Source organism: Castor canadensis, chromosome 11 (assembly GCF_047511655.1).
Source record: "Castor canadensis chromosome 11, mCasCan1.hap1v2, whole genome shotgun sequence".
Taxonomy (NCBI): domain Eukaryota; kingdom Metazoa; phylum Chordata; class Mammalia; order Rodentia; family Castoridae; genus Castor; species Castor canadensis.
The window spans coordinates 18,673,468-18,942,911 of NC_133396.1; the positions used below are offsets into that span (position 1 = coordinate 18,673,468).

The 269,444-nt window shown below is 47.5% G+C and overlaps 10 protein-coding genes, 1 long non-coding RNA gene, 2 other non-coding genes and 1 pseudogene across 34 annotated transcripts; 8 read left to right on the forward strand and 6 right to left on the reverse strand.

Moving 5' to 3' along the window:
- Window positions 1–768: 768 nt before the first annotated feature.
- Window positions 769–38,306, reverse strand: Med24 (mediator complex subunit 24). Of its 5 annotated transcripts, XM_074045663.1 has the most exons (27): window positions 29,129–29,184; window positions 28,586–28,774; window positions 28,416–28,498; window positions 15,233–15,271; window positions 14,812–14,885; window positions 14,233–14,465; window positions 14,038–14,094; window positions 12,582–12,693; window positions 12,303–12,453; window positions 11,937–12,050; window positions 11,381–11,428; window positions 10,864–10,946; window positions 10,502–10,588; window positions 9,939–10,044; window positions 9,343–9,485; window positions 7,957–8,015; window positions 7,355–7,437; window positions 6,798–6,976; window positions 6,582–6,681; window positions 6,167–6,342; window positions 4,012–4,276; window positions 3,569–3,750; window positions 3,279–3,369; window positions 2,663–2,762; window positions 1,876–1,956; window positions 1,395–1,543; window positions 769–1,248 (listed from the first exon to the last, which is right to left on the reverse strand). In XM_074045663.1, the coding sequence occupies exons 2-27, from the start codon at window positions 28,713–28,715 to the stop codon at window positions 1,132–1,134; spliced, it is 3,042 nt and encodes a 1,013-aa protein (XP_073901764.1). In that variant the 5' UTR covers window positions 28,716–28,774; window positions 29,129–29,184; the 3' UTR covers window positions 769–1,131. The 5 variants fall into 5 exon arrangements, 4 of the variants coding, with proteins under 4 accessions (XP_073901764.1, XP_073901762.1, XP_020031932.1 ...); XM_074045661.1 differs by lacking the exons at window positions 14,038–14,094; window positions 29,129–29,184 and adding an exon at window positions 38,168–38,306; XM_020176343.2 differs by lacking the exon at window positions 14,038–14,094.
- LOC141414138 (small nucleolar RNA SNORD124) lies at window positions 7,617–7,720 on the reverse strand. Its single transcript, XR_012439224.1, has one exon. It is a non-coding gene; the product is annotated as a small nucleolar RNA SNORD124 (small nucleolar RNA).
- On the forward strand, window positions 37,803–61,554 carry Thra (thyroid hormone receptor alpha). Its single transcript, XM_020176348.2, has 9 exons — window positions 37,803–37,984; window positions 48,992–49,345; window positions 51,798–51,865; window positions 52,720–52,820; window positions 54,738–54,885; window positions 55,507–55,712; window positions 56,619–56,765; window positions 57,258–57,516; window positions 58,173–61,554. Exons 2-9 carry the CDS (start codon window positions 49,293–49,295, stop codon window positions 58,421–58,423), a joined length of 1,233 nt encoding a protein of 410 aa, XP_020031937.1. The 5' UTR covers window positions 37,803–37,984; window positions 48,992–49,292; the 3' UTR covers window positions 58,424–61,554.
- Window positions 61,555–61,878: 324 nt separating this feature from the next.
- Window positions 61,879–69,389, reverse strand: Nr1d1 (nuclear receptor subfamily 1 group D member 1). 2 transcript variants are annotated; one of them, XM_074045664.1, is made up of 8 exons: window positions 68,746–69,389; window positions 65,639–65,707; window positions 65,276–65,364; window positions 65,028–65,172; window positions 64,108–64,751; window positions 63,615–63,800; window positions 62,836–63,046; window positions 61,879–62,209 (listed from the first exon to the last, which is right to left on the reverse strand). In XM_074045664.1, the coding sequence occupies exons 1-8, from the start codon at window positions 68,774–68,776 to the stop codon at window positions 62,010–62,012; spliced, it is 1,575 nt and encodes a 524-aa protein (XP_073901765.1). In that variant the 5' UTR covers window positions 68,777–69,389; the 3' UTR covers window positions 61,879–62,009. The 2 variants fall into 2 exon arrangements, with proteins under 2 accessions (XP_073901765.1, XP_020031935.1); XM_020176346.2 differs by having other exon boundaries at window positions 65,639–65,968; window positions 68,746–69,388.
- A 14,586-nt stretch (window positions 69,390–83,975) lies between these two features.
- Window positions 83,976–84,071, forward strand: LOC141414509 (small nucleolar RNA SNORA51; annotated as a pseudogene).
- Window positions 84,072–88,906: 4,835 nt separating this feature from the next.
- Window positions 88,907–101,495, forward strand: Msl1 (MSL complex subunit 1). 4 transcript variants are annotated; one of them, XM_020176361.2, is made up of 9 exons: window positions 88,907–90,045; window positions 92,574–92,797; window positions 93,827–94,209; window positions 96,092–96,139; window positions 96,604–96,668; window positions 97,762–97,829; window positions 98,235–98,359; window positions 98,535–98,607; window positions 98,987–101,495. In XM_020176361.2, exons 1-9 carry the CDS (start codon window positions 89,278–89,280, stop codon window positions 99,075–99,077), a joined length of 1,845 nt encoding a protein of 614 aa, XP_020031950.1. In that variant the 5' UTR covers window positions 88,907–89,277; the 3' UTR covers window positions 99,078–101,495. The 4 variants fall into 4 exon arrangements, with proteins under 4 accessions (XP_020031950.1, XP_020031951.1, XP_073901768.1 ...); XM_074045667.1 differs by lacking the exon at window positions 88,907–90,045 and adding an exon at window positions 90,598–90,700; XM_074045666.1 differs by lacking the exon at window positions 88,907–90,045 and adding an exon at window positions 91,619–91,713.
- LOC141413715 (uncharacterized) lies at window positions 95,738–103,806 on the reverse strand. Its single transcript, XR_012438550.1, has 3 exons — window positions 103,517–103,806; window positions 101,630–101,702; window positions 95,738–95,854 (listed from the first exon to the last, which is right to left on the reverse strand). It is a non-coding gene; the product is annotated as an uncharacterized lncRNA (long non-coding RNA).
- Window positions 103,807–103,865: 59 nt separating this feature from the next.
- Casc3 (CASC3 exon junction complex subunit) lies at window positions 103,866–121,860 on the forward strand. Of its 2 annotated transcripts, none has more exons than XM_020176359.2 (14): window positions 103,866–104,173; window positions 104,543–104,570; window positions 104,988–105,025; window positions 112,748–112,906; window positions 112,992–113,143; window positions 113,995–114,171; window positions 114,567–115,252; window positions 116,502–116,566; window positions 116,881–116,995; window positions 117,470–117,568; window positions 117,826–118,040; window positions 119,091–119,213; window positions 119,375–119,434; window positions 120,183–121,860. In XM_020176359.2, the coding sequence occupies exons 1-13, from the start codon at window positions 103,943–103,945 to the stop codon at window positions 119,396–119,398; spliced, it is 2,112 nt and encodes a 703-aa protein (XP_020031948.2). In that variant the 5' UTR covers window positions 103,866–103,942; the 3' UTR covers window positions 119,399–119,434; window positions 120,183–121,860. The 2 variants fall into 2 exon arrangements, with proteins under 2 accessions (XP_020031948.2, XP_073901766.1); XM_074045665.1 differs by lacking the exon at window positions 103,866–104,173 and adding an exon at window positions 104,247–104,392.
- A 3,261-nt stretch (window positions 121,861–125,121) lies between these two features.
- On the forward strand, window positions 125,122–141,505 carry Rapgefl1 (Rap guanine nucleotide exchange factor like 1). The gene is made up of 15 exons (XM_020176350.2): window positions 125,122–126,014; window positions 128,848–128,941; window positions 129,910–130,045; window positions 130,249–130,346; window positions 132,832–132,944; window positions 133,171–133,338; window positions 134,430–134,527; window positions 134,641–134,763; window positions 135,321–135,499; window positions 135,584–135,674; window positions 136,183–136,233; window positions 136,519–136,606; window positions 136,838–136,902; window positions 137,260–137,314; window positions 137,547–141,505. Exons 1-15 carry the CDS (start codon window positions 125,495–125,497, stop codon window positions 137,669–137,671), a joined length of 2,004 nt encoding a protein of 667 aa, XP_020031939.2. The 5' UTR covers window positions 125,122–125,494; the 3' UTR covers window positions 137,672–141,505.
- A 9,434-nt stretch (window positions 141,506–150,939) lies between these two features.
- Window positions 150,940–192,753, forward strand: Wipf2 (WAS/WASL interacting protein family member 2). 6 transcript variants are annotated; one of them, XM_074045668.1, is made up of 9 exons: window positions 150,940–151,109; window positions 152,265–152,348; window positions 173,370–173,501; window positions 176,727–176,859; window positions 177,525–177,641; window positions 178,620–179,276; window positions 187,046–187,255; window positions 188,481–188,582; window positions 189,209–192,753. In XM_074045668.1, the coding sequence occupies exons 3-9, from the start codon at window positions 173,439–173,441 to the stop codon at window positions 189,247–189,249; spliced, it is 1,323 nt and encodes a 440-aa protein (XP_073901769.1). In that variant the 5' UTR covers window positions 150,940–151,109; window positions 152,265–152,348; window positions 173,370–173,438; the 3' UTR covers window positions 189,250–192,753. The 6 variants fall into 6 exon arrangements, with proteins under 6 accessions (XP_073901769.1, XP_073901771.1, XP_020031909.1 ...); XM_074045670.1 differs by lacking the exon at window positions 152,265–152,348 and having other exon boundaries at window positions 150,940–151,135; XM_020176320.2 differs by lacking the exon at window positions 152,265–152,348.
- Window positions 192,754–192,971: 218 nt separating this feature from the next.
- On the forward strand, window positions 192,972–209,351 carry Cdc6 (cell division cycle 6). Its single transcript, XM_020176336.2, has 12 exons — window positions 192,972–197,229; window positions 197,811–198,027; window positions 199,031–199,312; window positions 199,439–199,638; window positions 199,879–200,054; window positions 200,828–200,934; window positions 202,065–202,204; window positions 202,952–203,052; window positions 204,211–204,275; window positions 207,349–207,551; window positions 208,086–208,226; window positions 208,711–209,351. Exons 2-12 carry the CDS (start codon window positions 197,844–197,846, stop codon window positions 208,798–208,800), a joined length of 1,689 nt encoding a protein of 562 aa, XP_020031925.1. The 5' UTR covers window positions 192,972–197,229; window positions 197,811–197,843; the 3' UTR covers window positions 208,801–209,351.
- On the reverse strand, window positions 206,815–206,887 carry Trnav-aac (transfer RNA valine (anticodon AAC)). The gene has a single exon. It is a non-coding gene; the product is annotated as a tRNA-Val (tRNA).
- Window positions 209,352–214,326: 4,975 nt separating the features above from the next.
- On the forward strand, window positions 214,327–258,957 carry Rara (retinoic acid receptor alpha). 6 transcript variants are annotated; one of them, XM_074045673.1, is made up of 10 exons: window positions 214,355–214,477; window positions 235,902–235,987; window positions 236,224–236,736; window positions 250,209–250,357; window positions 251,530–251,671; window positions 253,665–253,825; window positions 254,031–254,207; window positions 255,477–255,681; window positions 256,659–256,817; window positions 257,410–258,957. In XM_074045673.1, the coding sequence occupies exons 3-10, from the start codon at window positions 236,559–236,561 to the stop codon at window positions 257,625–257,627; spliced, it is 1,389 nt and encodes a 462-aa protein (XP_073901774.1). In that variant the 5' UTR covers window positions 214,355–214,477; window positions 235,902–235,987; window positions 236,224–236,558; the 3' UTR covers window positions 257,628–258,957. The 6 variants fall into 6 exon arrangements, with proteins under 6 accessions (XP_073901775.1, XP_073901774.1, XP_020031940.1 ...); XM_020176351.2 differs by lacking the exon at window positions 214,355–214,477 and adding an exon at window positions 223,449–223,673; XM_074045674.1 differs by lacking the exon at window positions 235,902–235,987 and having other exon boundaries at window positions 214,327–214,477.
- Window positions 258,958–261,520: 2,563 nt separating this feature from the next.
- On the reverse strand, window positions 261,521–265,196 carry Gjd3 (gap junction protein delta 3). Of its 3 annotated transcripts, none has more exons than XR_012438552.1 (3): window positions 265,089–265,196; window positions 263,140–264,355; window positions 261,521–261,888 (listed from the first exon to the last, which is right to left on the reverse strand). XR_012438552.1 is itself a non-coding variant. In XM_074045676.1 (2 exons), the coding sequence occupies exon 2, from the start codon at window positions 264,349–264,351 to the stop codon at window positions 263,461–263,463; it is 891 nt and encodes a 296-aa protein (XP_073901777.1). In that variant the 5' UTR covers window positions 264,352–264,355; window positions 265,089–265,196; the 3' UTR covers window positions 261,521–263,460. The 3 variants fall into 3 exon arrangements, 1 of the variants encoding a protein (XP_073901777.1); XR_012438551.1 differs by having other exon boundaries at window positions 263,076–264,355; XM_074045676.1 differs by having other exon boundaries at window positions 261,521–264,355.
- Between the last annotated feature and the right edge of the window lie 4,248 nt (window positions 265,197–269,444).

The following is a 269,444-nucleotide window of genomic DNA, read 5'->3' on the forward strand; positions in this document are numbered from 1 at the left end:
CCTTTACCATCTGCTGTAATACCAAGCCCATCCACAAAGGTGCCCACAAGACAGAATGGTGAAGTGCCTTTCATTGACAGGAAGCTAAGTTGGATGTGACCAGTTGGGTCAAAACTCAAATTCCAGGCTTAGCTTCTCTCTCCCTCATGGAGCTGAGCTCAGCGCAGGCCAGGAGTGAGCATCCCAGCAGGATGCTCTCCTGCTGAGCTCAGCTTCCTAGGCTAAAGATGATGCAGATATGGCCATAGAGAACAGGAGGAGGCACACCTCCAGTTGAAGGCCCCTGTGGGATTTGGGGTACCCTGGCTTCTATCCTCCTATTCCCTTCCCTGCAAGGCTCCTCAGAGGCCAGAGGGCCTCAATCTCAGGCTTGGAGAGCTCCCACCACACCCCTGTCCTTTTCTGGAGGGACGGATACAACTGCAGGCTAGTCAGACTGGGTGGGGTGTGACTGAATGAACAGCAGGAGGGAACAGGACGCCCTGCCCCAGCACCATGGGGCCTTTTGCCAGAACCTCTCCCTTTGGGGCAAAGGGGGTGTTGACTCTTATCATCCCCAGTGGGGTCCGCAGAAGGAAACTTTCTCTCTCACACCCTGCCCCTCCCTCCCGTCCTGAGTGAACAAATGGAAAGGGCACCTGGGCCCTGCCCTCTCTGCACCTCTTCCTCCTCCTCGCCACAGGATTGTGCCCCTCCCAGCTGCAGCACAAGGGAATGCAAGGGGAAGACACTGTCCCCACCCAGGCAGCACAGGCACAGCACTTACAGTCACAGGATTCACAAAGCCATTTATTGACCAGTGAGTCCTGATGGACTCCCCTAGAAGGTTACAAAAATATACTTTTATACATACTATGCTTCTGTAAAGTTTCTTTCTCCTGGAATGGAGTGACTACCTGGGTTGAGGACCCAGACTGCTCATACTCTTCAGGAACCGGCAGAAAGGAGAGAAAATTACAAATAGTGATGTGTTAGAAGTCAGAAGTCAGAAGCAGGGAAAGATCTCCAAAGTGACGAAGGGCTCTTACATCACGTGTTTCTGAACAACAATGGCTCTTCTTACTTCACCGTTCCTTTTTGAGGTGCTGGGACTGTGACCCTCCCCAGCTACCCGTTGCCACTCCAAGGCCCTCAGAGTGCAGCAATGGCTTTGGCAGCCACCTGGCGGCCCAGAGGAAGGCTGAGGTCTGTGATGGCCAGAACCACCTTGGGGCTGGACATGGCAGACATCTTTACCAATTCTGATACCTGCCACAGACAGACAGATGAACACAGGGGAGCTCATGGGAGTGTGATGTTCCAGGAGGAAGGCCCCTCTCACTTTGGGAGGGGTGGCCCTGAACCCCACCTCTGCTAAGGCCTGCTGCTGCCCTCTGTGTATTCAGGGTACTCACGGTGGTGAAGGGCATGAACTGTAGGATGCTGCCCCGACTACCCTGCTCCAGGCAGTCCACACACTCCTCCATAAACCACTGCACAAACTGGGTGTGGGGGCCAGCAGTGCGTGAGCCAAGGATGGAGGAAATGAGCAGGAACAGGTTGGCTGTGCAGAAGGAAGTGAGAGGGGAAACTTCCATGAGAACAAGTCAGCCTTGGGGAGATGGGAGGACTGGAAAGGGAAAAGGAAGAAGTATTAAGAGCACCTCAGGTGGGGACACCAAAGAGAGGAAATGTAGGAAGGAGATGGGAGAGAAGGGGCTAAATGGGAGCCTGGGGAGAAGGAGAGCTCGAATTAGGGAGGAGGAGGAAAGAGTGGGGAGCTGTATGGAGGAAGGTGAGAGGCCATGGAGGACCCTTCCAGCAGAGGCCCTGCCTCCCTTTAGGAAGGGGTTCCTTCCCGCTCAGTTGTGCTCAAAAGCAGTGGAAAGGACTCACCCAGCACTCGGTTCAGAGGGTCCCTCATGTTGACTGTGTGGAGCTGGGAGGCCGAGAGGGAGCTGTTCATGGACCGGTCAGCTATGTGATAGGGCAGAGGGGCACTGTGCTCAGAACCAGCTCTCACAGAGAAGCTCACACCTGCCCTCTACCCAAAAGGGGTGTCTGGTTACATGCAGGGCCCAGAGAAGATTCTTGGACCAAGATCTACATTGGGACCTGAATGCAGAGAGATGCGGAGAAGAGCAAATGCCACATGTGCAACACCAGGGCCAATCTTGGCACTTGACATGGATAAAGGTGCTGAATCCTCTCAACGTCCCATTGCACAGATAAGGAAACTGAGACTTGAATTTGCAAAGGGTCTAGCTAAAGGTCATGGGTTTGTAAATGGCAGACCCAGCATCATTTCTCTGCTCAGGTACATGGTTGGTTCCCAGTCCCTAAAAGGCCCCAGAGAAAATTCTAGGCTAAGAAAAGTTCTGGAAAAAGGAAAAATGAGCTCTAAAGAGCTCCTGGAAGAAGTCTTAAGAGGAAGGGAGGACATGGGAAATAATGGCATCCAGGGAAGCAGGGTGGGGAAGGGAGCTCTCTAGACAGGAAGAGGGGGAAGTTGCCCCAGGTCCCAGCCTAGGCCTGCTCTAGGCCGCAGGGCATGTTTTAGGGGAAAGAAGGAAGGTGGAGCAGTGAGTCAGTGGCACTGCTGGGTACCTGTCACTAGGGGCAGGCAGTATGGGAGACTTGCAGGACCCCAGGCAAAAAAGTTTCAGCCCTCCCATGTGCTCACTTGGACTGGACAGGATGTTGGCGTCGTCCTCATTAGAGCTCAGCAGTCTCATCAGTTTCGAAGGCTGCATGTCTTCCACAGGGAACAGGCTGATGTAATCCTGGAGGGCAGGGGAGCCACTGTGATGCTCCATTCCCCACATTTCCAGCTATCAGTGAAGAGGACTGGAGCTGATTTGAATGGGGAAGAGTCAGCTCCCCACAGCCCTGGTCAGCATCACCAGCAGGCTGATCCCTTTCTCCTCTTCCCTTCCCAAGCCCTAGTTAGCAGACAGGATCCTTGCCAAGGGCAGCCTGGGGCCCAAACAAACTGCCCCTCCAAGACCTTGACCAACCAGGCCCAAACACAGCTGACCCAAATATAGGGCCCATGTCCCATTGTGTTTTCCTGGGAAGGTGCCTCTTCTCAGTAAATGCTCAGAAAATGTCAACTGATGGGGGGAGGGGGAGTAAAGGAGAATGATGGAGGAGGTGAATTCAACTATGATATATTGTAAGAAATTTTGTAAATGTCACAATGTACCCCAAGTACAACAATAATAAAAATAAAGTATAAAAAAAGAAAAAAAAATGTCAGCTGAATAAACACATGAATAAGTCAACGGAGGAGCCCCTACCTCAATGTCTTCCCGGTGTCTCTTCTTTTGGCGGGAAGATGCCTGTCCCTTGTGCGAAGAATAAGAACTCAGGGCACACCACACAGCTAATCTAGCAAAGGTTCCAGGAAAAGGGGATCTAGTTGGAGGGGTCCAAAACAAGGTTTCTGTATCTACACTAATTGAGCCCCATCTCTAGCTCCCCACAGCCCAGCTTTCCAGGGCAGTACCAGGCCAGGGTGCCTGACAGGGTGGCAGGTGCTCAGGGTCCAGGGTGGGGGGGGCTGGGAAGGCTCCAAGGAGACTCCTACTTGGCCAGTGCAGTGCCAGGAGGGTCCATGAGGTTCTGCCACTTGGAGGAGTCAGTGAGCAGGCCAGGCAGGATGTGGCCCAGCAGGACCAGAGTCACTTGCTGCATGTCCAGACAGAAGATGGAGTAGAGCAGCTCCACTGCCTGAAGTGTGTGCTCCTTCCGCGTCTCCTTCAACAGCTCCTGAGGGGCAGGTGAAGAGGCTGCTGAGGCATTGAGGGCCCTGACCTTGGGGTTCTTGATACCCAGTCACTCCTGCCAGCTTCCTGGGCAGGTGTGTGCCCACTTCCCAGCCTCTGTGAGGTAAGGCCCCTGCCTCTGTATCCTGAGGAGACTGTTCAATTCACAACAGCCTCAGAGAAGCCTGGCCAACCAGACTAGGTGTCAGGTCCAAGCCTGAGGACATCTGCTCCCCAGCCCATGTAGCCACCCCAGCCCAAGTACCTTAATCAGGTTGTTGCAGAACCAATAGACACCCCCCATGTGCAGAAGGGTGTCGAGGATATGGATGGAGCGGCTGTCCACCCAACCCTTCTCCAGCACCTTGGCAAAGATATCCGTCAACACCTCCTTGATAGGGCGCTTGGGGGGCAGCAGGTTCCAGTAGGGCATCGTGTCTACCCCCGCAGATGGGAACTTGATCTGTGTGGCTGTCTGCTGTAGCACATCTGCACACATGTGCTCCAAGATCGAGCTCATAATCACTACCCTGGGGAGCAAGGAGGGCACATGCCAGACTCTCTCCTGGACTTGGATTACAGAAATGCTCCTGGGAATTCACCCTACTCTGAGGTGGGGAGGAGATAACCACAGAGCCCTCCTCTGTGGCCAGGCAGGGTTTCACCTGCTGGGCACAAAGCCTTTGAAAGGCACAGGACAGAGGCTTTCCTTCCCTAGATGGTACCAGCAATATATTCAGATTTTCTCTCCTTCCCTGTCCCTCTCCAACTTCTCCCATCCCCCAGGCCTGGGTCCTGCCAACTGTGTCATAAATAAATGTAATCACTTCCCCCTGTGGTGAGTGCTTCGGGGGTCCCCGCCCAGCCTTGGCCTACTCCCAAAGTAAACTGTAACTTCCAGGAGAGGCCCAAGGGCTGCCCCACAGGACTCTTCCCGGTCTTGGGTAGTGGGGCAAATACATGAGTATATCCAGGAATCTTTTCTAGAGTGTCTTAGGCTACGAGGGCAGATGGGGTCTGAGCCCTAGCTGCTCCTGGAGTTCTGGCGGCTGGGGAAGGGTGCTCTGACTTTCAGAGCCACTTTCCACCTGTACGATAGAGCCACGGATTTCCCACAATTCTTCATCCAATAGGACTTCGTGTGCTTCGGATGGATGGTGTCACAGCAAACAGTCCATGACTTGTGGGAGGAGAATGAGGGAAGAGAAGGGGAAAGCGGGAGCAGGTGGTTTCAGCTACATATGTCCACATCTCCCTCATAAAACATTCTCAACAACTATTTTGTGAGTTGTCCCTCAACACTTACAGGCTGGTGAACACCCAAGGCCATAGCAGGACTCTTCACAACAGCGAGGAGGTGGAAGCAATCTACATTCTGGGTGCTGATGGCACACACCTGTAATCCTACTGTTTGGGAGGCTGAGATCTGGAAGATCAAGGTTTGAGGCCAGCCTGGACAAATAGTTTATGAAACTTCATCTCCAAAATAACCAGAGTAAAATGGACTATAGATGTGGCTCAAGTGGGAGATCACCTGTTTTGCAAATGCAAAGCCCTGAGTTCAAACCCCTGTGCCACCAAAAAAAAAAAAAAGGAAATCCTATCACGATACAAAATGAATGAATTTTAAGGAAATTATGCTTAGTGAAATAAGTCAGTTACGAAAAGACAAATATTGCCTAACTCCACTTATATGAGGTGTCTAAAGTAGCCAAATTCATAAGGACAGAAAGTAGCATGGTGGTTGCCAGGGACTGGAGGGAGGGAGAAGAGGGAAGTTGTTGTTTATTGAGCACAGTTTTGGATTAGCAAGATGAAAAAGTTCTGGACAACTGTTTCACAACAATGTGAACATACTACACACTACTGAACTATACACTTAAACATGGTTAAGATGCTATAAATTTCCTGTTACATGATTCTTGCCACAGTGAAAAAAATCCTGCAAGTCCCTGAAGAACCAGCACATGAAATAACCACAAAGACAGCTGGGGATGGGCGCTCACAGCTCAACAGGGGCTTCTGCTTAGGTAGTTCTCTAGAACCTGAGTCAAATGGGTACTATCTGGGGTCTGTATTTTCAGCACACAGAAGGTGCCAAATTAAAACATTCCTGGTACAGAGACACACTAAACATTCACAGAGCCTGCTGAATGAATGTGTAAATAAGAATGTGAGTGAGAGAGGGGTAGGGAAGGAAAAAAAAAAGAATGTGAAAGTCTAAACCCTGAACACGCCCGATCTCGGAAGCTATGCAGGGTCAGCTGGTCAATACTTGGATGGAAGGACATGAGCAAGGAGGAAGTGAGTGAGTGAACAGCATGTCTGGGAAGGTGAGAACAGTGGGATGTTGATTCCTGGAGGTGCTGACTCCTCGCGGCACACCTACAGGTTTGAGAAGAGGGGACTGGATTACTGACCTCTCCTTGTAGAACTGCAGGGTATTCTCACTGTACAGTGGCCCTGCCAGCTGACGGATCATCTGTAGCGACTTCTCACGCTCATCTAACCCCAGCATCCGGACGTGGGCCACAAGCCAAGCCACGGCACACACCGCCAGGCTGCATACCTTTCCCTTGATATTATCTGTGATTTTCTGTGGGAGGGAAAAGAGTGGTTAAGACTACTCTCCCCACTTCCCCACACAACAAGTTTGATTTTCCCAGAGCTATCTGGGTGGGAGGGAATGGCTAAGACTATGATTCTAGGAAAGATTAAAACCAAAACATGAGCTCTGGATTAAGGGTTTTACTGTTCTTATTAAATACAACAAACTATCAAGGACTGGCTCCATATCTCAGGGAAAAGAGAAGGCTGATGGAAAGGTGGGGCTACCTGGATAGACTCGAAGGCCAGAACCCCATTTTCCCAGGCATTGAGGATTTCTAAGATGGCTGCTGAAATGCTGAGACAAGCTTCATGCCACTTCATCTGCCTACAGAGTTAGGGGTGGGAGAAAAATCACCACAGGGGAGTACGGGCTGGGCATAGGGGGGTGAGGCTGGCTCTGCCCCCACCACTACCCTTACAGTAGGCACCCCAGTCACTAACACCAGCTTCATCTCCGAGGAATTGTTGAGAAGGGCTACCAAAGACTCTACTTTCGTGGAGTCAGGCCGGAAACAGGGGTGGTCAGGGTTCAGGATCTTGCCCGGCTCAGGCATGCAAGTCTGCATCCAGGTCTCAAAAAAGGGCACCTCTGCTCCTGTGCTCACCTCGGACAGAATCACCTGGGAAAGAGAGGAAGTGCTAACCGAGTGGGGAGGGTGTAGTACCGGCTAGAGCTGGACCTGGGGAGGTGCCTCAGTTTCCTCCCCCACTGCCATTCCCTTCTCCACCTGAAGAACTGGGGACAAATTGGTCTAAGGGAGGCAGATGGGGAGCTATGCTGCCACCTAGTGGTCAGCATGAAAGTAGCATGAAAGGATTTGGGATGTGGCCAGTCATCTACTGACATCAGGGCAGGTACCTCATGTCTAAGGCCAACAGATTCTACTGGCTTGGGAGACCAATGGGTGCCAGGGTGACATGGGCGAGTTATTGTTTACTTCATTCCTCTGCCCCATATGGTTGGTGTCCCGTAATCCCTCTGTTCACTTCTCACTCACCTCTGAGCCATAGGTCTGGGCCACATGGCACAGCATGAGGAAAGAGATGTCAAAGAGCAAGGCACGAACTGAGGCTGTTTTGGCTGTGGGAAGGGTAAAAAGGTCAACACCTCAGTCCAGAGCAAGGGCCCAAGGCCCTTGTCTGAATTGGGAAGAAGGACATCAGGATTTTGTTTTTCTTTTGTGGTGCTGGGGGTCAAACCAGAGCCTTCTGCCTATTAAGGCAAGTGCTCTACCACAGAACTATACCCCCAGCCCAGGGTTTGCCTTAAGGAAGGTCAGGGATCAGCTGGCTCCTTCAAAGCTCTGAGGCTCAGAATCCTTTTCTTGAGTTTCAATTAGAACATCATCCCTTCCTTAGAATCCAAGACATCTAGAACCCTCCTCCCTCAATGGGCAAACAAAGGTGAAGGCAGGAGGACGACAAAAAGGATAGTTTTAAAAGAATGCCTTTCCTAGCACTCTCTCAAGGCTACCCAAAAGACTCAGTCAGTCATGACTCAGGGGAGGACCCCCAACCTCCCCAGCATCAGCAAAGGTAGCTCCTCTTCTCCATACTCATTTTAGTAGCAATGGGGTGTGTGGGTACACGGTTGACTTACTGCTCTCTCCGCTCCCATGGGTGGTGAACTCATTGCCATGGGTTGTGAACTCATTCAGACTGTTGAAGGAATGGAGACAGGTAGCATTAACCAGGGCAAGAGCTGAGCACAGGCAGGTACTACGGGACTATATACTCACACAGGTAGTCACTGGAGTCTGAATTACAGGTTAAACTTTTTTTTTTTGGCAGTACTGGAGTTTAAACTCAGGGCTTCACATTTCCTAGGCAGGTGCTCTACCACTTGAGCACAACTCCAGCCCTGAATTATAGGTTAAACTTATAATAAACACCTCTTTAGAGAAAAAAATAATTATTTCTATTATTAAAAGATTTCTGGGCTGGCAGAGTGGCTCAAGTGGTAGAGAGCCTACCTAGCAATCATAAACCCTGAATTCAAACCCTAGTACCACACACACACACACAAAGATTTCTGCTGGACATGATGTATACATCTATAATCCCAGCACTTGTAAAGCTGAGGTAGGAGAGTCTCAAGTTTGAGGCCAGCCTAGGCTTCATAGCTGTCTAAAAAAAAGATTACTAAGGCTTACAGAATGGCTCATTGAATGAAACAATGTTCTACATGTCAAATAACAAGTCAACCCAAAATGGCAACAGAATTTAAAAGCCCTCTGCTTAGTTTTTTTTTTAAGACAGGATCTCCTATGTAGCCCAGGCTGGCCTTGAATTCAAGATCCTCCTACTTCCATCTCCTGAGTGCTAGGATTACTAGAATTACAGGCATGTACTACTATGCCCTGTAGCAAGACCCTTGTTAAAAACTGGGCAGACATAAACCCTAGTCCCATTAAAAAAAAAAAAAACTTGGCAAACAAAATTTCTCCATGTTGACTGTTCAATGCCTCCTCATTTTATTACCCTTCTCGACTCCATTCTCAGCTGAAGAGGAAAGAGGAAAGAGACTGACGCCTATAATCCTAGCTACTTGGGAGGCAGAGACTTAGGCTGACTTCCCCAAAGCAACAGTGACTTCTGGCATGTTGGGGTTACCTTTGCCTTTTCTTGTAAGTTGTACCAAAACATCCACTTAGGTTATTTAATTTATACCATTCCTTCAAATAAAGAAATGTGGTATTAAAAAAAAAAAAAGTCAAACACAAAAAAGGGATGGCAGAGTGGCTCAAGTGGTAGAATGTTTGTCTAGCAAGCATGAGTTCTGAATTCAAACTTCAAGACTGTCAAAAAAAAAAAAAAAAAGGAGAGAGAGAACCAGCCCTTCCACAAAGGTCTCTAGTTAGGATGCCGAGCTTGGCTTGTACATCTCAAGGGAAACCCAGACCTAGTCACCTCAACTCTCACTCTGCTGCCCCCTCCTCCCTTCAGACATGGACTTCCCCCCAAGGTCAGGCTCAGCTTTTCTCACTTGATGAATTTCCGGGCAAAGGATTTAAGTTTCCCGGTGGCGGCAGCAGCAGCCAGCAGTAAGTCCAGGCTCTTCCCGGACAGCATGTGTCCCAGGACTCCCAGCAATCCCTCTGGGGACTTGGAGTGGTCTGCATCCATCGTCTGGGGAAAAGGGAGGAAATTAAGTCCTAAAGAACACTGAAGAACCTCCCAGATAAGCCTAGCCACACTTTCTCTCTATATGTCTCCATTAACTGGCATACCATACTATGCAATTTAATTGACATCTTTCTGTCTCTGATCTGGAAAACCATAACTAAAATCTATCCTTTCTCTAAAATCCATCCCTCTCAACTACACTGGCACAATGGTGGTGGAGATGACCACGGCCCTGGCTAGGAGCTTCGCTACTATGTCCTCATGAGTCAGTGTCTGTGAAGACATCTACCACAGTGCCTAGGACATGAAGTCTGTGTCAGCTTTTGATGGAAGCTGTCCTTGTCTTCCCCCTTTACTCCCCAAACATTATGTACAGAAAAAAGAGAGGTCTACAGGTCCTGTTTATTTATCTGAAAGTAGAGGAAAACTGGAAAGAAGAAAGCTCTGGTGGCTCACCTTGAGGATGTTTGTGACAGTGGGCTCTGCCCGGAGGATCAACCCGGGATTGGGCTGGATGTTGGCATTTTCTGATGATTTTAGCTCTGGGTCCCGGTCTGCTGCACTATGGCCATAAGCAGTTGGCCAAGAGAAGGAAGCAGAATAAAGAGAAATTCATGAGATACCCTCTAGTTCAATCTCAGAAGCAGAGATTTAGAGAAGAGTGGAAAGTGTGCAGGAAATTTTGGGGGCTTAGTGTGTAGCTCAGTGGTACAGCACTTGCCTAGTATGCATAAGGCCCTGAGTTTGAACCCCAGCAACCCCTCCCAAAAAAGAGAGATTAAAAGACAGGATTTTTACTTTGATCACAAAGAAGTGTAAGTTAAAGAGCAGCAACTAGGAGTATAACACTCTGGTCTGATGAAGTCAGTGTCTGCTTTTCCCTTTTGTTCCCTGTATCATGAGGCATTGTCCCAGTCACTTGTAACCCAGACTTCAAACAGGAAGGGGAAAAGGCACCACCAGCAGCCAGTTGGGCACAAGACAGGGCAATAAAGGGGCCCAAGTGGCCTTACACTTACCGCTTGGCCACAAGATTGGCAAAATTGGCTTCAGACAGAAGACCTTGCTTGTTACATTCTTGGAGGAGGAAGTTTGTACAGTCACAGCTATGAGAAAAAACAAGGAAAAGGGAAGTGAACACAAAGAGCATTGAGGAATGGGCAAAATGATTCCTGTCCAGTCTCCAACCCTGTTCAGGATAAAGACAATTGGAGTGCCCAAGGGAAAGCAGGGGTCTCTGGGCAACACGGTCTTGCTGTCTCTGGCCCCTGCCAAGGGAAGCCAACAAGGAGACAGTCTCCTCAGCTCATCTAGCACAGGGAGCAGGAGAAGGGTCCAGAACACCTTCCAGTGGAGCAGAGGTAAGCAGGGGAATTCATACTTGCAGCGCTGGTCGGCTTTGTCCAACAAGGGTGTAAGCTTCAGCAAGAATTCAAAAGCACAGTTGACATCCTCCGTGAAGTCCTACAGAGAGTCAGAAGCTTCCACCTGGGTTCCAGGCTGTCCAGACCTCCCACAGCCTACAATGCAGGCTTACAAGGATACCCTTGTGGGGATGAGAGCCTAAAGTCAACTGTGTCCACCACTAGCCCCTAGTAACTGAGTAGGGTCATATTTGAGGCATCCCTGTTTCCCATGTGGCCATTCTGCCCAATCATTGTCAGTAACTTTGTCTATTAGAGGGACCAGCCTTGTCTGGAGCCTATGTGTGTGTGTGTGTGTGTACAAAGATGTCCCTAGGTGTTCAGGCACATACACATGGTTCTAGCCTTCTCCCAGGCACAAGAATACACTACTGCCCAGCTAGCATCTAATGGAATCTTCCCTTGCCATTGTTTCTCCAGGGCAGAAATATCCTTACCTACTCTCAAGGCCCTCATCTCATTTTTCCAACTTACCTTGTCCCCATGAGAATATTCCTTCAACTTCACCAAAACCTGTGGAATCTATGGAGTGAAGTAAGAGGAAAAATAGAAAGATCAAGTTCTTTTCTCTTTCACCCATCACTGTGACCTCCTATTCTTGCTCTGGGAATAGAGACAGGAACATGCCAGCCTTCTCCCTTAGAGTCCAATCAGAAAGCCCATGGCCACCAAAGCACCTGATATCCCTTGGCCTACAGAACACAAGAACCTCTCACTTCTACTGACTCAAGAAGGAAAAGCCATAAGCGAAGTGGAAGCCAGTTCAAGGAGACCAGAGCCACTTTTCCTGGTTCCTGCTGCTGTCCTGCACCAATCTGGCTGACAACAAGCTGAACAGCACCTTCTAGGAAGAAACAATAGAGCCCTGGAACTTTCACAGAAAACGAATGATTGGAACTTTTTCTAGAGACTCGGCAAGCTGGGCCCAATGCCAGCAGGAGAACACACAGGGCAAAGGTTCAGTTTGTCAATGCTTCTCCTGAGAACTGCCCCTAGACTGGCTCTCTGTTGCTCCCATGTCTCCATGTACCTTGAGGTAAGTGAAAGCTGTCCACTTGAGCTCCTGTGTCCCCTCAGGAGACTCAATGAGCCCCACGAAGCAAGCTTTCCAGATCTCCAGGACAAACAGTGGAGTAGGAATATGCTGTGGAAAGTCCAAGAGAGAAGCATGAGATGGTGCTCCACATCCCTTCACTCTTCCACAGGCTCCAGGGACTAAGCTTGGGTCAACGACTGCACAGCAGAGTCACTTCCCAACTCTAGTGCTGAGAACCAGGGATGTAAGGCCAAATGACACAACTATGCACAAGTGACATCCACATTCCACCAGGGAAGAAGTACAAGAATCCTTCTGCCTGCCCCACCTTGGGGAAAGGAGCCACTCAGCCTGTCCTACCTGCATGCGCTTCACCATCATCAGCTGCTCCACTAGGGGCTGTGTCTCGCCTGTCAGGTTCATGGTGCCCTCGAGCAAGACCAGCGCATGGACAGTAGGGAAGCCGGTTTTATGCAGCTGCTCTGAGTGCACAGACAGCATCGTGGGGATACTGAGGGGACAGATATATGGGGGCAGTGTTGAGAAGTGACAGCAAAAGCAGAGGGGACAGACCAGGTACCACATGTTCCCACAACACCCTTTCTCTCCTTTTGCCACCTCCCTCTGGAAGCTGGGTACCTCCTAATGAGTGTGCCACACTGCTCAGCCTGGCTCCGGAGTTGGGTGTTGCTGAGATTGGCCAGGATCTCCCCAAGCTTCAAGAGTGAATGCTCAATAGCTGTCCAGGAGGCTGATGAAGAGAAGGAAAGTAAAAACATGATGGGAAACAGAGGAGAGGTAGAGCATGGCCCCAAACTCCTTGATTGTGGTATCCCTTGGGCCCAGGAACCCACGCAGAGAGGCTTCCCTGGAGGAAGACGTAGAGGCCAGTGCCCTGAGGGCAGCATGCACTGTTTCTCAAAGGGGAATAAGCACCAAGAGCCAGAACCCCTAGAAACTATTTCCAAAGGCCTTTTATGGGCCACACACAACTGACTTTAAAGACCAGGTGGGCACACACAAGCAGCAGATGAGAGAAGCATGGGGAGGCTGGAGCCCAGCAGCTGGAAAGGGACAGTGGTTACAAATCACTTCAGGATCAGGCCAATCTGAAAGGCCAGTCTCACAACAGTCACTTCTACTCTAGGCAAGCTGAGTTCCTAACCACCACCCAACCCTCATCCTGGCTTGCCCTCACTGCTTTCCACTTCTGAAATGCCTCACCAACACATCCTTCAAGTCTCAGCTCCTTTAACAGCTTGACCAACTGGTACCTCTCTTAAATGCCCACACACATGATCTATACCACATATTTAAAAACTTAATTATAATTCACTTATTCTAGTTACAATTGTAGAGGGTCAAATGATGAATAATGGCACCAAAAACCCCATTAATCTCCATATAGCATGCAGGCCAGGGGGGGAAGACAAGAGCTGAGAGCCATTAAAATTAACTATTTATCTATAATAAATAGATAAGAATAGATAAGAAACTGTCAGCAAACACATTTTGACATGGTGATTCTTTCTGGACTTTTCTCAAACAATAAAACATATACAAAGAAATAATAGACTAATTCTCTAATAAGCTCTCCAACCCGGCCCTGAAGACTTGAGTGTCACCCCTCTAATGTTTTTATCACTGGAAAACAAGAGTTGCTTAGGTGGTCCTAGCCACCACAGCCCAAACAACACAGTGGCCTTAGGACCCCACTGTTGGAAGACTTCCCTCCCATAGATCTATCTGTTCTTAAGTTCTGGAAAGTTCCAATACTTAAAAAACTTGAGTCAAGAGGTAGATGGCACACAGGCCTGACAGCAAACAAGTACCAAGTTTAAAGGGACATTTCAGGTCACACTCAAATTCAAAAGTCACTGCTTATGGATGAGTAATGTGGAGACAAACAAGGATAAATGGTGTGCTTGTTTTTGTCCTCTAATTTGCTCCATATATATGGCATACTATTCTTGCTCCCAACTAATGTGTGTGCTTATTGAGGGAAGAGACCCTGCTACATGCTCCTTTGGTAGTCCCCCTCCACACCCCCAAAACCTGGCACAGAGCTGGGCATACAACAATGCTCAGTAAATACCTGTTAGTTGATTGGTTCGGGTGCCACCCTGCCCAAGTCCCTGGGATGTATGCAATGCTTATGGGAGAGAGAAAAGGAAGTGGGATGGTTTCAGATTCTCCTGGAAAAAAGTGGGATGGCATCCTGCCTTTCCCTCTCAAAGGACCGGCAATGGAAGCAGCAGCAGGCGGGGCACAGGGAAGTCAGGGAACATACAGGCCTCCTCTAGTTTGGCGATGTGCAGTAGGGCTCGGTTCTTGGTACTGCTGAGGGTCTTCTCCAGGCACTGCAGGCACATGGCAAGCTGTTTCTCCCCAGTGGCTGGAGTGCCTGCCTCCAGTCCTTCCTGGAGCCGTTCTGCAAAGGCCGCCGTGCATCGCAGCAACCAGTGGAGGGCGCTGAGAAGAGCCCGGCACAGCCCGATGCACTCCTCTGCTTTGCCATGACAGCTACAGGAAAGGATGCAAAATCTTGTCTCTGGTCCAAAGGCTGAAATTTGGGCTAAGCCAATGTTCCCAAGTGTCTGGCACTCCTCTACTAGGGAATAGGTTTAGAAAGCTAGCAAAGTCCTGGGGAAGACACTTAGCCCAGCAGGCTTCCACTGGACAGGATCAAATGAGTTATTTGAAGTAGAGAAAAGGCATTTTGTTCTGAGAGAATAAATAGAAAAGATGGGAATGGGCAGGTGGTAGAAATGTGGGAACCCACAGAGTTGGTTGCAGTCTATGAGCTAGGAGCTTCTCCTCTGCACTGACAGAATGCTGGAATGTTCTGAGCCCATGCACCAGCTCTTACCTTAGTCGGTCACAAAACATGTCCATGATATCCAGCAAAGCCTGTACACACAGGTCCCGGGAAAAGTCATCAAACTAGAAAGAAGAGTACAGAGGCTCCAGAATGTCCATCAACCCCCGGGTCTCACACATGCAGCAGATGGTATGTTCAGGGCTTCTGCTTCTCTGCCCTCCAACCTCAGGCTTCAGACTCAGCATCCTTTCCATACAGAAACTGGCTCCTAATTGCCAATCTCCATTTCCCAGGACCTCCTCACATAGGAGGGAGGCCACCAATGCCAACAACATTGTGTGCTGCCTGTTCAGGCTCAGACATCACATAACCAGAGTGGTCAAAGAAGTGGGCCTTGTCCATCACTACCATAGCTCTGTCCCTTGCTCCCCTCCACCCCAATCTCGCTTATGAGTGGTTATGATCATACCTTACTGATAGCTGTGAGGACAGAAGAGTAGGACACCATCTAGAGAGAAAGAAGAAAGACAGCATTCAGAGAGTAGTCTCCTACTTGAGAGGAACAAAGACTGATGCTTAAAGTTGCTGCAGTTCTGAAACCTCAATCCCCCTAGAGGCCTACTCAACTCATTGAAAGACATGTGAGTGGGCTGGGGCGTGGCTCAAGTGGTAGAGCACTGCCTAGCAAGCTAAGGGCTCTGAGTACCACCAAAAAAAAAAAAAAAAAAAAAAAAGTGGCAATGCTATGCGTTGTCCTTATTCCTGCTTCTATCAGACTCACTGCAAATTGTATCATGAGCATAAGCCTACTGAGATGATCATGGGGATAGTCAAACTGCCATGTCTCATGTTCATATACTACTTGGTATTCGCAATAAGCAAGGTTTAATTGACCACTGGTGGGCAGAAAAACCATCAAGAGTGGAAGCGATGCTGAGCACCAGTGGCACCTCTTGGGAGGGTGAGAGCGGGAACAAAGAGGTTTGAGGCTGGCCCAGGCAAACAATTCTTGAGATCCCATCTCCAAAATAACCAGAGCAAAATGGACCGGAGATGTGACTCAAGCAGTAGAGTGTCTGCTTTGCAAACTCGAACCCCTGAATTCAAACCCCAGTCCCACCAAACAAATAAACAAAAAAGAGTGGAGGCAATATTACTTTACTTCTATAACCTTTTTTTTTTTATGGTGCTAGGGATGGAACTCAGGCCTTTGCACATACTAGGCGAGAGCATGATCACTGAGCTATAACCCCAGTCCTCTTCCTATAACCTCTGTCAAGAAGAGTGATCTTGGCGGGGGGTAAGCTCAGTGACAAGAGAACTTGCCTAACATACACAAGACCTTAAGTTTGATCCCCTCACCCTTCCCCTTCACCGCCCCTTCCTCAAAAAAAAAGGAAAACAAAAAACAATGATCTTGCTGGACCTGGTGGCACCCCATTTAGTCCCAGGTACTGGGGAGGCTAAGCTAGAGGATAACTTGAGCCCACAACTCAAAGGCCAGCCTATGGAACACAGCAAAATCCTGAATCAAAAAAAAATTTTTTTTAATTAAATAAAAGTAAAAAAATGCTAAGGATGTGACTTAGTGGTACAGCACTTGCCTAACATGCACATAGCCCTGGATTTAGTCTCTACTACAGAAAATAAAAAAGGACAGTGGTCTTATTTGGGCAGTAACTAGAGGCAAACGTCTCCTTCTGCACTGAATAGAAGGTATCTGCTGCCCCCACCCAATCAGGAGGTCCTCAAAGATAAGGATGCTTTTTTTCAGTAACTACCACATTCTTGATGCTTATAGAACAAATAAATAAAAACATACCCTTAGATCGACATTTCCCAAAGTAGCTATGGAGAAATCACTAGTCACGTGTGTCTATGTAAATTTATAGTTAAATAAGAAGAAAAATTTGGTTCCTGGAGTTGGAGATGTAGCTCAATGGTATAGTGCTTGCCTGGAAATGTACCAAAAATAAATAAATAATGCTTTAAAAAATAAAAACTCAGTTCCTCAGTCTTACAAGATTCATTTCAAGTGCTGGTGGCCACTTTGTTGGACAGCACAGACAGACATAGAGACCATTTCTCTTACTGTAGAAAATCCTAATAGACCATGCTGCATCGAGGGTTTCTCAGGATGTAAAGAAATGTTTAGGGACTGGGGTGTAGCTCAATGGTAGGGTATGTGCTTAGCATGCATGACACCCTAAATTCAACCCCCAGGATTGCAAAAAAGAACACACACACACACAACTTCTGTGAAACCTGGGTTAAACATACATACCTAGAAGTCTGGGGATGTAGCAAGTGGTAGAGCGCTTGCCTAGCATGCAGAAAGCCCTGGGTTTGATTTCTAGCCCCATAACCTATTTGTAAACAATGATAATCTCTAAATGGCTAGAGATGGTCAAACTTATTTGCCCAGGGAATTTCATTTAACTTGCATTTCCAAAATTCCACCTGAACAGTAAATACCCTGAGGATGGAGCTAGTATTAAATTTTTATCTGTTTCTCTAGCACCTAGCCATGGGCCTTGTCCTCAGGAAGTTTCTATTGCTTTGAATAACTGAATTCTATTAATGAGATACATTCCAAAAAAATTTTATCTTAAAACAAATTTCTGTTGGTAAAATTATTCATCACCATAAGATTATAGATCAAATTCAAAAGAAGTAATCTGTCCTGAATGAACTTAAACTCTACACAATGGGTGTCCTCTGTCGGGGATGGTCGTCCTCTTTGACTGAGTATGCAGCTCAGGAGGGATGCACGTGTAGTGGTGAGGGAGGAAGGGAACGCCCGCCTAGTCAGCCAGATCAGTTGAATCAACACTGGTGATCAATGGGGTGACAGATATCATAGGAAGATCGCCCTCACATCCTATAGCCCAAGTTGAATTCGTACTTGCCATCCTCCTGCCTCAGCCTCCCAAGTGCTGAGCTTACAAGCACATGCTATGACACCTGACTAAGTTGTCATATTTTAAAGAAGTAATTACAGTAGGGCTAAGGGTACACATCAGTGGTAGAGTGCTTGCCTAGCATGAGCAGAGCCTTGCATTCTATCCTATTACTGCAAATAATAATAATAATAATCACAGTGTGTCAATAAAACATAAATAATACTATAGAAAACAGTTACAACGGTACACTCAAAATCAGTGGCAAAACACACCAAAATAAAAAAGCAGAATACATATACAGGTATAGTTGCTCATGGCCATAATCCCAACCTACTTGGGAAGCAGAGATCAGGAGGACCACAGCTCAAGACCAGCCTAAGGAAAAAGTTAGCTAGACTCCAGAGACCCCAATCTCAACCAATAAGCTGGGTGTGGAGGCATACGCCTGTCATCCCAGCTACATGGGAACTGTGGCTGAAAACCTACCCTACCCGAAAAATAACTACAGGAAAAAAAGAGGGTTGGGGGTATGGCTCAAATTCAAGTGGTAAGAGCACTTGCCTAGCAAGCACAAGGCCCTGAGTTCAAACTCCAGTACTACTACCACCACCAGCAAAAAAAAAAAAGCAGAATACAATGACAGAAAGTACCAAAATAATCACCTAATCACCCGCCTCCTGGGCTGTCTCTGCTTAAAGAGTAGATACCTCCAAAGATTTGAGAAGAAAGTTAGGTCACCTCCAGTGACCTAGGTGTGGCAAATTTTTTTCTATGTATAATTTCTCCAACACCTAAACAGACTGCTCTGTGTTCAGACATCTTTAACTGGAACTCTTGGATGAACAGGAGCAAAACACGAAGAGGGCTTAAATACAATTAGCATTCAGAACCTTCATCAGCAGGATGTACTGTGAAGCCAAAGCTGGTGTCTGACAGTGATCACAAAGCTGGGAGCCTGCCTGGGCAGAATGACCATAACGTTCCAGGCTAGTGTTTGTTTATTTATAACTCATGTCCCCATAGCAAGAGCTTGGCAAAGAACTGAATCCTATTGGATAACAAACTGTAGGGGGAGCTGGATGTTCCTACAAAAGTGACCCCACACTGAGGAAAGAAACCCCCAGTTCTTTATGTTCTGAGGGATGCTGTTAGTCAAAATGAATTTATGGTCTTTGAATTCTGAATTAGGTAAATTCAGGAAATTTTTGCTACATGTATCAAGAAAGCATTGCTTCAGAGACCTGAAAAAACTTTCCACATGGTGAACTGTTTCTCACAGCAGGATCTGACCTGTGCCAGTTTTGATAATCTACCAGCATAGAAACTCTGAACCACCACAAGCCCCTGGAGCTGTAGGCAATGGTGCAGTGGTCTGCACACGTGGCTAGCCCAGCCTGAGCCTGCAGCTGCTCTCTAATCCTCTCTGCTCTTCTCCATATTCAACACCCCAACTACTCCTAAGTGCCCTCTCCAGGCACAGCACTGGACCAAAGAGCCTCTTGACTCAGAAGGAAGAATAAATTACTGATTTTGCATAGCACTTGACAGGTCATAAAGGTCTTTCCTGTATATTTATTTCTCTCTCACTCTCTTCAGCGTCTCTCTCCTTCTTGCCTTTCTCATCAGTGTTTACACGTCTCAAGATTCTTCCGTTTTGAAGAGAGCTTCCTGCAGACTCCACATTTCCATGTAACCGCCCTCTCTCTGCTGCTCTATACGGACTTTTCACAGACTCTTCAGTTTTCTATACTCATTGTCTCTACCTCCACATCTTCCATTCCTCTTCAACCACTCCAATCACCTCTGTCCAGACCACTCCAGGAATCTTCTCATTAAGGTCATCAACAAACTTTTTTTTTTTTTTTTTGATGGGACTGGGGTTTGAACTGTGCTCTACCTCTTGAGCCACACGTAGAGTCCATTTTGCTCTGGTTATTTTGGAGATGGGGGGGGGGGGTCTTGAGAACTATTTGCCCAAGCTGGTCTTGAACCAAGATCCTCCCAATTTTAGCCTCCCAAATGGTTAGGATTATAGAATTGAGCCACTGTCCCCAGTATTAACAAACTTTTGATGTTAAACCCAATGGATCTCAATTATAATCTTAACCTGGCTTCTTGGCAGCATCTGACACCATGAAACACTCCTCAACTTTTAACACTCTCCATCTTTGGCTTTTCTTTTTTTTTTTCTTTCTTTCCTTTTTCTGAACTCAGGGCCTCATGCTTGCTAGGCAAGCACTTTTACTGCTTGAGCCACTCTACCATCCCTCTTCAGCTTTTCTTAAAAGGACACTCTCTCGCTTTTATTTCTCCCTATCTAGTCTCTTTTCAGATTTCTTTGAGGAGTTATTTTCCCATGCATGTTCCCTAAATGTGATCGGTTCCTCAGGAATTTGGCTGGGGCCACTTCTCTTGCCCACAATTCCTGGACAATCTCATCCATGCCCACAACTTCCACTACCATCCAAAGCTGATGGCTTCTGTAATGGTTTGGATGTGAAATGTCCCACACAGGCTCCTAGCTGTCTGTAGCTGGTGGATCCAATTATTGAGAGGAGACTGGACCATGAGGACTCTGCCTTCATCAATGAATTAATCCATAGACAGATTCATAATTTGATGGCATTATTGCGAGGTGGTAGAAACTTCTAGAGGTGGGGCCTAGCTGGAGGAAGTAGAGCATTAGAGACATATTCTTGGGGACATCTTGTCCCAAGCTCCTTCCTCTGCCTCTCTCTGCTTCCTGACCACAAAGTAAGAAAATTTGCTCCTCCACGCCCTTTTGCCATGTAATTCTGCTTCGCCCAGAAAAAACGGAACTGGCTAACCATGGACTGAAACCTCTGAAACCATGAAACCAAACAAATCCTGCCTCCCCTAAGTTGTTATCACAGGTACTTTGTCAGAGCAATGAAAAACCTAACACAACTTCTAAACTAACAGCTCCAATATAGACCTCTGAACATAAATTCATCCTGCCTACTGAATGTCCTCTCTTTGAAACCCCACAAAGGACACTGAATTTAACAAGGCCAAAATCCTCAGCTACATTCCAACCATAACAACAGTCTTAACTCTGCTTCTGTTGTGTCCTCATAATTGCAACAGTTATCTAGTGTTCAAGCCAAAAACCTAGCAATTACCTTTGACTTCTTTCCCTCTGTCACTCCCCTCATCCTCTCAATCAGCAAATCCTCTCAATGCCACTTCCAGCCCAGGCAAAAAGTTAGCAAGACCCCCATCTTAACCAACAAGCTGGGCATAGTGGTATACACCTATAAATCCTAGCTATTGAGGGAGGTATAGGTAGGACTGTAATCTGAGGCTGGCCCCAGGCAAAAAAAACCAGGAAACTCTACCTGAAAAATAAACTACCCCCCCAAAAAAATGGTTGAGGGCATGGTTCAAATGGTTCAAGTGGTAGAGAGCCTGCCTAGCAAGTGCAAGTTTGAACTCTAGTACCCCCCAAAAAAAAGACAGAATAGTGGCTTTAGACCATACAGCCTACAAAGCTGAAAATACCATTTACAGAAAAAAAAACACAGCATTATCTATAGAAAAAAATATGCCAGACTAAATGGTCTCATGGCCTTCTGTCTTACCTTCCTTCAAATCGTTTTTCAAACTACCACCAGAACAGTTCTTCTAAAATTAATTAACCCACAATCTATAAAGTCCAGGAAATCTCAATTAAAATGCAGGAGGGTTTTTAAAGGAATTTAACAAATTTGATTCTAAAATTTGTCTGGAAAGTGACATGCCTGAAAACAGTCAAGAATTTGTTTGGCTAAAACCATTCCCTCTAAAATCAGGAACCAGACAAGGATGCCCACTATCTCCACTCCTATTCAACATAGTACTGGAATTCCTAGCCAGAGCAATTAGGCAAGAAGAAGGAATAAAAGGAATACAAATAGGTAAAGAAACTGTCAAAATATCCCTATTTGCAGACGACATGATCCTATACCTTAAAGACCCAAAAAACTCTACTCAGAAGCTTCTAGACATCATCAATAGCTATAAGCAAGGTAGCAGGATATAAAATCAACATAGAAAAATCATTAGCATTTCTATACACTAACAATGAGCAAATGGAAAAAGAATGTATGAAAACAATTCCATTTACAATAGCCTCAAAAAAAATCAAATACCTAGGTGTAAACCTAACAAAAGATGTGAAAGACCTCTACAAGGAAAACTATACACTTCTGAAGAAAGAGATTGAGGAAGACTATAGAAAGTGAAGAGATCGCCCATGCTCATGGATTGGTAGAATCAACATAGTAAAAATGTCGATACTCCCAAAAGTAATCTACATGTTTAATGCAATTCCCATCAAAATTCCAATGACATTCATTAAAGAGATTGAAAAATCTACTGTTAAATTTATATGGAAACACAAGAGGCCACGAATAGCCAAGGCAATACTCAGTCAAAAGAACAACGCAGGAGGTATCACAATACCTGACTTCAAACTATATTACAAAGCAATAACAATAAAAACAGCATGGTACTGGCACAAAAACAGACATGAAGACCAGTGGAACAGAATAGAGGATCCAAATATGAAGCCACACAACTATAAGCAACTTATCTTTGACAAAGGAGCTAAAAATATACGATGGAGAAATAGCAGCCTCTTCAACAAAAACTGCTGGGAAAACTGGTTAGCAGTCTGCAAAAAACTGAAACTAGATCCATATATATCACCCTATACCAAGATTAACTCAAAATGGATCAAGGATCTTAATATCAGACCCCAAACTCTTAAGTTGATACAAGAAAGAGTAGGAAATACTCTGGAGTTAGTAGGTATAGGTAAGAACTTTCTCAATGAAACCCCAGCAGCACAGCAACTAAGAGATAGCATAGATAAATGGGACCTCATAAAACTAAAAAGCTTCTGTTCATCAAAAGAAATGGTCTCTAAACTGAAGAGAACACCCACAGAGTGGGAGAAAATATTTGCCAACTATACATCAGACAAAGGACTGATAACCAGAATATACAGGGAACTTAAAAAACTAAATTCTCCCAAAACTAATGAACCAATAAAGAAATGGGCACGTGAACTAAACAGAACTTTCTCAAAAGAAGAAATTCAAATGGCCAGAAAACACATGAAAAAATGCTCACCATCTCTAGCAATAAAGGAAATGCAAATTAAAACCACTCTAAGATTCCACCTCACCCCTGTTAGAACAGCCATCATCAGCAACACCACCAACAACAGGTGTTGGCGAGGATGCGGGGAAAAAGGAACCCTCTTACACTGTTGGTGGGAATGTAGACTAGTACAACCACTCTGGAAAAAAATTTGGAGGCTACTTAAAAAGCTGGACATCGATCTACCATTTGATCCAGCAATACCACTCTTGGGGATATACCCAAAAGACTGTTACTCCAGAGGCACCTGCTCATCCATGTTTATTGCGGCACTATTCACAATAGCCAAGTTATGGAAACAGCCAAGATGCCCCAGCACTGACGAATGGATTAAGAAAATGTGGTATCTATACACAATGGAATTTTATGCAGCCATGAAGAAGAACGAAATGTTATCATTAGCTGGTAAATGGATGGAATTGGAGAACATCATTCTGAGTGAGGTTAGCCTGGCCCAAAAGACCAAAAATCGTATGTTCTCCCTCATATGTGGACATTAGATCAAGGGCAACACAACAAGGGGATTGGACTATGAGCACATGATAAAAGCAAGAGCACACAAGGGAGGGGTGAGGATAGGTAAGACACCTAAAAAACTAGCTAGCATTTGTTGCCCTTAACGCAGAGAAACTAAAGCAGATACCTTAAAGCAACTGAGGCCAATAGGAAAAGGGGAACAGGTACTAGAGAAAAGGTTAGATCAAAAAGAATTAACCTAGAAGGTAACACCCACGCACAGGAAATCAATGTGAGTCAATGCCCTGGATAGCTATCCTTATCTCAACCAGCAAAAACCTTTGTTCCTTCCTATTATTGCTTATACTCTCTCTACAACAAAATTAGAAATAAGGGCAAAATAGTTTCTGCTGGGTATTGAGGGGGGGCAGAGGGAGAGGGCGGAGTGGGTGGTAAGGGAGGGGGTGGGGGCAGGGGGGAGAAATGAACCAAGCCTTGTATGCACATATGAATAATAAAAAAATAAGTAAATAAAAAAATAAAGAGCTCAGAAATAAAAAAAAAAAAAGAATTTGTTTGATTTGGTTTTTTTATGGAGGCCCCAGGAAGATATGAAAGCAAGGAATTTTTGAAAAATATAATAACTAAGGGAAGACTTGGCCAACCAGGTATCAAAATAGAATACAGTAAGCTGAAGATGTAGCTTAGTACTAGAACACTTGCCTGGCATGTGCAAGACCTGGGTGAATCCCTACCACAGCAAACAAACAAAACAAACAAGTATTAAAAAAAAGACAAACATATCAGTGAAATAGACTAAAGTGTCAAGAAACAGGCCCTTATATATAAGAAAATTTGAGACATACAAAGAATGGCCTTAATAAAGACAGTTGAGGACTGAGGGTGTGGCTCAAGTGGTAGGTGCCTGCCTAGCAACCATAAGGCTCTGAGTTCAAAACCCCAGTACTGCCAAAAACAAACAAATAAAAGCAGGTAAGCTGACTGTTCCTCTACTTACTTATTTATTTGATAGGACTGAGGTTTAAACTCTGCACACTCTATTGCTCTAGCCACACCTCCAGTCTATTTTGCTCTGGTTATTTTGGAGATGGGGGCTCTCACAAACTATATGCCTAGGCTAATCTTGAACCTCAACCTTCCTGATCTCAGCCTCCCAAGTAGCTAGTATTACTAGAGCAAGTCACTGGCACCTGGCTTGTTCATCTATTTAAAAAAACAAACAAATTCGAATCCCTTCCCCATACCACAATAAACTCTAAATGGATTAAACAAAATAAATATAAGAAATAAAGTCTAAATCCAGGTATGGTAGAACATGCTTGTAATCCCAGCAGTCAGGAGGTTAAAGCAGAAGGATTGTGAGTTCTAGGCCTGAACACAGAGAGACCCTATCTCAAAAAAAAAAGTCTAATTTTTGTTGGCAGAAATTAGAGAATATATTTAGATTCTTGGATTCAGGGTAGTGTTTAAGCAAGACGAAAGCCATGTAGGGGAGAAAAAGTGGAGGGCTGAGGGCATAGCTCAGTGGTAGAGTGCTTGCCTCGCACATGCAAAGTTTGATCCCCAGCACTGCCGAAAGACAAAAACAAAAACACTACAGAGGTATAAATTGATGCAGTCCTTTTTAGTGGGCACTGTACTACAGTTTAATGAGTAAAGATGCTTCAAGCCAGAAACTCCATTTCTAAATACCTGTCCTAGAGAAATATTCCCAGAGATGTAGATAAGTGTATATAAGAGTGTTAAGTGAAGCACTGATTATGACAAAAGGCTAGAAATAAATTATAGTACACATGGAATATTATACAGCAGTTTAAAAAAATAAGGTAAATCAGTATGTGCTAACTTGGAAAGCAGACATAATGCCAACAGGAAAAAGGAAGTACAAGAATTATGCATCAACTGAGGAACAGTATTCACATTTTTTAAAAAATTTTTTGGTTTTTAAAACAACCTTTTTCTTTTTCTTTTTTTAAAGTCAACATGTGTATTACAGGAAACAAACATACAGGAAGCAAAGAACAAAGTCATACACAGCCATGAGCAGCTCAGCTGAAATGTTCTAAATCCTGTGCTGAACGTACACAGCTGGGGCAAATAGTTCATAAGACCCCATCTCCAAAGTAAGCAGAGCAAAAATGGACTGGAGGCGTGACTCAAGCAGTAGAGTATCTGCAAGTGTGAAGCCCTGAGTTCAAATTCCAGTCCCACCCAAAAAAAAATCAAAATATTTTCAAAAAAAATTTTTTTGTCAGTATTGGGATTTGAACTCAGAGCCTCACACTTGTTAGGCAGGTGCTCCACAACTTGAGTCATGCCCCCAGCGGGTTTTTTTTTTTTTTTCTTGTGGGACTGGGGTTTCAACTCAGTTTCATGCTTGCAAAAAAAGGCGCTGTACAACTTAAGCCAAACCTCTTGCTTTGTTTGGTTTTGGTTTTTTGGTTTTTTTTAGCAGTACTGGGGTTTTGCCAGGCAGGTGCTCTTACCACTAGTCACTCTGCCAGCCTGCTTGGGTTACTCGCATTTATGCCCAGGCTGGCCTGGACCAAGCTCCTATTCATGCTATGTTCCCTGCAAAGCTGGGAAGACAGCATTTGCCTCCATGCCCAACTTTTAGTGATTGAGATGTGGATCTTGAGAACTTTTTGTCTGGACTGGCCTCAAACTTTAATCCTCCTGATTTCCGCCTTTCAAGTAGCTACAATTACAGACTTGAGCTACTGTGCCCAGCCTCAAAAACAAAACTTTTAAATTCTCACGCACACATTATGCAGCTCAGTTATGCTGCAAAGCTCTTAGTCATTCCCGCATTAGCATCAGTGTGTTTAAATCATGTGATCTGCTGAGTGTTTCCCTGTCCTTAATTTTGTGAAAATATGCCTACCGAAAAGCAAGGTAAATTATGGTAATCCTCCAAAGCCAAAAAGGGCATGTAATGTGCTTAATTTAAGTGATAAAGAAAAGTTTTAGCTTTGTTGAAAGGTGGCAGTGACTTCAGCGGAAGTTGGGCAGTATTACGAGGAAAACAAATGAGGCATCTGCAGAGCAATACTGAATTCCATGCATCCTGAGCATTGGCGGTTTCCCTTAGCTGTGGCCTCCCTGGAGCCATATACCCATGGATACCAAGGGTCTACTATACTACTCACCCTAAGATGAAATCCAAGTTCCTTACAGAACCCAAGGTCCCTTATTACCCAACCTCTGTTTCTCTCTCTAAACCACTCTTCTCCTTGAAATAATAGCTTAGCAGATCTCTAGGTGTGGTTCAAGGACCATTGGGGAGTCCCCAAGACCTTTTTAGGGGGACTGGGAGGTCCAAGTTACTTTTAAAATATACTTAAAGTGTTAGTTACCTTTTCACTCTCATTTTTTCACAGTTGTGTAGGAATATGCCAAAAGTTCCATGATGTGTAATATAGTTAAATATGTCAACTGGAATATTTGCATAACTCATTGATAGCCATTTTCCAAATGACTATTTCATGATGTTACAAAAATCATGCATGGGGAAAAGTGCAAGGAAGGACTAGTGTATATCTCAGTGGCGACACATGCAAGGCTCTAGGTTTGATCCCCAGAATGACAAGGTAAAAAAAAATTAAAACCAATGAGTCTTTTTTTTTTTTTTTTTTTTTTTTTGCGGTGCTGGGGCTTGATCTCAGGACCTACACCTTGAGCCACTCCACCGGCCCTTTTTTGTGATGGGTGTTTTCAAGATAAGGTCTCACGAACTATTTGTCCAGGCTGGCTTACAACCACAATCCTCTTGATCTCTGCCTCCTGAGTTGCTAGGATTACAGGCATGAACACTGGTGCATGGCAAAATCAATGGGTTTTCAGGTAACCGAGTATAAAGCATCCATTGATAGGATGTCACATTATCTGTCAAGCTTTAGTACAGTATCAAAGAATATCCAGTTATCTGAAGAGCTTATTAAAATATTTCTCCCTTTTCAAATTAAACAGCTAATGTGTGAGGCCAGATTTTCATATACTTCAAGCAAAACAGTCTATTACAGCAAGCAGAACTGCAGAAACAGCTGTGTGAACTCAGCTGTCTTTTGTTAAGCAAGACATGAAGATTTGCAAAAAAGTACAATGCCATTTCCCTCACTAACATTTTTTGTCAAATGTTGTTATTTTCCCTACATTATTACCTGTGTTAACATACAATGGGTTATTTGTTACTTTTAAATTAATTCATAAATATTCCTTAAATTACTCAGTTTTAATTTCTGTGACAACAAATATGGATGGGTATGATGTGCATAAACAAAAGCTCAGTATGAACCTCAGTAATTTTTAACAGTGCAGTGGGAGGGCTGGGGGCATGGCTCAAGTGGTTAAAAAAAAAAAAAGCCCAATATCCATCAAAAAAGAAAGAAAAAAAAAAAAAAAAGAGTACAAGGGGGTCTTGAAAACTGCTCTCTAGCCAAACCAAATTATCTTCAGGTTTTTTTGTGGTGCTGGATTTTGAATCCACAGCTTCTTGCATGCGAGGCAAACACCCTACCACCACTGAGCTACACCCTCACTCCTTATTTTCAGTACTTAAACACTTCATGATTTCAGCCTCCTACCCCTTGCATATACTTTTCTCTCTGCTTTGTACCCTCTCATCAATCTGCCTGGCTAACTCCTATTTAACATTCAGGTCTTGGTTTAAACATCACTTCCTCTAGAAAGCCTTCCCTGATTGCTCAGAATGGATTAGGTGTCTATCCTATGTATCCTCCCATAGTAACCACACTCTGTCCTAATTATTATTACAAATCTACCCCATCACTAATTACTTCCCTTCCGCATTACCCACTACACTCCTTGTGTAATGAAATCAGGTCTAATTCACAGCTATGTCCAGAAAGCACTGTCTGACACATGCAAATATTTGTAAATACTTACGGATAGAGCATAGTCATATTTTTAATAGAGCAAGTAATAGTCATCACAATAAATGAAGCATTATTTTTACAAAAAAAACCCTGAAGCTCAGAGAACTGATCTGTTCAAGCAAATTCACCTAGAAAGTGTTAACAACTGCACTCCAAGTGTTTTACCTCTAAAACCCTCACTCCTTGGGCGGGGAGGAGACTTGCAGTTTACCTGGGAACTAATGGCATACTTCAGGTAAGACAGGATGAGAGGATTGGGGGAAGGTCCAATCATGGCCTGCTCCAGCAATGCTTCTGCAAGGGGAACAACAGAACAAGGCTGAGTGTTTACAACTCTCTGGTTTTATCCCTCCCATCCTTCCTTCCCATTTCACTTGAGACCTGCCAGGTTGAGAATGTCCCAGGTGGCTCCTTTGGGGAAGAATTTCTTCATATTGATTGCCCATTGGTAGTCACTCCATCGCTCCTTCCAAGCTTGCAAAATGGCTTGCTTCAGGTTCACCACCTTCATGATTTCACTCTGAGGCGGCGAGGCCACTGGCCGCCAGCTTTAAGGTGGGAGCTATGGAGCTAGAGAAGAGGAGATGAGGCTCTTAGGAAAAGAACTGGGAAGGCAGATTGGAGATTTGGGAAGATTTAAGCAATTCAGAAAAACTAAACAAAAAAAAAAGGACGGAGGGAGCAGGTAGAGATTCTGTTAGGCTCTTTCCTCCTGTACCATTCCCTCCTTGAACCGCGACACTAGGAGGGTGTCCAACAGGCTAATACAAAGAGGGCAGGAGTTAAGCCAGTTCCATTTGCCCAATTACGCCGTTTGTTCTGGCTGCGTTCCTTATCCAGTACTGCCCCACCTTCTCCACTTTCCCCATACCTGAAGTTACAATTCTTTCCTTTCATTCACCACCTCCCCAAATTTAAACCTACCGGATAATCGAGCTCTAGTTCTTAGGCAGCGCCATTTTAGCGTGTATCAAGGAGCTCACTTTCTATTGGCTGGGTCTAGCAGACATGTACCAATAGGAATGCGGAAAGAGACAGGTCCCGCCACAGTGTGTTCTGGGAATTGTAGTTCTTTAGGAGGAAGTTAAGGAATAGATCTAGTGGGCCCTCATTGTTTCTATTCTTTAAGAGACAACATCCAAGGAACTGAGGCATCACAGAAACTCAGGGTCTAGAGAAGCAACCAGGCATCGCCCAATGACGTCACTGTCAACCCAGCCTTCAATCATACTCCCACACCCTTTGGTTATCCTCTAGTTAGTAGGGTGTGGCATTCAGCAATATGTTCTTTCCCTGTCTTTTTTGTCTCCAAATCCCCTGGTGCCCCCAGAGTTCTTCTCATTTCCATACTTGTATTCCAGGAGTGATACTGTGGCCTATTGGATGCACACATATCACCACTTCATCCCCAACTCTGACTGTTGGCCCAGAGTCTCCTAACCCTGCATACTGGTTGCATGCAAGGGGAATTAAATAGGAAATTGAGGTTAAGGTATCAAAGCAAGGTTGTAAGTCTAAGAAACTCTGCAGGAGAGTCCAGGGAGACATGATGACTAAATGTAAGGTGGTATTGTGTGTGAGATTCTGGAACAGAAGGAAAATATTAGATTAAAAACTAAGGAAATCTGAGGCTGGAGATGTGACTCAAATGGTAAGGTACCTGCCTAGCAAATGTGAGGTCTTGAGTTCAAACCCCAGTACCACACAAAAATACACACACACACACACACACACACAAAGAAAACAAACTAACAAAAAAACACTATGGAAATTTATGTAAAATATGGACTTAAGCTGATAAAAAATATTGCTTTCTTAATGGTTGTGAATGTACCATACTAATGTTAAGATGTTAATAAAAGAGGGAAATGAGCATGTAGTATGTGGGGACCCTCTATCATCTTCCAAATTTTCCCTATAAATTTAAAACATTTTCACACTTTATTCTTTTTGAAAAACTCTTTTTATGCTGTCAGCCTAGCTCAAGTGGTAGAGCACTTGCCTAGCAAGCACAAAGCCTTGAGGTCAATCCCCAGTACCAAAAAAATAAATAAATAATAAGAGATTTCTTAAAATCTCTTTTGTCCCTAAGAGCCATATTGTAGATTATTATGTCCATGGCTTTTGGCATTGTCCTTATTTCCCTCCAGTGGGTAGCCCAACACCAAATGCTATTACCCACCTGTGGCTTCAACATCTGAGTCTCCCTATGCAGAGCCCTCATGCATACCCTGTTGTATGAACGTGCATTCCCCAACATTTACAGAGGACAAGAGTAAACATGGAGACCCCCCCAGCCAGAGTCCTGCTTGCCTCTCTTTTTACTCCTAACTCTATATCACAAGGAGCCTGATATCTTGATCCATTAATTCAAGCTCCATCTATATCACCCACAACTATCCCTAAACCACAAAAAGTTTTGTGGTGGGGGAGTGTTGAACAGGGTCTCATTATATCGCCCAGCTGGCCTCAAACTTCAGCCTACCAAGTGGTGAAACTACAGCCTTGCGCAACCATGCCCTTTTAAATGAAAATCAGGATGAATCTGGGAAAGCAACCCATGTGGGCTACAGAAGTGGCCTGGTGGCCATTTGGGAATAAAATAACATGATTCTAGGTACATGAAGCATGGTTTAAACAGAGAGTCAAGGATTCCTGTCTGAAGGGGAAAGTGCGGCTGGAAGAGATACAGATCACATCCTTCTAAGGTTGGTACTGCCCATGGCCTTCCTCACCATATTCACAGCCCCCTCCATTCTGTTTCCTTCGGGCCTGCTCAAGTGATACCCCTGGGGAATAGTATTTATACAGAATAGCAGTCAAATATTTACAACCAAAGTTTCCAAAGCAGGAATTCTTCATACTTAACCTCCAGGCTCCCAAACCACGCAGACTTACACTTGACACTGCCACAGCCCTGTTGCCCTGTTGTCTCTCCGTTAGCTGGTTTTCCTTCCTCTCCCAAGTCCCTCACTCTACCTTTGCTTGCTCCCCACCTCCTATTTCTTTCCTATCACAGCAGCCTAAGACCCCCCACCTCAAGCTGTACCTGGGTCCTGCAGCTCTTGTCCCATCCTTCATAGCCCAAACTGCCCCTCTTAAAGAGAAGCTGTCACTTTTGTGACTGCTTACTCCTCTCCTAGTTAGTGGGTGTTGGGTCCAGCCCACATGAAAGGGGGGAACAGTTGAGCCCTGAGGATGGTGCTGCGCTGTACTCAAACCATTTCCTCTGGCAGGAAGTCTGGCAGATTTCTAGGGGGTGCCTCTTCTATAGTGATGGAGAGTGAGTTTCTATGATCAAGCCATCTGCCTTCCCTGCCACCTCCCAACAGTCCTTTCTCAAGGAATGGCAGGGTTTCCCCTAGGACTGGACTCCTTTTCACAAGTACTCCCTTAGCTCTGGGCAATGGCCATCATTAATTTCTCTACTTTGACCTTCCTGCCTCTCTAGTCTGTAAATATCAGAGACACGTCCTCTCCCAATACTACCTCCTCCCTCCACACCACAATGACTTCTTGGTTAAGTTCTCTGGCTTGCCCATTGCATGGATAAGATTCCATGATAATCCTCCAGAGGATGTGAGAAGAGATGCTGAGGTCCCCTTTGGGCATATAAGGAAATGCCCCCGGCCCCTCTCAGAGCATCTTCCTACTTACTCCACTGTCCTTGGCTGTTGTCTAGAAGCTGGACTTCCACCTCTGTTTCCTAGAATGCAGCTCCAACATCTTTTGTTTTGTTTAAGACAGGGTCTCACTATGTAGCCCAGCCTGGTCTTGATCCTCCTGCCTCAACTTCTCAAGTGCTGGGATTACAGATGTGAACCACCATGCTCAGTAACATCTTCATTTTGATAGTCATTGTACTTTATACCCTTGACCTTCACATCAACTGTCCCATTCTCTCCTCTAACTGGAGAGGAAAGGCTCCAGGATGGTAAGCCCCAAACTCTGATGGTAAAAAAGAATGTCTCCTACCATCTTCTCCTTTATCCCATTAATTTTTGTTGGCTGGTCTCACTGGGGAATGGGGTCTAGCTGGAAAAGAGGGACAGGTGGAAGCCAACTGGGCAGAGTAACATGGAAACATCTGGAGAACTGGCAAAAAAAAAAAAAAAAGGCTTGGGTTTAGAACCAGGCACCAGTGGTTCACACCTTGTAATCCTAGCTACTTGGGAGGCAGAGATCAGGAGGAACACAGTTTGAAGCCAGTCTGGACCAAAAAAAGTGAAACCCTATCTCAAAAAATACCCAACACCAAAAAGGACTAGTGGCTCAAGTGGTAGAACACCTGCCTACCCCTGAGTTCAAACCCCAATCTGCCAAAAGAGAGAGAGAGGAGAAAAAAACCAAAACAGGGTTTAGGATACCCAAGGGGAAGGGGAACACATTCTCTATCTAGGCTAGTAAAGAATATATAAGGAAAAGTGTCAGGAGTTCAGACCCAAAAACCCAGAAACACTGAAATCATTGGTAAGCATACAGCATTTCAGCTTCCCTTCTCTCCAGAGGGTAACTGAGTCATTCCCCTTCCCTAAGAGGAATATTTTCTTCTGGAAGCTTGCCTGGGTCTCCCCACTATGAGCAGCAGATGGATGGGAAAAGAGCATACAGAGTGAGTTCAAACCAGTTTCCTCCTCATTCTAGTCCCCTAATCAAAATCCCTGCTTTCTATTTACCTGGGAGGGGAAATACTAGTAAAGAGGCCCATGGGTTGGGTACACTCCTGGGACAGGACCTGGATGCCCACCACCCTGTCTCTGTCTTCCAATACTGCTTCAGGAGAATGAAAGGTAGTATTTTTTTTCTTTTTTTTTTTGCAGTACATGTGTTTGAACTCAGGGCCTACACTTGGAGCCATTCCACCAGCCCTTTTTTATGAAGGGTTTTTTTGAGATAGGGTCTCATGAACTATTTGCCTCAGGCTGGCTTCAAACCCCAATCCTCCTGATCTCTGCCTCCTGAGTATCTAGGATTACAGGCATGAGCCACCGGCACCTGGCAGGTTTTATTTTTGTTCATTGATTTTGATTTTTTTAAGATAGGGTCTTCCTACGTAGCTCAGGGTGGCCTTGAACTCAAGATCCTCTTGTCTCAGCCAAGATCTTGCATTCACCACCATGCCCAGCTTGCAAGGCAGAACAGGAACCAATCCTCAGAGTAGTTTCCTGTCTAACACCCTGAAGAATGCCTTCCTTTTCCAACAGATGAAGAGGGGAAGAGAGTTTCTGTGATCCTGAGGCCCAACAGTGGCAGGGAAGACAGACCAGCCTGCCATTTCCTTTGTGCCATCCCTTCTCCAGGCCCGGGAGTCATCCTACTTTATACCCTTGACCTCCACACCAACTGTCCCATTCTCTCCTCTAGTTGGAGAGGGGAAGGCTGAAGGATGGTAAGCACCAAACTCAGAGTAAAGAAGAATGTCCCTCACCCTCTTCTCCTTTCTCCTGCTGCAAAGGCAGGATGACCTAGCAAGTGTAAATCCCTGAGTTCAAACCCCAGTGCCACCAAAAAAAAAAACAAAGGCAGGATGAACAGGCTCTATGGGAAAACAGAAGGTGGGAACATTTGGAGGATTCAATGCCTGGTACATATTAAATACTCAAAAACATGAATGAATAAAGGTAGGAGAAACACTGAAAGACAGTCTGAAGAATGTGTCAGTTAATTTTCCACTTCTTGCCTTCCAATTATAATGAAGGCCTGGTCCCTTCCCTGGCTCCCTCTTTGATGATCCATACCTAGGATACCTGATAGAACAAAGATGACTTATAGTAGAGAATTAAGTGGCCACTTCACTCTTATCAGAGTAATTGGTTGCTAGTTGCTCAGTTTTTCATCTCTGCCAGCCACTTGATCCCCAGTGATCATATACTGCCCTCCTAACTTTCTTCTCTACATTTCCATCACTTTTTTGGGGGGTGGGGGGGTAGTACTAGGGTTTGAACTTGGGGGCTCATGCTTGCCTGACAGGTGCTCTACCACTTGAGCCACTCCACTAGGCTCCATCACTACTTTTGTGTGTGTGTGTGTGTGTGTGTGTGTGTGTGGTACTGGGGCTTGAACTCAGAGCCTTCACCGTGAGCTATTCCACCAGCCCTTTCTTTTGTGTGTATGATGGGTGTTTTTGAGATAGGGTCTCATGAACTATTTGCCTGGGCTGGCTTTGAACCATGATCCTCCTGATCTCTGCCTACTGAGTTGCTTGGATTACAAGGTGAGCCATTGGTGCCCTGTTGCATCACTTCTTAATTAGAAAATCACTAAGGGAGAGAAACATTTAGGTTTTAGGTTATCTTAGCTAGTGGTACCTCAGTTTCTTCTGCCCTTTCCAGAGCACCTCCAATAAGTGGGACTGTGTCTACAGAGCCAAAGAGTGTTTGCTGGACACCTCATCACTTGCTGACATCACCCAAAGCCCAGGAGGTCAAGATGAGATGGAGGGCTGGAGATGTGGCTCAGTGGTAGAGTGCATTCTTAGTGTGTGCAAGGCTCTAGGTTTGACCGTCAGCAACAAATTAACAACTAAATACAGATGAGATTGGGAGAGGTATTACTAAGGCACTGGCAATAGAAACTGCATGGCAGAAGGGCTGATCCCCTGTTTCTCCAAACTGTTAGGGATGTACAAGGCTTTCTAGCAGAGGTGGAGGATGCTGTGTGGGGTCTTCACTGCCAGGCTTTGGGGGAAGGCTCTTCAGAAAGAGCTGGATTCCCTGGTTCCTAGAGGACTGGGGACATGGCTTAAATGGTAGAGTGCCTGCTTAGCAAGCACAAGGCCCTGAGTTCAAACCCCAGTACAGCCAAAATAAAAGAAAAAAACAGAGGTGAGGTAAATACCTGGTTCTTAGGGATATGACCCTCAAGAAATCTTAGGGTGCTACCTAGCAACAGACTGGGAGGAAGGGAGGGAAAAGAAGGAAGGAGGGGCCTGGGCCTGGCTGCTCTCTGGAGCCCAGAGAACAGACTGTGCCTGCTGCTTCCTTGGCAACCAAAATCCAAGCTGGAGGGAAGGGGGCTGGCAGGCAGTGCCCCTGGGAGGGTCTCTAACCATCTCATTCACATGCCTTCCAGTTTTCTGCATAAGTGAAGGGTAGGCCCTGAAGCAGAGGTGGTGGGGGGATAGGAGGAGAAAACCTAGGAAGGGGGTTTCATGGCAAGGAGGAAAACAGGAGCTAGGGATGAACTGAATCTTAGAAGAGCCCAAACCTTCAGCAAAAAGGTCAGGGTGAGCACGTGGGAAGAGGGATGATACAACATAGGGACAGGGTATAAGCCCAGACCCTGGCCAGATCCTGGCATCTGATGAGATGCCTGCTGTGAAGACAACATGACCTTCCCTTTGCCCTTGCCCAGGTCTGTCACCAACCCATATTGGGAACCCAGGAAGAGGGAGAGGTAAGGAAAAGATGGGAATGGTGAACCCTCGTCTTTGAGCTCAAGGTGTTCTACTCCACCCCTGGCAGGTAGTAGGGGAAAGTTGACGGGGAGAACCTTCTTTTTCTAGGATTTCACTTTTAGGGAGTGTCTAGGGTTTCAGAACATCTCCCCCACCCCCTTTAGGGCCTAGCATCAAAGACAGATGTGGTGGAGAAAGACAGCATGGCTGAGTGTGGTAACACACAATTTTAATCCCAGCACTCAGCACTCAGTAGGCAGGGGCAGGAGGACCTTGAGTTTGAAGTAGCCTGGGCTACATAGCATGACTCTATCTCAAAAAAAAAGCATGGAGGATAGACAAAACCTTCATCTTCTCCTCTAGATTTCATGAGCCTTCCCTGAACTCTCCATTGCCTCCTAGTTCTGTCTGATCAAGGGGCAGAATAATTCTGTATACCTCATGCACTGGAATTATCTCCCAGCTCCTTAGGCACAAGGAACTATTTCCATACAGGGTAGAGCATGAACACTACCTGATCACTGATGAGGTGGTATCAACCGGCAGCCAGCCAGCCCTCAGTGCACCTCCCACTACATACTGTACTGACTGTAGGCTGCAGCCTCCTGCCCCACATTGCAGCTGTTGCATGTCTACTGCGAGCGCGGACTGAACACAGGTTCACTTACTGCATGCTGACTCTGCATACTGCAGCCTCAATTCCCCCTGCAGCTACCACTGCACACTGCAAGCTTCCTTCACCCATTGCATGTCTTCCATCACTATCACTTCACTCTGCACTCCATGGGTTACATCTCAGCTGCCTTTCTCATCCCTGTGGTCCCAAGGACCAAGAGAGAGACACACCCCATCCCCCATGCATTGCAAACCCTTCACACGCCCTGTAAGAGAAGTGGCTATATGGGAGTTGAGGACGCAGACGATGAGACTAAAATGATCAAGGGTAGCCTAACTTAGGTTGTTGGTCAGCATCCCACTCAGCAAAATGATGCTGCCCAGTATAAACTGGGCGATTAGCAGAGCAGCTCCCCCTGACACACACTCCTCCCCAAGAGCAGGCTGTGGAGGCTGGGCTCCGCCCTGCGAGCGTGGGAAGGCTATGGCCCCCGCTGGTAAAACTGGGCTAATGACAGCGGGGGAACCGGCGGGGCCAGAGGGGGGTGCTAGGGTAATTAGACCTCTGCCTGGCGCTAGGAGATCCTGAGATGAAAGGGGCTCTGGCGTCACTGGCATGGTTTTATGTCCATGAACGCAGGTGTGTGTGTGTGTGTGTGTGTGTGTGTTTGCGCGCTCGCGCCACACGTGCGTGTGCAGGGGCCTAGGGCTGACCTCTCCTTTAGAGAAAAGGAGATTCATTTGTATGCAGCCACCCTCCTTAGGCTTGGTCCTGGTATCCTTTGGATTTTAATGGGGCAAACATGAGAGGAAATACCATCTCAGAGAAGCTGGGAGATGAGGGGCTACAGCCAGTCCTACTGCCCCCTCCCCAAGCTCAGCAGGGGGAGCAGATTGTTGGGGAATGGGTGGTGGCAGTAAATAGAAAAGGCTCTATGGAGAAGGGGAACGTTTGAAAGGGGGAGCAGTGGATCTGGTATTGTTAGAAATGAGAGCGGAGGGAGTGATGTGGAATGAGCCCCCAAGAGGATTAAAAACAGGAGGTTTGAAGTTAAGAGGACCTCAGAAGTCACCTGCTCAACCCTAGCATTTTAAGCTGCAGAAAGCTCTACCGTCGGCAGTGGTGGTGATTTGTTCAAGGTCACACAGGGAGTTACTGAGAAAGAAGGGACCCTAACTCCAAAACAAACTCTACACCTCCAAGCGTTTGGTATTTGGACTTTCTCCCCGATTTATAAGGTGCAGACTGCTCCTCGATACTTCCTTCCCTATCCCAGGGTGCAAACCCGAAAACTCCTAGTTCTCCCAGCGAGCAAAAGCTAATTTTCAAATGACATCTTTTCCAAAATGTGTCACCAAATACCACTCCTGCCTCCTGGAGTGTGGAGGGCGAGTCCGAGCGGGGCAGGAGACCAGGGCGGCCGAGGGGCAGCGAGCCGCTGGCCGGGGTCCCGGGGCGCGGCGGGAGGCGGGGGCCGGCGGCTGCAAGACGGCCTGCAGGGAGCAGCCGCGAGCCGGCCGGGCGCGCCGAGCCCGAAGCCCCAGCCGGAGCGGGGCGGGGGAGGGAGGAGCCAGAGCGGCCGCCGCCTCTGCCGGAGGAGCCGCGGGGCCGCCACACTCGCCCCCCGCCCCCCCGCACTCACTCGCACTCACACCCGGGCGCTGGAGGCGGGCGGCCCGGGCCCCACTGGCCCCCCATGGACGCCCCCGACCCGGGGCGCTGAGACCCCAGTGTTGCTGCCCAGCCAGGTCTAGCGCGCCACGCCGAGGTAAGGAGGAGGGAGTGAGGGGGCATTAATATGCAAATGCATCGTGATTGATTATGCAAAGCCGCGGGTCTCTGTAACCTGCTCGCAGGCGGGCTGGGGGTTCCCGGGGGGCTTCCCGCTGCCAAATTCAGCCTTTCCCGGCGGCCCGGTAACCCTGTCATAGCCCTGGAGCTTGCAACTTACACCCTAGGAAAGGGAGGTGCTGCTGGGAGGTCGGTGGGCCTCCGGGTTTGCCGGCGGAGATGGCGTCTGGGCCTCCCCTTGGAGGGCCCGCCCGGCCTCTGTCCGGCGGGTCTGCGGCGCATTCCCGGGCCGGGCCCCGCTGCCGGAGCTCCCCCGCCCGCCGCGCCGCGGTTTGTTTACGGTGCGCCGGAGGCCTGCCCCCCCAACCCCCACCCCTGCCTCAGAGACCCAGTGGCCTTTGCAAATCTGCCTCCAGCTGCGGAGGGCAGTCTAGGGGCGGTGGGGGGCTTGCTTGCGCCCGGGGAGAGAGAAGTACCCCCCAACCCGCCTCCCCAATTGAGCATGGCTGTCTGGTTGCAACACTCATAATTGCAAAAACGCGGCTGGTGGGGTGGAGTAGGGGGAGTGAGTGAGTGTGTGTGTGTGTGTGTGTGTGTGTGTGTGTAATGGTGGGGGTGTGCTTGATGGTCCCAAAATGATTAGTGTGTGTGTGTGTGCGCGTGTGTGTGTGTGTGTGTGTAATGGTGGGGGTGTGCTTGATGGTCCCAAAATGATTAGTGTGTGTGTGTGTGTGTGTGTGTGTGTGTGTATAATGGTGGGGGTGTGCTTGATGGTCCCAAAATGTGTGTGAGTGTGTGTGTAATGGTGGGGGTGTGCTTGATGGTCCCAAAATGATTAGGAGAGTTGCTGGCTGGCATGGTTGGAGAAGAGAGGAAGGAACGACCTGTGTTATACTTGCGCGATACAACCCCCCCCCGCCCCCCCCCCGCCCCCGACTTTGCAACGTGTCTTTGGTGCCCCTTCTCTGTCTATGGCCCTCCCTTGGCCAGTGTGAAAGGAAGGCCTGGGAAGATGTCAAAAGCAATTGAGAGAGCCACCCATTCCTGGGATGGGGGTTGGGGGGTGTGCAACAGAAGGAAAGCCAGTGAGATGGAAGCCTGCTTCTCAGTGCTGGCTCTGGCCCCAGGAGGGGGAGGGAATGAAGGGGGCTGTTGTCCAAATGGGAGGGGGGAGCAAAGGTGACATGCAGACACAGATATGCCCACACAGCCACAAGCACACCAAGGGACACCCAGGCGGACTCAAGGACAGGAACTGCTGGACACACCTACATGAGGACAAGGGAAGAGGCAGGCTGAGCTGCACAGTGGAGCTCTGAGGGGCAGGACACACCCACGAGGGACCACAAGCAGGGAGACTGACCTATGCACATACCCAGGCACGGGGTCACACGGAGATGCTGTCACACACAGAGGCAAGGAGGAGTCACTGTCTCCCACACGGAGAAAGTCACTATCACATGCATGTGTGCATGCACACAGAGCAATTGCACATAGCCACACAATTATAAAAGACCCTGTCACAGGCGCACACGTGCTCACATGTGCCCAGTCACACAGTCCTCATTGCCGTTGTAACAGTCACTGTCACTCAGTCAAACACAAGCGCAGCTATACCTCAATACATGTGTATACAACTTAGCAACAAGTATTTTCCTGGACTCTTACTGTGGAGCTCTGGGGTTCTGTAAACAATAAAACCTCTTCTTTCAAGACAATAAAATTCATCTGTATGAAAACACTCTCCTGCATAATGGTGCAAAGCATGCATTTCTGATAACACATTTTCAGTCACTGTCTCTTGTACCACCCAGTTAGTAGATGGCAAGCACGTTGAAACCTGGGAGTCACTAGAAGAGCTCTGGATCCCACCCAGAGCCTAGTACAGGGTGTGCTCTGTAAACACTTGTTAATTGATTGACTGTGTGAACTCCAGACACAGGTGCACTCATTTGTGCACAGTCCCATGGACTTGGGTGCAGGACTTATGCAGAAGGCTCAAGTCCACACAGTCACAGGTCCACCCTGCAGTGTCTGGACAACCCAGGATGCATACATTGCACCTGTGGCAGTCAAGCATACACCTAGATACACACAATTAAAGAATCTTGCCTTCAGCGTTTTTCTGTCTTCTTCCTCTAGGCTCAATCACTGTGTGCCAGTGGACTGGGGTTTTTTCCTTTTGGAGAGACAGAGAAACAAGAGCAAAGTGGTTGCAGGGGGGTTCCAGAGGACCGAATCACGGGCCTTAAACTGTGACCAGTGGCTTCTAGCAGCTGGGATTGTCCTGGCTGCTGGGGGAGGGAAGAACTGGCTCCAGAGAACAACTCTCTTGTTCCTACCCTAAAAGCCAGTGAGGACTTGGCTGTTCCTGACACGAGACATTTGCCTGGGTCTTTTCTGGGGACCTTCATTGGCCCCCAACTGAGTGCCTGTCTCCCACCATAAGTCCGCCCCTTTTCTCACCTCAGCCCTCCTGTCCAAACTTGGAAGCTTTCCTTAGGAGGCTGTATGCTGGCAAGTGTTTGTGTGAGTGATGTGTATTTTTGACTTGGAATTTCTCTCTGACTTTGTCTCTCTTTTTGTTGCTCTGTCTTAGGATGTCTGATTCTTCTTCTCTCTCCTTGTTTCTCTTCCAGTCTGTAATTCTCTCTCACACCGCCCTTGTCTCCGTTTCTGCCACAGCCTCTTTTCTCAAGGCTGGGAACTGGCAGTAATGTTCTTCATACTTTTCCAGTTGTTAATGCTCAAACTCAGGCCCTCTGCCCCGCCTGCCCCGGCCTCTGGGGTCAGCGGGAGGTTGGGATGGGGGGTGGGGGGCTCGGCTAGCTACTCAGGACATCCTGCTCACTTCCTTAGTGCTACAGCTGCGACTGGCTAGCAAGTTTTGGGAGCTGGAATGGGAGAAGACCAGGGGTTCAGCTACTCCCCATACTGAGCCTTCAAGCTGGCAGGCCCAGCCAGGGGACACCAGTTCTGTAGGAGCCATTGGTGTGTAAGCTGCAGCTCCCCCTGCCCCCGCCCAACACTATCCCAAGCAGGAAAAGCATGGCCCTGTTGGGCAGTGGCAAGAGTTGGTAAGACCCAGCTGAGCTGGGTCCACACCAGGACTCATAATGGCCTTTCTCCACACCCCTGGCAGCTGAGACCCACCTCAGAGATGCCCAACAGCTGTGTCCTCCTTGCCCAGTCTCAGGCCTGGATTCTGAGGGTACAGCTGCTCAGGCTATTCATCAGGTTGAGAGAGACGCTCTCACCCACAAGTGAGAGCAGAAAGGGCAACACTTTCAGAAAGGGCATTTGAGCAGGGGCCACTGGGGCAGGAGACCTAAAGCCCAAGGGGCACTAGTCATTTCTGGCCAGGTTTCCTCTAAGTCTTGACCTACTTGGATGAGGAGGCACTGGTAATGCCTAGAGCATCCAAGGGCTGCTGCAGAAGGGAAAACCGAGGCTTCTCACACGTAACCAGATGAAAGAACAAGGTATCTATTGTTTCTCTAGCAGATCATATGCTATTATGGTTAAGAGCAGAGGTTTTTTTGGGGGCTGGACTCCTGTTGGTTATGTGACCTTGACAAGACTTAACTTCCCTCTTGCCTTATCTATAAACTGGGGATATTAATATCTACCTCATTTAGCTTTGACGTTTAGAGGTATTAAAATATACAGTGCCTTAAAAATTGCCTAGTTTGCTGGGCGATGGTGGCTCATGCCTGTAATCCTAACTACACAGAAAGCAGAGATCAGGAGGCTTGCCATTCAAAGACAACCTGGGCAAATAGTTTGGGAGACCCTATCTCAAAAAAAAAAAAAAAAAAATCACAAAAGAGGGCTGGTGGAGTGGCTCACGCGATAAACTTGCCTGCCTAGCAAGTGTGAGGCCCTGAATTTAAACCCCAGTGCCACCCCCCCCCCAAAAGAAAGCCTAGTTCATACTAAGCTGTATGTGTTAGCTATTATGGTAGGTGAAGAAACATGGAAGTTTCAGGGCTCCTGAACCTCTTAGAGAAATTAGGTAGAGAACTGGGTCTCCTAAACATCAAAGGAATGGGAATGGGACTGGGTGGGGGGACAGTGGGTCTCCAATCTCCAGCCACCTTTCTCTTTCCCACTCATTTTTGCAAACTGGAATCAATGTATGGAAAAGAGCCCACAGCAGGCTCCTCTGACTACCATCATTTGAGCTTAAAAGGAGCCCTTCACATCTCATCCTGAGACACACCTCCCCAGCGAGGGGCACATGCATGAATGTCCGGGCATCACTGCATCTCTCTTGGGATAGAGCACTGACAGTAGGAGAGAAATAACAAGGAAATCAGTCCCTTCTCTCCAGACCCTTTCCGGCACCCTTCCTCTCTCCTGGGGGCCTAGCATCCCAGCTACCTATCATTCATAAACCAGGACCTGGGCCTGTCTGACAGATGCCAGATTCCCCTCCCTTGTACAGAGCAGGGATTACTGTGAAGGGTGGTGGCAGAGAGAAACTGAGACACTGGGAAAGGATCAGCCTGGTGGGCATGGCACCTGAAGATCCTGGGTCTGTCCTCGGCTGCCTCTTTCTCTCTGCGAATCTGATGATCAGGATCCCATCTCCCCCAAACCCTTTTTATTCAGCCCCTGCCCTTCAAGATGAAGCAAGAACAATGGAGGATGCCTCTTGGTGGGGTGACTGGGAATTTCTGGAGTGGATGTAATTCCAATTTCAGTTCTCATGGCTGCAGAGGTGCTTGGAGAACATGGATGCCTCTTGAGGCAGGTGTTACTGTGTAGAAAGAACACTGGGAGTTGGGGGGCTGGGTTTTGCCATTCACCGGTTGTATGGTTTTGAGTCTGGGTTTTTATTATCTAGAAACAATGATATCTCTTTCACTCAGGGTGAGGATAGAGAACAAAGGTGGTTGAGGCTAGGGGTGTAGCTCAGTGGTAGAGTGCTTGCCCAGCATATGTAAGGTTCTGAGTTTGATCCACATCACCTCAAAAACAAAAAAACATATAAGGCAGGATGATACCATGTTTAATCCATGTTGCTGCCTGGCATGGTAAACAGTGCTTATAGATTCTCTTCTCCTCCTAAGGCTGGCACACACCAGGCTGGGGACCCACATGCTGCCGGGAACAAGAGACAGTTCTTAGTCTCTCTTTGAGGATTCTAGGGTGCAGTAGGGCACATGTGGTTTCACCTTTGTGTCACCTTGCAAGCCAAAACTGGGGTACCAATGGGGACCTCCCTCCTGTGTTGCCTGTGGTTGTCTAAAGGGAGGGGTCAGAAGTTCACAGATAGATAGGGGAGCAAAATGGATGTTATTGTATCCCAAAATGCTGTTGCTCTTCTGCTTTGAGGGTGGGATCTCAGCCTGGGGAGCAGGGACTGGAGGTTACAAGTTAGTGCCAAAGGCACAGCCACACTCCCCAGCAGTGACAAACAGCAGTGTGATTGGGCCAAGCGCCCAACCCACCTCCTTCTCCTCCTTTCCTCTTCTAAGGAAGAGATGGCTCTTGGCTCCCAGATCTCTGGCTGCCTGTTTCATTTTCTCTTTTACCATGCATGGGAAGGGGGAGGGGATGGGCTTTGGTGGCGATCAGCATTTTCGTACACATCAGTGAGTGGGTGTGTTGTGCATGCATCCATGTGAGAGTGTTCTTATGCATGTGTGGGCTGGGGAGGGCTCTGAATATCTTCTGGAACGGGTACCAGAACCCTGCAGCTTTGCGCATGCGGGGTGAGTGTGTGTGGCTGCACGTGTCCGTGTGTGTGCCGGAGACTCAGCTGCATTTGCTTGTGCTCTCTTGCGTGTTTCTCTCTCCTCTCTCTCCTCTCTCTCTCTCTCTCTCTCTCTCTCTCTCTCTCTCTCTCTCTCTCTCTCTCTCTCTCTCTCCCCCCCCCCTCTCTCTCCTCTCCCTCTCTGCCCCTCTCCCCCCTCTCTTAGACCCTTCTCACTCTCTGCTGCCTTTCCCACCCACCAAACACACACACACACACACACACACACACACACACACTTCTCAGTTTTTCTCCCCCCTTCCCCTCTCTCCCTCCTTTCCTATTCCCTCCCTCTCTCCACCTCTGCCTCTCCTTTCCCTCTCCCTCCCTCTGTCTCTGCCAGTTCTGCCTGGGTGGGGGCTAGCCCTGCCTCCCTGGGGTGCCTGAGAGAATTTCCCTGCCTTTCTTTTCCCCTCCACCGTTCCCCACCTTCCTAAGGTGATGTTCCCCAAAGCTGGCAGAAGACTTCTCCTGCCTTAGATGAGGGGAGTGCAGAGGGAGTACCCCAAGCCTTGTACCCATGATACCATCAGCAGCAAGTTCCTTGGCTCCGTGACATTCATGCCTCCAAGCATTCAGCTGCCCCAGCTCCCATCTCCAATTACCTGCTGACTGCTGGGGGAGGGTGGGGAGAATGTGCCATGCCCAGCTTGGGGGTGCTCCTAATTCTTACTTCTTGGCCACTTGGATCTCCCATCTCCATTCCTGAGGAGAATTGGGGCGGGGGCCTGAAGTTTTGTGGGCTGGTGAGGAAGGTGAGGTCATGAGCATAGGGGTTGGTACAGCCAGCCATCAGTGGATGTGGAGGGTGGACATGAACAGGGAAGTGACCCCTAGACCTGGATGCCCACCTTGATGCCTGATAGAGCTGCCCTGGACTAGAGGACAGGGGAGAGAGGAGAAGTAGGTGGCTGAGGTTATGGGGGAGTGGGGTGGGAAGCCAGTCTTTGATGTCAGTCCTGGGCATCTGGCCCAAGACAGGGCTGCTGTTTATGTCTTTCTGTCTCTGACCTACAGGGGGGAGTTTCCTGTTGTATTCTTTGGGGGGGTAGGGAGGAACCTTTGTTTAAGTAACCAGTCTCCCCCTTATGTATATCCTGCACCCCCATCTAGTCTCTAGCCTCTAAGGGCTCACAGCAGCTAGGAGATCCACCTTCTGGGTCACTGCTCTTAAACTCCAAAATCCATCTCCTGGGGGCTTAACAAGAGTCTACCAAGGGGTGCTGCCTCCCTCCCCACCCCCAGTGCCTGCCAAGCTGTGCCCAAGTCTGTGTGTACTCCTTGGCCACATCACACCTGCCAAATAGTGCCTGCCTTCCCGCCTTCACTCTCTCTTTCCTGGCACTAGGATAGCTGAGATTGGGTGGGGCAGCCCTGCCCCAATCCATACCTGAGAATAGAACTAGCGTGTGTATGTGTGTGTGTGTGTGGGGGGGGGCGTATTCTGGGGAAGGAGGAAGTCTCACCCCAAGGGAGGAATCTACCCCTCAACATGAGCATGTATTAATGTGGTAGCTTCTTTATGGCCACAAACTCCCAGTGACTGTTGAGTTGGTGGCTGCCCATGGGAGCACACGTTGGCACCCAGACACGTCTGCACACAGATGCCGGTTTGCCTGTGCATGCCCGTGTGTGTTTGGGTTATGTGGCTGCCCTGGCTCCTCCACATCACCTTTCTTGGCTCTGTGGTGTGGAGTCAGTGGTATGGAGTCGGCATCGATGCTAGATGATTGGAAGTGGGGGATGGGGAGAGAGATTTCCCCCCACCCTAGCAGCAGGCAGAGGGGAAGGGGAGAGGGAGGTGTGAACCTACCCACAGCACTATTAATAGCCCACATGCCAGGCCACCAAGAACCAGCTGTCACCTTGGAAACCATTCCTACTCCCCCCTCCCCCAGCCGCCATGGGTGGGACTTAGGCAGGGGGAAAAGCACCCCCAACTCATCTTTCTTTGTTACCTTTCTCCCTTTGTCTCCCCTCCTTCATTGGTCTCTCTTCTCTTATTACCTGTCCTCTTTCCTATCTCATGCCTTCTCTCTCACCCTCCTCATTGCTGTCCTTTCTTCCTTTCTTTCTATTTCCTTGACAAGCCTAGCTATCTAGCTACCACCATCTCTGCCCCATCTCTTTGTTCTTCCCATCTTCCTCTTTCCCTATCCCTTCTTTTGCCTGTCTCTTCCTCCTCTTTCTCCCTTTTTCTTAGTCCTTCCTGCCCCCTCTCCTTCTCTCCCCCCCCACCCCCGCTTTCTTCAGAGCATTAAGGGCAAAGTTCAGGGGCCCCTTCAGAAAGGTGGGGCCAAAGCCAATCACAGACACTCAGGAGAGTGTAGTGTTTGGGGCTAGTTCTGGGGGCAGAATCCCTGCTGGCAGCCTCAGAAGGCCTTTGGGGGTGTCCCTTGGATCAACAGGATTTCAGGGTGGGGACAGACAGCAGTGGGAACCTGGCATAGTGCCCATGGATGCTACATTGGCTTCTCATCCTTGTCCCCCATTGCAGAAGCACTTAAGCTTAATGAAATTCTTCCCCCTCTGTAGGCACCTTGCCCACGTCCCACCCAGCAGCTCTTATCTGATAAAGAGAGAGTGGGTGGCAGGCCAGCCAACAGGTGGGTCCTGCTGTCCAGCTGAGTCTCAGAGCCCCATAGCTCCACCTCCTCTGCCCCCTTGGGGTTGAGCCTCCACCTCTGCAAGGGATGTGTCAGGGAGAAGTTTCAGAATATTAAGCTGGACTCCTAGAAGAAGGGAGAGAGGCTGCCCTTCAGGGTGGGTATGCCTGATCTATCCCCTTACCCTAATGACCTTTTTCTTTTTCCTGCAGCTAACACAGACTCACATGGTTTGTGTCTCCCTGCATGCTGGGCCCTCTGCCTGGGCTCTGTGTTGCCTCAGAAGCCCAGGTACATCCCTGGAGAGACTTCAAGGAGTCCCCGGGGTTCTAGACTCTTGCTATGTGCCAGGCAAGAGTGCCCTAGGCAGTGAGGGCAGCACCTTGGTCCTCTGCCCACTGCCAGGGGCTAACCATAGCCTGGGCTGCACTGACTGGCACCAGGGCACATTCAGCTCAGCACAGAGGTAGGGCAGAGAAGGACCCTGCCCCTCCCCCAGTGGGCACATGCAAGCCCTTGGCAGTACCCAGACGCATTTGGAGTTAAGGCTGGACCGGGAAGGGGGAAGGGGAAATAAACAGGGTGGCTTAGGTTGGCACTACCCCAGGTCTGCCCTGTAGCAACTGGTAGTGGTTTTGGGGTGTGTGTGTGTGTGTGTGTGTGTGTGTGTGTGAGAGAGAGAGAGAGAGAGAGAGAGAGGGTGGTCCTCCAGAGCCATGGCCTGGGGCAGGAGCTGCCCATGCCATTGGCTGCTGCTGGGGTTCTCTGCCCAGCCTGGTAGCTGTTAATACCATTCCTCCATGCACTGGCCCTCTTTGCGTGCCCCCCCAGGGCCTGCTCCCCAGGGCTGCCCCTCTCTCAGTATGCCCATTCCTGGGTCTGCCTCCTCCCTTTCCCGGGGGCGCTTGGGCCTCCGGCTGGCGAGTGGATTTTTCCAGCTTCTGTAAACAAGTGGTGGCAGTGTGCCAGGCTGGCAGGAGACAGGCAGGGGCAGCACTGCAGCCAGGGTGTGCCAAGCACCAAGGCACAGCCTTGGGGGGAGACAAGGAGACACCCAGACCCAGGGAGAGAGAGAGAGAGAGAGAGAGAGAGACATTCAGACGCAGACAGATAGACCAAATGAAGCCTCACTAGGCACAGATAGAAGGGGGAACAGAATAGTCCCTATTGTCCAGCCCACCCCCACAGGACCCATTGCCCCTGCCTCTGAAAGCAGCGGCCCCAGTGCCCAGCCCTGGGCATCCCCACCCACTCTTTCTCCTCCCCACCTCCACCCCTTAGGGCTGGCTACGCCATTATAAATTTATAACAGGAATTTCTCCACAAGCCAAGAAAAACTTGACCTACTTTCTTGATGGCTCCCTGGGCTAAGGCGCCCCATTTGTCCCCCCACCCAGTCTCCTGTCCAACCCCCAGTGCCCAGTCCAGGCCTGGAGGGTGTCAGAGACAGAATGGGCCATCTTTCTGTGCTCCTCCATTCTCCCCACCCAGGGGCTTGCCTGAGTGCAGAGGCCCTGTCCTGTGGCCTGGCCCTGCCCAATGCCCTGCCTTATCTCTGCCCCCTCCTCTCACTCTGGCTCCTTATCAGCTTCTGGGGGTGGGGCTGGGGGGCCCAGGGTGAGCTCTCTGGTACAGTAGTCACGTGATAGAGGGTGTATGTACAGAGCTGCACCCTTTGTCCCCCTCCCATCCGCCTGCACCTGCCTGTGTCCCTGACAGTATACTACAGGTCTACAATCCAGGCCCATAGGCACAGCACAGAGAAATGGTGGGCCCAGGCTGGTACTGCCCTAGCTCCAGGTAGCAGATCAAGGTTAGCATTAGGACTAGGCTATAAGGTTGTACTTCCTGAGCCACCTGCTTCCTAGCTGTGTGAACTTAAGTGAATGAGCAAGCTTTCTGAGACTGTTTCCTTATCTGCTCGCTTTGGAAGGCACATTAATATCTATTTGGTCAACAGGTGTTAGTTTCCTTTCCCCTTGCCATGGTAGTGGGTGGCAACTTTGCTAAACCAACTAAATCTGGTTCTTCAACTGGATAGTGGGATTTGGGACCTTGTATAGGAGGCTCTGGAATTACTGAGGGGCAGGAGTTGGGAATCATTACTGGGCTGGCAGCAAAGGAGACACACTTTTAGCGTGTCTCTTCATTAAGACAATATCATGGGCGTTCATAATCCTTATGTGCTGCCCTTGCCCCCTCCCCACATCTTCATGGGTACTCCCATGCCTATGCTGGAAACTGCTCATCTCTGATCACCTCTTGCTCCTATATTACTGAGGAATCTTAAGAAAACTTACACAGTTGTAAAATAGTTAACATTTAATAGACATTCATTAAGAGGCAGGCATTTGTTTGAATGTGACTATTGAGACTTGTTACCTGCTCCATGGATGACCTCATTCTTCCCCTCCATTCCTCACAGTGTCCGGGGCTTGGGATGTGGTTCTCCAGTCTTGCCTGCTATATATACCTGTGATATAAGGTTATTCTAGTCCTCTCCCTATACCCGTCCTCCATGCCCACTGCCATCTTGTTATGGGCCCCAGGAGTCTCAAATGTGACCCACCCCCTCCCATGGTGCCTTCTCACCCCTGTCTCTCTCTTTTCTCCACAGGGATCTTTGGACAGAGCAAGACTTCAAAGCTACTCTTCCAGCCCCTAGCCCAGGAACCTCCACAGTCCCAGCTTGCCCTCCAGCTCTCCTATCTGCCACTCCCTGGCCCCTCCCACCGCCCGCCCCCCTTGGGGTGCAGGGCATGGTGTGAAAGGCCAAGTGCTGAGGCGGGTACCATGGGTGCTGTGCCCTAGGGCCTGGGTGGTGGGGGGTGGGTGGCCTGTGGGTGTGCCGGGGGGGCCAGTGTGCCCACCCCAGTCTCTTGGCGTGCTGGAGGGCATCCTGGATGGAATTGAAGTGAATGGAACAGAAGCCAAGCAAGGTGGAGTGTGGGTCAGACCCAGAGGAGAACAGGTAATCAGTCTGGCAACTGGATAGTACCAACTCCTAGCAGCAGGCATGGGCACCTGCCTGAACAAGAGGGCTGAACTCCCTTTTAGGTACTGTCTTTTAAGTACCCCTGGAGATGGATGTGAGACCAGCATGCTTACTGCCTTTGTGCAGGAGATGGCATGTTCAGATGTTGTAGAGAACTAAGCATTCAGATCAAGAGATGCCCATTTTGAAGGAGGAAATGATACAGAACAGAGTAATATGAGCAGCAGGCATGTGACCCCTACCTTGACAGTGCTGGGCAATCTCAGGTGCCCCTATTGTTCCCCTCTATCATTGTTGTCTTCACCTGAACATGTGTGATCCAAAGGGCCTTGCCATTTTCTTCCTCTCTCTTCCAGCCCATTTACCATCTGACCACCAACAAGTGGTTGTCCACAAGCCATGGTGTATATGACACAGGCACCAGTAACTATTGGTTACAGCTTATGCTTATATTTGGAATCTATTGGGAGCCCCACAAGCTCTTTCTTGTTCATGGTCAAAGACAGGCACTACCATAGACTCCTCCGAGGAAGTGGAAGTACATGCCAGCTATGAAGGTTTTGCTTACACGTGGGTGAGGTGTCAGTCCTGCACACTAGAGATGGGTTTACCTTGATCTGCCCTGCCCTTGAGCAGCCCAGAGGGTCTTTGACTTTCCCATTGGCTCCAAGTGACAGAGCTCTGCCCCAGTTGGCATGATATCCCAGGTGCTGGGTACAGCCTGTGCCTATGACTAGGGGGGAAGAGTGGGGGTGGGGGTGCTCAGGGGAGTAGTGTGGCTGGCTGTTGCCTAGGAGATCAAATCCTGAGCCAGAAGACCTGAAGCCTGGTTAGGCAAAGCCCTGGGGCTCAAGACTTGTTCCCTAGCAGTGGTGGTGGTAGTGGGGCGGAGGGGGGGGGTGAGGAAGTGGATGGGGCTCTGAAGTTGTGTAGGTAGGGCACTGGGTAAGACCCTTTCCCTAAAGCTTTACCCCGGGCAAGGCTGTGAGGACAATCTGACCTGTCACTGTGTAACTGTCACTTGCATCTCCTGTATTTCCCTGCTGAGACTTCTGTGGCTCTGGGAGAATCTGCCCTTAGAGCTTGGACAATGGCGGGAATGCAGGATTCCAGTCCCTTTGGACTGCAGCCCCTCCCCCTAAGCCCCCCCTTCCTTGCGCCACCTTGTGGCTGATTTGGTAACTGCAACAAGAGGCAATGAGTCTGGTAATTGCTAAGAGGCCAGCTCCACTGGGGCCTAGGTGGCCCAAGTTCCTCTGCACTCACCCCTCCAGAAGGCCAGAGGGAGGCCTGACCCTCCAGCCTTGTAGGAACCAGATAGGAGCAATCTCCAGGGAGCATGGAGCACAGGCCTGTCTGTAACCATGACCCTGGCCAAGGTCACTGTGTCAGTGTGTTGGGAGCTGTATCTGCCTCCAGGAGGAGGGGCCCTGCAACATGCCACGCGCAGGGTGGGTGTGGTGTGGAAGGTTATACAATCCTTGTATGCGTGTAGAGGGCTTATGTAACCTGCATGAGCCGAGGTTATGTAACATGTATGTGGAGAACCTGGCAACATGTATGTGCAGTGGCTGAGGGTTGCTAATAATACCTTGCAGGGAGAGATTCAGGGTCCTGCCCTGGCTCAGACTCCAGTGCACAGTGTCACCAAGGAGGAGTGGCATCCTGGTTTGCTGCTTTGTTAAATGGAGGTTGTAAACAGGATGACGCTAGTATTTTCCATTGGGTTATTTAGGATATAAGCATGATCTGGAAGTCAAGCAACATGTTCATACTAGGGGAAGGGGTGGTATTATCAGGCTCCTGTCCAGAGGGCATATTTTAGAGGTCATATAACACATTTGAGAATGCCCTGAAAGTTGCATAGATATGTAGATCATAGAGCTTATTACCATACTTGGGTTTATACTGATGGCTGCATAGTTATTCATATACGTGGGTGTCATGTTACATATATATGTGAGTGTGTTCTAAAGGTTACATAGCTTTAAGAATATTCTCTGAGGATTCTTTCAGCATATCCGTCATCTGCTAAAGGCTTGAATATGTGGATACCTTGTGGATTATGGGGGCTTAAGCTCTGCACTATGTATGTGTATGCATAGGTATGTGTGATATGTGTGTATGTGTGTGTTGGGGCCTTAGAACAATGCTTGCATGTATGTGTGTGTGTGTGTGTGTGTGTGTGTGTGTGTGTGTGTGTCTTATGTGTTGGGGCTTTTGGCTCAGCCAAGGCCCTTATCTCTCCCCTGCAGCTACCAGATAGCTAGACCCTTCCAGTCTTTGTCAGCTGATGTGGGGGTAGGTGGTAGAACAAGGACATAAAGGCAGAGGGAGCTGAGCCTGAGGAGTTGTAGAAGCCCCTTGGATAAGAAGGGGCTGCTCAAAGACTGCTCTGTGATTCTTCTCACTTTGCCCCCCCGTCCAGTGCCAGGTCACCAGATGGAAAGCGAAAAAGAAAGAACGGCCAATGTTCCCTGAAAACCAGTATGTCAGGTGAGCCTGGCTGCATGCACCCCTTCTCCAACTCATTTCCAACCCTACAGACCACATGGAGCTTCCTTCCTCTAGGCCTAGATTCTGACAGTACTTCTGTATCCCTGAGGAGAGCCTCCTAGAGAGTATGGGTTGAATTGTCTGGGGTTGAGAACCATGATGTGGACATGCCCTAACCTTTGAGGAGGGATTAGATCAGGAAGGACCTCTTCTGTTCTCCCATGACTCCCTCTCCATCAGGGCCTGAGTGAATGGACCAAGGGGCTGTATTTTCCTGAGATGGGCTGCTCCAGTTGTTCTTCTCTTTCTGCCATCCTCTGCCTCTTGATGTAGCAAGAAAAAAGCCCTAACTGGAGACAGTAGCACAGGCCTATAATCCCAGCTACTTGGGAGGCTGAGACAGGAGGATTTGCTTTAGCCCAGGAGTTTGAAGCCTGCCTTAGTAACATAGTGGAAGGAAGGAAGGAAAAAATCCTGAGTGGTTACTCAAAAGGACTGAGATTTGCTGGGCATGGTGGCATATGTCTATAATCCCAGCTCCCAGGAGGCCAAGGCAGGAGGATTGTGAGTTTGAGGCTAGCCTGGGCACATGGTGAGGCCTTGTTTCAAAAAACAAAAACAGGAAAGAAAAAGAAAGAAAATGAGATTCAGTATATTCAAAGGAAAATGAACAGACAAGATTACCTCCAGTGTGCTCCAGTGTTTTACCTTTCTACCTGGAGACAAAGACCCCTTCAGCAAGGCTGGGCTAGGAGATGGGCCAGAAAGGAAAAGTTGGGTTTGGGGAAAGTATAGGAGCCTATGTGCTGGACTCCATGCCATGTCCACTGCCTCCACCCTTTCCTCCCTCCCAGGGTATATCCCTAGTTACCTGGACAAAGACGAGCAGTGTGTCGTGTGTGGGGACAAGGCAACCGGTTATCACTACCGCTGTATCACTTGTGAGGGCTGCAAGGTATGGACCAGCCATCTCCTGCCCCTTCCCCACCCCCCCAGTCCCCCTTTCACTCCTTTTGAGTCTCTCAGCATCTGGCATGACAGACAGACTCTAAAAACATGTAACCTAGAGCCCACTTGTATCATTTTTCTTTCTCTTATGCATTCATTCATTCATTCATTCATAATCCCTGCTCTGCCACTCACAGGAAAATTTGCCTAACCTCTCTGAGCTTCAGTTTTTTTCAATCTATAAAATGGAGATAATTATACTACCTGTCTCATAGAGTTGTTGGGAGATTTAAAGGAGATAATTTCTTATGTGTCAGGCACATAAGAGTCACTGAATAAATATCAGCTATCGCTCATGCATGCAGTGTATTAGGAGTAAGGGGTGCAGTATATATCCTGCCCTCCAGTTACTCACAGCCTACCGGAGAGGGACAGACATCAGTGCAGTACAAGTTACAATACAGATTCTCAGGCTGCATCCCACACCTACTCAGTCAGAACCTTGTTGTGGTGGAGCACAGGAATCTGCCCTTAAACAGACTTCCCAGGTGCTTCCAATGTACCTGAAAGGTGAGAACCAGTACTAGGGGGTCAGGGGGTGGAGGGGCAGAGGAAAAGAGGATGGCAGATTCTCCCTGGGTAAAGGGGACAAGGACTTGGTGAGGCCTAATTAGATTTTACTTAAGTTGTTTCAATGTATATAGTTTTTCAGAGGCTCACCTGAAAAATACAGACCTTCCAAGAAGCAGACCATTTAAAAATACATGAAAGCTTCAAGTTTCTTTTTCTTAGTGTCATCCAAAACAACACCATCAGAGGTTTATTTAGCAGTGCTCCTCAAAGAAGTACCAGCAGTGCAGCATAGAACAAGGCTCCTTACCTCCAAGGACATCTGGGTTCCAGGGGAACATCCCCAAAAGGCAGGGATGCCTTGGTTCTACCTGTAGAGAGTTTGATTTTGTAGGTCTGGAATGGGGCCCAGAAATCTGTACTTTTGGTGAGTGTGCTAGGTGATTTTAATACCCCCTAGAATCTGAGAGCTCAGGTCTTGGTATCCTCTACTTGAGGCCAGGTTCTGGCTCTGCTGCCCATTTAGCCAAATGACTTTGGGCAAATTGCATAATCTCTCCAAGCTTCAATTTCCTAGTCTGCAAAATAGAAACAGTGATAGTTCCTACCTCCTAGGGTTGTCATCAGAGTTAAATGTCGTGATGCGCATGTGCTGACGGAGTGGCTCAGTGGTAGAGTGCTTGCCTAGCAAGCTATAAGACCCTGAGTTCAAACCCCAGTACTGCCACAAAAAAAAAAAAAGAAGAAAGAAAGAAAAAAATGTAATCATTCATGGAAAGAAAAGGCGTATCTTTACTAAGTGCCTGGCTCATAGTAAGCTTCAACAAATATTAGTTCTCCATGTTGATACCATCTTGATTCTTGAGGTTTTTCCTTCAAAGCAAAGATGAATCCTAATATGTAGAATTGAAATTTTTCTTTCCAAACCTCTAGAGTTCATTCCCAATGCCTTTTCATCCTCCTGTTTCTTGAATTCCACCAGCATGCGCAAGAAGTGATCAGTGTTGGTTTTAGAGTTATTTAGCATGATGGAAAATAAGATACTTATTGGACTTCCAGAGCTGCTATTCCTTGTAGCATCTCACATCATCCCAGGCTTAATGATCTCCACTGAAGTCACCATTCTTACCTCTGTTACCCCCAGACATCCTCACCTCTTTGCAGGGGGCCAAGTCATGTATTTCTCAGGTCCTTTGGCTTGGCAGAGCCCAGTGAGCCTGGGCCTGCATTGTCAGGAGGCTGCCAGGTACCCTCACTGATCTTGCCCCTTCCCCACCCCCTAGTGAACTATGTGACTGGTTCAGGAGGGGGAAGTTGTAATTAGAACCTGCTCCATTTTCCCCTCCCACTCCAGGGCTTCTTTCGCCGCACAATCCAGAAGAACCTTCATCCCACCTATTCCTGCAAATATGACAGCTGCTGTGTCATTGACAAGATCACCCGTAATCAGTGCCAGCTGTGCCGCTTCAAGAAGTGCATCGCCGTGGGCATGGCCATGGACTGTAAGGGGCGTGGGTAGGGGAGTGGAACAAGGCAGCTGGGTTGGGGCTCAGTTCAGGGATGGCAACTCCCATCCCTGGGTTGGGGCAGAGTGACAGTCAATCTAGGTCAGCCCAGTGGTGGAACGTTCAGAGTCTTGGTCCCTGCCGCCTTCATCCCAAGGGAAATAGGATTCCTCTGTAGGCCCTTTGTGTGGCCCCGGTGTCTGCTGCCTTTCATCATTTGAGGGCCTTAGAGAGAGAGTTGGATAAAAACTCCTGAACACCCACTATAGCACTGTGTTCCTATCTCCCCACCCTCGTGGGAAGGTACTCCGATTCTGGGAGGGAAGGCTTTCATTGGCTAGGGATTGGGTGGCAGGATCATTTGGCAACTACTGTCACCATAACCCATTAGATCAGAGAACATGGTATCTCTCTGGATCAGCCCAAATTGGAGTTGGCATGGTCCGAGTGATTAAGCATGGTCCAAGTTGTGCCACCCAACTGCTAGTTGATTTGGGAAGTCACTTAACCAATCTGGCCCTGTTTCCTCAATCTGTGGACTAGAAAAAGTGCTTCTAAGAGGACTGTGGAGAGGGGAAGGAGGGTACCATGCAGAGTCTTGTGTCTCTCTGCTGGCAGTGGTTCTAGATGACTCGAAGCGGGTGGCCAAGCGCAAGCTGATTGAGCAGAACCGGGAGCGGCGGCGGAAGGAGGAGATGATCCGATCACTGCAGCAGCGACCAGAGCCCACTCCAGAGGAGTGGGATCTGATCCATGTTGCCACAGAGGCCCATCGCAGCACCAATGCCCAGGGCAGCCATTGGAAGCAGAGGCGAAAATTCCTGGTAAGTGAAGAAGTACAAGGAGAGCGAGAACTTAGAGGCTTGCCCCTCAGGAAGCCTCCTGGGTTAAATCCAATGCAGAATTGATACTCTCTGCACTTTGTAGTTCTGATTTTGTACACCTGTATGTCACTACTGCCTGGGTCCTGCCTGTTCCATCAGATGGGGAGCTCCATAAGGGCAGAGCCTTGCCTTCCCCATCAAATTTCCACCAGAGGGACAACCCTTCCTCATTTTCCTTCCCACAGTGACTGAGAGGGGACCATGAGGACACAGCATATGACAATTTTTGAACACCTGCTGGGTCCCAGGCATTGTATCAGGTCCTGGAAAAACTGCCAAGTGGATGATCAATTTAGAAGGAGCTGGGCAATTGGTACCTGGTTCCTGATAGACCATGTCAGGGAGTAGACAGTGCACTTTGAAGAGCAGGTGTTCCAATGCCAAGCAGATGTGGTTTATAAAGGACTAATCATATGACTTTGGCCAGATTACTTAGCTGCATTAGGCCTTAGTATTCTGGTCTGTGGAATGGTGATAATTTTATTTTCCTTATAGAGTTGTGGTGAGGATCAAAATGAGATAAGATCTATAGACCATTGTAGCCTAATGTCTGGCCACATGTTTTCAATCATTATAGCTGCTATATTACTGCCACTACCACTCTTACCATTATTACTATTAGCAGATTTGGAGCATTCGCTCTGGTCTGTCCTTTGCCCCCAGGTTGTCTAACCTTTGCTCCAAGGTTGAAGGAAAAGTCTTAGGGGTGGGACACAGCTGTTCTGCTCAGTCCTGTCCAGCCCCTCTTCCCCAAGCTGCCTTGGAGCTCCCCCTGGTGGGCAGGGAGTCTCAGTGAAAGGTTGAAAGGGGTCTGCAGCCCCAGCTGACCCCCGTCTCTCCCTCTAGCCTGACGACATTGGCCAGTCACCCATCGTCTCCATGCCAGATGGAGACAAGGTAGACCTAGAGGCCTTCAGTGAGTTTACCAAGATCATCACCCCAGCCATCACACGTGTGGTGGACTTTGCCAAAAAACTGCCCATGTTCTCCGAGGTGAGTAGTAGATGGGAGGAGAGATATGGCACTGTGCAGTAGGGAACTCAAAGCAGCTCCCCAGGTCACCCAATTCCACTGGCTGCTCCTCTAAGGTTCTCCAGACAGGGAGTAATTCCTTTTCTCACACACACACACACACACACACACACATGCTGGCTCCATGTGCCTGCCTCCCCAGCACCTCTCCCCTTGAATCTTTGTGGCCACCCACCTCCAAACAACCTGAATGTTCTCATTCTGCACAGCACTAACTACAGACAGGCTGCCCTACTAGCTGTGGGTCTTTGGCCAAGTTACCTGAGTCCCCTGAATCTTAATTTTCATGTCTGCTCTGGGGTGGGGAGAATGATAGAATCTACTCTTTAAGCATAAGTGTGAGGTTTAAGTGCAAAAGGGCTTGGGCATGGTCCAGTGCAAGGTAACTTTAGCGAAGACTCTGGGGCTTGGAGAGGGTGTGTTGAGCGGTCCTGTGGCCCTGCCTCCCCACAGCTGCCTTGCGAAGACCAGATCATCCTCTTGAAGGGGTGCTGCATGGAGATCATGTCCCTGCGGGCGGCTGTCCGCTATGACCCGGAGAGTGATACCCTGACATTGAGTGGGGAAATGGCTGTCAAGCGGGAGCAGCTTAAGAATGGTGGCCTGGGCGTAGTCTCTGACGCCATTTTTGAACTGGGCAAGTCACTTTCTGCCTTTAACCTGGATGACACGGAAGTGGCTCTGCTACAGGCTGTGCTGCTAATGTCAACAGGTACATACTGGTGGCTGGGAGGGTCCAGAAGCTCTCAAAGGGCTCCAGAACTTAGCTGAACCCTGGAGCTGTCCCTCTCCTCCTTCCTTAATCTTACATACTCTCTATCTTATCTGCTTCCCACTCAGGCTACCTCTCTGTCATTCACCCCTGCCTCTGGTACCTAGACCCATCGCTTGCCTCCCAGTCCCTGCTTTGTTCCCTATCCTGTCTCTGCCCTATTCTTTCTTTGCCCTTCATCCTGTCACTCACATATCCCTTATCCCCACTTTGTTCCCATTCACCTTCTATTCCCTACCCTTCCTTTCTCTCAGTCCCATCTCTTGTCCCCAATCCCCTTTCCACCCTCATTTCCACCCCACCTCTCTGACCACCAACCCTTCTTCCTTCCCCTTGCTCCTTCCCTGTCTCCAACTTTTCTCTCTCCTCCCAGGCCACCTCTCTTGTTCTTTTGTCTTCCTTATATATCACTCCATGCCCTCCCCCCCAGCCTCAGCTAGGTGGTCGCTCCTATATAAGTCCCTCAGTGCCATTCTCTTTCCTTGATCTCTCCCAGCCTCTCTGCCTCAGTCTCCCTTCTTGTTCCTTTTCATGCCTTCCCCCTGTGTCCCTTCCAGGCCCTTACCCCTCACCCATTATGTCTTCCCTCCCTGCAGACCGCTCGGGCCTGCTGTGTGTGGACAAGATTGAGAAGAGTCAGGAGGCGTACCTGCTGGCATTCGAGCACTACGTCAACCACCGCAAACACAACATTCCGCACTTCTGGCCCAAGCTGCTGATGAAGGTGACTGACCTCCGCATGATCGGGGCCTGCCACGCCAGCCGCTTCCTCCACATGAAAGTCGAGTGCCCCACCGAACTCTTCCCCCCACTCTTCCTGGAGGTCTTTGAGGATCAGGAAGTCTAAAGCCTCAGGAGGCCAGAGGGTGTGCGGAGCTGGTGGGGAGGAGCCTGGAGAGACGGGGCAGAGCTGGGGGCTGAGGGAGACCCCCCCCACATACCTCTTCTCTCCTTCCTCCCATCCTTGGATAGATGCAGCTCCCACACACCCCTGCACTGCCCAAGTCCCCCTCAGAACCTCCAGCCCTGGGACAGGGCATACAAATGAACTTGTTATGAAAGGACAGTGTGGGAGGCTGGGACCTATGTCCTGCAGTTTCCAAGACCCCGTCCTCTAAAAAGATAGGGGCAGGGAGGAAGAATAAAGAGGGACAAGCCATCTTGACTGTAGGGAAAGGAGGAATGAGGGATGGGGGCAGATGCCCTCATTCACCCCCTACACACACACAAGAGAGCCCCTGCCCAGTTCCTTGGCCTAGGTTTCCCCTCCAGGCTAAGGGCGTCTACTTCCCCAGATGTCTGGGTGCAAAAGATGGCTTGGCTTGGCTCCTCCCCTGGAGGCTAAAAATGATAGTCATCCTAACTGCACTTTGGAAACCAAGCAAGGGGAGAAGATAAATGAAGAAAAACTAGACAGAGGGGGGGAAAAAAAGACAAAAAAAGAGAGAGAATGATAGAGAGAGATGATATTAAGTTATTAGCTGAGGCTGGCCAGAGGGGAAGGCCCTCCCCTTCCCACCCCCATGCACTTTGATAGCTGCCCTTCCTCCCTCCAAATCAGAGAAGAATGCCCCCCAGCAGACCCCCAAGGGTAGGGCTGCCGATCAGAGCTGTGAGTTGACACAACAGGGTTCTGGCACCCCCTTGCCTTGCCCCTACCCTGTGCCCCTTTGGCACCCCCCCATCCTAGTACTTCCTCTGCCCTCTGCCACTCGTGCCCGCTGAGTTCCATCTACCTCTCACGCTGGATGCCAGCTGGCCCCTCACCAGCCTGCCCTGCTGCCCACACAGCTCCCCTTTCAAGTGCCCAACCGCAGGGGCCTCCCTGTCCCCCTCCTCCCACACCTTGGCACCCACACAGGAAAAATTGTGGCCCAGCCTCCTTCCCTCCCCATCCTGCAGCATTAGCTACAATCCAGATGCTGCTGCGTGGGGGAGGGGCTGTGCGTGAGCATCTCCCAGAGCCTCTACCCTGTAGGACTGTTTCCCTGTTTCCTGTCTGTCTTCTTGGTTCCCTCTGACCTCTGTCCTCCATCTTCCCCACCCCCATTCAATGCACTAACCCAGACTCGGGGTGGGTGGGCACATAATGGGGATGTTTCCATCAGTGGCACTTAGTTGGGGCCCCAGGGGAGGAGGAAGTTGGTGCTCCTCCTATTTTCTTTGAAGCTCTTCAGGCCAGCTGCCCCTCTGCCCCTGGGACCCCTTTTCCCTCCTCTTTTCTCTAATTCAGGGACTTTGGCTTGAGCCACCTCTCACTCTCTGGGGAGGAGTGCTCTGTTGGTCTGCACTTGGGTGAGCTGCCCTCCTCCTCCTCCTCCTCTTCTTCCTCCTCCCTTTGGCTACAGCCTACCCTCAGGGGAGAGAGGGAGGGAAGAGAAGGAGGGACACAACAGACCAGAGGGCCCTGGCCTCAGGGCTGCATGTCGGCAGGGATGGATGGGTGGACATATATGCCCCCGGAAGCCATGGGGAATGGGGCAGGGGGTGGGGGAAGGGTGCCAGGGCTTCCTGCGCTTTGCACTATTGGGGCAAAAATGTCTTAAGCAGTGGGGAACCTGCCACCCCACTCTGACCCTCAGCCTGCCACAGCCCCCTACTTAGACACACACACACACACACACACACACACACCAACCACACACACACACACACCACACACACGGCAATGCTGCCTGACAGGGCAGTGTCCTTCACTGTTCAGGTGTTACCACCCAGTGGAGGGCCCAAAGGAGCATCTTTGTCACCTGTGTGTGTGCCTGCCCCTCTCCTCTTCCCCTCTACCCTTGGGCCACCTGTGCTATCTTTGTCTGTCTCTATTCTTTCTCTCTCTCTCTCCTGGAGTACTGATTCCTGTATTCCACCAGTCCCATGGGTAAACCCTCTCAGAACTTCCTCCCACACCTGGGGACCCAGTGAAGTTCCTGACCCCTGCCTGCAGTTTCCCACCTTTCTCCAGCCCCACCCCTGCCCCTCCAACCCCATTCTCAGCCATGGACTTTGCCTGTTATAGGCACTTGGGAATCCCCCCACCATCCCCAATCAAATGAGCTGTGATCCTCCAACCCCTCAGCCCCTCCCCTCTACTTGGTGACGTGGGGTGTATGTGTGCAGTTTCTCTGGGTGAATGTGTGAGTGAGTACATGTGGTGGGGGAGGAGCCAGGGAGACTCAGGAGTGCCACGCACCTGCTCTAGAGGCAGCTGTCCCAGTCCCTGCTGTGGAAGTGGGGGACAGGGCCCTCTCCTGGGGGCCATTGGTGCTAATGGGGGGATGGCCTTGGCGTGGGTGCTTAGCATGCCTCCCCCGGTGTTGGCCCAGGGCACTACGGCAGGCAGGGTGGGGCAGCAGGTGCAGTATTGGTGGGAGGATGGATTGCTGGGAATAGGTTGAGGGAGCCAGGCTAGGACAAGGGGGTGCCAGAGCCATGACCACTACCCCGCCCCCACCACCCGCCTCTCCATCTCAGTATTCCCCCTCCCATCACTTATAACACACATACCTCATCCAGCCCCTCCCTGCTCAGACTTGGGGAGGGTGGGGGAGGAGGAGCCCCTACCCCTTCCCCCCCCCCGGGGGGGCGGGTCTGCAGGGTTGGGAGAGGGCAGGGCGTGTGACACAGACACCGTCTGGTAAGGGGGACAGTACTTCCTGCCCTGGGAACTCCTGGGTGGGGGAGGGGGACACTGCCCAGAGGCGCTACTGAATGTATGAGAAGCTGGTGCTGGGGTGGGGGGAGGGGGGTTGTGGCCAGAAACAGGGAAGGAGGTAGGTCCCTTCCCCAGGGAGGGGTGGGACCGGTAGGGGTGACTTGCGGGGCTCCTACTCCTGCCCCACGTTGACAATCAGTATGTCTGTTATGTGCGATTTTTCACCCCGTTGTGTTTTGGGTCAGGATTTTAAAGAAAGATATTTTTATGGTAATTGTTGCTCGTCTATTTTACTATATATTTATGTAATAAATATATGATGAAAATAACCCCCTTGAGCACCCCCCTTAGACTTGTGTGCTGTTTCCCTATATCCTCCCATCTGCTGGCAGAGTACCCTCCCCACAAGCTGACCAGATGGAGAGGTGTCCCCACCCCCTCCCCAGCCTTGGCATTAGATCCCCCACCCCCAAACGAGCACACACCACAGAAGCCAGCTCAGCTGTGAACTATTGGATTTGAGACAGGAACAGAACAAACTGGGGGGCCAGAAGAGGGTGGGAGAGCAAGAATGGTTTAAATAGGGGAGGATGGGAAGTACGGTGATGGGCGGGGGAGCAGGTATTTACAAGAAGGCTCAGGGGGCCAGAGGCTCATCTTGGAATATTTTATAACAATATAAATAAGATTCTGGTTTGCTTTTCCTTTTCGTCTCGTAAAGGAAAGAGAAGTGCAGAGTTCGATTCTGTACAAGGGGGCAGCGGCAGAAGGCCGGCCGGGCGGGTCACTGGGCGTCCACCCGGAAGGACAGCAGCTTCTCGGAATGCATGTTGTTCAGGGTCCGCAGGTCCGGCAGCTTGAGCAGCAGCTTGGTGAAGCGGGAAGTCTCCAAGGGCCGGTTCTTCAGCACCAGAGCCCGAAGAGCCCGCAGCAGCGTCTCCTGGAGCTGCTCCACCGAAGCGGAATTCTCCATGCCCGAGCGGTCTGTGGGGAAGACGACAGCAGTGAGGCAGACTCCCTGAGCTCCTCTGACGAGGACCCGGAGGTCTGCGAGGACCTGGCAGGCAAGGCAGCCTCTCCCTGAGGCCCCTCAGAGGGCCAACAGGGAAGGAGAAGGAAAGCATCACTCCTTCTCCCAGTTCTCTGCCCAAAAGCAGGGGATGCCTAAATGCCAGGAGCATGGGCCACAGGCTGGCCAGCCCCCATCCCGAAAAGAGCACGCTCCTCCCCTGAAGAGGCCACATGTGGCCAGGCTCCCTTGCTATTTGCTCTGTAGATCCCTCTGCCCAGGATGCCCTTCCCCCTTTCTATGCCTGGCAACATCTTACTTGTCCCTTTGAGGCCCCACTCAAGTGTCACCTCCTTCCCAAGCTCCCCCAGGCAGAAATAGTTGTCTGTGCTTTCTTGGTTCATGCTTCTACTGTGACACTTATCTCACTGTTTTATAATTAGTTGGGCATGAGTCTGTTTCCCAAGCTAGACTGTGTCTGAATCATGTCTGTATCCCCAGTGCCTGGTGCAGGGCCTGGCACAGAGTAGGTACTCCATAAAAGGTGTGTTAAATTGAACTGCGTCTGCCTCCTCCCAAGTCAGGCGAGAGCTTGACCTACCTGCAGAGACAAGCACCACCGCGGTAAAGAGACCCAGCTCCTCCTCGGTAAGCGCCAGGGAGTTGAGCTTCTCACTGAAGTCGAACATGGCATTGAGCAGGTCTCCCATGCCCATGGCGCCAAGCTCCTGCAAGCTGTAGGTGGTGCGGCTCAGGAACATTACCGTCTGGTCCTTCACGTTGAACAACGATGCAAAGCGCACCATCAGCACCTGAAGTAGGGGACAGTCAGATTGGGTGAGGTGGGAGGAACACTTGCCAAACTGCCCAAAGTTTGTCAAAGGGTTCAGTGGTGTTGCTGCCTTAGGTTCCTTTTTTTTTGGGGGGGGGGTAGTCATTTCTGAATGGGCAATGGGGAAGTTCAGAACAGAGAGCATGCTGCTGACTTTGGAATAGACACTTTATCAAAGTTAATTTGCTCATGTCTAGAATGGAGGCATCAATGTACCCTGTGGCATTATTTTCATATAAAGGGTTGTGATTAGATGCCAGCTGAGATGACGAGAAGTCTCGGCCACCTAGAGGTGAGAATGAGAGAGGTTCTGCTCTGTCCGTCAGATGGTAGAGTTTCCAAAGCCTTTCAGAACCACTGCCCAGATGGAATATCTCAAGTGGTAGAGCTCTGGCCTAGCAAGCAGAAGCACCTTCCCACCCTAAACACCAAGCCACTCCATGGACCCTTCCCAAAGTCCAGAGCAGGAAGAAGGGAGGCCCTGAGTTCAAAACCCCAGTACTAGGAAAAAAATAAAACAAAACCAGGGAGCAAAAAGAGTCACTCACCTCAAAGGTGCCAGCCTTAAGCAGGGTAACCTGATCATGCTGAGAAAGGTCACGGAAGCCAGGGATGTGCTTTGCAAACTCTACCACCTCCCGCACAGCAGGCGTGAAGCTCATAGAGAAGTCCTCCCAGATCTCCTGCACAGTCCGGCCACTGCGTCCATGGGGGTACATGTTCATGGGACATGCCTGGGGAGGAAGGGTTGTAGGAAGGGGCGTTATCAGCCAGGTTGGCTCAGATAGGCTCCCCTGCAGGCCTGGCCTCCAGATTCTGCCTAGGCTAAAGGCTGTGGCTCTGGAAGAAAGATCTTTAACGTAAAACAGCCATCAGGTACCAAGTAAAGATTAGAGATTCCCAGGCAAAGCCCAGATTGTAGGACAGGAAATCATCTCCTAGGAAGAGGGTCTCCCCACCCTCAGCCTCCAGGAACACTCAGCTGCCCTATGCTAAGTCCATTCTTCCAGGTCCCCCTCTGCACCCACTCCATGTCCTCACCAGCAGAACGTTCTTGGAGTTGCCTTGCCGTGGACTGTTGGCAGTTACCTCGCCTTCTGGAGCCGAGTACATATGGGTGGGACATAGACGGTGCCCATTGCTATTGGGCTGGTGGCAGCTGTGGTGGCCAGGGGCAGAGTGCCAGGCAGGAAGGTAGGAAGAGGGGCCCTGGCGTAGACCATTCAGAGCCTCATTATGACGCTGGGCAGCCAAGGTGTTATTGTCATTGGGGGCAGGTGGGCAGCCCTGACTCTCCCAGCGATGTGGAGTGGTGGCTGAAGGGCTACCAGATGCATGGTTGGCATTGAAGTTGCCAGGTGAGGTGCCAAGCTTGTCATGGGCATAGGTAAAGATCTCTCGATGGGCTCGGGCCACCTGAGATATCACATCCTCCATGGTGGGCTCAGGGCTGGGGGATCTGGGTGGTGTGAGCTGTTGGGGGAACTGAGAGAAGCCCACCAGGGGTGAAGGGGCTGGAGCAGGAGGTGGTGAGGGGCCCATAGGGCCTGATGTGGTATGCTGGGTAGGCGAGGTCTCCAACTGGCACTGGCTGTTCAGCTGGTTGTTGGCCAGGTTCATGGCACTCTGCATCTCAGCAAGCATCCGCTGCTTCTCTCGTTTGGGGATGCGCCCAAAACGCACAGCTGCAACAGAATGAGAGCAGTGTCAGGAAGTTCTCATACACACTCACGAGTCTCTTCCTTCCTCCTGAAAGGGCAAAACCTCAGAGGCCTGGGGTTCCACATCAAAACTATAACCTAGCAAGTGTGAGGCCTTGAGTTCAAACCCCAGTGCCGCCAAAAATGAGATTCATAATATGTGTCAAGGTTTGGAACTCGGTTTTTTGTTTTTTTCTTTTTTAAGTGAGGGATTAAATCAGAAACTGGGTAGAAGAGGAAGATGTGGGACTGCTGCCTCACCATCTCGAGACATGCCCACGGAGAGACACTTCTTGAAACGACATTGCTGGCAGCGGTTTCTATTGATGCGGACAATGGAGCAGTTCTCGTTTTTCAGACACCTTTTGTACTGGATGTTCTGCTGGATGCTCCTACGGAAAAAGCCCTAGAGGGCAATAGTGGCTAGTGAATATCTCCATCTTAGGCTGGGCCTGTGTATCCTAGGGAAGGAGTCACCTGACCCTGCCCTTACCCCCAACCCTCCTCACCTTGCAGCCCTCACAGGCATGTACTCCATAATGGAAGCCTGAGGCCACGTCCCCACAGACTTTACACAGTAGCACCATGCCATTCAGCTCTGTGGGAAGAGACAGACATGGATAAGCAGAGGCCTGAGTAGCTTGAGATATGGAAGGCTTTCTGGACTGGAGATTCTGGGAGAGTAAAGCTACAGAGGAACTCCAGTGTCAAGGAGCACTCAGGTGACCAGACTGAGCTGGGTTGGGGCTGGTGCAACTTGAGAAATACTGGAGGCCAGGATAGACCCTGAGAGTAACTGTCACGTGGAAACCAACTCCCAACTAAGCCCTGGCCTACTTCCCTTCCCCTAAATCAACTGGACATTTACTCACTGGTGATGTTGCTGGTGCTCTTGCTGGGGGACACTCGGCTGCTGTCCTCCATGGCCACTTGTAGACTCCCTGGGGGGCTCCCATTATAGAAGGAGGAGGAGGATGAAGATGAAGAAGAAGGGGAAATGTCGTCACTGAGGCTGGGTGGAATGCTCCCAAAGGAGCGAGCCGGGTCTTGGGTGAGGGAGCCAGTGGGTGATGGTGGGAAGTAGGTGGGGCAGCCTTGGGTCAGGGACTGGAAGCTGCCATTGGAGCTGTCACTATAGAGGGATTCTGGGCTGGTGCGGCTTGGGGAGGAGCCACTGGAGCCAATGTAGGTGATGACACCACCTGGCAGGAGAACACAGGGAAGGGGGTGTCAGTTGCCATGTCTTCAGTCCTATGGCACCACTGTGCTCACCAGTAGTGCACCCCAAAACACATGTAAGGCCAGGTGCTGGTGGCTCACCCCTATAATCTTAGATACTTGGGAGGCTGAGACTGGGAGAATCATGGTTCAAGGCCAACCTAAACAAATAGTTCAAGAGACTCCATCATCAAAATAACCAGAGCAAAATGGGTTGGAAGTGTACCTCAAGTGGTACAGTGCCTGCTTTGCAAGCCTGAAGCCCTAGTTCAAACCCCAGTCCCACCAAAAAAAGTAAAAAGTCAACCACGTGAAACTCCTAACCTTGGAGTTAATAAGCAACTCCCCAGTACATACTAAATATGACACCACCCACCTAGTCACAGTAAGAAACTCAACATATGCTAGATATGGCATGGCCAACCAATACCCACAGCCCTTTCTTTGCAGGATACATTCAGCTATGCTTTGGGGTGTGAGGCATGACCTCTCTGCCCTAGACACTTTCTTGGGGAATATCAACTGCAGCTAATGATTTAGTTGTCAGTGGCAGAACTGCGTATTGGATGAGCATTGACAAAAACACATCATGCCAAAAAACACAAAAAAGCCAGCTGCCAATTCTAACACCATGAGACTATGGACCATGAAGTCTGGTTAGCTAACAACAAAGAGAGTAGAGGTCTTATACAAAAGTAACACAGTCATATTTCCCCCAAACTGGGAGACATTCTCAGAAGGTACTATAGGGAAAGAACCTGCCCAACCTGGTTCCTCTGGCCTCCAAGAGATGAGTCACAGCGACGTATCTCTGAGTCTAGGAAGGACTTAGCAGTGAGAGTTGCAGGAGGTGGAAGTGAAGTACAAATTGTCCAGCCTAGGGCTCTGGAATTCCCCCTTTCAGATTTCAGCAAGGCCATAACTTTGGCTGACCACTCAGGGACTTTGGTCCTCAGGATACACTGTCAACCAGGTGGCTCTGCTCCAGTGATGTTAGCAGGAAAAAAAGGGTGACCTGAGTGCCACACCTCTGCCAAAGCACCTAGTTTGAACTGCCATGGGCGGGGTGGATGAAGGGAGGATCCCTGGACACGTGTGAACTGACATATGCCATGCCACAGTGTCTACAGAGGCACATGTCTTGCTCACCCACTGACACACACTAAACTGGGCAGGGCAACCTAAAATAGCTCAAGGTTGCTCAGGGTGAACCCAGCTCCCTGTAAAATAGTTGCACAACAGATCAGCTCCTACAGTTTCAGGGCCGAGGTAGAGGATGGGATATTTATTTGGTGGTAAATGAACTTGACCTAGTTTACCCATTCTCAAACAGGAAGTGAGACCATCATCCAAAGAGACTTCCAACTTTGAAGCGAGGGGCACCCTCAAAAGAACTAAATTCTAGATCTAGATCTATCACTACCAACTTGCTTTGTAACCTAGAGAAAAATCAACTCCCCCTCTCTGGGTCTGTTTTTCTTTCTTTGAGAAAAAGAGAAATGAAAGCTATGATTGTGGGATTATAGCTGTTTGAGGGAGGTAAGAGGAAGACAGTGCTTGCAGGTGAAGGAAAGATGCGTGGGGAACTGGAGATTGGGTCTAAATTCAGTGAAGTACAAATCAAAAAAAGGAGAAAGGAGCGAGAAGGGTGATTAGGTGTGAGGTCCCTTTGGGAAGCTTAAAGTTGAGTGCGGGGTGTCCCCATTTCACTCTACCCCAGTGAAGCGGGAGGAAGAGGTCAGGGCAGGCAGACAGGAAAAGGAGGCAGGCGGGGGCAGTGAGTCAGCCCAGCTTCACCCAGATCTTGGCGGGGCGGGGCGGGAGTCCGGCCCTCAGCCGGCCCTCAGCCGGCCTCACGTCCCTGCTCCACGTGTGCCCCTCGCACGTGGCTCCCCAACGAGGAACCCCGGAACTCGAGGCTCCACCCTCTTCGAGAGCTTCCCGTCCTCCTAAGAGCAGCAGCCCCGCCCTCACCCCGCCCCCTCTGCGGCGTCCTGGGTCTTGGGCTGGGCCCAGAACCAGAGCTGGGCCGGGACAGGCATGGGGAGGAAAGATGGGAACACGCGTTGCCCTGGCAACCAGGGGGCGGTGCTCATTATGTAACGGGGCCGGGAATCAACAACCAATGGGATGACAGCCACGGCTTCTGCTGAATGAAAACAAATGCAGCACGTGGGCCCAGCTCTATGGCCATGTGAGCCTTCCCTGAGCTCGGGTGCTATGGGTGCCCTGTCTGGGGCTGAGCACCACACTGCGGATTCCTCAAGTGCTGCTTCCTACTGTCATTGAGGATTCCCCTGTGAGATACGACCCATTTCCCCAGCCTCTCTTGCTTCTCAAAGTCCCTAGTGCCTGCGGGAACTAGAGGAAGGGGGAACGGAAGCGTAGAGGTCCTCCTTCCGAGGTCAGGCATTCCACAGTTGCAGGGGGCAGACAGATGGGAACGTTTCAGGGCACTGCTCCAAAGCCCTCAGTCCCTCTAAACTCTTCATCTCACCACTCGTACCTCTCCATTTCTTCCTGCCCGGAATTCGCATCTTTCAGGTTCAAAGGAGCTTTAGGACTCTGAGGAGTGGTGATGGTGCGCTTCAGGACTCAGTCCCAGCACGAAACCCACCCTATGACTCCTCAGCACGCTAGCAAAGCCCCAGGCATGGGGAATCCCCAGTCACTTACAAAGTTCTTCTCTTTATAAGCTGTAGATGGAAGTAGGGTGACAGTGACAGAGCCAGGATGAGAGTAATAAAAGAATCTCGTTTACCTGTGTTGTTGTTGGAGTCCAGGGTCGTCATTTCTTCACCGGCTAAGAGCAGTCATTCAAACTGGGCCTTGACACAAACTGGAGGTTGTGATAGTCGCTCTTGCCTCCTGAGCACTGGCTGTGGGCAGTGAGTGGATGACGATCAGGATTCGAGGCACCCTGCAGCAAGACCTTGGGGTGGCCTGACTGCAGCCCTGAAGAAGGATAGGACGCTGAGGCCACGGAGGTCTGCTCTGCATGGGAAGAGCAGAGTGTGGTGGTGGGGGTGGGAATCGACCTGCAGTCGTTCTGGCTAGAAGGTACCAAGGAGGGTCGTGTCTCTGCAGTGCACCGGGTGCCACTGCCTGCCGGCTCCGCGGCACTGCAGAGTAGCGAATCTGGAGCTCCCAGTGCAAAAGTCCCAGAAAGACAGAGAGGTTGCAACCAGGAAGTTAAGTAGGTGTTGGGAGAAACGGAGCACCCAGGCGCAAAGAGGAGAGACGTGTGCCCTGCTACGTTCCCCGGGCAGCAATATTTCACTCTGCCAATCTCAGTCGCCTTTTGCCCCAACCTTTCCCTGGGACAGAGAGCTCTGCGCAGGCGCCAGCAGCCCAGGGTTCCCGGGCCGCACGCGGCACTGGAGCAGGTACCATGTGATCCCAGGGAGCGCCTCGTGCCCCAGTGACACACTTTTCCAGCAGCCGGCACGTTGAGCTCCGTGCGCCTGCGCACCATTAAGACTGTTGGGAGTTGTAGTCCACTGACAAAGGAGGCGGACTGTGTATAGTTCCTCCTTTTGCTTTGCAAAAGTGTTTGCTGGCAGCAGGGAGGAGCTGGAAGTGGAATTGGGTGGGGTGCGCTGAAGAGTCAGGGTGGCGTGTTTGGAAAGCCTGTATGGCAAGGGCATGTGAATTCCTGGGGAGGGACTGGCAAGCTTGGCTGCTCCTGAGAGATCAAAGCTAACAGGCCCTTTCTGCAAACTTTGCAAACGTGAGCGCTTCACGTGATTGCAGGACTGACCTCACCCTGAGGTTACTGGTGACACGGGGAGAGAGACAAGGAGGGAAGGGAGATTTCCCTTGAGTCAGGAGATTAAGCTGTCTTCTGGTACAGAGACAAGGCCTAAGAAGGAAAGGCAGTGTGACCCCTTTTCTCTCCTACTCCCCTTATAGAGAACACCCCAAGGGAAAGGATTGTCAGAGGTGGGGATATCCCTAGGGACTCCCTGTTTGCTTGTATGACACCACACCACCCACTCAAGGTGACATTGGGGGGTGAGTCACTTCCCTTTGTAAAATAAAAAGGACAACAGAGGAGAACTTCCTGGTGAAAGTGCTTTCAGGTCCTAAAGTAATGGGGCAGAGTGCCTCCCCCTACCCTTCCCTTAGTTCTTGAGGGTAGCAGGTGGATTCCACAGAAGAGAACATGAAGATCATCTTAATCCTCCCTCTCCTGCTAAAGGTGTGGCTCAAGTGGTAGAGTGCCTGCCTGCCTGGCAAGTGCAAGGCCTTGAGTTCAAACCCCAGTACCACTGAAATAATAATTGGTATTAATAATAATAATAATCCTCCCTGTTTTTACTGAGGAAAAAAAATGAAGCTTAGAAGTTCACTAGCCCAAAGTCAAACATCCATTTCTTGTTTCATTTGCCCACCCTGAACATCAAGATGATGGGTAGATAAGCAACTGAAATACTGAACAGGGCTTAGAAACAGCTAGTATCTTTCTTCAGAGCAGCAATTATCCCAGGGGTGAAAGACAGGACTTCAGGTCTGGAGCGGAGGTCTGTCCTCTTAGAGGAATTGGGTTACTGGGAGAGATGGGAACTTCCTCAAACAGCCAGGTGAGCCTAAGCCATCTGCAGACCCTGCCAAGTTCTCCTCAGCCCGAGTGCTTCTAAGGAGGGTTTTCTTCAGGTGGGAAGCCTTTGCCTTCTTGTTCATAGGCAGCTCAAGGGCAGCCTTGATGGCTGCCTGGGAAATATGACAATCGTCCCAGAGGCAGAGAAAAGGTTATGGGTCGTGCACAGTGATTCACACCAGTAGTCCCAGTTGAGAGGATGAGGTAGGAGGATTGCTTGAGTTCAGGATATGGGGACCAGACTAGACAACATAATGAGACCCCAACTCAAAAAAAAAAAGCGGGGGGGGGGGAGGAGGCACCAAGGAAAGAGTAAGCTGGAGCCAGGTGCTGGTGGCTCACACCTGTAATCCTAGCTACTCAGGAGGCAGAGATCAGTTTGGGAGACCCTATCTTGAAAAAAATCCCCAGCTGGCAGAGTGACTCAAGTGGTAGAGGGTTTGCCTAGCAAGCATGAGGTCCTGAGTTCAAACCCCAGTGCAACCAAAAAAAAAAAGATTAAAGAAGATTTTAGCTGGGCGCTGGTGGCTCACAATCCTAGCTATTCAGGAGGAAGAAATCAGGAGGATTGCAGTTTAACCCAGCCTGGGCAAATAGTTCACAAGACCCTATCTCAAAAAACCCTCCACAAAAATAGGGCTGGTGGAGTGGCTCAAAGTAAGCGGCCCTAGTTCAAGCCCCAGTACTACAAAAGAAAAGAAAAAAAAAAATCATAAAAAAGGGCTTGCAGAGTGGGCCAAGCAGTAAGAGTGCCTGTCTGGCCAAGCATAGAGCCATGAATTTTGTGCCACTAAAAAAGAAAAGACTAAGCTGGGCAGTGAGGCCAGTGAAGGTGGTTGACTGGGCTGCTGATTTGACCACAGAACCTCTGATATCCAGCAGAGATGGACATCTTAGAGTAAACTAGGTTTTAGCTTTGTTCCCCACCCCCAGCAAAAGCAGGCAAAAGAGAGGGAAGTGGGCTTTTCTCTGGCCTTCCCTGGCCCTTGAGCCAGAGCTGGGAAGCTGCAGCAGAGCGTGGGAGGAACTGGGAGGGGCTAGGACAAACAAGTAAAGAGGCTTTTCAGGAAAACTTGGTTCTGAGCTCAGCCTCCACCCCTTCTACCTCCTCCCACTATACTGTGAAGGGAGAGCTGAGAGGTGAGGTGCCATTAGCTGCCTAGTCTGAAGCCTTCCTGACTCCTAGTGCCAGGAGCCAAGCCCAGGTATCTGTCAGGGCTTCTTAAACTCAGGGCCCCTGGCATGATGTATCTTGCTTCCCACCAGCCTCAATATAGCCACTGGCACAACATAATCCCTTTAGTTGCCCTGGGTCCTCCCAAGGTCCACTGCTCAGTTTACTGCCTTGGTGGTCCTGCCCACTTCCTGCTTCTTGCTGGGTGTTGGTCACTATAGGGAAAAAGTAGTCGGGGGTCAAAACTACCTCCTTGAATTTGCAGCCAGTGAGGAGGAGGGAGCAGAGGCAGCCAGAGCTGAAATTCAGTCGGCTTAACTCTACTCTTGGCAAGAAGCTGGGTTGTTTTGCAGTCTGTGCTCCTGTAAGAAGGCAAAGGCTGGAAGAGAGGAGGCCAAGGAGGGGAGTTACTTCTGCTCTCTCCCTTCTCTGCTCTTGGCATAGGGCCACTCCTTTTCTCCCTGACAAAGAGGTAACTTTGGGGCTTGCTTTGTTTTGTCTTTTTTTTTTTTTTTTTTTTTTTTGATGGTACTCAGGCCCTACAGCTTGAGGCACTCCACCAGCTCTTTATTTGTGATGAATTTTTTTGAAATAGGGTCCTGTGAACTATTTGCCAGGCTGGCTGCAAACCTCAATCCTCCTGATCTCTGCCTCCTGAGTAGCTAGGATTACAGACAAGAGCCATTAATGCCTGGCTTGTTTTTGTTTTTTTGAGATAGGATCTCACTGTGTAGCCCAGGTTGGCCTTGAACTAATGATCCTCCTGTCTCTGCCTCTGGAGTAGAGGGATTACAGGTGTATGCTACCACTCCTAGCTCAAAAAGTAACTTTGGATCTTCCTTCTACAATGGGCAAGAGGAATACAGAATGAAAAGCAGGACTTGCTTTCTGTTCCAGAAGCTTCTTGTCTATCTGCTACCACTAGTCTGTCTCTACTAACAGCTGAAGGGAGAAGGACAGAGACTAGGAGAACCAGAGCCACCTAAGGAAGGGGCAAAAGGCTGGCTTGTCTGGCCCTTGGGGACCTGGAGTAGACTCATGACCTCCCTTGGACCTCAACCTTAACCTTAACCATAACAGGTGTACTTCAACACAACCTCCTTTCCCCTCCTGCCAGTAAGACATTCTAGCAAGACACACACACACACACACACACACACACACACACACACACACACATACATACACAACACACCCCTACCTATACACATACACATGCATCATTCCTCCTATATCCAAATTTGGTCCAAAAAGAAACCAAATTCAATAATCAGTGCTCAGTAAGACACAGTTCTGGATCCATATTGTCCCCATTTCCATGCAGATTCTGAGGACTGCCTTCACTATTAGGGACGGCATTGGATCTTTTGTGTGTGTGTGTTTCCAAATGTCTTTAGTTCTAGATTCTTTGAACTGGGAAGGAGAGAGGAGATAGAGAAGGAAAGAGATGGAGGGCTGTAAGTTCTAGTCACTCTGTGTGTGTGTGTGTGTGTGTGTGTGTGTGTAATTGTATGAGTGTGAGTATGGCAGCATGTGTGAATATGAATGCTGTGAGTGTACTTGTGTATGTGTGTGTGTGTGTTTGATACAAGACCTATTCTCCCTGCCAGTAAGTTGTTCTGGGTAACAGGGCAACGCCTTGTGCAAATCCTGGGTGGCCTAAATCTTGGGCAGACTGCTTAACTGACAGACTGAGGGTGAGTCCTTTGCTGAAAACAGGTCATGCTTCAGTAGGTGCAGTCTCATCTTCCCATCCCCCTCCTTTCTCACCAAAGAACTACTACCCAGTATAAGAACCAGTCTATCCAGGTAATGCAAACCTAAGTCAGAAACCTGGGGAATCCCCCTGAATCAGGGAAACAGCTGAGTACCTGAAAGAGACTCATTCCCTGCACTCCTGGATCTTTTTCCTGGTCTCTGAAAGGTCAACTCACATTCCCTACCCTACCCCAAACCTCCACATCTAGGGAAGACTCCAAGACAGAGGAGGAACAAGATCTGAGTTAACTTGTTCTTTGGGGGAGATGGAGAAAGAGATGGTAAAGCATGAGCCAGAATTGGGTTCCATGGATGTGTTTTGCCTCAGATTCTATCTTTACCTCACTACTGCTCTTTCCAAGGAAAGGAAATAGAAAATATGCATTAAGTACCAACTCTATACCAGGTACTGTGTTAAGTACTTTACACACATTTTCCCACTTAATTTTCACAATAGGTCTATGCTATAGGTCATATTCCTATCATAGAATCAGGGAAACTGAGACTTAGAGATGTGTGGCTTTAGAGGGACATATTGCTTGAGTAGGTATGTGGAGAAGCCAGCTTTGTATACAACTTCTGTCTGTTCTTGGTGGTGGCTTTCTGAGCTTTCAACTAATCCGCTTCTTCTTTTTTTTTTTTTTTTTTTTTCAGTGCTAAGGGTAGAACTCAGGGCCTGGTACATGCTAGGCAAGTGTTCCATCACTGAGCTTCATCCCCAGCTCCTCAATTTGATTCTGCATACATTCCCAGGAAGGAAGCACTATGGGACTGAAAGGACCCTAATCTTAAAAAGAATGTGTCCCTCTAAAGCTACTATCCAGGGGCTAGCAGAGTGACTAAAACAGAAGAGTGCCTTCTTTGTAAGCACAAAGCACTGAGTTCAAAGCCCAATCCCACCAAAAAAAAAAAAAAAAAAAAAAAAAAAAAGACTTAAAACCATCATGCTGAACCAATGTTTTTTTAGGTAGATGCTTTGGGAAACCCAAAAGAAATTCCTGTTGTCACAGCCCAAGATCCTACCTATATCACAGGACCCTGGAGGTGACTTCAACTGTCATTGGCAAGACCTGAAGACTAAGCCCCAGATAACCCATTTTTCTGGCATGGGTCCTAATTAGGGGGTGGGCGGTAGTTGGTCCAGCACATGCAACCTTGAAGTCTATCTGTTCTTTGCTATGCTGCTGCTGCAACCTACTGGTATATCCCCCTTCCAGGCCCCTGCACCTGCCCCTGCCCACTGGGTGTCCTTGAACCTTTTCAGACTGAGATGCACAGAAGTGTGTTTGTGTATGTGAGAGAGAGAGAGAGAGAGAGAGAGAGAGAGAGAGAGTTGCTTGTGTGCCTCTCTTCATCTCCACCCCAAGCTGCATCTCACACCCTCTCCTTGTCCAGCATGTCCCATTCCTTGGGCATCTGCAGATCTCCATGCAGCTGTGTGGGGAGGCCAGAGGCTCATGACAGTCCTCGTGAGCAGGATGAACCTCCAAGAAGCTGAGGCCTGGGCAGGCATTAGGGGCTGTGTGTAGCTTCTGGGAAGCTTATATAAACACTGGCTGGGATGAGGAGGGAAAGGGGGGGATGCAATGGCCTGCCCAGTAAAAAGAAAAAGCAACCCCCCACTCCACCAGCTCAGCCTTAGTGGAAAGAAGGAACAAGCCTCACATTCCCTCCTCCTGCCCCTCTCCCCTGGTCTGCAGCTGTTAGTTGAGCTGAAAGGACTGTGGTATCTTGGGGGAGGGGGTAAGGAAAGGAGAGAGAGAGGGTGCAACTTCACAAAATCGGGACCCTTCCCCCTCTTCTAAATTAGGAGGGGAGGGGGAAGAAGCAATTTGCCAGAGATTTTCAGTGCGGCAGGAAGGAGCTTTGGCTCATTAGAATGCGCAGTTTGCACCCTGGAAAAAAAAATCTGTGCTGGTTGCAAAAATGCAGACGTGTGTAGGGGCCCAGCGGAGATTAAAAAAAAAAAGAAAAGAAGAAAGATAGAAAAAAAAAGAAAAAGAAAAGCGCTAGCTCTGCAATGCAGGATCTGCGAAGTTTTGGTGTGCTGCGGAAATGTGGGTCGTGCTCATTTCATTTGCTTGTTCCTGCTAACCTACTGTCCGCCTGACTCCTGCAGCCTCACATCCCAGCAAGAGGCACTGCTGCTCAGAAACAGGGTCATGGGCTGTCAGGGGACAGGAGCAGAGGGCTGGAAGTGGGGGTCCGGGGTTAGAGTGCCAGGCAGGTGGGGGAGGGGACACTTCCATGAGGAATGAAGGCTGAGCTTGTCTTTTGCACGCTCATTTGTCCTCGGCTGGCAGGAGTTGGTGTGACAGCCCTTCTAGATCTCTCTCAGCCTTCAGCTCCTCCTCATTCCCAATAAACATACTTTTCTCTTCCTATTACTAACCTCCTAGCCCTCAGTTGCAGGGCTGCAAGAAAGGACCTTGCTTCCTGTTCCCAGACCAACAAATCCCTGAATTCACCTTGCAGTTCTGGAGTGGGCACTAGTTGTATGCATGTGTGACATCCTTCCTAGAAATAGGGGACAGGGTAACCTGATTTGGGGAGCCTAGGCTGCAGGGAAACCAAGTCTCTTCTGGGCTGTTCTGGGCTGACGTCAGCACATCAACAACAGGAGGGCTGCAGTGGGAGATTCTGTGCTCTGGGCAAAGGCAGACGGGCAGGGGGGGCAGGGAAAGGTTGTTATTTTGGGGGTTAGGGTTCTGGGCTGTGTAACCACCAAGGGGCTACTTGGGAGAATGTGCCTGGGAAACCATGTTTCCTTGCTAGCGATTGCTCCCATGGTAGTTCAGGAGAGACAAAAGGGACAGAAGCAGGACACAGGGCCAGGAGACAAGAAGGGAGCCCAGTGCCCTTTCACTCCTTCTCCTTCTTGTCTCTCGTTTCTCTGGCCGCTGGAGGACAGGACCCAGTGTGTTTGTGCCGGGTGGAGGCTCACGCGGGCTGCCCGGGTCACATGGCCCGGGCATGTGCAGCCTGCTCCATTTCTACCACAACAACTCGCTCATAAACAGCCCGGCTGCTGCGGCGGTGGCGGCGGAGACATGTGCAAGCGAGGGGGTGGGGCACGTGGCCCTGCCCGAGCCAAGGGAAGGCGCTCAGCACTGCCTCCACCCCTCCCGGCACCGATGCTGCCTTGCCACAGGAAATTCCTAGTGATCTGTTGCTGCTGCAAAACATGTTTTGGGGAAGTGGCTTTCAGTAAGGATGGGGTCAATGGATAACACAAAAAGAGCATGGATCATCGCTCCAAAGCCAACTTATAGTTGCCCTGTACACTATGGGGTGGAGGGCTGAGCAGAAGTTGCTCCAAATTCTCATGTGTTTTTCCTAAACTACACAAAATTGGAATCAACCAGGTCCCAATGGTGAACATTGAGGTGAGGGGTTGGACTTCTCTAAGAAAATGGTTCTCAGGATAAGCAGTTGGGGTATGAGCATTTCCTGGGAGCCTGTAAAAAACACACATTCTCAGGCCTCATTCCAGGCCCATTGAATCAGAAACTTTGGGGGCAGAGTCTAAACTCATGAGTTTAGCATGCCTTTCAAGTGATCCTGATGCACTATGTCATCTGGGGACCACTGCTCTATGTCTTATTTCCCTCCAGGAGAATGTAGCCCAAGGTGTAGGAATGCGTCTATTTTTGTCCTTTGTGGAGTTTCATCTTAAAGTTCAGCCAAAAAAGCATAATCAGATTTATTTTGACTCAGTGTAAGCATTTATCTAGTGCCTCCTGTGTGTAAAGATTCTGGAAATGAGGACAAATGGCATAACAACCATGGGATAATTAGTTGCTGAGATCTCAAAGGGGAGTGGACCATACTGGAGGAAGAATGCAGGAAAGAAAAGGCTAGAGCCTTCCTCTTTCTCACCTACTTTTCTTCCTGTCCTGAGTCTCCTAATAGGACAATTTTGAAGCTGGAGGTTGAAAATTGGTCCCTAGCCTATTTTTGCTGGTCATGGGGGCCCTGAACAGCTACTGACCGTTTACTCCCCATTCATAACTAAAAGAATGAAAACCATGTACACACATAAACACAAACACACAAATCTTCTGATCTCAGGGGCAAGGTAGGGAGACCCAAGAAAAGGAATGAATTCTCACAGGACTGGAAATTCCCTGGGCAAAATGAGTTTAACAGATAAGCAGGAAAAGTCTTTCAATTGGAGAGGGTGGGGACAACGCTGGCCTATTCCAGCTTTCTGAGACCCAAAAACTGTGGCCAGAAGCAGCAGAGGGTCTTGAAAGCAAATCACAGAGGCTCCTGGAACTGAAACCTAAGTCTAAAAGTGACTGGAGAATGGGGGATAGACACCAGAGCTAAAGATTCCCTTACATAGGCAAACAGTGCAAGGAAGAAAAGGGGGAAGCCAGGAATCAGAGCCATGCCCAGCCCTTCTCCTCTGGCCTTCTTTCCATCACAGCCAGCTCTGAGGTACAGAGTTCCTGTTACTGTCTCAACTATTACCAGTGACTCCTGGCTTCTCCCTGCTTCATTTTCTGAGCAATATACTTTCATCTGATTCTCACTGAGCTCTTTCTTTTGCTCCTCTGCAAGACTTCCTCTGGGCCTGAAAGGCTCTAAGCTCAAGTAGCAGACAGCCCTGCAGGCTCAGCTGCAGTGACCTACATTGGCTCTCCCCTAGGCCCTGGGTGTTGTGTGGGGGGTGGGTGGATTGTTGAAGTTTCAAGATAAGAACTTGGGAATCTAGAACAGGTCTATAGATGGTGACGTCAGGCAGACAGGCTGCAAAAGTGGCATTGAGAGACTGTGAGGCAGGGGGCACCACAGGATTGAATTCTCACTTTGTCATCTGAGGGCTTATGTGGACAATATCAGATTCTCCTCTCCCAACTGCAAAAACATTTCTGACTAGTGATCTCTTGGATAGGAGCCAGAGGTCCCTGACAGGCTTGGTCTCTATTCATGAGCTCTGAGGGTGGTTTCTGCCTGCTCCTCATTCTTGCTGAACCCACCCCAGTCTGCTGCAGTGGGCTGTACAGATTTCCTTGGTCTTGATGCAGATGAGTTCAGATTTCAGCTGATTTATTTCAGGAAAATGGAAGCTGAGTCGAGGTCAGCTATGCAAAAATCTGCTTACTCCTGGGCCTAACTATATAGAGACTGGTGTATTTCTTTAGACTCAAGGGTTCTGAAAAGCATCCAGAAGAAGTTTAAGGTATGAATTATCATATATAACCCTTGGCCTTGGAACCCTGGCAACTGAATCACTCCTTCCAGCTACAGGCCTCTGGAATAAGGAAGGCAGGTTCTGAAATAGGTGCCTCCATTCCCACACACTACAAGCTATAATGCTCAGAATGACCACTGCCTCCAGACTATGGATGTTTTACCCTCACTAGGAAATCCTAGTGTGTGTGTGTGTAAGGGGGATGGGAGGAATAAATTAGGTAGTGGTCACAGAGAACTGACAGATAAACCTTTTGCTTAGCAGAGAGAAAGTGGGCAGGCTGTGCAGGATTGGGTGGCTCTCCTGTCCAAAGTACTTCCTTCTGCCAAGCCCCACCCCAAAGCCCAGAAAGTCCAAGGCTTGGCACCCAGAGAGGGGAGAGCATTCCTCAGCATTCTGACTGGTTGGGGGATGGTACCCATCATGAGGATGGGGGAGGAGAAGGAAACTAGCCAGGGAGGAAATGACCACACAGCAGGGAGTGAGGGCGAGAGATTGGAGTTAGTTTCCAGTGCCATGCATCCCTTTTACAGAGGAGGGTTGGGGTGGCCTGACTTTCAGTGGCCATGCATAGGGTCTGCAACCTCAGAGCAGATCTAAGTCACCTCTCTGCTCAGGGTCATCCCTGACGTCCCCAATTGTCCTCTAGAGGATCCTTAGCTTGCTTTCTCCCTAGCTTACTTTGGGACTGTGGTTGAGCTCGGGAGACCCCGTGTGGCTAAAAGATGGAACTGCAGCTGGGCTGAGGAAAGAGCTCATCGGGTTTCCCTCTGCTTGTCTCAGCCCCTCCCTTTTTCTCCCTCTAAGCCAGGACTCTGGAAATAGCACCTGGAAATGGGAACGCTGACAGATGCTGAATTATAGGAGAGCACATGTCCGGGCCAGAGCCCCCAATCTTCTAGCTTCATTGCTTTTGGACTATTTCCCTTAAAAATAGGCGCCACTTCTGGGCACCGGTGGCTCATGCCTGTAATCCTAGGTACTTAGAAGGCAGAGATAAGGAGGATCAGGGTTCCAAGCCAGGCAAGGCAAATAGTTCGTGAGACCCCATCTTGAAAAACCCTTCACAAAAAATAGAGCTGGTGGAGTGGCTCAAGGTGAAGGCCCTGAGTTCAAGCCCTAGTACCAAAATAAAATAAAATAGGTGCCCAGACCCAGCGTTTTGGTGCATGCCTGTAATCCTAACAGGCATGTTAGGGAGGCTAACATGTTGGGAGGCTGAAGCTGAGGCTGATTGCAAGTTCAAGGGCAGCCTGGCCTACACAGTGACACCCTGCCTCAAAAAGAAAAAGAAAAAAGAAAAAAAAGATGCCCAGAACTTCTCCCATTCTTTGCAGACATTGCTTCTTTTTTCTTTTTTTTGGTACTGGGGCTTGAACTCAGGGCTTACACCTTGAGCCACGCCACCAGCTCTATTTTTGTGAAGGGTTTTTCTACATAGGATCTCCCGGAACTATTTGCCTGGACTGGCTTCGAATCACCATGCTCCTGAGTAGGATTATAGGCATGAGCCACCAGCGCCCAGCTCAGTCATCACTTCTTAACATGTCTTTGGATTGTGTGGTTTTTGGCTACATGATAAGGCTGGCTTTAAGTCACACTACTTAGTCCTACTTTTCTTTCTGTAAGCATTGCCTACAACTCTTTCCCTCACATGCCATAACCCCAGTTCCCTATCCAACTCTTTTTAAAAATTTGGCAGTACTGGGGTTTGAACTCAGGGGCCTATGCTTGCTAAACAGGTGTTCTACCACTTGAGTCACACATCCAGCCCTTTTTTTGTTTTAGTTTTTTTTCAGGAAAGGTCTCAAGTTTTTGCCCTAGCTGTCCTGGGACTATGATTCTCCTACCTATTCCTCCCTCACAGCTGGGGTCACAGGCAGGTACCACCACACTAGACTTGTTGGTTGAGATGGGATCATGGTAACTTTTTCCCTGGACTGGCCTTGAAGAGTGGTCTTCTTGATCTCCACTTCCCAAGAAGTTGAGATTATAGGTGTAAGCTACTTTGCCTAGCTGCCTCCTATTCAACTCTTAATTCCCCATCTCATGGGTGAAGAATGGACAAAGTCTAGGTCAGAATTTTTCCCCAAACAGGGAATTGGTTCCCTCTGTTGGGCTTTAACTTAACCTGTTTTCCAGCTTTTCCTGGCTAGCCCTCTTGTCCCATGCACCAAAGCTTCCCACTGAACTCATTTTTGCTGCCCTGCCAGCTGTTTCTTCCTTGGGTTTTTTTGTTTTGTTTTGTTTTTTGGTAATGCTGGGGTTTGAACTCAGAGCCTCATGCTTGCTAGGCAGACTCTCTACCACTTAAGCCACTCCCCCAGCTAAAAGTTATTTCCATTTTTGCTTTGTTTTGGTGGTCCTAAGGATTGAACCTGGGACCTTGTGCATGCTAGGCAAACACTCAACCACAGAGCTACATCTCCAGCTCCTGTTTCTTCCTTCAACACCACCTCCTGGGGTTCTTCCCATCAGGGCAAATGTTCCCGATGCTGAAAAAGGGCAATCTTCTGTTCTAGGAATAATGTGTCAGTTTTTAGGAGTCTGAGCACATGTAGACCTGCTTACAGCTTTGTTGGAGAAGGTGGTGGTGGAGGAGACCAGGAGCAGTTCACCCAGCCCAGGAGAGACTATGTTCCCATGGCCCAACCCATAACTAGGGAACTCTTGGCTCTTGTCTGATATGGGAGAATCTGAGCATTCTGCCAACATCATGAACTCTAGTGGAAATGGAGTTGGAGGTAACCAACTTGCAGCCAGGGAATTAAAATTTTACCCAAGTTCACTGAACATAATTTTTGTTGATTATATACCTTCTCTTGGATTTGTCTCTTTTCTTTGGGGGAAGGTGCTAGGAATTGAACCCAGGGTCTCCAGCAGCATGTGCTCTACCACTGAGCTACTTCCCCAGCCTTTTAAAAATTTTTATTTTGGAGCAGGACTTTATTAAATTGCCAAGCCTGGCCTTCCAACTTTCAATGCTCCTGCATGCTGAGATGACAGGCTTACACCACCACTTCTTGCTGTCTCACTGTTTAGCTGTTGTAATCCTTAAAGTTATTAACTAAGGAACTATGTGGGTATGAGATCATTTTAAGCTAAAGCAGCCACATTCCCTTATTGTACTTGAGCTCTCAACAACACTCTCCTCCCCTCACCCCAGGCTGCTGGCCCACAATCACCCGGAAGGGGGCACTTTCGTTCAGTCCTTAGCTGGTGCCAGCGAAAAGGGAGCCCAGGAAGGAAACGTAACAATTAGTCACGTGTTTGGGGGGAGGGGGGGTGGAGATTCTCGCAAGGGTTGCTGGGACAGGGAAGGGAGGTCCACGTGGAGCGGGCGGAGTGTGCTGAAAGTTTTGGCGGGGCTGGCGGACGGAGAAAAATACCCAAATTTGAGTTGTGATTTTATGGAGAGAGGGGGTTCAAACAAACAAAAAAACAGGCAGGGTGCGCTGTGCCTTCGGAGAGGCCCCCTTAGAAGGGAGACGGGGAGCAGCGCTGCATCACCCAGCGGCTGGAACTCTGGGCAGGGTTTCTTACAGAAACATCTGAGTCGTACCGGGCTTCGGGGTTGAAGCCTCGTGGCTCCATGCTTATTTGCCATCCCTCATCCTCCCCGAAAAAGGGAAAGGTGTCCTCCCCGCCCGGCCAGCCGTGATACCCTTTCTGTGTCTTGTGGGGCCGCGCGAATGCCAACTACGCAAACCCCAGTTATTTACCTTTCCTAGCGCCTCAGGAAGCCGCCCAGGAATTCTCTGCCCCTGGGGAGAAGCCAAAACAAGTCTCCGCTTTTCACCATCTGGGTCTGCCCTACTGATGGCAGGAAGACGCAGCTTCGTGGTCATATAGCTGGAAGAGACCTGAAAGAACTATTTTCTTTATTGGTCTGGGAAAAAGTCAAGATCCAGGCAGGTAAAAAGGCTCCTGCGAGCTATTTCCACATCATAGAGATTCCCTTCAAAGAATGGAGGTCATAGAAATGGAATTCTGCCATTCTATATAACCCTGAGAAGGAGGGAGAAAGAGTTGACCGTTAACTTTCTGCAGACACTGAGCCAGGGGGCAAAGGATTAAATATTCAGAAGATTGTTTAGGAACTTGACTTGTGTGTCCTAAACAGTTTTTCCTAGGTTCCCTCACAGCTAGACCACTTTCTCCTTCTTGGCCTTTGCTCTTTGAGACCTTACTTCTTTATATGTCTTAGTGCAAGGATCACCACAGCTTAAAACCTAAAGGTTTAAAAGCAAGAGTTCCTGTCCTTCTTAGAAGACCTTCTAAGTTTCAGTTTTCTGGTAGTTTATCCAGATCACCCCAAGAGTTGAGATAAGATCAGACCTCCAATATAAAAATTCCAGTCTTGGCTTTGGGAGAGAAAATCCTAGCAGTGAAATCCTAGACTTTGAACTCAAAGCTGTAAAGTTTCTAGGGGGGAAAAAAAAAAAAAAAAAGGATGTTAAGGACTTACATAGGATTGTCAGCGTTTTATTTTGCCTGTAAGGGCTTTCTTTTGTGTGTGTGTGGTGGTGGTGGTAGTGGGATTTGAACTCACAGACTACACGTTGAGCCACTACACCAGCGCTTTTTTGTGATTTTTTTTTTTTTTTTCGAGATAGGGTCTCAAAAACTTTTTCTCCCTGCTTGCTTCAAACCACTATCTGAACCTCGAGCCTCCTTTCTCCTCTAGGCCTCCTGAGTAACTAGGATTACACGTGTGAACCAGCAGCGCCTGGTTAGCCTGTAAGGACATTAAACAACTACCACTATTAACTTCTGTTAACTATCATTTCACAAAAGAAAATACTCTCCCCTCTATCCTTCTTCCCAAAACACATTTGGGGTTGAACTCAGGGCCTCTGCTTGCTAGGCAGGCACTTGAGCCACTCCACCAACCCAAGAAAGTACATTTTAACACATAAAAAGTAGAAAGATAATTTTCATTAATAACAGCTCTCAACTACCCTACCTTGATCCACTCATGGGTGCTTGATAGTACCATTTTGTCCTAGACTACTCCAGCTTGTCTTTAGATCAGGAATGGGCAGCCTGAAAGCCAAGTTCAGTCTTTAATTTTTTTGTTTTGGTCTTGGTTGGAACCCATTATTTAGCCCAGGCTGACTTCTAGATACTTTTGCTTCTACCTCCTGGGTGCTGGGATTATAGGTGTGTGCACCCATGCATGACAACCCAATTCCTTTTTTGTATGTCCCACAAACCAAGAATTTTTAAGTAATAGGACTTTTATAAAAATATTTCATCAGCCTCCTGGTGCTTACCACAGGCTGTGTTCTTAACAATGACTGTATAGAAAGAGGAGGTAGGCTGGTTCTGGTGGCTCAGGAGGCAGAGATAAGGAGGATCAAAGTTTGAAGCCAGCCCCAACAAATAGTTCATGAAACGCTGTCTCGAAAAACACCTTCACAAAAAAAGGGCTGGTGGAGTGGCTCAAGGTGAATAGGGAGACATGGGGTAGAAGAAAAAAAAAAATCATGTCATTAAGACTGTATAACAATTTCATATAATAAAAAATATTATCTTGGAATACAGCCATAATGTATATCATTTACTGTGACTGCTTTGTCACTACCAAGACAGTTGAGTGCAAAACAGACCCAATGGCAGGCACAGCCTAAAATAGTTACTGGACCTCCAAGAATATAGGTAGGCTAATCCCTGGGGCAGACTCCAAAGCAGTGATTCTCAAGCTTGAAGTGCAAGATAATCACCTGGAGGGCTATTAAACTGCTGAGTCCCACACCAGAGTTTCTGATTCATTAGGGCTTGATTGGGGTCTCATTATTTGCATGTAACTTGCATTCCAACAGGTTTCCAGGTGAAGCTAGTGATGCTGGTTTGGGATTATACTTGGTCTAGGAGAAGAAAACATGATTTATTCACAGAACTGCCCATGCGTCCTGCCTTAGAAATCTTGACCACAAACTCTTTTCATCCCTTTCTATTGATCAACAAAATCTTGCCAATTAATAATAATGTACATTAGTTACAATGAGCATATTATAAGGCATTACCAGGTGGCCATGTGCTATGATACACATTTATCTCACTTAATCTTCACAATAACCATGTGAGGGGAAGTACTATTTTAGTTATTTTGCAGATTAGAGAAACTGAGGTAGAGAAGTTCAGTAACATCACAGCAAATAAATGATGAAACTATGATTGCTGTAGTTTAACACCATTTTTTTTTCTTTTGTGGTACTGGGGTTTGAACTCAGAGCCTCACACTTGCTAGGTAGGTGCTCTTAGCACTTGAACCACTCTGCCAGCCCTCTTTGTGTGTGTGTGATGGGTTTTTTCGAGATAGAGTTTCTTGAACTATTTGCCTGGGGCTGGTTTTGAACCTCAATCCTTCTGATCTCTCCCTCTGGAGAAGTTAGGATTACAGGTGTGTGAGCCACCTGTGCTTGGTCATGCCATTGTTTTTGCTTTTGCTCTTAATTGCTGAGTCTTCCAACTGCTGCTCCTTTATATATCCCCATACCATTAGCATTTTAGATTAACCACTCATCATCTCACACCAGAATAACAGCACTCAAATTGCCTTTTGCTTTTCATGTAGAGACATAAACACTGTAGTTAGCTTTCAGAAACACAAAGCTAAGGCAGAAAGCATAGCTCAAGCAACAGAATGTCTGATTAGTAAGCCCTGAGTTCAAAGCCCAGTACCACCTAAAAAAAGCTAAACAACCCCCACCCTCCCAAATCTAATCATCCTAGCTTTGCTGCAAAGAACTCCTATGATTGACCATGACTGATGTTTTTGGTGTTTTTGAGACAGGGTCTAGCTGTGTAGCCCAGCTGACCTCAAACTTGTGATCCTCTTACCTCAGCCTCCCAAGTGTTGAGATTACAATCGTGTATTTTTCATGCCTGGCTCACAAATTGAATGTTTTTATTTATTTATTTATTTATTTTTCCGGTTCTGGGGTTTGAACTCAGGGCTGTTCTTGCTAGTTCTACCACTTGAACTGTGCCCTTTTTGCTTTGTTTTTTTTTTTTTTTCTTTTGGTGGGACTAGGGTTTGATTTTTTTTTTTTTTTTTTTGCAGTACTGGGGCTTGATCTCAGGGCCTTCACCTTGAGCCACTCCACCAGCCCTATTTTCTTTTGTTTTGTGTAGGGCTTTTTGAGATAGGGTCTCTGGAACTATTTGTCTGTGCTGTCTTTGAACCTTGATCCTCCGATCTCTGCCTCCTGAGGGCATGAGCCACCAGCACCAGAGGAAAGTTAACATTAACGTTATATGGCACCTACTCTCAACCAACTTAAAGGCCTCTTTATATACATCATACAAATATATCTTATTTGATGAATATCTATCAAATGTCTACTTTCTGCCAGGTATGGTTCTAGGGGGAGAACATGGGAGTAAACAATACATGAATCTCACATTTTAGCAGGGCAGGATAATGCGTGGCAAATTACACATGAGATGTTAAGTACTCTACAAGTACTATAGAGAAAAATAAAGCAGAAAATGGGAAAGGGCATGTGGAGGGAGTTTCAAGATTACATAGAGTGGCTGGAGAAGGTATCACTGAAAAGATAACATGTAGTAAAGAGCTCAAAGTGAGGAAGTCATGTGGATAGCTGAAAGCAAGTGTAAGGACTTAAGCAGATGCATGCTGGTGAGGGGCAGCAAGAGGTGAGCATGGTAGGAGAGGAGTGAACATGGGGGACAGCAGCAAGCCAAAGCCAGAGGCCAGATCCCACAGGCCACTAAGATGATCTTGCTTTTACTCCAAGCGAGATGGGAAGCCATGAGAGGGCTTTGAGCAGAGAAAGAACATGATCTCACATCTTATCTGGATCACTGTGGCTGCTCAGAGCAGACTTAAGTGGGGGAAGGCAGAAGGCAAAGGTTGAAACTGAGAGACTAATTACAAGGTTACTGCAGTTAAAAAAACAAAGACAACCTCAGATTGTGCCTTAGACCGAGGTGAAAGTTGTGGAGGTATTGAAAAGGTAGTATCTTAAGACATATATTTTGGAAGAGCAGATTGGGGGAGATTTGGGTGGGGAAAATTAAGGAGCTTGACTTTAATTGTGGTACTGGGGCTTGAACTCAGGTCATGCACCTTGAGCCACTCCACCAGCCCTTTTTGTGTTAGGTATTTTCAAGATAGGGCCTCTCCAACTATTTGTCTGGGCTGGCTTCAAACCCTGATCCTCCTGGTCTCTGCCTCCTCAGTGGCTAGGATTACAGGCAAGGGCCACTGGTACCTGGCTGAAGCTTGACTTTAGATGTAAGTTTGAAATGCCTATTAGACATTCAATTGGACATATGTACTAGACAGTTGGAAATGTAATTTTGTAGGAGACTAAGAAGAAGATATAAATTTGGGAGTTGTCAGTGTATAGGTATGAGATGGTATGAAAAGTCTTGTCATCACATTTTACCAGCTTCCCATCCTTTCCATACAAGTCTGGTTGAAGAGGAAGCTCTCTTGGCTTCTTGAGAAGCCATTCATTTAATTGGCTTCACACCCATTTGCTTAAACTTTCCAGTGCACAAAGCAGAGAAACAGGTTTTGTTTTTTGGGTTTTTTCTTTTTTTTTTTGGTGGAACTGGGATTTGAAGTTAGGGCTTCCTGTTTTCAGGTGCTCTATTGCTTGAGCCACACCTCCAGTCCATTTTGCTGTGGTTATTCTGGAAATGGGATGTTAGGAACTATTTGCCAAGTAGCTAGGATTAAAGGTTTTGAGACAGGCACACGGAGAGTTTTTCTTCTTGCGGTACTGGGCTTTGAACTCAAGGCCTACACCTTGAGCCACTCCACCAGCCCTTTTTTTTTGTGTGATAGATTTTTTTCCAGACCTGAACTATTTGCCCAGGCTGGCTTCGAACCGTGATCCTCCTGATCTCTGCCTCTTTGTGAGTACCTAGGATTACAGGCGTTCAGATGAGGCAGTTTTAATTATAGAGAATTCCACATGAGGCCAGAGTATACCTCTTTTCCATCTCCGTACAGATTTTTAAAAGCACATCTCAGATAACCAGTTAAGTTTTTCCACGAGGAACTCGAGGACGACTTGATGGCCAAAGTTGTCTGAAAAGGAAGACGTGCGCGCACACACTCACAAAATGAACCAGGAGAGATGGGAAGAAGTGTTCAGACAGAAGGCCCTAAACTACTCGGTCTACTCCTGATAAAGATACAAAGTTCAGAGATTTCCTTCCTGAACCTCCTCCTCCAGAAGATGCTAGAAGTGGCTTAAGGAGGCTGGGGCGATGGCCGTTGGGAAAGAACTGTTGGTAGTTGGCAGTACTTCATCTTAGAGGTTGTGGCAGTAGACATCATGGATTTTCCTGCCTCTGGGACCTAGCGGTCTCTCCGTTTCTATTCTGGTTCCCTTAGACACAAAGAGCTAGGTTCTCTCCGTACCGTGTGGGGCTGCCCGGGAGCGTGGGGTGTGTGTGTACAGGAGGAGCTGAAGCTCTACCCAAAGCGACACCCACCAGCCCAAGCCGCGCCTGGGTCCTGAGTGGTCCAGGAGGCTCGCGGGGCCCCTCTCCAGCGTGGGCCAGGAGCGTTGCCAAGGTGCCGGGTGAGGGCGCCCAGCACAGGCCGGCTCCGTGGAGCGCTCGGTACACAGCCCCGGAGGGCGGGCGCATCTGCCTCCCGAACCCCCTTCCTTCCTTCCTTCCTCCCTTCCTCCCAATTCCATTCTCTCGCGCCGCGCTTTCCCGGGGAGCCTCCGCATTCCCCAGTTACCGGTGGCCGCCCTCCCGTCCCCTCCCCCAGAGGCCCACCTTGGCTCGTTCCTCCGTGGTCCTCGCCCCCATCCCCACCGCCCCCCCTCGCGGCGGCGGCGGCGGCGGCCCCTTTCACAATAGCGCTGCCCGCCTCCCTCTCCTCCGCTCCCGGTGCGCTCCCGCCCGCCCTCCCGGCGCATGCGCCCTCCGGTCTCCGGCGGCTGCGGCGGTGGCGGCTACGCGCGGCTCGGTTTTTTTTAAAGGGAAACGCTGCGGCGCCGGGGGTGACTGTGGGGGAGGGGGTCCCGGAGCTGCGGAGACCCCCGGGGGAGGCGGCAGACCCCCTCCCGGAGTAGGAGGGCTTTGGGCGGACCCATCCCTCCCACCCCCTCCTAAGGAGGAGGAAGGGGGGAAAATGGAGGCTCGGGGCGGCTGAGGCGAGCTCCGGGGCGGGGGGCCGGGGCGGGGAAGGGGGGGTGCGGGGTGGGGAGACGAGGCGGGCCCGGCCGGGCCAGGGGGGGCCGAAGCGAGCTCCGGGGATGAGCTCGGGGGCGGCTGGGTGCGAGCTCCTGCCTCTGCGGCGAAGGCGGCGGCGGCAGCAGAGGCGGCGGCGGCGAGGCCCCCATGGGCCGGCGGCGGGCCTCAGCCGCGGCCTCCACTACTCCGCTCGCCGGCGGGATGGCGCCGGGGCCCCGGAGGAACCGCGCTAGCGGAGGCCTGCTGCCGCGCTGCTGAGGCGAGCCCGCCAAACTCCCCTCCCCCTCCTCCGTCCTCGACCCCCCGCACCTCGCCCCTTCCCCACCCCCTCCAACGTCTCGGTGCCCGGCGCTGCCCCCGGACCACTATGACCATGAGATCCGCAGTGTTCAAGGCGGCCGCGGCCCCTGCTGGCGGCAACCCTGAGCAGCGACTGGACTACGAGCGGGCTGCGGCGCTGGGCGGGCCCGAGGACGAACCCGGGGCGACCGAAGCCCACTTCCTCCCCCGGCACCGTAAGCTCAAGGAGCCGGGGCCCCCGCTGGCCTCGTCCCAGGGCGGGAGTCCCGCGCCTTCCCCGGCCGGCTGCGGCGGCAAGGGCCGGGGTTTGTTGCTCCCGGCCGGGGCGGCCCCCGGGCAGCAGGAAGAGAGCTGGGGCGGTTCGGTGCCCTTGCCCTGTCCGCCCCCGGCCACCAAACAAGCCGGCATCGGCGGGGAGCCAGCCGCAGCCGGCGCCGGCTGCAGCCCCCGGCCCAAGTATCAGGCGGTGCTGCCCATTCAGACCGGCTCTCTCGTGGCGGCGGCCAAGGAGCCTACGCCCTGGGCTGGGGACAAGGGTGGGGCAGCTCCCCCAGCTGCCACCGCCTCGGACCCGGCGGGACCCCCACCACTACCTCTGCCCGGGCCGCCACCCCTCGCGCCCACCGCCACCGCCGGGACCCTGGCGGCCAGCGAGGGCAGATGGAAGAGTATGAGGAAGAGCCCTCTCGGGGGTGGCGGCGGCTCGGGAGCCTCCAGTCAGGCCGCCTGCCTCAAACAGATCCTTCTGCTGCAATTGGACCTCATCGAGCAGCAGCAGCAGCAGCTGCAGGCCAAGGAAAAGGAGATCGAGGAGCTGAAGTCCGAGAGAGACACGGTACGGTAGGGGTTAATGTGCGTTCGGGACGAGGAGCGAGTAGTGCGCATGCTCGGGGGAGGGGGGCCGTCGGAGGCTTAGGTCCCCCGTGGTGAGGGGTGGAGGAGGTTGGCCACCGGGAAAGGAGTGTCTTAGGTGCCGGGTCCTGGGGAACTAGGCTCACTGACACGTTGGGTGGGAGGGAAGGGTTAAAGGGCAACCTCCCAGAGGGAGGGGGAAGGGAGGTTTCGGGTGCTAGAGGGTTAATTTAAAATGACAGCCCCAGACTTGTGGGAAAGACGATCAGAGTAGGGAAAGACCTGAGGTGTGAGTGGTTAAAAATGAAAGGGTGGGGTGCAGATGTGGTGGCTGTATGGAAGGGGTTAAATTAAAGATCTATCGCGTTAGAAATGCATTGTGGAGGACAGGCACGGAGCAGCTGTTGCTCTATCCACTGCTGCAGCATCTTTAGGGTCTTAGGCCTTTCAGCGGGCTGAGGGGTAGAGGTGAATTATGTGGAATCCTATTTAGCATTTTTAAATGATGTTGAGAATCACTGCCTTTGATTTCAGACAGTTTTTCATAGGAATCTGAGTTATAAAACACAACCCACTGACCAGGTCCCTTGAACATGCATGGTGTTTGAAGCTGGAAGATTTTATGGCATGAGGGGAAAGTAAGCTTATTCAATATGTTAAGTAGACACCCCCCGCCCCCACTTACAAAATCCCGGTTTTAGAATCTTAAGGTAGTAGGCAAGTCGTTTAATATTTCTTTGTACTTCTGAGGAGCATGACTATATATCAGCTTGGTTTACTGAAGCAGTAGTAAAGGGCACCTCCTCGTTAAACATACTCCTTCAGATATCAGGGAGTTGGGGTGGTGGGGTATTACTGTGCTAGCATACCTTTCAGCTGCCTAAAATAAACATGGTTTCTACAATTGTGTTCAGGCTGCAGCAGTTCCTCTGTCTCTTCTATCTGTCTGTCTGTCTTTCTCTCTCCCTCTCCCTCTCCGCGCCCCCTCCCCCCTCCCCTGGCGTTGTGTGCGCCAAGGGCTGAGCAAAGGAGCAGAGGGCTATTCATTTTGTTTGCTTTCCAAATGAATCACATCAGGCTGTTTTATTGGAGAATGCTTTCTGCAAGGTGGAACAGAAGCTGGAGCAGGTCTTACTAAAATATCTCATAGTGTCGATTTGTGGAAGTTACTCAACATGGAGGAGGCTCTGCTCAGCTACTGTACTGCAGCCTAGGATGTGATGGTACTGTAATTACAACACATCATATCCTTTCACGGGGGGAGAGGATCAGTGAAGGAGAAATAAAGGAAATGTCACCCACAAACCATGTTTAAGTAATGCCAAGGCTGCGAATCAAAACAGATATGAGATGAAATGAGAGTATGGCTGACGGGGGCTCTCTGCTGATTGTGGAGGTTTCTGCTGAGTTACTGAGGTAATGCTCCTTTTGCAGACTTTCCTAGGTAGGAAAAGTGGGTTGAGTTAAGGATAAAGTGTCAGTCTGAACTTGGCATTCACTGCTTCTGTTGTGTATTGCAGTCTTAGCGTTGCTTAAGCTTGTTTCTCTTATTCCAGTTATTGTTTGGCCTCTACTGAAATCTATGCAGTGGATGTAATGAAGGCAGCATAAATATCACTGTCTAATCCAGACAAAATTCTTGTAGTATGGTGTAAGTAGCACAATTGGCACCTTTTCTCAAAACTGAGTTAATGTGAAGTTTTTGATGACAATAGACTTCCATTTTCTGCTTGATTATGTAGTCCTCCCTTTTAATTACAGTAAAAGGATATTGTAATAAATTTTAGGCAAATGGTATTTTTTCTGTTATTTCAAATACAAAGCAGTATGTGTATGTCATGTTGGTTGGAATTTATATTTCTCATTTCTATTACAATTTTTTTCAAATGAAGTTTTCATTGTTTCAGAAGTATCTTTCCCCATCCCCCAAACATCCCATCTTCAAATAACACTACAACTGATTGCCCTCTCACTGTAGTGTTTGGACAGTGCTATTGTGTATAGAGTTTTGGAGTGGAAGTAGAGAGGATAGGATTTGGAAAACTTTAGGGTCCTCTTAAAAGAATATAGGGCTGGGGGTGTAGCTCAGTAGTGGAGCACTTGCCTAGCATGCACTCTTGAGGACCTGGTTTCTACCCCCAGCACTGCCAAAAAAATAGTGAAGAATATATATATATGGCTAATTCTGGAAACTCCCAAACTGAGACCATGCCATTAAAAGGCATGCTGTGGCCTCTCCCAGTGGAGAGGATCTTCTTTCAGAACAATGAACTACAAATTTCCCCATGCCCTTTCCCATTAAAATTAACCCCTAAAATTAAATAGTGTGTATTGTTTTCTCTATCATGTTGAAGAAAACTATTTAGATTAATGTCTGCCAATTAAAAATAAGTTGAATTGATAAGGGTCCACAGAAAGATGCAGAAGACTGTGCTGATTCCTAAGTGAGTTCTAAGTGCCTGTGTTTAAATTTTTTGTGTGTTAAGTCTGCATTTTGTCACTTTCTTTTAGCTCCTTGCTCGGATTGAACGTATGGAAAGGCGGATGCAGCTGGTAAAGAAGGATAACGAGAAAGAAAGGCACAAGCTGTTTCAGGGCTATGAAACTGAAGAGAGAGAGGAAACAGAACTATCTGAGAAAATTAAACTGGAGTGCCAATCGGAGCTTTCTGAGACATCCCAGACTCTGCCTCCCAAGCCTTTCTCATGTGGGCGGAGTGGAAAGGGACACAAAAGGTGTGCTGATAACTTTGTTCTACTGTCTGGACATGATGAGGACACTTGTTACCAGTGACTGAGAGTAGGGATTGGGATTTATGGACTGGTTTTATGGCAACCGTAGCCTGAATTACCAAATCTTTTATGCTGAGAAACTGTCTTGAAACATTCTTGTGTAGGTTATAAGAGTCTTTTAAGAACATTTTGAACACAGTAAGTACAGAATACAGAGTACATCATAAAGAGAATGGGCAACAAATGTGACAGCTGAGTATCTTAAAGCAAAAGCAGTTCACTTTAAGTTAGGAAGTGTTAAACTCTTCCATTATGTTAGGCATTGGTGACATAAATTAACATGTAACTGTCCCTGGACTCAAATTAGTCAGACTTTAAGGATGGGCAAAATTTTTGAGAACTCAATTTCAAACACAGTAAAATACGCAGATATTCAACACTGACACATACTAAGTTTTGTAAGATTCAGGGATATTGAACATTATTCTGAGATAGAAATTGTGAAACTTTGAGGAGATGAATCTTCGAAAAAGAAGCATAGACTTTAGGTTGGCAAGGAGGAAAAGAGATGGCATTCTGGAGATATGGGGGGAGTGAGAGATGGGAGAAAGAGCCAGTAAATAGCAAAAAAAAAGGAAAAAAAATATAATTAGCATGGTAGAGGATTAGGATATAAAAGAGAAAAGCTGGTTTCATTCATATGCAGGAATGAAATACATGGCACAGAGTAGTGGCAACTAATGCTGGCTAATGGACCTTAAAGAAGATAAAAGTGTTTTGAATCTAGTAGGCAATGGAATACTATCAGAGATTTTTACCTGTGGAAACTCAGTTTATTTACTAAGGGCCTATTCTATATACTGTTGAGCATGAGGTGGTTTCTATTCATGACTTCCAAATATCAGATACTCAGATACCTGAACACTGGTCACTTTGGAGCAAGAGAACAAACTACTCTTGCCTCAAAATGTGTTCGGATCAGATTTTATTCAAGTCAATAAATTTTATAATGTTTTCTTTCCTATTTGATAGGAAAACCCCATTTGGAAGTACAGAAAGAAAGACTCCTGTTAAAAAGCTGGCTCCTGAATTTTCAAAAGTCAAAACAAAAACTCCTAAGCACTCTCCCATTAAAGAGGAACCCTGTGGTTCCTTATCTGAAACTGTTTGTAAGCGTGACTTGAGGAGCCAAGAAACCCCAGAAAAGCCCCGGTCTTCAGTGGACACCCCACCAAGACTCTCCACTCCCCAAAAGGGACCCAGCGCCCATCCCAAGGAGAAAGCCTTCTCAAGTGAGATAGAAGATTTGCCGTACCTTTCCACCACAGAAATGTATTTGTGTCGTTGGCACCAGCCTCCCCCATCACCATTACCATTACGGGAATCCTCTCCAAAGAAGGAGGAGACTGTAGCAAGTAAGGCATAGAGAACACTTGCTCTTATACCCTAGTGGTGGCGGTCAAGCTAACAAGTGTGAAAATGCCTTTGGCATTTTTTAAAAAGTGCAATCAATAAAGCAGAGTTCTGTCAAGAATGAGTAAGTTTACAGCCAGAGACAGACACTGTGCAGGCATTGCAAATAGATGGAATTACAGCAAAATGTGCTCAATGTATTTGCCTGCTTACAACACTGGGAGATGTGTTTGCCAGTAAGTTGCTCATCACAAGAGCATCAGACTTGGGGGTGTAATCTCCGGCAACTTGCATGCCCTCTGAAAGAAGGGTTTTCTGTGCTGTGAAATGCATAGAACTTACACTTTGCCATACACGACTGTTCCTGCAATTGATTGTGTGAAACCTGGGAGGGTGGTCTTTGGGTGCTCTCAGGGGCCAATGGTAATTTTTGGTTGGGGAGCCAGCTTGGGGTGGGGAATTTCAACTGGGCCTCCACTCTTTCACTATATAAACATTTATCTGTATCTCTATGTCCCGGTCTGGGGGCAGGAGGAATCTGCCAAAGACCAACAGTCTTACTTTATTTTACTCTACTTCACAAAGGTTCTAAAATGTGAAGAGTTTACTTGGATTGCAGTAGCCCATTGGTTGTTCATATATTTAAATAAAATGGTCTACAAACTATTTTTCAAACAATAAGAACTATCTTGGGATATCTGAACTGCTTGGGGAGGGTGGGGTGTGGGAACTGGTCTTCATTCCCTTTTTTTTCTTTATGGTTTCCACACAGAGATGCTCCCCTATCTCCTACATCACCAGTAATTGGACTGTGTCTTCAATTGTGTAATATTAGTCTGTGACAGTCACTGTGGGTGCTCTGGGGTAATGGTGGGGAAAGCCTTCTTGGATAGAGCCTCAGACCTGACTTTCTAACCCTGTGCCTTGCCCTAGCAGGGATGGGGATGGGAATCCATTCCAGTAAGATGAGAGCATTCTCCAGGCTTTGTTTGGCTGTTGTGGTGATAAAATTAAGTGGGAAGATAGATTAATTATCTTAACACTTATTAGGCCTCACACTTGAGTCTATGAGACAGACCAGGATCCTGACCTAGATTCAGATTTTTCTGTTGTTTTCAGTCAGTTGAACAGGTTCATCCTTAATGGTTAACCTTTTTGCTACCATGGCAATGCTGTGTAACAACTTAAGAAAAATCATGAAGCAACCTCCCAGCCAGAATTGGGAAATGGCTATTCTGTGTGACTGGCTGATTTTGAAAACCCTGTCTGCCCTAGTACAGCAAGTTCTAAACACCTCTCAGATTGTGGGCATAACAATATGAAGGAGTGTGACTGGGGATATACCAGTACCTTGAGGAGCCTGAGTTATGAATAAATGTGTGAATCCTTATTCTTGGTGCCTCTATCTCAAGAGGAAGTCTCAATGACTTGTTCTGAGGAAGCCAAAGTCTTTGTGCATGTTGTTCAGGCTGGACCAGCAAGGTAGTTTGTTTGGAGGGAGGAGGGAGCTGTTTAAGAAGACTACGTATGTAAGTTTTGAGAACACTGATCTTTTATTTGAAAAATAGGGTCAACTTTTACTCACCTGCCATGTTCTGAGTTTAAGGTTTGATATCCTTGGCCATCAACTGTTGCAGGGAAACCACCCTAAATAATGAAGAAAAGAAGTCGTCTCAGTGTAAAAAAAAAAGTGGTGGGCTTATTTTCTTTTCTTTTGTCTGTTGTTCCCTCTTCCCCTCCCCCAGAGAGAAATTCTCAAAAGAACAACTCAAAAAACAAAATGGCTTCCTAGTGAGAACTTCAGTGATGATCCTTTCCTCCATTTTGGGTATGGGCTTTTTTTCTTTTTACACTGAGATGATTCTTCTTTCCTACATTATTTAGGGTGTCTGATGCCATCAAGTGTTGCAGGAGAAACTTCAGTCTTGGCTGGTGAGTAGAATAGGAATTGTGCTGACTGGGCCTGGGGTGGGGGTTGGTGGGATGGTGGCTGGTTGGGAGCTGCATTCCCCATCCATTGGATGTGGGAGAGTGAGATTCCTTGGTGTTTGATTGATTACATTACCATAGACTTCAAAATGACAACAAATTTCAGTTGTTTTTCAGGAACTGCAATAGCAACCATTATATGAATTGTCAGGTATTGGCTTAGGGTTTTTTTGTGATCCTGAGTTTGGCAGACTGCAATGGCATTTTAGGTTCTTTTATACCATAGTGAGGACACTGAAATATGGCTTCAGGTGAGGCCATAGAATGGATTCCTATCACTTGGTAACTTTGTTTTATCCGGGGAGAGACCTTTTGGCCTAGTGAATAGTTGGAGGGTTGTATGACTTTGGATTTAAGGGTGGTTCCACCCCTCCTCTCTTTCTTTTTCTTTTTCTTTGTTTTTTCAGTTCCTTCTTGGAGGGACCACTCAGTAGAGCCTCTAAGGGACCCAAATCCTTCAGACCTTTTAGAGGTAAGTACTCAAGAGTGTCCATGGAAGGGAGTAAGAAACTGAATAGAATGTGAGAGTGTTCAGCCAGCAATGGTGATTGACACCTGTAATCCCAGCTACTGGAGAGGCTGTGTCAGGAGGATCACTTGAACCCAGGAGTTTGAAGCCATCCTGGACAACACAGGGAGACCCTGTCTCAAAATAAAAAAAATAAAAAAAAAAGAAGGCATAACTTCAATATGCCATACAGTACAAAGGATGGATTAAATAGAACTTTAAGGCCAGAAAGGAACTGCAGAGATTATCTAGTTCATCTCCTTCATTTATAGATGATAATACTGGAACCAGAGTGGCTAAGTATTACTCAAAAATAAGTAGCTAGATAGTACTTAAAACAAAGGTAGACACTGGGCACTGGAGCTCACACCTATAATCCTAGCTACTTAGGAGGCAGAGATCAGGAGGATAGTGGTTCTAGGCTAGCCCAGGCAAATAGTTTGAGGGACCTGTCTCAAAAATACCTAATTCAAAAAAGAGCTGGTGAAGTGGTTCAAGTGATAGAGCGCCTGAGTTCAAACCCCAGTAGTGCCACAAAAAACAACAAACTAAAGTAGATTTCATACTAAGTCGGAGGAAAGCAAGGGGAATGGAAATATAATGAACTTGATCAAGTTGCACTGTATGCATATATGGAATTATCACAATGAAATCCCCTCTTATTGTACGCTAATTCAAAGATAAAATTTTAAAATTTGTACCATTCAACAACACATCTATATATTCCAAATTAATTCGGCTCTTAAATATTTGATGTTTTAAACTCAGACTCTTAGAAAATATGGAGGTGGGGGTTTAAGGCAGTCTCAGAAGTGTTTCAGTTTGATGTGATTTTTACCTCAAAGTTAGGGGAATGATTTTGAAATGTGGAGTTTCTGAAAGAGTGGAAGTGAGGAAAGGAGTATGTGTTTTATTACATGTTACCAGGAGGTTCACATGATTATCTGTACAACTAACACACTTAGGTAGAACCTGAAGGTGAAAGATTTTATGTTCCTGGAAGTTACTATATGATTTTAATGCAATGAATAGCTTATTGCTACTGTTCCTTATTCAGAACCTGGATGACAGTGTGTTTTCAAAGAGGCACGCAAAACTGGAGCTGGATGAGAAGAGAAGGAAAAGGTAAGGCACAGATGTCCTCATGGGAACAGCTGAGCCCTAGGACCCTGACCTCCCACTTTCATGCTGTGGAGAGTCCTGGAGCTCTTAACATGCCTACATTACTAGCTTCCCAATGAATTGAGTTATCTGAGCTGAAAGTGGTAGTTATTATAGATAAACATGTTTGGTGTCTTTTTTTTCATGTATGTCCTTCCTCAGTTCCATTTTCTGTGGAACACCAACACATGACCTGGACTGCTAGACCTAAGCACCTCTCCCTTAATTAAGCAGTCAGTTCTCTAGCCCACCTAGAGGAGTCAACAAGAATCTTCCTAGCATCTGAATTGTGTGAGTTGCTTTTATAGAACAGATTTTTGCTAAGCAGTAATGTTGGGTTTATTTTTTGTTTTTCTCTGGTTTTTCCAGATGGGATATTCAGAGGATCAGGGAACAAAGAATTTTACAACGACTGCAGCTCAGAATGTATAAAAAGAAAGGAATTCAGGAATCTGAGCCTGAGGTTACCTCATTTTTCCCTGAGCCAGATGATGGTAAGTTTTGCCTATCTTAAAAAAGTTGGTTTTCAAAGAAGAAAAAAGGGTGCAAAGCTCCAGGATAGAGCTTGTTCTGTTGAGTAAACTGTTTTGGAACTGTTGAATAAAATGTTTTGCTATACATTTCTCAATTGTATCACTAACAAGGTCCCATTTGACTTTTCTTCCATAGTTGAAAGTTTGATGATTACCCCCTTCTTGCCTGTCGTAGCATTTGGGCGACCATTACCAAAATTAACTCCACAGTAAGTATAAAGGTTCTTTTCCTTTCCTCTCAGCGTGCACCTCCTTTTCAGACTCCATGAAAGCCTAGATAAAAGGTCGAACTAGATGCTTAGATAGGGCTAGCCATTGTTCTTTGATAGGAGTGAGGCTACCTGGGCAACAAACAAGCCAGGAATTAGGATTGTTTTTTGAGATAGAAATGTATTATTCTGTCACTTTAATGGTACACAATTGCTGTGGCTTTGAGGCAGGAAAGACTCTCCAAAGTTGGGACTTCTCAGTCAGGGATAGAAGTGGTGAAAGACATGATTTTTTTTTTTTTTTTTTGGAGTTAATAGCTTCTCCACACTAAATCTCTTCTAGTCTTGGAATTTGATTTCCTTATTCCTTTTTTGTCAGAAATTTTGAGCTGCCCTGGTTGGATGAGCGTAGCCGATGCAGGTTGGAAATCCAGAAGAAGCAAACACCTCACCGGACGTGTAGGAAATAGCTGTGCTGGCAAGAACCCTCTGTCTTCAGATAGTTGTAGCATGCCATTCCCAGAGAGTGGCAGAGACCTGTATATGTGACCTATGTCCTCATGTATGTTATCATTCACTGATAATGCTCTTCCATACTCCCTTGACTTTAGTTTTGTTTTCATCACTCTGATTCACAAAAACTCTTTCATTGGACTACTTGTGAATTATGGAGGATGATTTCTTTTCCCTTTTTGGGGAGATGAAGTCTATAGGATGGTAGATTTGTAAGTTTCAGAGTTTTTATACATTTGCCTATGTTAAAGGCGTACAAGGGCTGTCTTCATTAGTCATGTGGAAGATAAAGCCCCTGCCTTTAGGAGCTGTGCCTGCCTGGCACTCTTTTTGCCCTGGCATACCCTATGTATAGTTTGGGTGTAGTGATTTTTATCCTAAAATAAAACAAGAAAGACTTCACCATGAGCTTTAGGACCAGATGAGGACTAACAAGTGAAGTGATGAAGCAAGTCATTGTCACAGAGTAGGAGAGAAATTGGAGAGTTGGTAGATAAGTATCCAAAAAGATGATTGTTCTCTTAAAACTGTTCTGTGATGTAGCCATGTGGGAAGGGATGTGTGACTGTGATTATTTTCTTAGTTAATGGGTAACTGAAGTTCTCCCACTTCAGTGGGAAACTAGAAAATAAAATCTTTGGAAAAGATAATGGAGATGTTAGTTTCATACAAGTTACAGTGCTAAATAAAAGCAATTGTCATTTGGGGATGACAGGCAAGAACTTATACAGATGTCCTTCTGTCACATCACTTCTCAAGTATTCCTTAGTTGGGCTTTATCCTCTTAACTGAGCTCTTGGTGGTGGGGTAGAGATTTAGGGAAGGTGGGGAGGAGGGTGTGAGATACGTGCTTCCTTTGGCAGGCAGATGTTTACATCTTTGAAACAAACAGATGTACCTAAAGAGCTTCTCCATTCATTTTGTAAAATTAGATTTGTATGTGTACCATCTTGATCTCCCTCCCCTGCCCCATTTTGTTGAAAAACTTAAGGACAGGACTCCCAGGCCACTTTGGTCTCAGTGTAAGATCACTGTTAACTATCTGGAAGGAAAATAGAGCCAAGACCTCTGGTCTTAAATATTGGAATTGCCTTTCATTAGTCTTCAGGACTATTGTGTGAAAACAAGTAGGGGTCTGATCTCCTAGAAGGTAGGGGCTTTTATCCTTAAAGAGAATATGTCCCCAGATTATTAGCACTTTTAGAGGAGAAGCCAAGGTATGTAGGATGTGTGGCTGGCCCATCAGGGGAGCATAAGAGAATGGCATACCATTGTGGGAAGAGAAGAAAAGTTCCTCAGGGGCCTCCCACTGCTACAGTTTTTTGTGAGATGTTGATCTGTGCTCCCTGGGTTTGATTTGAAAGGAATTCTGGCAGCACATGTTATATTCTTGAATGATCTTGCTGCTCTTATTTCTCCTTTTGTGTGTGTATGTGTGCGCGTGTGTGTGGCTGTGGGTTTTCCTTTGTAACTCCATTTGCTTAGGAGAGTGGGCTCTCTATACGGGAACCTGCTGTAAACTTCATTGCAGCAAGGATATAAACAGAAAGAGGACTTATTCCACTAGGGGCTCTCATCTCACACCGTAAAGATAAGGAGATTTTTAGAAAAACTGGGCCAGATTTTGTTTTCCATTATTTTAATGTGGCAAGTTGTTTAGTGTTCCTGCTCTGACCTACGTTATGTTTCTTTATAATGTGCTCCCCCCAAAAAAAAAAATACTCCAATCAGTGTCTCTTTACTTAGTTCCTCGATCCTTCATTTCTTCTTGATTTCAACATTTGTCAGATTCCTAATATGGGATATGGGTTAAAAACTTAACCTTTATGTTTCTGCCCTACATAGGCGACACCTCAGATACTGCTTTCGCTAGATTGAAAGGAATCCATGAGGTGCTATCTGGCCAGACTTAAGTGGATTCTATTTCCTTGGTTCTCCATTCCCTGAGGACCTTTTATTTTATTATCCCCTCTTCTAGAGCTCCTTTGATTTGGATATGTTGAGGTTAGTTGAGAAGGAGGTTTTGAGCAAGTTCCAAGAGCGAAATTACAGTGTGTTAAAAGAGTATAGGGGGAAAATTAGTCTTATTTTTCCCTACGTGGGATACAACACTGTGAAAATCAATCTTCAACCGAAGGCCCTACAATTCTCCTAAAACATCGTTCCTTGTTTCTTTCTTTAACAAAGTTTAAGCTAGTGTTAATAAATTAAGAGAAATTGCTTGTCTGTCCACCTCAGCTTTGTTTTATGCTCATTTCATATTGTTGTCTGTGTTGTAATTCATACTTTTGATACCATTTCTGATGTGTAAAATTGGTTGTCTTGTAAATATCTTATAAAGAGTTCAATTGTAAATAAACTATTGTGGCTGTTAATTTTTGAACTTCTGCCTCAATTTATTAGATTTGTTGGGAAACATTAGACAATTATATTTGTATATTTGAAAGGAAAAAGAAATCCATTTCCACAATAAAATAGAACACACTTTCCCTTTTTATAAGGTACTCACCTTCCATTTGTGTATCAGTACAATGTATGTTTAATTCCTTTGTCCAGAGCTCTTCCTTACACAAAATTGACAACTTTAAAAAAAAAAAAAAAAAGAGATTGAAGCCTGTCATAGTAGTGCACATTTGTAATACCAGCACTTGGGAGGCTGAGGTTGGAAGCCAGTGAGGGCTAGATAACAAGACCCTGTCTCAAAAATAAAAGCGAGCTGGGCACCAGTGGCTCATTCCTGTAATCCTACCTACTCAGGAGGCAGAGATAAGGAGGATCACAGTTCAAAGCCAGTCCAGGCAAACAGTTTGAGAGACCCTATCTCAAAAAACCGTATCACAAAAAGTTGGGTTGGTGGAGGGGCTGAAGGTGAAGGTCCTGAGTTCAAGCCCTAGTACCACAAAAAATAAGTAAAATAAAAACGAGGGACTGGAGGTGGTGGTTCAAGCAGTATAAATGCCTGTGTGAAGCAGGTGTGAAGCCCTGAGTTCAAACCCCAGTACTCCCAAAAAAACATTGAAAAAAAGATTGTAAGATACTTGGTGCCTTAATAAAAATCTCATACTTGGAAAGATCTTATATGACCTGATAATATGATTTCTCTTGGACATTACAAATGAAGCCCAGTCTGCTTCAATGCAATGTCTTTCCTCATATATCGTTTTGTAAACATTTAATATTCTTCCTCCTTGACAAAATCTTAACTTCTTGTAACTTGAACCCATTGGTTCTTGTTCTGTCTTCCAGAATGATGAAACAAGGTCAATACCTTTTCCTCAGAGTCCCCCTAGTAAGTTAAGATGGCAATCCCTAAGTAATCTCTTCATTCTTAAACAGCTCTTACAATTGTTTCTCAAGAAAGTATTCTGGGCTGGTGGAGAGACTCAAAGTGGTAGAGCACCTGCCTAGCAAACATGAGACCGTGAGTTCAAACCCCAGTACCACAAAAAGAAAAAACAGTATTCTGAATTTTCAGTTCCCTCTGAATGAGTTAACAGTTTACTCTTTTAGAAGTTGGACTCAGTGTGTGTGGGGACACATCTGTAATCCCACCACTCAGGAGGCTGAGGTTTGAGTTTGAGGCCAGCCTGAGCTACATAGACCCTATCTCAAAAAAAAAAAAAAAAAAAAATTGGACCAAGACCAAATAACTGAAGGACAAAGTGGCAGACTATCTCTTTCCTTACTTAGACACTTGACAGCCTTATTCGCACCAATTTAACTTATAATCTCTAAAATTCCCCAGGTCTTTTTAACACTTACTAAATCATACAACCTCCATTTTGAATTCAAGCAGTTGGTTTATGGAACTGGACTTACAAGTTACATTTGACTACCTGCCTAGCTGAGATTGTTTAGGTCCTGATTCAGTCTCTGAAAGGCATTCATAATTCCTTCTAGTGTCATTGTCTATCAATTTGATAAACAGGATACTTAACTATATCATTTATAAAAATATTAGCACAGAATCCTGTGTTAGATCACAGTGATCTGTTGACATATTCATGTGCACTGCTGCAGGTGCACGAATAACTCACGAATCTTTTATATCCTTATTATGAAGGAAAACATACTGATTTTTTTTCATTGCTGACAAATGTCAAAATCAAAGCATAACAAAAAGGAAATCCTGTCAGGAACAACGGTTTCTACTGCTCATCTCTTTAAACCGTTTCTAAAATCTACCTTGGTAAGACTAGCATCCTACCAGCCTGCACTCTGGGAGAGGCGATGGCTGGGGTGGGAAGGCATGAAGAGAAAGAGGAAATGAGTACACACAGAAAACGCTGCAACACTGCGCCCTCTGCCTCCCCTGCAATTAGTTTCCCCTTCATCCCTCAGCTTAAACGGGTAGTTGTGGCAAACCTGATGCAGCACTACGGCTTTAAAGATTTACCTTGATTCGTGATTTTTACCAAGCAAATAAACGCAGTAAAATGCTATGCCTCAAACGTAGGCATAAACGAGAAATGGAAACAGAAAACCACAATGCTGCAGTGGAGTTATGACAAGCCAGGTCGACGCCTTCCGCTGGAAAAGCCCAAGATGGCCGGGCTGAAGTCCACCACCACCCCTTGCCCAAAGCCAGCCCAAGGGAAGTCAAGTGCCGCACCACGCCCCCTTACGTCACCGACATACGTAATCCCGCTCGTCCGAAAACGTGCCGCAGGGCGCAGGCCCCGCCCCGGCCCCGCCCCACGAAAAGGGGGGCGGCCGGGCGCTGCTCCTGAAGCATGATGGGACTAGCTCTTGAGCCTCCCGGCAGCCTCTACGACGGGCGTGGTGCGTAAGGAGCTAGCCGGCGGTGGCGGTTCTCCGTAAAATGGCGGACCGGCGGCGGCAGCGCGCTTCGCAGGACACGGAGGACGAGGAGTCCGGTGCTTCGGGCTCCGACAGCGGTGGCTCCCCGGGGCGGGGCGGAGGAAGCTGCAGCGGGAGCGCTGGAGGCGGCGGTAGCGGTTCTTTGCCTTCCCAGCGCGGCGGCCGCGCCGGGGCCCTTCATCTGCGGCGGGTGGAGAGCGGGGGCGCCAAGAGCGCCGAGGAGTCCGAGTGTGTGAGTGCGCGCAGGCGGGGCGGCGAGCCGGCCGGGGGCGGGGTGTAGGCGGTGAGAGATGTTGGGGCGTATTTTGTTTGCAAAGACAAGAGTCACTCACCCCCACAGCAAGTGTGCGTCCATCTGGAGCCCCAAGGGACTGGAGGGGCTGAGGGTTTCTGAGAGGAGAGCAAAGCTGCTGCAGATGGACAGCAGATGTTTATTCAGAAATTGGAGCAGGTGCAGAGACCGGGCCTCCTTCAGATACTACTTGTTCATCTCCTTATTCGACCATTTTGTGTTGTCTTTAGCTCTTCCCCCATATTTCTTTATTGGGTTCCCCACTTGTGGAAATCACAGAGCTAACCCATATCTTCTGCTTCCCTTCAGGAGAGTGAAGATGGCATGGAAGGTGATGGTGAGTACCATCGCTTAACCTCATCATGACATGTTTTTTTGTACATCAACTCAGGCCATCTCTTTCCATTCTCTCATATTGTTATGGATTTGAGGGAGGTGACAGAGAGTGGCCTTTTGTAACCGAGTGATTAAGAGCATAGATTTTTGTCAGTGTGGTCTTGAGCAGGTCACTGTCTCACCCCTATGAATGGGGACTTTATAAGTTGATACCAGAATTAAGTGAGGGGTGGGGGGAGAGGTGGCACAAACAATGTATACACGTTGTGTGTAAGTAAATATAAAAACGATAAAATAAAAGAAAGGAAAAAAAGAATTAAGAGAGAGTCTTAGCTTGATTAGTTATAGGCAGTTATGAATATCATAATAATTTCTATTGCCTTTTTTTCCCCCCTCACATATTTCTATTTTATTTCAGCTGTTCTCTCGGATTATGAAAGTGCAGAAGACTCAGAAGTGAGTGTGATAGATTCTTTTTCCTTGCGGTGTAAGTCAGAAAATGTCTTAATGTTTTAAAAACATGTACATATTTATGGTGGGAAAATACCATGACCTATATGCTTCTCCTCTTGAGCGTTCTGGTATTTTTTAATGGGACTGGGGTTTGAACTCAGGCCTTCTTACTTGCAAGGCAGGCACTCTACTGCTTGAGCCACACATCTCCAGTCCATTTTGTCCTGGTTATTTTGGAGATGGCATCTCCCAAATTATTTGACTAGACTGGCTTTGAACCTTCGCCTTCCAGATCTCAGCCTCCCAAGTAGTTAGGATTACAGGCGTCAGCCATCAGTGACCAGGGTTTCTGTTGTTGTTGTTGTTTTGCAGTTTTACAACTTTATTTTCACTCAGCAGTTAGTTCTCATCCACACTGACTATAGATTTTTGAATGTGGTAACAGTGAAATTGGTTACCAAAGTACACAGCTTGTTTGGTGAATCTGCATCTTCGTTATAATGTCCCAGTACGATTGGGACATTCCTTATTTCTTTGGCTTGTATAGCTTTGTTGAACCTGGTACCAATGTACGTTATCTGGAGTTCCCATCTCCTTCAGGGCAAATTTCTGAGTCTCTGAGTTCACAAGGGGTATGCTTCTTTTTTTTTCAGTACTGAGGTTTGAACTCAGGACCTTCATGTTTACTTGGCAGGTGATCTTGTACTTGAGCCATTCCGCCCTCCCTGGTTTGTGTTGGTTATTTTCAAGATAGGGTATCACCAACAATTTGCTTCCTGAGTAGCTAGAATTACAGGGGTGAGCCTCCATGCCAGGCTGGTGCTTTGTTATATTTTGAAGTTTAGGAGATACCTTGTAACAGTTTTGTTGTAAGTGTTGTCCATAGGATTCTGGTTTTGCTGTTCAGAAGCTAAGTTGTTCCATGTGGAGATTTGAAGAAAGATCAAAAGCTATGCTGCTGAGGCTGGGTGTGGGGGTACACACCTTTAGTCCCAGCACTTGGGAGGCTGAGGAAGGAGGTTGAAAGTTTAAGACCCACTTGGCAACAGAATTTTATTGTCTCAATAAGATTTTTTGTTTTTGTTTTTTGGCCTCACATTTACTTTAACCATTCTGCCGGCCCCTTTTCTTTTTTTGTGATGGGTTGTTTCAAGATAGAGTCAGTTTGCCTCAGGCTGGCTTCAAACTGTGATCCTCCTGATCTCAGCGTCCTGAGTAGTTAGAATTATAGGCGTGAGCACTGAGGTTTTGCTCAATAAGATTTTAAAAGGGCTGGGGATACACATGGGTGGAAGAGCACTTTCTTAGCATGTGCGAGGCCTTGGATCAAATTCGCTGTACTGCACAACAAAAAATACGTTGCTACCTTTTCCCCCAGATCCTCCAAGAAAACTTTTAAAGAAACAACCATGAAAGGGAGGTTAGAGAGCTGAAAAGAATGCTTTGAGGTTAAAAGGTGATTTTTTTTTTTTTTTTTTTTTTAAATTGGGGATGGCTCTCAAGTTTGGTTAAAGATTGACGTAACAGAAGAAGACACGGTCAGAAGACTCCGGTAGAGCAGTGTGACATGGCTGTTTATTACCCCATTGCTGGTTCAGAGATGCAGGGTTGTGATGGGTGGGACTGCAAAGGGATCGCTAGGAGCTGAAGGCAGCACCCATCCAATAGCCAACAAAGATATAGAGGCCTCAGTTCTGCAACCACATGAAATTGAATTCAGCAATAAACCAAATAAACAGAAATCTGATTCTCCAGAGCCTCCAGAAAGTAAATTAAAACAACAACAAAAAGATTGAAGAAGCAAGTAGAAAGGGAAAGAAAAGAGGTAGTGGATACGTGTACTGATGTTTAACTGAGTACATGAGAAGAAAATAGCAATCAGACAAGAAAACTCTTTCATTGCATTTATGGAGATGTGAGAAGGAAGCTGGTGTTCCTTTCTTTACCTTTGTGAAGCAGAAGGAAAGACATCTGCTTTAAGAAATGGGATTGGTCCAGTGTGGATACTCCAGGAGGTCCCTCTCCCTGTGCTCTTTCCAAGTGGTGTAGGGGAGCACAGTGCTTTGCACCATGATGTCTCTTTCTTCAGTGTTTTAGATGAGGCTCTGCCTTGTGTCTGCCCCTGCATATTCCTACAATTTCTCAAGAGTTGTCTGGACAATGACTCAATGACTTAGGAGGAAATAGTCCTCTTGATTTCTCAATCTGGATGTTAATCCTGCATTTTTAAAAATTGTCTTACTGTCTTTTACTGATTTTTTTCTTTTTTTTATTTTGTGGAAGTACCTGGGAATTGAACTCAGGGCCTTTCAGGCAGGCAGTCTACCACTTGAGCCACTCTGCCAGCCCTTTTTTGTGTTGGGTATTTTTCAGATAGGGTCTCATGAATTATTTGTGTGGACTGGCTTCTAACCACAATGCTCCTAATCTCTGCCTCCTGAGTAGCTAGGATTACAGGTATAAGACACTGGTGCCTGCCTGTATTAAAAGGTAAACAAATTAAAAAAAAAAAAAAGGAGTTGGTGGAAGGCAAGAGGAATAGACATTGTGAGACTAAATGAGATTTGAGTAGTTGAGATTGGAGGTGGCACTGACCTGCGAAAGGTATGTGTGTAACCTCCTTCATTGATGGAATAGTTTATTGTAGGCCTAGAGAAAGCAACTCTTGGGTTGATCTAGCACCCAAGCCCAGGGTCCTGGCAAGGAATTAAAGGATGTTACTAGTAGTTATTGAAATGAGTGAACCCTGGTGTCTAGACAGGACAAAAGTCAATGTGAGAAAGGACTGGATGATAGAAAGTTAAAGAGTCAAGAAAGTGGATGTCTTAAAAAGTTGGGATGACATGCCTGTAATCCTAACTACTTAGGGGGCAGAGATGATGAGGATTGCTGTTCCAAGCCAGCTTGGGAAAATAGTTTGCAAGACCCTATCTGGAAAATAATCAACACAAAAAAGGGCTGGTGGAGTGGCTCAGGTTGTAGAGTGCCTGCCTAGTAAGTGAGGCACTGAGTTCAAACTCCAGTACCACCAAAAAGAAGAAAAAAAGTTGGAGATGAGAGTAAGGGAATAACAGAACAGGAAGAACAAGCAGCTTTTTTTGAAAAAAAACAGCTTTATTCAGCTGGGCGCTGATGGCTCATGCCTGTAATTCTGGCTACTCAGGAGGCAGAGATCTGGAGGACTGCAATTCGAAACCAGCCTGGGCAAACAGTTTGCAAGACTTTATCTTGAAAAAACCTTATACAAAAAGGGCTGGTGGAGTGGCTCAAGTGGTAGAGTGTCTGCCTAGCAAGCATGAGGCACTGACTTTAAAACCCAGCACCACCAAAAAAATAATAAAAAGAAACGAAACCCTGGACCTGTAATCCCAGGTATTCAGGAAGTGAAGATCAGGAGAATTGAGTTTGAGGTCACCTAGGCAAAAAGTTAATCTTACAACTATCTATAGTTAATCTTAAACTGTATTCCTAAATAGCCTTTGATCCAAATCTCACCTATTTTTCCCTAATGTCTCAGGTGCCCTGGCACCTACCTTTCTGAGCTTGACTTCATCAGATTCTACTTATGAATAAGATCATGCAGTATTTTGTGTCTTACTTCATTTAGCATAATGTCCTCTAGGTCCATCCATGCTGTTGCAAATAACAAGATTGGTTTTTTGTTTTGTTTTGTTTTGTTTTGGTAGTATTGGGGTTTGAACTCAGGGCCTCAGGCTTGATAGATGGATACTCTACTATTTGAGCCACATCCCCATCCCTTTTTGCTTTAGTTATTTTTTGAATAGGGTCTCAAGTTTATGCCTACACCAGCCCAGGTAGACCTCAGTTCTCCTACTTGTCCTAGGAATCTGGGATTGCAGGTGTGTACCACCATGCTTGCTTATTTTTTTTGGGATGGATTCTCACTTTTTGCCTGGGCAGCCTCAACTGTGGTCCTCCTGATCACCTCCCAAGTAATTGGGATCACAGGCATGAACAACCATGCTTGCCAAGATACTTTAAGGTTGATTGATATCCATTGTGTGTGTGTACATACGTATATATGTACACATTTTCATTATACATTTATCAGTGGGCTGTTTCCATCTTTTGGCTATTAATAATGCTGCTATAAACATTAGCGTGTAAGGTTCTTTGTGGACACGTGTTTTACTTCTCTTGAGTGTATACCGAAGAATGGAAGTTGCTGAGTTGTGATAACTCCATGTTTAATTGTTTGAGGAACTGCCAGTTTTCCAAAGTGGCTGCACCATTTTATATTCCCACCAGCAGTACATAAGGGTTCCAGTTTTTCCACTTCTTCCACAGTACTTACTGTCTGATACATGTTTTATTTTTTTTATTCTGAACATCCTATTAGATGTGAAGACCTATCTCATTCTGATTTGCACTTCTCTGATGACGATATTGAGGATTTGTGTGTGTGCTTACTGTTTATTTGTGTATCTTCCTTGGAGAAATGACTCTTCAGGCTGGGCAGGGTGCAATCCCAGCTACTCATGAAGTGATCCAGGCCATCTGGGCCCAAAGGTTAGCAAGACTCCATCTCAACAAAGTAAGCCTGGTATGGTGGCCCAAGCCTCTTATCCCAGCTATTCGGGAAGCATAAGTAGGAAGATTGCAGTGAGGCCAGCCCCTGGCAAAAGTGGAAGACCCTACCTAAAAAATAACTAAAGCAAAATAGGGCTGGGGGCACAGTGGTAGAGTGCCTGCCTAGCAAGCATGAGGTTCCAAGTTCAAAACCCAGTACCTCCAAACAAACAACACTTCAGATGACTTGCTTATATTTTAGTTATGTTGTCTTACTGAGTTATAAGAGTTCTTTATATATTTTCAATATATGTCACTTATCAATGTGATTTTCTAAATTTTTTTCCCCATTCTATGGATGTTCTTTCAATCACAGAGGTTTAATTTTGATCAAGACCAGCTTAACTTGTTTTTTTTTCTTTCGCTGCTTGTGCTTTTGGTACTATAACTATGAACCCTTTGCCAATCTCAAAGCCATAAAAGTTTACTCTGTATTTTCCAAGGATTTTATGATTTTTATCTCTTATGTTTAGGTCTTCGATATAGATAGATAGGTTGGTAGCTAGATAGATGTAGATACAGATGTGTGTGTGTCTCTCTGTCTCTGGGAATTGAAACCAGAGTCTCAAGTCTGCTAGGCAAGTGTGTTTCTCCTCTTGAGCTATGTCCCCTGTTGTTTTGTTTGTATTTTGTTTGGGTCTGAAGTGAGAGGGCAGCCTAGTTCAAGTCAAGGGCCAGACCCAGTAGGAAAGAGACCAGTGTACACATATCTACCAGGTGGCAGAGGTAACCCACATTTGGGGATTAGTCTACCTCTTCACAAGCCCATTTCTTTGTGTCATTGTAGGTCTCTAATCCTACTTCTCTAATCTGTGATTCTGCCTCCTTAGGTCCAGACCTGGAGAAGACGGAGAGGAGAGTTACTGTTAAGCCAGTTTCTTCTCAGAGCCTTAGCTGCTGCTTTTCCATACCTAGAGCTAGCCACACCTCCATTTTTTTGTTCTGTTCTGGCGACTTCTGTTTAGAGGAATGGTCTAATGATCCTCCTCTAGAGAGACTTAACCACTCTCTGTCAGGACCAGATTATCCAATTTTGATGTGGTTACAGGAAAAGATAATGGAGAGGAGAGAGAGCACTTCTGCTTTATATTTTTTTCATTCCTAAACAAGTTTTCTTAGATTTTCCAGGTCACAATTTTTGTAATTTTATAATATGATTGTGGATAGAGTAATTGCCTCTGGGAATATCATGCTACAGAAAAGTTAGTACTCATTGTGGATATCAAAAATGTAAGTCATGAAGGCTAGAAATGTAGCTCAGTGGCAGAGTCTTGCCTAGCATACCAAGGCCCTGGATTTGATCCCAGTACCAAGGGAAAAAAATGTAAGTCATAGTGTTGGGGTTGTAGCTCAGTGGTATAGAGTGTGTGCCTGCCAGGCTCTGGATTCAATCCCCAGCACCAAAAAGCAACAAAAAAATCCTGTAAGTCACTATACCCAACTTATAGTGCCTTGAGAAACCATGGAATCATTATAAGAAATGTACAAATCTATTAACTCTCAGCTATAGAATAAACATAAATATCGTACTTTAAGGTACTATTTTTAAATGTAAGTGAATTAATATGAACTTAAGCCAGGTATGGTGGCTCATAGCTGTAATCCCAGCTACTCAGGAGGCAGAGATTGGGAGGATCAAGGTTTGCCATTTGAGGCTGCTCAGTCAAAAAGTTAGCAAAATACCATCTGAACAAAAAAGCTAGTGCACATCTGTCATCCCAGTGATACAGGAGGCTTAAGTTGGAAGATCACGGTCCCAGCTGGTCCAAGCCAAAGTGAGATCCTACCTGAAAAATAACTAAAGCAAAAAGGGCTGGGAGCTGTGGCTTAAGTGGTAGAGCATCCGCCTGCCTGAGTTCAAAATCCAGAACCACCCAAAAAAAAGGTGACTGTTTTCTTTTCTTTTTTTCCCCCCAGTATTGGGGTATGAATTTGGCCTCATGGTTGCTAGGCAAGTGCTCCACCAACTTGAGCCATGCCTCCAGCCAAGTGAATGTATTTTAAACTGTTGAATATAGAGCTATTGTGTCTTTGTTTTCTCAGTCTGGATGCTGTCCTGAAAATTTTAGATCTTAGACTAAAAGGGAACCTACATAATCTTTTTAAAATTGTGATTACCTAGACTGACCTTGAACTCAGGATTGCATATGTGTGCTTTGCACCTAATTACATAATCTAAAAGATGGTATGTGCTCTAATACATTTTTCCTTTTTTGGCAGTACTGGGGATTGAACCAAGAGCCTCATGCATGCTAGGCAAATACCCATTGAGCTACATTCCCAGCCCTGCTATTTCATTTTGAGTTAAAACTTCACAATTTAAGTTACTGGTTAGTAGGTACTGCATATGTAAGTTCATGGAAAAGGAAAGAAATTGTCAACAAAGATTAAACTCTTTCTGTTTGTCAGATGCTATATTCCCTGGGTCCTACCTTGGGCTGCCACTGTTAACAATTCTTTATATATATTCCTGGAGTATCTATATGGAAATTTTTGTGTGCATGCATAATGCATGTGTATGTATGTTTGTATGTATGTATGTTTTGCAGTGCCTTTATCCTCTAGAGTTTTGGGTAACAATATTGACATGCTCTTTTTTTGAGTGCATGCCTGTTGCCGGGGATCCAGCCCAGAGCCTTACCATGCTAAGGCAAGCACGCTAGCAATGAGCTATATACCCAGTCCCCCATAGTGCTTGCTTTTAATTCTTTTTTTTTGTGATGGTACTGGAGATTGAACTCATGGCCACTTACTTGCTAGGTAGGGGCTCTACTACTTGAACCATACCACCAGCCTATTTGCTCTTAATTCTTTTTTTTTGTTTTTCGGCACTGGAGTTTAAACTCAGGGCCTCATGCTTGCTAGGCAGGCGCTCTTAACTGCTTGAACCTCTCTGCCAGCCCTTTTCTTGTGATAGATTTTTCAAACTATCTGCCCAGGGCTGGTTTTGAACCTTAATCCTCCAGATCTCTGCCTCCTGAGTAGCTAGGATTATAGATGTAAGCCACTGATACCCAACATTGCCTTTAATTCTTACATTGTAGTAAAAGTTTGTCAGAAAATGTGTCCAAAAGAATAAAAAATAGAACCATTCTGATCCTAACCTCTGTAGCTGATAAGGAAACTTTTCTTCAGGGTGAAGAAGGTGAATACAGTGAAGAAGAAAACTCCAAAGTAGAGCTGAAATCAGAAGCTAATGATGCTGCTAATTCTTCAGCAAAAGAAGAGAAGGGAGAAGAAAAACCTGAAACTAAAGGCACTGTGACTGGAGAAAGGCAAAGTGGGGATGGACAGGTCAGTACACAACACAGTCGTCCATTGGGGATTGGAATGGGGCTTTCAATGTTGGAGGAGTAAAGAGTCCCTTGTCTTCCTTCAGGAGAGCACAGAACCTGTGGAGAACAAAGTGGGTAAAAAGGGCCCTAAGCACTTGGATGATGATGAAGATCGGAAAAATCCAGCATACATACCCCGAAAAGGGCTCTTCTTTGAACATGATCTTCGAGGGCAAACTCAGGAGGAGGAAGTCAGGTAATACTTGCTGCTGCTGCTGTCTAGCTTGTATTTAGTGCTTACTGTATGTCAGATGCTTTGCTAAGTACTTTGCTGATAGTGTCTCATTTACTATTCACAACTTTTTAAGGTAAGCATATTATTCCTTCTGTACACATGAGGAAAATGAGGCTTAAAATATTTGGTGCCTAGCTGGGCTCTGGTGGCTCATGCCTATAATCCTAGCTACTGAGGAGGTAGAGGTCATGAGGATCAAGGTTCAAAGCCAGCCTGGGCAAATAGTTCCTTGAGACCTTATCTTGAAAATCCTTCACAAAAATAGGACTGGTGGAGTGCCTCAAGGTGAAGGCCCTGAGTTCAAGCTCCAGTGCCTCAAAAAACATAAAGAAAGAATATTTAGTGCCTAGTTGGAAAAAAAGAAAAATGGTAACTTGGTGGGAAAGCTAAGGTTCAGACCCAGGGTAGTCTGCTTCCAGTATCCATTCTCCTTCCTTCCCTTCCTTTCTTTTTCCTTCTCTCTTTCTTCTTCTTCCCCCTTCCCTTTCTTTTTGGTGGGACTTTGGTTTGAACCCAGGGCTTTGTGCTTGAAAAGCAGGCACTTTACCGCTTGAGCCATACCTCCAGTCCATTTTGCTCTGGTTAATTTGGAGATGGGGTCTCCTAAACTATTGGCATGGGCTGACCTCAAACCACAATCCTCCAGATCTCATCCTCCCAAGTAACTAGGATTACAGGTGTGAGCCACTGGGGCTGGCCGCATCTTCTCTTAAGCATCACACTTTTGCCTTTAATCCACAGACTGCCTTTTAGGAGAGAGGAGGTGTTCCACAGTATTGATGGCTCAAAACACTTTCCTTAATTTTGTCCAGACCCAAGGGGCGTCAGCGAAAGCTTTGGAAGGATGAGGGTCGCTGGGAACACGACAAGTTCCGTGAAGATGAGCAGGCCCCCAAGTCCCGACAGGAGCTCATTGCTCTTTATGGCTATGACATCCGTTCAGCTCACAATCCTGATGATATCAAACCTCGAAGAATCCGGAAACCCCGGTGAGGAAAATTTGGGACCTAGATAATTGATATTTTTAGAAAGAACTCCCCTGTTTTTCTAAATGCCTTTCCAGCCTGTAAGTAAACAGGTAAGGAATATGGGATGTCTCCCTGACATTCAGTTTATGTCTGTAGTGGGTTTTTTTTTTTGTTGTTTTTTTTTGAGGTGCAAAGCCACAGAGTTTTTTGTTTGATTGGGTTTTTTGGCTGCACTGGGGTTTAAATTCAGAGTCTCATGCTTGCTAGGCAGGTGCCTTTACTGCTCGAGCCACTCCACCAGCCCACCGCAGAGTTTTATTAATGGAGAAGAAAGAGTAGAGACTCCCATGTGAAAGGGATTGGAGGAAAGCAGTCTAACCTCTTCTTTTCTTAATTTCTCTATTCCACTTTTTTAGATATGGGAGTCCTCCACAAAGAGATCCAAACTGGATTGGTGAGCGATCAAACAAGTCCCATCGCCACCAGGGTTCTGGGGTTACCCTTCCACCAAGAACATTTATTAACAGGAATGCAGCGGGTACTGGCCGCATGTCTGCACCCAGGAATTATTCTCGATCTGGGGGCTTCAAGGAAGGTCGTACTGGTTTTAGGCCTGTGGATGCTGGTGGGCAGCATGGTGGCCGGTCTGGTGAGAATGTTAAATATGATGCTAGCTACCGGTCACGGCGCCTAGAGCAGACTTCTGTGCGAGATCCATCTCCAGAAGTAGATGCTCCAGTGCTTGACAATCCTGAGAAGGAAGAGGCAGCTTCAGAGGCACCAACTGCTGCTCCTGACACTGCACCACCAGCCCCCGATAGGCCCATTGAGAAGAAATCCTATTCCCGGGCCAGAAGAACCAGAACCAAAGTTGGGGATGCAGTGAAAGCTGTGGAGGAGGTGCCCCCTCCTCCTGAAGGGCTGACCTTAGCACCTGCAGTCCCAGAAACTTCCCCTCCTCCATCTACTAAGTCTGGGAACTGGGAGGCTCCAGTAGACTCTGCTGCAGGTGGACTTGAACAAGATGTGGCACAGCTGAATATATCAGAACAGAATTGGAGTCCAGGACAGCCTTCATTTCTGCAACCACGGGAGATTCGAGGTAGGTATTGTATAGGGTTGGTGACTAGCTTCTTTTTCTTTCCGTCATTGAGGTTCAAGGTATGATATTTATACCTCTCAGGAACGTGGTGTCTGGCAAATATCTATAAATACCTACTTTTTTTTTTTTTTTTTTTTTTTGGTGGGACTGTGGTTTGAACTCAGGGCTTTGTGCTTGCAAAGTAGGCACTCTACCACTTGAGCCACACCTCCAGTCCATTTTGCTCTGATTATTTTTGGAGATGGGGTCTCATCACTATTTGCCCTGTGATCTCAAACTGCAATCCTTCCAATCTCAGCCTTCCAAGTAGCTAGGATTACAGGTGCCCAGCTTTTGATAATTCTTTGAAGGAAAGCCTTTCTAATTTCCTTAGTTTTCTACAGACAGTCTGCCCCGTAGAATTTTATGTAGTGCTGCTGTTTATGACTACTTTGAAATGTGGCCAGAGGGAGGAATTGAGCTTCTAATTATTTAAAATTCAAGTAGTCACCTGTGACTAGTAGGAATCATATTAGATTATCATAGTTCTATAAAGTAGGACATAACCTGTTACCCTTTTTGTCTTTTCTACTTTGTCCTACCAAATAGATCAAGAGGTTTTTTTTCTTTAGTTTCTGAAATCTAGCTCAAACTTAAAGATGGGAAATCCTCATTTGGACAAGGAGTCCTTGTAGAGGTGAGTTTTAAACACCAAAAATCAGTGTAGTCTGTTCTGGACCTAAGAGTTGATCTCTGGATAGAGTACATTTTCTGACTGATAATCTTATTATCCTTGGAAGACAGTCTGTAGACATCCCTTTTTATCCTGAGTAATTTTTAGCCAGAGAGGAATCTCTTCCCAAACGTCCAGTCCGGACCTCTATGATCAGGGTATTATCAAGTAGATTTATAAAATGTCCAGTTGCTGTTTGAAAAAGTTTGGACTGAGATTTTATAATATGTTTAGTAATGTAGTGTGCTAATTACAGCCTCCCAGAGTTTCTGCTCAGGGAAGTATTTGGTAGGAAAAATTTTACCTAATTCTTTTTTTTTTTTATGATCAAGGATTTTATTGCTGTATTAAGAGCAGTGAGGGCAAATTTTTAAATGCTCTTACTGACAATAAGCAGATGGCTTAAAAGGAATTTTGGTAGTTTTAAAGAAAAAAAAAACATTCTCCATGTTTAACTTGTCATTTTCCTGAGGTCATTTTTGAGTCCCACTCAGGTACATGTGTGCTATAGCAGTGACTTTTTTTGGTGTATTACAGGTGTGCCCAACCACATGCACATGGGAGCAGGACCTCCACCTCAGTTTAACCGGATGGAAGAAATGGTACAAAAGGGAAGAGGGGTAGATGGGGAAGGGGCTACATAGTACGGTTTGTTCACTGTTTAAACAAAGATAAGATCTTGATGCTAATTTTCCCTTTGATTATTCATGTTTTTTAATTTGGGTCTCAGAAATGTAGGGGATAGGCAGTTTAAGTTCAAATATTGATACTTTTCATTGATTTTTAAATTCATTTTGCAAATATTTAAAACTTAACCATGTACCAAGTGTTTGCAGTATCTAAAGAAGGGTAGGACTTGGTATAAAAGTCAGCCCTCTGGAAGTCTTAAATGTTCAGGTTTCTCTTTTTATCTCAGGGTGTCCAGGGTGGTCGAGCCAAACGCTATTCATCTCAGCGGCAGAGACCTGTGCCAGAGCCCCCTGCTCCTCCTGTGCATATCAGTATCATGGAGGGACATTACTATGATCCATGTGAGTCCTTATTGTGGGGTACCTTTCTTGTTAGGGTAAAGCAGATTAAGAAGGCTGGCCTCCTGCCTGTTAATTTCCTTTTCTTTTCTTTTTTTCATGGTACTCAGGGTTCATGGTACTCAGGGCCTCATGCTTCCCAGACAGGTATTCTACCACTTGAGCCACTCTACCAGCCCTTTTTTATGTTGAGTATTTTCGAGATAGTGTTTCACTTTTTGCCTGTCCTGGTCTTAAATCTCGATCTTCCTGATCTCTGCCTCCTAAGTGGCTAGGATTAGCGGCATGAGCTACCAGCTCTTGGCTGCTTCTTAATTTCCATTCTGACTTCTCATAGTGGTTATCAGACATTGTCTAGTTGCTGTTCTCTTCACATGGAAAGTTGAGAGCATCTTTTAAAGAGTTTGGAAAGCAAGAAGACTTGTCCATGTGATATGAAGAGTGAGGATTTTAATACTGCTGATGTATTTCTTACAGTGCAGTTCCAGGGACCAATCTATACCCATGGTGACAGCCCTGCCACACTGCCTCCACAGGGCATGATTGTGCAACCAGAAATGCACCTTCCCCACCCAGGTAAACTTTGTATTCCTGCTGTATACTTCCAGTATGTGAGGATGTGTGTTGGAGGCTCCACAAACCCCATCCTCTTTGAGCTCTGTCCTGCTAGCTTATGCGACTGGTTGTCCTGGCCACTTCAGCAGCAAACTGCTCTTAGGATCCATCCTGCGGACTTTCATCCTGAGGCAATTAGTGTTGAATGTTCAGCCAAGCCATCCCATGAAAATGGTGGCGGCTTCTTTTTCAGTTTTTGTTTTCCTTTCCTTGTTCAGGTTTACATCCCCATCAGACACCAGCACCTCTACCCAATCCGGGCCTCTACCCTCCACCAGTGTCTATGTCTCCAGGACAGCCACCACCCCAGCAGTTGCTTGCTCCTACTTACTTTTCTGCCACAAGCGTCATGAACTTTGGTAATCCCAGTTACCCTTATGCTCCGGGAGCACTGCCTCCCCCACCACCTCCTCATCTATACCCTAATACACAGGTGAGATAGCTGATGAGCAGATTTTTCTAGGCACACCTTTAAATCAGACAGGAATATGGTATGGGGAGAGTTCTAAAGCAATTTTAAGAGTACGTTTCAATGCCACTGATTTAGATGTGGTGCCAGGATGCCTCTTGGTGGTCAAGAGCTGAAAATGCAGTTTATGTAATGCCCATCATGTGTTTATTCTCTTCAAGTTATTTTGTTTTGTTGTAGGGCTCAAGATCAAACAAAGCCTTGCACTTGCTAGAGAAGTGCTCTACCACTGAGCTATGTCACCAGCCCTTGATTTTTTGAAACAGGGTGTTGCTATGTAGTCTAGGCTAGCATTGAATTTGTGATCCTCCTGCTTCAGCCTTCTGAAGTGCTGGGATTACAGGCATGTGCCACCACAACAGATTCCCTTCAGTTTCATCAAGTGTTTTTTGGTCCATCATAGGCAGCCATATCTGCTATTTATTCAATTGCATAAAGTATTCTACCTCTGGATCACTTACTCTGTCCTTGTCCTGCTTAACTCCCAGCATTGACACCATCTAGCATTTAGAATGTCACCATAGAGTTCAACCTTTTCCCATTTGTCAGCTAGGATGGTAGGAATTGGGGGAAGCTGAGCAGTACTATAAAGAATAGGAACTAGAGCTGGGCACCAGTGGCACACACCTATAACCTAGCTACTCTGGAGACAGAGATCAGAAGGATCAAGGTTCAAATCAGCTCAGGCAAAAACAAGTGAGACACTGTTTCAAAAATACCCAATGTAGAAAAGGGCTGGTGGAGTGGTTATAAGTGTAGAGTACCTGCCTAGGAAGCATGAGGCCCTGAGTTGAAACTCCAGTACTGCCAAAAACAAAGAACAGGAACCAGAGCATGATAGTGACATATTAAGGCAGAAAAGAATAGACACTTTATTTTGGAGGAGGCTTCTTAAAGATTAAAAAGTAGAAATTCTCCAATACTCTTTGTTTTTATTGCTAGATAATGTCTCCTGTTTGTCGTAGGTTGGATGAATTTATTCTTATCTTTTTCTTCTGGCTTGTGGGGTCCCAGGCTCCATCACAGGTATATGGAGGAGTGACTTACTATAACCCTGCCCAGCAGCAGGTGCAGCCAAAGCCCTCCCCACCCCGAAGGACTCCCCAGCCTGTCTCTATCAAGCCCCCTCCACCTGAGGTATGAACTGTTTGAATACTTAACAACGCATGCTACATCAGTGGCCTTTCCTTTTCTCCAGTGAATTGCTCTGGTTTTCAGGGTGTGTTTCTGTAGAAAACAGTCTTTTTTTTGTATGAACTGGTAACAAATTTCCTTCCTTCCTGTTTTTTCTGTTTTAGGTTGTAAGCAGGGGTTCCAGTTAATAGAGTTTTGAAATATTTTTCAGTCTAACCTACAAAGTAAGTGCATACCTTACTGTGACTCCTGTTCGTAAACTAATGCTCCTGCTTACTTGCTTAACAAAAAAAATCAGTTGAGGCTTTATTCTATAATCATGGGACATCTCAGGCGAGGTTTATGGCAGTCCCAGAATTTGCCAGTTCCTTTGTTTTGTGAATGCATTGGGCAGGATTGAAACAGAAACCATTGTTGACTTAACAGTTTCATTTTGGAAACTGCATGGTAAAAATAAAGGCACACAGTCTAAAATTGATCAAGGAAAGAGGAAATATAAACTTAAAGTGTTTCGATAGAAAGAGCCAGTTCTTGGATCATAGATGAGAAAGGTCATAGGGTTGATAGGGTTGTTAGGGTTTTTTTTAATTTTTTTTTGGTCGTGGGGGAGGTACTGGGGCTGTGAACTTGTGAGATAGGCACCCTACCATGAGACACGATCTCACTATGTAGCCCAGGCTAGTATCAAACACACAGTCCTCCTGACTCAGCCTCCTGAGTGCTGGGATTACAATCATGTACCACCATGCCTGGCTATGGGCTTTCGTGTTTTAAGGTTACTAAAACAGATTATTTGGGGCCAGGGTTGTGGTTCAGGTAGAGCATGTGCTTAGCATGCATGTAGATACATGGCCTCAGCACCAAAAAACCAACCCCCCACATTATTTAGAACTGTGAACTTCTCTTAAGCTTATAAATGTCCAGAGGTCTGCTAACACTTTGGTGGTTCTCCCTTTTCCCATCCCTTGTTAGATCAGCAGAGGTAAGAACTCAGAAGAGAAAGACAACAGACCATCTACTACCCAGAAGGCTTCAAAGACCTGGGGTAGCCCAGCAAGCAGCTGGAGGAGGTGGAACCCCTTCCTCTCAGGACAAGCTCTGCTGGAGAGAGGAGAAATAGGGTGACCTCCTCCCACCTTTTCACTTGAGCTGGCTGTGCTCAGGGGAGCAGAAACTGGACAGCCCAGGCTTCTGCATCTAGATCCAGAAGCTGTATCTTCTTGCTCTTCTTCACTTTCTCCCAGGAAATTCAAGTTTTTCCTGTTTGTTTCTTAAAGCGTTCATTTTTACAGCCTGGCTTGCTTGCTTTCCTTAAATTGATATTCTTAGTGTTTCTCTCCTTTTTTTCCTGCCTCTCCTTCCTCCTTTCCTCCCTCCCTTCCTCCCTTCCCCTCTCTCTGGAAAAAGTTTATTCTGGTTTGCTAGCCTCTCTGGGTTCCCTTTTGATTCCTACCTGTATCCCAGATTATTGAGAATGTATCACCCAAATGTAAAAATAGCTGACCTTTCACTTTTGATTGGCCTTTGTTATTTTATACTTGGATTCTCCTAACTTCTCTAACCCTGTGGAAGCAGAGCTGTCTGTACAGTGTCCCATTGTGGAGAAAAGCTCAGAGTGGGTGAGTAGGAGCCCTTCTTTTTGATACAAGCTTTATAAATCTGCTTCCATCAGTACCTGTGTTCTGGTGGGTTTCAGTCCCCTACTGAGGCAGTTTCTACTGTGGGGAAAGATGGCAAACCTGATCCTTTTGTGAGGAGGGGTGGAGGGTGGAGTGACAGCCTCTGCACCTTAGGAGAATGTATCACACAGTCCTCAGAGTTTAGCTGGTGAGGTAAGTGGAATTAGTGGACCTTGCTTCTCTCTTTTCCATCCCTCCTCCCACATCCCCTTCTCAGTTGCTATGGACCAATGCATCTCTCTAGAGGCAAATACTATCCAGCTAGTAGTTCTTTGCAATTATTTTCCATAACTTCCTGCTACAAGTATTTGAGCGATTATTACTTTATTTTCTCCAAATTCTGCTCCTGTTCTTACAAACAGAAGATACGTACCTGGGCTTAAGGCCTAAGGAAGCCAGTCACCTTTTGGGCAAAGGTTCTCCCTCCTGTCCTCTTATCTATGGCACTGTCCTACCCTCCCGCCTCTGCGGAAATTTCCTGTTAACTGCAGCACTAGCACTGTGTCTGCCAGGGGGAACTTGGCCACTGTCTCTGTTTTACAGAACCTGAGGGAGAAGATGGGATTGTCTCTCCCTAGTAATGTCACTCTCCCTAGTAATGTCACTGTCTGTTCTTACTTCTCTCCAGCAGCTGGCCTAACCACTTTGAATCATGGTGTAGGCTGGAGAGGGGGAGAGGCATTTAAGTTGTAACCCCCAAGAAGGAAATAACTAAGAGGTTCTTCCTAGTGGTTGTGCCTTTTGTAGGCTTCCCTTTGCCTTAAACCTGTGTATGTCCCTTCAAGCCTGTGGGCAGCATGCCCAGATTCCCAGACCTTAAGACACTGTGACAGTTGTCTCTGTTGGTCCACTGTATTTAGTTGCAAGGATTTCGCCATGTGTGTTACTGTTGTTGTTTTTTGTTACTGTTTTAAAGGGTGCATATTTGTGATCAGCAGTGTAACTTGGAGATAATAAAATTTAGACTATAAGTTTGGCTCCCTTGCCAGTTCTTTGCATGAGTCTTGATTTGTAAGGGAAGGAAAATGACTCCCTAAGTCCCTTACAGAGTCGCAGTCACAACCGCAGTCACAATTGAGCCAGCTCAGACTGATGAAATGGCCAGAGAGGTGAGGATTTCCTGTGAGGCTCTAAGTGTGTCTGCACTCCCTGACAGTTCTCTTAACCACAATGCCATGTACACCTGGATATCATGCACTCCGTTAAATTGAAAGTGTCAGGGATAAAACTAGTGAGGTGCTGCTTATCCCCATGAACACCTAGTATCCCTGATTCATTCCTTTGTTTCCCAAGTAACTTTCTCCAGGTAATGACCACCAAAATGTCAGTACAACTGTACCTTATCCTGGATGAGAGGGAGGTACAGGTAGCTATCTTTCTGGAAAAGCAAAGATGCCAGCAGTAAGGTATTACGGACCATAGTTTAAGGGCGAGGCTTCTTTCAATCTTAGTACAGTACAGTAAGGGACCCCCAAAAGGCCACCAACTGTGGCTTATACTTCCCTTTACCTGGACCTCTGGTGTAAACAGTGTAATTCCCAGTTTTGAGTTGACTGTTTCTGCCAGGTTCTGAGAGGAATGGAATTTTACTACAAAGGCTTTCCCTAGTATAGGATAGCAATTAAGTTTAATGTGGAGCTGGCAGCATTTGTTCTTGGGCTCCACAAAATCTTACACTGGGGATCTGAGCATTATGGTGCATCAGATGAAAGTTTGTCCACATCCTTGGTGTACTGCTACTACAGCCAGATGACCATGACTTTCCTAACCTCATACCAGATTAATAAATTGTTACGTCATTTTGCTTCCCTTAGCCTATGGGTAACTATAGGCTCGGTCTTCTGGGGTTAAGCAAGTAATGCCAGCCTGCCTTTGGGGTGGGTTAGTGGCAGGAAGAATGAGTCTTAAGGTGCTTCCCTTTCACCCCTGCCTCTTGCTTCTTCAGTCCTGTAGTTAGATCCCATTGCTCTCTCTGTTGCCCTGGTAACCAGCTCAGCAAGAAGAAACTGAAGCTTAGCAAAGCCCCTAGGTTCTCTGCCCTCTCAGCCTGCCTCTTAGTAGGCAGAAAGGGAGATATAAGGGGTAGACAGATCAGCCTTATCCCTGCTTAAGCTCCTAGAAGCCCATGGGCTGGGCTCAAAGCTTTTTAGTCCCTATTTTCTCAGTTGTAATTCTGTACCACCCTTACCTTCCTCTTCAGTTCTGCCATGATAGATTGCAGGTGCCTTACCAACCCTTCTCCTCTAGCCTGCACACAAGCCTGCTATCTTGTGGATGACTCAGACCAGTAAAGACTTGGAATCCCAAAGTCATCTCAGCATCAGCAGCCCACTTGGATTGGTCCGCTAGGGTACTGAGTTTTCAGTCTTGGCAGTTTGAATCACCCAGAGAGCTTTCCAAAATCTTGGACTTGTTTCATTTAATTGATCTGGGGTGTGGCCTGGGCATCAGTATTTCTGGAAAGCCCTATGATTCTAGTGTGCAATTTGAATGGAAAACTGCTGCTCTAGGAGGACCAATACTTGATACTGGCTTTCCTCCTGGTTCAAGGTCTTGAACTTAGTCAATGCCTGATACCCTGAGTAGTTGGAGGGGTGCTGGAATCCTGTTCTCCAAGATTTCAGTTTCCAAAACTCTCAGTCCTTTTTATTTCCAGCCCCCCACACCCTCCACACTCCCCAATTCGCCCTTCCTAACCGACAATCCCAAATCCTGCCCAGAGAGGAGGTTACCAAGGCAACCGGCTTAATCTGGTAACTGTGGCATGTGCAGAAGAGAAGCCCTCCCCTCTTCCTATTCATTTTGTAAAATGCTACCTGGGGAGCTCCAAGCCACTCCAGCCAGTTTCCACTTTCAACCCCAGGGATATTAGGGTTCCAATAACAGGAGCCCAATAAACTGATATTCAGACCTAGCTTCTTATCCAAAATTGGGGTCTCTCCTTTTATTGTTCCCTCTCCAAATCCACAGATGGGTGTGAACACATGCTTAGCACACATGGAATCAGACATGCATATACAGCAACACAAGTGTAGTACACACCCTATCAGTTCTACCACCACTCCCAGCTATTAGCATTCCTGTTCATGCCTGGCTGCTGCACAGTAAACAGGGGTGTGGCATTGTCCACGGAGCTTCAACCCATCTGGAACCTGGTGCCACTCCCTCACCTTGTAAACTTAACTTGGATGTGCTCATGCTGTATCTCTGTAGCCCCCTTGTGCTTGGGCAGTGTACCCTTGGGGACAGAATGCTTCTTGTATGGGCATTAGGAGCACAGAGTATTTGGAATGCTTGTTTAGCAACACTTTGTGTGTGTGTGTGTGTGTGTGTGTGTGTGTGTGTGTGTGTGTGTTTCTTGGGTTTGAACTCAGGGCCTACATCTTGAGCCACTCCACCAGCCGTTTTTTGTGATGATTTTTCCAGATAGTGTCTCACAAACTCTTTTGCCTGGACTGGCTTCAAACCATGATCCTCCTGATTTCTGCCTCCTGAGTAGCTAGGATTACAGGCGTGAGCCACCGGTGCCCTGCTTGGAAACACTTCTTTCACTCTGTGCCTGTGTACACTCAACTCTATGCTTGATGATGTTAGTTGGAAGTTCTGGGACTTGTCACACATCTCCATGTCCTTCTTTCCTTCTACTGCCATCTGGGCTCAGGTGCCCTTGTGCTCCTGAGTCTACCCATCTCCTCTCACCAGCTAAACCTGCCATGACCTGCTGCTCTCTGCCTGGCTCTTTCTTGCGTGCCAGTACCTGCCTTGTAGGCCAGCCCTGCATTACCTACTATGCCCTATCACAGAAGGCAGATGGGCACCGCCCCCAGTACCAGTGCCAAGAGGCCTTCCAAGCCCTTTTCACAGGAGTAAGGTAAAGACCACATATTCCTGTGGCAAAGGTTCAATGGATTCAGCAATTTTTGTAGGCTTCACCTGGGTAAGGGTAGGTGAGTCAAGGTGTAGGCCACAGACTCTTCCTAGCTCTTTGAAATGCTATAAAGAGACCCGGTAATCTCTTGAGCCAAGAATCCTTCTCCATTGGTAAATCACTCTCTGGCCTTTGCCCTTAATTTCTGCCTCTTCTCTGAACCCAAACCCAGTTTCCCTTGCGGTCAGCACACACAGTTCCCAAGTTCAAGCCTCGCGCGGCCCAGAAGGCGGGCTTACGAAGGGTAGGGGTGGGGACTGGGCGGGGACTGGAGGAGGGGGCGCGGTCTCAGTGCTGCCACCTTCCCCTGGGCCAGGAGCGCAGCCGCCGCCGCCGCGTCCTCTCAGCCTTGCGCTCCGCCCGCTGCCTTCGCCGCCGCAGCCCGGCCCAGGAGCGCAGAGCCCGGGGCACCAGCCCCGCAGCCTGCCCACCCTTGGCTGTAGCCGGCATGGGGGGCCGCTGAGAGCGGGCACTCCTTCCCTCAGGCAGCTCCCCTGGCCACTGGCCACTGGACTCTGGCTAGCGAGCCTCGGTCACCTCTGGCCCCCAGTCCGGAGCCTAGCACTGCCCTCGGCTCTGCTCCTCCGGCTGTGAGCATCTTGTCCCCGCCCCCCCCCCCGCCCGCTCCTGGGTCACCTGGGTCCCCCGGCGGTCCCTAGGAGAGGGGCGGGGGGGGCATGAAGCCTCTGGAGAAATTTTTGAAGAAGCAGACATCGCAGCTGGCGGGGCGAACGGTGGCGGGAGGTCCCAGCGGGGGTCCGGGGAGCTGCGGCGGGTTCGGAGGGGGTGGGGGACCTGGTGGGGGCGGCGGTCCAGCAGGGGGACCGCGGCCACTGCAGCGGCGTCAGAGCGTGTCTCGCCTGCTGCTCCCAGCTTTCCTCCGGGAGCCCCCCGCCGAGCCAGGGCTGGATCCGCCCCCTGAGGAGGAAGGGGGAGAGCTGGTGGGGGTCTCGGAGGACCCGGGCAGCGGGGGTCCTTGTTGGTTGCAGCTAGAGGAGGTGCAGGGATCCGGACCGCTCGGGGGCGGGGGGCCCTTGCGCTCCCCTTCCTCGTACTCCTCAGATGAGCTGTCCCCGGGCGAGCCCCTGACTTCGCCACCCTGGGCCCCCCTGGGCGCCCCCGAGCGGCCAGAGCATCTTCTGAACCGGGTCCTGGAGCGGCTGGCCGGAGGGGCCACCAGGGACAGCGGTGTTTCAGGTAAGGAGTCTGCTGGCCTATCCATCCCTTATCATGGGGTGCCCCTGCTTCCTCTTCTTGCCTTTGGAGAATGGGGTTGGCACTGTGCTTGAGGGATCTCCCGAGTGAGGTAAGTGCCTGAGCTGAGCCACAGACTATTCCTCTGGAGGAAGGAAAAGAAAGCAGTGCCCTCCTTCCTCCCTGTGGCAGCCTCACCCACCAAGGAGAAAGCTGAGTCTCCTTCGCTCCTTCAGCCACCTTTCCTCTCCCCTGGACATTTTAGCCACAGTCTCCCATGGGTCCCTGATGTTGCCTACCTCCTTCTGTGCACCAAAATTAGGGCTTGACACACTAAGATGGAAGCTTCCCAGCCCAGCCGGTGCCACCCTCCAAATGTGTCAAAGGCCTGAAAAACCTGATGGGAGTCCTTGACTGTGTAGAAACCCCAGGACACAGCCAGCCCACTTGGTGGGGCAGTGTGGATAGGCACAGGGTCCAAGCTGCCTTTGGGACTTGGGAAAAGGAATGTCTGTCCTTAGCAGCTTGGTGGGGGCTTGTTTTCTACCTGGGGGTGGACTCAAAAGGTGCTTGGGGACAAGTACCAGGGCCCTGCAGCATCTAGAGTGGTCTGGGCTTCTCCAGCTCCTACCCTTCTGGTGGCTGCCCTCAGCACAAGACCTCTTTATAAAATAATAATCACATCCTGAGGGGCTCACTACCAAACAATGATGCTATTTCACCCCTCCTCACCGCACCCTACTTAGGGGCCTTTGAGGAAACTGAGGCCCTAAATTGCTGGTTAGTGCCGAGGTAGAAGACCTAGGGGTCTTTAAGGGTAGCTCTAGGTATTGCAGTAAGCCCAGAAGGTCTGAGGTTTGGGAGCCCTAGCTGAGACCCTAAAGATGGGGAGGGGAAGTTACACTGTGCTTTTTGCCTTCTTCAAGGAACTCCAGCCCAGGTATGAGGAGTGGGGCACCACTCTCCAGGGTTTTTCTCAAGGTCTTCTCCTTTGGCTCAGGCTGTAGTTGCCCTGGGGAGCTGACACCTTTTGGATTTAATTAGAAAAATATCAGACACACACACAGCTCTTCTAACCATAACTTCCCGCCTACGCCACACACCCTGTGTCTCTATGACACATTCCCTGGGGAGGCTGTGCATTGGACCAGAGCCTGTTTTGGAAGAGACAGATGCCAAACTGTAGCCCCCATATCAGCATCACCCCCACTCTGCCCCATGTTCCTCTTCCTTTGCTCTGGCTCTGTCTTTTGTGAGATAAAGAAGCTAGGAAGGATGTCAGGCCTCCCCATTCCTAGTCCTCATCCTTGGAACTGGTGGTCAGGGATGAGGTCTCTCTGACTCACTTTCAGAACAGGTAGCAAAGTGGAAAGGAACGGGAGAAACTGTCTTTCCCCTTCTACAGGGCCCTAGTGCCATAGACTCTGCTGTCTCCTCTAGGGTAAGAGTCCTGAATTACCACTAATATTATCTGGCCTAGCAGGTTGGATCCTCAGAGTAACTGATTGGGAAACCCTAAACCAGTCCCAGAGTGAATGAGAATCAGCTTGACCTCTCATTGATGTTTCCAATACAACTCATATTCCCAAGCCACCTTGGTTTCCTTCCAGGGTGTATGGGAAGAGGGGACTTACAGAACATTCTCCTCAACTAACCAGAGCCCCTCAAACATTCAAGCAGCTCCACCTGACCACTAGTTTCTACTCTGATACCCTACTTGTCTTGGGCACATTGAGAAAAGAACAAAAACTCAGGATTCTGGGTTCTTCCAGCTCTAGGCAGTCCCTTCCCAGCTCTAGGCCTCAGTTGTTCTTTTTCTTGTTTTGTTTTTTGAGGCAGGGTCTTACTATGCAGTTCAGGCTGGTTGAACTCAAGGTCCTTCTACCTCCATCTCCTGAGTGCTGGGATTATAGACACACCCCACCATGCCTGGCTGGGCCTCAGTTTCTTATTTGTGAAATGAAATAGTTGAAGTGGATGATCTTGTGTTGATTCTCTTCTACTTTCATGGCTAAAATTGGTGAGCCAAGGGCTGTTAGAAGCCTTGGTTTTGTCCTGGAGCAGTGCCTGGGGACCTGGTCCTAACCTGTCCTGCTGAGGACACCTGGCTCTCTCCCTGTGCCTTGTCTGTCTCCATGTGCCAGGCAGCCCTGCCCCACCCCAGGGCTGGCTGCAAGTCAGGGCGACCTTGTACCCGGCTGACTGGCTGAGCCAGGCCCAGACAGGGGTGTGGAGGGAAAAGGGTGGTGAGAGGAGCCCCTCCCCTCACCCTTCCATCATTAACCCTTCCACCTCTGGGCACCCAGAGGACACAGGATTTCTATTTAAAGGCTCTGAGATCAAAGAAATGGCAGTTGCTTCCCTCTCCCTTTTAATGAGACTGGTTCCCACCTGCCTGGTTGGAACTCAAAACTGGGAGGTAGGAAGTGGGGAGGGCAGGAGGGATACGCACCCACTCACACTCACATACATCTGATCTTAACCTCTGTGTTTGTCGAGAGACCCTTCTGTGGGCTAGTTTTTTTTCAGGCAGATCTCAGGCATAGTGTGTTTTCTGACCAGCTTCCCACACACACTGAAAAGAAGTGTGCATGGCCATCAAAGGCACCCCCTCTCCAGCTGCCTTGGCAGCTGCCAGCCCCACCCCCACAGCGGCTGCCCAGAACCTTCACACATGTGTGTGTGTGCGCGTGTGCAGAGCATGACGGGGCAGGTGGCAGTGGCTCCAGCCTGGCTAAAGAGAACTTGCCCTAGGAGGCATGAGAGGGGATGCCGGGTTTCCAGTCTGGTTCTGGGAGTGCCCCCCGACATCTCTGGCACCCACTGATCTCCACAGATATCCTACTTGATGACATCGTCCTCACCCATTCCCTTTTCCTCCCGACCGAGAAATTTCTGCAGGAACTGCACCAGTCATATCCTTTTGTGGAGTTTGTAACATGGCAAGCCAGGTAGAAGCCACTCCTTCCACCCCACGTGTCACATCCCAGTTCAAATTCTCCCCTAGAAAACACAGGCAGGGGACGGGGCGGGGGGGAAGCGGTGGGGGGGGGGGAGAAATGACCCAAACGTTGTATGCACAAATGAATAAAATAAAAATTAAAAAAAAAAAAAAAAAGAAAAGAAAACACACCCAACTTTTCGACCTACCAGTTATGTGACCTTGGGCAGATCACCCCACCTCCTGGGGCCTCAGTTTCCTTTTTTGTAAAATGGAGGTAAATAATACCTGTCCTGTCTACCTATGGGCTGCCATGAAGACCAATCTGATAACAGATGTGGAAGTGCTTTGGAGACTGCAGAGACCTGTACAAATGTAAGGTATTATTATTCTATTAAGGGTGCCTGCCTCTCTCCCCACTGAAGATTATTGCTGTAAACATCTGGTTGCCCAGTGAGTTATTACAGGGTCTAATGCCAACATCAGCGGTGGCTTTGCTTCAGTAGGGCCTACAGAGATGAGCCACTGGTCTATTCATTGGGTCTCATGCAAGCAGATGGCCTCTCTCTGGGTTATTTTAGAAACTAATTGCAAATGTCAGGCCACTGAATATAATGTCATAGGCTGTCTTAGAAACATTAGACCTCACAATGAGGTAAAGTCAGGTTTATAGAACCCACTATGAGCTCTAAGCTCAGGGCTGGCCAGAAGTTAGATGGGTCCTGGCAGGGTATTCTCAAGCGAAAAGAAATCTAACAGGCAGGAGATGAAAGTGGGTGAGTGGAAGTCTTTGCTACCTATTTCTGTGTAGCAATGGCACAGAAAGGGGTCTTGGTTCCAGGACCCCTAAATCTCTTTTCTCCTTGGCCCCAAACCCAGAAAATTGCCCTCCCATTGCCTCCTTTCCCAATTTCCTCAGTCTGCCTGCCCAGAACTTTTTCTTAACTTAGGGGTCAGCTTTGTTCAGGCAAGGGGACTGGAGGGCCCCGAAGGGCTGGGCCGAAAGCAGGCCTGTCTAGCTATGCTCCTCCATTTCTTGGACACCTACCAGGGTCTGCTGCAGGAGGAAGAGGGGGCTGGCCTTATCATCAAGGTGAGCCTGGAAAAGCGGGTGAGCTGGCTGTTAGCTCTGGAAGGGAGCCCTTTCAAAGGAGCCAGCCTCCTGTAGCTGAAGCAAAAGATGCCAGGGGCCTTCTTTTATGCTCAAAGGCATGAAGACCCTACCCTACTAGCCCTTGCAGAGCGGTCCTTGGGGTGAGACCTGTGCCCTCACCTTCTCTGTCCTTCTTTCCCCAGGATCTGTACCTGCTAATTATGAAAGATGAGTCTCTTTACCAAGACCTCCGAGAGGACACACTGAGGCTACACCAGCTTGTGGAGACAGTGGAGCTAAAGTGAGGGGGAATGAGATTGGGGGGAGGGGACAGGAGAAAAGTGCCCTGAGTTCCTCTATTACAGGGGTTGCCTCTGGCCTTGTAAAAGCTTTAGTTTTTATTTCAGTCTTCTGTCTTACTGGAGGCTAACACAGAACATTGTCTTCAGTCTTTTTTTTTTTTTTTTTTAAAGACAGGATCTTGCAGGTCAGCCTTAAACTCACTATGTAGCCCAGGCTGGCCTTGAACTCATGATCTTCCTGACTCAGCCTCCCAAGTGTTGGGATTATAGGCATGCACCACTACACCCAGCTCCCGTCATTTCTTTTTCTTGTCCATTCTCTCACTCATTTGTCTTTTGATTCAGTGATTGCACTGGAAAATATTTAACAATCATTACTTCAAGAGAAAGAGTCCTGATGTAGCTGGGTGCCAGTAGCTTACACCTATAATCTTAGCTAGTCAGAAAGCAGAGATCAGGAGGATCTCAGCTTAAAGCTAACCCGGGGAAATAGTTCTTGAGACCCTATCTTAAAAAAAAAAAAAATCACAAAAATAGGGCTGGTGGAGTGGCTCAAGGTGAAGGCCCTGAGTTCAAACCCCAGTACCACCAAAAAACAAACAAAAAGAAAAAGTCCTGATTTGTAGCTTTTGCTGATTCCTATGTTGTAAATTCTTTCACCGTGGTTGATTTCAAGCAATCAACACAATGTCACTGAATCTGGAGTTGGAAGAGATGTGTAGCAGCTGTCTGTTAACTAGTATTTCCACTATTCATATGTGTAAATACACGTAAATAATTTCAAAAACATAGATAATAAACTGTGGTAAAACAATTAGGAAGCTATCTTTTTGGTAATAATTTATTTGGCCATAAGTTTACAAAACATACACACATATTTTATTCATTTATTTTAAAACCGGCTGGCAAAACTTCTCAAAACTGAACTTGTGAGCTGGCTTCAGGACACCACTATATCCATTCACATTTTTTTTTTTTTTTTTTGCAGTACATGGGGTTTGCACTCAGGGGCTCATGCTTGCCAGGCAGGTGTTCTACTACTTAAGCCACTCCACCAGCTTTGTTTTGTGTTGAGTATTTTCAAGATAGGGTCTCATGAACTATTTGCCTGGGCTGACTTCGAACCACCATCCTCCTGATCACTGCTTCCTGATCCTCCTGATCTCTGCTTCCTGAGTAGCTAGGATTCCTGGTGTGAGCCTATCTGTTCATTTCTTCTTTCAGTTTCTCTCTTCACCATTCTCACCACTACAACCCTCATATAGGCATCATTATCTCTTAACTGGATTATTGCCACAATCTCCCAATCAGGGCTCCAGCTTATAGCCTTTCATCTTTCTCCCTTCTCTATCCTGACACCAGAGAGATCTTTCAAACTTGCCTAAATGATGCTATCACACCCTTGTTCCAAAAGCATCCATGATCCCCACTGTCTCTAAGACACAGTTAAACATCCTAGCACAGAACTCAACACCCTTCTCTTTCTGCCTTCTGCTGATCCCTCCTCTCTCATTTCCCACATCACCCTTCACCCTGTATAGCCCACCACTCTCTCAACTCTTGTGCTTTCCCAACTTCCTGTGGTCAGTTACTTTGTCCACCCAGAATGCCTTCTTCCTACCCCTTTCTTTTCCTGGTTGTCCTTCAAGGCCCAGGTCAAATGCCATCTTCTCCATGAAAACACCTCAGACTGCCAGGTGTCAGTGGCTCATGTCTGTAATCCTAGCTACTCAGGAGGCAGAGATCAGGAGTATTGAGGTTCAAAGCCAGCCTGGGCTAATAGTTCTTAAGATCCTATCTCGAAAAAAATCCATCATGCAACAAAAGGGCTGGTGGAGTGGCTCAAGGTGTAGGCCCTGAGTTCAAGCCCCAGTACTAAAAAAAAAAAAAAAAAAAAAAAAAAAAAATCCATCTCAGACCTCCTTTTAGAAATAGCTTCCTTCCTCCCATACCAAGATCACTTTCCTGTACCTTTGTCATGTCACCAACACCTCCTACATGATGTTAGAAGTAGGTGTATGCAAGTCTGTCTTCCTCTCAGACTGTGACTGAAAATCCTTGTTGGCAAAATTCAGCAAACACCTGATGGTCTACTATCTACCATGTGCCAAGCTGTGTGCTAGGAGGATTAAAAAAAAAATTCAGTAAGAACTAATCCCAGTCCTCAAAATCTCTCAATCTGGTATGAGATAAGACATGAACATAAAAATATTGTTCCAATGTTCTACAGTAGTTGAGGCAAGAAAGTGACCTTTCCTGGTGGGTGGGTCAGAGAAGAACCCATGAAAGAAGTGGTATTTGATTTGGGTCTCTTGGAGAGCTGTCAAATGATGGTCATTATCCCCTCTTCTGACCCCCTTCACTACCTTCTGAAACTGGAGCTGGTGTATCCTTGACCCAATTCTGATGTCCCTACTTAATGGTCCTGTCCAGTGCTCCATATGCCCATCAGGGCTTGCTGATGCCCAGCTGTGTCTGTGCTAGGATTCCAGAGGAGAGTCAGCCATCCAGCAAGCAGGTTAAGCCACTCTTCCGCCACTTCCGCCGGATAGACTCCTGTCTGCAGACCCGAGTAGCCTTCCGAGGCTCAGATGAGAGTGAGTGTGGGCATTACAAGGGGAGTGGCTCTGGGGCACATGCAGGGTCCTAAGTCTTGGGACCTAGGTCTTCACCTTCAGTGGAGTCTCCCCATGTAGTTGAATGAGCCCTTTTCCCAGCATCTTCAGAGGCCAGCCTCTGGTATGGAACAAAGTACCCTGGAGAGGCCTGTGTCAGGGCTGCCACTATGCCATCTTGTAAAGCTGTTTTCTTGTCCCTACACAGTCTTCTGCCGGGTCTACATGCCTGACCACTCTTACGTGACCATACGAAGCCGCCTCTCAGCATCTGTGCAGGATATTCTGGGCTCTGTGACGGAGAAGCTGCAGTACTCAGAGGAGCCTGCAGAGCGTGAAGATTCCCTCATTCTTGTAGCTGTGGCCTCCTCTGGAGGTAAGGGTCAGCGTCCTGGGCAGGGATAAAAACTAAATTCCAAGCCTTGCTACTCAGTGTGTCATCCTGGGACCGGCCTTGTGTGCATCACCTGGGAGATTGTTAAAAATGTAGCATTTCAGGCCCACCCCAGACCCATTGGATCAGAATCTGCATTTGGACAAGACCTCCAGGGAATTCCTATGCACATTAAAATTTATGAAGCACTGATCCAGGGCTTAGGTTCTGACCTGGGTGCTGCCTCTCATCCACTTGGGGATTTTACTCCCTGAGCATCTAAGTTGCTCATTTTTCAGGCTGGAGACACAGGGTGCTTGCGTTCCAATCCCATGGGAAGACAGAAACAGCAATGTAGCATGGTTTTTTTTTTTTTTTCTTTCTTTCTTTTGAGACAGGGTCTCACTATGTAGCCTGTGCTAACCTGGAATTCACAATCTTCCTGCCGCAGCCTTCTCAGTGCTGAGATTACAGGCATGCACCACCACATCTTGCTTGGCTTTATTTTCTTCTAAAGAAAAAATTACTGGGCTGGTGAAGTGGCTCAAGCAGTAGAATGCCAGCCTAGCAACCACAAGACCCTAAGTTCAAGCCCCAGTATTATGAAAAAAAAGAAAAGGAAAAAATACTGCTTTCCCAATGCCAAAAGGACAAAAGAATGAGAGAAGAACTGTGAAAGAATGTTGGATGTGGGGGTATAAAAATGAAAAAGAAGCCAGGCACCGGGTGACTTACGCCTATAATACTAGCTATTCAGGAGGCAGAGATCAAGAGGATTGCAGTTTGAAACCAGTCTAGGCAAATAGTTCATGAGACCCCATCTTGAAAAACTCTATCACAAAAAATTGGACTGGTGGAGTGGCTCAAGGTGAAGGCCCTGAGTTCAAGTTCCAGTACCGCAAAAAAAAAAAACGAAAAGGAATCATTTGACACATTTCAGATAAATATGACATAAATAACTGGTGATGAGTCCCATTAGTCTAGAATGTGTTATGGTGGGATTAGGAACTTCTGGATGGGAATGGTGATGGTGGCTTGAGTATGTGAGCATGCAGGTGGCTGGGGCTGAGGCTCAGCAGTCTGTTCTCCTGCAGAGAAGGTCCTTCTCCAGCCAACAGAGGACTGTGTTTTCACCACACTGGGCATCAACAGCCACCTGTTTGCCTGTACCCGGGACAGCTATGAGGCACTGGTAAGAAGTCTTTCACAAAGCCTTGGCTGAGAGCAAGGACTGCTCCCAGTCCCTCACTTGTCCCTCACTCTGCTACTGGGAGCCCAGCCCCTCTACCCCTTGTCTGCCACAAGGTGCCCCTCCCAGAGGAAATCCAGGTCTCCCCTGGAGACCCAGAAATCCACCGAGTGGAGCCGGAGGATGTGGCTAACCACCTTACTGCCTTCCACTGGGAACTGTTCCGGTGTGTGCACGAGGTGGGCCTGAGGCTGGCGTCGGCAGGGGTGGGAGGGAGACATGCTGCTGGCAGTCAGTGTTCATTTGTAGCAGAATGTCCTGGTTGGAAGGCTCACTTGCAGCATGCCCTTGGGCAATGCACAGCCATAACCTCTCTAAGCTTTTGTCCCCTCATCTGAAAAAAAATAGCAGAGAGACTCCATAGCCCAAGCGCTGCTTACATAGAATCTGATTCTATGTCAGTTAGCATTTTTTAAATGTTCACTATTAAAGAAATTTAAAAAGGTAGTGACAATAATGTCTCTCAGATGATTGTTTTGAGGATAAGTCATACTTTAACAAATGCCTAACTCACACCTAGTAAGAGCTCAATAGATGGTGGAATGGTATTAACATTGCTTGCTTCTGTCGCAACCTGTCCTGTCCGTTTTTCTATCCTTCCCAACCCACCCTTCCCCAACCACTCCCCTCTGGGCTCTGTCTTTCCCTCCTCACACCTGGGTTGCCGTCTCCCCCCAATCCCCACCCCCACCCTACTCCCTGGGCCCTGGCTGCCCCTCCACCACTGTGGGTGTAGCTGGAGTTCGTGGACTACGTGTTCCACGGAGAGCGTGGTCGCCGGGAGACAGCCAACTTGGAGCTGCTGCTGCAACGCTGCAGCGAGGTCACCCACTGGGTGGCCACTGAAGTGTTGCTCTGTGAAGCCCCAGGCAAGCGTGCACAGCTGCTCAAGAAGTTTATCAAGATCGCAGCCATGTGAGTGCAGGGCGTGGAGGGGGAGGGGAAGTGGTGAGGGGGAGCCACCTGATGCCCTCTGACCCGGCCTCCCACCCCCTGCAGCTGCAAGCAGAACCAGGACCTGCTGTCCTTCTATGCTGTAGTCATGGGGTTAGACAATGCTGCTGTCAGCCGCCTGCGGCTCACCTGGGAGGTGAGAAGACCCCTACTCACTTTCTCCTCCACCTTCCACTGTCCTGGCCCAGGGGATTTGGGCATTCTGGGTGCCCCCCAGTGTGGCCTCCCGGGGCTGCTGCCAGCCTGTGGGGAGTATTTGTGTCATTTGGAATCAGGCCCCCTCTTCTGGCAACTACAATCCCAGGGCACACAGCTGGGCTCACGCCTTTGTGCAAATTAGTGAAAAGCCAAAATCCCAGTGTGAGTGGACTCGGCTGAGTTTCAGTCTGCACTCAGCGGGGACACTTTTGCACATGGCATCTGCATAAGCAGAGGTCTCACCTTCCCCAGAATAATCTATCCCTCCAGGTTGCAATCTCCCCAACCTGGCCAAAGGCTGATCCTACCTCCCTACTCACCAGCTTCCAACCTTCTGCAAAATATGCAAGTCCTTACCCCCTCTCATCCGGGAATTAGTCAGAAGCTCCCTTGAAACCTAAGGAGCTGCACTGTGACATTCCTTCTCCTTCCTTCAAACTCTGCAGAAGCTGCCAGGGAAATTCAAGAACTTGTTCCGCAAATTTGAGAACCTGACGGTAAGTGGGTTTGACTCTCATCTGTCCTTGGACTTATACCCCTGTTCTGGTAAACCTTCTGCCTTAAGCTTCCTTTCAAGGTTTTTAGTGCCCCTTCCTACCATCCAGGCAGAAGAAGGAGGAGAGGGGAGGGCAGTCAAGCCCCTCCTACCACATCCTTAGCTAGGCATCCATATATCTCTCCCCACCCATCAAATTGAGGGCAGAGGGATGAGGGAGAGAGTGGAAGACATCTCTGGGGTACACTGGGTCCATCTGTCTCTGATCCTCTTCTGTGGGATCTAGGACCCCTGCAGGAACCACAAAAGTTATCGAGAAGTGATCTCCAAAATGAAGCCCCCTGTGATTCCCTTCGTGCCTCTGATCCTCAAAGGTGAGAGGGTCACCCCCATGTTGTGCAGCTCCTATCCACAGTCCCTTCTCCCATGGCCCATTTCTGACTCAGTACCCTTCTCAGCTCAGCTCCAAGTGCTCACTTGCAGATGAGCCCCCCCACCCTGCCCCAACTGAATGGGTGCTGGGGGAGCGGAAGGGGGCATTGGCCCTTTGGCCTTTCTCCTGTCCTGTACTCACATTTAACTCTCTCCCCATCTGCCACCCCTAGACCTGACCTTCCTGCACGAGGGGAGTAAGACCCTTGTAGATGGTTTGGTGAACATCGAAAAGTTGGTGAGTGGCCCTGCCAAGCCCATCCCATGAGTGAGGGGCTGCATCCTCTCCCTCTGTCCTGTCACCTCCCTAAAATAGCAGCCTTCCTCCCCGGTGCCCAGCTTGCCTAACAGACTCCCAACTGTCTCTCTGGTGGCATCACTGTGGCAATACACCCACAGGTGGCAAAGCTAACAGGCAGCTTGGGAGCAATTCTACCTCACTCTCTCCCAGTGGCCTGCTACACCCACCTCCTTTGGTCCTTCTGAGGTCCCCCTGAACTAGGGACTGGAGAGAGAAAAACCAACTGAGTTGGGAGAATGGATGGGGAAGGACCTTTCTGTGCCCTTTTGGGGCTTATTCCTTGTCATCTCCCAGCATTCAGTGGCCGAGAAAGTGAGGACTATCCGCAAATACCGGAGTCGGCCCCTCTGTGAGTACCCAGGGCTCTGGGAGGCATTTGGGTTGAGATCTGGCTGAGTGGGAGGGCTCTGGGAGAACTTCCTGCTCAAACGTGTATTTCCTTACATTGGTCAGTTCTCCATTTTCTCCTTGAGCCTCTGCCAACACCTGTCCCCATCCACACCCTTCTACTCTGCACTATGCATGTGTAGAGAAAGAAGGGAGGCTGGGACCCTGACCACCTCTCCCTCCCTAACCCCCAGGCCTGGACATGGAGGCCTCCCCTCACCACCTGCAGACCAAGGCCTATGTGCGCCAGTTCCAGGTCATCGACAACCAGAACCTACTCTTTGAGCTTTCCTACAAGCTGGAGGCTAATAATCAGTGAGAGTGGAAGGGCCCCACTGTCCCCACCAGGGTCCTTGGCACCTGGTACTCAAGCACTTTGCGTGATGTCCCAATCAACTCATGTCGGATATCTTTCTCCTGGAGCAACTTCCTGCCCCACAGGGAGAGTCAGATGGACTTAGACGACTTAAGCCTGTTCATCCTGCTGAAGTTGCCCTTATTCCTTCAAGCCCAAACCATATTTTGCTGATTCCTGCCCTCTCCAGGAAAGAGGGCAGAGAGCTCCTTCCTCTGTCCCTTCCCAGTGAGATCTGTTCCAGAAATGGAGTTTCCAGCCTCCTCTTCCCAAGCAGGAAGGAAACTGCCTCCTCCTGGCTCAGAGAGCAGCATCATGGGAGGGACTGACTGCTTTCTTCCCTACCACCACCTGTCTGACTTAACCCTTGCTCAGGGCTGGGAGCCCTGTATGTACACCGCTCCCCTTCCCCCTACCTCCTACACTGCCCTAGAATATATTGCTGTGTGTGTGTGTGTGTGTGTGTGTGTGTGTGTGTGTGTGTGTGGTGTACCCTTTTAGGGAGCAGGAATGCATCTAATAATGGAGGGAGAGGGTCGTGAGTGCTGGGGGAATTCCTTTTGTTTGGTGCTACCCTTGTGCTTCCCTACCCCACAACTCCCTGATCAGCTCTTGCTGCTGCCCTACCCAGGCTTGTGGGCCAAGCTGCTGCTGCAGGCAGGGAGCAGCAGCAGGCAGGAGGGTTACCCATCAGCCCTTGTCAGTCCCCAACCTAGGCCTCCCTAAGATCCTGGGTAGGCTTAAATGAGAGGGTAAAAGATGCTCAGGGAAACACAGGCCTAAACTGCCGATAGGACTCTCCCTCTGCCTTGCAGCAGGGTGAGGTGTGGCAGTATCAGGAGTTAGGGGTGCCTGCTCCCCACACTTCTACTTTTAGGTGTCTCACTGCTAAGAAGGGAGTTGCCAACCCCCCTTTTGGCTCTTGTGTCTGACACCAACAACATAGTCTTTTGTCCCTCTCTGTCTTGACTACTCCCCTTTGTCCTCCCTATAGAGCCCCGGTAGGGTGGATCCGTGTACCTAGGGCAGGCAGCCCGCCAAAAGTGGGGAGAGGGTGGATGGCAGAGACTGTAAAGGTGAAACTGAACTCTGGTAAGGCCTTTATTACCTCTCTGTCTCTCCTTCCTCTCCCACCACAGACTCCAGGGCTGAGGAGTGCAGGGGGTTCTGGCAGCTACTAAGTGAGGTTTCCTGGCGCAGCCTCACCCCCCCCTTCCCGGCACCTCCTCTTTCCCTTCTGAAGAGACAGCAGTGAGCAGCAGCAGCAGACATGGCAGCCGCTCCTGCTCTGGGAGTGTATATATTTTTTACCCAAAGCTCTGGAATTGTACATTTATTTTTTGAAACTCAAAGAGGGAAAGGGCCTTGTATCATATGTAAACATTGTATGATAGGTTATGTTGTACAGTCCCTTTTATACAGCTATCTGGTTCCTGTTGCAAAAAAATGTTCATGGACATATACAGGCACCACCCCCCCCCAGCCCTCCAGTGATACTGGCCCCCTCCAGCTCCCCGCAGCTGCTCATACCCCTCTTCTCCCTGCAGCCCAGGCCCTCAGCATTCTTCTCACTCCCAGCTCCCCGCACCCCAGCCTTCCTTGAACACTGACACCCCTTAGCCCAGTCTTGGCTGCTGCTTGCCCTGGCCTTGATGCCTGCCCTGCTGCTTCCCAGGGGCTCCTGCCCCCACCCTGTGTTCCACAGCTTTAATGGTGTGAACTGTGTGTATTGTACAGGCTTGGTTGTCATTGCAGAAACCACCGGGTGGAGAAAAAGCCGATAAAGTCTATGAATCAACCGCCTGCTGCTCTCCATTCTGTTTTTTTGAAGTTGGGGAAGGGCTGAGGGAGGAAGAGAAGAAGGCTTCCCATGGCTCAAGGGCCCTTTGCAGGGCTGTCTAGAAGGATGAGAAAAATGTGGGTGAGAGGAAATGGTGCCAACCTGTCACTGGTGCCTGGACCTTAGAAGAGTGAGTGTTTTTGTTCTTGTGTGCTCTAGGTGGAGTCCATATGTGATCATGCTTACTTCTAACTCTGTAAGACATAAGGTGGAGGCTGAGCAGTCCCAGCACAAAGTTCAAGTTACAGGGCAAGAGGGGAGGCAGACTTAGGAGCCTAGTCAGTGCCAAGACAGGTGCACACAGAGCCTATGTTAGCTCCAGGAGACATGGAATGCTCAAATAGCAGTGATGAGCCCTCCAGCTTGTCTGTCCCTCATCTCAGAAAATGGTCCTCATTTGCCCAAGTTTTCAAGGCAAACTCTAGGATTTACCCAGATGTGGTGGTGCACACCTGTAATTGCATCACTCGAGGCACTAAGGCAAGATCACACATTCAAAACTAGGCTGCCTAAAAATAAATAAATAAATAATTAGCCAGGCCTGGTGACCTGTGCCTGTCATTCCAGCCATGCAAGAGGACATAGATAGGAGGATCATGGTCTGAGGCTGTCCTCAGGCAAAAATACAACACAAGACCCTATTTGAAAAAATAGCCAAAGCATAAAAGGGTTAGGGGGTGTGGCTCAAGTGGTAGAGCCCCTGCCTAGCAAGTATGAGAACCTGAGCTCAAACGCCACTACTGTCCCCCAACCAAAAAAAAAATTCTAGGAGTCAACCTCAATGCCTCTTTTCTCCCACTCTCACTCATTCATCTTATTAGTCAGTCCCATCAGTTACAATTCCAGAACATGTCCTGATCCATTTCTCTACAACTCCCCTGGGACCAACCTAGTCAGGGATCAACCATTTCCACATTTTCCCTAGATGACTACGTTAGCCTCCTTCCTACCTGACCTTGAAGCTCCCACTCCCAGCCCACCCCTCTCTGCTACCAGTCAGGGCTCCACACTGCATCCAGGGTGTTCTTTTAAAAACCTTAATCTGATTGTGTATAGCTAAAATGAAAAAGATTAGCCATCATGTGTCAGTGAAGATGTGGAGGAACTGAAATTTCTTTTTTTTTGTGGTACTGGGGTTTCAACTCAGGGCCTACAACTTGACTCCACCAGCCCTTTTTTGTGATGGGTATTTTCAGGATATGATCTCTTAAACTATTTCCCTGGGCTAGCTTTGAACCTTGATCCTCCTGATCTCTGCCTCTTAAATAGCTAGGATTACAGGTGTGAGCCACTGGTGCCCAGTCCTGGAACTAGAATTTTTATGTTACTGATGAGAATGTAAATTAGTAACACTACTTTGGAAAACTAGAAACATCTACTAAAACTAGGTTATATAACCTAACCTATGACTTAGAATTTCCATTCCTAGGGTTATACCCAAGAGAAATTAGCGCAGTGTCCACCAAAGACATTTATAACAATGATCATAGCAAGTTTTTTTTGTTTTGTTTTGTTTTTCTGCATGTGTGTGGTACTGGGGTTTGAACTCAAGACCTCATGCTTGCTAGGCAGGTGCTGTACTGCTTGAGCCATGCCTCCAGCTATCATAGCAGTTTTACTCATGACAAAGAAATTAGAGGGTTGGGTGTAGCTCAGTGGTAGAGTACTTGCTGACCATGCATGGGCCCTGGGAGAGAGAGACAGAGAGAGAGAGAGAGAGAGAGAAAAGGGGGAAGGGAAGGGAGTTGGTGGGGGGAGAGAGAGAGAAAGAGAAGAAAGAAAGAAAGAAGAAAGGAAGAAAGAAGAAAGAGAAAGAAAGAAAAAGAAAGAGAGAAAAAGAAAGAAAGAAAAACAAGCTGCAAGCTGGGTGTGGTGGCACACACTTGTAATACTGGGACTAAAAGGTGGAGGCAGGAAGATTATGAGTTTGAGGGCAGCCTGGGCTATATGCAGTGAGATCTTGTCTCAAAAAAAAAAAAAAGGAAAAGCTAGGTGTGGTGGTTCATGCCTGTAATCCAGTTACTTGTGGGGCAGAGGCCAGCCTGGACAAAGTTAGTGAGACCCTATCTCAAAAACAAAAGACAAACAAAAGGACAGGGGCATGGCCTAAGTGGTAGAGGGCCCAGTACTGCCAAAGAAAGGAAGGGAAGGGAGGGAAGAAGTGAGGAAGGAAGAAAGGAAGGAATTGGGGGAAAAAAAAATAGTGTCCATACAGGTTAAGGGACAAATGAATTGTGGTATATTCACACTATGGAATACTACATGGCAATTAAAAGAACAAACTACTACTACCTGCATGAATGACTCTCACAGACTTAATAATGAGTAAAAGAAGCTAGGTACATAGAACTCCATGCTGTTGGATTCCGTTTAAGAGACGTTCAAGAACAGACAAAAGTAATTTATGGGGAGAGAACTGAAAGCAGTGGTTACTAAGAAAGGGAGAGAATTTGCTTGAGCAGGGACAGGCAGAAGCCCTTTGGGGCTTTAGAAATGTTTTCTATCATGAACGTATCGCCAGCATTTCACAAGTGTGGAGCAACTCATTGAGCTGTTCCTGGAAAATTAGTACATTTTATTGTAGTTATGTTATATTACAAAGCCATTCACATTGTATCCCTGAATTCAGATTCAATTGTCTTCCTTTTCTTTTTTTGAGGCACTGGGGTTTGAACTCAGGGCCTCACACTTGCTAGGCAGGTGGTCTTACCACTTGAGCCACTCTGCCAGCCCTTTTTTGTGATGTGTCTTATGGTCCTCCTGATCTCTGCCTCCTGAGTAACTAGGATTGTAGGCGTGAGTCACCAGTGTCTGGCTGTCCCTTCTTTTTGATAACACTTAAAAATCAAAATCCATCCTCCCACACCACATATACCTCTTTGTCCATTCCTCACTCCACTCCAGCCACACTGACCACTTTCTTGTTCCAAAAACACATAACACTCATTGTGGCTCAGGGATTTTGCCTTGGCTGTTCCTGTTTTTTTGTGTGTTTTATTTTTGTTTTTCTTTGTTTGTTTGAGACAGGGTCTCATGGTGCAGCCCAGGCTGGCTTTGAATTTTTGATCCTCCTGCCTTGGCCTCCCAAGTCTGGGATTACGGGCCTGGTTTTCATTCTCTCACTTAATCTTCCCATGAAACCCATGAGGTTGGTTAAATCAGCTCTACTTTCCAGATGACGTCTCGAGAGATTTTTTTTTTTTCAGTATACTGGGATTTGAACTCAGGGCCTTGTGCTGGCTAGGTAGGTGTTCTATCACTTGAGCCATGCCCCCAGCCTTTTCTTTTTCTTTAGTTTTTTCTTTTTTTCCAGGTAGATTTAATCTTTTTTTTTTTTGCCTGGGGCTAGCCTCAGACCACCACCATCCTACCTCCTGTGTAGCTGGGAACACAGACACCACATTTGGCTTATTGATTGAAATGGGGTCTTGCAAACTTGCCCACGTTGGGCTGCAACCGAGATCCACCCTCCTGATCTCCACCTCCTGAGTAGGTGGAATTACAGACATGAGCCACCATGCCTGGCCTTCAAGAGTTTTGTTTTGTTTTGTTTCTTAGCAATGGCAAAGAGAGGTCAAGTTCCCAGCCATAGATCTTACAGTCAGCAAAGATTCAAATCTATTCACTCTGATGCTAGAGCCCACAGTCAAGCTCTGCAAATCTTGGGAGCCTGAATAGCTGACAAATGTCCACCTGTACTCAGCAGGGTGCAGGTCATCTTCCTGTAGCTGGTTTGACCTTTTCCTCCATCCTACCTGTGTCCAGAGAGTGGCTCAGATGTAAAGAGCTCTGTGGGCTGGAGGAGAAAGGATGAGTTTAGTAGTGATTTCACATCCTCTAGGCTGGTTAGCAATGAACAAAAGGGTGAGACTAATCCCCGGTGATCAGAAGACCAGCCTTATAACGAGTCCTTTGAAGAGAGTAGGTAGTGCCGCAATAAACATGGATGTGCAGGTGCCTCTGGAGTAACCTGTGTCACAGTCTTTTGGGTATATCCCCAAGAGTGGTATTGCTGGATCAAATGGTAGATCGATGTCCAGCTTTTTAAGTAGCCTCCAGATTTTTTTTCAGAGTGGTTGTACTAGTCTACATTCCCACCAACCGTGTAAGAGGGTTCCTTTTTCCCTGCATCCTCGCCAACACCTGTTGTTGGTGGTGTTGCTGATGATGGCTATTCTAACAGGGGTGAGGTGGAATCTTAGAGTGGTTTTAATTTGCATTTCCTTTATTGCTAGAGATGGTGAGCATTTTTTCATGTGTTTTTTGGCCATTTGAATTTCTTCTTTTGAGAAAGTTCTGTTTAGTTCACGTGCCCATTTCTTTATTGGTTCATTAGTTTTGGGAGAATTTAGTTTTTAAAGTTCCCTATATATTCTGGTTATCAGTCCTTTGTCTGATGCATAGTTGGCAAATATTTTCTCCCACTCTGTGGGTGTTCTCTTCAGTTTAGAGACCATTTCTTTTGATGAACAGAAGCTTTTTAGTTTTATGAGGTCCCATTTATCTATGCTATCTCTTAGTTGCTGTGCTGCTGGGGTTTCATTGAGAAAGTTCTTACCTATACCTACTAACTCCAGAGTATTTCCTACTCTTTCCTGTATCAACTTAAGAGTTTGGGGTCTGATATTAAGATCCTTGATCCATTTTGAGTTAATCTTGGTATAGGGTGATATATATGGATCTAGTTTCAGTTTTTTGCAGACTGCTAACCAGTTTTCCCAGCAGTTTTTGTTGAAGAGGCTGCTATTTCTCCATCGTATATTTTTAGCTCCTTTGTCAAAGGTTATGGAAACAGCCAAGATGCCCACCACTGATGAATGGATTAAGAAAATGTGGTATCTATACACAATGGAATTCTATGCAGCCATGAAGAAGAACGAAATGTTATCATTCGCTGGTAAATGGATGGAATTGGAGAACATCATTCTGAGTGAGGTTAGCCTGGCCCAAAAGACCAAAAATCGCATGTTCTCCCTCATATGTGGACATTAGATCAAGGGCAAACACAACAAGGGGATTGGACTATGAGCACATGATAAAAGCGAGAGCACACAAGGAAGGGGTGAGGATAGGTAAGACACCTAAAAAACTAGCTAGCATTTGTTGCCCTTAATGCAGAGAAACTAAAGCAGATACCTTAAAGCAACTGAGGCCAATAGGAAAAGGGGAACAGGTACTAGAGAAAAGGTTAGATCAAAAAGAATTAACCTAGAAGGTAACACCCACACACAGGAAATCAATGTGAGTCAATGCCCTGTATAGCTATCCTTATCTCAACCAGCAAAAACCCTTGTTCCTTCCTATTATTGCTTATATTCTCTCTACAACAAAATTAGAATTAAGGGCAAAATAGTTTCTGCTGGGTATTTGGGGGGGGGAGAAGGAGGGGGAGTAGTGGGTGGTAAGGGAGGGGGTGGGGACAGGGGGGAGAAATGAACCAAGCCCTGTATGCACATATGAATAATAAAAGAAAAAAAAAAAAAAAAGAGAGTAGGTAGAATGGAGAATTTATACAGTTCCCTTTTCAACCACTAGGTGTCACCACCGAGATTACCTAGGGATGGGAAGGGTCCTCAGCTCAGAGAACATTTCTTGGGGGAAATCTTGATCCTTCTGAGAGGGTCAACCTCCAAGCATAAATAGTATTTGACCAGAAGAACTTTTTCCTCTCTCTATTCTGGGATTTTTCCCATATAGCATCTAACCCCTCTCAAATTACTATTTAAAAAAAACATTTTCTTTGGTCACTCTCTTGCTGCCAGTTTTTGGCAAGATTTCTTGGAAGGATTGACTTCTCTTACTGTCTCCATTTCTTTTTGGTTTTGGAGGGACTGGGGTTTGAACTCAGGCTTCGTGGTTGCAAAGCAGGCACTCTACCTCTTAAACCACATCTCCAGTCCATTTTGCTCTGGTATTTTGGAGATGAGGTCTCATGAACTATTTGCCAGACTGGCCTCAAACCATTACTCTCCAGATTTCAGTCTCCCAAGTAGCTAGGATAACAAGTGTGAGCCACAGGCACCCACCTTTTTTGTGATTTTTGAGACAGGGTCTCCCTATGTACCCAAGGTTAACTTCAAACTCTTGATTCTTCTACCCTAAATATTTTGAGTACTGGGATTACAGGTGTGTACCACCTGTTAGTCTCTTTTAATTTAGAATTACTCCTTATCTTTTTATTTTTTTCAATGACATTGACTTTTTTCAGTTTAGAACAGATGTCTTATAAAGTTTTCCAAATTCTTGACTTATCTGATTGTGTAGCCATGGAATTGTTTATTTACACCTTCATCTCTTCTCTACAGTGTAAGATGAAGTTCTGCTTTGAATAGCATTGTCCAATACAAACATGTTTTTCTTTTTCTTTTCTTTTTTTTTTTATGGTGCTGGGAATTGAACCCAGGGCCAGCACTCTAGGCAAGTGCTGTTACACTGAGCTGCATTCCAACTCTATAATGTGAGTCGAATATGTAATTTACATTTTCTAGTAATCACATTAAAAAGCAAAAAGAAACAGGTGAAATTAATTTTAATAACATTTTGTTTAAATCAATAGCTACTCAGGAGGCAGAGGTCAGGAGGATCTGGGTTCAAAGTCAGTCCTGGCAAATAGTTTGAGAGATCCTATCTCAAAAAAACACTTCACAAAAAAGGGCTGGTGGAGTGGCTCAAGGTGTAGGCCCTGAGTTCAAACCCAAGTACCACCAAAAAAAAATATGTATAAATAACATCATTTCAATATGTAACGAATATAATAATATTAACCAAGGTTTTTTTGTTTTTTTTTTTTTTTGGGTGATACTGAGGTTTGAACGCAGGGCTTCTCCACTTGCTAGGTAGGTACTCTACCACTTGAGCCACACTTCCAACCCTATTTTTTACATTCCTTTTTTGGGTGTTTTAAGCATTTGAAATCTGGTGTGAATTTATAATTACAACATTCCTCAATTTAGACTAGCCCATTTGAATTGTGCAGTAGCCACAAGGGGCTAGTGGCTCACAAGTTGGACAGCATAGTTTTAGTGGTTTAGCAGAGTGAAATACTCTAGGGAAGAATAAAGCTGTTTTGGTGTGTGTGGTACTGGGGTTTGAAGTCAGGGTTTCACGCTTGCTTGCAGATGCTCTACTGCTTGAGCCAAGCCTCCAGCTCTTTTTGCTCTGGTTATTTTGGAGATAGGGTCTCACTTTTTGCCCAAGCTGGCCTGGATGGCAATCCTTCTATTTTATGCATCCTGTCATAGATAGGATGACAGGATTGAGGTGGGTCTCGTGAACTTTTTGCTCAGGCTGGCCTCAAACAGCAATCCTCCCCATCTCAACCTCCCAAGTAGCTAGGATTCCAAGCATGCCCAGCTTAGGCGATACTTATAATTTCACTATACCAGGAGGTAAATAAAGTCAGATTGGCTCATATTAATGATGGTGAAGTTTGATCGCTTAGTAAAGGGGACTTTCTAGATCTCTGTATTAAAAAGACACATTTTTTTTTCTCTCTTACTAGGTGGTGACTTTGGACATCTTGCAAATAATCCTATATGTTTCAATCATTCACTTTTGCTAAAAATTATTTTAAGCGTGTTGTGTAATCTTTCAATCATATAAGTAGTTTAAAGATGGGTGTGGTATGTACTCCTATAACCCCAGTTTCTCAGGATTTGGGTAGGAGGATCAAAGTTCTAGGCCTGGAAAAGTTAGCTGGAAACCCTGGCTAAAAACCAAATTAAAAGCCTGGCACCTGTGGCTTATGCTGTAATTCTAGCTATTTGGGAGGCAGGTCAGAAAAATCAAGGTTCGAAGCCAGCCTGGGCTGCGGAGTGGAGGGGCTTAAGTGGTAGAGTGCCTAGGAAGTGTGATGCCCTGAATTCAAGCCCCAGTACTGCCAAAAATTAAATAAATAAATAAAATAAAATAATTCAAAGCAAAATAACTGGGGAAGTGGCTCAAGTGGTAGTGTGGTCCTGAGCTCCCGTAACGAGAAGAAAAAGTGTAAAGATTAATATACTGTCCCCACCACCCAATTTAAGAAATAAAATTTCTGTAATCCTAGCTACTCAAAAGGCAGAGATCAGGAGGTTCGCAGTTCAAAGCCTGGGCAAATAGTTTATGAGACTTTATCTCAAAAAAAAAAAATCACAAAAAGGACTCGCAGAGTGGCTTAAGTGGTAAGAGCACCTGCCTAGCAATTGTGAGGTCCTGAGTTCAAAACCCCAGTGCCACCAAAAGAAAAAAAGTATACAAATCAATGGAATTTAGTTGTTAAGCCATCACCACAACCAGTTTTAAAACATTTTTATCACCTCAAAAAGAGATGCCCTGTGCCTGGTGCCAATGCCTTATGCCTGTAATCCCAGTTACTTGGGAGGACTGAAGTTTGAGGCCAGCCTGGCAAATAGTTCATGAGACCCTCAGCTCCAAAATAACCAGAGCAAAATGGACTGGAGGTGTGGCTCAAGCAGTAGAGAGCCTGCTTTGCAAGCATGAAGCCTTGATTTCAAACACTAGTCCCATCAAAAAAAAATTCCCTGTACAATAATGTAATAATGTTCATAATAACATCATTTGCAATTGCCAAAATGGAAACAGACCAAGGTCTAGCAACTGGAGAATGGATAACCTAAAATGTGCTGTACCCAAACAATGGAATATTATTCCACCGTAAAAAGGGATGGAGTGCTGTATACATACAGAATGGATGAAACTTGAAAAAATTATGTTAAGAAGCCAGACACAAAAAGCCAAATATTATATGATCCCACTTACAGGAAATTCCCAGCATAGGCAAATCTAGAGAGATATAAACTATATCAGTGGTTGCCAGGGACTGGGAGGAAGGCAAGATGGGGAGAACGACTAATGAGTCTGGGGCTTCTTTTCTGGGCGAGGAGAGTGTTCTGTGATTAGATAGTGGTGATCATTACATAACATTGGAAATATACTAAAAGCCATTTAATGATGTATGCCTTTTGTGTGTGTGTGTGTGGTACTGGGGTTTGAACTCAGGGCCTTGAACTGGCTAGGCAGGCACTCTACCACTTGAGCCACTCTGACAGCCCCTTCTTTGTGTTGTGTATTTTCGAAATAGGGTCTCTTGAAATTTGTGCTTGGGCTGATTTGAACCTCGATCCTCCTGATCTCTGCCTCCTGAGTAGCTAGGATTACTAGGTGTAGTACTGCACCCGGCTTATGATTACTTCTTTAACCCAATTTCTTCTCTCTCCCTTAAGTTCTAGTTCTAAGCACATGAAAATGCTTTTCCTGGAATGTGCTATGATTTTTGATGCTTTGCACATACTGTCCCTGGAATGCTTTTCCCTTCCTTCCTCTTTTGGCCAATTTCTACCTATCCATCAGGTCTCACTTAGAAAATGGGAGTTGGGGGTTAGGCCCATGTGTAGCTGAAGTGGTAGAGTGTTCACTAGCAAGTGCAAGGCCCTGGGTTTGATCCCCAGCACCACGGAAAAAAAAAAAGAGAGAGAGAGAGAGAGATGGCCTGTTACTTCTTTCGTAAAACCTGTTGCCACTTCCCCAATTTGATGTCCCTGTATTCACTCGATAGCTGCCTTTAACACAGAACGATGTTATAGAGTGGCATTATAGAGCACAGTCACTTACTTTTGCTATAGTGGTCTGAGAATCCCCTCTGGAGAGGGGGCATTTGAGCTAAGACTTGAAAAATGAGGAAGAGCAGAGCACAGCCATTATAAAGGCCTTGAAATGGGAACTACTCAGTGTACTGCAGGGATAGAAAGCAGGTCCTCAAAGAAGGGACAGTAGAAGATGAGGTTGAAGAGCTGGGAGGCTCTAATAAACAGTTTAGATCTGTCACCTGCTGGCGATTGCCCCACCTTTAGGCATGCAGGATGTAGATACCTAAGCCTGCTGATCCCTAGGCCTGGAATGTGCTCCTTGTCTTCTCTGATTGGTAATAAAATTCTGGTCATCCTTCAAGGACCAGTTCAAAACCATTTTCGAAACCTCTCATTCTTTTAACAGGAATTAATCACCCCTCGGAGTGCTTAATTGACATCCCACAGCATGTATGTCCCCACAGCCCTAATCACATGGTTTGTATCTCAGATCACTGTTCACATGCCAGTCTGCCCACCAACACGGTGAGTTCCCTGAAGGCAGAGTCTCTCTTGTCTTAGTCACCTCTGTAGCCATCTCCCTGTACCTAGCCCAGTGCCTGGCTCACAGCAGGTACTTCATGTGACATTTACTAGTCATTTACTTGAGTAGTGGGTGGAGACCAGCACTACTCATGGCAGAACAGAAGGAAAACAAAAATAATAACTTACAGCTCATCACGTGCTTTCTCATTCATTACCTGATTTCAGCCTTCCAACAACCCTATAGGACAGATAGGGCAGGTAATATGAGACTCATTCTCCAGATAGGTTCAGTGGCTCATACCTGCAATCCTGGTTACCTCGAAGGTGGGGGAGCTCAGGTGGATTGCCAGTCGGGCAAAACGTTCTTGAGATCCCATCTCAATAAATAGGCAGGGCACGGTGGCATACATCTGTGATCCCAGATTAACAATAAGATTTGGTTCAGTGAACAAACAGGATAGCTGAGGCCAGAGAGCACATAGCTAGTAAGTACCAATATTGTCCTCTTCAGGTTCAGCTAGGAATGGAGTTAACCTGAAGAGTACTTTGAGGATATAAAGCAATGGCGTTGGCTGGAGTGGTGAACGTGTATGTGCATGGACTAGGGAGAGATCCTAGTCATCCACCACGCAGTTTGCACCCCTGCCAGGGAGGGCAGAGGATTCCTTTCCCTGTTCCAAGCACCTGCAAGAGTCCTCAGCACCATCCCTCAGCCCAGGAAAATGGGGACCCCTCGACCGGAGAATCAAGGATTCTGGGCGGGTGACTCAGATGACGTAAACGATGACTAGTTAGCAGGGGCCTGCCTCTCTGTTGCTATGACAACCGGAGCTTGCCTACTGGGCCCGCCAAGGTTAGCTGAGGCGTGTTCTTCATTAGCTGTAAATTAAGAAAGGGTATTTATGGGGGAGGGTGTCTCTGTGTGTGTTGAAATAAAGACGAAAAAGTATATTTAAGAAACACTGCTTCTCCACCTCGGCAACACATTAGAATCACATGTGCAATTTAAACTCTCATAGCTAGCTGCATTTGACTAATTAGAGTATGAGGTGGGGAGGGCTGGACTCAGACATCACTATTTATTGAAAGCTTCCCAGGTAGTTTCAATTGCAGACAAAGGTGCAAATCCCACTTTTAGCGGCGAAGTGGAATTCTTGTGACCTTCTCAAGATGGCGGCCATCCCGCCGCTTCCGCGTTTACGTGCGCGGCGGGGGTTGGGGGGAAGGCTTTCAACGAGCGCATGCGCCTAGTGTCTCTTTGCTCCCGGTTCCCTCCCTCCTTTTCCCCCGCCTCCATTTTGTTCACGGACGCTGGGACGGTGGGAGCAGATCCATTTCCGGGTTGGTAAAAGGGGCGGCGGCGAGAAAGAGCTTGCCGGGGGGCGAGCGGAACAGGACCAAAGCTGAGCGGAGGTGGCAGAGGATTCACTCCCGGAGCAGCTGCAGCCAGGTCGGAAAAGAGGCTGGAGCTGCTGGGTCCGTCGCCGGGGTGACCTGCGGACCGGAGTGGGAGCGAGAGCCCGGGGAGGGGGGCTTGGGGAGGGGCTTGAGGAAAGCGAGGCGTTGGAGGAGGGGCCTGAGGAGGAGAGGGGTCCTGGGGGGGTGGGATCTGAGGGGCGGGGGGCTGAGTCTGTAGGACCTAGAGAAGGGGGCGTGGGGAATCGGTGTGGGGCGAGCGCGAACTGTGAAAATGGGCAGGAAGGTTTTTGAGAGACGGAAAACAAGGGATCCCGAAAGGGTAGGGTAAGGTGAGTGAGACTACCTCTGCGTGAGGAACGAGGTAACCGTGCGCAAAAAAAAGGAGCTGGGAAGGGAGGACCTGTTGAGAAAGGTAATTAGTAGTATGCCCTGGGTGAGGAGCACAGTGTGACAGTTTAGGGATTGATTTAGGTGAAAACTGATGATTGAGAGGATGACTCGGGAAACTGCTTACATTAGAGGGAAGCAGAATTGAATTATAGGGTGGACTGAGAAATGTTGAGACGCGCTTTGGATGCACCTTGGAGTTGAGGGTACACGTTGGAGTGGTGTGAAGTGAAGGAAGACGGAAATCTTAAAGTGCTAAACGTTTACTTATTGATTTGGAAGGAGAATTCTGAAAAGACAAGTTTAGAGAGAGGAGCTGGAAGAAGCTGGTGTGTACTGGAACACACACCTCCTTCCCCCAATCCACACCTTCGTCAGGAATCAAACTCAGGGCTTTGCTTGCTTAGGCGAGCTTTCTCCCACTGAGCTACACACCAGCCCTGGAATCCATCTTTTTAGTTTTTTTTTTTGTGAGACTGGGATTGAACTCAGGACTTCACATTTGCGAAGCAGGTGCTCTGTCGCTTGAGCCATGCCTTCCGTCCATTTTGCTCTGGTTATTTTTGGAGATGGGAGTCTCAGAAGTTATTTGCAGGCTAGTCTCAAACTAACGGGGATCCTCCCAATAGCTAGGATTTACAGGCATGTGCTTCCAACACAGGTTGGAATCCATATTTTTAAAGGGACTTGAATACCACTACTTTGGGCTCTCCCAAGGGCCCACCTCTTTTCTTCATGCTGTTGTATTTGGCTTACAGTTATGGTTTCTGAATGACTTACTGGTTTTTTTTTTTTTTAGCTACTCTTCTTTTATGAGTCAGAAGAGAACGTCAGAGAATAAGGACTCAAGCCCACCTATGGATTTACTTTGTAACTTTAAAAGGTTGTGTTAATCAAATGAGATCTTTGAAGTGGTTGTAAAAAGTGATCTCTGGAAACAAGATTGAGATATTATTTAGAAGACTTGTCTTCAGTTTCTTCTCAGCTTGGCTGCTTTTTTTTTTCTTTTTCCCCTTGTGGTACTGGTGATTGAATTCAGGACCTCAAGCTTGTTAGGCAGGCACTTTGTCACTTGAGCCCTTCTGCCAGGCCGGTGCTGCATTTTTTTATTCCAGAAAAGAGTTGGTTTTGATTTGATGTATGTTTAATTTTAGAACCCTTCTTAAGGAACTGGATTTGATTTTTTTTTTTTTTTTTTTTGGTGACGTTATTGGGAATTGAACTCATGACTTTGCACTTGCTAGGTCCTTTTTTTTTTTTTTTTCTTTTTTTTATTCATATGTGTTTGCTAGGTCCTTTTTGGGTTGGTTATTTTTGAGATAGGGTCTCACATTTATGCCTGGTTGACCTGGACTAAGATCCTACTATTTGTGCTACCTCAAGTAGCTGGATGACAGGTGTGCACTACTGTGCTCAGCCATTTGTTGAGATGTAGGTCTCTTGAACTTTTTTGCCAGGGCTGACCTTGAACCAGAACCATGATCCTCCTGATCTCCACCTACCAAGATGTATATATCTATATCTATCTATCTATCTATATCTCCTGTATATCCTGTACACATATATGTATATGTATGTGTGTGTGTACATATATATATATGTTTTGAACTTAGGGCTTCATGCTTGTTAAGCAGGTACTCTAACACTTGAGCCATACCAGCTCCTTAAACTCTTCTTAATACCAACTTTTTTTTTTTTTTTTTTTTTTTTTTGGTGGGACTGGAGTTTAAAACACAAAGCAGGTGTGCTCTACCACTTTAGCCACATCTCTAGTCCTTAGTATTAACTTTTAATCAAAAATTTCATATTTCTCTGTTACATTGTATTGCCTGCCATCAAGATTAAGATAAGAAAATTAGAGCTGGGGATGAATAAGACCAGTTGATGGAGGCTGGGAGAATGTAGTCTTTTATTTTCTAACCACTTGAGTGTTTTACTCTTAACTGACTTTCTTCATGAACCCTTTGAGAATTCACTGAAAAATAGTATTTTAGACAGTTGAGCATTGCTTTGGTCCAGTCACTATCTGTGACTTTGTTGTCAGTTGGTGGGGACCAGTGTGCTTTTGGACAGTTTAGCTGCTTTATTGTTAATCCTTGAAATTCTGAGTGTTTTAGCTTTTTCTTTGGGCATAGTATTCTCAATACTTTGCCCATAGGTAAACTTGTTTAGCTTAGAAGTGTTTCTGAAAGTCTTGACATTTCTGAGTTCTAACGTGGATTTGGTAAAGAGGAAGCAGTTTCTAGTTCTATCTCACACTTAATATCAGTGATGTTTACACTGCTTGGTACTGATTAGTTAGATGTCAGCACAAAGGTGAAATGCAGGGGAGGGTGGAAGGTGTTGAGAACAGTTTTCAGGTATTACTGATGGCTTTTAAGAAGGGAAGCTTAAGAGTCTTGCTCTGTTGAAGAGAAAATTATTAAATGTTCGTTCTTGATTTCTTGGGTTCTCTGGTTGACTCTGGTATACTTAAGTCTGTTTTCCTATTGCTCTGAAGTAATTTTGAAATTCACAGGCTGTTCAGGCTTTTTAAGCAAACCATGGTCTTCATACCAACTCTAGGAAGAACTGTAGGCTATGAAATACACACGTGCGTGCACACACACACACACACACTCTCTCACTTGTAAAAATCTGTATAATATGCTGATATTTTAACCTGCCTTCACCTTGGGTGGGTTTACAAGCATGTGCCATCGATGACATCTATTCTTGGTTATTTTAAAGAAGGTTTTGAGATAACTCACGGAGGCTCAGCACTTCTGGCTAGTCTTTTGGTATAGCCTACTTCTTTTGACAAAATGGTTTAAAATTTTTCTTATCCTGTCACATTTTCCTATTGCTCTGCTTGAATTAACTAGTCCTAAGTGGAAAATGGCAAAATCACACATTTTTCCACTTCCTTTTGAGTCTCTGGTGGATATCTTGTTTGTGTCACAGCTTGATACCACCAAATTGAAGGGATTCTTACTGTTTCAAATGGAGAGGGTGACAGAAGCTGAGCTGGGGTTTCCTGGGCCAGAGAATGGACTCTGTCAAAGCAAAGAATAGTTGCAGAGACACAAACTGGGACCTTGAAGCTGTGACTAACATTTTGGCAACATGCATCTCCTTGCCAAATAACTTCTTTTCTTCTTGAGTGTGATTGTTGATCTCCTTCTCAAAGTAAGCTCTTGTTGCTACTGTTCTTCACACAACTCCCAAGCAGAAGTTGGCAGAATTCCGGGTGACTGACTGTGTCTTGAGGGATATGCCCCGGATTAGAGTGGCTGGGGCGTTCCATGTCAAAATGAGATTCATTGGCAGATCCTGAGAGCTGCTCTGCAAGGAAATAGAGGCAGCACTCTTTACTGAATGTTCTTGCAGTCTTTTTTTTTTTTTTTTTCCTAAATTCAAATCTGTTTCTTATTCATCTGGTGGTTAAATGTGGAATCATTGTCTTTGCCTAGCTTTGCAAGTCCAGGATGTTGAGGAAGAGAGACAGTGTTTCTAAATCCAACCTCCCACACCTTACTCCCAAGCCTTTGAGCTGGAGGAACCTTACAGGCTACTTTTTTTTTTTTTTTTTTTTTTCTTCCCGGTGCTGGGGACTGAACTCAGGGGTTTGCACTTGCCAGGCAAGCGCTCTTCCACTGAGCTAAATCCCCAGCCTCATTTTGTCTTTTTTTTTTTTTCTTTCTATAAACTTAAGAGCATTTCTTTTCTTTCTTTTTTTTTTTTTTGTCTTGCAGTGCTGGGGATTGAACACAGGACTTTGAGTATACTAGGCAAGCACTCTGCCCAGTTACATCCCCAACCCCCAATGAGTGTTTCTTGATGTTATGGATGGTGGTGGTAGGGGGGCTACTGAAGAATGCTAAATAGAACTTTATGATGTTAGTAGAGAAAAAGCCAATAGGTTTGTTAATATCTGTCAGTTTTAAACCTCTTAAGATTTTTGGCTTATCATGCAAAAAGAGTCTGTGGAGGCATTTATTAGTTATCAAATCGGGGAGCCAGGAGTTGGCTCCTAACTTGCCATTTGGGCTTGGCAAAGTTATAGCAACTTGGAATAACTGTCTGTCTGACTGTGTTCTACTTAGTAGATCTCCTTTTGTTTTTCAGTAGCTAATATCTAAAGATAAAACTCTCTTAGGTAGATCTAGGATGGATTATGGAACTCTTTTCCTGGAATATATGACAGTGGTCCTATAACCTTGGAGTTAACCACAAAAGTGAATCCTTCTGTTGGCCCTGGATTCAGCTTTCTCCTGCCATCATTAGTCCAGAGTATTCTATTCCTGATATGCAGATTTGAGAACTTAGCAGGTTCAGATCCAAAGGTTTTGATGCTTGTCCAGGGCTTTGATTGTGGTAACAAATATTGGAGTTGAGTTTAATGTAGTTTTAGATCTTTCTTTTCTGAAAGAAAAGATAAATATTTTATATCTAAGGAGGGTGATCTTGGGGCACATGGCTCAGTGATAGAGTACCTGCCTAGGAATGTGGTAGATTTCCTCCCCCTTCTTATAATTGGTTTTCAGAAAAATTTTGGATTCTTAAATTTGGTGGATTCAAATTAAACTTCATTTGGATTTTCAAGTACCTCAGTGAAAATTGCTTGTTTTTAGTAAGTATTTATGGTATTTCTTTAGTACACATTCACTGACCTACTTTCTGTGCTTATGGAAACACTGACTCCAATAATCTTTTTTCCCCCTCCCAATAATCTTGTCTCTTTTTTTTTCTCTTTTACAATAATCTCTTCTGACTGTGATATATACGTATATATGTATATATATATATATGTATATACATATATATATATGCACATAATTTTTTTTTTTTGATGGTACTGGGATTTGAACTTAGGACTTCATGCTCACAAAGCAGGCATTCTACCCCTTAACCACACTTCTAGTCGATTTTGCTGTGGTTATTTTGGAGATTGGGTCTTGAACTGTTTGCCTTGGCTGTCCTCAAGCTGCAATCCTCTCAATCTCAGCCTACCAAGTAGCTAGGATTATAGGCGCCAGCCAGTGGCTGCTGGCTTATTATTTATTTTAAAGATTCTTTTCAGAGATACCATGTGGTGCTGAGGGTTACATAGGACCTTGCACATGCTAGAGTTTTTTTTAAACAAGTGTAGCACACTGTTAATACTCTCTGCAATCTGCATCTTTTGTTTGCTTTTTAACGTATTTTTGCCATTATTCTCCATTCAAAATAATGAGATTTGGCATTTGCTTTATACTGATAGACATTCAAAACTGTTCCCAATCTTTTGCTATTGCAGACTGCTCCAGTGAATACCATATATACTTGCATGTGTGTGAAGCTGATTTTTGTCTTTTTTTGGGGTGCTGGGGTTTGAACTCAGGGCCTACACCTTGAGCCACTCCACCAGTCCCTTTTTTTTTTAAAATTTATTTTTTCTTTTATTCATATGTGCATACAACGTTTGGGTCATTTCTCCCCCCTTCCCCTTACCCCCTCCTTCTCCCCCCATATCCCCAGTGATGGGTTTTTTTTTTTTCCCAGATAGGGGCTTGCCAACTATTTGCCTGGACTGGCTTTGAACCTCTATCCTCCTGATCTCTGCCTCCTGAGTAGCTAGGATTACAGCCACCTGCGCCTGGCTGGGGAATTGACTTTTAAACTGACACCTGAAGAGGACGGGAGGATGAAACACTGCTCTAGATAGAGGGAATGGCTTAGGTGAAGGTCCTAAGGAAGGAAACAATGTAGGTTTTTGAGGAATTTAGAGATTCCAGTGAGGCTAGAGCACAGGGAATGAGAAGCAGAGAGGTAGGAGGCAAGGCTTCAGAGAATGTAAGCTTTCCTAAAAAATGGATAAACATGTCAGTGAATTTTGAGTTCAACTTCTAGAAATGTTTTTTCTGCCTTTTCTTTCCATAGGTGTTAGTTTACCAGCATTAATGCTGAAACCATCAATATGTAAAGAAGTCTGATGCTGTGCAGTGAAGCATGTTTCTATGAGTTTCCTGGATAAAGCCTATTCTTTTAGTCTTGGTTTCTCTTGGGTACTGCAAATTAAACTTGGATGGCTGAGTTATGTCTTAAAATTTTAGGATTTTAAAAATTGGTTTGAAAATTAGGATTGTTGGGGAGCAGTTCTTAGGTTATAGGGGCTGATAGGGTTACTAGTTTACTGCATATGCCATTTAGAAAATAGAAAACAGAAAACCTGGGCTGGGCACATGGCTCAAGTGGTAGAGTGCCTGTCTACCAAGCTTAAGGCTCTAGAGTTTAAATCCCAGTACCACCAAAAAAACAAAGACCAAAAATCCTCAGAAAAACTGTATACTTCTAGGGAATATTGACTTTTTTTTTTTTTTTTTTGAGTCCTCATAGGGCCAGAGAGAAGCACAGATGTTCTTATTATGAACTGCTGAAAATAGTATTCTTTAGTACCCATCATTTAGGCCATATGTTTAACAGGTCGCATAAGTCCTGTTGGACATGCAAATGAATCAGTAGCCCAGGGGCTGTTATAACTGAGTATATGGAAGCATGTTTATCTCGGGCTGTTATAACTTTGGATAGAAGAAAGTGTTTTTATCTGCAAGTATATTGATTTTTGTTCAGAAATCACAGCATTCAAAGCCCAGATGGTCCTGTTTGACTTAGTGCTTTTGTTATGTAATTGGATCAGCTTGCCCTGCTTTCATAACTTGAAGTATACTCTTGATTTAGTAACCTATTACTAGTGATGAAGGAATGAAAACGTGCAAATTTTTCTAGCATTTCAGCAAAAGCATCTGTGTTTCTGATGGCTTAAGGGTATTAGAATGAGAGAAAAAAAAGACTCGAACAATGAAAGTCATAGTTTTGTTATTAGATTATCTAATGAATCGGGATTTAATATATTATCTTTGAAATGAAGCATGACACTTCTCTCCATGTGAAGTCTGAATCAACATTTCATGGAGCATCTGCTGATATTTTCTTTCAGACTTTTTTTTTCTATACTGGGGCTTGAACTCAGGGCCTTGTACTTGCCTCTACTACTTGAGTCATACCTCTAGCCCTTTCTGCTTTAGGTTATTTTTCAGATGGGATCTTGTGCTTTTTGCCAGTGTCATCCTCCAACCGTGTTCTCCTACCTATGTCTCCCACATAGCTGGGATTATAGGTTTGTACTACCATGCCCACCTTGTTTGTTTCAGTGGTGGGGGATGTCTCACAAACTTTTTGCCTGGGCTGACCTCAAACCTCAGTTATACAAATTTCCCATGTCCACCTCCCAAGTAGCTAGGATTACAAGTGTGAACCGTTGCGCCTGTCTCTTAGGCCTTTTCTTAATGGATACTGTCATTGTTAATTTTCTTTACTTCTGACTATTCTCCATATATACTTTTATTGCTTTTATATTTGAGATGTGCAAATGAAGGATGTTCTTGTGAAGAACATGTAAGATATGGGTAGGTTAGAGCTGTTTTTTTTTTTTTTTTTGCCATCAGTGACTAAGTTGTAATAGCATTTTAATCTAATGAGTTTCTTAGAACTTCTAAAGATGTTTTGACAATAGGTGTTTGTTTTTAGTACACTATTAAACTGAAAATAAGACCTAAATAGGAGTAAAGTAGCTGGTTTTGAGATTCATACTTCTACTGGCATGGCAGTACATGTCTACAGTCCCAGCTCTTGGAGGCAGAGGTAGGAGGACTGTGGCTGAGGTGTGAACTCAGGGCCTTGTGCTTGCTAGGCAGGGCTCTACCACTTGAGTCATGCCCCAGCCCTTTTTGCTTTAGTGCTCCCCCTCCCCTGTAGTAATGGTGTTTGAACTTGCCTTGTGCTTACTGGGCAGGCACTCTACCACTTGAGCCATGCTCCTAGGCTCCTTCTTCGCTCTTCTTCCATCTCTTCCCTTCTTTTTTCTTTTTTGTGATACTGGGGTTTGAATTCGGGGCCTTATGCTTGCTAGGCAGGCACTGTATCACTTGAGCCACTCCATCAGTCCAAAAGGCACAGCAGTTCATTTTTTTTTTGCTGGTGTTGAGTTTTGAACTCAGGACCATGTGCTTGCTAGGCAGAAACTCTACCACTTCAGCCATAGCCCAGCCCCTTTAGTTATTATTAAGGGTTTCACATTTATGCTACAGTCACCATGGACTGCAATCCTCCCTGGAATGATAGGTGCATGCCAAAACACTCAGCTGTTTAATGAGATGTAATCTTACAAACTTTTGCCCTGGCCAGCCTCTGAATCCAGATCCTCCCAAGTAGTTAGGATTTATAGGCGTGAGCTACTGCATCCAACTGAGAGTTCTTCTTGAGGACAACCTGGCCTATATAGCAAGACCCTGTCTCAAAAAACAAGAACAATAGAAAAGATTCATTCTTTTTTGAGACAGGGTCTTGCTATATAGAACAGACTGGCCACAAACTTATGGTCTTCCTGCCTCCATTCTCCCAAGTACTGGGATTATAGGTGTGTACTGCGAAGTCCAGCTTGTCCTTTTCTTTTTGTACTTACCTATGACCTGGTCATAGATTTATTTAAAGAGACAAGGTCTTCTATGCTTCCTGTGCTGGCCCTGATCTCCTGGGTTAAAGCCATCTTCCTGCAATCTTCTGAATAGCTGTGACTATTCAGCGTGCCACCACGCCTAGCTTGGTCATGATTTCTTACAGTGACCTGGAAGTTGTTCACATATTTGGCCTGTGGTAGAGCAAGCTCTGAGGTCAGTGATCATTGTGGTTACACCCAGACTGTGGCAACCTGTTCAGTTAGAGTGTGAATCAAGACACAGGTTCTAGGCCAGGAGCTGGTGGCTCACACCTATAGTCTAGCAACCCAGGAGGCAGAGATTAGGAATATCGCAGTTTGAAGCCAGCCCTGGGCAAATCGTGTGCAAGACCCTATCTCGAAAACACCCATCACAAAAAAAGGGCTGGTGGAATGGCTCAAGGTGTAGGCCCTGAGTTCAAGTCCCAGTAACTTTAAAAAAAAAAAAAAGAGAAACAGGTTCTAGAACCAGGGATAATTTTTAATTTTTTTGGCTTAAGTTTCCTACTTTACCTGCTTTGGTAAAAGATCCAGTATGAACTTTTTTTTTGGTAGTACTAGAGGTTGAACTCAGGGCCTTGTATGCTAAGCAAGTGCCCTCCACTTGAGCTACACCTCCAGCCTTTGTTTTTACCTTAGTTATTTTTCAGGTAGGGTCTCATGTTTTTGCTGAGGCTGGCCTCAGACCACAATCCTATGTATGTCTCCCTTATAACAGATGTGTACCACTATGTCTGACTTGTTTGTTGTGAGATGAAGTCTCAATAACTTTTTTGCTCAGGCTAACTTCAAACCACAGTCCCGCAATCTAAGCCACCTAACTGGGATAGCAGTCAGTGAGCCACTGCACCTGGTCTGACTTTATGTTTTGAAAGTTTGGTCATTTTCCTTATATGGTTTGCTTACTCTGTGTTAGGATTTATTGGCTTTTATATTCTTTTCTTGTTATTTTTTTTGGTACTGGGGCTTGAACTCAGGGCTTTCCCCTTGAGCCACTCTATCAGCTCTTTTTTTTTTTTTTGTGATAGGTATTTTTGAGATAGGGTCTCTTGAACTATTTGCCCAGGCTGGCTTCAAACTGCAATCCTCCTGATCTCTACCTCCTGAGTAGCTAGGATTACAGGCGTGAGCCACCAGCAACAGCTTTTGTTTTGTTTTGATTTGATTGTATTGGGGTTTGAAATCAGGGCCTTGCACTTGCTAAGCAAGCACTCTACCATTTGAGCCACACTTCCAGTCCTATTGGTTTTTAATAATTAATTAAATGTTCTTTTTTCTCAAAACAGTAAGAATATATAGTTTAAAGAATCAAATAGTAGCTGGGGGGTATGGGTCAAGTGGTAGAGCGCCTGCCTACCCCAATACCACAAAAAAAAAAAAAAAAAAAAAACCTTAAAAAACAACCCCAACAGTATTTTGCTAACACCAAGCATCCCTTAAGGTACTACTTGAAGGTACAGACTATCAGATCTCCTGGAAAATGTCTGATTTTAGTAGGTCTGGCTTAGGGCCCAGGGATCTTTGTGTGTTTGTTTTTTAAACAAATGCCCTAAATGTATCTTATCTTCCTTCAGGCAAGTTTGAATCTTGCTTTAGAAGAGTTCTTTTTAAAGCATTAGTGCCATCTGATGTCTTCATGGCAAACTCTATAGGCTTCCCTAGTGTTGCTTTTTTTATTTAGCCTGTTTTAGTCTGTCTAACTTTGGTCTGGGTTTCTAAATTAGGTTGTGTGTCTTTCATGATTAACTCCTCTCTTCCCTATGCTGGCTGATGGTAATAGTTTGGCCTTGTGTGACTCCATTTTTCTTGACAATGTCTCTAAGCCCCTTGGTTCCTGGGATGTGTAGTTGGGGAGGAAATATTAATTATGAACATAGAGCTACTTTGTATCATTTCACTGTCTAAATCCAGAAATCTATTAATGTTTATGGTGAAATGGAAAACTGATGCAGGCTTTGAAAACCCTGTACTAAGCCTTGGATTTATGCAGCATCTTTTTTGAGATGGTAAAGCACTGTCATTTGAGGTCTTTTTTAAAACTTTGACCATATGAAGGGACACATTTTGTTTTCCTTTTTGTATTATACATCCCTGGGTCTAGAAAGGAAAAACAGCTGTATCTTTTACTGCCAGTCGTAAAACATCTGGAAATGTTTTTGCAGTTGTTCTTGGTTGCTGAGTTGCTTGGAGGTCAGGAGCCAAACAGTTCATGTCATAGTAATGTTTTGGAGGCCAAGTGTGTACCCTAATTCTCAGTTCCTGGAAATCTTATGTCTGTTATTTGTTAAAATAGAACCTGAGGAAGCCATGTTTGTTCTGGCCTAGAGCTGATTTGCATTCTAAATGAGCAACTCTACAGAAACAGCTTTAATATGTTTTATTTTGGGTGTTAGGGATTAAGCCCAAGGCTTTGGGCATGCTAAATGCGTGCTCTACCTGCTGAGTTACACCCCGAGACCCCTTCTCCCATCCAAGTACTAACCAGGCCTGACCCTGCTTAGCTTCCGAGATCAGACAAGATTGGGCAGATTCAGGGTGGTATGGCCATAGACCCCCAGACCCTTTCTAATACATTTTTACAACTTCCATTGAAACAGTTTGGTGAACAAAGTCAGAAAAACAGTGCTCAAAAATAGTGTTTCTATTCATCATTGGTTGTATTTTAAGGCACTACCTTTTTTTTTTTTTTTTTTTTTTTCTTTTATTATTCATATGTGCATACAAGGCTTGGTTTATTTCTCCCCCCTGCCCCCACCCCCTCCCTTACCACCCACTCCACCCCCTCCCTTACCACCCACTCCACCCCCTCCCGCTCCCCCCCTCAATACCCAGCAGAAACTATTTTGCCCTTATCTCTAATTTTGTTGAAGAGAGAGTATAAGCAATAATAGGAAGGAACAAGGGTTTTTGCTGGTTGAGATAAGGATAGCTATACAGGGCATTGACTCACATTGCTTTCCTGTGCGTGGGTGTTACCTTCTAGGTTAATTCTTTTTAATCTAACCTTTTCTCTAGTTCCTGGTCCCCTTTTCCTATTGGCCTCAGTTGCTTTAAGGTATCTGCTTTAGTTTCTCTGCATTAAGGGCAACAAATGCTAGCTAGTTTTTTAGGTGTCTTACCTATCCTCAACCCTCCCTTGTGTGCTCTCGCTTTTATCATGAAGGCACTACCTTGAACTGTTACTGATTTACTGCAATTGGTATTTTGTGTATGTGTGCCCCCCCCATCTCCCAGTGCATCAGTACTTTCAAAGTAACAGGATTTTCTCTCTCCATTGAGGGGAGCTGTTGGGATAGGAGCTGGAAGTATTTGGTTTGGTCCTTCCCTGATCTTTGTTTTGGATGATTTTTAGTCATTTAATTTATAGTTGCTCTTGCATTAGTTATCTCTAGTCATCTTTTTATGCAGCTCTTCTTTGGAGCTGTGGTTATTTAATTGAATGTGAGAGTAGACTTCTCATTGATTTGTCATCATTTTAGATGAGAGGTCTTGGCTCCTGGAGTGCCCTGTATCTGGGAATAATCTGTGGCATCTAATATTTACTACATAGTAGTCTATGTAAGTACATGAATAAGTAGCTTCTGACTTTACATTTTAGTGCTTTTAAAAAATAATCTAGGGCAGGAGGAGAAGGTTATATTGGGGGAAAAACTGCATGATTGAGATGTATCCTTGTTTTGTTTTTTGCATCACTTTTTTTTGGCAGTACTGGGGTTCAAACTCAGGGCTTCACTCTGAGCTTGCTGGGAAACACTGCCACTTGAGCCACTTCGTCAGCCCTTTTTTGTATTGAGTATTTTGAAAATAGGATCTTTTGAACTATTTGCCTGGACTTTTAAATTATTATTATTATTATTTTATTTTCATATACAAAAAGATAAAATTTCTTGGGCTTTGTCAGCCCTTTCTGCCCTGGTTATTTTTGAGATAGGGTCCCCCTTTGTGCCTGGGTCTTCCTGAACCATGATCCTCCTATTTGTGCTTTCCTGCATAGCTGGGATAATAGGCACACATTACCGTACCCAGCTGTTGGTTGAGATGCTATGGGGTCTTATGAACTTTTTGCCCAGACTGGCCTTGAACCCCAATCCTCCCCATCTCTGCTTCACAAGTACCTAGGATTACAGGCTTGAGCCACTGTGCCCGGCATTTTTTTATGTGTGAAATTATATTTGAAAAAATTTCTTCCCGTGGTTATATCTTCAGCCTTTGTTTTCTCTTTCAGGGTTGTGTGCTTCTTACAACAGTGAAAAATCATGGATCTAAAGAGTAGAACTTTCATGTTTAATTTGTTTTAGAAGTCCTAGGATTTTCAGTTTAAAAATTTGTGGTGGGTATGTGATAATTTTTTTAATTACTTGTTGGATCAGTCAGATTTGCTACATCTTTGAGTTTCCGTGATGAAAAAAATGCCTGTAGTTGTAAAAAGTTTTTCCCTTCATCAAATAACCTTGGAATTTTAATTGATTCCATCTCTGCACATGATAGAAATCTGTTTCATCAGAGATTTGACTGAACTGAATTTCAGAAAAATGTAGCACCTTCTCCATTGAGAGAAGAGGGTATGAACTGTATAAACCTTTTTATTGAGTGGTGGTGGCAAAATATGTATAACATGCAAGTTATTCTAGTCTGTTTCCTTGTATTTTAGAGACATCAAAAATGTGTTAGTGGAAAACTTCTCTAATCTGTGCAAGATACAAGCAGGCATTATTTTGATTCTGTGTGAACATCAATTCCTGAGTTCATTGTAGGAACCAGTTTAGCTCTTGCTATCTGGTAGTCTCCTGGAGCGGCATGTTAATATTTTAGGCTGCTTCTGGCTCTTTTCACATGTGGGAAGTGGGTACCATTATGCCATTGTGGAAGGGAGCTGCCAACTCCCCATATTTACTGCTTTTCTGGAGCAAAGTTGAAAGGCAGGTGGACAGGCAGACAGATTACCTGGGATTAAAACAGGTGACTTTTAACCCCAGAAGGCTTCCAAAAAATCTCTAAGGGAGAGATTAGGTTTGATCTGTGGGATCAAACTGAATTTCTGGATTACTCTTTGTGTGAAGTTGTTGGTTCATCTAGACTTCTTTGGTTTTATGGGCATGTTGAATGGAGAAGAATACTTTTGGAGGATGATCCCCACATCCTCAGATTTTCTCTTATCACTCTTCACTATGTTTTATCTACCCTAGCCTTCTCATTGGTTCTCTGTCTTTTTCTTTTTGAGACAGGGTCTTACTATATAGCCTGTACTGGCCTGGAACTCTTGATGTAGCCAGGCTGGCCTTGAACTCTCAATCCTCTTGCCTCAGCCTCCCAAGTGCTAGGATTACAGGCATAAGCCACCAAGCCTGACTTCTCACTGGTTCTACAACACGTCAAGCACATTCTCCTGTTGAGGGTTTTACTTGTTCTTTCTTTTTGGAGTGCTCTTCCTCAAGATGTTCATATAGTTCTATTCATGAAGAGACTTCTTTGGAGAATCACATTTCCCTGTGACCACCTCCCTGCCTATTCAAAAGAACTCTCCACCCTACTTAAACTCGACCTTTGTGATTCTGTAGTTTTTGCATTCTTTTTACCAGTAACTGAAATACTGAGGTTATATTTGTGAACTGATGGAAGGCCTCTTATGCAACGTATGGGATGTTTAGCATCATCCTTGTCAGTAGTACTCTGTCCACACTCTAGTTTTGATAATCTAAAATATCTGAATATTTCCAACTATATCCTGGGTGACAGAATCACTGCTGGTTGAGAATCATTGTTGTAGAGCAACGCTTTAGCACCTAATGGGTACTTAAAAAATATTGTGAATGGTTTAAGTGGTGGATACTCAATGGGAGGATGGATGAGTGAATGAATTTAGTAAGTTGAAGGTTTTGGAGGGTTGGTGGAGTGGCTCAAGTGGTAGAGTGCCTGTCTAGCAAGCGTGAGGCTCTGAGTTCAAACCCCAGTTCTGAGAAAAAAAAAAAAAAGTTTTAGAACACTCAACTGAGTGCATAGTGTTTCTTTGTGCTCCTCATAGGTGCTGCCGTGCTCCTCCTTTCTATTTCTGGCACGCTGATCTGTTGGCATGTTTTCCCCTCAGACTTGCTTGCTCCTTTAGACATCTTTAGACATTGCTATTTTTTTCTCCAGTGCTGAGGTTTGAACCCAGATATTGCTACCCTTTTTTTTTTTAGTGGTAATGGGATTTGAACTCAGAACTGCATGCTTGCTAGGTGTGAGCTCTACCACTTGAGGTATGTCTCCAGCCTCCAACAGAGCTATTCTTTTTTTTTTTTTTTGTGGTACTGGGATTTGAACTCGGGGCCTCACACTTCCTAGGCAGGCACTCTACCATTTGAGCCACTCCACCAGCCCAGTGCTACTCTTTAATTTACTTTTATTTAGTAAGTGACTATTAGGTACCTATTCCATGCAACAAAATAAAAGGAGAGAAGTATAGAAAGATATGGTGCTGTCAGTGCTTAAGAGTTCATTGGGAAATTAGGCAGTACATATGAAATGTTCCTCCAAAGTTATATATTTCATTAATGTCGAAACTGGTACTGATGAATCTGTGACATACCAAGCACATTCCCTTGTAAGGGAATTTTATTTGCTGTAAATGAGGGTTATTTGAGTCAGTTCTTGTTAAATTTATCAGAATGGGGTGAAATTGGTGTTGAAATTAAAATCCAATTTAGCAAAATCTACTCAACTAATTTTAACTTCTTTTCATTTTATTTAATTACCTTTGGCTTCTTGCTATTAATTCTGTTTGACTGAAATCTGGTTGAGAAATATACAAAGGAGACTTGTTCATTTTGAATTTCTTGTTTGATGTAAATGTTTCTAGGGTCAGTTGTACTGAAAGGTTGTAGACCACTGATTCATCAGTGGGTTTCCAATGTTCATGCTAAAAGTTTTGCCACACAACCTAACTGAGTTGTTGAAGCCATGTCAGGTGAGGCTGTAGTTCCTCTGACAGGGATTAACCGAACAAAATCCCATTATCTATTATGTGACTTTCTTTGTCTTAGAGCAACTGATTTTCTCTTTCTACCAAATATGTGTGTTCTGTCTCTGAAACTGTTAAGGAAGATTTCATTTGATTTGAACTATGGGATTAGAATCTCATTACTGGGGAGTGTCTGGAACTTTTTCCTCTTGAAGAAATAACTGTTTCCATTTAGATTTTGTAGAGACAGAGTAGGCAGAGCTGTTGTGATCTTGCAGAGAGGATCCTGAAATGCTTTTTACTTATCTTTCTGTTTCTTTGTATTGGGAAAGGATTGAATAAGATATTAAATGATTGAACATGTGTTTATGAAATAAAAGATGATTTTCTTGTTGATATTTCAAATTCCTATTAATGTGACTGATTTTTTAAAATGCTACTAAAACTTGAACTCAGGGTCTCATGATTGCTAGACAGGCACCCTACTACTTGAGCCACTCAGCCAGCTCTTTGTTATGACTGATTCTTGTAAGGTGGAGACTTTGCCATGTGAGGGAGGCAGCCTACATTTTTTTTTTTGGTTGTGTGACTGGGGTTTGAACTCAAGGCTTCTCATTTGCAAAGCAGGCATGCTACTGCTTGAGCCATGCCTCCAGTTCATTTTTCTCTGCTTGTTTTGGAGATGGAGTCTTGGGAACTCTTTGCCTAGCCTGGCCTCTAACCTCTAGCCTCCTGATCCCAGCTTTTCAAGTAGCCAGGATTAAAGGCATGAGCCACCAGTGTCTGGCAGGCAGCCTACTTTTTAAAGTTAGTTTTAGTGCCTCCCCCGCCCACAGTTTTTGTTGGATACTTTGATACAAAGACTATAATTTACATTGTAATCAAAATTGAGATAAAAGAAAAGTGCTGTTACCTGAGGCAGGAAAGTAGAAGATGGTATTAAAAGTCAGAATTTTTCTGGCTGAGCATTGTGGCCTATATCTGTAATCCCAGCTTCTTGGGAGGTAGAAGATTGTAGTTCTAGGCCAGTCTGGCAAAAAGTTAGTGAAACCTCCATCTCAACATCAACAACAACAAAAAGGCAGATGTGTTTTGACATAGCTGTAATCCCAGTTATTAGGAAGGAATAAGTAGGAGGATCTTGCCAGCTGCTGGTGGCTCACGTCTGTAATCCTAGCTACTTAGGAGACTGAAATCGTGAGGGTTGTGGTTCAAGGCAGCCTGGGCAAATAGTTCGAGAGACCCCTCCCATCTGCAAAATAACCAGGGATAATAGACTGGAGTTGTGGCTCAAGTGGTAGAGTGCCTGATTTGCAAGTGCTAAGACCTGAGTTCAAATCTCAGTCCCACCAAAAAAAAAAAAAAAGTGGAAGGACCTCCATCAAGGCCTGTGTTAGCAAAAATTTTGAGACCCTATTTGAAAAAAATAACTAAAGCAGAAAGGGTTGGGGCGTGGCTCAAGAGGTAGAGTAAATGTGAAGCTCTAAGTTCAAAACCCCAGTACCACCAAGAAAAAACAAAGGTTACAGTTTTTCTCAATTTTTTTTTTCTTTAAAAAAAATCCAACTAATTTGGGTCCCTCACTTGTCAAATGTAAAAGACAATAGTTGGTGTCTTTGTACTATGGAAGTCTCTTGCTCTTAAAATGTTGGAATATTTGGAGTGAAACATTAGGAATTGAATAGAGAAATACGTTCTGGGTCTGTGAGTGTAGTTTAAGTGGTAGAGCACCTGACTAGCAAGCATGAAACCCTGAGCTCAAACCCCAGTACTACCAAAGAAAAAAAAATTTTTTTAATTTAAGAAAAATTAAAATTAAACAAGTAGGTTTTTATCCTTTGAGCAATAGAAGGGAGCCCTTTTAAAAGTGCATTACTTGAATCTTGTGAAGACTTTCTACCTCAATTCTGTGATGAATTTGACATAAGGAAGATTTGAAATAATGCCCTCTGATTGTTATTTCAAAGACACTGACTTCTGAGGATTGAGACACTTACTACATCATGGTTTTTAAGATGGAGGGGCTTAAGAAGGGAATGAGAATTACTGTGTTGCTGAACTAGAGCCAGCGTCAAAATATTTCTGAAAGTCAAGGACTCTGAAGAGGACAGTTGGTGAGGTTTGTAGTTGTAATTTAATAGATTGGAGAGAAAGTTCTTAGCATTCTATAGAGAATCTTTTTTTCTTTTTAAGGTGAATTTCAGATTTAACATCAAGACCATTAGATTCTTACTATTGATATAGAACTTTCAGAAGGCCCGGATTTGTCCTTTGATTAAAAACAGCTGGTCGGTGGAATTATTTGAACTCAAGGCTTCATGCTTGCTAGGCAGACACTCTTAATGAAGCTGAGTCTTTTTTTGGCGGGAGGATGGGATAGAGTCTTGCTGTGTTGCCCAGGCTCATCTTGAATCCTGGCTTCAAATGACCAATCCTCCCACCTAAGTCTGCTGAATAACTGGGACTAAGATGTATGCCATTGCTCATAGCATATTTTGATCACTTTTTTTTTTTTTAAAGGCTTGGAAACCAGAAATGAGAAAATATTTTCCTTGGTGGACAGTTTGCTGCTTGTTTTCTTTCTTTCTTTCTTTTTTTTGGTGGCTCTGGGGTTTGAACTCAGGGCCTTACACTGGCTAGGCAGCCACTCTACCACTTGAGCCACTCTGTCAGCCCTGCTGCTTGTTTTTTGAAGTGAGTTTAGACATCAGTCTCCATGAGAACCATTTCCTTGTCTGTGGTTGGAGTAGCCAGCCTATAGTGACGTTACACTGACAGGAGTTGGGGGTTTACAGGTTTTCACCGTCACATTTCTGATCAATTCTGTTCTCTTAAAAAAGTTCCTGGCCTTATAGATCCTTCGGAATATTTCCCCTTTCCTTTTATCATTCCTAGGACATTGAGAAAAGTGTTTTATTTTCTTATTCACAGAAGTTTTGGTCACACCTATAAGTAGTTCAGGGACAGGCCTTTCCTGTGGCTTTCCATGCTTGTTTGATTTTTTGGCTTGGTATATTTGGTGGTCTCCTATCTGTGCTAGGAGCTACCTGTGAATTTTCCTGTGTCCTAATCTCGTTAACCACCTTATTTAGAAGCAGATCTGTGAATTAGTTGATGAAGCTGATTACCTTATTTAAACCTTGTCATCTGTAAGTTACTCATGGTGGCCATGTTATTTTAATAAGGCTTCCATTTTGGGGGAATCAAGAAATGGGGTTTCTAAGTGGTATTTGAAAAATCAATCTTTTTGGAAGTATTTACTGCTCTTGAGTTTAGGCTTTATTTTTGGCCACTTATTTATTTGTTTGTACAGGGTCTTGCAATGTAGTCCAGGCTGGCCTCAAACTGTCCTCTTGCCTTAGCCTCCCAAGTGAAAAAAAAAAAAACAAAACCCTAAGTATTTTTTTTTCTTTCCTCTCTCTTGGTACTGAGGACTGAACCCAGGGCCTTATGAATGCTAGGCAAGCCTCCTACCTGTTGAGCCATCCCCTCATACCCTTCAGCCTCTTCCTACTTTAATGTTTTAGGGTAAGTCAGTTTCCTGTTTTGATCTGTGAGATGAAGATTAGTTACAAACTTTAACAGGAGGATAACTATATTTTTGAATATTCAGTGTTTTATGAGCTGATAAGGGGCTAACTCTTCATATGATACTTATGCTGTCTGTGATCAGATTCCATGGGTGTGACTATATCAAGTGTGAGTGAACTGTGACCCATGAATCACATATGGTCCACAAACTAAGAATAGCTTTTATATTTTTAAAAGATTGTAAAGAATGAGATGACAGGCCACATACTGGGAGAAATATTTGCAGAAGACATAGCTAATAAAGGACTGCTACCTAAAATGTACAAAGAGCTCTTTTTTTTCCTCATTTTATTTTTTTGGTGGTACTAGAGTTTGAACTCAGGGTCTCACACTTGCTAAGCAGGCATTCTACAACCTGAGCCACTCCACCAGCCAAAACAGGGTTGAGCCTAAAAAAAGGACTGTGTTGAGTATTTTCTAGATAATCTCTCAAACTCTTTGCCCTGGCTGGCTTTGAATGGAGATCCTCCTGATCGATGCCTCCTGAGAAGCTAGGTTTACAGGTGTGAGCCATCGGCATCCAGCTCATTGTTCTGTTTTCATTCAGTTATGAACATCAACCATTATTCACCCTCCTTCACCTTCTCCACTTACCCTTCCTCCTTCCATTAACATCCTTCCCCTTAACAGGACCTGTTTTACATTCCTGTCCATTTTTTTTTAAGTTTATATTCAGTGTTCAAATGGGTTTTGCCATGGTATTTCATCCATGAATATATTATACTTTAATCAGATTAACCTCTGTTACTCTGCCCTTTTCCCCTGCCCCCTCTTACTCAGCAGCTTTCAGTGCATTTCATTATGCTACCTTTCAACACAGAAGCAATGTGTTTTGATATTATTCACTATCATTCTCTTTCTTCTCCTTCCTCCCTTAGTCTCCTTAAACAGTCCCATGATTACAAACGTGTTCTCTCTGTGTGTGTGTGTGTGTGTGTGTATGATCATGTTTGTATTTGTGTATATGCTTTGACCTTCGTCTTTTTTTTTTTGTGGTACTAGGGCTTGAACTCAGGGCCTTCACCTTGAGCCACTCTACCAGCCCTATTTTTGTGAAGGGTTTTTCGAGATAGGGTCTTGTGGAACTATTTGCCCGGACTGACTTTGAACTTCGATCCTCCTGATCTCTGCCTCCTGAGTAGCTAGATTATAGGCGACAGCCACTGGTGCCCAGTTTTGGTTTTTTGTTTTTTTGGTTTTTTTTTGTGGCAGCATTCAGGGCCTCACGCTTGTGCTCTACTGCTTGAGCCACTCTGCTAGCCTGACCTTTGTCTTTCTGAACCTGGCTTTATTTCACTACTTATCTCCAGTTCCATCCATTTACCTGCAAGTGAAATAATTTCATTCTTTTTTATGGCTGAATAATACCCCATTGTGTAAATATATCATGTTCTTAATCCGTTCATCGTTTCTATGGCATCTGGGTTGTATCTATAGCTTTGCTATTGTGAATAGTGCTGCAACAAAACATGAGTGTGCAAGTGTGTCTCTGTTGTCTCCTAACTTAACATTCCTTTGGATATATGCCCAGGAGTGTATGGTGGTTCTATTTTAGTTTTTTGAGGATGCTCCATATTGTTTTCCATAGTAGTTGTATTAATTTACGTTACCACCAACAGTATAAAAGGATTTCTTTTCCTCCCACATCCTCACCAACATTTGTTGTGTTTGTGTTTTTTGTTTTGTTTTTTAGAAAGTGATAGTAAAGTTTATTGGGAAAGGAGTACACTTACAATAGATTGCAAGCGGGCTATCCCTAGAGTGAGAATGAGACTGACATTGTTTGTGTTCTTGATAATAGCCTTTCTGACTGGAATGGAGTGACATCAGTGTAGTTTTGGTTTGCATTTCTTTTATGATCAGGGATGTTGTGCATATCTTTGTGTATTTATTGACCATCTGTACTTCAAGAAGACAGTTGAGCTGGGGATGTGGCTCAAATAGTAGATCGATTGCCTAGCAAGCAGCAGGCCCTGAGTTAAACCCCAGTACAACCAAAAAAAAAGGAAGACAGTGTAACATCATATATGATTTCAACTTTGTGACAATCTGGAAAAGGAGAAACTACAAAGACAGTAAAAAGATCAGTGGCTCCTTTTAAGATTGGAGAGAGAGTGGGGATAAATAGGCAGAGCACAGGGAATTTATAGGACAGACAGACTTATGTATGATATTGCAGAATGGTAGACACAACTAATTATAGTCATTTGTCAAAACCCTTAGACTGTGTTGCACCAAGAGTGAACCCTACATAAATTACGAACTTTGGGTGATAAGGTGTCGCTATAGATTCATTGACTGTAACAAATGGACCTCTGTGATATGGCATTATGCATATGTATGGGAGCAGAGATATATGAAATTCTCTGTACTTTTGCTCAGTTTTATTGTGAACCTAAAGCTTCTCTAAAAAATATTTTATGGGCCAGGAGAAGCGCAAGTGATAGAGGGGCCTGCCTGGCAAACACAAGGCCCTGAGTTCAAACTCCAATAACACCAAAAAGAAAAAAAGTTTATTCATTAAAAATGAAGGTTCAGGGCGTGACTCAATTGGTAGAGTGTGAGGCCCTGAATTCTAACCCCAGTACTATCAAAAATAAAAATAAAGGTTAAGCTAAGAGTGTAGTATAGTGTTAGAGTGCTTTCCTAACATGAAGCTCTCAGATTTGATTCCCAGCACCACAAAAAGAATTTGTTATTATACCTGTCTTTTTACAGAGAAAGTTTACCAAACCCTGGGCTATATCACAGCAAATCTAGATGCTGTCTCTTACGCCATGCCCAGTCCTTTAGACATTGTGGACACTCAGTGTCTCTGATGGTAAGGTTGTCCTTAGGAGTTTCTGTTTTGTTTACAGGTATATGAGTGGCCTAACGCTGCAAATTAAGACGGAGAGTCAGCAGTGCCAACCCGGAGCAGGGCAAGGATGCCAATTCCTCCTCCCCCTCCACCCCCACCTGGTCCTCCTCCACCTCCCACTTTTAATCAGGTAGGTAGTCTTTCCAGTAGGCTACTCAAAACCTTTAAGTAAGTGGATTGATGGCTTTCAAATCCTATTTCTTTGCTTAAAAATTGTAGGTTTTCTTACCATACCACTTTAATGATACCAATTTTTATCTTATCCTACCTAATTAGTGTAGTTTAAGAGTACCTGAATTCTTATTCATCGTACATACTTTTTTGAGGTTCCTCAACATGCGGGGCACTGCAGGCTTTTTATAGTTATAGTTGTAATCTTTATTAGTGTAATAAGAAAATAATAATGTGTTTTAGCCAGTATTCTTTTTTAATACTAGTGTAGTTGGAAATTTTTTTATAATTGCTTGCTATTTGATTTCTTTGTTTCTTTTATTTTTTTGGGTGGTACTGGAGTTTGAACTCAGGCTTGTGCTAGAGAGTCAGGGGCTCTACTGCTTGAGCCACTCTTCCAGTCCATTTTGCTCTGGTTATTTTTTGAGATAGGGCTCACTTTTTACCAGGACTAGCCTCAAACTGCAATCCTTTCCATGTCAGCCTCCCAAGTAGTTAAAATTGCAGATGGGAGCCACTGGCGCCCAGCGCTATTTGTTTTTTTTTTGTTCAGTATTGGCTATGTCCTTTGGTTACTTTCCTGTTAGTTTGTAGATCATCTTTATTATTTATTTTTACTTTATTATTTTTTGTTTTTTGAGACAGGGTCTCACTATGTAACCCAGGCTGACCTGCCCTAGTCAGCCTCAGTCTTCCTGCCTCAGTCTGCTGAGTGCTGGGATTACAGGCCTGTACCACCACTCAGGCGCTGTAAGTCATCTTTATGTGTTTAGATTTACAGTGTTAACTTTGTGCCCATCATATGTTAAGTTTGTCTTGGATATTTTTCCTCCCAATTTATCATCTGCTTACCTACTTATAATCTATGTAAATACTTTGCAATAAGTCAATCTTTTCCTGTATTTTAATTATATTTAGGAAGTCCTTCTTTCCTATTTTTTAAAAAATATAGTACATATGTGGTTTTGTCTGCTAGATTTTGTTTCATAGTAAATCATGAGGCATTTAACTTTATTATTTTTTTCCAGAAATTAGTTGTTATCAACACCTCATATTTAGTAACCTATCCATTCTGCACTGATGAAATACACTTTTATTATTTCTTACATAGACATGGGCCTGCTTACAGACTTTGCATTTTGTTGGATTTATTAACTCCTGATACAGTTTGTCTTGACTTTTGGTGGTACAAGTCCCATTTTCTTAGGTTTGTTTTTTTTTCACATGCTTAGTCTTCTAGGTAGATTTTAGTTTAGTTTTTTTTTTTTTTTGTAGTCTAGACTGGCCTTGAATGTGAAATTCTCCTGCCTCAGCTTCCTACAAGTGCTGAGATTACAGGCATGTGTCACCATGCCCAGTTCTATAATAATTTTTAATGGCTTCCAAAAAATTCTACTAGGTGTTTAGTTTTAAAAGCTCTATACTTATAAACTTTGTAAGATTTAAATATATGATATTTAGCTGTCTTCTTTGGGAACATGGTTTCAATGTGTTTGTTGTATTTTAGATACAGGTAGGATATTCAATTGGAGATGTCCTGCAAGTGTTGGCCTATATGGATATAAAGTTCAGGTTAGAGGAATGCAGACAAGATAAAAAGATTTGTGATTTTGGGCTTATGTGTGGCATGCAAATGCTGGTGCTGGATGGCCTTGCTCAGAAACTTTAGATAGAGGCCTCGGATGGAACTCTGGGAAATGACATTTAAGAGGAATATGAAGGACCTGAAAAGAAACATGATTGTGAAAGAGTAGGGAGAGTAGAAAAAGCAGTGAACTTAGAGATAGTCAGATCAGTATTTAAATCTTGGCTCTGAGCCAGGTGCGGTGGCTTACTCCTGTAACCCTAGCTACTCAGGAGGTGGAGATCAGGAGAATCAAGATTCAAAGCCAGCCTGGGCAAACAGTTTGAAAGACCCTATCTCAAAAAACCATTCACAAAAAAGGGCTGGTAGAGACGCTCAAGGTGAAGGCCCTGAGTTCAAGCCCCAGTACTGCTAAATCAATCAATCAATCAATCAATCAATCAATCAATCTTGGCTCTTTTGTTCACTGATCCTGTGACATTAACTTTCCTAAATCTTTATTTCCTCATTTTTAGAATGAGAATAATCTACTTTATAACATTGTGTAGAGGATAAAATTAAGATGGTAAATAGGGTATGTTAGTTGAGAGAGGAGCTTTAGAGTTACTGTAGGGATTTGGATCTTTGCTTTACCATTTATTAGTCATATGACTTGAAGAAGCTATTCAGCTTCTGGTTCACACTTTCCAAATGAAGTTAATGATAATAATGCCTTTTTTTTTGTTTGCAGTACTAGGGTTTGAACTCAGGGTCTACACCTTGAGCTCATTTTTGTGAACAGCTTTTTCAAGATAGGGTCTCTTGAACTATTTGCCTTGGCTGACTTTGAACCATGATCCTCCTGATCTCTGCTTCCTGAGTAGCTAGGATTACAGGTGTGAGCTACCAGTGCCTGGCTTAAAAATATGTCCTTAATTTTTTTTTTTTTTTTTTGTGATACTGGGCTTTGAATTTAGGGCTTCAGGCTTGCAGAACAAGTGCTCTACTGCTTGAGCCACAACTAGTCCAATAAAGCCTTTCTTATGCTTAGCACAATGCCTGGATATAGTAGGGGCTCAATAAAAGCTTGTCTTTTTAGCTCGAGCTGGTGGCTCACACCTATAATCCTAGCTACTCAGGAGGCAGAGATCAGGAGGATCATGGTTCAAAGCCAACCTGGGCATATAGTTCAAGAGACCTTATCTCAAAACTAACCAACACAGCAAAGGGCTGGCAAAGAGGCTCAAGTAGCAGAGCATTTGCCTAGCAAGTGTGAGGCCCTGAGTTCAAATCCCAGTACCACCAAAAAAAAAAAGTATTGACTTGATAATGGTGATGTGTATAAAATGTGTAACATAAAACCTAGCACATAGGCATTCAATATTAGTTCAGATCTCCCACCATGAATTTTTGAATAGAAAGGAGATCTATAATCCTCACAGAAGGTAGAACTGGAGGTGGGGGCGAAAGCAAAAGACTTGGGGTACACCTTAACATTGCTATTTGGCACATATATCTGATTAGGTTACATAGGCATTTTATGAAATCCAGTTTGGCTTAAGTCATTTATCTTGAACTTTTGATGAAGGGAACTATTTATACATTTCTCTCTTCCTCCAGGCAAACACAGAACAGCCTAAGCTGAGTAGAGATGAGCAGCGGAATCGAGGCGCCCTCTTACAGGACATTTGCAAAGGGACCAAATTGAAGAAGGTGACCAACATTAATGATAGGAGTGCTCCTGTCCTTGAGAGTGAGTCTAAGCTTTATTTCCTAGTGAAACTCTAGGATCCCAGGATTAGCTTGGAGACTTAGCTAGGCTGTCATTTTTATTGTTGGGCTTGAGTGGAAAAGTTCTTTGACTCTATTCCTGTCTGCTCATTTGTATACCTTAGAAGTTTCTTCTTAACTTTGGGAAATATTCTCAGGGTTAAGACTCTACCTCCTACTATAACTAATGCTTATTGGGGCACATCCTTGACTATCCTCTGAGGAACCACCACATTGCTAGAAACCTCATTGCTAAAACCAAGGATATTTTTATAATTGCTGTAAGTGTCCATTACTATAGGGCACTGGACAGTTTGTTCACACTAAGACCCCTTACCATCTGGAAGTTGGAGAGGAGAGCCCTGAGAACTCTGTTGAGCATTTCTTTATCCCAGTTGTTCTCTCTTCATCCTAATAAAAGATTGGCTCCTACTTCCTACTGCCCTTTTATTTTCCATCACAGCAGAGTTTTGTCCCCACATGAAACTGTGGATAAGAGAGGCTTAGCTTTATTTTAATAGAAAGACAAAAACAAGATTGGTTTGTTTGAAAATTAAAGCCCAAATATAGAATGGAGTTTTCCTCAGGATTGTCTTGGTTACCAGCTCAGAGCATATGAACTGAAAATCCTGATGGTATGTTTTCCAGAGCCCAAAGGAAGCGGTGGTGGTTATGGCTCTGGAGCCGTAGCCCTGCAGCCCAAGGGAGGTCTCTTCCAAGGAGGAGTGCCAAAACTCCGGCCTGTGGGAGCCAAGGACATTTCAGGTACCTGACAAGTACTTTTCTAGACTATTGCCCAAGTACATTAATTTCTGACTTGTCTCAAGTGGGCCATCTTGGGTTGAGGGTTATAGTTGAGGGTGGGAAGGAGGAGGAGGAGGAGCAAAGGGGGAGTTACAGAGTACAGAGGGATTAAATGAAAATGCACTTAACACATGGTATATATACAAAATAGATTATTATTTAGTCTTTACAAACAAGAAAATTCTGTCATTTGTGACAGCAGGGATAAACATGGAGGACATCATGTTCAGTAATATAAGCCAGACATAAAAAAAGGCAAATACTGTGTCATCTCACTTGTATGTGGGATCTGAAACAATTAAAAAGAGGATGAATTTGATTAAAGTATATTATATATGCATAGAAATATCACAATGCATCTTCTTTGTACAATTAATATATATTAATAAAAAAGACAAAAAACAGTTGAACTCAGAAGTAAGAGTAGAATGGTGGTTGGGAAGCAGGGGATAGCAAAGGGGGATACAGAATTTCAATTAGGAAGAATAAATTTTAGTGATCTGTTGTGCAGCATGGTTACTATAACTTATAATAATGTGTACTTCAAAATTGCTCATAGAGATTTGAAATGTTCTAAGTATGTGAGCTGATGGGATATTGATTAGCTTGATTCAATCTATAACATGTACATGTAATATCACATTGTACCCCATAAGTATGCACAATATTTGTCAATTAAAAGTTAAATGTAAAAATATACATCGCAATGTTTTTTAATGGGTTCTGGGCCTAAAATTAGATTAAAACTCAGAACTAGGGTGGGGATGTAGCTCAGTGATGGAAGAAGTGCTTTGTATGCACTAGACAAGACAATCCAGAACCACGCAAGTACTTTTGTTACCACTATGCAGGTTGCACTTAGGTGGCTAGGTAAAGTAAGAGATACTGACTGATGCATATTGAGCTCTGTTGACCAAATGTTGTCTGGTGTATTTGTAGAGAACCTGGCTGGTAAGCCAGCCCTACAAATCCCCAGTTCTCGAGCTGCTGCCCCAAGGCCTCCAGTGTCTGCAGCCAGTGGGCGTCCTCAAGATGACACAGATAGCAGCAGAGCCTCCCTCCCAGAACTGCCCCGGACACAGAGACCCTCTTTACCGGACCTCTCTCGGCCCAATACCACCAGCACTACGGGCATGAAGCACAGCTCCTCTGCCCCTCCCCCACCACCTCCAGGACGGCGTGCCAATGCACCTCCTACACCTCTGCCTACGCACAGCAACAAAATCCCAGCCTACAACAGAGAGAAACCCTTGCCACCGACGCCTGGACAAAGGCTCCACCCTGGTCGAGAGGGACCTCCTGCTCCACCCCCAGTCAAACCACCTCCTTCCCCTGTGAATATCAGAACAGGACCAAGTGGCCAGTCTCTGGCTCCACCTCCTCCGCCTTACCGCCAGCCTCCTGGGGTCCCCAATGGACCCTCCAGTCCCACTAATGAGTCAGCCCCTGAGCTGCCACAGAGACACAATTCTTTGCATAGGAAGACACCTGGGCCTGTCAGAGGTCTAGCGCCTCCTCCACCCACCTCAGCCTCCCCTTCTTTACTGACTAACAGGCCACCTCCCCCAGCCCGAGATCCTCCCAGTAGGGGAGCAGGTAAGTGCTTGGAAGCACCTTTTTTTTTTTTTTTCTATCATCAGTTTTATCTTTTCACTTTTCCCCCTAGTGTCCCTTCAGTGATTGGAGAGAGTAAGAATTCATTAATTCAGTAACCTAGTTAATTGAGTCCCTTTTTATGTGTTGGACTCTGCTATTAGGGAAACAGCAGTAAATAGAAAAGACAAAAAAATTCTCGTGGACAAACTAATAAATCATATGAGTACATAGTATGTAGTATGCTTTAGAGAAATACAAAGAGAAGCAGAGGATGCGCTGGGGATGGGGTGATGATGTTTCAAATTAGGGGAGTGGGTAGAGGGAAAAGGTCCTACTAGGATGGCGACAATGTGACGAAAGTGATAAGCCAAGTAATTATTTGACAGAATAGCTGTAGCAGGCAATAGGAACAACAGATGCAAAGGTTCTGAGGCAGGAATATGCTTGACATGGGTATTTCTGGGAGCAGATCATTGTGACAAGACTAGGATGAGGAGAAGGGCAGGCAGGAGTGGAGGTGAGACAACTAGATCTCCCTGGGAGACCACTGTAGCATTTCGTACAGACTTTGGGCTGAACTCTGTGAGAAGGGAAGCCACTGGGGGATTTTGAACAGAGTAGTATAATTTGATGCATCTTTTAACAAGATAACTAGCTTCTGTGTTGAGAACAGACTTCAGGAGGACAAAGGTGGCAAAAGGAGACCACTCAGGAGGCTGTTGCAACAAACTGGGCAGGTGGGTAAGACTACAGCAAGTTTTGGAGATAATTGCTATTTAGTTTTGGACACATTGAGTTTGAGATGCCTGTTAGACATCTAAGAGAAGATAACAAATTAGTGATTGGCTGTCATACTCTGACAGTCAGGGGAGAGAGGTCAGGGGTAGAGAGTTACATTTCAATGATACCAAAAACTACATGCTTGAAGGGATCACCTGTGGAGGTAGTATAGTCAGGAAGAGATCTGGGTGCTGGGGCTCTCCTACATTAGAGGCAAGAAAGATGAAGAGAACCCAGCAGAAGAAACAAAAGCGTCTAGGGAGAAAGGAATGAGAAGAACCAAGAGAGTGATGGAAAAACTCCAAGGTAAAGTGAGTAGTCCACTGTAACCAATGTTGCAGAAAGGTAAGGTAAGTTGGAGACTGAGAACTTAAGACACTGGCCTTAGCATCAAGGAACCTTTCTTAGCAGTTTCAGTGCAGAGGTGGAGGGTGAAGGTGGAAGATTAATTGGAGTGGGTTTAAGAATGTAGGACTAGATCCCAGCAACTTGGGAAGTGGAGGCAAGAGGATCACTTGAGCCCAGGAATTTGAGAACTGCCTGGGCAACATAGTGAGACATTGTCTGACCAAAAAAAGGAAAGAAAAATGAAAAGAATGCAGGAATGGAAGGATAAGAATTGGAGATAGCAATATAGAAATCTCTTTAAGGTGTTTGCTGCAAAGTGCTGTGTGTGTGTGTGTGTGTGTGTGTGTGTGTGTGTGTGTGTGTGTACACACAAATAGAATGGCTGCTGGAGGAGGACAGTGTAGGTTAGGTTTTTGTTCTGTTTTGTTTTGTTTTTTTACTCCACGATGGGAAATCTTTTGGTATGCTGGTGGAATGAGTAGCTTGAAACCAGTAGAAAGGGAAAAATTGAATCAAGTAGGAACAAACTACCTAAGCAAAGTCTTTGAAGATGCAATCTGATCCATACATAGGGATTCATAATTCTTCATAGTAACACAAGGGAAGGCAGAGGATATGGGCATAGAAGCAAGTCGGTAACTGGTATAGTGGTAGGAATGTGTAAAAAGGTTCTAATTTCCTTAGTGAAATAGAAAGCAGGAACATCAGCTGTGAATGAGGTCAGGGAAGGAGAGGACAATTTGAGGAGAGAGAAAAAGACATGAATGGTCATCTGGAGCATGGGAAAATGAGTGAACCAGGGAAACATGCTCAGATAGGCTGCCACAGGAAGGTGCTGCTTGAGATTAGGGGCCATATGTTTCCAGTAAGAGTAATCCGCATGGTATGTGTTCAGCTGTGCATTTGTAGGTACAGAATTTCTGTTAAAAAACGCAGAATTGTGTTTAACCAGCATTGGCTTTTTTGGGGGGGCTAGGGGAGGAATAGACAGTACTGCAGTTTGAGCTCAGAACCTCATGCTTCCTTGGAGGGTACTCTGCCACTTGAGTCACATACCCAGCTCTGTTTTGCTGTCAGCTATTTTTCAGATAGGCCTCATGTTTTTGCCTGGACCAGCCTCAGACCTTGTTCCTCTTACCTACATCTCTTCCATAACTGAGATCACAGGTACTCACTACCATGGCTGGCTAGTTGGTTGACATGGGTCTTGCTTACTTTTGCCTGGGCTGGCCTTGAAGTGCCAGCCTCCTGATCTTTTGTCTTCCAAGTAACTGGGATTACAGACATGTACCACCATTCCTGGCACTATTGACATTTGGGGAGAATGTGTGACTGTACAGAAGAGTGGAGCAGGGGAGTAAAGGATTTATGTAAGGAATTGATTGAAATAATGGACCATTAGTACTTAAGTTGGGGAATAAGGGAATTAAGGAACCCTAGAAAGGGTAGAAGAGATGTGTGATCTCTTTAAGGAAGGGTGACTGTGACAGCCCTCTGAGACCTGATTGGACATAGGAATTTTGGCTCTCATATCCTTGTTATTGGACACACACCTTCTCCAAGTGCCTTTTTCTTTTTTAGTACTGAAGTTTTGAACTCAGGGCCTTGAGTGTTTGAGGCAGGCACTTTGTTACTTGAGCTATACCTCCAGCCCTACAAATGGCTTTTGAGCTTTTATTTTAAAATCAGTCTGTATAAGCATAGAATATTGATTAAGAAGTTATGTCATTGGGCTTGGTGATATACCTGTAGTCTCAGCTACTCAGGAGGCTGAGGCAGGAGGATTAGTTGAACCCAGAAGTTTGAGACCAGCCTAGGCAACAAAGTAAGACCCAATCAAAAAAAAAAAAGTTATGTCATTAAGAAGCATGTATTAAAAGCCAGTATGTTGTGCTGCTGTTTGGTTGGGTATATGTGAATTTGTGCTTTCAGAGTTAGCAGTCTGCCATAGGGCATTATTCACACAGTAGCTGGTGCTTTCTCCCTAGCTTTAGCCATGAGGATGTAGTCCTAAGGTGGCCCTGGATTCTATAAAGTTCAGGTTTTTAAAAACTTCCTTTGAGCAAAGCCCATGGATTTCCAACTAGGTAACAGAATCAGAGAAAAATGCAGTTTGCATGTCGGTTGAGCTAAATAGTTTTAACTGTCCATAGACTACTTGCTTCTTATATCTCAGTCCTTTCTCTGGTTTCTTAGGAAGAATTTGTTTTTGCAGTACTGAGGCTTGAACTCAGGGCCTTATGGTTGCTAGGCAGGTCCTACCGCTTGAGCCACACTGCCACCCTATGAACTGTGTTCTTCTGCCCTATAGCCACCAACAATGACGAGGCCTCGGGTAGGCCTCAGCTTGCTTCCTATATCAATAACCAGAGCAGCAATTCTTATATCTGGTTATATCAATAACCAGAGCAGCACTGGGGTTTGAAATTGGGAGCTTGTTTACGGCCATACCACCCTGAACGTGCCCAATCTTATCTGAAATTGGGAGTTTGTGCTCGCTACGCAGGTGCAGAGCAGCAATTCTTAACAGTGATACATTAGGGAAAAAAATTGAAATATTTCAGTCCGAGATCTTTTGAGTATTGTCTGTTTGTTACATGACTTTGGGCAGATTGCTCTAATTCAGAGTTTTTCTCATCTGTAAACTAAAAATATATGCTGATGAATGTTACTAGTTTTATGTAGAGCTTGTAGATGGCTCATGGACTTACCTCTGTTAAATCATATTATGAAAATATGTGACAATGTACTTTTGTAAATGACATTTGAAAAGGTATGGAGTCTTTTGTCATCTCCGGGTGCTCAGCAACTAAAATAAAACCTGGTGTTCTTGGTCCATAGTGTATTTCCTGAGTTTTTCCCTTTCAAATTAAAACACTACCTTTTTAAAAAAGAATTTAAGGTGCCAGTGACTCATGCCTATAGTCCTAGCTACTTGAGAGGCAGAGATTAGGAGGATTATGGTTTGAGGCCAGCCCTGGCAACAAAATCGAGAACCTGTCTCAAAAATACCCAACACAAAAAAGGGCTGGTAGAGTGGCTCAAGTAGTAGGGTGCCTGCCTAGCAAGCGTGAGGCCCTAAGTTCAAACCCTAGTACCAAAAAAAGAATTGATACTCTATTCTTTTCCTTAAAACTTGAGTTATGAGCCAGGTGTAGTGGTACACCCCTATAATCAAAACACTCAGGAAGCTGAGGCAGGAGGATCATGCGTTTAAGGCTAGCCTGAACTACCTAGTGAGATCCTTTCTCAAAAAAAAAAAAAAAGTTGTGGTTATCTTGGATTCCAAAAGGTAATCTATCCAAGGGCTTTTTTTTTTTTTTTTTAAACAAACTTACTGTTTTTAGGGTCCTTATGTTCTAGCTATGTAACTTGAAACAGTCTTAAAATTGAATCTGCCAGGGTTCAGAAGCTTATTGGACATAGCAGAACCTGGTTAGGATGGCACACCTTGGGGAAGGGAGCTGGAGGAGCCAAGCATGTTACTTTTGTCCTGCTATTTTGCCAGTCCAGGTTGGTGGTCATCACTGTCACCTATCCAGTGGCTGACTGGTGTCCTTGTGAGCCTAGTTAACTCTATGTACCTTACTTTCCTGGGCATGTCCTAGGAGTAAATACAAATCTTTAGGGCCCTGAGAAATCTGGGTTTTAGGAAATACTTTGAAAGTTATCTGAAAGAGCTTCTGTTTGGGAGATTTGGAATGAAAATGAAGCATAGAGACCTGCCAGAAGGTGTTAAGGAGATTTCTTTGTAGTTATTGCATCTAGTGACCCCTGTCCATACAGATGCTGAAAAGAGTGAGGGAAAGGTGACATTCCAAGTGTATCTATGAGAGGCAGAAACTTAACATTTATTAAGTCTACTCTTCTGAGAGAGAGAATGTGTGTGTATTATCCCGTTACTGTATTATGTGCTTAACTATGATCACCCTACAGAAATTAAAAAGGATCGTAAGACATACTTTTTTTTTTCTTTTTGTGGTACTAGGGTTTGAACTCAGGACTTACACTTGCTAAGCAGGCATTCTGTCGCTTGAGCCATGTTCTCCCACCCATGGAATAAGATATACTTTTTAACTAAAACACTGTTGTGTGTTAAGCCAAGAAGTCTCTCCAGATACTATTTTATTGAGAAGATACACTTCACCTCACTGGGTTGTAAAACCAGTTGGGGAGATAATGATAGACAGTGGTTGAAGTAGTTAGGGAAAGCAGTGCAAAGGTAGTGCAAAGTGAAGACTTGTGCTGACTTTTTATTAGCTCTGTGACCTTGTGAAATGGGTAGGGCTAGGGGCAAGGCTTAAGTGCCTGCCTAGCAAGGGCAAAGCCCTGAATTCAAACCCCAGTTCTGCCATTAAAAACAAAAACGAAAGAAAGAAAGGAAAAGAAATGGGCAGAATACCATATACTTTGTAGGGGTGGCTATATGAGTTTTTAGAGATGTAGCCAAGTGTGGTAGTGCGTGTCCTATAATCCTAGCACTCAGGAGGCAGAGACAAGAGGATTGGGAGTTGGAGGCCAGTCTGGACTCTGTAGTGAATTCTAGGCTAGCCTGGACTACATAACAAGACCCTATCTTAAAACACATAATCAGAAGACAGTATTTAATACATTGTGACATGTCTGAGACATAATAGATATCTAATAAATACTAACTGCTGCTGTTAATGAAAAGTCTAGGAGGAGTACAACTTGAATACATTTTTTCAAGCATGCTTTTGACATTACCTTTTTGGTGGCAAAATTTTGTCTTCTGAGGGTGAGTTTAATTTTTGGAAAATGGCCAAGAAGCAAAGTCAGAGATAGGGACAAATGTTTTTGATGCTTATGGCCCTAATAAACTGGCTTTGGAGGCAATTCCAAAAGAGATGTCTGTAGTTTTTTTTTTTTTTGAGCAATGAGAGTATCATTGGGGAGGTGTGGCTCAAGTGGTAAAGCACCTAGCAAGCTGGAAGCCCTCAGTTCGAACTCCAATACTGCTCGGGGGAGGAGAGAGAGAGAGAGAGAGAGAGAGAGAAAGAGAAAATGAAAATTACTGCATATATGTAAGTTTCCAAGGTGAATCCACTATATGTGCTTTGAGAATTACAATTTCAGTATGTACTATATTAAGTGCTGGAATAAGCAATAGAGCTTCTATATACTGTGGGAGAGCAAAGAAGGAGGGGCTCTGAATAGAGTGGAATTTTGGGGAAAGTCTTGAGAAAACAGGACTTAAACATTTTAAGATAGGTAGGATTTGGTTGTAATGGAAAAGGGATTTCAGAGTTTTGTAGAGGGAGTCATAAGAACAGAGCATAAGTAATACATTTTACTTAGCAAATATTGAGTACTTACCATGTGGTGTATATTTAGCCAAGCTTAGGAATCCACATGAAGAAACTGCTTAGATGTTAAGGAGTACACATGTGAAGAAGCATGAATGACGAACATGTTCAATACACTATAGAGGATGGTGTGGACACACTGGGTAGGAATTAAGAAAAAAGAAGAAGACAAGGTCAGGCTGACTGATGTGGTAGGTTACTGTGTAAGCAAAGGACTTGACACTCTGATGTATGCAAAGTCTTTGAAAAGACTTAAGCAAGCGTTTTAGAGTAATTAGTGAGTTGGTGATACGTAGAATGAATTGAAGGAGTAAGAGACTGGAAACCAGAAAAATGGAAAGCTTTTGCAGAATAAGCTATATATGAGAATATCAATTAGAACTGTGGAGGAAAGCAAGGAAAAAAGTCATCAAGAATAGTGAATTTTGACTCACTTGTGAGTTCTTGACTGACTGAGTTGTAGAAAATGAAAGAAGGTTATACATTCACTCTGAGCCTTGCTATGTAGAAAAGTGGTGGTCCTGTTCAAGGAATAAGCATGGGGGAGGCTGGGGACATAGGATAGTGGTAGAGGCCTTGCCTAGCATGCACAAAGTCCTGGGTTCAGTCCCCAGTGTTTGCCAAAATAAAACAAACAAAAATGCTATGCTAGGACATTCTGTGGGCACATGGTCAACAGTCCTTTGCCCCAGAGGTGTAGACCCAAAGAAGTTCTCTCCTATTCAAACTGGTACATGCCTGTAATCCCAGCACTTGGGTGACTGAGGCAGAAAGATCACAAGTTTGAGGCCAGCCTGGGCTACCCAGACCCTGTCTCAAAAAAACAAAAAAGGTCTTGATGCAGTTGCTCATGCTACTCAGGAAGACGGAGATCAGAAGCATCATGGTATGAGGTCAATACGAGCAAAAATACGCAAGACTCCATCTCAGCCAACAAGCTGGGCATGATGATGTGTGCCTGGCTATGCAGGGACCTTAGATAGGACGATCGTGGTCTAGGCCAGCCTGGCAAAAATAGAAGATCCTGCTTGAAAAATAACTAAAGTAAAAAGGGCTGGAGATGTGGCTCAAGTGGCAGAGTGTTTGGCAAGCATGAGGTCCAGAGTTCAAACCCCAGTACTGCCAAAAAATAAATAAAAAGGAAGAAAGAAAGGGAAGATGAATATGATACTTACCATGCCACCCAGAAATGCACAGAGCCTGGTTCTTTGGGAAAGTACCAAGGTATTCTTTCAGCTTATGTCTTTTCTCTTTGTCCTTCTTCCTTTTGCCAGCTCCACAATCAAGCCTAACTGTTTTGGATTTTATTTGCAGCTCCTCCACCCCCACCACCGATGATCCGAAATGGTGCCAGGGATGCTCCCCCTCCCCCACCACCGTACCGAATGCATGGGTCAGAACCCTTGAACAGAGGAAAGCCCCCACCTCCGCCCTCAAGGACGCCTGCTGGGCCACCCCCTCCTCCACCACCACCCTTGAGGAATGGCCATAGAGATTCTGTCACCACTGTCCGGTCTTTCTTGGGTGAGTAGTTACCCATTTTGTCTCATAGTTCCTGTGGAGACTTCACTGACTCCAGTGCCTTGGCTATCAGGTGGTCAGTGTGGAGCTTTGTGGCGTGGGAATGGCCACATAGTAGTCTTTGTTCACAGGCAGTTTCTCTCTTGATTTTCCCCGCAGACTTCTACTCCCAATCCATTAATACCCCTTTCCTTAATTAATTCTAAGCATGGTTGCTTTGGAATAGTCTGAAGTAAAATCATTAGGTGTCAAGCTACTCTCAAGCTTCCCAAGGATATCTAACACTCTAGATTTTTTAGTGGTTGCTCTCCTTCCTCATATTCTAGTCTATTCCTGTTAGATGCACCAAGGCTTTGTTTTGAATATAATATTGAAGAAACCTTTGAAATGTCACCAGACATTGTGGCTCACGCCTGTAATCCTAGCTACTCAGGAGGCAGAGATTGGGAGAAACACAGTTTGAAACAAGCCCAGGCAAATGGTTTGCAAGATTCTATCTCGAAAAAACCCTTCATAAAAATGAGCTGGTGGAGTGGCTCAAGGTGTAGGCCCTGAGTTCAAGCTTTAGTACCACAAAAAAAGAAAAAAAGAGGCTGAGGCAGGAGGATCATAAGTTTGGAGCCAGCCTGAGCCACATAGTGTAACTGTGTCTCACAAAGGCAAAGTGAAAAATAGATGGAAAAAGAACCCTTGAAATGTGGATTAAGTCACACCTATAGGAAACTTGAACCTTCTTCTGCAGGGACCATAGAAGGTGGGAGTGGAGACCAGGAGATGGCTATCTGAACTATGTTGCAGAGGTAAATGAGGGTAATCTAGGCTGAAAGAGAATTATCTGGTCAAATCTCTCACTAGCCATTCCTGTTTGAGGTTAATATTTACCAGTTTTTAAGTTCAATTCAGTCTCTAAGATGACCATGTTATTTTGAGATACAGAACTTACTTTCTGCATCCATGCAGCCCAGCTGGGCTCCTTTCCTGATATGTCTCTGATTTTTGGTGGAAAGGTTTAAAAAATCAGCTCAAAGAATCCTTGAGATAATGTTTGAATAAGACTGTGTATGATAGGCACCCCAGGTGATGCTGTTAACTGTTCTCAGGAAACTTGGTTTGGTGACCAAGGCAGACCCCCCTCCATACTCAGAATGCATGAGAGATCAGTAAGTGGAGAGGGTCTGTGAGAACACAAGGAAAGGTGATGTGAGTTAATATTCTTTTGTTTTCACAGATGACTTTGAGTCAAAGTACTCCTTCCATCCAGTAGAAGACTTCCCTGCTCCAGAAGAATATAAACATTTTCAAAGAATATATCCCAGTAAAACAAACCGAGGTGAGAGGAATAGTAAAGAAATTTTTTTTCACAATTGCATAAAACAAAGAATTTGTGTGTTTTCAGGCTGGTGGAATGGCTCAAGTGATAGAGCACTTGCCTAGCAAGCACAAGGCCCTGAGTTCAAACCCTAGTATTTAAAAAAAGAAAAAGAAAGGAACTTGTGTGTTTTTCTTAGGTCAAAATCTTCTCATCTTCACTTTTTTTTTTTTGTGGTACTGGGGCTTGAACTCAGGGCCTTACACCTTGAGCCACTCCACCAGCCCTTTTTTTTTCTATGTTCGGTACTTTCGAGATAGGGGTCTCGTGGAATTAATTGCACGGGGCTGGCTTCGAACCTCAGTCCTCCTGATCTCTGCCTCCTGAGTAGCTAGGAACTTAACTTTTTTAAATAAAGCAAAACAGGCTGGGGGCATAGCTCAAGTGGTAGAGTGCTTGCCTAGCAAACGGGAAGCCCTGGGTTCAGTTCCCTGTAGAGTAAAACAGTCAAACTTACAACAAAACCTAATCTCCAGGTTTTAAAGGTTAGCTTAAAGAGCCTTCCTCTCATTTCAGGAATGTTTGTATTATTCAGGGTCTGGAGTGTGATCTATATAAGTATGGTTTGTTTGGTTTTTTTTTTTCAGCTGCCCGTGGAGCCCCACCTCTGCCACCCATTCTCAGGTGAAGCCTGGCTTGGTCCTGTTCCTCAGGAAAAGGATGGACCTCTTCTTCTCAGATGGTCCCTTTCATCCCCCCTGCAACCTGCATGAGAGCTCCTGCTGTGTTTCTCCAGTGCGACCAGTCCTCGACTCCAAGCATCCTTCCAGCTCACCTCCATCTATGCAGCTCGTCTCTGGACTTGGTGATTGGACTCTTTCTATGACAGCAGGGCCTAAAACCCTGCATCCATCCCTCTTCCAGCAAGTCCTCCTAGCTAGAAGAGGAGAAAGCTTCCATGTCTCCTGCTTTCCTCTGGGGAAAGGTGCCTTGTTGTGGTGAATGGACTCGGGCAGGGTGGAGAATGGTAGCCCATCCACTCTTATGCACTGTGGGGAAGCGTGGTGGGTGCATTATATTACATTGTTTAGGAGGCTGGCACAGCCAGTACTTATGGGGAAGCATTTTTAGTGAAACAGTAAAGGAGTTTGCAGAGAAGTGATCTGTTCTAAAGGTCAGGTTTAGAGAAAGGATAAGGAAATAGGTCTTCATTATTTTTAGGCATGTTTTGGTTTTGTTCTCATCCCCCCCACACCAACCCAGGGATAAGTTGAAAATGCACACTAAATACTAATCAGTTGAACTAAACATTTAATAAAAGGAAGGGGCAAAATAAACTGAGGATCATTTAGAACTAGTCAGTTTCTATTGTAGTTGAGGAACCAGGAGCCATTTGAGTCATCTGTGACTTCCTGCCCCCTTTCTCAGGGTGCTAGGTTGAAGGTGTTCTCCCCCTCTTCCCATCCCCTCAAGAGACAAGTCACTTTTTGTCAAGGGCATCATTCATTCCTGATTCACAAAGCCCAAAAACCTTTGGTGGGAGATAAGAAGATAGGGCCTATGCCTTAACCTCAACCTCGAGTCTGCCTCAGTTTTTTCTAACTGGCTCTGAAGTAGTCATTGTCACTTTGAGTCCTTTAGCCCCTAGAGTGTACGTCACGATAACTAAGAAGGGAAAGAGGAAAGACTTCCTTGGAGGGTCTGGCTATGTGGGGCTACAAAGGACTTTATAGTCTGCTAATAGTGAAATTCACAGCCATCTTGAACTGAGCAGGCTCTTCCTGTTTCTTTCTCTGCCAGCCTCACCTTCCCAAGACCACAGGGGCTAACAGCAGAATAGAAAAGGTGAGGAAGTAAGTAGAAGCATGTGGGGATATTCAAAGATTTCTCTATGCCAAGAAGCACAGAGACTTTGGTGAGGTGTGCCTCAATCCAATAGGGCTTCCTCGGCAGCCAGCAATACATTGTTTCTTTGTCTTCCAGGTCCTAGTTAAAGAACACAGAGAAAATGGATGTTCCAACTAAGGTTGAACAGTGGGACAGTGCCTGTCCTTTCTCCAACAGCAGGATGGGGCTTCTGGACTCCACACACTAGGGTTGTTCGCTATAGCTGTTGCCATGTGCAGAGGCTGCACAAAGCTTGGTGTGAGAGCAGGGAAACCAGTCTTCTTTGAAATGAATGGGGAAAGCTAGTTAAAAACTTTCACTAGCCACATCATCCCAGGCTTAACTTGCCTTAGGGACCATTCTGATCTGTTGGATCATAGGCTAAGGATCTGTGCATGATGCCAGGTGAAACCCAAATTTTCCCTGAGCTCAGTGAGAGAAGGCTTAATTTGGGTTATTTGGAGACTGCTGTCCTTTGCCAATCCCTGAACCACATTGACTCTTACGACAGACTATGATTAGATCTATCACCAAACTTTTTCTAATCACTGATTATCATTTTTCTTTTCAAGTCTGTTAGCGGTTACCTCTCAGAAGTATCTCCAGTATCCTGAGGTGAATAGAGGTGAGAGAGGGGAGTGCAAGAGTTGACACTGCAGCAGAGTTCCAGCGTAGATGTTGGCACGTTATTGAACTTTGACTGTGAAGCCTTCCCATTTGTTTTTGAAATGGGAGTTGATAACTTTTATATAATATTATCAGTGTGTATCTTTTTTTCCCCTTTACTCAAACTTAGAGCATCAAAATATGTATCACAAATAAAGCCAAACCCCAGCTTTTCATTGGGGCTAATATCTTCCTCCCCGTGACCTGCTGCTCCTCATACTCCCCAGCATTTGGGCTGTGTCACATGGGTATTGACTGTATTTTTCATTGTCTTTGCCTCATGGAGAAAAAAAGGCCTGGGTCCAGATATAATCAAATAGGTTTTCTCCTTCGGAGTATATCGATGGCACAGCACCTATATAAATGTCTTTGCCTTATATATTATTCTGTCCCGCTGTTAATAACAGGATTATTATCATGTATATTTGCTATTGAAGGCGGGAATGTGATCCTTATAGTTAATGGTGTATTTTGTATGTTGTACAAAGCTTGTAATATAGGCTTAAGGTTGGCTGGCTATAAGAGCACTAAAACTTCTCACCTTTTAAACTGCTCTTTTTATCTGCTTGTGAGAATTTTGTCTCTTCAGTGGAAGATTGGGTGGTCTCATGTTGAGGCTATTACCCAGTTCTATTAACTCCCTTGTCCCCTCCCAGAGGGAAAAGACATTGCCCAGCTAAGCATCAAGAAGCTGTGCTAACAGTTCTTGTATGGGTTTGGTTTTGTGATGTTTTTCTCTAGTGGAAAACTGTAATAGCTATTTCTTACCACCCTGTTCGGAAGTAGGGTAGTGGCCTCTAGGTGTTTAAATAAGCTGGATCCCTGTCTTCCTATCTCTGATCACTAAACCTGGACCAAAGCACTTTGATATTCCAGGTATAATTTACTCACTTATTGGGATCTGCTCCACCTGGGAGCAACTCCACTATTTTCATAGGCTAGGCCAGCAGAGTGATCATAGGGCTATTCCAGCTGATGAATGTGAGGCTGCTGTCTACAGGAACTTGTCCCAGCCCCCTTACCTGGCAAAGGCAGAGACTAGTCACTAGCCATTGCACTGAGGGAATGCCCTTACCCAGTGACTTCCCAGCTTGAAACACAGATTTACCTCCAGGGAAAGGTGAGAAAAAAATTGTAAATAGACTTGCTACAGAGCAACTCAGGGTTGGGGTATGTTTTAATTCTCCTGATCACTTGAAATAATCTGTAGGCTGAGTGCTTATGGGAGTGGGGGAGAAGTGTGACTCTAGGGTCCTTCCTTTCTGTGAAACTCTGGGGGTGGAGTGTAGGGCATCGGAGCCCCTTTGATCACACTACACAGAGCTGTCTGTCCTTATGAAAACCCAACGTATAATCAACTACAAATCAGAGTCTTCACATTCCAGTTGTAGTCTTTCTTTCCCTTTTGAAACTCAGTCCCTGATTATCTAGTTAAAGTGGCTTTCTGTTAAGCTGCCCTAATTTAGGGAATGGGAGGGAAGAGAGGAGGGCTTTACAACTCTGCCTTCAAGACTCATCTCTAAAATCAAAATGAAACAAAACTGTAACTACTTTCGAAATCACATGCAAAAAAAAAAAAGAAAAAAAGGGTAACTTTAATTGAAGGAAGGGTTTGGTTCCATTCAACTCCACGTTCATTGTGCCTTTACTTGTGTTAGATTTCTGTGCTTTCTTCCTCTCCCTCTTTGAAATAATTAAAATCTTCCTTGATAACTGCGGTTTCCTTCTTTCTACTCGCTTCTGACAGTTTAATGGGTTCCTTCCCTAATTGTCTTAAATGTCATTCCACTGGTGGCAGAGGGGCATACCTTTTTTTTCTCATCTCTAACCTTTGTCCTTTCCAACAGTGACCAGCATGGAAGTCACAGTCAACACTGAAAAAAAGGCTAGAATGATGTGTGTGCGCATGTGTGTGTGTTTGTGTTCATCTGTCGGCAGTGGATCAATTTCTTTAAAAATAATTTATTGTATGATTTATTTTGGAATTATATCCTGATTACAGTGCTCCTTCTTTCAAATAGCACTGCTTTTTTTTTTTCCCCCTCTAAAATGTATAATGTGGTCTCAGGTTGGATTTTTTAGTACATTTCTTTCTTCTGGATGCCATGCAGTTTAATTAAACCTTGCTTAAAAACAAAAACAAAAAAGTGAAAATTGTGTACTCTTGTCATGCCTCAAGTGGTGGCAAAGGAGAGGTATTGCCTCATCTTGTGGGTAAGTGTGGTGATTTGATTTGAGGTCCCCTGAGAAAGTAGGTGTACTGACTTGAGGAGCAGAAGCATCTGCAGCTTTCCAAGGGTCTTCTCTCCTACTGTATTTTAAAAATCACAGTTCTAGTTAACTACAGTGACCTGCAGATTCTGAAAGTATTTTCTGTTTGCTACCTAACTCCCCTTTGCCCATGATTTCAGGGAACACAAAAGGCTCCTTAGCCTTGTGTCCTTTCTGGTATCCCTTAATGATTCTTTTTGTCTGTGTTGGCTGATTCTCAAATGGACAGTGAAAGAAAAGGTGGGGGCAGGGCATTATGGCCCATGTATCCATTTTTATGTGGGTGTTGGCTGTTTTCTTCACTGCTTTTTAAGCTGAAATCTTAGCTAGTTTTCTTGAACTTTGACTTTAGGTGTAAAAAAATTCAACCAGTCATTCTTTGCTTACTGTGGTCAGCTGACATAATAACCACTAAGGTTTAATGAGCTTAACTTGCACTTCCATTACTAGCAAAGGTCTTAAAATTATTTCCCATACTGATTCATAATGGGTGTGTGTATGAATCACTCTCATAATTTAGATATAAAAACCTGTGAAGGGGAGGGAGGGAGAGGGAAAAAGAGCTCATTTTTATCCATACCAGACTGGCTGAATTCTCGATTATTTGACCCATCATTGTTAATATGATTAATAAGCTACCTATTTATTGATTTAATTGTTATTCCTGACTTTAAATAGCCTGCAAATGGAACTTACCTAAATGACTCTCAATTTTCTTTCCCTATAGGCTTTCTCTGTCTCATGGGAATGGTATTGCTAGTCTGTCTCTGTGTCTTTCTCTCTTTACTAAATGATGCCAGACAGGTCCTTCTGGTATGATTTAATTCCTCCTGTATGGAACTATGTGAGAGTTAGGTGCTAGGACACTGCTTTGTTCACTCTGGTGATTACTGATGCACATCTGCTTGCCGTGAATGTGCCTCAGTATTTCCTGACCCATTCCTACCATGTGAACTGTGCAACTCACTGGAAGGAAGCTGCCTATCTGATTTCTTAGTAATCTACTGACAGAGGTAAGAGCTAAAATGTCAACTTGAGATCCTGACCACCCCAGAAGATAACTGTGGGAAGGGCTTTACCCTTGAGATGCTGAAACCAAGTCTGGATTATTTTTACACATAATTAAATTCATTTTCTGCCCCTTAAAGTGTGTGTGTGTGTGTGTGTGTGTACACACAAAAAAATGTACATGCAAATGGTGTATGTCCACTTGGAAGAAATGTCCTTTTCATTTCTTCAGTGAGCATTTATTGTGTACTTTACTCTGTAGTAGACACCGACAAATGAAGGTGAATAAGACATGGTGTTTGCCTCCAAGAAGCCCTAGTCTTCAGGACAGCTATCAGGAGAAATCTTTGCAGAGTATTAAAAGGCTTTATAGGAGTTGTCTGGGAAGAAGTGTGATGAGTGGTATTCCAGAGAAAGGAAACAGCAAGAACAAAGGCACAGAAATGAGAGACAGTGGTGTGCACATCATGGTACTGGAGGATCACTACTAATGGAAAATGAAAGCTTCAAGTAGATAACTTTTTTTTTTTTTTGGAAGTACTGGGGTTTGGACTCAGGGTCTCATACTTGCTAGGCAAGCTGCTCTACACTTGAGCCACTCAACTAACCCCTTTTGGTTGGGTATTTTCAAGATAGGGTCTCGTGAACTATTTGCCTGGACTGGCTTTGAACCATGACCCTCCTGATCTCTGTCTCCTGAGTAGCTAGGATTATAGGCTTGAGCCATTGGTGCTTGGCTAGGTACATAACCTTTTAGAGACCTTTCAATTCTGACATTCTGTGAATCTTTGCCTGCTTGCAACAGTAGTCATTTACTCTTGTAGAGTTTTCTTGAACCAGAGCAGTATTTCCTGGTGAATGTTTTCACGGGCTCCAATATGCATGCTAAGTGTTTATAGCTTCCTCTGTTTTCTCCCATTGTAACTGAGGTAGGTTTAAGCCATCTCTTAAAGCTTGCTGGATAGACATTACCATTTCAGGTTATTAAAGGCAGTTTTTAGGTGCCCAAGTTATAAAAACATGAACATTGAGGGTTGCTTCTTGCATTCTGTTGTCCTGTTAGATGAGAAATAACATCTGATCTGAAAGCATAGGTTTTGTGGTAACTTTTTTGTTTGTTTGATTGCAATGCTGGGCATCAGACTCAGGGCCTTGCACATGCTAGGCAGTCACACTACTGCTGAGTTACATATCCAGCCCTCTGTAGTAACTTTTTTTTTTTTTCATTCATAACAGCCTTTGTAGTGTTTTGTTTTTGTTTTTTTTACTCAGGGCCTCATCACCTTCTAGGCAGGCACTCTACCACTTGAGCCACTCTGCCAGCCCAGAATTTTTTAACTGCTAGAAAACCTTCTCTAAATATATCCCTTTACCATCTCTTCCTACTTGGAATCCATGTCTGTTTAATCCTTCCCCTGTGATGAAGTGGTCAAGAGTCTGATTTCCTGTCAGACTTCACAGTGCAAATTCCAGCACTTCCCCTTACTAGTTGTGTGACCTTGGGCAGGTTTACCCACCCACTTTACTTTGGTTTCCTCATTTGTAAAATTGAAATAAATACCAACTTCATGAGGTGCTTGTGAAGATTAATAAAGTGTAATATAAGTAAAATACTGAGCTCAGTCCTTAGCATAAGCATAAGCACTCAGTACTGGCTCTTATCTCCTATATGAACTTAGTACAATTAACTGAAGATTATATTATTGTTGCTTTCTTATTTCTCAGCCTTACAGCTCTGTTCTATTTGATATTGAACAATAAAAGATAAATGCCATCACCTACAGTTGAGTTCAGGCCTTTAAAGGAACCTCAGGCTCAGATGGGTTATTAGCCTTGGAAGCTGGCCTACAAATTACTACTCTAATTTATATTTTTCATTAAATGCTCAGCTTGCCTCTTCTATAACTATCTTCTCTGGCCCTGAAACCCTGGTGTTTGGCTATAAAATATTTTAAAATTAAGGAGATGTAATGTGATTCCCCACAATGTGTGGATGAAGTGATAGAAATGTGCACAGAATATAATCTTACCTTGAGAAAAATGAAACAAAAGGGTTGGCCTTATTTCTGAGTTTTGAAGCAAAGCCCGCAGATATGGTGATGAAATATAGTTTCTTTATGTAGCTATAGAACTTTACCAAAAAACACTGGGGTCGTAGGCCCCTTGCTACCCCCAAGATGCTGTGAACTCTAACCCTATACATTAATCGTCTTCCTGCCGTGCAGGGTCGAACACTTGAGGGATGAAGTAAGGTGCCTAGAGTCATGCCTGGCATACAGAACCTTCCCCAAGGCGGTAGGTCTTATGTAGTAGGTCTCTAAAAATCTAGCCCATCAGGATAATGAAAATAGGTATGTTTGGCAGTGAGAAGGGGGACTCATACCTTGACACATCCAGTGTGAGAGGAACAACGCGGAAGTAAGAGTTGCATGGGGGCAAAGACTACACCTCCCGCCGGGCCTTGCGGTGTGTTGGTTCGCCTAACTAGAATCGCATCTGCTACAACAGCGCGCCTTTCCGTAGAGGCCCCGGATGTAACTACCCTCCCCTTCCAATAGGCGTGGCTTCATGTTGGCTCTGAGACCAGGGGCTGTCTTATTGGTTGTGGGCCTTCCGCAGGATTGGACAGGAAAGAAAGAGAAGCGGCCAAGGCCCGCGGCGCTGGAGCAACAGCCAATCGGAAGCGAGGCTTGGCTTTGGCGCGAGACCGGAATGCTGGGGCTGAGCACATTTGGCGCGAGCTAACTTTGCTTCTGCTGCTCCGTAGTTTACGTGGAGTTTGTGGTGGAGAGTTCTTGAGGCCGTGTGTAAGACGCAAGAAGCATCCTGCATCGAGGTGACGCAGCCCTGAGGGGCGGAAAGGAGAGGAGATATTTCGGGGAGGCTTGGAGTCTGGTAGCCAATGGGTTGGGGAAGGACTGGCGTGAGAACTGCGGGTTCGAGCTAGGCCCATATGAAATGAGAAGAGAACAGGCAGACATGGCCGGAGTTAGGGAAGGAGAACGTGCGTGGTGCGAGGGGTCCTAGCAGTGGCTGTATGAAGGAAAGGCGCCGGGGTGGGGCAGAGGGAAGACCGGGAAGACGTCGCCACGTTGTCAGGACTAGGGAGGGACTGGGGACATCAGTTAAGGTAAACTTACCGCGTCGCTCTGGCGCCAGACTTTGCGCCTCCGGGCATCTCGGGCCTCCCATCTAAGAGAGGAATAACAATAATGGTACCTAAGTCCCCACCCCCAGCCGGCTGTAAAACCCAAAGGAGTCACAGTAGACTGTCACAGCATCGCACGCCCCGAGGTGGACGGCAGGTGACTGCATGGCTCTCGTGCGGAGCAGAACCAAACGCGGAGATAACGGGCGAGTGTGGCTCATCAGTAAAATCCCACGTCAATTAACGGCGTCTCTGTTTTTGGTTTTTAGGTTTTTGTTTTTGTAGTCGGCTGCGTTGTCATCATGCCACAAACCCGATCTCAGGCACAGGCTACAATCAGTTTTCCAAAAAAGAAGCTATCTCGGACATTGAACAAAACGAAAAACCCTAGTGACCCTAAACTGGAACCAACGAATATCCAGGCTGGACCCTGTTCTCCTTGTGTAAACACAAAAATTCTGCCTCTCAGCCCCAGAAAACGTCTGGGTAAGCTTCCCACTGTAGAAGTGCGACTTTTTGACTACTAGTTCTTGACATTTCTTTTCTCATTGGTAAGCTGCCTGTCCTTTGAAAGAGCTTTCTTTTTTTTTTTTTTTTTAATTATTCATTTACTCACATATGCAAACATTGTTTGGGTCATTTCTCCCTCCTGCCCCCGCCCCCATCCTCTCCCCCACCAAAGAGCTTTCTAAGTTCATTTAAGACTACTTTAAATTTTATTTTCAGAATGGTGGGTAAATGCTTACTGAACTTCAGAGTTAAGCCACTTACTGATATCATTTTCTGAACTACCAAAGGGCTGATCTTCAATTTCTTAGTTCTGTCATTTTAAATTACCTTGCAGTTACGTGGTCTTATGAAATTTGCCTCCATATTTGTGAAATTCCGAGAAACAAATGGATGACATTCTTAATATTTTCAATTATATTCTTGTTTTAGAATAGTGGTTAGTGGTGCCTTCCTGTCCTATAAGTTTTGTTTGTTTTATCTGTTTTTGTTTTTTTGGTGATGCTGGGGATGGAACCCAGGACCTCACATATGCTAGGCAAGTGCTCTGCTACTTAGCTACACATCCCCAGCTGAAGAGGATTCGTTTTTAATGAGAGTGGTTGGTCATATCTGGAGATGTTTATTTAGCTGTCAGGTTAAGAGGGTGCTACTGGCATAATGAGTGAAAGCTGGGATGCTTCTAAGCGTCCTACAGTGCACACAACAGTGAAGAGTTTTTTGGTCTTAGATGTCAGTGTACCAAGGTTGAGAAATTCTATTTTAGGACAATCTTAGAATTTTATCCCACCAGACCTTATCTGGTTTATACCAAATAATAAAATTCATTGGTGCCATCTGGTGGCCATATTTTCTTCTGGCTGACAGGGCATTTCTTCTGTGGTTTAGAAATTGCACCTCTTTCTGGGTAAGGCAGGGGTCTTTGCAAGTTGTTTTACTGTCCACTGCTATGAATGACCATATTCTGATTTTAATGTTTCAGGTGATGACAACTTATGCAACACTCCCCACTTACCTCCCTGTTCTCCACCAAAGCAAGGCAAGAAGGAGAATGGCCCCCCTCGCTCACATACACATAAGGGGCGAAGATTGGTATTTGACAATCAGATGACAGTCAAGTCCCCTAGCAACAGAGAACAAACCAGAGTTCTCCAAAACAAAATGCTTACCTCAGTTCAAAAAGGTCAAGAGATCACAACAAATTCTGAACAGAAATGTCCATTAGAGAAAGAGTCTGCTTGTATGAGACTGTTCAAGCAAGAAGGTGCGATCTTACATGGCAGCTGTTAGTGCAGCCATTGTAAATAAAGCTGATGACTCCAAATGAAACCCAGTGGGTCTTTTCAGTCACCTTCTGTTGTGTTTAATTGTCCTTTTATGTCTGGTACAGGCACTTGCTACCAGCAAGCAAAGCTTGTCCTAAATACAGCTGTCCCAGATCGGCTGCCTGCCAGAGAAAAGGAGATGGATGTCATCAGGAATTTCATGAGGGAACACATCTGTGGGAAAAAAGCTGGAAGTCTTTACCTTTCTGGTGCTCCTGGAACTGGAAAAACTGCCTGCTTAAGCCGAATTCTGCAAGACCTCAAGGTACGTTGAGAATCTGAATTATGATGCACTTGCTAAAGAAGGTTAAGAAAAAGTAAATGGTTAAGAGATTGAAGTTTTCCTCAAAATAAGACATTCTTTGTTTCATTGTCCAAATCTTTCCAAAGAAAGAGCTTCCTCTCATATGCTGTTAGCTCTCAAAGAATTTCTAAGTTCATTAGATTCTTTGCTTGAGGCCATAATAACTCCCTCCCATGCTTTTTTTTTTTTTTTTTTTGGTAGAAAGAAGTGAAAGACTTTAAAACTATCATGCTGAATTGCATGTCCTTGAGGAATGCTCAGGCTGTATTCCCAGCTATTGCTCAGGAGATTTGTCAGGAAGAAATATCCAGGTCAGCTGGGAAGGACATGATGAGGAAATTGGAAAAACATATGACTGCAGAGAAGGGCCCCATGATGTAAGTATTTCTGTGCTGTATGTTGCTTGCTGAAAATCTGCAAGGTCTTTTGTCCACAAAAGAACATTCTCTGCGTTTGCTCTATGAGAGGTAGTTACGTAAACTTGAAGAAAAGAAAAAACTGTAATTTTAAGTTTAAAATGTTTTAAAATTTAATTGTTTTTAAACTAATTGCTTTAAAACTGAATGTTACTTGTTCAAAAGGGGGACCAAGCCTGGCATGGTGGCTCACACCTATAATCCTAGCTACTCAGGAAGATTGTGGTTTGAAACCAGCCCGGGCAAATAGTTTGCAAGACTCTATCTTGAAAAACACTTCACAAAAATAGTGTTGGTGGAGTGGCTCAAGGTGAAGGCCCTGAGTTCAAGCCCCACACCGCAAAAAAAGGGGACCAGAGCCAAGTACTGGTGACTCATATCTGTAATCCTAACTACTCAGAAGGCAGAGATCAGGAGGATCACTGTTCAAGGCCAGCCCAGGCAAATAATTCAAGTGACTCTATCTCTAAAATATCCAATACATACAGGGCTGGTGGAGTGGCTCAAGTGGTAGAGCACCTGCCTAGCAAGCATGAGACCCTGAATTCAAACCACAGTACCACCAAAGGTGGAGGGGGGACAGTATTATTCTGACAGTGACTAGAGCTAGGACAGATTTGTGATCTTCAAACTGGTTTTAGCTTTAGGAATGTGACCTAAAGTGAGTCCAGATCAAACATATCGGAAGGATAAGAAGGTGGTTATGAACACTAATTGTTTCTCTCTATATACAGTGTGTTGGTGTTGGATGAGATGGATCAGCTGGACAGCAAAGGACAGGATGTATTATACACACTGTTTGAATGGCCATGGCTAAACAATTCCCGAATGGTGCTGATTGGTTAGTGCTCAATTGTTAATGCTACATGGTGGTTCTGAGGTTTTGTTTTTAAATCCATTGAGCTTGCTTATCACTTATTTTATCTTAAACCAGCTTTCTGCCTTATCAAAATTAGACAATTGCTATAAAATGATACTACTTCTGAGCTAGGCATGGTGGTACAGGCATGCCCCTGGGGTCCCAGCTATTTGAGGGGTTCTAGCAAGAGGATTATGAGTTCAAAGCAACAAAGTGAGACTCTCTTATTAAAAACAAACAAGCCAGGCACCCGTGGTTCAATGCCTCTATAATAGTAGCTACTCAGAAGGCAGAGATGAGAAGGATCATAGTTCAAAGCCAACTCCTAGCAAATAGTTTGTGGGACCCCCATCATGAAAAAAAAAAAAAATCCATCACAAAAAAAGGGCTGGTGGAGTGGCTCAAGGTGTAGCCCTTGAGTTCATACTCCAGCACTACAAAAAACAAAAAAACAAACAAGCCAGGCACCAGTGGCTCACACCTATAATGGTAGGCAGAGATCATGAGGATCTTGGCTCAAGGCCATCCTAAGCAAATAACCAATACAAAAAAATACCCAACCAAAAAAAGGGCTGAAAGAGTGCCTGAGTAGCAAGCATGAGGTCCTGAGTTCAAACTGCAGTACTGCCAAAAAAAAAAAAAAAGTTACATAGGAAGTGGAGTTAAATAGTTCAGTGGCAGAACATTTGCATGCTCAAGGCCTTGGGTTCAATTCCCAGCATCCTCTGCCGTTTAAAAAAAAAAAAAGTACTGCATTTCAGAAACAATAGATTTTTGGAGTATCTGATCCAGCTTGTCAGTGAACATTTTTAAGCCTAACTTGAACATTCAATAATGACCATGTACTTTTTATTTATTTTATTTGTTTATTTTGAGACTGGGTCTCTTCTAAATAACTAAGACTGGCCTTGCAATCCTGTCTCAGCTTCCCGAGTACTGGGATACAGGTGTGTGCCTGGCTTAATGTCTGTATACATCTTGCCTAGTGGAGTGGAGTGGGAAGTAATAATTGGAATACTAGATTATAACTAGAAATTTTATTTATCTTTCAAAGGGAACCATTTTCCTTTTAGAATGATTTGAATGGTGGTGATTATTGTTTATCTTCTCAGGTATTGCTAATACCCTGGATCTCACAGACAGAATTCTGCCAAGGCTTGAAGCTAGAGAAAAATGTAAGCCGCAGCTATTGAATTTCCCCCCTTATACCAGGAATCAGATAGCCACTATCTTACAGGATCGACTTACTCAGGTGAGTGCCGATCATTACACCACATTCTGTTCCTCGGATTACCTTTGTTAAGGAAACCTAGTAATAGTTCTAAAATTTGCTTTGATTGCTTTATTAATGGTTTGGGGAGTTCCTATAGACCATAGTGAGAGAACATTTTTATGTGAATTTCCACACATGGTTCCACTTACTTTTTTATTGAAAAAAAAAAAAAAGGAATTAGTGGGATCACGCAAATGCTTCCTTAATGTCCCTTAAAAAATAGGCCTATGAGCCAGGTGCTGGGGACTCATGCCTATAATCCTAGCTACTCAGGAGACAGAGATCAGGAGGATCGCAGTTCGAAGCCTGGGCAAATAGTTCGAGAGACCCTATCTCAAAAAAAACCCATCACAAAAAAAAAAAGGGCTGGTGGAGTGGCTCAAGATATAGACCCTGAGATCATACCGCTGTAATGCAAAAAGAAAAAAAAAAGCCTATGAAAAACTTCCTCTTTTGAAAAATAACTGGATTTTTTTTTTTTTTTGCTAATTTTAAGTTCTAATAGCTTTTTTCTATTCATGAGCCCCTACCATGTTCCTATGAAATTCTGAAATGTCTGAAAACTCAAAAATTTCTATTTACTTATGAACAGAAAAGTCATCTCTTACACCCTAAATGGTGGCCAATCAGGTTTAGACTTAATTGTAAAAATGTTTATTTCTAGAACCTAAATTGTGAAGAGAGAATTTTATAACTCAATTGTTGTCTTCTGTATCTTGTCTGAAGGTGTCTAGAGATCAGGTTCTAGACAATGCTGCAATTCAGTTCTGTGCCCGCAAAGTCTCTGCTGTTTCAGGAGATGTTCGAAAAGCTCTAGATATTTGTAGGTGAGTTATGGCACTGTTGACTGCTTTTATTAAAAAAAAAAAAAATGCTGTTAATTGTCTCATGTAACTCAAGTGAATGTGGCTTAAGAGACTCCATTCTGTTACTTTTTACACTCAGAAAGGAGGACTTGTTTCTCAGTGGGGAGCTCTGGATTTCTACCGTGTTAATGTCTGAAACATTATCAGTCCATTACCTACAGAGGGAGAAACAAATGAGATGTTGCTAGCACTCCCTGTGGTGATTATAGATTGGTTAATTACATTTGTATTAAAAAAGACTCCAGTTTACTTTTCCATTAGCTGGTCTCAAGCAGGTTTATTTATGGACCTGAACCATCTTTGCCTTTAGACTTTCTTTCCCTTCCTTTCGTTTTGTGGGCACCCCTTCTTCCTTCCAGTTGGTGGTCCCCCAAGTCATACTCCAGACCTCTTTCTTCCTTCCATCCCCCTGCCCCTCCTGCTGAGGAAAACCTCTGTGCTGACTGATGAAATTTCTTCCCTCCCAGTAGGGACACTGGGTCCATTAAAATGATGCTTGCTGTGTTGGCCCACTGGTCCAACCTCCCCCTACTGCCTTGTAGAAGATCCAGGTCTGGCTTATGGCTTCCTGTGGGCAAAGCAGTTTGGAGAGAGCAGTGGGAGAGTAAGCTCTTCCTATTGCTAGGTTGCATGATCCTGAATTTGAAAGTTTCCCCTAGTCAGCAAACTACTTGAGTAAAGACTGCAGTAATGAGCAATAGTCATGTAGGCTGACATGGTTTAGCCTATACATAGTCTGTATATATCTAACTGAGGACTCCCTTTTAGGTCTGCTGTTTATGGATGGTGTCAGTTCTTCTTAGTTACCCACTCCACATGTCTTCTCTTCTACCCGTGACATTTCTCCTCACCCAAAATGTGTGGCTCCATGTATGATGACCTACTTAGCACCTATCAGAGGGAACCACGTAGTGTTGAAGTTCCTCAAATCCCTGGCCCAGGAATTATTTTAAGGAAATTAAGTCTCCTTTAGAACTGGGACATAACTCACTTTGTTTATGGACTTTAACTTATTTAAGCATGTTGTTTTTAGTTAATGTGCTTGCTTTTTGAGCTTGGTGGCTTGGGGGAGTGTTTGGTTTGGCTCAGATTAAATTAATTTTAGAATCTTTTTTATAGGAGAGCTATTGAAATTGTAGAGTCAGATGTCAAAAGCCAGACTATCCTCAAACCACTGTCTGAATGTAAGTAGTTTATCTCCTTCCTGTCTTCTTTTATAGTTGGAAGTCCAACTTTTCTGAGGAAAGAAAAAGATGAACGTAGTTAAATACACATTCACCCATTTTTGTGTGTGTTTAGTGAGTTTCATCGCCTTTATTTCAATCTTGCCTGCCACTGCCATAGTCCATGCATTACTAGAAATGATTTCTCTAGGATGTTACATAAATGGCTACACCTAGAGTAAGTTTTCTTTCCAAGTTCTAGGAATGAACACTAGACAGTTAAGGTTGGATCAGCTTCTCTTTGAGTGCTTACGTTGAGTGTCCTTTAGGTCTCCAGGTAGGTGAAAGCAGAGCCTGATAATTAAGAGGAGAGTTCATTGTGAGTTTATCCTGGGGTTTTTTTGTTGTTGTTATTTTGGGTGCTTTGTTTTGTTTTGTTTTGGTGCAATTGGGGTTTGAACTCAGGGCTTCGCTCTTGCAAAGTAGGTGCTCTACCACTTGAGTCATACCACTAGTCCGATTTCCTATGGTTGTTTTGGAGATGGGAAGGGAGGTCTCAAATTATTTTCCTGGTCTGTCCTCAAACCACAATCCTCCTAATATTATTCTCCCAAGTAGCCAGGATTACAGGTGTAGGCCACCAGTGCCTGGCTCATCTTGGTATATCTTAAGTCTTTAAACAAGTTTAGAGAGTATATGTACAAAGACCATTGCTACAAAAAAAACAAGACTATCACAAGTGACATTTTATTTTCCTTTCCTTCAGTCTTGTTCTCTTAGCTGCAGCAGATGTAAGATGGCCATGAACTACATATCTTTTCAGTGTTTAATATCTAGTGTTAATCTTTAGAAACAGTACAGTCTGATTTGATTGTTTCTTCCTTCATTCCTGCACTGGTTAGAAGTTATTAAAATTTTTTCTAGCACTTTAGTTCTATATAAAATGCTTTCTCTTTTTCATCAACTTCTTAAAAGAAAATAACTTAAAATATTTCAGAAGTAGCCAAAATTACTTGTTTCCTTCTTCTCTTCAGTGTTTAAATTATCCTTCCCCATCCCTCTTTTTTCCCTACCAATAAAATTTCTTTTCAGTGACCTCTGTGAGCACCATTGGCACATAAATTGCTGAAAGAGGTTATAAATTCCTGGCATAAATTACTGGGCTAACCTAATTCCTGTCTTTTGATTTTGAGGGGGGTAGGGGGTGAGGGTGCTAGAGTTTGAACTTAGGGCTTCACCCTTTCTAGGCAGGTGTTCTACCACTTGAGCTCCAGCCCTCTATCTTTTGACTTTTTATATGTGTTGAGTTGACTCTTAATGGCTACACAAAACTATAGGGACACTGATTTCAACTAAATATAAAAGGGAACTTCTCTAATACAGAACTAACTAGGCTTCTCTGAAATGTAGTGGGTTCCCCAACAGTGAAGAAACACAAACAAAAGCTAGATAGGCCAGGCGCCAGTGGCTCACACCTGTAATCCTAGCTGCTTAGGAGGGCACAGATCAGGACGATCACAGTTCAAAGCCAGCCTGGGGAAATAGTTTGCGAGACCCTATCTTAAAAAACCCATTACAAAGAAGGGATGGCGGAGAGGCTCAAGGTGCAGGCTCTGAGTTCAAACCCCAGTACTGCCAAAAAAAAAAAATTCTAGATAGGTGACTACATGTTGGGATTATTTTAGAAAGGACTCAGCCATTGGGTAGGGAGTAAGAATAGGCCTCTGAATGCCTTTCAACTTTAAGATTCTGATACTTGATCTGTGAGCTCTGGTTTCTCCATTAGTCCTCTGCAGCTTCCTGTTTGTGGTAATGAAATAGAAGTAAATTGTTGTGGGGCAACTGCAGATGGTCTCAGGAAGTAACTTCAGGCAAAGGTTGTTACAGAGCAAATCCCCCCTCTGTTTTGGAAGTCATGCTTCTCTAAACAATGAGGCCATAGTCCTATGCAACTTGTTGGCAGTTTCCCAACCTCCAGTTTTTGAGAGGGTGCTATCTGCTAGGATATCCAGTGACATTTTCTCAGATGTTACTCTCCTGCAGATCAGCTTGGGCAAATGAACCAAACCTCGAAGGTCATATGGGGAGGTCATCTGGAGGACTGATGTAGGATTGACTTTACTGTCTACGTTTATCCTCTCATTTATTTAGAGTATTAGGTAATTCTTCCAACTATTGTTTTTTTTTTTTTTTCCCCTTTCTTAATTATCAGATGTGGTCATCATCTTTGCTCAAGATTCTGGGTTTTTGAGAGGGCTTATTTTATTGTTTTTTTTTTTCATTGCTGGGTGTTGAACCCAGGTCCTTGTACTAGGCAAGTGCTCTGCCACTGAGTTACATCCCCAGCCCGCTATTCTTTACCTCTAAGGCATTGAGGACTTCCAAGACAGAGAGGTGGGCCTAGTGGTACATGCTTGCAATCATAGCACTGAGGAGGCTGAGGCAGGAGGTTCGAGATTTCCAGGCCAGTCTTGGCTACATAGTGAAATTAAACAGGAAAAAAAGAACACAGTAGTTTTCTGTCTGATCGTTATTCTTTCTTGAGGCAGATTTATTTTCTTGGTAGTGCTGGGGCTTGAACTCAGGGTCTCCAACTTGTTAGGCAGGCGCTCTACCACTTGAGCCACACCCCCAACTCACAAGGTAGATTTTGTCTATCCAAAATTAAATTACATTCTACAGGACAAAATACTTCACTATTCTGTCCAGAGAAAGGAAAACCTTACTTTCCAAATCATCCACATTATTTTGGTGTCTTTCTGAGGATAGAATTGTCTTATATTTTGGCTTCTGGTTAGAGTTGGAGTCTCTGCTTTGCCAACATGTGGCTGCACTTAGATTTCTCTTAGCTAAAACTTGATACTCTCTATCAACATACACATATGAACAATATTTTTAAGATCTAAAATCATGCTGGGGGACATGACTGAAGTGATAGAGCACTTGCATCACTTGCATGGCAAACATGAGGCCGAGTTCAAATGCCAGTACTGCCACACACACACACACACACACACACACACACACACACACACACACACACACACACACACACCCTAAAAATCTAATGAAGTTTGATTTATTTACTTTATAGGTAAATCACCCTCTGAGTCTCTGGTTCCCAAGCGTGTTGGTCTTTCTCACATATCCCAAGTCATTTCAGAAGTTGATGGTAACAGGATGACTTTGAGTAGAGAAGGAGCACAAGATTCCCTCCCTCTTCAGCAGAAGATCTTGGTTTGCTCTTTGCTGCTCTTAACCAGGCAGTTAAAAATCAAAGAGGTCACTCTGGGGAAGGTAAGTTGGGAATCTCAACAGATGGAGCTGAGGTAAAGATGAGAATCTGCTTTGGAATGCATATAGTTTTTGGAAGGCCTTTCATGCTCCAGCTGATATAAATTAGAAATGGATTTGAACAGTAAGAATGAATGCTAGTGCTATATAAAAGGTAGCTGACTTGCTGGGGATGTGGCTCAGTGGTAGAGCACTTGCAAGGCCCTGGATTTGATCCACAGCATCACACCAAAAAGTCAGTTCTCTTAAGATTTGATCTATATATCCCCAAATCAAAAAAAGACAGCTGACTTTATTTGTCTTGGGTTGTGTTTAAAAGTTAACCATCCATTAGTCATTTCCCCACCTTTTCCCCCTTCATTTCTGCCTCTTCCTATGAAATATATAAAGCCCTTTTCCTACTTTACAGTATAGGTTTAGGGGAAGAGGAAGAAATAGAGTATACAGGTAACTTTTTTGCAAATGTTATCTTAAGATGTTAAGATTACAGGAGATGTAACTTCTAAGCAACATTTATTCTGCCTTGTTTTCTCTCAGTTGTATGAAGCCTACAGTAACATCTGTCGCAAACAGCAGGTGGCATCTGTGGACCAGTCAGAGTGTTTGTCACTTTCAGGACTCTTGGAGTCCAGAGGCATTTTAGGATTAAAGAAAAACAAGGAAACCAGACTCACAAAGGTACAACTAACTCAACTAACTGCTTCTTTATACTTTTAAATTGTCCTGTTTTGGAGAGCTTATCCTTTGAAAAGGATTAAAAATGGCCTCTAAACATTTTTTTTTTCCTGGTACTGGAGTGTGAACTCAGGGCCTACACCTGAGCCACTCCACCAGCCCTTTTTTGTGATGAATTTTTTCGAGATGAGTCTCACAAACTATTTGCTTGGGCTGGCTTCGAACCACGATCCTCCTGATCTGTCTCCTCAGTAGCTAAGATTACAGCGTGAACCACTGGTGCCCAGCAATAATTTTGTTGTTGTTGTTGTTAGGTAGGATAGGTGTGGGAGGATGGGAGTATGATAAGAATGAGATTTTTTTTTTTCAGGCCATTGAATAAAATCTATGTTTAACTTGCCTCTTGTGAGAAAAGTTTAATATGGTAGAATTTAATGTAATAATTTTTGTGGGCTCTCCACCATGAAAAAACCTTTTTTCTTTTCAGGTATCTTTGAAGATTGAAGAAAAGGAAATAGAGCATGCTCTGAAAGACAAAGCTTTAATTGGAAATATCTTAATTTCTGCATTGCCTTAAATTCTTACATACCACTTGAAAGTATTCAGTTGACAATTTAGCAAACTACGGAATCTTCAGTTTAGTATATTATACACTCAGGTCTTCTAAAAGCAAAGTGACCTTTTTTTACTTGGAACCAATGGATTTTTAATCTATAGATTTGTGAATATTGGCACAGAATAATATCTTTGGGTTTTATTATTTGTACCCATAAAAATGATTGAGGAGGTCCTTTTTAAAATTGTATTTACTACCTTTCCCACTTGTGAGTCTCTTAACTAGTATACTTAAAAGTATACAGATTTATGGTGCAGATATGTATATCATTTATCTCTATTTTTTTGAGGTTAGGCTAAGAAGAATGAAAAAGAATGATCTGGAAAAATAGGCACGTCTACAAGGACATTTTGAAGGACATTGTGGTCAAAGAATTTATTTCCTTTTGGAGTGCACTTTCTGGAGTGCATGTTTCAGATACTACCATTGAGTTTCTCCTGGACTCCCAAAGTTGTGGGGGTGGTAAAGAGAATGTAACTTTACAGATTGTGAATATATTTATTTTCAAGTTGTGTTCTGTCATCTTAAGCAATCATATTTCAAGAGAGCCCAGACTTTCAGAAGACAGTGTGAAAATTCCTTCCCAAACTGTCCCACAGTCTTCTTAGCTGCCCTCAGCTGAAGCCATTGTTTCAAGGTGCCTCAGTTCGGGGTTTGATTTTCATTTGAACACATATTTTTCCAGTCTTACTAGATAAATTAATCCTATGGCACTCAAGACTTCTTTTCAGGGTTTAGTTTCCAGTGGCACTAAGTAGCAATTTGTGACAGGGACACCAGAGGGCACTATTCTAACACTGCTTTGAAAGTGTAGCTAGGGGCATGTCGTTTTGAGGGAAAGGATGGAAAGACACTCAAGTTTGATTTGTTTGGAAGATTGCTGTACTTCTATTAAGCAAATGCTTGATACAAACCACGTGTGATATGAATGGTCCGAGAGCTAGAGACTGTCTGCTTCTCTGAGCTCTTCTGTCTTTTGCCTTTCTTATGGCTGTGAGTTTGTAAACTTGATATGTGTACAAATGATCTGTTAGCCACTGTTTCATTCATTCTGTCCTCTGTATCTCCCTGTAAAGTGATCTGTGCTACAGCAGGTGCTATGGGATAGAAGAATGGCAAACAGAGTTGTTTGAAATGAACACTATCCACTGCTATGTGTAGTAGAGGAGTCTGTAGGCATGTTGTTCTCACTATCATATTCTATTAAAGCATTCATTCCCTCTACTGGCAGTTTGCAAGTGAGGAACACAGTCCTACACCAGGAAGGTTGGAAAGTGTCTGAAGCTAAAAGGGTTAACAAGCATAATTGCAAAGACTGTCCGAAGGCTGATGGAAAGCAGAGACTGAATGGGATTGAGAACAGATGCGAAGCTTGATTTAAATTACATTTTATTGGATGCTGCAGCCTTAAGAGACGTGACTGCTTTACAGTTTGTTTCCACACTGTGGGCAGCTGCTGTCTGTTCTGTGTCCACAGTAGGATCCTGCCCAAAAAGGAGTGGCCTCCCCACCTCGTTGTGTTTGAGGCTTGGAGCCTTCCTCTTAACTGCAGGGCTTGAGTCAGGAACATGGCTTGACTGTCAGTGGGGCTGCTATGTATCCTCTCTGGCAATCCAACCAAGATACATTTGCAGATTCAAAGGGGCCAAATTTCCCCTCTACCTCTTTTCTCTCTCCTTCCCCTGGTATTGGAAAGAGGGCTTTCTGTGTATTGGTTTGTTAGTTTTCCTTCCTTCAGCTCTCCCCCCACTGTCAATTTCTAGGTCATTGCTGCTCTTAAGACTTTAGCAATCGGAGCAGGGTTGGTTCTGTCAATGGTGCGTGAAGCAGACTTAGAATCCCTGTTTGGCCTTCGCTGCCCTTGTGGGAGCAAAAGCTGATATGTGTTTGTCAGTAAAGTCTTAAGTGTAATTCAGACAGCCAGGGAAGAAAGGAGGAAGAAAGTCCTTTCCTTGTTGGTTTTTCTCGCTGAAACTGAGCGTTCTGGGAAGGTGGTGGGAGTTTTAGTAGGATAGGATGGGCCTGTGGTTACTAGTTTTTGCCAGGATCATAGGCCGCTTCACATGGAGTAGTGGCAAAGATACTGACCTACATTATTCCTTTTGAAGGGTGTGTGTGTGTCTCTAGTTTATCTTTTTTTTTTTTTTTTTCAAGAACCAAATTAAGTTCCATAGTGTTGGGTATTGCCATGGAAAGAATATAAACCCAATAATAAGTTAGTGTGAGTTCAACCCCAGCACTGCCACTGACATTTCTGGCTCAATGAAGACCGCCTGTGGCTAGCTGACTAAGAGTGTGTGAGGTCCAGACTACCCAGACATCAGAAAAGTTGGCAAAGCCTGTTCTCTCCCTCCCGTTGCTTCTTACCTTTACTAAGTATCCTTTTTAAGATACACAATAAGAACTAATAAGTGTGAATAAGGTATGACTTAGGACATTTTTAAAAAATATAAGGTGTTAATTACCTTGACTAATATGGGAGACAGTTTTGATTTTTTTTTTTTTTTTTTTCTTGTGCTGGGGATTGAACCCAGCTATGCTAGGTAAGTGCTATACCACTGAGCTACATGCTCAGCCCTAAGATTGAGATTTTATTTACATTTGTACCAAGTCCCCCATACCTGGTAGAACACCCAATGTTTGGTTGGTATTCAGTAACTTGAGTGAACAGATAAATGAACCAAGATGTTGCCTTTGCACCATCATAAGAATAGTTCTCAGCTGGAGGAAAGCATTGGCGCTTTTGTACTGAGGTGAAGCAGGCCCCTGCAAGAGAAGGGTGCTTCTCCTTACAAAGTGTATCTTGGCATAGTTATGGAGCATTTATTGGCCTCACAGATGCATTCTGATCAATCCCTCTGATGTAGGATGTAGTCTTATGTTGCTTGAGGCAACCTCCATGTTACTTAAGGGAAGCTTAGCTTCTGGGGAAAGTTGTGGTCTCCTGTTCCTCCTGCAGAGACAAGGTGCCCTCTAAGATATTCTCTGAAGCTGCAAACTGCCTGTGCTCTTCTTCACAGAGGAGGTACATTTTATAGGGGGCAAAGGTGTGTCTGGTCTCCCCTTGATTCTAACCCCAGCCCTGAGGCACTGGCAGTAAAACTAATTGGGTGCAAGGGGCCTGGGTAAAGGTTGAAGGCTGGCAAAAGGAGAGAGCCAGCTCCATTTTTTAAAAAGCTCTAATTGAGTTCTGAATCAGCTTCACTCACTTTGATCCCTCCTCTGTTTCCCACACTGCCTGAAAGAGCTAGATCAGCAGTTTGTAACAAGGGTGCGCCTGCTCCCCATACCCGCCCCCCCTCTCTTGACGCTCTCTGCTGCCGCCATCCACTGCTTGTCTCCTTCAGTTAAGATAATGAAGATGCTGAGAGATAAAATGTGTATTTAATAAGGGTGGGGGGAGGGAGGCCAAAAGGGGCAGCCAGGGCCTTCCCTAGTTTGGGGCCTCGCCAAGACTAGCTGAAAGCAAAGCTAGAGTAAGACTTGGCCCCAGGGTGTGGGGGTTTCTGGGCCTCAATCCAGCTGACTTCACTGCCTGCTGTTTGCCCTAAATTCCCCCACCTCCACCCTCACCCCCACACTCCTTTTTCTCCTCTCTGCTCCCAATGGGAGAAAGGAGTCTTGCTTGACTTTCATTTCAGCTGGTAATTTGGCCTTTGGTGTGATGCCCCCCACCCCAGTGTCAGCTGCAAGGTCAGCCTAGGGCAGCCCCCTATAGCCTAGGCCTGTAGGAGCTGTGGGTTCACAGTGGGGGGTGAAAAGCTGGAGTTAATGAAGACCAGCTGCTTGTCTGGGTTCTGCCTACAGCTAGCTGGAGGCCAGCCTTTGGTGGTGGTTAGAAAGGGGGGGAGGTGGAGAGTGACCTCCATCCATGGCACAAGGATATCCTGTGGCAGCTGGGCCTGTGCTTCCTGAGCTTGGTTTCATCCTTGGTTTGTAAGAGAGTAGTCTGTTTCCTTCTTCCCCTATTCCTCCCCAAATAACACTCAGCCCTCAGCCCTTACTGAGCTTTATAACTGTAGTGGTGACCCAGCTGAGATCTGAGGATCTCCAAGCCCTTTTGTAAACACTCATTAACTGCCTGGGAAGAACCCAGAGCCCTGTTTAACAGCTGGGAGAGAACTGAGGCACATGAGGGCGAAAGGCTTGACCTGAGCTCACCCCATGGACTCCAACCTGGGGCCTCCATCCTTGTCTAACTCCTTTCCCTAGTTCTCCCTACAAGACAGGGGTGGAGGCATTGCTATTGCTATCTCCTCTTCTAGGAAGAGGCCATGCTCGCTCTCTCTCAAAAATTGGTCCTGGACTTCTGGCCCTTCACCCCATGACACTTTCCCTGCTCTGCTGCTGGAGATAATGTACAACAATCCTTGCAAAATGTTCTCAATCCAGCACTGCAGACTTCTTGCCCACCCTGCCTAGCAAATCTAAATTTTTCCTTTTGGGCTACAGAGAAAGTTGATTATCCAAAATGTAGAGCTGGGGGTGTGCTTTAAGTGATTAAGAGTGCCTGCCTAGCAAGCTCAAGGCCCTGAGTTCAAATCCCACTACCAGCAGGGGAAAAAAATATGTTTCCATTTCTAAACTGAGTGACTTTAAATTGATCTATTTTGTTAAACAGTCTCTCTGTCCCCTGTATACCCGGGATAATATTCTCTTAAATTTGTGCATTCTGGTAATAAAGATTCAGGACCCTGGATTAGCAGAGTGGCTCAAGTGGTAGAGTGCCTGCCTTGTAAGTGTGAGGCCCTGAGTTCAAACCCCAGCACCAACAAAAAAGATTTAGGACCCTATTGAGGGGTGGGCACCAGTTGACCTTTGAATTCTGTGTCCTGCTCTTCCACCAGCAAATGCCATTTCTAGTTATGAAGGTAGCCCAAAGTTCCTTTTTATTTGTTTCCCCTGCTTCACAGCCCCACCTGCTCAGACTAACCTGTATATGTGGATTTATATACCTCATATTTCCGAACACACACCTGAGTCTAACCAAAATATTGCCAGTTTCCAACTGCCATCAAAATCATCCTGCCTTTTTTCCTTGCTGATAATCAGGATTTTCTCCTGACATGGTCTCTTAGGCACTTAGGGATAGGATGAGGTGACTGCTGTAGTTTGTGAGGAAGAGGACAGAAGTGAGCACCTGTCCAAAAGGAACATTCCTTTCCCCAAATTCTCAATAGCTAAATGGCTCAACTGGAGTGTGATAGGGAAAGAGAATTTAACCCCATCTCCAGCACCAAAGCCCAAATCCATTACCTCAGGGCAGGCTGGAAGAAATGTCTATTTCTTCCTGTCTCATGTCATCTTAACCTCAGCTAGTCATTCACATGTTGTGTATTTGAGACCAGGTACTGTTCCTGCCCCCAGCCCATGACTCAAACCCCTGTCTTTCTTCCTGTGGCTTTTTTCTCCCCCAGCAGTCCTGAGCTCTGTACTTGCTGACCCAGTCAGGGCTGGTAGAAGCGGGTGGGCGGGGAGAGCCTGCTGTCTGGAGAGTGGACTTTAGGACCCAACGGGAACCCGTGCTTCTTGCAGCAGCCTAACCCAGAAGCAGGGGGGAATCCTGAATCAAGCCGAGAGGGCTTCCCCGGTTCTCCTGGGAGCCCCATCGCCCCCCTACCAGCACACACCTGAGCAGGTAGGATGTGCACACTCATTCCCAATTCTCCCTTGGCTGCCTTTCACCCGGCTCCTCTGCTTCTGATTTTGCTATTTCCTTCTTTGCCTGTTCAGGCTTTCCCAATCCCTCCTTCCCCCCCCCCACAGCCCCCCCATTGCTCACTGTAGCCCTGGGAGGTGGGAGCCTGGGAATAGTGGGGTGTCTGAAAGCTCAGAGCCCCTGACCCTCCAGTGCCTCTCTTGCCTTCCCCCTGAGGCATTCTCCATTCTTTAGCTAAGAATGCAAAGTGAGGGGAAGGTCTCCCTGCTTCAGCCCCACGCCCTTGCACCCTCACCCTCCTTTGCAGTATTGCCTTGTACCCCTTCCTCCACCTCACTTAGACTAGAGAATTGGCAAATGATGGGGTAATAGAGTAGAGAAAGCCTGAGAGGGAGCTGAGCCTCCCTGAGAGATTTCTCTCTAGCTTCCTAGCCCAAAGAGCTCAGGACTTTACCCCCAGTCCCTGCTCACCATGTAGAAAGCTTATGTCCCCTTCCAGGTTCATTGTACACTTGGGTGGCCAAGGGCTTTACTGGAGAGTAGTGCAGGTTGAGCATTTTGGTGACCTTTTCCTTTAGGAAAAGTTGAGCTTAGAGCCCCCATCCCTGCCAATACCTCAACACCTCCCATTATGTGCCTGTGTATACAAACCTGTGTGACTGTAAGATCTGTAAGTTTGGGATAGGGGTTCATGTGTGCATCTGAAGGAGGGATCCCAGAGTGCAGCCCAGGCCAGAACAGGCACAGTCCAGATGGCTGGGAAAGGGGGTGTGGACCAGATTGGGGTGATTGACAAGCCATGCCAGCTCCCTGGGCTCCTTGGCTTTCAGAGCCACACAGACTCCTGGTATTACACTAGAGCTGGTAGGTTCCCAAGCTTCTGCCCACCTGAAGGCTGTGGGAGAGAGCTGGATGGCACCTACTGTTTACATTGGCTTATTTTTCTGTCCTGTGGTGGGCTGATAGGCCCTGCTTTCTGAAGATCTAGGACATCTCATTCTGGTTTGGTGGGTTTATGGGAAGAGTGGATCTTGCTTCTGGGGTAGTGGACTGTAAGAGAGGTGATAGAAGACACTGGTCTCACTTTGAAGGACCCCCCTACTGGCTCTTAGTGTATGGTAAAGAGTGGGTAGCATGTACCGCTGTGGTAACTGTCTATCTGTGGGGTGTGCTCTGTGTTCTTCCACAGGTCCCAAAGGCCCCTGGGTTGGTTTTGGAGGAGAGGGTAGATGATGGAGTGATTTTCAGATTAGTTCTGCTCATGATCCAAGAGGGAAAGTGGAGATTTTTTTTTCAAATATTTATTTGGAAAATGGAGATTCTGAGTGTGAGCAATAGACCAGGAATCAGGCCTAAATTTGAGACTCAGCTTAGGGTCACTTTACTCTGTGCATTTGTATTCTTCCCTTTTTCTAGACTTTTAGTGTATTCATTTGTAAAAAGTTTTCTCAGTAGCAACCTGGGCTTGCCTGACAGGAATACTGCCATAAAGACCCTCTAGGATAATTGTATGATAAAGCCCAGTGCAAATTTAGTTATGGCAGGAGGGTTCTAGGATGGGATCCTCTTCCTAAATCTAGGTCAGTCTCTGCCTTCGGTTTCCTTCCTCCATCTTGCCCACTGGGGGTAGAGGAACCAGATACAGCTATTGCTCCAGGGGCTGCAGAATTCCCCCAATGCAGAAGCAGGGACCAGGGTACATATGGCCAGAGAGTACAGATCTCTCTACCAGGTCTTCTTCCTGTGGTGCTCCACAGCTTCTCCCCTGAGCCCTGTCTCCACCTTCCTTCTGCCATCCCTGCTCTGTGTCCTTGTCGCTGTCTCTCCCCTGCTTAGTGGCCTCCTTGTCCAGCTCACTGGGTAAGAGCCCTAATCGGATTCGACAGCTGAGATGTATGTGGCGGCTGAGGGCAGGAGGAGGGAAGCCAGTGGGAGCATGGTGTAAGGGCTGCCCTTGGCACTGCCTGGGCCTCCTGAGCATCACCTTGGGCCTACTGGCCCCTTGCTTAGTTTGGCCCCAGGAAAGGGGTGCCAGAGGAAGCTCAGGAATGAACCGGCTGGGAGATGAAGATCAAGGTAGGGGAAACACCCTGCACCTGAAGCCCTAGATGATACTTAATGGCCTTAATGTCAGTAAATCTGACTCTAACCAAGAGGAGAGGACAGCAGATGAGAGCTAGACTAACTATCCCCCTCCCTACTCCCACAGCCTCACTTTCTTCTCTCCTCTTGTTCAGAACAACATTCACTTTTCCCATCTAGCCCTTTTGGCCAGAACATTCTTATAGATCACATCTGGGAGCTACTAGTGGGGGGGAGGGGTCATAAGTCTGTCTATTGAGCCATTTCCTCCCCTCCAAGGTATTCCTCTCAGTCACTGGGCTGGGTGCCAGGACTCCTGGGTTTCCCGCCTGTCTCATGGTTACTGGCTCCCTTGCAGGCCTCCAGAGACTCCTAAACTGGTTTCCTGCCTCCTGTATATATAGGGAGAGCCTCCCATAGGGCTGGGAGGTGTCAGGAATCCCAGATGGGTTAGGGAGAGGACATCGTAGCCCCTCACATCTTAGCACCCAGGCATCTCCTTCAGCCTCTCACTCAGCTTGGGGGCAGTGCATGCCCAGTTTGGTAGGAATGGCCTGTTCTTGACTCCAGGCTTCTATCTTTACATGTTGGTAGCCAACATCTTCTACCGTACTTTTTAGCTTTTTTCCCCATGGTATGTACTGGTGACTATCAAAACTCCTAGGTCTGCATTCACATATTTTGGGGAGCAGTAGATTAACATAATTGAGGCTGGGGCACTATTTTGTCTTCTGTCCAGCTGGGCCAGGATGAAGGAAACTGGCACAAAACTTCCCCACACTAATTCCCTCTGCCCTCAAAAGACCAGCCAGTAGAGCCAGGCCCTTCCCTTTCAGTGCCTACAATATGGTTGGCACTGATTTGTCAGAAATTGGGAAGGTTTCCCTCTAGACCACTTGCCTCCTCTCTCCTCCTCCCACAGGGCAGGGGCAGCTCTGTGATTGTAGGCACTTATGGGCAGGCCTCCCCTAGGGAAGGGGTGTGAGATGCCCCTAAGATGGCCAAGTTGGCACTAGCCCCAGGCTGGAGTGCTGGACATGGTTCTAAGCTGGGAGTTGGTGGGGGAGGGCAAGGCATGGCCCTCCCTGCCCCCCCTTATTTCCTGCTCTTTGGGCAGCTGTGGGCGAGAAAGGCTGCAGGGACTATTTTTAGTTGGTCTGTCCCCTGGCAGGAGGGACGTGCAGAAAAGCACGGGGCAGGCAGAGGGGCTGGCCAAGGTGAGGGTAAGCAGGCAGGCAGAGGATTGAGGAGGGTCTGGGGGGCAGCAGATAGAGCAAGGAAACATGGTGGGCAGGAATAGGACCTTGCTGAGAGGGACTGGACCAGGTAGCTGGGCTGCACTGGGCAAAGAAGTCTTGGACCCTTTAGGGCTCTCAGTCCAACTTCACTCCGAACTGGAAGGGGCTTCAGAGGCTAGATAACCCCTTTCCTTCACAGAGGGTAAAACAGTCCTAAAGGGGGGACCCTCAATTGGTCATTGACTGCTTTGGGAGCTGGACCCAGACGTTTTACACAGCTCTTCTCTGGTCACTGACCCTCACCACACCTCCTTGTGCTTTTCTCTTACTGCAGCAAGCAGGGTCTCAGGCCAGGCACAGATGGCCTATTTTCCTCTCTGTTTGTTTGTGCAGGGTCTCCATAAACTCTGGTCTGGTTTGTTTATAAATCTCCACCATGTGGACAGAGTCCATGTCCAGGCTGGAAGGAGGTCGGGGTTGGGGTTTGTTTGGGTGGCCTGTGGCCACTGGTGTGAATGGAAGTGCTGGATAGGTTCCAACACAGGCTGGTGAGCTGTGGACCTTGGAGATGCCTTACAGAGGGACATGCTGTCCAGCTGCCTCATTTTAGAGACCCAGAGAGGGCCAGCTATTTGTACACAGTTGCAGCATGAGTAGGGACAAATGGAGGATGGGGATGCAGGTTTTCAGACTCTCCAGAGTCCTTTGGGAGCCCCCTCCTGCCCAGGACTCACAGGTCATGGTGGTTGTTTACCACTTCCCCCTCCCCAACAAAGGAAGAGAACAGTGCTGAGGAGTGGGGAAATTATCAAAGGCTGATGGTCACTTGTCAGAAAGGAACCCTCAGGCTCTGATGGCGCTCATCTGTAATCCTAGCTACTCAGGAGGTAGAGATCAGGAGTAGGCCCTGAGTTCAAGCCCCAGTACTGGGGAAAAAAAAAGAAAAGAAAAAGAAAGGAACCCTCCTCTGAGGCCTAGAGGAAGAAGCTGGTGTTTGAGGAGAGATGGGGGTGTATGGGGAAAAAAATTCAGAAGACAACTGTGGTACCTCAAAATTCAGTCTGCATTCTGTCTCCCTCAGCTGCAGAGGAAGCCATTCCTTGACTAGGAAGTGAATGGCACCTCCTGGAGTTGTTCAAGGCCATGACTATGTAGTCAGTTATGGTATATCTGTCCCCACCTTCTTTCTTCAAATTAGCTTCAGAACCCAGCTGGGAGGAGGTGTTCCAGACTGGCCTTAATCCAACATCCTTTCCCCACCCTGCCTCCTGCCACTCAGCTTCTCCTGTTCTGCTACTGCCCACCCCCTCCCCACTAAGCAGCTCTCAGAGGGCTACAAATTATAGTGCAGGAGCCCCTCCCCCTCTGCACTCAGTTTCTCTGTCTCTGGGGGGCTTATTTATCATGCCCCCTCCCAGTTGAGCCTGCTGCAGTATGTGAGAAATCAATAGTGCAAATGGATTGAGGCTATTCAGCCAGTCAACTCCCCTTGGGCCCCCCAACTCCACTGGGACTTCTGAAGCTACTCAGTCCCCTTCCAGCTCAACATCCACATAGACAGACACATCTAGTGCTTATAGCCAGAGCACTGAACACAGGAATTACTCTTTCTGTCTGTCTGTGTCTCGCTCACTCTCTCTCTTTCTCCCATATACTGGTCTTAGCATGACAAATACTCTTGAACATTTATTTCCTAGTTTGGGTGGAGTGGGAGTGGAGGACTCAAAGGGCAATAGGCTGCCAGCCAGAGGTGGGGAGGGAGGCAGGTGGGTGAGGGAGATGGGGACTAACTGGAGAAAGGATTGGGTGACAGTTTACCCCATCAGCGCTGGTAACTCAATCCCTGCACCCCACCCTCCCGATTTCCCTCCTGCTCAACAACTTCAGCAGCTGCTGGCAGAAGCAGGGCTGGCAGAAGTGTGTGTGAGTGCATGTGTGTGTGTGTGGAGGGGAGAGGGGCTGTGGGGGCAGGGGTGCTGCTGAGACATGTTAAAGAGACTCACAGCCTGGGTACAACTTGGGTGGCAGGAGGAGGTGGGGCAGGTAAGAGAGTGGGTGGTGAGTGATGAGCAGGGGGCAGGCTGCAAAGAGGGCAGGGCAGCCCAGGGGTCTCACAAAACTTGCCCACACTGGGGGATGGGCAGTAGTAAGGGGTCAGGGTCGGGTCGGGCACAGCCAGAGCTCACTCCAGGGTGCTGATGCCTGTCTTCACCAGGGGGCACATGTAACCCTGGAGGGCACAGCCTGCCCCTATCCCTAATCTCTGGGCCGTGCCTACTGGGCAGTGCAGTCCTGGTGGTGACTAAGTCGCTTCTGTCCTGGGGCTGGCAAAATGCCAGACTCAGTTCTTCTCGGTAGGTGAGTCACTGCCCTGGCATCTCCCCCGGATGTGGCTGAGTCACCCGGCCATGCCTGCTAGGCAGGTGGGCACCATGCTTGTGGTGGAGGTGGAGGGTTATGTGTGCAGCCCCCATTGCCTTCTCTGGTCTCTCTCTGTCTGGCATGTCCTAACCCCACCCAAGATCCTGCAGAGCCAGGCAAAAATGGTGCTTCTCCCATATGCTACGTTGAGGAGATAAAGGAAGAGACAGCAGGCTTCAGAGTGGAATTGCAGTATGTTTGATTTAGAGTAAATGGGAGAGGAGAGGACTGTGGGTTTGAATCCCAGCTCTGCCATTGACAAATTGTATGACCCTGGCAAAGCAATTGACTTTTGGGGCCTCAGTTTCCTATTCTCTACAATGGAAACAGCCCTGACCCTTCTGGACTGAGAATCACACCAGTGGGACTTTGAAGATAACTGTGGGAGGAGTTCCTTTTTGGATAAATTAGGAGACGGGAGGAGGAGTCAGCTGGGGCTGGTTTCAGCAGATGTTTTCCATGCCACCTGCCTCCAGGTGGTCTTGGAAAGACAGTTATTCCCCATCCCCTCTTCATACTCTATTTAATGCTATTCTTTTTTTTGTTTCGTTTTTTTCCCCCCCCTCGTTTTGTTTGTTTTGAGATGATCTAATTATGTAACCCAGGCTGGTCTCTAACTCAGGATCCTTTCGCCTCAGCCTCCTGAGTGTTGGGATTACAGATGTGTACCACCACACCTTGCTTAATGGTATCCTTTAGGAGTTCCCACAGGGTGTGAGAGTGAGGCCTTGTTTTGCTAGAAGTGCAGGACCTCCCAGGGCTATCTTGTATATCCTTGGCTGGATGTTGTATCTATCCAGATTCTCTCTTTTTAGGTTTGTCTAGCCGAAAGAGGGATCATTGTCTTGGGAAAACAGCGGCTTGGTTCTCCCCAAGCCTATCTCCTGTGTGTAGGGAAAGGATAGGCCCCAGGAGTGTCTTTCCTAAACAGGGATGCACCCCAGGGCCTGTGGCTTACTTCTTTTATTGTTAGTCCCTTGCTGCACTGTGTTTCTCTCCTTCTGCTGGAGGGACAGGGTGGAAGCAGTGTTGTAAAGCCAGCACAGCTGGCTAGCCCCCCACCTAGGGAAGTCTCCTACCTCCTGGAGTCAAGCTGGGGAAGGACTGGACCTTGGACAGGTAGCATTAGGTACCCTAGGCAGGAAGGGAGTGCCCCAGAGGTGTGCAGGCTGTGTGTTTGTACACATGGGTGCCAGTCTTGTATGGGCATCTGACCCCGGTAGAGGATGGGTTTTTGTGTGCATGAATTTCTTCCCTCATCTGCACATGGATCTACTGCTATGTCTGTACAGAAGCGTGCCCCACCCTCTGATTCATGCCCTTGTATGTGCACACGTGTGCGTGTACTTGTTCGTGCTGGATGTGCATACATAAGTCTTGAGGGTGTACACACTGTTGCCCTGAATGCGCACACAAGTAAGTATTCATTTGTGCTAGGGTGCCTCAATCTCTGTGGACATGAGTGCACATGAATCCATGTGCTGGCAGGTGTATGTGAAGGTCGTTCACATACATGGGAGGCAGTGTAACTGTTCCTCCACACTTGCGTTTTTCTGTCTGAGAACAGTCCCCTTTGGCCTCAACTGGTAGGATCTAGGCTGGGAGGAGCCAGTGGGGCTGGAAGTGGACTGGCGCTAGGCTTCCTCCTAAGGCTGGTTCCTCACTTGGGTGGAGGCCCCTACTGTTGGTGGGGCTCAGGCTGAAAGGCCCTGGGGGTGGGGGCCAGGGCTGGGGAGGAAGGGGTTAAGTGTCGGCGTCCACATCTGGGAGCCATTGGCGCATTCCTGCCCGCTGAGCACATGTTTGCGGATGGATCTGGACGGGACAGGGCGGGAGGGGCTGGGTGAGCGGTTCGCACCGGCAGACTGAAATCCAGACGGCAGCGGGAGACAGCTCTGGCTCAGCGGGCGGGAAGGGGCTGGGGGAAGAGCTGCCCAGAGCTGCCGGGGCAATTCCCTCTGCGCGGGACCTCCGCAGATCTGGCCTGTGCTACTTCCCAAGGCTTGGGGTTAAAACGAAAGAGAGAGAGAGAGAGAGAGAGAGAGAGAGAAAACGAACACCAAATACTTCAGTTCTAGACCTAGCTTTGCTACCTGTGCGACCGTGGACAAAACCCCGTCTGTGACTGGCCTCCAGTTCCTAGTCTGTAAAGTGGGGACTATCAGAGCTGTGTATTTGCTAGCTTTGCCACCGGCTCGGGCTGAGCGTCTCTTCACTGGGTGGAGGACTGAGAGTGCGGCACTTCCTTTTCCAGTGGGAAGTGTGGGGGCAGTTGTAGCCACTTTTCTGTCCAGGATCTGGGCGATGGGGGGTCGACCATAGGGAATCCGACAGTGGCTGCTAGCGGTGGGGACGTGATCTTCACAGCAAGGCAGTAGGCTCGGAGGAGGCCTGTGGCTTGTTGGAGGCTGGGGTCTGTACATGGAGGTGATTCAGATTCTGTCCAGCTAGAACATGAATGAAAGCTTTTCTGGCTTCTCCAACGTTGTCTAGGAGAGAGAAGATAAGAGCCGTATCTTTTAGTATCCAGAGGTGCTTCTGGGCGCCCCTACTGGAAGAGCTAATAGCTGCCTTTTGGAAGAGAGGGTACTTCAAAGGAGCCCGAGGGGTTGGATTGGACCAGAGGTCTTCCGACCGCCTGGAGCTAAAGAGGTGTTTGGTGTTTGCGGGAGAGCTCCTGTACTCTCTCTTTTTTTTTTCTTCAGATAATTAAGGTCCAGAGAAGGGAAGTGACTTGCTCAAGGTCACGCAACTCTGTTTCTCAGTCCCAGGTGGTCTCTGGAGGATAATTATGAGAGTCAGGGGCAGGAGTCACTGCATTCACTTCCATATTACAGCACCTCCTCTCTTCCCAGGTTTAGGTGTGAGAGGGGTGTGTGTGTTTGTGTCCCTGTGAGTGTGGGCGTGTAGTTGGGAAAAGGGAGCGTAGGATACCACACACTGCGGTCGTTTTTTCCACCGAGCCCTATTTCTGCAGAACTTCACTTCCTCCTCGCTCTGAATCTCCTATCCTGGCGTTGAGGGAGGGATTCTCCCAGATTCCCACGGTCCAGCCTTCAGCTAGGAGCGGCTCCTTTAAGACTCGCCCTTCCCTGGGTCTATTAAGGAGAGAGAGACGGGTGTGAACATGAAACCCCTCCCCTAGCTTCTGATTGGTAGGTGGGCGGGCAGGGGCGGGTTTGACGGAGGGGGCCTCCCCTCACCCTAGCTCCTTGCCCTCCGCCCCCCTAGTCTGGGGCTCCGGGTAAAGTTTCAGCCTCCGCACGTGACTCGCCATGGCCGCTGCCGTCGCCCCGCGCCCCTGAGCCGCGGCCCCCCGGACGGCTCCTCTCAGGAGACCCCACACCCCTGACGCCAGGCAGCGCCGAGGCGCCAGGTTAAGACAGACGCCGTGCCCGTGTACACCCGAACGGGTTGCATCCGCCGGCTGCGAGGTAACCTCTTCCCCGGGATTCTGGGGAGTCCTTGGCTCCCGCACGCCTCGGGGCCCCGGTGGCCTGCTTTGGATAGGAGCTGCGGGCAGGGACTAGGTTCCCGGCAGTTCCGACGGGGACCCGGGGTTTCCTGGGCTTCCTAGCCCGCCGCCGCCGTGTCCCGGGTGGGGGAGCCCCGTCTGTACGTCTGTCTGCGCTGCGTCTTCGCGCGCAGCCTTGAGGCATCTGGGGCCGGCTTCCGCGCGTGTCTCCGGCGCTTCAGCAGATCCGCCGCCGGGAACTCCTCCTGCTCTTTTTCTCCTCAAAACCAAGCAAAACAAAAAGACTTTCAAACCTGTTTGGGGAGACATCGGATGCCCAACGGACTAGCCTCCTCCCGCTCTCCCTCCTGTTACCTGAGCCGCCCTGTGGTTTGGGGAGAATCAGCCAAGGGGCCCACCCCCACCAGAGGGAGCTGGCTGGGGGGCGGGGCCCGCTCATCTGGTGTCCCTGGTGGAGTGAGGGGAGCCATCAGAATTGGATGTGGGAGGCATTGCAGTTGGGTGGGATGTCCCTGAGTTTTGTGCTACCGTGGGGTTGTGGGGGCCTTTGGGGTGAGGCGAGGACGGAGTAGATTGGCCGACCTTGCTTTGCTGAGGATGTCTGGGACCTAGTGCCACCCACGAGGCTTGGAAGCTGCTAACCAGATGTGTGTATGTGTGTGTTGGGGGGGGGGGTGGCTGGAAAATCAGCTTGGCTATGTCCCCTCTTAGTGGGCATTGCCCTGCTGTCAGGCTGCTCCATGGGAAAGGGGGACAGCTTCCAGTATGCTAGGCTGGAGGGTGGGAATGAACTCATGGAAATTAGACAAAAAAAGCCCCCAGACATTGAGAAGTTTCTTCACCCTTCATCCTGCCTTGGATAGGATGCCCATGGAAGGATTCCCCCTTCCCCCATCTGATCCCGGATTCTGCTTCTGCAGCCAGATTGTCTTCTGCCTATGTGCACATGTGTGTATGTATGTGTTCCCCCTGGGGGATTGTTTCTGAGCACATCCCCCACACACTCTGCTGCTTACTGCAACCCTCAGTTCTGCTCCTGACTGTGTGTGTGTGTGTGTGTGTGTGTGTGTGTGTGTGTGTGTGTTGCAGGGATTCAGGGATGTCATCCCTTTCCCTGGCTGCAATCTTCACAGGGCAAGTATTTCCAAAAGGACCCCCATGTCTTGCTAGGAAATGGATCTTAGGCCCACAAACTCTTCAAACTCCTCTAGTCTGGGCAGAATTGGAGGCTTCCCCTGTGTGTGGGGGGTGGGGGTGGAGATGAGTTTGGGGTAGGGAAGAAGAGAAAGTATTTGGAGTTGGACTTTGTGGTTCTTCCTGGAGGAAGAAAAGGGGTGGTTGTAGAGTCAGGGAGTTTGTGGCTGTTTAGGATGGTGCACTGGGAGGACTGGGACATTGATACTGCCTGGGTGTCTGGGTATGAAACGGGTCAGTAGGGTCAGACTGGAGTAGGCCATTGGGAGCTGAGGAGGGTGGATTTTTCAGGGACTCTGAGAGTGTGAGGGGGGTTTCATAACCAGACTCAGGCTGTGCAGACACAGTGGCAGCTCTAAGAAGACCCTGGGCTGGGAACAGCTTAGTCCTGCTATAGCTCTCAATCTCTGACCCTTCAGTCTGGCCCTAAACGCCCCTACTGCCATACTAGGGCACCTCTCTAGTTCCCCTCCTACTCCCAACCATGCTGCAGCCTGGCAGGAAGCTAGCCGTAGGCAGCCCCATCCTGATTGCCCCTGTGCCTCTCCTGCTGGACTCAGTCACCCACACATGCCATGATGTGGTTTCTGCTACCCCGTATAGTGTGTGGGAGAGGACATTGAATGGCCTTTAGGTCTGTTTGGGGGACATTGACCTAGATCCTAATGACCTGCCTTCCCCTAAACCATTTGGTTTCCAAAAGTGGTTCTGCCTTCTGGGACCTTTCTCCCTAGGCTACTCTGCTTAGACTCTAGGGTCTTAGTTGAGATGGTCCTTAGAACTGTGGGGTGTGATGATGGGGGTTGCCCCTCAACATAAGCCTCTCTGCCCAGGTGGCTGTCCTCTGGGAAGCATAAGCAGGGTAGGACCTAGGCTCTGCTGGAGGGGTGGGCGTGTTTGGGCCTCTGTGGGGTCTGTTTGGGAGCGCTGCCGGGAATCTAGGGTGACTGGCATCTGTGGAAGGTAATCCTATCCCTGTGACGAGTAAGCAGGGTAATCTCTACTCCCAGCATCCCATACCCCTATTTGGTGGTGGTGGTGGTTTTGGGAGTGTGGGAAGCTGGCAGGGCCCCTGGCAAGATGACCAGGATTGTCTTGACTGACCGCGTTTTGGGAAAGTAGTGTAGCCACTGATACCCCCTAGCTTCCAGGGCTTTGGCTGCACATCTTCTCTGAGGCCTGCTGTCTTTCTCCCTCTGCTCCCCTTTCCACCCTCCTGCTGCTGTCTGGAGCCTACATGGGTGTGTGTGTGTGTGTGTGTGTGTGTGTGTGTGTGTGTGTGTGCATAGGGGGGTGAGATGGGGCAGGCCTGGATCTTCATGTGTGTCCAGGGAATGTTTTGGCAATTGGCAGAATTGACTGAGGATGTCTGAGTGTCCCTGCAGGGTGGGTGGTGTGTGGGGACCTGGCCTAGAGTGTGAGAATGTGTCAGCGTCGGTGTGTCTTGTCCCGTCTGGCTTGGGTGTGGGTGTCTCTTGCATCGTCTGGATCTCGCCTCCCTCTCTGGTCTTCACCCCCCTTCTCCCCCCACCCCCCCAGCTGGGACCGCCTGCTCTCTCTCCCCGCAACTGGAGCCTCCCTTGCCTGTTCCTGGAATTTGGAAAGGAGGAGGAGGAAGAGGCAGGCAGGCAGACAGACCTCCCACATGCTAGCCCGCCCGCCTGGCATCATGGGGAAATGAAATAGGTGCTATGGAGTTAAGTTTTCCCTGGCTTCCCCAGACCCTGCAGTGCACAGGAGCCAGCTCTTACAGTGGGCAATGGGCCACCCACTCCTCCAGGCAGTGATACCTCCTTCCACTCAATATCCTGCCCCAAAGGGCCCCTGCTGAGCCTCCCGGCACCACTGTCAGCCTGGGGAGCTGGTGGGGGGATTAGACTGTTGCCAGCCTGACCAGCACCTGTTGCCAATCCCAACCCGGTAACTGGAGCCAGCCAGGGAAGGGGCTGCAAAATGACAGGTGGAATTTCTGCAGCTAGGCAACTGCCCCCAACTAGATTTGACTTTCCCTTCCAGCTGGAATAGGGAAAGCCCGTCCACCACCTCCCCAAGTGTCAACCTGATCTCAGCGTTGATCCCTCTGTCCTGCTGGAGTGTACACACACACACACACACACACACACACACACACGACTCCCCATCACTGGTTGCAAACTGAACTGTCCTCCTTCAAGTTCTCAGAGCTCTGCTGACACATACACACACACACACACACACACCACACACACACACACACACACACACACACACACACACACACACACACACACACACGACTCCCCATCACTGGTTGCAAACTGAACTGTCCTCCTTCAAGTTCTCAGAGCTCTGCTGCTGGGGCAGGGGAGTGTGTGTGTGTGTATTGGAGATGTAGATGGGGGTGGTTCTCTGTTAATGTTTTAATTGCATAAAAACTGGGAGCTCAGCTCTGGGCCAGTGGGGAGTCTGGGTCTGGCTGGCCGCCCAGTTTGGGCTAAATATAGTCTGGGACATCTGCAGAGAAGGGGAGGGGGTGGAGGGAGGTTCCATTCCCCCCACCTCCAGCCAAGGTGCCCTCGTCTGGGCAGGCATCTTGGAGCAGGGAGGGGGATTCCTCAGCACAAAGGACAGGGGAGAGGTGGTGGAGATGTAGCAGTTGGAACCTTGCTTGCCTCAAAAGAAGACACCTGAGATGAACCTGGAGCCTGATGTCAGGGCCCAAGTGGGATGTGCTGGTTGGATCCTCTGGCCCTGCTCCCTGTCCCCACCCAACCCTCCAGAGTTGCCTGAGGTCAGCAGTCTCTGTGTGTCACTGTGCCCATCCGGCAGTGTGTCACTGTGACCCACTCACTGTGTGTATGTGTGTACACACCTACCTTGGAGTGGCTTCCTCCTGGCCCCTCCCCCTGGAGTCTCTGTCCTCTGGGTCCTACTGCAGGTCCCCAGCCGTCTTGCCCTCTGTCCCTTACCCCACAGTGAAACCTTCAGCCCAGGAATCGAGACTTGAGAAAGGGAAGCTGCGGTGGGGAGTTCTCTGATCTCCAGTCACGGCAGGAAGTGGAGAAGAGGGGACTGAGGGGGGTAACTGTGAATGGCAGGTGGAGAGGGAGGGCCCTGTCAACCCTGTATCTACTGAGCTTGCACATAGTGATAGGGGTCCCACCCTCCCAGTGGTCCCCTTCCTCTAGCACCAGGTGGAGAAATGTTGGGGGACAGCTGATTTTCTCAGGGACTGCAAACAATGTTCGTCACCCCCCCCCAACAGTGAGAAAAAAATATCTTCCTGTCACGTGCCTGTTACTTCCTGTCCCTCTGTGGTTCCTGGGATGTTTGTTGTTGGTTGCCATGGTGATGGCCGCTGTAGGCACTACCCTTGGTTCTTGTGGGGAGGGAGCTGCCCCTCCCTTCAAGACCCACAATTGGGAGGGGGACCTGACTAGGGGGCCCTTTCAGGCTGAGTGTGTGTGGTCTCTGATGCCCCAGATCCCCCAGGGCCCCCAGACTTCTGTCTGTGGGAAGCAGTCACAGCCACCTACTCAGATTGAGTGTTGGAGAGAATATGACCGCGTCTGGCTGTGTTTGACTGTGGCTGTGACTGTGAGTCTGATTGGTTTGGCGGCATTGTTCCCTGCAGCCTGGGTCCCTCTGCCTCATAATTTCCCAGTTCATGGACCCTTTGCACCCCTATTCCCTTGTACAGTATGGGAGCCCTCTCCCATCTCTCCCAGCCTGTGTTCTCATGGACACCACTTTTCCCAGGGAGTTTCAGTGGCTTCTTGGGACACAGGCTGGAGTGCAAAGGGCTTTGGGCAAAGTCCCAGGTGTGTGTTTTGGGGTTGGGGAGGCCGTGGCTCTGCATTAGCTTCTCCCTGACCCCACAGACCCTGTTCTTTAAGGGGAGGCCATGGGGTTCTATGACCCAATTTCCCCACTCCCTGTGGGCACCCCAGATCAGCTGGGGATAGAGAGGGGAAGAGAATTTCTTAGTTCTAGCCCCAAATGAGTGGTTGGGTGTGGAGTAGGAAGTTCCTGGGGGGTCCAGGGGTGTGTGGGGGGGCATGGGGTGGGGCACAGTCTGACTCAGGCCTGGTCTGGGGTCAGAGCCAAAGGATATCCTGAGGTAGGAGGGGGTGTTCCTGGCTTCCCTGCAGCTTGGGTCCCCAGGGAGGGATGCTTGGAGGGGGCTGGTAGCATCCAGTCCTACTGGCAGTTTGCCCTAGGATTCAGAATGCAACAGACTCAGGGTTGAGACTGAACTGAGTGGGGATTGCTTAGTCTGCCCCCTATTTGCTGCCCTGTCACTTCTCTGTGAAGTCCCCCCACCTCACCCTACAATCATGAGCAAGTTGTTCTTCCTGCATGGTGGAGTGGAGTCAAGCAGTGGTGAGGGGGCAGCTGCCAAGGTGAAGGTGGGGAAAGCCCCGTGCCAGGCTGGGTGTGAGGCCGGTGGTTTCCAAGCTGGGGGGGGTCCCCTTTGTGCCCCTTTGGTCCCTCACCAGACAGAGCTGCCTTTGTATGGTCCACACACTCCTGTGGTCTGGCTGTGGTCTCAGAAGGCTCATCTCTTCCTCTTCCTGTTTTCTTCCTTCCCCATGGGTTGGTCCCCTCTTTGAGGCCTGGGCTGCCCCTGCCCTTTCACCTACTCTCTGCTCCTAAGAAAGACTGGGTGAGAGGCTGCAACTGTGGATCTGGGTGCACCCCTCAGCCACCCTGGACTTCGGAGGTCCTGAGTATGTCTCCTAAGGAGTTCTGGGGTACCATCTCTGGGGGGACCTGGAAAAGACCCCACTTCTTCCAGGTGCCAGTGGCTCACACCTGTAATATTAGCTACTCAGGAGGCAGAGATCAGGAGGATCACAGTTCAAAGCCAGACCCAGCAAATAGTTTGCAAGACTCTGTCTTGAAAAAAACCCTTCACAAAAAAGGGCTGGTGGAGTGGCTCAAGGTGTATGCCCTGAGTTCAAGCCCCAGTACCACAGGGGAAAAAAAAAAAAAAAGACCCCACCCACTTCTTTCCCTGGAACCTGATCTGTCCTGGGCTTGGGTTGTCCAGTTGCCTCTTGTGCCTGGTAGTGAGTCACTGCTGACATTGCAGCACCTGGTTGGGTGGGGGGTGGTGCTCAGACAGTTCTGAAGCTGACGCAGAACTTTGGGCTGTGTGAAGTACAGATTGGGGAAATAGTGAATCCAGTCTTCTGGTGCTTCACCTTGAGGCAGTGGGCAGCTAGGTAGCACCCAGCAACAAAATGCTGCACTTCGCCCTCTTAACCTCCTTGAGGACATGCCCTGAGCCCACACATCCTTGGGCAGGTTTTCAAACAAGCCCTAGTTGCAGAGAGGCAGGCTGGGTCTGGGTAGGGCTGGTGGGGGAGAGGTGCCCTCCACCTGTCTCTGCCTCCTCAGGTGCTCCTTCCTTCCAAGCCCTCCTTAGTGGTCTCTTTCTAAGTAAAGCTGCTCTTACTGGCAGGAGAGGACTGAGAGCTGAGGCTAGGGGCCCTGGAGAAAAAGGGGAAAAGGGAGTAGTGGTCGTTACTTCCCAACCCTGCTTGCATATAGAGGAGCATGAGGGGATTGGTTGTGGCTTTGTGTGTGTGAGTGTGTTTTCCTGGAAAGTTTATAAATAGCTCCAGCCCACTGTACTGTTTGAAAATCAGCTCTGCCCCACCCTGCCCCTGCTTGGCCAGCTCTGCCAGCTCCTGGCAGGGTAGGGGGTCCTAAGGAGTCAGGGCTTTGTTTCTGCCAGGGCTGAACTCCCTCTCGCCCAAGTAAAGTTTGAGCTCTGAGTGTCATTTGCATATGATTCATTAACTGTCTAGAATGCTTAGGAAACCCCCTGTCTCCCCCCTTTTTTTTAAGCTCCCCAATCTTCGCCCCCTTCTCTCAGCCCCTAAGGAGGGGACTGCTTGACTTTTATTTGTGGGGAATCATTGTTTTGGGAGAATCAGAGAGGAGAAAGTGAATGAAGAAGCAGGGAGGCTGTGCCCAGCAGGCCTGGGGACCCCTGGCTTCTCACCCCTAAGGATAGGGGAGGAAATGGTATATTTCTCTTCCCCTTCTCCCCTCCCCAAATCCTAAGATTTCCCTTTTTTGGTTTATGAAATGCAAGAAGGGATTTGGGGAAAGGGTTGTGGTCAGGCCTCTGCCCACACCCCTAATTTCCCTCTCCCCACATCCCTCTCCTCTCTCTGGGGGGAAGCAGACCCTGGAAGATGGGTAATGTTCCATCCCAGCACAGTCCACAGATGTGGGCCCTGGTTGAGGTGAGAGGCGAACTGCTTGTTGAGGGCCCCCAGGTGAGAGTGAGAGGTGGGAGAGGAGAAAGGGACCCAGATGCTTAGGTCTCCTGCACTAGACTGGGTGAGGTGCTTTCCAGGACTTTATCTCTCAACTTGAATCACCTTGAACCGCCAGTTGTTGAGGTAGGCAGTTCACAGGCCAGTAAACATGCCTAGAGAGCTTAAGCGACTTGCCTGAGGTCACCCAGAGTGGCAGAGCTGAGATTTGACTCTTCAGACCTCTGTTTTTTTCCTACCATCTTCATGTCTCTGGCAACTCTCACCTTTTTCTCTAGGCGTATGGCTGGGGTATAATGTGTGGGCTGCTTGGGACACCTGATGCTGGGGAAGTGATACTGGCACCTTTTAGGGGTGAGAGAGGCATGACTTGTGGCAGCTACTCTCCTCTATCCCCTTTTGCTGCTGGGCTCAGTGTATTGGAGGAATGGACCTGTGGTTCTCTCTTTCTCTGATGTCTGTGGGCAGTGGAGGTGGCTGGCATAGGGTGGAGATTAGATGTGGGTAGTTTGTTTTCCCTCTCTTTGGTACGGGTTTCAATTCTCTGATGGGGCCGTCTCTACCCCTGAGTGTAAGGGGCTGGGGCCCTGTGTACCATAAGACCTTCTGAGACCAGTTGTGTGCTCTTTCAGCCCCACCTCCTTCATCCCTGACCTTGCCCATCCCTGTTCTCTGGTTAACCTGGCCCTTGGCCCATTTCTATGACCTTTACCCCTCCCTCCTCAGGAAGCTGAGTAACTTTGCATTGAAGTTTGCAGACTGAGCTGGAGCTGGGTTAGGCTGTTGGAGGTTCTGAGGCCTTCCAGCCCCTCCCTGGGGTGTGCATATGTGTATGTGTTGGGGAGGGGGGTTCTTGATCCAATTTCAGACTCTTCAGGGACAGAATGGAAGCATTAGTTTTAAGGTGGCTGTAGTTATCTCTTCTCTGGGAACAAGGTTGAGCACCAGAAAGTACAAGGGTAGACCTCAGAACGTCCAGGATGCGTGTCCCCCACCCCCCCAAAAGCTAGGTCAGGATGCCTGGGGTCTGGAGTGAATGACTTTGTGGGCCTCAGCCTTGGTTCAGGAGGCCTTGCTTTGACCAGCTGCTTGCTGGGCCTCACCTCTAGGGAGGGAGGCCTCTGTGTGGACATAAATCCACCTGAGTGTCTGTGGGTCCTGCTGTGTGGTTGGTGGGGAGGGAGCACTGTACCGGTTTATAGGTATTAGTGTTGGTTCACACAGCTTGACTGTGTGAAGGCCAGAGAAACTGCTCTTTGGGAAACTGGGGCTTTGTGGTTGTGTGTGTTTTGGGGGTGTATACAGTGGTCCATGCACACAAGTCCTGAACTGTGTCCATTGTGTGGTACAGCCCAGGTGTGGAAAGACAGTGTCTCCAGGCTCCCTCTCCTCAGCTGCGTGCCTGTACACACAGGCTGGGGCTGCAAGCTTGCTCTTGCCCACCCAGATGTGCTTTGTAGACCTGCATGTGTGAGTCTTAGCACGTGTTGGGGGCGTGTGTGCGGGTACAACTGTAGACACTGAAGAGGTTCAGCCCCTCCTCCCCTTGACTGGCTCCCCCCAGCTCAAGTTCCTGTTATATGGGGCCCATAGGGGTAGGAAGGCAGGGCTGTGGCTGGTCCAGTGGGTGGGGCCCCTATTCCTCTGACTTCAGCTCGGCCTGGGAGGGAATGGCAGAGGCCTGGGGAAGGAAGGGGTACCTCATTTAGGAGTGAGAAGGGAGGCCCTGTGGTTGTCACAATGAGTAAAGTAAAAATCATGGGCATTAATACAGTCTAGGTTTTCCTCCAGGGGCAGCTGCCTTCTCCCTGTCAGTACCTGGCCCTTCCCTTCTTGTCTTCCTTAGTCCGTCACAGGCTGGCTGGCTGGTTCAGGTGGGCCCAGAAGGTCTGGCATCTTCCACAGTGGCCTTGGCAGAAACTCCTGGACCTAGCCAAATGTTGGCTGTGTATGTGTCCCCTGGTCTCCTGGTTTGAGCTTGGAGCTTGGAACCTGGTGTGCCCTGAGTTTAGGGGGTAGGGATGGAGCGATGGTGTTGGAAAAGATTAGTCCTTATTTTGGGTCTCTGTGGCCCTGTTTTCCTTTCTTCTTTTTTTAAACAGTTTTATTAAGATATAATTCACATACCATAAAATTTACCCATTAAAGTATACAGTTCAAGTCAGACATGGTGGCATGAACCTATAATCCCAGCATTCAGGAGGCTGAGGCAGGAGGATTGTGAGTTCAAGGCCAGCCTGGGCTACATAGTGAGACCTTGTCTCAAAAACTCAAAGAGAAAAATAAAAGTATGCAATTCAGTGCTTTTCATATATTCACAAGATTCTGCAACCACTACTATAATCAATTTTAAAACATTTTCATCACCCCTAAAGGAGCCCCCATAGCTATCAGCATTCACTTCCCATTTCCCTCGAATCCATACCCCCAGCCACTGCTGACTGCAAATCTACTTCTATTTGTATAGATTCACCTCTCCTGGACATTCATATAAGTGGAACCATACAACATACAATCTCGTAATTATCATTTTCAGGGTTCCTCCATGTTATTGTATGTATCAGCACTTTTTTTTTTTTTTTTTAATCGTACAGTGGTTTGAACTGAGGGCCTACATCTTGAACCACTCCACCAGCCTTTTTTTGTGATGGGTGTTTTCAAGATAGGGTCTTACAAACTATTTGCCTAGGCTGGCTTCGAATTGTGATCGTCCTCACTGCCTCCTGAAGCTTGGAATTACAGGTGTGAGCCTCTAGTGCCTGGCTTATATCAGTACTTTTTAAAAGTGTATTCCTTTTTTTTTGGCAGATTAATATTGCATTGTGTAGAGATATATTTTATTTATCCATTTACCGGTTTATAGATATTAGTGTTGGTTCACTTTTTGGCAATGATGAACAATTCCTGAACATTTATGGTACAAGTTTTTTTTTTTTTTTTTTTTTTTGGTGGTACTAGGGTTTGAACTCAGGGCCTCATGCTTGGTAGGCATGTGCTCTTACTGCTTGAGCCACTCTGCCAGCCCTTTTTCTGTGATGGATTTTTTTCAAGAAAGGGTCTTGCAAGCTGTTTGCCCAAGGCTGAATTCAGACCCCAATCCTCCTGATCTCTGTTTCCTGAGTAGCTAGGATTACAAGTGTGAGCCACTGGCACCTGGCTTACTTATGTACAAGCCTTTTTTTTTTTTGTGGTATTGGGGTTTGAACTCAGGGCCTACACTTTGAGCCACTCCACCAGCCCTTTTTTTTTGTGATGTATTTTTTTAGAGATAGTGTCTTGTGAACTATTTGCCCAGGTTGGCTTTGGACTGTGATCCTCCTGATCTCTGCCTCCTGAGTAGCTAGGAGTATAGGTGTGAGCCACCAGCCCCTGGCTCGTGCAAATCTTTTTTATGGGCTCATGTCATACATAGTCTTGGGTAGATACCTAGGCATGGACTGTCTGGGTCATAGGCTAACTCTACGTTTGACTTTTTGAGGAACTACCAAACTGTTCTCCAAAACAGAATACCATTTTTACATTCTCACCAGCAATGGTGAAGATTGTAGTTGCTCTGTATCCTCACCAATGCTTGTTATTTACTTTTGCAGCATGAGGATCAGACTCAAGGCCTGGAACATGCTAGGCAAGCGCTCTACCATTGAGCCACATCTGTAGCCCTTTTTATTTTGATACAGAGTTGGCTACATTTGACCTAGGTTGACTTTGAACTTTTGATTACAGATGTGTACCACCATGCAGGTATGCAATTTGTTAGGGTCTTTTTTTTTTTTTTTTTTTTGAGACAGAGCTTGCTGTGTAGCCCAAGCTGCCCTTAAACTTGTGATCCTTCTGTCTTAGCTTGCTGACTGAAATTATAGGTGTATACCACCACACCTGGCTTAGGGGGTATTCTTGAGAATAGTACATGGTGGGAGAAGGAAGGGAAGGAAACTGGACCAGGCAAAGCTCATTGTGGTTTTGATTGGCTGTGATTTTTATTGTGTTTATGTGTATCTTTTGTCATCTGTATGTGAATACATATATATGTGTATGTATGGTATATGTATGTATGTGTGTTTATTTACATATAACTATACTCAGTAGATGTGAAATAGCCTCTTTGAACCTGTTTCTAGTTTTCTGTCTTTGCCTGTTGCTGCCTGTCAGTCTCACTGTGTTGTGGGATCTCTGGGTTCACCACTGTCCCTCTCTACCCTGTGATGTTATCTATGCATATCCTCTGGGCCCAGCTGTTCAAACAGGGTGTGGATCTGTGTACACACTCTTGATGGGGGGCATCTGGCTTTTCATCTTCTGCTCACCTCCCACCCCATTCCTAGTGTGTTGCTTCTGCAGATAGAAGTATGGTGAACTGTGAGATGAATCTCTCTTGCCCTTTTATCGCTGGGGGTGGGAGACTTCTGTCCTGAGCAGTCCTATCCTCCTGACACTCTGCCTTTCTGGACCATCCATGCTGTTACATGTTGGAGGTGATGCCTAGGAGTCCTTGGTTCCTATTTCCCTATCTGTGTGTATATATTTGGGCTTTCTTCCCAGGCCTTTGGGACCAACCCATCTGGGGTGCTGGTGTTTGGATTTGGGGGGAAGTGGTGTAAGAGCACTCCCCCCGCCCCAGATTAGGAGTCATTTTTCTGAGAAGTACCAGTGCTTTAGGGAAGCAGCTTTTCCTCCCCCTCCCGCCTCCCTGCAAGCACACATTCTCTGTATTTTGACCTCAGGTAACCCACACTGGAGAGCCAGCTGCCTGCCTCTTCTGCAGTGATCTCTGGGGTGGCACTGTGGACCTTTTCCCTAAGGATTCTGGGTGAGAGGCCCTCTGATGCTCTGAGCTATGTCCTTGCCTCCCCAGCCTGGCTGTGCTATCCTGCCACCCCCAGTAGTATCTGGGCCCTGCTCCCAGGCTGGCTTTGCCAGCCAGGCATGGTGCCAGCTGTCTGCTCAGCTGGGTGCCATGGGAAACGCTCAGGTTGGGGAGCTCCACGGGGAATCCCGGGTGCCTGCTCCTCAGTGCCCACTCACCTGTCCTTCTTCTTTTTGCAGCATCACAGGACATGGCCCCTCCCAGCTGCCTAGCTGGGGCCCATCTACGAGTGACATCCTTTTTGGCGCCCTGAAAGCCAGCTTTGGACCTTCTCAGCTCACAGAACCAAAAGACCAACTCTTGGGACGTCCCCCAACCTACCTGGGTGGGGGATCCAGAAGATTGAGATTAGCTTGTTAACCTTGGACAGCAGTTCCAGGACCGAAGCGGGTGGGGTGGACTGACCACCCAGAGCCCCTCTGGGCCCAGGCCCCATGCCCCGAGGAGGGGCGGCCTGAAGCTCAAGGCAGCATCCTGCCAGACTGTGTGCTCATTCTTCTGACTGGCTCTTGGCATGGCCAGCAATAGCAGCTCCTGCCCAACACCTGGGGGCGGGCACCTCAATGGGTACCCAGTGCCACCCTATGCCTTCTTCTTCCCCCCTATGCTGGGTGGACTTTCCCCACCAGGAGCTCTGACCACTCTCCAGCACCAGCTTCCAGTTAGTGGATACAGCACACCATCCCCAGCCAGTAAGTCTGGGTGGAGGGGGCTTGGTGGGAGGGGGCTATGGCGGTGGCAGGACTCAGACCTTGGGCTCCAGGTACATCTGTTCTGTTGGGGGCATAGTAAGCCATAGGCCTTCTCCAGACAAAGGGGACCATCTTATGGGGGGTGGAAGTCCCAGTGCCTGTAGTCTGATCACAGTGGTTGTGTTTGATGTTGGGGGTAGCAGAGGGAGAGATGAAACCATGCTCTCCCTCCTGTGCTAGCTCCTAGGAGGACTGGATGCAGAGACCAGAGATGGGGCTTTTCTCTGGACATTTGGTGGATATGACAGCTCTACTGAGTGAGAGCAAGTGGCACCCCACCTCTGCCTCACCCCCACCCTGTGCTCCAAGGGAAGGAGATTCCAGGAGGCAGGAGGCACAGCTGAAGCCTCTTGTTTTTCCCCTGCCAGCTCCACCTCCTTCCCCATGCTTCCCTTTGTGGGGAGGGTAGGAGGGAGGAACCCACTGGACAGCCTGGTGGATAGGGTTAAGTGTGTGGGAGGAACTCTGGCCTTGGACACATGCATGGTCTTGGAAGGCTCTGTTTTCTGCCTCCACCTTCTGCCATGAGGGTCACAGTTTGGCTGGGAGGGGGTCTCAGTACCCTTCCCTGGCTGGCCAAGCCAGGTAGTGGGAGGTGGCGGCAGCTATGGCCAGCTGGCAGAGTTCAGGCTCAGGGCCTGCCAGGCCGCTTACAGTAACTCTGGCCCCCAGGGCCCAGCTGGGCTCCAGGCCAGAGCTGGAGAGGAGGGAGCCCAGCCTGGCCTGGGGCAGGAGGGGGGTGGGAGCAGCAGAACAGGCCATGGATGGCTGACTGGCTGGTCGGTCAGCTGCTGACCTGGGAAACATGTCCCACCTCTCCTGGCCGGCAGGGACTGAACACCCTGCCCTGGGCACCCACTGCCCCTCCCACAGCCTTTGGCAAGCGGCCTGGCACCACTGCCCTGTGTGCCCGGCTGGGTTGGGTCAGTGCCCCCTTCTCGGGGTGGGTGCAGTACTCTCTCCCCGGAGCCAGGGAGTCTCTTTGTCCCTGGGGCAGGCCCTGGCTGGGCGCCTTGCTGCCCACACTGGCTGTCTGCCCAACGCCACCACTGCTTCCTGGATCGCCTCCTCTGGCTCCACCGCAGCCCCCTCCCTCCCAAGCCCCATCAGCCGCCAAGAGCAGCAGCTCTGTGTCTGTGCTGCTTTATTTCCCCTCCCCTTTATGCCCTGGGTTCAGGGGGCAGACAGGTGCTGCCTCAGTTTCCCCTGCTACTCCTCCTCAACCCTTCATCTTCTGTTTCTGTTCTTTGTGCCTCACTTAGTGTGAGGCCGATGGAGTCTGAGAACCCTGACTCTGGTCTGGTCTTCTAGTATATGCTGGTGATGGGGGATAGCCAGCCTTTAGGGTTCTGATTTAGGTGGGGATTGGACAGATGCACCTGTGTGGGATACTCTTACATTTGAAGGGAGTGGGATTCATAATCTGATCTGGGGTCACTAGAGCTGGGAGAGGGTCTGTGGTTTTGTGTGTGTGTGTGTGTGTGTGTGTGTGTGTGTGGTACTGGGGTTTGAACTCAGGGCCTACACCTTGAGCCACTCCACCAGCCCTTTTTTCTGTGATGGGTTTTTTTGAGTTAGGGTTTGAGAACTGTTTGCCCAGACTGGCTTTGAATTGCGATCCTCCTGATCCCTGCCTCCTGAATAGCTAGGATTATAGGCGTGAGCCACCAGCATTGGGCCAGGGTGGGATTTTTAAGGGGGGAAGAAGCTGGGGGGTGTCCTGCATTCTGGAGCCTGTGGACAACTTGTCCTCCAAGTGGTGGAAACAGAGCTCCCACCTGGGGCCTGGACTGTCTGGAGGGGGTGAGGCTCAAGTTGGTGTCTGGGACTTGGCCCTGCTCTTGCCCCTTCTGTGCTAGTGGAGCAAATGCTTTGCCCTCCCCTCAGTGTTGCAAACTCCTTCCTCTTTCTTAGAGGTGGGTGGGGGAGGGCTCCTGCCCCTGGTAACCTTCTACTCCCAGGGTGGGGTGCCCACATTTCGGGCAAATGTAGCCTACTTTAGCTTCCCCACCCAGGTTAGGCAATGCCCTCTTCCTGCCCCCTCCTCTGTGAGCCTGTGGGTTTCCCATCTCCTAGTAAACAACAACAATTTTCTCCTCCCTACCCCATTGACTCCCAGCTTCAGACTGAACTTCTCGGGGACCAGAGGTGTGGCTTTGGGTCTGAGGGAGTCAGGCATCTCCCTCCTTCTCCTGCAGGAGTTGGAGGTGCCTGGTGACTAGAGCTCCTCTGCTCTGGGTAAAACAGCAGATAAAAAATTTCACACGCCTGCCTTAGAGATGGAGGCAGCTTAGCCCCTGCTTGGGGCTGGCCAGGGGTCAATTTCTAGGGGAGGTGATACACCATTTCTGCAGGGAGCAATGATAATACTCTGGTCCTCTGCCACCCTTTTTGTAGGAAACTACCCTGAGGAGGCTCCCTCCTCCCATTCCCCACCTAGCACAGGTATAGGGGTGGTGATTCCTCCCGCTCTAGGCCCTCTGCCCAGGTGGGAAAGATGTCCTGGGTGTTCCCTTCAGAGACCAGGTGGCCTGGCCTGTAGAAGAGAGAGCCTCTCCAGGTCACTGTGGGGAGCTACTGTCCTGCTGCAGTCTCCAGGGAGCCCCCAGGGGAGGCCCCAGCGATAGTGCAAGACTGCTCTTTGGGGCTTGGCCTCAGGACTGGTGTTCACTGAGAAGGTTTAGGATTCTGTTTGCATTATGTGGAGGGTCAGGGTTGTGTGTGGTTTTTTTTGGGGGGGGGTCAAGGTTGAGTATGTGTTGAGAAGAGAATTAATGGCTTGTATCAGGTGAGAGGGTTCCAGAGTTGAGTGTGTTTGGAGAGGATCAAATATGGTGTTGGGAGGAGATGTCTGTCAGCCTTTTTGTGTGCTGTGCTGAGGGTGGGGCATGATTCAGGGCAAAGGTGTCTTGGTTTAAGAGTTTAAGGGGGTGTGGTCTTCTGATAGTGTCTGTTTGGAGGGAAGGGTTTCTCTTTGTGGTTGCTCTTGACTGGAGAGAGAGGTGGCTTCCCTTGTTGCCCACCCTGGGAATTCAGTGGGCAAAGGGGTCTGACTGGGTAGGGGCTTGGAGTGGGCACTGGAGTTTCGAGGTTAAAACTTGGATATCTGTTCCATTTACTGCGTGGTGATGCTCTCTCTGACCTTGTTTCCTCATTTGTACTACAAGAATATTACCAGAACCCACCTCAGAGGGCTAAGTTAAGCAAGATCATCAAAGGAAAACACTCAGCTCTGTGCCTAGGACCTGTGCCATGGGATGAGGGTCTTTTTTAGGTGGGAGATGGAGAGAATAGGAGGCTGTGGACCACCTTCCGTGGGTCAGAGACCTTATCTGTGCTTTACAGATTTTCACCCCTACAAGGAGGGACCTTATCCCCATTACCCAGGAGAAACAGATGGCGGGGGGAGGGTGTTAAGGTACACAGAACCAGCCTCAGCTGGTAAAGCTGCTGTTTTCCCACCATCCACATAGGGATCTTTGGGAAGGGACTGTGTGTGGGGGGTGGCACTGCCAGGTGTCAAGAGTCTGGAAGGGGCTGGGGCCTCCAAGGCTGCAACCCCATTTTCCATTGCTGAAGCCCTACCTGTGCTTTAGGACTTCCTGCCTTTCCCCAGTAGGGGGCGCAGGGAAGGCTCCCTTCAAGCCACGCCCCCTCCTCTCTGTTTTGGATCCTGAAGTCTAGAGGGAAAGAAGAGATAAGGGGCCTGGGCCAGATCTCCATCCTGTCCTGGAAGCTGTGGATACAATCTGTTCACACCCACCCCACCCCCGAATCTGCCCACTGCAACCCTCAGAGTTTGCAGAGCTAAACGGGTGGCTTCCTCCCATCTTAAGACAGACACTGAAGGAACAGAGTATAAAAGTTACAGTTCTTATTATTTTGTTTCAATTTGTGGAGTGGGGGCAGAGAATTTGGAAGCAGTCAATAGAGGAGCAGGAACCAGAGCCTGAAAAGGGTGGCTTCAGATTTTCCATCCAAGTATTTGCTGGATGCCGGTCTAGAGACTTAGGGAATGGCCTGGGCAAGGAGACAGAGAGGAGGGGGTGTGCCTTTCTCCTCTTCCTCTCCTGTCACTTCCTCCCCTTTGCAAACTGTGCTTCCTCCCTCCCTCCCTCTTCCCACTCTTTCCCTGGACAATGGGAAAGACAGTCTAGAGGGAGGGGGTGCTGCCTAGCAGTTCCTTTCCTGGGGTCCAAAATGCAGTGTCAGCCACAGACCTTTATTACAGGGGTTTTCGATGAAAATGGGCCCCCTCCCCTTTTATCTTCCATCAAAGATAATGCACAGGCCCCCTCCAGGCAGGATCCCTATGTGGACTGAGGGAGGGGGACTCAGGGAAGGAAACCTGTCTTCCTTTTGGTTAACCAGGGCCCTGAAGCATTGTATACCTATGAGTCTGTGCCAGTGCAGGCTCAGACTGTTGTATGGGGGTAGCATCTGTGGAAAAAGGAAGTGGTGCCCTTGTCCAAATCATGTTGGGGTGGGGTGACTTCTTTCCCCTCAATGGCCTAGAGAGACTGAAGGCCACTTAGTTGTAGTTGAATCAAAGATAGAGGTCCTCTTCTCCCCACTTGGACTTCTGGTTTTCTGGAACTGTCAACAAGCCTGAAGATGCCTTGACTCCCTCTACTCCTACCTCCCCCAACTGCCTTAAAAAACGTTCTTCCTGTGTGGCCTTGGGCAGGTCACCCAACCTCTCTCTAAATCTGTTTCCTCCTTTCAAAGCAAGTCTCGGAATCCGCCTCAGGCTGGGCTGATTGCTATGAGGCCACAGTGACCCACTTGCTACTGATGGTCTTATGAACTTCAAGTACCTTGCAAGAGCAGCAATGACCCGGGGCAGGAGGGAGCTAAGCATTGTCTTGGGGACTGGCCACCCTGTATTAGGACCTGATGTCCACCTGGCACTGAGCCTTATGATCTCCTGCTTATTGTCCCCTCCAGTTGAGAAGTAGGAATAGGAGGGAACCCTGCTTGGCACAAGTTGGGGTCAGTTCAACCCACACCTGTCTAGGGCTTGCTAAGCACAAAGACCTGGAGGAAATGGAGATGAGGAGGATGAGGCTAAGCAGGATGGGGCCCAGGCATGCAGACAGCTGCCACCCTGAGGTCTTACCCCTGTCCCTGACCAGTGCCTTTCTTTTCTCCCTCTTCTCCCACTGCCCCAGAACACTGTGTTCTGCCTTGACCTGCTTCACGACCTTTCTGCTGCCCAGAACAGGCATTTCACCCCAGCTTCTCTCTCTGGCTTCGGAAATCCTGTCCATCCTTCAAGGAACATCTTGAATCCTCTTTCCAGAAGCCTTCACAGATGTTCTCCTTTTCTTGCCACAGTCTCCCTCCCTCCTTTGAATGCCTGTGGCTCCTTATTCTCTTTACAACACTCATCTCTACCACGAAGTTGTTTCCCCATTCCTGCTGTGAACTGAATGATTTGGGAGAGCTTTTCCTGACCACAAGGGACAAAGTCTCAGGTGCCTTAGCATCTCAGCTGTGATCACAGAGCCTAACAGGAGCTACATCATTGGACAGAAAGATACCAAAGGCACAGCCTTAGTCACTTCAGGACTTGCATACCTGCTCCAGACCCTGGCTTTCCATCTGCAGTCCGTGCCCTCGCCTGGGAGCCCACACCCCTGCCCTTCAGTAGGTGGATTTCTTTACTTTGCTGTCCCAGGATCTTCACTGTCTGTACACCACAGTTGGGTGTGGTGATGCATGTCTGTAATCTTAGCTCCTAGGAGTCAAAAACAGGAGGATGGAGAGTTGAAGGCCAATTTGGGCTACATGGGGAGACCCTGTCTCAAAACAAAACAGACCTAAAAACAGGACTGGGGTAGAGAGCTTGCCTAGGAAGCTTGAGGCTGTAAATTCAATCCCCAAAACTACCCAATGCAAAACAAAACAAAACAAAAAGCTGTACACCAGATACCATCTTTCCCACCCGCCCCCTCCCCCCATGATTCTACTTTTTTTTCTGGTGGAACTGGGGTTTCAAGGGCTTCACTGTTGGAACACAGGCGCTCTACTACTTCAGCCACACCTCCAGTCCAGTTTACTCTGGTTATTTTGGAGATGGGGTTTGAGAACTATTTGCTGGGTTGACCTCTAATGGTGAGGCTCCAGATCTCAGCCTCCCAAGTAGTTAGGATTACAGGCATGAACAGACCCACTTGTGTGGCCCCAGGACGTGTACATAGGCTCATTTTACTGGGCCTGCACTTCCTTTTCTTTACCTGACTCTGAATTTCTACTTTCTTTAGATCTCTGACCCTTGAATCTACATTAATTCCTCAAAGCATACTTATCCTGTCATAGTATCACTTATCTTCGTTTGCAGTATCTGTCTGTATATCAATCACATGATTATTTGCTTAATGGCTGTTACTACATTAGGAGCATGGATTTAGGTAACAGAAAGTTCCCTCTACACCCTTTATATTAGTGTAATCTTAAGAGAACCCAACCTAGCCTTGCCAAGAATAAGACCTCCTGGAGAAGCTGTGAGAATTACATGGCAACGTATGTAAAGGGCCTGGCTTTCAGAAGGAAATCCTTTGGCATTATGTCATTTCCCATCCCCTCTTTTTAGAGAACAGGGTAATAGGATACTCATCCGTGGGTATCCCTCTTTCTAGGGATCTACCTAATCTAGGCTTTGCTTCCAATGAAACAGGCATCCTAAGCATCTAGAGGGCTTCCGGGAGGAAGTGGTGAGCTAGTGAAAGGCACCAGCCCCTCCTTTTCTCTTTCCTGGGCTGGAGCGTTCAGCCGTGGATCCCGGTTCCCCAGCTGGGAGACACCCTGGGCGGGGCTTTGCTCGCCGGAAGCACGCAGAGCGTGGGGAGGAGAGCCCCCCTCTGCTTGTATCTGTGCCAACCGCACCGCGTTGCTGCGTCGGGTTCCGGCGGGCGGCCCGAGTCATACATGATGTCACAGATTGACACAAGCCGGGTGTCTCATTCGGCACAGCGCTAAAGCTGCACAGTGTCACACACGGGACACCCAGCACGCCACGTTTGCGGCGCTAACTCTTGGCCACATGCACCCCTGCCCTGCGCCTTCCGCGGCTGCTCTCCGCTAGTCTGGGGGTTGTGGGTCGGGCTAGGCCGGGCCGGGGGGCCGGCAGGCGAACCTCGAGGGCGAGTTGGCGAGCGGGTGATGTCACGGGCAGCGGTGGGTGGGTCACCCGGAGGTGAGGCGCCGCCGGGCGAGTTCAGCAAGAGTTCAGCCGCATTGCATTAGGCAAATGAGGCCGGGGCTGGGTGGGAGTGTAGTGTGTGTTAGGGGGAGGACACTGGGACCACCCCACCTCCCTGTTGTGGCATCGCCTGGCAGGGTCGGGGATTGACCAAAGCACAGGGGAGGCTGGGAGCCGGAACTGGGATGGGGGACACGCCCGCCCATCCCTGTCTGTGCCCTGCCTTCCTCTGTACTCGGCGTATCCTCCTTTGGTGCCCTTTTCTCTTCCTTCCCCTCTTCTCTCTCCACCTCAAGGCTCTCCCGACTTGCTGTCCACATGCCGCCTCTCCCTCTCGCCTTGCCGCGTTTTGCCGGCTGCAGCCAGAGCCCAGATCCGCTGGGAAAGGGTTAAGCCAGGGGCGGCGCCTGGCCGGGGCGGGGCGGCGGGAGGGGGTGGGATTGGAGGGAGGGGGCGCGTGGGCTGGGGGGGCCCGCGGCGCGCACTCTAGAGACCCAGCAAGCCGCCCGCCGCCCCGGGCCTGGCGGAGGCGGGGCCGCGCGGGGTCTCCACCCCCACCCGGAATCTTTGCCGGGGAGAAGCACGGGAGCCCCGGCAGGCAAGAGGAAGTGCTCGGTGACCCCCCCGCCCCCCCTCCGTCCTGGGCCGATCCCGCCCTCGCCCAGCGGACTTGGGAAACCGCCAGACTCTGCCTCGGACACCGGAGACTAGAGACAGAAGACCCCTCGAGGTGAAGCCGCTTAGTTCTCGGGCCAAGGCCTGGGAGCGCGAAGGGACCCCTCCTCCCAGCACACGGAACTTGCCGCGTTTCACCTGCGACTGGCGGAGCCACCGGTGGACTTAGACGGGGGCACTTCTGGGCAGGAGCGCCCCGCTGCCCGTGTTGCCAGTAGCGGCGAGGGGCTCCCCTCGCCCCCAGTCACTCTGCTCGGATGGCGCCGCCGGCTGAGTGAGGTGGACAGCGCGCTGGACTAACCCAACCGGGCCTCCTGTCTTCTCGGGGGACGATGTATGAGAGCGTGGAAGTAGGGGCACTCGCCCCCGCCCCTAACCCTTTCCTAGTGGTGGATTTTTATAACCAGAACCGGGCCTGTTTGCTCCCGGAGAAGGGGCTTCCTGCCCCCGGTCCCTACTCCACCCCGCTCCGGACTCCGCTTTGGAATGGCTCAAACCACTGTAGGTACCGGCCTCGCTCTGCTGTTGTAGGAGCTGGGATGGGGGTGGCGGTAAGGCTTCCTCTCTTACCCAAGGATGCGTGCCTGGCGCGGTGGGGACCTTGTCTCTGTTCCTCTCTTTCCCCCCTCTCTCTTGCTGCAACTCACATGCCCTTCCTGGATAGTTGTCCCCCACCTAGTAACCCCGGGGCGCTATTTGTTGTATTAGGACTGAGGAACTTTGAGGGTTCCTCTTTTACGGAAACATTCATTCATCTTTTACTTCTTCCAAGGAACGTAAGTTCCAGCCCCTTGCCCCCAGTTGGTATCTTCTCACTTAGGATCCCATAGCTTCTCAGACTGGAGGTTGGGGTAAAGGTCCTGTCTACCGGCATGTCTGCTTCTAGGAGAAGTGGCTACCTCCCCAGACCCTACCCAGCCAAAGCCTGGGGAAGCCCCTCCTGTGCTGTGTGACAGCTGCTGCCCCCAGCCCCTGCGTATTTGGAGTGGGTGTCAGGGGAGCACTCACTGTCTTTGGTGTTGACAGTGGGGTGTGGCAGAAAGGGCCAACTTCACCAGACACCAGGTCTGCTGTCCTGACAAACCCTTACATCTTGAGGACCACCTGGTCCAGCTGGGATTGTTCTGGTCCCAGACACTTGGCTGGCATCTTAGAGGCTTCCGTCCTGCGAATGGAGGGGAGAAATTGCTGGTGCAAAGAATCTGCTTCCCCCAATCGTGTTTGTTTTCTGGGGGATGTTTGGTCTTTGTGAGGCTGGGGCTGCTCTAGAAGTGAGTAGAATTCCCTCAACCCCTCTCCCCACAGAATCCTTTTGTTATCCTGACTGGGAGATAGGACCAGGCCTTGTGCTGTCCCTAAGAGAGGCATTGGTGAGAAGCCTGGTGTCCTGGCAGCCAAGCACCTTCTCGGGTCTGGGGTCATTCTCTGGAGGGGTTCCATGCATAGCCCAGGACCTGTGTTCAGGCACAAGGTGCACACTTGGGCGTATTCATGCCAGCTGGGAGGTAGTGTACACTGGGTGGGAGAGCTGGCACTTGGGGGTTATTGTTAGGTGTCTCAGCTTTCCCCAGGAGGTTCTCCCACCTTCCCAGACCTGCTTCCACTCTCCTGCCTGCCAGGGAGCAGGGGTGGAGTGAGTTTCCAGGACCTGGCAGATTGGAGGTTGAGGGGCAAAGGACATTCCCACCTGCAGCCCTCCTTGCTTTAGACCTGAGGTGGGCAGACAGCCCACCTTTGCCTTGCAGAGATGCTTCAACCCCAGCCTTTGCTATTGTCCTGCCCCCTGACCTTTGCCTTTGGGGCAGAATCAACTGTGAGGTTGCAAACTGGGAAGGAGGGGTGAGCAATCATTGGCTTTACAAAAAAGGAGAGGTGACACCAGGACCCTCCCTGTTATCTCAGCACTGGAGGAAGAAGATTCCCATCCCCCCCACCCCTTTCAGGATAATGTGGTAGGGCTGCCAGGCCCACCCGGTCCACTGCTTTCTCCAGAACACTTAAGGGATCTGAGCCCTTGGGCTCCAGCCCGTCTCTTCCTTAGCCTACGGGACAGCTCAGCTCTTCCTGGCCCAGAACTGGAGGGGAGGAGGATCGCTAGAGACGGGCAGGCAGCCCGTGTGGTGAGCCCTGCTTCCCCCAGCCAGTGGACATGGGGAAGTGGAGACCTGGCCACACACTCAGTCTGGGTTGGGAGCAGAGCCAGAGGCCTGGCCTCCAGTTCCCCTCAGTAGGCTAAAGATGTGTGTCTGTGTCCACCACAGTGTCAGCAATGGGGACAAGGGATTGCTCTGAGGTGCGCAGAAGGACCTTGAGTCTGAAGGTGGCCACTTAGACCCTGCCTATGGGGTAGTGTCACCAGCTTGGAAGAAACTCCTTGGTGGGTATAGGTGACTGGAGTCGCCTTCCAGCCCCCTTACGGAAAATTCTCCACTCCCTCCTTGCCTCCACCAACGACGGGGAAGTGAACACCATTGGCTGTGGGAAGAGCTGCTGGGGACCTTGCCTCCCTCTTCATAGCCCCAATTTCGGTGAACTAGAGGACAAGGGGTGCACAGGATGTAGCTCCCCATCTGTCCCCCACCAATCTCCGCCGCTCACGCCTCCGCCCTCTCCCAGACGTCCAAGAATGCAAAGCACGTGGGTGCCCACAGTGGGGGAGGGGGAGCAGAGCGATGCTTATCCGGGATGCGGGAGCAGCCGCTGGCCTCGCTGGGCTCTAGTCTTCTTCCAGTCTTCTTCCGCCGCCGCTGAGCTACCCCTAGAAGGAGGACGGGCGTAAAGGGCTCTGCGCCCCCCTCCCCAACCTCTCCAGGGGCTGCAAGGGGAGCTGCGGAGGAGAGGGCGCCAGCTGGATTGGGAGGGGAGCCGCTGGCCTGGGGCCCGGCTGATTTCCTGCTGATCTCCTCCAGGAAACTGGCCTCTTGCGCGCGAGCCTGCGAATGGCTCTGGGGCGTGGGGACTCCAGAGCGGAGGAGGGGCACCCTGGCAGCGGCTTCGGGAGGGAACGCTGGGCGCTGGAACTTTGAGTTGAGAAGGTGTGGTTCTTTTCTAGCCTGAGTCGTTCTGCAGGAAGAGGAGAGATTTGTGGGCTGGGGCCTCTAGAGAGGAGAGGTCAGGCCAGGGTAGTCCCTCCCCAGTGGTGACTCCCCCTCACCTGTTTGTACAGAGGCTGTGTCTTAGCACTTGCAGGAACTAAGAGGGTCCCGGAACCCCTCCAACTTCTGCAGCTACTCACCGAGGCCCTAGGAGGTGTGGGCCCCAGGCTCTAGGTTCAAAGGGCAGAGCTGGAAACCTCAGAGCCATGTTACCTGGGTGACAGGTGGGGATATGCTGGTGGTGGGGGTGCAAACCAGTGTTACAGCCTCAAAGGCCGGCAGGCAGCCAGGCAGCTGCAGGGGGGTGGGCTGAAAAGAGGCCTCACTCAGCCCTAACTAGCCCTGTCCTTGGGTCATCTCCCCCATCCTGCCAAAAATCAGTTTTAAAAAGCACATTCTTTCAGCCCCATAAACACCCTCTGGACTTTGCCTTAGCTCCAAATTTCTATGGGCCTTTGCCCCTCTGGTTTCTTCTTGGCTTAGAGCTGTCTGCTCCTCATTCTTGGATCCCCTGTCTCCCTGTGTCCTTCCTTCCCTCCCTTCACTCCGCTTTGTACCCCAAAACTCCCTCAGTCCTCATTCTCTGCTCTGGTACGTTTTAGAGGTGGGGCATGGTGGATAGGGCCCAGGGCAAAGGGTGAGTTAGTAGGGGAAAGGAGGTCAGTGCCTCTTCCTCTGCTTGTTGGAATGCTGACCAGGATTCTAGGCCGTTTCCCCCTTGTCCTTGATGGCCCCCCCCCAGTCTAGATTGTCTATTGTTACTGCCTTTACGTCTTGGAAAAAGTTAGTACAACAAAGGACTCCATTGTAGTTCACCCCTCTGCCTCCTGGCCTTACCCAGGCCCCCCAACCCCGCCCCCCAGCAGCTGTTCTCTGGCCTCCTTGCTAGTCTGATTTGCTTGTCTGGCCTGGGGAGAATAAGGTGGGGGAAAACCAGGCCTCTGCATCTTGGTATTGGGGTGAGGAACAGAGAGCTGGGGAAAGGTCAGTGAGGAGTCTGCTAGAATGACAGGGGTGTAGGCATAGACCTAGGCAGGAAAGGGGACCCTGGGGGTACAGTAGTACTGGTCAGCCAAGCTGTCCATGGAAGTGGTGCCCAGGCCTTACTAGGAGCCAGGAAAGCCCTGCCAAGGTTGTTGGCCTGGTTCCTTGTCATTAACTGCCTGGCAGCCTTTGTGTGTTTGCAGGTAAGGGAAGGGTGGTATCCTAAGTTCATACCTCTATTCTTGGCCTTTGGGGCCACAGGACTCAGAGCTGTAAGGTGCTTTGGCCAAGAGTTGTGGACACCTTTAAATGCCAGTTCTTCATGTGCCGAGCCTGGAGGAGAACTAATTGGGATTTTGGGGTGTATGAGGAATCAATCCATGATCTATCAAGGAGGCATCCTCAGCCCTCTTGGCTTCGAACAAGTGGACATAGCAAAGGTCTTGGGAAGATGCTGGGTGGCCCCTTGGGAATGTGGAGTTGCCCCTGCTGTATGTAGTTTTTCTCTAGCACATGGTACCCTGAGCTTCCCAGGCTCTGGGTGCAGATAGCCCCCACCCAGGCAGCTCTGTTCTGTCCAGGGTGATATGCAGGGAGCCAGGCACTGGGGAGGCTTAGCCCGTGGGGGCTGCCCCTGCTGGCTGGGTCACCCCCTCCTGGCTGCCCTCTTGGAGCTGAATAACAGGAGTGGAGGGGAGGAGGTAGTTACCCGACATAGTATTGAGGCCAGACAGACAGAGCATTGATGGGAACAGACCCCCTTTGTCATGCTGCCTCCTCCAGACATGGGGAAGAGTGATGGGCTTATGGAGGCCATGGGGTTTCTTCTTCCTGTCTTCAGGGGATCCCCATACCTATTCTCAGGGTGTGTCTGCCTGCTGTGCCCCAACATTTTGTGATTCTTCTTTGCACACCCTGCCTTGGACCCTGCCTTGGCCAAGGGATTGTTTTGGTGAAGGAGGGGCTGTGGTTGCTGGCATAAGGGTTGGAAGGGGGAACAGAAGTAGAGGGGTGAGGGAGTGGCCAGCTTTGAATATCCTGTTGACCCCAGTTTCCTCATCCCCAGCTTGTGTCCTCTTCCCTCCCCCTCATCAAGCCTTAACTCATTCCTAACTTGGGGGGGACCTGGCCAAGTACCAGGGCTTTGACCCTTACCCACCCCCCACATACACCTTCCAAGCATATCCAGGTATTTACACAAATCTGACATTTTTGGGGTTGAAGGTTGGGCCTGGGAGGCAGACAGGAGTGATGGGGGCTGGTGGTTTCATTGGCAGCTTCCTTCCCTAAGTCTGGCTGGGGACTTTCCTGAGATAATTCCCTGCCCAGACTTTGAATCCTGCCAGCAGTGGCAAGGTGGGAGAGGCTCCTGGGTGAGACCAGGAGGCAGGGTGGGTAGGGTACTGAGGATGGTGACCTGGGTGTCTAACTGACCCTACCCTCTTCTCTCCTAGCCATTGAGACCCAGAGCAGCAGTTCTGAAGAGATAGTACCCAGCCCTCCCTCGCCACCCCCTCTCCCCCGCATCTATAAGCCTTGCTTTGTCTGTCAAGACAAATCCTCAGGCTACCACTATGGGGTCAGCGCCTGTGAAGGCTGTAAGGTGAGTGGGGTCCTCAAGAAGGACAGGCTTGAATGGATAAATGGGATGTCCCTACTGCCAGATCCTGAGTATGCAGTTGGGGTGTGGGATGTCCTTGAAGCTGCCATCCTTTTTCTATGTGCAAATTGGCAGCAGCCCTGGAGGAGGGATGCTTGCAGTAGAGCCTCCTCCACAGATGAGCAGGGATCTGCCAAACCAGAGGTCCCCTCCTGCCTGAACTCTTCTCCCTGTCACCATCCCCCAGCTGACAGGGTGTATACCTGCTCTGCCACCGCTGCCCAGGTTGCCATGGTGAGCTAGATGCCAACTGATTCTTGGCTGGGGACCAAGGAGGCCTGCCCCCAGTGGTCCTGCCTGGAGTTTGCTATGGCAGCCTGGTGGGAGGCAGTTAGGAGCAGGCATCCTGCCTTGGCCTCCCCTTCACGCCCTGGGCTCCAGTGTTGGGCTCCAGGTACAGATGTGGCTGTATCTTTCCCCACAGCTGGCATCTCCTCCTCCTCTGCCCCCCTCTAGAGATGGGGCCTAGAAGCTATACAGCTTCAAGACTTGGGGACTCTGGGCTACCCTTCAGTCTGGAGAACCTGTCCCCAGATGTAAGACAAAGATCAAGGGCAAAGCACAGGCCTCAGACTGTGGGACTGCTGGTCCAGTCTGGTTGTTCCTGGCTTATTCCTACCTAGTTTGTCTGTCTGTGTTGACCTAAGTGTGGAGCCCTGACAGCCTGTATCTCTCTCTGATTGTTCCATGCATGTCTGGTCTGGTTGGTGAATATCACTTTTGCTGCCTTGCTCCCCAGTACTTGTGAACATGTATGCACCTCTCCTTGCCTTCTTGGCCTCTTCCTGCTGTCTTCTTCCTGCATTCTGAGTCCTGGGCTGTGGGTCTCAGAGCTCTGCTTCTCTCCTGTTCAGCCTCATGTGTTCCTGTTTCAGACTTACCAGCAGCCTTTTCCTCAAAAGGGGAGAATTGGGTATGTGGGTGTATGGTGGGGGGAAGACTCCAGGCCACCTTGTGGGATTGAGGCAGGCCTGGGATTCTGCTAATGAGTCCTCTTAGGTGAGTCATCTCCCCACCTTTTCTGGCCTGGTACTCTTCCCCCAGGCTGAGACCTTAGGCCAGGCACTCCTTCTCCTGTGGGTGTGGATGACCTGACTTCCCCTCTCCCTACCCAGGGCTTCTTCCGCCGTAGCATCCAGAAGAACATGGTATATACATGTCACAGAGACAAGAACTGCATCATCAACAAGGTGACCCGGAATCGCTGCCAATACTGCCGGCTGCAGAAGTGCTTCGAAGTGGGCATGTCCAAGGAATGTGAGTGCTACGGGGAGGGCCAAACCCCACTACAGTGGAGCCTGAAGTGTTCCTGAAGGCCACTGGAGCAGGGCTGTGTGGATATGTGTGCACATGTGTGAACATGCATGCTGTGGCAGGCAGTCTGGTGGTTAAGGATGGTTTGTGTATAGTTGCTAGGATCAGTCTGAGTCTGGCTATGTGTGTGTCCATGTGTGGGTCAGTGCTTGAGCACAGTGTACAATTATTGCAGTTGTACATCTGGCTGTGTGTGCTTGCACATGTGTCCTTGCATGTGTGTGCATGTGTATCTGCTCCCAGGATGGCTTTCTTTCAGGCCCTGCTTGGCTGTGGGGTGAGGCTCTGTAGCATACCTGTTTTCTGATTGTGCATCTTAAGGGAAGGCCTGAACTCTGGGGGATTCTAGGCTGGTATTTATGTGTGTTGGATTGGCACAAGGATCCAGAAGCCATTGTCTGGATAAGCCTGGGATCTGGAGTTGGAAGAGAAAATTGAGCTTCTCAGGTTCCCAGAGGAACAGGGGTTTCCAGTTCGGGCTCAGCTGAGGCAGAAATGGAGGGAGGATGGGAGGGAGGGAGGGCAGGTCAGGGAGACCCTCTTGTGTTGAATCATGGGTGTTGCCGTGGTGACCGGTGATTGATGATGTCAGAGATAAATGACGCTGACAGACGCCTCCTTGTCTGCGTGGCCGTTGCCATGGAGCCTGAGCCTTGGGGGATTGAGTGGGGGAGGGGGCTGCAGGACCCCCTAGCCCTTTGTGGGCTAGCCCTTTGCAGTGAAGAAGGAAGTGAGGAGGGGGCACAGGGGAGAGATGGTTCTGACTCATGCACTGCGAGCCCCAGACAGAAGCAGAAGGGACCTGGAGTATCCTGCACAGGAGGCTGAGAGCCTGGTCCTGAGCCCAGGAAGTGGTATCTCCTCGCTGTAGAGTGGGTGACAGCTTGGGACTGGAGGCCTGGGACCCTTTGCTGAAGGGCTATCACCTCCTCCCTTGGCCACCTTCCACTCTTTTCACTGCAGAAGTACTAGGGTGGGGACCCCCTTTCCCTCCCACCAACAACTCCCCCTTTCTCTCCCTCCTTCCCCTCTCCCTGCTGCTCTGTGCCCCGGAGCTGAGCAGCTGCCATTTCAATAGAATTAAAGCTTCCGAATGATAAACGTCTTGTCACAGCTGCAATTTTCTCTTCCCAAATTATCCCCCCACTCTCCCTCTCCCTCTCCCTTCTCTCCCCTGCACTTTATTGAATTTGCAGAATCGACATGAGTGATCTCCAAATTATGCCAGCTCCCCCCTTACCCCCCCCACCCCCTCCCTGGTCCCCCACCCCCACCCTTCCTTCCTCCCTCCCGCGTCAGCAGCCACCACCACAGCCCTGTGAATGATCGTGTGTCTGGGATAATCGGCTGGTAACGACCCCATCGCTTCTTTAAAGCCGAGTGGTGTGTGCGGCTCAGCGCCCCTGGTGATTTGTCAGCTCCCAGGCTAATGGGCCGAGAGTTTCTCCTGCAGCCCCCACTCAGGGCCTGGGGAGCCCCAAGAGCTGCTTTGAGCCAGTTTCAGGGACCTCCAGAGAGAATGTTGCCAGGAGGGCTGGGGCATAGAGGCCAGAGCAGGACCTTGTGTGGAGTAGGAGAGGCAGAACACAGAGAAGGGACATGGTCTGCACCACTGCTGGCCCCGGAAATGGGCCTTTGGAATGTGGGGCTGGGGTGGATGCATGGGAGGGCCAGGCACCATGGCTGCCCCAGGCAAGTAAGTGCATGATCACAGCTGGGCTCACAGGTCCCTGGGACAGGACTTGGTGTGTGGGTCAGGTGGGCATGGAGGGCTAGAGTGTGTGGTGATGCCTTGCTTACTGTGTATTTGTGTGTGCATGTACACCAGCCAGGTGACCTCAGCAGCTGACAACTCTGGCTAGTAAGAAACACTAGGCCTGGGCCTGGGGTGGGCACTGCAGCAGCCACCCTCTGACCTGCCCCATGTCCTCCACAGCGGTGCGGAATGACCGGAACAAGAAGAAGAAAGAGGCACCCAAGCCTGAGTGCTCCGAGAGCTACACGCTGACGCCGGAGGTGGGGGAGCTCATCGAGAAGGTGCGCAAAGCGCACCAGGAGACATTCCCTGCCCTCTGCCAGCTGGGCAAGTACACTACGGTATGCCCGGCTACTGGGCGGTGTGTTCACGGCTCCCTTTCCGCCATGCTTCCCCTGTACCCTGGGCAGAGGCTTCTGGCCTCCCCTCACCTCCCCTGTGTTTCCTCCTGCCCCTGCCTCCAAGCAGCTGTCAGGAAGCGGAAGGCTGGGTGGAGGGCAGGCCAGGGTGCCATGGAGGAGGCCCTCACTCTCCTCCTTCCCCCAGAACAACAGCTCAGAACAACGTGTCTCTCTGGACATTGACCTCTGGGACAAGTTCAGTGAACTCTCCACCAAGTGCATCATTAAGACTGTGGAGTTTGCCAAGCAGCTGCCTGGCTTTACCACCCTCACGATTGCTGACCAGATCACCCTCCTCAAGGCTGCCTGCCTGGACATCCTGGTGAGGGTCTGCCCCCCCCCCCCCGCCCCCTGGTCATTGCTCCTGTCATTAGAGGATGTCTGCTCAGCCGAATATCAGCCCTCCTGAACATACATCTGAGATCCACCCATCCAACTGCCCACCACCCAAATCGTCACCTTCGTCCCACGTCCACCTGTTCACTCGTTTACTTGTCTACCTGTCTGCTGAGCTGCTCAGCACCCAGGTGTGCATGGGTTCACCTATGCTCACAGCTGTCCAGCCTCACCCTCTGTGTCTGTCGAACCTTCCATCCCTCTATTTAGTCTGTAGTAATAGTCCCCTGTAAGGCTAGACCCTTAGTCTGGGCATCAGGAGCCCAGAGGTGAACACATAGCCTCCTCTCTCTCGAAAACCTCCCAGAGAAGGAGGCCACAGGAATAAACAGATGTTGCATTGCTGATAAGTGCTGGGCAGAGATGGCGGGGAGAAATGTCTCCTCTCTGCTGAGGAGGGCCACAGCTACTGGGGCTCTGGGGGGATGTCCCTGGAGTTGGTAGAAGGGTGTCCATTCCTAGGAGCAGGAGGTGAAAGGCTTGCTGCTAGGAGATGATGGATTCACGGGAAACAGAGATACTTGGTGGAGCCACAGTGGCCCAAATTGTTGATGCAGGGGTGTTAGGTAGCTGCCCAAGCTGAGGCTCAGGGAAGGACTCTCCTTTCTCTCGTCCTTGACAAGGTCACAGTCCACCTGTCCTTCTCAGACACATCCAGGGTGGGGAACCTGGAACTTTGTAGGGAGGATGGTGGGGTGGGAGGTGTAGAACTTGCTGTCTAAGGGCAGCCTGCCATCCCCATGACTGGATGCAAGAGGCACAATTATCCCATGGTTCAGGCTGATACATCTCCATGGGGCTCTGTCTTGGAATTGTGGTCACAGATCCATCTTGTTCTTGCTTCCTGGAAGTTCCTTTTCCGCTGAATTTTCTGCATGCATACAGGGTGACCTAGATCTGCACCACCCAGTGCAGTAGCTGCTCGCCTCATGTGACTGTTTAAACCTAAATTAATTACAATTAGACTCAGTTCAATTGCTCAGTCACATTAGCCACATCTCAAGTACTCAGTAGCCACATGGGGCTGGTGACTACCGTGTTGGATGGTGCAGACACAACCTTTCCATCATTGTAGAAAATTCCGTCGGACAGCCGTGCTCTGGCTGCCTGCCAGGGGCCTCTAGGGATGCTGGTGCTGGAGTGCCAGGGGTGGGTGGGGCTCAAGTCCCTGAATTTGTATTCTCTCTGCACCCAGATCCTGCGGATCTGCACGCGGTACACGCCCGAGCAGGACACCATGACCTTCTCGGACGGGTTGACCCTGAACCGGACCCAGATGCACAACGCTGGCTTCGGTCCCCTCACCGACCTGGTCTTTGCCTTCGCCAACCAGCTGCTGCCCCTGGAAATGGATGATGCAGAGACTGGGCTGCTTAGCGCCATCTGCCTCATCTGTGGAGGTGGGCGGGGGCCTGGGGCAGGGTGTAGGTCCAGGGTGGGGGTACAGACCCCTTCCCCCAGCCTCTCCCACAGAGAAACTCAGCCATCATCTGTCAGGTCCCTCTCAGGGAAGGACACAAGGCTCAGAGGAGCAGCATTTGATCTGTGACCACACAGCAAGGCAGAAATGATGAAGGCCTGAATTCTGCTTCACTATTTCTGGACAGCACAGAATCTTCTAGGGGGATCAAGAGTGAGGGTCAGAACCGCCCAGATTCAAGTCCTTGCCGGCTGTGTGACTGTGAACAAGCAGGTTGCTAAGCTCTGAGCCTCTCTTTCTGTCAAATAAGGACATAAGCTGGGCATTGGTGGCTCACATCTGTAATCCTAGCTACTCAGAAGACAGATCAGGAGAATCTTGGTTTGAAGCCAGGCTACAAAACACCCATCACAAAAGAGTGCCTCAAGATGTAGGCCCTGAGTTCAAACCTAAGTATGCAAAAATTAAATAAATACATACATACAAGGGCACAAAAACGATGAGGGAGGACTAAGATAATACCTAAGGTGCATCATACTCACAGGAAGACCTAGTTAATATTGGTTGCTGTGATTATTTTCTTGTGATTTTTGCCATGTCACACTGATTTTCCAAGTAATGATGAGTAGCTGCGGAGGCCTGCAGGCAGTGTATCCTCTGCTCAAGGATGGCCCTGCCTGTTGGGTCCCTTTCCCATCAACTGGGCTTTTGGGGAGGACTGGGAAGCCACTGCCTCCATCTCCTTTTTGCTTACAGTTGAGGGCTTCTGTCTGCCCTGGCCAACTGAGAGGCACACCCGCTGCTGCTGGGAGTTGCCTGAAAGCAGCACCCCTGAGAGCATGCAGCAGCCCTTCCTGTGGCTTGGGCAGATCTGCCCCCCAGTGGCCATGTCTGGGAATGCAGCTGTGTTCTTGGGTGGCCCAGGGCTGCTACTCAGGGATGGTCTGTGTTTGTCAGACCGGCAGGACCTGGAGCAGCCAGAAAGGGTGGACATGCTGCAGGAGCCGCTGCTAGAGGCGTTGAAGGTTTACGTGCGCAAGCGGAGGCCTAGCCGCCCCCACATGTTCCCCAAGATGTTGATGAAGATCACCGACCTGCGAAGCATCAGTGCCAAGGGTGAGTCTCCCAGGCCTTAAGGGAGGTCAGCCTCCATGCCTGGCCTGGGACCTGGTTGCCTACAGCCAGGCTGGAACCCAGCACTGCTGGTGCCCAGCAGTATACTGCTCATCTGGAGCCACTGTGTCCCTGTTTGTGTCTAGACTTTGTCCCTAGAAACCTTCCTACCACCACCTTTGTGTGATAGCTAAGACTGCTGGAGTGTCATCCGTGTGCAGGTCACCTAGCAGGCTCTGAACCTCACTTTCCCATATGAGGAGTGGGGACAGCGGTAGTGTATAGTGCTGTCAGTTGGTAATCCACAGCACACAGCACAGGATGGACCCAGGGCTAAACCCAGCTGGCAGTGCAACCTGTGGAGCCCAAGATGAAAATGGCTTCATCTCAGTGCCATACATCCCTGGACTTGGGAACTCAGGTGTTGGAGCCAGCTCAGGATGCCAGATCACGTCAGATAACAGTCCTGCATGTAGTGTGTGGTAGATACCCATACCGGTGGTATTGGTCCTCCCGCTTCCAGTGACTCTCCCAGTCAGAGTTTGCCAGGTCAGGATTGGGCTGGCACACTGATCTCTACCTTCCCTTCCTGCAGGGGCTGAGCGAGTGATCACGCTGAAGATGGAGATCCCCGGCTCCATGCCGCCTCTCATCCAGGAAATGCTGGAGAACTCGGAGGGCTTGGACACTCTGAGCGGACAGCCAGGGGGCGGGGGACGGGAAGGGAATGGCCTGGCTCCCCCACCTGGCAGCTGTAGCCCCAGCCTCAGTCCCAGCTCCACCAGAAGCAGCCCGGCCACCCACTCCCCGTGACCACGGCACCACATGGACGCAGCCCTTGCCCCTGCCCTGGCTTTTTCTGCCTTTTACCAACCATGGGACCCCCACCAGCTCTGCCCTCACCTGTCCTCCCAGACAGAACTGAGGACCTTCCTGAGAACAGGAGGGAGGAGACAGCAACTGTGTGGACAGAGGTCTGGGCCTGCGATGGACTTCCTTCTCCCGCAGCCAGGGCTGACAACCAGGGACAAGGCAGAGCCAAAGGAGGGTCTGGACTGGCCTGCTTGTCAAGACAGTCCTGTCCACCTTGCCACATCTTCATCACCAGCAACGCCGGGACCTGGCTCCCTGTTCTCTGAACTCACAAGCCATTGCTCCCCAGTTGGGGAACTGCTCCCTGCCTCGGTTGGTGAAAGAGGGATGGCCCGGGTGGGGAGGGGATGTTCCCCTGTACATATCCTGCATACCAACCCCCAGGTATTAATTCTTGCTGGTTTTGTTTTTATTTTAATTTTTTTGTTTTGATTTTTTAATAAGAATTTTCATTTTAAGCACATTTATACTGAAGGAATTTGTGCTGTGTATTGGGGGGAGCTGGATCCAGAGCTGGAAAGGGTGGGTCCTGGGGAGGGGAGGGGCTCCCCTCTCCCTCCATGTGCTTGTGCCCCTTTACCCTCCTCCTCAGCCTTTTCTCCTCAGTTTTCTCTTTAATACTGTGAACTACTAACTTTCCAAGGCTGTTTTCCTCTCCATTGTGCAGAGGGAGCAGCCAGCTCCCTTCTTCCTCTGCCTAACCACTAGGCATGGGCAGTTTCAGCAACAGCCCCTGGAAGGAGGGACAGCTGGCTTTTGGTATCTTCTCCCTCAACCAAGAGGGGTAGGGGCCAGACTGGGGCCCCTTGGGACTGCAGGGTGAGTGCTTCTCATTGCTGTCTGCCTGCCAGGGCCCAATCATCCAAGCCCCCAGTCCCACTGTGAAGGGGCTGGCCAAGGGGTCTGAGCTGCCCCTGCCCCTAGCCTCACAGCCACCAGCACCCCATCTCATGGTGCCCCAGGCACACAGACACACACATGCGCACACACACACACTGTGGACAGTAGTTGGCGACACACTTGGCCTGAGTTCCTCCATTTCCCTTGCCTGCCCTTGTCCACCCCACACCTGTGCCCCCTCCTTGCCCCGCAGGACGGGCCTACAGGGGGTTCCCTCCCCTTGCCCCTGCACCTCTGGGCTGGGGGAGCTGGGTCTGCCCTGCCTTCCTAGCCCAGGGGTTGGGGTCTCGTCCCTGGAGCTGGTGCACCTGTTACTGTTGGACTTTCCACTGAGATCTACTGGATAAAGAATAAAGTTCTATTTATTCTACATGTGCCTCTGCCTCACTGCCTCCACCCCCTTCTTGGTGTCTAGGCAGAGGACTTGGGATGGGGGTGCTTCCTGACAGGCTCTGGGCCCCTTATGGTTAATTATGGCCAGTTTACTCCATCTCACCACTAGACATCTCAGCCCACACACAGCAGTGTCCTTGCCCAGGGTCACACAGTGAGTGGCAGGTTGGGAACCAATACTCAAGGTCCCCACTTATCACCCAGGGCTCACTCTTGGATCCTTGAAATCCTGGAAGAAGCATCACACTGCAGATGATGGTGGGAGGAGGAGGAGGTTCCCTGGCCTTTGGCAAAAGGGAACCAAAGGCTTCCTTCCCCATAGGGTCCCCAGCCATTTCTACATCAGCCACCAGATGGCAGCAGCTCACCACCTAACCGTGTCCAGAGGGCGCCTTGGGAAGAGGTGCTTTTCCTTTAGCAAAGATTTTCTAACACCTTTACAAAACTAATATAACATACCAGTGCACATGCTTTCAAAAATCAATGAGCTATCACAACCGTATTAGTTGTATTATGCAGGAGAAACAGGAAGTGTTAGGTATTTCAATACATTAATGTGTGCTTCTGTTTGTAAGGACATTTGAATTTAAAAGAGGATCAGAGGCCATTCTGTACAAAAACCCAGGAGAATCAGAGTACAGGGTGGATGTTTGAATAAAAACTAGCACCTCAGGTATGCAAAAGAAGAAAAAGGCCCTTAATGTTTGTTTCACATGTGAAATAGGTGGCTCAGGTAATTCAGAAGAGATTTTTCACTATGTAAAGTTATGTGACTTTTTTTTTTTAATTATTTCAGAAGGATATCTTGGCATTCATAGTCCCTTCCTACTAGATGCCAACAAGGTCCCTAATTGCTGTGACAACTAGGCAGCACCCCCTACATTGATGAAGTCCGCCTTGAGGGAGTGCCCTCCCTGTTGGGAATAATGGGCTTGGGTTGTCCTCACTGGTCCTCAGTTCATCCAGCCTTCCTGGAAATGGTGGCCCCTCAGTCAACTCTCTGAGGGAAAAGAGCTCTTTCCCCTGTGTCCTCACGTGGCCACAGAGGTGATAAGTAGCTTTTGCATGATCAGAAATTGTCGGCAGCTCTGTGTTTTAGCTATTTCCTGGGTTTTTTTGTTGTTATTTTTTGGCAGTACTGGAGTTTGATCTCAGAGTTTTGCGCTTGCTAGGCTGGCATTCAATCACTTGAGCCATGCTTCCAGCTCTTTTTGCTCTGGTTATTTTGGAGATGGAGTCTTACTTTTGCCTGCAATCCTATTTTAGGTCTCCACCATAGCTGGGATGGCAGGTGCAAGCCACTGGTCCAGCTATTGGTGGAGAAGGGGGTCTTGTGAACTTTTTGCCTGGGCTGGCCTTGAACTGCCATCCTCCTGACCTCAGCCTCTCAAGTGGCTAGGATTACAGGCATGAGCCACAGGCACTTGGCTTATTTTGGGGGATTTTGTTTTGAGACAGGTTCTCGCTGTGAACCCCAGGCTAGCCTTGAACTGCCTTTGCCTCCTGAGTGTTTCATTGCAGTGTGCACCATGCCAGGGGTTCAGTTTGGACTTGGAGGGGCCAGAGCAGAGGCTGTGGGAGATCTTCAGGCTGGCAGTGTTGGGGCTGACCCTTTAAAGGGTGATAAAAGAGTGGATATAGGGACACAATGGTGAATGAGAGGAACAGGTGACTGAGGAACTATGGAAGGTGGGTAGAAGATGGATGGGACAGCTGGCGGAGGTGACTCCAGGAGATGGAGGGGCAGTTACAGAGTGGAGCAACTAAGGAGGCTAGGGGAGCATTTGGGGTGCTGGTAGCTCACCCTATTGCTCACTCCACTCCAGCCATACCAGTCTCTCTATTGGCCTCTGCACATTTCTGCCTCAGAGCCTTTGCATATGCCATTCCCTCCCCATGGATGTTTTTCTTGGAGACAGCTTCATAGTCTTGCAACATTCTGTTTAAAATATCACCAGCTCAGGAATGTCACTCTCTCTCCCTCCTTATTTACATCACTGCCTGACATATTCTCTGTGTCTACTTATTGTTGTCTTCCCCACCATAAGATAAGTTCCATGAGAGCAGGGGGTGCTTACTACTGCAGCCGAACATCTGGATTTGTGCTGTACCACACTTGGCCACAAGCCATGTGTGGTGACTGGGCCTTGGGCTGTAGCACTGAGATGTTCTCTGACCATAAAGTACACACCAGATGGAAGGCTTTGCATGGAAAGCAAGAATGTGAAGGAAGGGCTGGAGGTGTGGCTCAAATGGTGGAGTACCTGTGTAATAAGCATGAGGCGTTGAGTTCAAACCCCACTACTGGCAAAAAGAAAGTGAAGAGCTGGGCACTAGTAGCTCAAGCCTGTAATCCTAGCTACTCGGGAGGCAGAGATCAGGAGGATCGAGGTTTGAAGCCAGCCTGGGCAAAAAAACTCGTCACAAAAGAGGGTTGGTGGAGTGCCTCAAGGTGTAGGCCCGGAGTTCAAGCCCCAATACCACCAAAACAAAAAAAAAGAAAGTAATATATTTCCTTAATATTTTTAATATCACCCAACAGTTTGAAATGGTACTATTTTGGATAGACCAAGTTTTAAAAAATACACTACTAACTTTAATCTCATGCTTTATTTTGCTTCTATAATGTGGTTAATGGAAAATTTGAAATTACATTTGAGACTCACATGCAATTTTATCTCATGATGCTGATCTTGAAAACACATAGTAGGTACCCAACAAATATTTGTTGAATGAATATATCTGGAATCAGCTGGTTATCCACATCTGCATTTGTGTGGAGGGTTCCAGGCTGCAGTTCCAGAACTGACTTCCATCAGAGCTGAAGTGTCCATTGGGAGTGTGGATATGTATGTGGGCCCCATGATGTGTGGGCACCAAGACCCCTCCAGTTCCTCAGATAACACACCTATATGAGGCAGTGAACAGAAAGAACACAAATGGGCATGGCGTTTGTCAGGAGCAGAAACCTCAGCATAGTTTGGAAGCTGGTGTGATGTGGCTGGAGGCCTGACCAAGTGGGGGCTGGAAGGGGCTGACCTCACCCCTAGGGCAGGGGAGCCCCTGAGGGTTAAGTAGGAGGGCTATTTAGGAAGTCTGAGGAGGAAGACTACATGAAAGGACAGAGAGGGAACACTAGGAATGTGGGAGAAAATGGGCAAAGTGGGGGTGTGGTGGTCAAAGGCCAGCCTGGTCAGCAGGGTCTGATTTGGCCCCAAGGTAGGTGTGGGGGTAGCTCCTGGGTGAGTTTATGGAGAGTGGGCCCACTGGAGTGGTGAAGGAGGAAGCTAGGTGAGGGCAGAGAAGAAACAGGAAGGTGCAAGGCTGCTCTGCACACAGCTCTTTACCTGGGCAGGAAGAAGAGATACTGCAGGGGGTTGTGGGGCCAGGAGCATTTGTTTGGGGAGCAGGTTTCTCCTGAGGATAGGGAGGGACCTAGCCATGTTACAGTCTGGGAGAACAGGGAGGGTGGAGATGGAAAACAAGAGTAACACTTGCCTTTCCTGCCCTCTGGTCCCAACCCCACTCTGCTGCCATTGGCCAGGCCCAGCCAGCGGATAAAGAGCTGAGATGGGGTCACAGACCTGGGACTGTGCAGGGAACAGGGACACCTGCCTTCCCCTGCCTTATAAGGTGGGCCTCCCTCTGGAGGCCATGCCTTCTTTGGATCCCCTTACAGGTGACTAGGTTAGGGCAGCAGAGACTGAGGGGGAGTCATTGTGCCTGCCGCACACTTTGGATCCTGGTCATCAAGACAGTGACCACAGATAAACACATGCACACAGAGCTCACCGGGCTGAATGTGTGTACAGGTGTGTTTGTACATTGTACACGTAAGTGTACACGGAGGGCTCATGAAGGATACACATACATGTGTCGATAATGCATGCACAGGTGTATATGCACAACTCACCACATACACGTGTCTGCACGCACATGTGCACAGCTCACCCAGGAGGTACGTGGGTCCGTGTGCACACACATGTGCACACACAACTCACTTGGGACGACAGAGGTTCATGCGTGGGTACACGTGTATGTAGATGCATGTGTGGTCCTCACACAGGTGCACATGCACGCACACACACAGCTCACCCAGGGTTCCATGTGCATGCACACACAGCTCAGTGTGTTCAGGTGTGCACGTGTGCACACTCACAGAGAGCCCACGGAGCCGCTCCTCTGAACAACAGCCAGGCCACCAGCTGCCTTCCTGTCCACTTCCACTCAGGCCCCCTGTCCTCCTCCCTTCCTGCCTGGATCACTGCATCGGACTGGCCCTAGTTCATTCTGCACGCCCCCAGCACGGCCGCTGCTAGCACCGGGGGCGTGGCGATGCCGTCCGGGGCCATCCCCACTGCGCGTCTTCTGCTCAGGCAGGGTCCTGCGACAGTCCTTGCGGAAGCCACTTCTCGCTTCAGAGGCAAGGACCCTGGTGGTGGGGTTCGGCCTCGGACCTCGCCGTCCGCACAGCCCGCCGCTAGATGGCCAGGTCCTGGCGGACAGTGGCCAGTGACGCCTTGCTGCGGCCGCTGCTGCCCTCGCCCTCTGTGTCGCCGGCCGGCGCGGGGTGCGCATAGGCCGGCGGGGCGTAGGGGACGGGGCCCGGGCGCCGAGAGGGCAGGGCGGACGGTGGCGGCGGCAGCAGCTTCCGCGCCTCCTCGTGCACGCGGTTGCAGCGGTTGTCGCGCTCCCCGGCGCGCGGCCGGCTCTTGCAGAGCAGGTGGCCCAGCTCGGCCACGCTGAGCAGCGCCGAGAGCAGCCCCACGGCGAAATAGAAGACCACGAAGACGGTCTTCTCGGTGGGCCGGCTCACGAAGCAGTCGACCGTGTGGGGACAGGGCGGACCGGTGCACGCGAAGTGCGGGGCCACGCGGAAGCCATAGAGCAGCGCCTGGCCGCCCAGGAAGGCCAGCTCGGCCAGCAGGCGCAGCGCCACGCTCAGCAGGTAGCAGCGGCGCGCGCGGCGGGCGCGCAGGGCGCAGGGCGCGCACAGTCCCTCGGGTCCCCCGCGCGCGCACGGCGTCGCCGCCGTGGCCGCCGCCGTCTCCGCGCCGCCCGCCTCCTTGCTGGCTTGGTGCATGGAGTAGATGACAAACAGCACCGGCGGCGCCGACAGCAGCAGGATGTGGAAGAGCCAGAAGCGGTAGTGGGAGACAGGGAAGGCGCGGTCGTAGCAGGTCTGGCGACAGCCCGGCTGCAGCGTGTTGCACACGAACTCCTCCTGCTCGTCCTCGAACACGGCGCCGCCCACCGTGGCCAGCACAAGGATGCGGAAGATCAGCATGACCACCAGCCAGAGGCGACCCACCAGCGGTGATTGCAGCTGTACGGCGTCCAGCAGCGAGCCTAGGAACGCCCACTCTCCCATGGCGCTGGGGATGCAGGGGACAATCAGAGGCTGGGACAGATGGGGCCCATGAGTCGTCTCCCCTTCACCCTCCCGCCCCGTGTGGTGTGGGGTCATTACTAGGTCTAACTTCAGGATGGGCAAGGGGTCAGAGGAGCTTGAGTTTTGTGGGAAGCAGTGAGTTAATCTCGAACCCTGGGGCAGCCGAGTGTAGTGGGGTGATTCTCAGCTATGAATTGTGTTTTTGGGGGGCACAGGGGTGTTGTGGAGGGGTTCCCCCTGGCTTTTAGCTAGACACCAGGGGTGTGGGCCTGCTTGCCTAGACCCTGTGGCACTTCAGATTCCTGGCTCTCAGGAAAGGACCTTCTAGGTCCTCAGGGCCAGTCCTGACTTGCACTGTGGACACAAAGGTCCAACCTGTGTGCTCCAGGGTGCTTTCTATGGGCAAGAGAGGGACCTGGTCCCCACTTCCCCCTTTCCCTGCCCCCCATTTCTCTTGCCCTTTTCACTGCTGTGAACTTCTCTCAGGATTGGGGATTGGCGCAAAGGTAACCCCCACTTCCATAACTCTCCCAGATCCCTTGTTGGAGATGCCCCCTCCCACCCATCCCTTAGAGCTCTGGAAATGCTGCGCAGCCCTCTCCCACCACCTCCCTGGTGTCCTCCGGTGCCTCCTGAGAGCCTCCCCTGACACACACACTCCCCGCAGGTCCCCACAGGCCCCTGGTAACCCCAGACCCCCTCCCAACCCCACTCACCCTGGGGCTGGGGTGTTACAGCTGAGGACAGGACCTTGAGAGACAGCTGGGACCTGTTTCTTCTGGTCCCTCTTTCATTTTCCCTTTCGGATTTGGCTGGGATGGATGATAGGACAGGATAGCTGAGAGGGGCTAGCTCTCCCCCTTCTCTTAAAGGGACAGGGTGACCCTACTGGCTGGCTCCACCCTGGGAACAGACCCAGGACCACACCCCTTGCTGGACTCTGCCAACCCTCCCTTTCCATCACCCCCCACCCTCATGCCCATCCCATAAGCTGTGTCTCCATGAGGAAATGGATTGGGATTAACCAGAGCCACATCCTTTATTGGGGTAACCAAGGAGCTCATGGAAACCCTTCCCGGACAGATGCCCCCAAACTGGGAGGCCTACATCTGCAGTAACTGATTGTTGCCTTTGAAGGTGGTCTTCGGTGACACCTCTTCAGGGAGATTCATGCTGGTGTTTAGGAGGCAGTACATGGGCTTCTGACTCCAGCTCTGCCACTGTTTGACCTTGAATAAGTCGCTCAGCTTTTCTGGACCAGGATGTGCTTTCTTGGCCTGTCACTCCAAGAGGCTGGGGGTCTGACCCCCAAGTTTCATGTAGCTCTCTCTTAATGCTCAGGTTCCAACCATATTTACAGAAATCCCAGAACCCCAATGCCCGGGAAAACATGAAAGTGTCAAGAATGACTGGCTTTGTAAATAAAGGCTCTGGCTTCCTTCCCTCTTCTCTGTAATTTCCAGATTTACTATGATGAACATGGTATTTTATAAGGTGAACAAGTAGACAGAACATCTTCCCCTTTCCCCTAGCGGGTTATGAATTGAGACTCTCCTACTGCTCTAGGTGGCAGGAGAGGTCATTTCATAGGAAAGGGGAGTTAGGATGACCGATAGGGACCTGAGTAGGGCCACAGGTGGGGAGAGAGACACCTGGGTTGAGATGTTTTGTTTGTTCTCTCTGCCTCCTAGGAGTCTGCCCGGCCCACACACCATTCCTTGCTCACCTGTTCACCTGCTGGGCTGGGGCCTGTATGGATCCCAGCACATTCAATTCGCAACAGTCCCAGTAGGGAAACAGACTCAGAGAGTCTAAGCCACTTGCCCAACAGTCATTCAGCCAGTAAATATCAGGTTGTGGTCTCACCTCCAGCACAACTGATCATGGAGCCCACATTCTTAACGCTGTCAGGAAACTGTCCTCCCTCTGGCCTGGCTGGGCTTTGCAGGTGATGTTCCAGGGCCCAACAGTCCTCAGGGCCTGTGTGGTGGGCTATGCCTGTCCCTGTGAGGGGGAAGGGCACTGGGCCTCACCTCCTCGGCAGTGCTGTTTCCTTTTCCAGTCAGCCACAGAGACCTGCATGGTTTTCCATATGCTGATAGGGACTCATTGGCTGGCTTTCAGGAAGGGGTGGGAAATGTGCCCTTGGTCCCCACTGGCTCAGGGGGTGCAGTCCAGCCTGGAAAAACTTTATGTTGACCCTTGCTTGGGCATGCTGGAAACTGCTCCACCTTCCTGCAGTGTCCTTTGGGAGTGGGCCTAGGTGAAGGGCACTGCCCTGGATAAAGCCCAAAGGGAATAGCACATGCTGGAGCCCCACGTTCTGAAAACAGGATATGAGGTGGGGTACCTCCCCCTCCCTGTCCTCCACTTGCTCCTGGCAAAGTTGCTGTCTGTCCCCTGCCATCAGCCATGGGGGTCAGGGTCACACCTCATCTGTCCTGACTGTTCATCCCTAATGGCCCAGCCTGGAAAAACCCCACCAGAACCTATCTGCCTGTAGGGATGGAAAGGGACCCAGGTGGTGGCTAGGATGGGGCAGGAGGTAGAGCCCATAGTTGTCCTGCACCATCTCCCAGCCCCTGATGCCACTGGGCCAGACAAGGAGACTCTGCAATCTCCAGGGCCCACCCTTTCTTCCCAGATAGCACACTGTTCAGCCTGGGAGAAGGTGTCGCTGATGCTGCCCAGAGCCATGGGCACTGGCCCTCTTGGCCCTGCTTGAAGACTGGCTGGGCTGAGAGGTGTCTCGCCCTGCTGCAGTCTCTGTTCCAGACACCTCACCCTGGCCACATCCTCACCACTGGAGCCACATCCTCTGTCACCCACACAGAGACACACAGATGTAGGCATGTCCGTGTTGTAACCAGTAAGTTAATTCCAGTGCCATAATCAACACACGACTGTATTTTCTGTCTTCTGTGCCTAACATTTTCAAAAATCTTAACAGAACCATTGTTTAGTGAGGTCGTTTCCCAATGGCCCTACCTGAACTGAACTCCCTACTTCCTATCTCTTCTGGCTTTATCTCATTTGCACTGATCACTCATAGTATACTTTTTTTTTTTTTTTGTGGTACTGGGGCTTGAATTCAGGGCCTTCACCTTGAGCCACTCCACCAGACCTATCTTTTTTGTGAAGGGTTTTTTTGAGATAGGGTCTCATGAACTGTTTGCCCAGGCTGGCTTCAAACGGGATCCTCCTGCTGTCTGCCTCCTGAGTAGCTAGGATTATAGGCGTGAGCCACCGGCGCCCGGCCTACATGATATACTTTATATATTTTTATTTATCCTGTTCAGCAGCCACCCCTCCCCTCATTAGCATGTAAGCTCCACCAGAGCGGGATTTGGGGGGCTTCTTTCCCTGTCCCACCACCAGCATCAAGAACCCTTGGGACAACCCGGACGCTCTGTAGCGTTTAGGTGGATGAATGGAAGTGGAGTGGGAGGGCGGATCTCACGCCACATTTGCCCTCTCTGGTCTTCAGGGCTTGGGTTCACCTACGTGGCTAACTCAGTCTCAGACCTGGGCTCAGTATGCAATTCTGGGCAGAAAGGAGCACTCCGAAGTGGGTGCATGGCTCAGGGGTTTTGGGCCGGCAGCCAGGGTGCAGAAAGGGCAGGGTGTGGGCTGAAGACAGGTATGGCTTTTCGCGGGTACTTCTCCTGGTCCCTCGCCAGTCCTCTCGTCCGGGACCTGGCCGCACAGCTCCAACCTTCCCACCGCCTAAGGTCCTGCAGACCCTACGGGCCTCGCTCTTCTCCTGGCACCCCGCCCTCCACTCACACAGACCCCTCGGGCCTTGTGGTTCTAGTAGGGCCAGCTTTCCTTTCCCGCCATGGCGTATCCTTTGGCTCTAGAATAATTTACGATTAGGTTCGGCTGTAGTAGCAAGAACACCAGACACTAGCTTAACTAAGAAAGAAATTCGTATTCCACTCATTGTCAAGGAGGACTGACCGCCTGCGATGGAGGAGGTGCCCTCCGTTCCTGGCCAACCCCCGCCCCTCCAGGAAGACACGCCATTGGTCAGAGTGGCTCCCATGACCTCGTCCATCTCCAAGGAAGGCTGGGAAATGTGGTCTTCATTCTAGGGGTCGCTGGGCTGGAGAGTAAACCTCACAGTCAGAATTCTATTTGTGGTATTGGCTCTCTATCCTGAAATGGGGCAAAGGGGGCACTCAGTTTCGTCCGAATCTCTGCCCCCCACAGCCGCTCCTGTGCAGCTTCTCCGTGAGGAAGAGGGAAGCCACTCCAGTCTGATTTTCCAGGCCTTTCTTCATGTGCCTCTGCCAAGTCCGTTCCTTGTCCGTGGGCGGAGGGGTCATTACCTCCAAATGGAGGTTCCCACCTGTCTCTTTTCTCCATTTCACCTGTTTTTAGGTTGTACATGTAGCATTTCAAGGACAATGATGGTACCCAAAGGTGCCTGGGCCCTGGCAGTAGCCTCATTTGAGTGACCAAGGAACTTGGGGACCCCTCCCTTCCTTTTCTTGAAAGTCCAGAGTGAACAGGTATGTGGAAGAAGCTGCTCTGAGATTGAGGTGGGAAAGGGCTTGAGTTTTCAAGAAGAGTCTTCAAAGCCCTTTCCCCCTCTGCAGTTCTGAATGACTGATGTTGGTAAACCCAAGATGTATAAGCAGTCACCATCAATGCCCATAGGCTACGGTCAGGAGGGTCCTCACCTCTAACCATGAACCAGCCTCATGATCCTAGACTTGGAGTGGTATTGCGAGTACTCCAACATCCTTTCCCCCATCTGCGAGGAGAATGATGCAGGGAAGAATTTGATTGCAGACATGATAGCAACTGCCTCCCTGAAAAGCAGTTCTCCTGCATCTGAAGGACTGCACTTGGCACAGACCCTGGGAAGAACTAAAAGTCACTGGGGGAGAAGGTATATTGGGCCTCCCTTCCTCCAGCTAAAATAACATTTACTGGTGTATCTTTTGACACTCACCAGGATGCATCAAAGCCAACTTGTAGTTCTTACTCTAAAGAAACACAAAGGTGTTTCTCACAAGTACTAAGGAAAAATGTAAGGAGGAATATAAAACTATACACCTGCTTTA

Excerpts from the sequence above, each read along its gene's own strand:
- Med24 (XM_074045663.1), bottom strand. The coding sequence starts at position 28,715 with ATGAAGGTGGTGAACCTGAAGCAAGCCATTTTGCAAGCTTGGAAGGAG. Across the intron at positions 14,095-14,232 it reads CGCCAAACTAGAGGAGGCCT|CATTGCATACATCCCAGGGA; the intron begins GTATGTTCCCTG and ends CTCTCCCATAAG. Across the intron at positions 1,544-1,875 it reads CCCTCTGAACCGAGTGCTGG|CCAACCTGTTCCTGCTCATT; the intron begins GTGAGTCCTTTC and ends CCTTCTGCACAG.
- Rara (XM_074045674.1), top strand. The coding sequence starts at position 236,559 with ATGGCCAGCAATAGCAGCTCCTGCCCAACACCTGGGGGCGGGCACCTC. Across the intron at positions 251,672-253,664 it reads AGTGGGCATGTCCAAGGAAT|CGGTGCGGAATGACCGGAAC; the intron begins GTGAGTGCTACG and ends TGTCCTCCACAG. Across the intron at positions 254,208-255,476 it reads CTGCCTGCCTGGACATCCTG|ATCCTGCGGATCTGCACGCG; the intron begins GTGAGGGTCTGC and ends CTCTGCACCCAG.
- Gjd3 (XM_074045676.1), bottom strand. The coding sequence starts at position 264,351 with ATGGGAGAGTGGGCGTTCCTAGGCTCGCTGCTGGACGCCGTACAGCTG.
- Cdc6 (XM_020176336.2), top strand. The coding sequence starts at position 197,844 with ATGCCACAAACCCGATCTCAGGCACAGGCTACAATCAGTTTTCCAAAA. Across the intron at positions 203,053-204,210 it reads AAAGCTCTAGATATTTGTAG|GAGAGCTATTGAAATTGTAG; the intron begins GTGAGTTATGGC and ends TCTTTTTTATAG. Across the intron at positions 207,552-208,085 it reads AAGAGGTCACTCTGGGGAAG|TTGTATGAAGCCTACAGTAA; the intron begins GTAAGTTGGGAA and ends GTTTTCTCTCAG.
- Rapgefl1 (XM_020176350.2), top strand. The coding sequence starts at position 125,495 with ATGAAGCCTCTGGAGAAATTTTTGAAGAAGCAGACATCGCAGCTGGCG. Across the intron at positions 132,945-133,170 it reads CTTCCGAGGCTCAGATGAGA|TCTTCTGCCGGGTCTACATG; the intron begins GTGAGTGTGGGC and ends GTCCCTACACAG. Across the intron at positions 135,500-135,583 it reads TTTATCAAGATCGCAGCCAT|CTGCAAGCAGAACCAGGACC; the intron begins GTGAGTGCAGGG and ends CACCCCCTGCAG.
- Thra (XM_020176348.2), top strand. The coding sequence starts at position 49,293 with ATGGAACAGAAGCCAAGCAAGGTGGAGTGTGGGTCAGACCCAGAGGAG. Across the intron at positions 51,866-52,719 it reads CCTGAAAACCAGTATGTCAG|GGTATATCCCTAGTTACCTG; the intron begins GTGAGCCTGGCT and ends CCTCCCTCCCAG. Across the intron at positions 56,766-57,257 it reads AACTGCCCATGTTCTCCGAG|CTGCCTTGCGAAGACCAGAT; the intron begins GTGAGTAGTAGA and ends GCCTCCCCACAG.
- Casc3 (XM_020176359.2), top strand. The coding sequence starts at position 103,943 with ATGGCGGACCGGCGGCGGCAGCGCGCTTCGCAGGACACGGAGGACGAG. Across the intron at positions 112,907-112,991 it reads GGCAAAGTGGGGATGGACAG|GAGAGCACAGAACCTGTGGA; the intron begins GTCAGTACACAA and ends GTCTTCCTTCAG. Across the intron at positions 116,567-116,880 it reads TTAACCGGATGGAAGAAATG|GGTGTCCAGGGTGGTCGAGC; the intron begins GTACAAAAGGGA and ends TTTTTATCTCAG.
- Nr1d1 (XM_020176346.2), bottom strand. The coding sequence starts at position 68,776 with ATGACGACCCTGGACTCCAACAACAACACAG. Across the intron at positions 65,173-65,275 it reads ATGCCTGTGAGGGCTGCAAG|GGCTTTTTCCGTAGGAGCAT; the intron begins GTGAGGAGGGTT and ends ATTGCCCTCTAG. Across the intron at positions 63,047-63,614 it reads TTAAGGCTGGCACCTTTGAG|GTGCTGATGGTGCGCTTTGC; the intron begins GTGAGTGACTCT and ends CCCCTACTTCAG.
- Wipf2 (XM_074045670.1), top strand. The coding sequence starts at position 173,439 with ATGCCAATTCCTCCTCCCCCTCCACCCCCACCTGGTCCTCCTCCACCT. Across the intron at positions 187,256-188,480 it reads CACTGTCCGGTCTTTCTTGG|ATGACTTTGAGTCAAAGTAC; the intron begins GTGAGTAGTTAC and ends TTGTTTTCACAG. Across the intron at positions 188,583-189,208 it reads TCCCAGTAAAACAAACCGAG|CTGCCCGTGGAGCCCCACCT; the intron begins GTGAGAGGAATA and ends TTTTTTTTTCAG.
- Msl1 (XM_020176361.2), top strand. The coding sequence starts at position 89,278 with ATGACCATGAGATCCGCAGTGTTCAAGGCGGCCGCGGCCCCTGCTGGC. Across the intron at positions 96,669-97,761 it reads ATCCTTCAGACCTTTTAGAG|AACCTGGATGACAGTGTGTT; the intron begins GTAAGTACTCAA and ends TTCCTTATTCAG. Across the intron at positions 98,360-98,534 it reads TTTCCCTGAGCCAGATGATG|TTGAAAGTTTGATGATTACC; the intron begins GTAAGTTTTGCC and ends TTTCTTCCATAG.